This window comes from Gambusia affinis, linkage group LG17 (assembly GCF_019740435.1).
Source record: "Gambusia affinis linkage group LG17, SWU_Gaff_1.0, whole genome shotgun sequence".
NCBI lineage: Eukaryota > Metazoa > Chordata > Actinopteri > Cyprinodontiformes > Poeciliidae > Gambusia > Gambusia affinis.
The window spans coordinates 10450637-10668530 of NC_057884.1; the positions used below are offsets into that span (position 1 = coordinate 10450637).

A 217894-nucleotide genomic window follows, 5' to 3' on the forward strand; every position below is an offset into this window, starting at 1 on the left:
AGATTCCACTCTGTCACATTTGGTTTAAAGGATCATCATCTTGTTACTGCCAGCCCTGCCCATCCTTCCTAGGTATGAGGTCACAAAAGAAGAGTCAGAACAAAGGACTGTTTCAGCCATCTTGACCTACAATAACCTGCATGAAATCTTTTGCATTGTTGCCTCAGCAAATACAAGCACAGGTATGAAAATGTGAAAATCATGGTAAAATTCACTGAGTGCTTCTGCAAGCAAGCGTGCAGATGAAAGCTGTACACTCAAAATATGGGACCCCCACTTTGGGAAAAAGAGATCAGAAACTTGAATAAAGTTTTTATAATGAATTCACTTTTCAATAACTACATTTATTATCCATTTTACAGTATTTATAATACTGTAGCACTATATACTATATAGCACTTCCAGCAATAATGAGATCTTAAAAACATAGTCTGCATCAATAGGACTTAAGTTTTTTCATGCATATTTGCATGATGGACCCCAGTCAAAGGCAGTTTTTTTTATATTTCTAATGTAAATTTGAAACACGAACAAACTCCAGATTGTGACTTCTTGCCACCACCCCCCCAAAAACAATTTAATTAAATGATTTTGGTTACACTAGTTTAGTCTGATTTGAAATTTTCTAATTTTTTTATTATCCTTCCCTGACCAGCAATCCTAGATCACTGATGGGTGTCAACATGTACATCTCCTTCAACACCTTTTATAAACGTTTCGTAATTTCACTCTGAAAACTTCATATACATCTAGGGTGACCAGACGTCCTCTTTTTCCCTGTCCTACTTTTCAGACCTAAAAAAATGTCCGGGGGGAATTTAAAAATCGTCCGGGATTTTGGTCAACTGCCTCAAAACACATTACATAGCTTACAGTGCATTGTGATTACATACAAATATTGTTTTTGTTATAGAACTCCTGTCACTAAAGTGTCATTGTTTAATATTTTGAGGTATGAACACATTATTTACTTTGTTAAACAGCATTACATCAAGTTCCACTATAAGGATTTTTTTTAAATTCTTTGCCATTTTAACAAAAATAGTAAAAAATTATTAAGGCACCTAAAAAGGCGCACTTTATTAGCCTAAAATATACACTGAGATGTAATTTAAAACATATTGAAATTAATAATTTAAAGTAGGCGTTAATTTTTACTGAACTTAGAAAAAAATCTATTTTGAACATATATTTTAAAATATACACAAAATATATTTTAAGTATTGAGCAAGTGTATGTATACAGTTAGGCGAATACATATTTTGTTCACTTAAAGTATACTCTTATACTTTAAGTGAAAGTATACTTTCACTTAACTTTCACTTAATATATTTCTTAATTTTGGCACAATTATATTTAAGTGTGTTTAAAGTTATAATGTCAAGCATACTTTTAATATACTTCTTATATATTTAGAGATAGTACACTTTATACTTATACTTAAAATGTGCTTACACATATTTAAAATATTCTAAAGTATTTTTTTTTTTCACTAGAGTAGGGTTGTTGTTTTTTTCAAGCTGTTAAACGTTCACCTGTCGGTGTTTGGGCGCTTTGCACGAGAGGTAAAAGTCGGAGCAGGAAAACGCTGCGAATTACAGCACGTTAAAGTCAACGTACCTCCTGGTGCTGATAAGCCTGGAGAAGTGTGCAGCTACTCCACAGCAGGCTCTCTGTGTCTGAGTTGATGGAGAGAGGCAGGGAGGGAGGGCTGAAAGGGACTTCCAGCCCACCGCCGACTTCTCGGGAGTTTTCAGAGCTCGGTGGGAGAGATGAGGAGCTGCTCTCTCCTTCATGACGGAGTGAAGACGAAAAAGAAAAATCAACGGAGAATGGAGGAAAGACGTAGCCTCTTTGTTTTCACAGCCATGAAATGTTAGTCCTTTGATGCTTGTTTTACTTTCAACTAATTACGAGGTCCGAGCGTCCAGCGGTGAGTTGTCTCCAGGCTGCCATGAACGAGAACTGCGACTGAAAAGATTTAAAAGTCAGGGGAAGTCAGGTATGTCAGATGTAAAGAATTTGGAGCTTTATCTCAAGTTTATGTTGAAAGATTGAACAAGCAACATAATCTCGATTAACTTTCTTTTACTATTGTTGTTGTTGTTGTTGTTGTTGTTGTTGTAAACCCCCTCATTACCATGACAGCTGTTTGGTTAGTCAGAGCACAATCCAGCTCAACTTTATTACTGTGAAAATGAACGTTTATTGCTGGTGCGATTTCTGAAATAACATTAATTTCTCTGCTGTAGCTGAAGACACCAGACCCTTCTCTGCAATGACCTTCAGTGACAGCAACCTTGGTGATTTGAAGATGAATGTCATACTCCTTCACTACAACCACACTGGAAAGCTGGACCACCGGCTGCTGAGCTCTGACACAAACTCTGGAACTTTTGATATCAAAATCATCATCTTCCTCATCATTTGCAGCTTCATCGTTCTGGAGAACCTCACCGTCCTGGTGGCCATATGGAGGAACCACAGGTTCCACAACCGGATGTACTTCTTCATTGGGAACCTGGCACTGTGTGACCTGCTGGCTGGAGTCTCCTACATGGTCAACTTGCTCCTCTCCGGAGATAAGACGTTTGGTCTCTCACCGACTCTGTGGTTTATTAGAGAGGGCAGCACATTTGTAGCACTCAGTGCCTCCATCTTCAGTCTTTTGGCCATCGCCATAGAGAGACACCTGACTATGATCAAAATGAGACCTTATGATGCCAACAAGAACTACAGAGTGTTTCTGCTTATAGGGACCTGCTGGCTGATTGCTGTGATCCTGGGAGCTTTACCCATCTTAGGTTGGAACTGCATTGGCAACCTCCCAGACTGTTCCACAGTCCTGCCTCTTTACAGCAAGAAATATGTAGCTTTCTGCATCACAGTTTTCATAGTCCTGCTTTTAGCCATGTCAGTCCTTTATGCTCGCATCTACATTCTGGTAAAATCCAGCAGCCGAAAGGTGAGTAAGCACAGCAACTCTGAGCACGCTATGTCTCTTCTACGCACCGTCATTATTGTAGTCGGAGTCTTCATCGCCTGCTGGACACCCCTCTTCATCCTGCTCCTGGTGGATGTGGCGTCTGACCAGCACTTTCCAGTCCTCTACAAGGCTGACTGGTTTATAGCGCTGGCTGTGCTCAACTCTGCCATGAACCCAGTCATCTACACTCTGGCCAGTCGCGAGATGAGACGGGCCTTCCTGGCTCTGGTTTGTGGCGTTTGCTACAAGATGAAGGTGTCGGGGAATGGCAGTGGGAACAGGCAGTCCCTTGAGCCCAGCCGGAGCAGGAGCAAATCATGGAGCAGTCAGAACAACCCGAACCAGAACCAGCAGAGGGGCCAGGAGACAGACACTGGAGCGAATAGAGAGGATGTTCAGCAGGGTGTTTAGAGTGATGGGAACAACTAAGAGAAGAGTTTCAGAAATCACACAAAATGTGTAAAGATGCTTGAGAAATGAAGTCAGTTTAAGATGAAGCAAATCCAACATGAAGATTGGACTATACAGTTGCTCCAGCGCAGAAGTTTCAGTTCAGTGACTGTTTACATATCTTAAGCATCTGTATTTGAGACCAGCACAGTTACTGAATGCAATCACATTCAGTAACTGTGCTGGTCTCAATAATTGATTGTTGTTACAGTCACTAACTGTGCTGGCAGGTTTTGCTTCCTTGTCAAGTCCCGAAAGAATTCAAATATGTTCAAACGGGATCATTAAAATTACAGGCAACTGTTTAGAATATTAAGAAAGACCAATATTATTAACAGTGCATTTCCAGAGAACAGGGCAGCTCATTAGTAGATAAGATTTTAGTGATCAGTATTGTAACATCTGAATAAATCGTGCCTCCATTTTGCAACATATTTTAGAAAGTGCAATTAGAGATCCACAACAAACTGAAGCATGATTGTAGACAATTATTGTAGGAATAAAACAGCTAACTGTATTTATTGATGTATGTGTTATGCATTTATATATATACATATTTACCAGTACCTTGATTGTAGATTCCTGATTGATAAAGAACATGAGAAACTGCATCTGTTACACCTATTCTGCATAATGACGAATGAGGACGCTATTATAATGATACCAGGGCTCCCTCTGCTGATCAAGTGTAGTACTGCTACAAATGCAGATCTTAATTGTTCTCATGGTGGACGTTAGAGCTTGTGTAAAAATGTAAAGCTGGCAAACCAAGTATTTAAAAAAATGTGGATGCTGTACGCAAAAAAAAGAGTATGCAATATATTTTAGCCTATTTATGTGGTGCAATATATCATCTTTCAAACTCAAAATAAAATAAAATAAAAAAAAATTCAATGTGGAGTCACTGATGACAGACCAGTGACAAGTGCACATATTTTCTGAGAGCATTAATTTTCCCTGTTCTCTGTTTTCTTTGTGCAGTTCTCAGATCAAAGCTGGAGTGATTGTGTGGAACTTAAAAGTTATCAACTTTCCATTTCAAAGAATTGAAAAATGAGAAGTTTTGATATTTGCACTTGAAATTATTAGATTTCCACAACAATTTAGTTATTGGCAAACAAAGCATACAAAATCAATTAAAATGACTCAACAGAACACATTTTATAAGTGTTACCTACAAATAACTCCTTAAATGGCAGCAAGTCTCTTAAGTCTTTTCATTCCATCATGACAGGTCTCTTTAATAAATAGTAGGGACTTGACCGAATCCTTCTTTGCTTCCTTTCCAGTGCCAAAGGAAGCAAAGAAGGATTCAGTCAAGTCTCACAGAGCCACCAGCATGCTTCTGTCCTGCAGGCATGGAGTTTTTTAGTCAATAATTTATTTTTCCTTCCTCTCATAAACCACTGTTCCACAGTCTAGGTGTGATTCATTGCTCCTTAGAACTAGATCACAAAACCCCTTTGGCCTAGTTACACAGTTGTGAGCATATTGGATCAAACCTTTCTTGTACTTTTGTGTCAGTAATGGGATATGTCCTGAAGTTGAGACATGAAGCCCTTACTGTGGGATCTTGGAAGAGCTCCTAACCTCAGTTGCTGCCAACATGTTTTGCTGGAGGTCTTGTGCAGTTAGTTGGGGGCTTTTGGGTGCCCACTTCCTCAAGAATCTCACAGCCACTGTTCATTTAACATTGAAATCACTAACTAGCCTTCTAATCTTATCAATTTGAACATTCAATACATTTGCTATGTGTTGTGTCACTTTCTTGCTTGTACAAGACAATGATTGCTTCATTGAACTTCCGTGACAATTGTTTTAAATGATCCACCTCTTTAACATAAAATCAAACGTTCCTGTCCTCAATCCAGGTATCTGAGGTACCTCCGTGTCCAGCACACCTGATGCTACTAATTAAGCCATTGGGTTCCAGGCCAGAGACCACACCTAAATATATGCCCTTCTGAAAAATTCTACCTAAAGTTTTGACAAGTTTTGAGACAGCAATAGTTTTTAAAAGTAGGAGTAAGTGTTGAATCAGAATTGGTTGTCATTGAGTGTGACACAAACAAATTGAGTCTTCCATCCATCCAACCATTTTCTTTCACCCTTGTCCCTTGTGGGGTCGGGAGGGGTGCTGGTACCTACAGTACAGACCAAAAGTTTGGACACACCTTGTGTCCAAACTTTTGGTCTGTACTGTATCTCCAGTGAACGTTTCGGGCGAGAGGCGTGGTACACCCTGGACAGGTTGCCAGTCTGTCGCAGAATTAAGTCTTTTTCATATTCATTTTATTTAGCTACCTTAACTGTTTTTGAGTCATTTGTTTATTGCGAACACATGAAAATTTTTTGCTGTGAGGGTTGAATAATTTTAGGTGCAAATACATCAGTGCAACTCTTTCTGTACCTAATGTCAAACGTTTTTATTCTGATCTGTCAACAATGCAAAAGATCAAACTTTAAAAATCATTCCTGTCTTTTTTTTTTTTAATGAATGTTTTACCTCAAGTTGTAACTTGTCAAGAGACGAGAAAATGTGCTTTGTTGTTTATTTTCACTACTCATGTTCAAAACATTACACCAGAAATGAAGTTTATTATGTTGAAATTGCACTCAGTGTTTAGAATGAATGGAGAAATTTACCAAAGTGACTATTTGGTATGCATGTTACACTTAGATAGAAGAAATGACCAGGTTGTTTTCTCAATTCCAAATCCTGTCAGTCATCTATTAATGTACTTAATCAAAAAGAATAAAAGTTATTTTGGGGTAACTGTGGATCAGTGAGTAGAATAGTCATTTTTCAGTTTGAAAGTTGTGGGTTTGATTCCAATGTATTTCTGCTGCATGCTGATGTGCCTTTAGGCAAGGTACTTCACTCTGCTGGATGCCTCACAAACTACTTATCCGTGTTTGAACGTGTGCACCTAATGAGTACTACTGGGTGAATTTGGCTCTAGTATAATATTTTTTGAGCGGTCATTATGCTTAGAAAAGGGCTAAATAAATTCAGTTTAGTGAAAGTAACCGATTTTTCAAATATCTGCGGAGGTCAGCATTGATAACTTTGAACATGTAAACAGGTCAAATGTGAACACAAAACGTAGACCAACCAATGTAGGTAATCTGACACCTTACTGTCATGCAAACTCTTCAACCTAAACGGCAGCATTGTTCTACCAAAACAGAAACAAATAATAATATTGTGAATAGGTATTAATTATCAAATATTATTGTTGCATTTTTTGACACCTGGACTTTGTACATTGTTTTCAAATTTACTGTCACCTTGAAGAAATAACGGAAAAAAGGACAGACTTAAACAAGACATTAGTGTACAGACATGATTTTTTTTATTATTTTTTTGCTATAGAACTGAAAAAGGATAATTGTGAAGATTTAGCTCTTTGTTTTTTCTTACAGCATGTTTATTTGTATTTACTGTATTGTTTACTCAAATTAAAAATATATTTATTACGTTGTGTTATTCACCTGTGCCGACTGTTTTTCTGCTAATTTTTATAGGACTTTGAGAGAACAAAATATGTGTTAAATTTGAAATTTACGATGAGAAAGCTGAAATCATGTGTGTAAAAAAATTACACCCATTCATTGTTTTACTGCCAAAGGTCATTTAGAATAATGATGACAGAGCCATACAGATCAATAGATTTAAGATGTGCAAACATTATTGAAAATGTTCATATATTCTGCAAATCCAAATGAAAGCAAAATAAAAAAATCAAAGAATATTTTTATTATCACCTTATGTGCGAAGTTCCACTTTCTTTGACTAAACTGAAGCTCATTCATATTTTATTTAAATTTTGTTCTTTTTTGTTGTTGTTTCTATGCACAAAAGGATAAAAAGAACACTATTTTGCATTCAAAATTAAAATTTGTAATGCATCAAGGTTACCCCCTTTATACACTTCTTCAGCAAAAATGAGAGTCCATGCTGAGGTTTGTGTGTTATTGATGTTTTAGCCACATTTCACTAAAACACTGAGTACACACTGAGTTCTATTTTAATGGAGCACTGACAGAGTTGTGGTCATTGTGCTCCTTTTATAAGAAAATCATGATGCATGTTGTGTAAAACCACACCAAGTGAGTCAACCACACTTGATACAGCCTGAAGTTTGCAGCACATCAAGTTCGGGTTAAATTACTCTAGATTTGGATCGAAGATGTATTTTCATGTTTACAAAAATTGTACATTTTTGGGTTTAGGGTTTTTAAAACTTTTGCAAAAAAAACCTAAAATTTCTCTAGACATTTTTGCTGATTGATTTTGAGTGGAAACCAGGGTATGCAGAAGGGGGGGCCCCACAGATGGATGGAGAGAAGATCTAAACTCCATGCATAAAAACCTCAAGACCTTCTTGCTGAAAGGCAACAGTGGTACCAACCAGTCTGTTGTGCAGTTTGCATCAGATCATCATATATGTTCAGCATACTGTTAATCAAGCAAAAGATGGGGCTTTGAAATTATTCTCCTACATTAACATTGTTCCATTTCACTTGGCAGACATTTACAATTATAAAGGCTTGTGAATTTAAAGAAGCTAAAATTGGAAAACCTCTGTAATTAGCAACTCAGATTTACAGTGTTGGAGTGAAGCACAAGATAGATACTGTAGTTTTCCTTCGACTGCCTTAGACTAGGTTTCATGCTTTCTTCCTGGCATATAACAAAAAGTCGAACATGTTGAATAAACAACACCTTCCACATTTGTTGGGACCTTTGTTAAGAATAAAAAAGAGTTTTAAAAAGGCAAAAAATAAAGGCATCTTTTATTGCACTAGCGTCATTTCACACAGACTTTTTTTGAGAAATCTAATTTTTCATTCATTTTCATTTCATTCATTTATTAATTTATAAATGGCTTTAAAACTTTATTTGTGTTATACAACTACAATTTTACAATTTTACTGTTCCGAATTTGCATTGAATATTCATATGTCCAATTATGTTTGAAAACACATGGTGTTGTATATAAATGTTGTAATGTTGCAAAAGCAAGACGTTTTCTGAAAGAGGACTTTTATACCTGTATTAAAAGTCCCCTGCTCACTCATAAGACTCTTCACACTTATTTCACAGACCGTGAAATAAGTGTGTATGCAGTAGTGGACGCTGCATGATAATAACTCTAATCAATTCTTAAAAGAAAATAGAAATACAAATGTTTTTAAAATAAGATTTTACATTTTCTGTGCAAGATCTACTACAAAAAAAAGAGAGAAACGTTTAACATTTTATTAACTGGGGTGGCATTAACTTCTGACAGCAATGTGCTGCATGTTACCTGATGTCTGACAGCTGAAGCTGAATCTTTTTGACTAATCAATTGTGACACACATATTTAAAATATATGCGGAATGACATGTTGTCACTTGATCAGAAAGAAGAGACAGTTCATTTCGAATAAACAATGTGATAATTTGAGCTAACTTTTTTTATTTATTTTTTTTATGACAACCTGTTCATTGGTTTTTATGGAACAAAAATAAACTGTGGTTTCTTTTTTGAAAGATGACTTCTCAAGACTTCGAAGGGAAATTACAACAGATTGATTGCACTACATCTTAAAAAGGAACCAGCCCGCCAGCATATAGAGGAAGTTGGTTTGCTGCATCTGTGGGACTAGAGGTTGCAGTGGTTTAAAACAGTTTTGTGCAAATGAGAATTAGGTCCATATAACATTGTCACCAAAAAAAAAAAAAGGGCAAACATAATGACAGTTGGAAAATGAGTTTAGGAAATTTCTCTGCTCCTCTCTAAACTTGCATTTCCTGTATCTGTAAACCTGCACTTCCTCACATTTTATGAAAAACTTTGTTTTTTATAAAATGTTCTGCCAAATACAACTTTACATTAAGTTACCATGCCTGATTTGAAGAACCCTAACAGTTTGAAGACCTTTTCGTACACAGAGTTGCTGGAGAATTGGCTCTGGCTTTTGTTTTCATCAGATTCTAGCCATCATAATACAGAGGTGGGCAACAACTCTTGAGATAGAGGCAGGGAAGATGTGGGTGACTTTAGTGTGAACAATTTATGAATTATTTCCTCTATGAGTGTGTGTAAGCAAACGATTACAAAGATTACTTCATGAAGCATACAAGACACGAGAAACACATTTCCATAAGTACCTCCTCATTAGTTAAGATTCAAAAATCCACCAGTCATTCAAATCTGTGTTTAATATCTTTTTTTTAAGAAAATTCCTGTGTTTTTCTAATGTACTGTAATTTAAAGAGAAAACGTATTTATTGCATAATTTAGTTGAGGATTGGTAAGTAGAAATGTATTTATTTTGTATTGTCCCTCTTCAAAAGGAGAACAACTTTTTTTTTTTACTTTTGACCACACTGTGCTGCATTTGAGCTGAGGACTGAAAGTTGAATCTGAATCTTTTTTACTGATCAATTATAATACCTGAACTCTTGAGTATCGGTGTGTTTGTTTTATTGTTTCTGCTTGAAGTGAGTGTTGTGAGTGAGGAGCGTAACCTTAGAGATGGCTTATTTTATCTGATAAAAACGACTTCTCAAGAACTATACAGGAAATTGCTACACTATGATCAGTCTTGTCTCAGGTTGACTGGCTCGCCAACATTTAGAAGAAGTTTGAGCCACTGACTTTTATTTTCATCAGATTCCAGCCATCACTTTGAGAAAGACATCGACCCTTTACACAGAGGGAGAGAACAGTGGTAAGCTGTATAGTCAGCTTACAGGCACCATCTTTAAGAACTCTGAAGAATCTGAATTAATGAGCTACAACATTTAAATTTCGTTTGGGATTGATAAGGAATTTTTGAATTTGAATTGAATTAAAACAAAATCATTTTTAATTCGTAAATATGCAAAATTAGAAAATTGGTTACATGTCTATTCAGTTGTAGAAGGCATTAGTGGGCTTAAATGTATTTTACTCCACAGAGGTAAGATTATTTACTGAGTTTATCAGTCAAATTCAATGCAGTCGGCTCATTGCAGTCTTCCGCTTCACATGATTACTATCAAAGCACTTCTAATAGCAACCACAGTATGAGACAATCAAACTTTTATTTGGTTGTATTCTTAGTAAAAGACGTTATGAAGCTAATTAGCTTCACTAAGGGGTTATTATTTTCAAAAGATATGCTTCCTCTAACAAACAAGCCTTGTTAGAGTGCCTACTGTAATTTATTGAAAATGACTGCCTACTTATAAATTCTTGCAGTAATATTTTCCTCTGTTGCAGGTGTTGCTGGACTTTTGGGATACTGCTGAACGCCGACCTCTACAGTCAGCAACTGGTAGTCTGAAGATGAATGTCATACTCCTTCACTACAATTACACTAGGAAGATAGGAAACCAGCAGATGATTCCCACTAATAATATGGACTTTCACCAAATCATCTTCCTCATCATTTGTAGCTTCATCGTTCTGGAGAACCTCACCGTCCTGGTGGCCATATGGAGGAACCACAGGTTCCACAACCGGATGTACTTCTTCATTGGGAACCTGGCACTGTGTGACCTGCTGGCTGGAGTCTCCTACATGGTCAACTTGCTCCTCTCCGGAGATAAGACGTTTGGTCTCTCACCGACTCTGTGGTTTATTAGAGAGGGCAGCACATTTGTAGCACTCAGTGCCTCCATCTTCAGTCTTTTGGCCATCGCCATAGAGAGACACCTGACTATGATCAAAATGAGACCTTATGATGCCAACAAGAACTACAGAGTGTTTCTGCTTATAGGGACCTGCTGGCTGATTGCTGTGATCCTGGGAGCTTTACCCATCTTAGGTTGGAACTGCATTGGCAACCTCCCAGACTGTTCCACAGTCCTGCCTCTTTACAGCAAGAAATATATAGCTTTCTGCATCACAGTTTTCATAGTCCTGCTTTTAGCCATGTCAGTCCTTTATGCTCGCATCTATATTCTGGTAAAATCCAGCAGCCGAAAGGTGAGTAAGCATAGCAACTCTGAGCACGCTATGTCTCTTCTACGCACCGTCATCATTGTAGTCGGAGTCTTCATCGCCTGCATGACACCCCTCTTCATCCTGCTCCTGGTGGATGTGGCGTCTGACGAGCACTTTCCAGTCCTCTACAAGGCTAACTGGTTTATAACGCTGGCTGTGCTCAACTCTGCCATGAACCCAGTCATCTACACTCTGGCCAGTCGCGAGATGAGACGGGCCTTCCTGGCTCTGGTTTGTGGCGTTTGTGACAAGTCCAAGACTTTTTGTGGACGGCAGTGGGAACAGACGGTACCGGGAGCCCAGGGAAATCTGGAAGAAATCATGGAGCAGCCAGAACTACCAAAACCAGAATGATCAGAGGGGTTTGGATACAGACACACATCCCAGTGAGGTCTCACAGATGTCTGGAACATGAAAGCCCTCATAAGGGGCATCAGGATCATGGAAAAGACTAAAAAAAAGGTAGCAAGTTATCCAGACTTAGGAACAAGCTCTTTTTCCTTCTCTCGGTGGATGTGCCAGCACTGCCTAGACCTCTCCAAGGCCGAATGGTTTGCTGGATTTGCTGTGGTCACCCTACACTTTGGCCAGGAAATTCAGATGGGAATTTTCTGGCACCTGTTTGTGGCATTTGCTGCAATTCTTTGGTTACTAACAAAATGCTTCAACAGCATGAGCTAGTCTAAAGTAGCCAAATATAGTTTTTATATGAAAGCACATCGGCTACTTAGGGAAAATGTGTTTAAAAAATGCCAAAAGCTGTATCTGACACCAAAGTAAAAGAATCCTAGTTGTAGTAAACACAAGAGAGATTATACACATTCACAATTTTATTGCCAAACAGTCATACAGAATAATGACAAACCCATACAACTAAAAGATTAAACATCTGTAAACATCATTTGGACTCGTTTTTATTTCATACTTTTAAATATAGCTGTCCCAAACTAGTGTTTTTTCTGTGACACCCTCTGTCATTAATGTATAACCCAGAAATAATGACATTTATAATACATATTAATAGTGAGGGAAAGAGACCAAGATAAAGTGAGAACACTAGTCTCAAGCAGCAACACGCAGCAGGGCAAAAACAACCTCCAGTGAACAGGCATGCCCCATTGAAGATCAGCTATTGCACACTGAAGGGAGAGAATGGGAGAGAAAAAAAAACCACACCATTTGTACAAATTAAAGGCACATTTCAGTCAAGAGAAATCTGGAAAGACGCCATCAGTGTCCGAGCATTTTTAGTCGAGTAGATTCTTTACATTTTAGAGCTAATAAGGTTCAGTCTGTTACATTCAAGTATGAAGCTGTTTTCACCTTCTTCAAAATTTTGTCCAATTTGCTTGTTTCTTTGTTGTTTATTTTGGTTTTATATATATATACATATATATATATATATATATATATATATATATATATATATATATATATATATATATATATATATATATATATATATATATATATATATATACATATATGTATGTATATTTTAGAAAATTTTGTATTGTTCCCTTTTGCAAGTACTCAAGTTTGCTCAAATTTAGTCACAAACATTGCAGAAGTAAAAGATGTAAAGAAGTAAAAGTGTCTCATAGTATGCCAAAGGTCCATGACCAAACAGGATGCTGGGTAGTTCCTGTACTATACACACCTTCTTGCAGCAAAACACAGGCACATTATATTACATTGCATCTGTCTTGTCAAACTCATTGAACACGTACTTGTTTTGGTACAACTCAAGTGGTCGAGTGCATTTCAAATACAATGCCCCATTCATTTGGTATCCATCAGAGTCCTGACAACAGTAAGAATGAAGCCATTTGGAAAAAAAAAAAAGAGAGAGAGAAGAAACAAAAAACAGGCAGTTTTCCAGAGCAGCTGCAGATCATTTCTACTAACCCTATTAAAATGTGGGTTACTTTCTTCATGAAATAGTAAGACCTAACACTGAACTGTTTATAGGAGCAATTGTTTACAGATGGCATTACCTTTGATCTAAAATGAACAAATACTCAAACAAAAGCTACTCTTATGGCACCTAGTGGCTGAAGTACATATATGATTAGGCATAGGCTGGCTAGCATTACCAGAGAAAGTGAAGGCATAACTTCAGTTTCTGATGCAGTTTTCAGAAACAACAATTGGGAAGCAACAAGCAACATATCCGACTGAAAGCTGGCTACCTTTGCAGTTTGATTAGTCAAATCCATCGCTGTGGCAAAATAAAACATGGCAAAATGTATAATATTCTGGGCAATAATCACCTGAACAACTACTACTGAAGTTAGTGATGTTTTCTCTACCTTTTTAATCATACATATGAAAAAATGTTGTAGATAACATTATTAAAGCTTATTTTAGCAACAAATGGAATAATTCTTGCTTTCAGTTTACAATAAAATAAAATGAAGCATAGTATTTTCCTGTATGTTGACAACACACCTTACCATTTTTTGGATTTTTTTTTCCTGTATATTTTTATATGTTTACTAGAAGTCTAAATGTAGTCCTGTTTTATTAAGACTAAAAAAAAAAAAAGCAGTGGAATGAACTTATTAAATTTGGGGAATCTAGATTACTAATAATATCTTTACTAAATGAGCTATGAGTTTACAAGATTTTTCCAGTTTACCAGCTGTGGTTTTACTATTATTACTAAGTAATTACAATTTTTTTTCCCTCAAAACAAAACAAAATGAATTCATCAAATGCCTCAGATATTCTGCCAACACAGCATAATCTCTGTTTAATCAGCAATCGAGGGGCTGCCTCTGTGGGAGAGTGCAGCAGTTCTGGTTGGAAATTAGGATCTTAGCTCTTCTTTCTTCATTGGAAGGGAGTTGAACTTTATTTTCCGGTGATATAAACAATAAAAGGTTTTGTTGTCAATGTACTCCCGCTACTGCTTAAAAGTAAAAACACTTTATCTGCAATTTAAGTACAAGTATGTACACGGTTTTTACCATTCCTTACTCTCTATCTAAAAAGCAGAATATTTGGGAAGACATTTTTACCATAATATCTCATATGACAAAAAGGATAAAATCCATTCATACTAAAACAAAACCAAGCTGTCCTTAAATTTGCTTCTGTCATTCTAGCACAATCTACTGATGTTTTGTGGATTTTTTTTTTTTTTTTTTATTGTAAGCTTAAACCACTTTTAGACCTAGCTGGCAGTTTTGAGTGAGCTAAACCTAAATATATAGGTCCAAATGAGGGCCAGCCCATGCCTACTCATGATTAAAGATAAACACGTTGAATCTATGCAATTGTATTTTCAATAAGTGCAAGTGAATAATGTGTTCTAACCTTAAAAGCAACATTTCCATTAATGACACCTGTGATCACTCATCTAGTACGACTGAAACAGATCTCGAATTGTGCTATTCATTTGTGATCATTCAAAAAAAACAGAAACCCTTTTTAGAAAGTTCACCCAAAGAGCCGAGCGTGTTCATTTAAAATGGGAGGATATTAGACTGTATGAATCAAGCACCAAAAACTAATCACTGACGAAACACCTAAAAGAAGTCAGAGAAAACCAATTCTAAACAAACCACTGGTTGAAAAAGCAAATATATATATATATATATATATATATATATATACATATATATATATATATATATACATATATTGTTATTATTTTTTTACAGTGTCAGCATACACAAGCACCTCCTTTCAAATAAAGGGGAATCAAGGTCTACGAACATGGCCACGAGAACAATTGATTTGAAGTCATGCGGCTGCAGTGACACAAGGAAATGCTTAATAATTATAAAAAAGGCTGATCTCTAAAGCCATTGACAGCAGTATGAAAAGGTGTCCGTTTGCTCCCCGACACTGCGACAACACATTCGACTTCAATCTCCAACAAAAGTAGCTTTCATATGGAGACTAATAAATCAGGCTGTCACACTAATGGTCGGTTTCAGGGCATTTCTTTTTCTATTAGAATTTATTTAAAAGAGCCGTTTCTGATTCTTCAACCACAGAGTCAACACCTTCAGTAGAAATATGGTTGTGCTTGACAGACAAAACTTAGTTTAGAGTTTTATTTTAAAATATTCTTCTCGCCTCTGAGGTTTTATTTGCACTTCATCTAAACTACAAGAACAATTTGTCGCTTTATTGTTTCTTTAAACACCAAATCAAAGTATTAAGTCCAAATGCACCAATTTTTCTTCTCAAAAATATAGCATTTCAGTCATCACAACAAAATAATAGCAATTCTATAAATAGTTTTCCTTAATCCTTAACAAATCTTGAGTACTCCAGTGACTCCAGTAAAGCAGGTCAGTGTTGAGCACATTGAGCCTTTTGTAGGCATCTTCCAGTTCCAGGAGAGGGAAGGCCCTCTGCTTCCCATCAGGCATTTCAAGCATCACAATTTCCTTTCAACAGGCTGATGGAGACAGAGTTCACTCCCAGCTGAGACAATTGGCAAATTGTTGTCACGGTGGTGGCCAATAAGGTGGCTAATGCTGTCAAATATATGATCTTTTGTCCGTACCTGTGAAACAAGAGGAAACAGATGTTAAGAATCAGTTTTGGTTTCACACTCTTAAACCAGCTTTTAATCCTGTTCTTACTCTTACCGTGCCTTCAGGGTCCACAAGCAGCAAATGTTTGGCAAGTCCATTGTGCATACCAGTCAGAACGTAGGACCCTGGGTTGGTAGTGCTTGTGCGGACAAGAAAATCCCCATCGCTCTTAAGCAGTTTCTCAGCATCACGGCGGCTCATTTTGCCATGGTACCACGTCTGACCTTCCAGCTCCTCTTGCGCGCGGAAAGCCAAAGATCGCACCAGGAGAGGGCTCGAGTTGTCAACAGAAGCTGCCTTCTGAAGGTTGGACACTTGAGTCTGGGACTGCCCCGGGGCCAGTGGCTGGGACTGGGACTGAATGGCTTCCTCAAAGGGCTCTAGTGCATGAGAGGAAAGGAAGAGTCACGACAGAAAATTGTAGTTTATAAGATTGTAAAAATATTTCCGTATTTGATTGGGTTGCATCATTTACAGGAAGTAGGCCGGCCAATCTGGGAAGGTTCACCACTGTTCCATGTATATCCATTAGTAGATAATAGCTCTCAGTGCAGTTTACTGGAGTCCCAAAGTCTGAGAAATGGCTTGGTAACCATTTGTCGTCAGAGAGAAGTTTGCAGTTTCTAGTGTGCTCACTGAAATTTAACTTAACTTCCCAAAAATTGTGTTCAAACAAAGTTTATTCATGATTTTACGAGGGGGGCGATCATATTTTTAACATAAGGTCACAGTGGTTAGGAGAGAGTTTCATTTTGTTTTTACAATTTTCTCAGACTATCTTAGCCTTTTGTTGAAATTTGATCAATGGTAAAAGAGCAGAAACAGAAGAAATCAGTATGGGAACAAATACTTTCTCATATTACAATATAAAATCAGTAGTCAAGTTAAATTGGGAGTTAAAAGAAGGAAAGAATAAAGCCATTCACCAACATTAACACTGTTATCTTCTTATCGTTTTGCTGACATGATGTAATTAAATAAGACATGCATAAAGAGGAAAAGCTGTGAACTGCTGTAATTATTTTAATTACAGCAACCTCTGCATTTAATGGCACCACTGGTAAAGATGTTTAAAAAGCCTTAAAATAAATGTACCTTTTATTAGAGATACATAACAATTTATAATGATCCAACTTTTTATTCAAGTATATTCACTGAAATAGTCAAGTATCACAATAAGAAACAAGCATTTTTTTTATCTAACTTTCTTACACAATCCTGCTGAAAAGGCTACATTTTCATTTTCCTAGTAGATTAAAACAAGATTTTATTTAAATGCTCTGATGTCTCGGGCTGTCCATGTACTATATGAAAGTTTCCAGGGCTTTCGTAAGAGAAACAGGCCTACAGAATCCTGTATATCTATCATCCTGAATGTCACCTTAACATGGACCTCTGTCATATCATATACAACCAGGAAAAATGCTAGTTATAGATACCTAATTTCTCATAAAAGTTTTCACAAGAAAAAAAATCTTGCTTAATCAATTTTAGAGTAATTTTAACATAAGTACTCAAATGTCAAAAGCATTTATTTTAAGGCGTTTCTGTTCATCTTAAGCAGTAGTACCAATACCTGTGTAATAGCACAGTTTTATAAAGGAAAAAACTTTATACATAATAAGATGATTTTGGCTTTAATTAGGTTTGCCAGCTACTGATAACAGTTCTCAAATCATACATAAAACTACAAATAACTTTTACCAGCAATAGTTTCTAGACAAATACACAATTACACACCTGACGTGGGAGCTAACTATACAAGATGGCAAATAAGAAGTAAAACAAAGTGATGCAATGGCCCAGACAAAGCTCAGCCCTAATATGTGGCAGTAACACTGAAACAGTGATGAGTGAAAAAATGCCCACAGACCTCAATGAACCTATGAAACGCTATAAAGACAAGAGATCTAAATCCATCAGCAAAACTGTAGCATGCCATATAGAACACTGTTAAGTATTTGTTGTGGTCTCCAAACCACAACCAATTCAGTAACTTCCCTTACAAAAAAATCCCATGAAAATCACATGTGAATTACATGTGATTTTACCACGAAACCTTCCAAAATCACACGTATTCATGTGCTTTCACATGTGATTCACATCATTCACATGTAAAAATTTGTGTGAACCACGTGTGATCACATGTGAAAGTCACGTGATTTTCATGGGATTTTTTTGTAAGGGTTGGACCTATAAGTTACTAAATTATATGTAGGGCTTAGTTTTTGACTGCATTCAAACAGCTGCAAGGAAAATAGCTCAAACTACAGAACTTTAATGAGAGCTTTTAGTAAGGTCTTTGTATTTTAATCAAAACAATGTTGGGTCTAAAAAATGTGTTGCTTCACAGTATTCCAAGTTAAAATCGTCTAATTCTATTATGCAAAGCAACTATGTACAGTAACTAAACATTAAATAGAAATTAATCAAGTCTTACTCATGTCAAACAGGTCCTTCTGGGGGCTCTCTTTGCCTGCCTCTACTATGCCCTTTGTGGCATTTTCTGCTTCTGCCTGGAGAGCTGCAAGCACCTGGGCATCAATCTGCTGGGTGTTCACATACATGGGCATCTCCGCTGCTTTTGGTGTCTGACCTTTATTCTCTGGCAGACTGCTGATATCGAAAGATCCTGAATATTGAAAGAAACAAAGTCAAAGTCAGCCTGCTGAAGTGACAACATGGTCCAGGAGTAAACATGTGCCTACTGTACTGGAGTGTTTGGTGGTTCCTACCCTGCTGCAGGAAAATGGCTTTCCTTTCATCAGCCCAGTTGTCACAATGCCGTCCCTGGTAGTACGTCTGATCCACCGAGCCCGGACCAGTCTGATCAAACGCAAAAGCAGTGAATTTATTTCTCAACAAATTAGGCTGAATCCAGGAATGAACAGCTTTAGAAGAGTGTGGTTTTAACTATCATTTGGCTAACATCCAGATAACGGATAAAGTTATTGCAAGTAATCAAATCATTTTGTGTATACAGTTGTTTGAAGAGTAAACATCGTCACATTCAAATGTCTCAGATCATTGAATACATTTTAATATCAATCAATAATAACCTGAATAAATACAGAAAAACTAATTTAAAATTATGGTATCTTTAATAAGAGGAAGTATGTATATTTGTCTTTGTTAAATTATGCATTAAATGTGAATAGTCCTTTATTATTGGAAGCTGAGAACTGACTAGGACAAAATGGCAGACATGGAACCAATCCAAGTCAAAATGTCAAAATAAACTTGAGTTCCACATAAAATAAGGTTGGTTTGGATAGTTTTTTCTCCCAGATAAATTAAATCTTAATATGAAAACTGCATTTTGTGTTGATCAAAGTTATCCTTGTCTGATTTGACATTATGTAAGAGTCTGAAACATTTAAGTCAACTAAAAACACAGACAAAATACTTTTTAATGGCATTGTAGTCTCAAGTCAATGACAAAGACAAAAAGGATGCTATAATCTTGGCAATTTTTTAAAAATGAGGTTCTGATTTATTTTTTTTAAGACAAAACCTGTCCACGATTGTTTTATGGTGCTTTACAATATACCAGGTTATCAAACTTCTACCTGGCCTCCTTCAGATGCTGCATTCTGATTTGTCAGTCGAGTATCAATAAAGCCTCCTTGAGGTGGCATTTTGCCAGGGATGTTGTTATAATAAGGATGTTCTGTTGACTCCTCTTCTTCCTCTGTCCATGCCAACTCCTCCATGTTTAATACTCTGAAAAATGCATTAAGCATGGAAAACCATTAAATATATATGTAAAGAAAACCTAAACTCTTCGACAGCTGAAATTGAACAATCAACAGAAATGTTTCTTCTTAAAAGTTAGGATTTCTCCTCTGTATGTTTTTAAGAAATTCTTAAGAAAAGTTTATTCACCATAATGTTAACACTGAATTCATATGAACTTTACAATTTCTAATTGAACCTTATTAAAAATATTTTCAGTGTTTTATTATTTTTTTAAGACACTAATTTCACCTTTCAAATCACAAAACAATGCTTATTTGGGTTTACCTACAGAAGCTCTTGTTCAAAATTTTCACTTATGCTGAATCTAGATAATCTTGAACAGTTTGCATTTACCAAACAACTGAAGAATCCTGCAATAAATGTAGGCTTTTCAGAAGAGATGTTGGCTTTAAAGACTACATTTATTTTATTCATAAAAATGCTAAAAATAAAAGCATATTTAGTAAGTTGCTTGTCTTTTTAACTTTTATTATTATAGGATCAGCTTAGGTTTTATTAGAAACAGTGTAACATCTAGAAAGTAGTGAAATTGCTCCGTCCATTTATTCCATCCATTTGACAAGGGAAATTTTAAAATCAAAATAAAGACAAAGCAGGTCAATTAAATCTAAATCAGTGTACAAGCATTTATAAAATTATGGAGAATTTAAAAAGGCTAGAAAAAAAAAAAAACATCTTTCAAATATCCATTTTCTTTTTTCTAAATGTATCCATATTTTTCCAGACTTTTTGAGACCTGTATAAGAACAATTCACATATTGATATTGGATTTCTTACCTGTCATGGACTGAGGACATCTTGCTAGAGGGACACTGCAAGTACTGCTGGAAGCGAAGGTCAAACGCCTGGCCGATGGTGCTAATAACATCCTGAGCAAGCCCGTCGGAGCATTCAAGGATGTGACATGCTGAGAAGGGTCGGATTACAGCAGTAAAGAACATGCTGCACATTAGACCTTTTTATGAATGTCAGAGAAATGCATCCTCACCTCTTCTGTTGACCGGGTCCTTTGCTACATAGGCAACATAATCTGTGGTATCCTACAAGAATAAAATTTCACTTGGTAAATTTCACTGATATAAAACTGCTAATACATTGGAATAGGTAAAGCTCATGTAGTAAGTTGTATTTGTCAGAGTGCGGTCATTTGCATTAAATCACAGATACTGACTCTCTTTAAAACATCTATGTTGGTAAACTGAAAATTAATGCTGGAAATACTTACAGGGTCTCCACCTGATGCAAAAGAGATAGACTGCATGTGATGGTTGGCAATGATCTGACAGAAAGAAAAATACATCCGTAAACTGAATATTTTGTACACATACAAATTGTTGTGAAATAAAGTTTAAAAGTCCAAAATCAACTCACCCATAATGAGTCAGTTTTGGACATAACTGGGGAATGTTGGAGACTGACCTGTTTGCAGTCGGGGGTCATTAGGTTGAGGCTACTGGTGGAGATATTCAGGTTGATGGACATGCCAGCAAACTGGAGATTACTCTTGCCCAAAATGTTGGACAGAGCTTTGGATGGTGGCTAAAAGGAGCAGGGGAAGAAATAGAGAGACAGATATATATATATATATATATATATATATATATATATATATATATATATATGTATATATATATATATATATATATATATATATATATATATATATACATATACATATATATATATATATACATATATATATATATACATATACATATATATATACATATAGACATATATAAATATACATATACATATATATATATATATATATATATAAATATATATATATATATAAGGGCATCGGGGTAAATAGCAGAGGAGCCAAACACCAACCTTGTAGACCACACAGTTGCCAGAGACTGCAAAACCCGACACACCAACCTGTGCACGGCTTGGATTGATTACAAGAAAGCCTATGACTCAATGCCACACACTTGGATCATCGAATGCTTAGAGATGTACAACATCAACAGGACCTTGAGAGCCTTCATTGCAAACTCAATGCGGATGTGGAAGACCACCCTTGAAGCCAACTGCAAGCCACTTGCACAAGTATCCATCAAATGTGGCATATACCAAGGAGATGCGCTGTCCCCGCTACTGTTCTGCATAGGCCTGAACCCCCTCAGCCAAATCATCAACAAGACTGGCTACGGATACCGACTCAAGAATGGAGCCAACATCAGCCACCTCCTCTACATGGATGACATCAAAGCTGTACGCCAAGAGCGGCGAGACATCGACTCACTGATCCACACCACCAGGATATACAGCACGGACATTGGGATGTCATTCGGACTAGAGAAGTGTGGTCGGATGGTTACAAAGAGAGGGAAGGTCATCCGCACAGAAGGGATCTCACCCCAGAAGGAACAATAGCAGACATAGAGGAAGGTTACAAATACCTGGGAATATCACAAGCAAATGGCAACCTTGATGAGATCACAAGAAAAAGAGCCACAACCAAATACCTTCAACGAATAAGACAAGTCCTGAGAAGCCAGCTCAATGGCAAGAACAAGATCCGTGCAATAAACAGCTATGCCCTACCAGTAATCAGATACCCTGCAGGAATAATTAGCTGGCCAAAGGAGGAGATACAGGCCACAGATGTTAAGACCCGGAAACTACTAACAATGCATGGAGGGTTCCACCCCAAATCCAGCACCCTGAGACTCTACACGAACCGCAAAGAAGGAGGCAGAGGACTAGTGAGTGTGAGAACCACTATCCAAGACGAGACATCCAAGATCCATAGATACATCAGGGACAAAGCCTCAACAGACAATGTGCTCAGTGAATGTCTCAAACAATGGGGAACAGAAGCTGAGGTGCCGGAGGAACCATCATGGGAGGACAAGCCCCTGCATGGGATGTACCACCGCAACAACCAAGTGGCTGACATCAGAAAATCCTACCAATGGCTGGAAAAAGCTGGACTGAAGGACAGCACAGAGGCCCTCATCATGGCCGCCCAGGAACAGGCCCTAAACACCAGAGCAATTGAGGCCCAGATCTACCACACCAGACAAGACCCAAGGTGTAGGTTGTGCAAGGAGGCCCCTGAGACAGTCCAACACATAACAGCAGGGTGCAAGGTACTGGCAGGGAAAGAATACATGGAACGACACAACCAAGTGGCAGGCATAGTGTACAGAAACATCTGTGCAGAATATGGACTGGAACCCCAAGATCAAAGTGGGAAACACAAGGTAGTGGAGAATGACCGAGCTAAGATCCTGTGGGACTTCCAGATCCAGACAGACAAAATGGTGAGGGGGAACCAACCAGACATAGTCGTGGTGGATAAACAACAGAGGAAAGCCGTTGTGGTGGATGTGGCAATACCAAGTGACTGCAACATCAGGAAAAAGGAGCATGAGAAACTAGAGAAATACCAGGGCCTAAGGGAGGAACTGGAGAGGGCCTGGAAGGTGAAGACCACAGTGGTGCCTGTGGTCATCGGGACCCTCGGGGCAGTCACCCCCAAACTGGAACAGTGGCTACAACAGATCCCAGGAACAACATCAGACATCTCAGTCCAGAAATGTGCAGTCCTAGGCACAGCCAAGATACTGCGCAGAACCCTCAAGCTCCCAGGCCTCTGGTAGAGGACCCGAGCTAAGAGGAAGAAGAATCACCACCCGCGGTGGGTGAGAAGGGAATTTTTTTTTATATATATATATATATATATATATATATATATATATATATATATGTTTCATGCAAACTAGAAAAATAAAAAACTTCAATCAACTTACAGATTTCTGACCCCAATCTTAAACTTTTAAGAAACTCAAAACAACACAAGGGAAATCTCCAGTCTGAATCTGATACCAAATATAACTTTCCTCCCGTTTAAAAGAAGGTTTCTAAAGGGGAGGTGGCAGATAAAAAAAAGGTCAAAGTTATTTAAGATTCTCTGTAGTGAGCCGAAGTCACCATCTTGTTTTTGTCGCATATCCTCAGGAACATCATCTAATATCAGAACCTCCATTCAGAGAAATTAGATGATACTCATTCTGTTTTTGTTATATTGTCTTTTCTGACATTTGAGAAAGCTTTAGAGAGCAGAATAATGCTTCACATTAAGGCCCACAAACAGAATCCACTCACACACACTGCAGCTCAGCCTCCTGATCACAGATATTGTGAACTACATGAGTCACTAAGCACTGTGCAGTGTGCAATACATCGTGGGCTGAAGCTACGCCCACGCAGACATAGCGCAATTCGTCTTCATCTCCCTTCTCTGCCTCATTTCACATACAGGAAGGTAAAAGGGAGTGGGGGTCTAAACATACAGAGGGGTTCTATAAATAGACCACAGAAGGGTAAATGAATATCTAATGTTCTTTACTCTTCTTCAAACTACTTTCCGTTTGTCAGCATACCTTTCTTTTCCGCAGTGCTCCTTTGGTCCCAGGAACTGCTTCACACACCAGGCTGATAGCTTCCCTACAGGGAGGGTGAAAGGACAACCATGTTCAGTGTCATCAGCAATAACAGGGATTGTATTCCCATTGTTACTTCAGTTAAATGCTTACTGAAAATCAGTTACTATGATTGTGCTTGTCATCTAAAACAGCAGGTTTTTCTTCCAGGATTTTGATTATTTCAAGTCTAAATCTGCTTTAAAAACAATCAATATTTCTAACATTAATATAGAGCTATAATAATGAATGAATAAATCCTTAATTAATAGAGTAGCTTTTTTTCATTTTTGTGAAGAAAGATATTACAACACTCTATAAAAAAAAGAATAAAACAAAAGTCCTTATGAAAGAGGTGATGCAACAATACGTTTCCTGTAAGTTTTTAGCAAAGATATTTTTCCTCCAATGTATTCCTGCCTACATTAAAAAGACCATGTTTTAATGTGTCATTTGAATGCAGTTTTTTTCCCATTATGTTTGAAGATGGATAACTTTTTGCATGTGACTGTTTCATTATACATATTAAAATGTGTTTGCGTTAACACTTGATCATCTTCTAAATACCTATTGTGTTTCTCCACAAGGAAGAAAAAAAATTGTTCACTTTGCTAGAAATGATAAAGACATGGGATTATGTTTCAGACTTTCACACACTTTTGAGCAAGTAAGGATTCACACACAGAAGACAAGCACACAAATTAAAAAGTGATTAACAAGAGGATTAATTTAATTAAAAATTTGCACAATTCAAAAATAAGAGACTTATCTTTCTGATAAATCTAATAATAGATATGAACTTTATTCTTTTGTAATTTTTTCTCTTTTGCCTGACATTCGGAACAAAAGAAAGGCTAATCATGACACAGTGGGGCTACAGCGACATAACTTTCCAAGCTTGTGATGCCAAGCTCAGGAAGTCATGCAGAAAAGTGGACAAGACATAAACCAATTCCCATCAGGCTTTGTTTCACTGCACATCGGTTACAAACTTCAAACATACTCATGGAGTCACAGCAACCTCCAAGTGAACAAATAAGTAAAAGAGTTTACATCAATAAAATGTATTGCTTTACCTGTTTAATGGACAATGATTTGAATGTTTTCTTGCTTAGATACACTAGAAAGAAGCCATCTTCATCAAAAACATGGCAACACGCAGGAATTTTGCAGCTTTTTATTACACACACCTTTGATGAATCAATAATTTTAATGTTTTACAATGACAGATATAATTAGATTTTGTAACTTGTGCAATGCTTATTAAAATGGGTTTAATTGTCTCTGTATTGTATTTTGCTTGCTACTTTTTTTGGAGGGGGGAGGGCTCATTTGGACTCTGACACAACAGAGCCACTGAGTCATTGTCAGGGTCTGAGTCACTTTAATCACTGTGTGTCATTGCTGCAATGTACACACACGGAATGAAAAATGGGCTTGCAGAAGAAGAGGAGCTTCAGTCATTTGTTAATCAACTAAACAAGTAATTGATCTTTTCTATTTTAAGGTTAAACAGTGAAATATTTCAGGATTTTATCTTTTGTATACAGCAATATTTAAATCTAACTTTTTGCTCATTTTCATTCTCCATTCACTCACAACAGAATCAACCACTACATCATTATACTTTAGTTCATTTTCACGCTATGTCGCAAAATGTTAAACATGTCTGGCTATTGCAAATTTGTTATGTTAATGTTTTGTATGAAGACATAGATGAACATATTTGAATTGTAAACATTTTTTTTTTTTTTTTTTTTCCATAATACGAGTTTTATATTCCAACTTTTCATTAAGGGATCTCCACTCAGTGTAGGAACATTTACTGTTCCTACACTGAGAAGAGGATGCTAGATTTTGAGGACTTTATTATTAAATGTAATTGAAATGCTTTAAAAAAAAAAAAAAAAAAAAAAAAAAAAAGTTAAAAATTGTAGAATCAGAAGCTGTGAAACAAATACTAATTCAGCCCATTCAGAAAGTTCTGGTACATGGTCCATTTTTTTTTTTTTTTTACAAACAGGACATGCAAAGACGTAATTAAACAAAAATGTTTGTGAAACAAAAAATCTGTTTTGTCTTTAAACTGTTGAGCTGTGACTACGACCTGGGCCATATTGTCTATATCAAAAACAATCAGTAGTCCCAAATATATTAACATTTATTTTATTTGAGACACTGTCACCAGGAAATATTACGAGACAGCCATATGTTTTAATAATAATTATAGAAAGCACCCTTAGAGAAGTTACCAATTTCAAATGAAAAAAACTGTGTAATATTAAAAGCAACAAGCCATAAAATCCAAGAATTTGAATGAAGAAAACCACACCGTGTTTGAACATACCTTGTTATTTGTGACCTTGTAGTGAAATCCAAGGATCTCATAGATCGTAGGACTTCTATGCAGCCCAGATACTGCAAAGAATCAAGAATGAAAATTTTGAGACAAACTATCATATATTTTATGTACAATATACAACATATTTGGCCAGGGAACAAAGATCAAAGTCACTACAGTCCAGTTGTGGATTCATAATCATTGTATTCAAAATGTTAGTATTAGGTATTATGGGGCTTGAGAAGTAGACAAAACTCGACATGTGTTAAATGTGAAGTAGTTGCATGCTTCTGAGCTTGTGCATCAGTGTTGTATGAGATGCATACAGGCAGCTCAAAGTCAAATGTATCCGTTTGATTCCTTACTGGTGTCCTAGAGTGTACAGCTGTGTTTTCATAAACATGTTCATGCCATACTTTCCAGCTGTTCGGGTTACTTTAAGATAAAGAAGAAAAAAAACAGATTTCTCCAAATTCAGTTTTCCAGAGTCCTCTGTCCCTTACTTTTGATTTAAATATGAAAATATGAAAGTTCATTAAGAAGCTATGGCAGATATTTCTACAGGCAGATTTTAAATATGGAAGCATAAAAAGGAAAAAGAAAGAGTGAAAAAACCTACAGGACATGTGGAGAGAAGGAAGGAGTATAAAAAGGAAGGACAGCAGGAATAAAGGAAGGAAAGATAATAAAAGGTAATGTCAGTGCCTTATCTCTTCATAAATATTAGTGTGTCTTGCAATGAAGTCAAGTCACAGTACAAGAGAGAGCTACTCGTATTACAGACATCTCACGCTTGAATAATCCTGCACCAACCAGGACCATTTTGTGCTGATAAATTCTTATCATTTAGCAGAATCATATTCTTAATTTAGCATCCAAGAACCTTAATGTTGCCCCTGCTTTTTCATAACTATAAACATATTAAAACCATAAATTGCAGATGACTTCTCCATTCTCCAGGGTGCATTTAGCAACTTTTGGCAAACAAACACTTTCTATGTCACAGTGACATTTGCAGACTGACAGCGTTATCTATTTTCAGAACAACGGATATGAAGAGCTCACTTCCACAAGCCCAAAAATATATCAAACTGTTCTAAAATTGGAAGAGAAGACTTATTCTGAGCACAGCATTGAAACATTTCTTCTCTGCCGTTTCCCGTAGGGTATAAATGTTTCATAAAAACGATTCCTCTTCACCACAAAATGGGAAAGACTGGTGAACATGCTGTTCAAATGAGGCAGATGAGTATTAATCTTCATACATTCAGAATTGGAAACAAAAACTGGGTTCTTTCCAAATTGTGCTCATATTTATGGTCAGAGCAATAACTAAAAAGCTTAAAACAAATAGAACTGCAACATGCAGAAATACACAAGGACTTGCAATCTCCAAGTCTCCATAAAAACTATTAGAAATTATCAATAAGCAAACTGGTTGCTTTACAATGAGTCATCCCTCTGGTTTTGAATGCTGCAGCTGGAAAGACAGTTCTTATGATGCGCAACTGTGGCAACCAGTTTTTACAACCAGAAGCTGCTGATTAGCATCTCAAAAGCTCAGATTACACTTGAACTGTATGAGTTTAAAAAGAAGCTTTTAGGATACAGAGCAGGACCAAAGAACAGAGAAAAAAGGAGGAAGTACAAATCTTCTCTTCCATCAATCATAAAAGTCAAGAATAATATCCCAGACTCCACCGTCCCAAGATTGGCCTTCAAACCATACGATCAGAGAGAGAGACTTAAAAATTGGCAGCAAAAAGAAAATGTGGTGGATTAGCAGTTCTTGCCAACAAGTGATGGTGTCATCCAGGACATGTTACTGTGGAATATTGTCTTTCCTACCAGGATAATGAGCTGTTAGAACATCCTGCAGGACTCATTATTACTAGAGACCCTCCCTATCCACTTCATCACCATCTGCAATAAGTCTTTAATTTCCCCTTGAGATACATAAAGTATTTTGGAAGTTAAAAAAAAAAAAAAATGTATCTCCTCCCACTGCCATCTCAGTCCCCTTACCTAAAGCCAAAATAAATCTAGTGGAATGGGGTAAAGAGAAGAATGTAACAGAGACGACCAAGGACTGTGGATGATCTATAAAAAAATATGCAAAATTATAAAATGTTTTATGAGAAGACTACTGCTATCCTATTGGCAAAGAGCGATTGTCAATATTAAAACCAAAGGTGCCAATAATTGTAGAGAAAACAAATCTAACCTAATGGATTCCAGATGCATCAGCAGACAATCCACCACCAGGACCCAAAGAAGAAGTAAATGTTTTTACATCTTCTGCATGACATTCATGACGTAAATGTGGAACGTATGCATGTGGTGGTATGTTTACTGTGGGGAATATGTGTTGGCCTCTGAGACTGGAGGGACTTCTCTATGATCGGGCCAAGATTTTGTCATGATTCGGTTGTGCTGACTTGGCTGCAGTTTGTCATAAAATCTTAACTGTTCAACCAAAGTCCAGCCTGCAGAACTTTATTCCCAAAACATTACCACACCAGCATCTTGAAGACAGTGACAGAATATACCACCCAGGGATTAACAGAATTAATAGACATGCCAAGAATCAAAACACTGAGCATGACAATGTGTGAAAATGAGCAGTATGAGATTAGCTGCTTAATATTTTAAAAACGTAATTCCACAAGGTTGAATAATAGGGCTTTTTAGTCAGTCTAATAAATTCAACCGGAAGTTACCTTAGGACGCGTCTAGATCTTATCCAGCCCATCGCCAAATGGCCGCAAACCTTCAAGGTTGGGTGGAAGGTAGGGGTGGACATTTATTGCAGTGTTTACCGTTTTCATTTGTTTTCTTCTCATAATAAGAATTGGGACATATTATGACAATGATTAATTCCAAATGTTGATGTGTGAAAACTGCCAAAAATTGACTGTATGGTCAGAGTTGTTTTTAGTATTTTTTTCTACTGTGTCCCATGAGAGCATCTATGAACAACAGTAAACCCAAAACCATGATTAAATGCATTTACTGCATGCATATTAGTGATAAAAATTAGATTTCTTTATAGTGTTCAGAACTGGTGTTCTCTGTAGGTCTATTTCAAATGGTATGGTGTTAAAGAAAAGTATTTGTGTTTGTGGGGCTGTGGTTGCTATGTCATGCTGTCAAAAATAAACAATTACCTAAAAATATTGTTTTATCATCACTTACATCATTATCACAATAGTACTACAAATGATAACAGAATTGTACTTTTAATAAGTAAAAAGAACTAATACCATTTCATGTTGCTTTCTCTTTTATTATTATTATTTTTTACCAAACAGCAACAAAAGGAGAAGGAAAGTGAGGGTAAACAATGTCACAGTGAGTCGATGCCCTCTCTAGTGTAATGGTGCATGATGTATGAGGGTTGACCACATGACGCTAATTAAAAGTGCTGTAAGCAGAAACACCACGCTGAACTCGATAGAGGCAGGACACAAACTGACAGGAAGAGCTGGGGGTTAGGGGAGTCAGACCCATTTCCCCTGTCACAGCAGCATTGACTGGACAAAAATAAGTGCTGTCTGCCTTGAAGCCGTTAATGGAAAGCCACGCTGGTCAAACAGACTGTAGGCTTTATTCAGAAAAGTTGTAGTAGGTGTCATATGATGTTAGTCATCTTACATAACTTGATGTATAGCATGTCTCACTGGGTGTGTTTATCCCTTCCTAAGAGCTAAAGAAGTGCTTTGTTAAATCTACTGCATGAATAAAAGATCATTTAACCAATTAAACTATAAAAAAATGATTACTTAATGGTTTCAGTGAAAATGGTTTCTATCCCATCACCCCATATCTGTCTTTCCTTGAAGAGTCGGGTCTCAGCATCATCACTGTGTGCTAGTGACTCATTGCTAGTATGATGACATTTGCAGCTCTTCTACTTGTGCACCAACTTAAATGATGCATGATGGCTGAATAACATTAGGGAGAGATAACAGCTGCAATGAGATAAACACACCATGAGTCTCTTCCCGTTCAGCCGTTTTCAGGGAGCTAACGCAGCCATGGAGCTCGAAGAGGTGCACGACGTACAGAAATAACACATCACCATGGTTACAAAAGCATAACGCTGTAGCTTCACATACATCAGACAGGAGAATACCAGATAAACCAAAAGCCTGTTTTTTCATGTTGCCATCGTGGGCTTTGTCTCTACTTTTCCACCAGTGTTGACCTTCTGCATTTCCTGAATTATTCAATGTCTGTTTTCTGATTGCTCAACCTTCAGCAGTAGCCAGCTCACACACACCCACTCAAGGGCATGTTGTGATGCACAACTGCATTCTCACTCTCTAATCCCCATTGGAGGCAGCTAATCTCTTCCCATTGAAAAAAAAAGAAGAGAAAGAAAGAGAATGAGAGGGAAAGTCCACCAACCTTCACAACGTATGTGACTCCTGGGCCAGATATCTTCTCATTCGAGTGCAGCCATCCTCTGGAGGGCTTGCTCACCAATCCACCACCCCCACCTGGATTCCAATCCTCTCCTCTAGGCTGGAGATCGTCCAGTTTGCTCTTCTTGCTCATGCTGACAGCTGTCTCCAACTGTGTGCAGGGGGTCGAATGGGAGCTGCACTGAGACCCTCCCACACCAGAGACGACTGTTGCTGCTGCTGCCGCCGCCACGCTGCTGGGGCTGGAGCCCGCACCCCCACCCCCTTGCAGCTTGGACACGGCCAGGTCCTTGACGGCCGAGGGTAGACCCTTGATGCCAAGCAGGCTGCCCGAGTTGCTGAATTTCAGGCCGGAGACCTTGTTGATGAGAGTGCAGAGGGTGGTGCCTCCATCCTCCAGATGCTCTGAGCCATGGCTGGTTGTGTTGCTGGAAGGGACGGCAGCGGTGGCGGAGGGCTGGACCTCGCTTGGGGGTGCGAAGGATGTCTCGGCTGCAGACTGGGAGGAGGCCGAGACCTTGGGGTTCATGGACAGGCCGTGGAGAAGCTCATCGACAGATGTTACTGACTCATTCCTGAAGCGGTTATACTTGGTACGGTGAAGCATACCCTTCCCTCTATAGCTCACTCCTCTTGTCTCCACCAACCAACCAACACACACAGCCTGCCTCCTTCACAGGCGTGCAGGCAGACGTGGCCAAACCGTGCTGATAACCCTCTCCTGTAACATAGCAGCAGTAGCACAGGCAGCGAACGCCTCTCAGCAATCACAGGCCACCTGACTGTAAATTTTTTTTCCTCTCTGTTGAGTTTACAGTGGCGGTTCAATGTGCAGAGCTGTTGCTGTCACCAAAGTCCAATCGTTTCTCAGTAAAATCCAGAGCAGAAATACAATCCGTTAGAGACAAAATCTGTGGAAACACAACACTGTAGCACAAGAAGTCGAGGATAAAAAAATAAAAAACCCTCCCAGTTTTTGGGATGCAGTTTTTCAAGCTGCGATGCTTCTGCTTTTTCTTCTTAGAGCTGCTTCTCAAAAAGAAAAAAAAAAAAGAAAAATCCCCAAAACTGGAACAGAAAAGAGATGAATGTCGCTGATCATCACGGACACTGCAAGGAAAGAGCAAATACTCTCTGCTGGCTGCTGCCTGCCGGCTCAGAGCTGAAGCATGACTCACTGATCTGAGAAAACCTTCTCAACAAAAGGCTTGCTGAACACCGCAAATCACTTCCTGTTGGAGGGAGAGGAAAAAAAACTCCCACTAACAGCACACTAGAACCAATCAGTTTTTAAATTCCCTAGACTCATATTTATTCCCTGCAACACCTTATTTTCTCATTTGCTTCTCAGAGGACAGTAAATGAAGATTGGAGGGGAGGGCGGGTTGTAATGATCATACTTGCCAAAGAATGAATAAAAAAAATCTGCATTAGATCAGATCTTGAAACAGCAGAAAATTCATAGAGAAAAACTATGCAAGGATATTACCTCACAAATTATTCAGAAATATGAGCAACTTTTAATAAAAATTTCGAAATTAAAAATTATTTTAAATAAAAAAAATAAGTAACTAAAATGAAAAATGCAGTAATAAGCTGGCATGACTGGAAATATATTTAAGTATATTGCCCATGTTATTTTATCAGAACAGCGAAACATAAAGCAGACACCAAGCCCGGAGAGCAGCTTCACACAAACAAAAATCTACCAAATAATCTGTATTAACTGTCTCTCCAACATATTAAAATTTAAACTGAGTAAAGAAAAAAATATATATATATATCTTAAATTTTCCAAAATAAAATGTTTATAATTTTAACTTAAATGTGGCCAAAAAATCCACAAAGAAAACCAAACATGAATTACAAAATAATTGGTTTGACTTCTAGAAAGATGGCAAAAATTCAGAAAAATGCCCAGCAACTGGTCTTGTCTGAATGAAATTAACGTAATGATTAAAAGAAGCGAATAAAATAAACAAATAAAGCAGAGGCTGACATTTTTCTCAGGTGAGTACGACAAAATGATAAAACAAAAAGCTCAAGAAAGCCAATAAGAAACGCAGCAGAACAGCATCATTGTCTCCCCCAGTCAGCAGAAAGCACACATCTGTATAAAATGTCCTCAGCAGCATTTAGCAAAGCTGAAATACTGACACTCATTCATAAGCAGCTTCCGCTCTCACTGTACTGCAGATTTCGCACTGCAGTCCTTCCCAATATCTCTGTTTCCTGCCTGGCAAGAGAGAAGAAAAAAAGTGCACGTCTGCCTTTTCTCCTTAGAAACAAAGGCAAACATAAAGGCAGGGATGATGAGGCAGGTCCTCGTATGTCACAAGAAGAGGAAAGACAGAAAGAGAAAAAGGAAGCCAAGGGCTAAAAAAAAACAACCCACATGCAATATTTAGTCTTTTATGTGAATGAAATAACGGGCAGGCATACCAGTGTTTCTGTGAATGGAAGCAAGGCCTTTCTGCCTCTGCAAGGCAATCCCTTGGGATGGCATGGTCTTATCCAATGAGCAGCCAGCTGGATGACTCATTCAGGGGAGGCTTGCAGAATAGTGGAAGAAACCATTCCAGACAGCCATTTGTGTTTTGTCTCTTCTGAGCAACCTCTTAGAAATGTGGTAAACAATAATGAGGGTGAAATATTTGCAAAGCATATTTCCTCTGTGGTCTCATAAAAGAACAAAGACCAAGAAATGTGTTCAAAATATTAAACAGAAGAAACACTGCCACCCCTATGTGTTGGAGTGCCTTCATTATCACCTTTTTTCCTTCACATTCATGTCAACAGTTACCACCTACACATTTAATTACTAATTTACTGTTTATATGTTAAAGGAGATACATTCACTATACTGCAAATATATTTTGAGCTGAAAAACAACTGTAGACTGAATTTATTTAAACTGAAGTAAACACTATGTAACTGGATATGAATTATATATCTGTCCTGTCTTTATTGTGAATGGGTGCTATGTAATTCATCAATGGAACATTGTATTCCAACTGTAAGGTATGCTTAGAAATTTTTGACAGCAAAAACGTAAAAATATCCCAGTGGAAAAAATATATATAAAAAACAAAGTGGCACCAAAAAGTGCCAAAAAGAATATGATGTATAAAGCAAAGAGAGTAGTCAATATCCCTTCATTTTGCATAGCAATTTCAAGAAAATCAATTTGGAATAATGCAAGGACATTTTCAGTGGTGGTTCGCATGTATGGATTCTGTGTGGACCAGAATACACACACATTCTGATATGTGTTAAACAAACTGCTCCTGCCAATTAGTAAGAACACCAGTCCTCAACTAGAAAATGAGATAGCATCCCCCAAATTCTTAAATAAGGATAAATCTGAAAAATGCAACAACAAAGACAAAAAACTTGGCAAAGAATAAATGCGCTGACAGATATTATTCAACCACTCATTCAGGAGGTTGCTGCATTAACATCAACAATGAGAAATAAACTAGACACAAATGGCATCCATAGAAGAGCCCCACAAAAAAAAAAAAAAATCAATAACATTTATAATAAAAACAAAAAAAGGCAAAGGTCAGTCTAACATTTACCAAAATACATCCTAGACTAGATTACATTAGATTTAAGAAGTAAATCAAAATTAATAGTACATTTCAGGGTTTTTATAAACAAACATCCTGATAGTATAAATATAAATAATTATTTTCTCACATGTGTATCCCTTTACATCATTCATAAAACTAATAGCATTTTAGAAAAGGAACATCGTACTGACCGTCATACATGGTGGTGGGAATATGATGCACTGGGACTTTTTGCTGCTTTAGGGCCTCAACTTATTACTGATAAAACCATGAATTCTGGTCTCTACCAGATTATCCTGAAGAAGAATGTCCTGTGAACAGTTTGTGACACGTGAGTTAAGCAGCAGGGCAACAATTCAAAGCACAACAATTCCTAATATGAATGACTCAAAAAAAAGCAAAGTAGCAAAGTAATCATTTTGTAGTGGCCTTGTTAAAGCCACTACGCCACTAAACAAGCCATTTGGGATTTTTAAAAACCACAATTCTGACAAGAAGGAGGCAAAATTCTTCTACATATATAAAGAAATTCAGCAAATCAATTATTACTTTTCACACAGAACAACATAGTTTTAGATCATTTTTTTTTTCATACAAAGAAATTTTAAAATCATTTGATCCTTTTTGTATTTACTCTGGTTATCTCTGTATGATATCAAAACTTTTTTATGACCTGAAAACTTTAAGTGTTGCACAAAAGCAAAAACTGCAGAAATTTATTATGAAGGAAAAAACTAACCACAGCAATGGAAGAACAACAATCTCCATCTTGGGAAGATACAGTTCTGTAAGTTTGATCATGCCAATTTATAATGTTCTGCTTTTGACTGCAGGTCATTTGTTCTCCTATTTGTCATGTTTAAAGTTGCAGACCAAACAAAATATGAAAAAAGTCTTTCAGAACCCAACTTAACTCTGTAGCCTAATTCTCCTGTTTCCTTGTCTCGTTTTTAATGTCAAAAAGAAGTGTGTTTCAAAACATTTGCCACTAGATGCCCCCTTTTTCTACTCAGCAGATCTTTTCTCATAGAATAGATTCACATTCTGTGAAAAGTGCGTTTAAGACAGTAGCTTTCTGTCATACTTTTGTTAATCCATAGATTAGATAACATTTGTAATAGTAAAACACACTTAAGTTAAAGAAAGAAATCTATTAAAGGTCGTAGATTCAATCAATGTCCTTCCTACGTTCTGAATCCCAGCAGCAGGGGTTGGTGCAGCGCAGCAACATGGACCACAATTAAAGACACTGTTTAAAACATTGCATTTGTGAACAATGCTATAGATAACAAGAAAGAGGGGGAGAATTCTGTATCTCTAATGTTTGTTTTTTTTCCTTTTTAAACAAACATTTGTCTATTTGCAGATTCCAGAAGACAATATTATGCACATTTATTATTTGGTGCAATTAGGGTTTCTCAAGTTACTTCTGAATTGTTGATTTTTTTATTTATTTTTTTTTTTTGTAAAATGCCTTGAAATGACAGTGATTGTTGTGAAATGGAGCTATATAAATAAACTGAATGGAGTTAAGAGGTGGGGTAGGAAAAAGGAAAGACAAAGCAAGGAATCCGACAAATATTTTACTGGACTGCTGTTGCCTAGTTACCAAAGCCATGTTAAAAATATGTTCCAGGCAAGCTACAGGGAAAATGGTTAGTAATATAAAAAAAACAGAAGCATTTAATTGGTAAAATTGGATATTTTCAGTGAGTTCATAACACTAAAGCAAGAACACATCAATAGTGTGACAACAGGATTCTGGTAAATAAAGCGTGAACTACTTTATTGTTAATGAAGATACAAGTCTGCACTACTAGAAAAATATACATATTGAAGAATCTCTGCCACAAAAGCCAACTTTAGCACCACTTTCAGAGATTATACCACCACTACCACAACACTGTGTAACACTTCAGGTCAAATATTTGGTAAATTTATTTTGACATTGTCTTTCTCATAAACCAGCATGGGTTTCAAGGATTTTGACATGCATTTAGTGCTTGACCCAATATTGTCTTTATCTACAGACAACACTTTGCTCAATCTATCTTTAGGTCTATATTCATGCTACCAGAACTTTCTGAATAAAGTAAAAAAAACAGTCACAACGTTAGTACAAAAATAAATGAATAATATATAAAAATATATAAAAAACAGAAAATAAAATCACATACATGACATGCTGTTGGGGGTATTCTACTGAACATTCTTTAAGTTGAGAAGGACTCACTATGGAGTGTCTGTGAGCATAAATTATCAAGTCTTGTCACAATTTAGTGTGGACTTTGATTGGGTCATTTTTGTCGCATGTAATGTAATATGTTAAGTGAATACTTTAAAACTGCTGAAGTTTCATGGACAACAGCTTATATGTCTAGTCACGATACTCAAAGCACCTCTTTCATCCCAGCCAAACTCACTGCACTTATATATCCATGCATTATTTTCACTAATGGATCCCTAATGGATAACTAGTTACACATCTGTCAATGACGGCACCAGAATATCAGACTCGGTAGGATTTGCAAGTTACTGTATCCGTTTTAAACATAGAGTCTCACGATAGGATAAAATCCATTATTTTCTCTTACACCACCGCAGCAGAAAAGCTTATTTTTTTTCTCTGCTTGTGAAGCCAAAATGTCTGCGACACAGTAAAAATAAAATATTAATCAGCAGAGGAAAGAACTCGTATTTAAGGCTAAGCACACCAAACACCATTTGATATTATAATGCAATTCCCCACATGTCATTATCAGCATAAAATTCCACATTTGTAAAAACACCCTCACCTGCGCCCGGTTGATTGATGGAAACAAAGTTTTTGGCCACGTGACATGCACCGTCCAAGCACAGCCTCGATGCAATTTATGCGCGAGAGACAGAAAACTCAACTTAAGTGTTGTTCCGTAACGACTGTTTGATTACAAACTTTTCCTGTTCGTCTTCACTGGAAAAATGTCTCGAAGCCAGATTTATTACTCGGACAGGTACAGTGACGACCATTACGAATACAGGTGAGCAGCCACCTCTCAGCCTGTTTACTGTCAATAAGGAACACAACCGAGTGATATCATTGTATATTAAGAAACACGTTTAACTGTTCAAAATATCTTTTTTTTTTTTTTTACTCACCTGTACCGCTTCTAAAACTTTGACCGGTGTGCCCCATTAATGGGGCAATTGTGTGTTTTGTGGGGTTTTAACACTTCATTTAACGTACACCTTATATAATTTTCATACAACTAAAATTATATTTCAGGATATATTTCTTTACAGCACAGTCCTAAAGATACCTACGGTATATATTTATGTTTCTGGAAAGCAAAAGTGATCATTTCATGTTGTAGTCTGGAAAATTCCTGAGATGTCTGGAGTTTAAATATTTTCCAGGGGTTGTGTTGACTGGAAAGAATGTGTAATGGAGGAGAATGTGCATATATATATATATATATATATATATATATATATATATATATGTGTGTGTGTGTGTGTGTGTGTATGTATTCTTTTCTAATTCAACCCCAAGTCAAAAAATTGTCTTAAAAGAAAATATAATAGATCCACATTTTTAAGTTCTCAGACTGGACAGATTTGTATAAAATAATTTTTTTATTACTTTTCATGACATTAAGGAAATTGGTTGTTTTATTAAAAGTAATAGTCTTTGTTTTCTCTTGCTTAGGCATGTCGTTCTACCTCGGGAAATGGCTAAGCATGTCCCAAAATCCCACTTGATGTCTGAAGATGAGTGGAGACAGCTGGGAGTGCAGCAGTCCAAAGGTTGGATCCACTACATGATACACGAACCAGGTATGTGAACAAAACAATTTAAGGTTAGCGTACCTTGGTATTGGAAAAAAGCTTTCTTCGTAAAACAACTGTAGAAATTAATTCTACTGTTACCTAGTTATGTGAAGTTTTCATCAAATTCTCTTTCAGAGCCTCATATCCTACTGTTTAGAAGACCTCTACCAAAACACTGACCCAATCCTACCACTTCTCATTGGGAAGTCATACTGTGAATGATGGTTACCCTTCCGCTGCTTAAACAGTTAAAACAGCAAAAATTACAATATTCTTACAATATTCTTTGTAATTAGGCCCGAGCAGCAAAGCGCTGCGAAGGCCTATTGTTTTTGTACTGTTTATTATTATTAGGCCCGAGCAGCAAAGCGCTGCGAAGGCCTATTGTTTTCATAGTGTTTATTATTATTATTATTATTATTCTTCCTCCAAATGAATTGCCTTTTTGGAGGCTTTATCATATTCAAAAACTCACCAAATTTGGCGGACGCATAGAGACTGTTTAAAATTTACGTATTTTAAGGTCGACGCAAAAATCTAAAAAAAAATGGCTCAACAGCGCCAACTAGCAATTTTCAAAGGACCCTTTGCTATTCACTTACTTCGTCGTAGAGACTTGAAATTTGGTACAGTTGTAGAGCTCCCAGAGATGCTCAGAATTTACAATTATTGTTATAGTCCAACTATCACAGGAAGTCGGCCATTTTGGATGGAAGGTCACATTTTGACCCCATTTTGGCTGTTTACAGCATTGGTATTTGATCGAACTCCTCCTAGGGATTTTGAGTGATTGGCTTCAAACTTGGTGAGTCTGATCAGAAGGCATGGGCGATTCAAAGTTATCAAAATGGTGAGTTTTTGAGCATGTTGAAGGGGGGTTAGCAGGGGTCAAAGTTCACCGACTCGCCACGAAACTCTAAACAGTTATAACTCCTACACTAAAACTGTCAGAGGAACCAAACTTTCAGTGATTGAGCATCATGGGTTGACCTAAAATACCCTGTGGTCAAATGATGACATCACTAAGGCCACGCCCCCTGAGAACAGGAAGTGTCATGTTTTACTGGGAACGGTCCCTATATTAGACCTTTGACCTAATCAACATGAAACTGTGTTAACAGACAGGAAACATGTGGCTGTATAAGGGATTCCAACCCCGACCGGCTTTGATGGAGCAGGTGGGCGTGGCGGCGTGGCGAAGTGACCTCTAACACCGCTCTCATACGTTTGGCTCTGAATTCCACAGTTTTGGGCCAAACTTCTCCAAACTCACTAGGATGGATCTTTATCCACCCCAAGACAGGAATCCATGATAAAATTTGGTGGGCGTGGCCGAATGTCTTTATGGCGCCCCCTAGAAAATTTTAAATTATCAGCCCCAAGCCATGCTTTAACCTAGAATTACCAAACTTCTTACACATCTGTATATTGTCCTGATGTACAAAAAAGTCTCTTGGAGCCATGGTCTCAACCCAACAGGAAGTCGGCCATTTTGGAATGAAGTTCCAAAATTGACCCCATTTTTGATGTTTACAGCCTTCGTATTTGATCGAACTCCTCCTACAGTTTTTCAGATACAGACTTCAAAATCACTCAGCACACACTTGAGGCATCAAAGGTGAAAAGTTATCAAAGGAATTCTCGTACTTCAAAGTATGTGGGCGTGGCTATGTGTCAAACTTTGACTATTCGCCGTGAAACTCAAAACAGTTATAACTCCTACACTAAAACTGTCAGAGGAAGCAAACTTTCAGTGATTGATCATCATGAGTTCACCTAAAATACCCTGTGGTCAAATGATGACATTACTAAGGCCACGCCCCCTGAGAACAGGAAGTGTCATGTTTTACTGGGAACGGTCGCTATCTTACACCTTTGAACTAATCAACTTGAAACTTTTTCCATAGACAGAAAACATGTTGCTGTATTGAAGATTCCAGCCCCGACCGGCTTGGATGGAACACGTGGGCGTGGCGTGCGTCAAGTGACCTCTAACGCCGCTGTCATTCGCTTGGCTCTGATTTCCACAGTTTGGGCAAATAATTGTTCCAAACTCACTAGGATGGATCTTTATCCACCCCCTGAAAGAAATCCATAATAAAATTTGGTGGGCGTGGCCTACTGTATTTATGGCGCCCCATAGAAAGTTTTAAATGATCAGCCCCAAGCCATGCTTTAACCTAGAATTACGAAACTTTGTACATATGTGTAACTTTTCAGGACGAACAAAAAAGTCTCTTGGAGCCATGTTCTAAATTCAACAGGTTTTCTGTAATTTTGGATTTAAGTTCACTGTTCAGAAATAAATATGTGTAATTCCCTTTAAGGCCTCTTGGTGTCACTGTTACTCCACACATGAATGTTGTAACCTTTAAAGGGCTCAAATGTTTTAAAATGTAATTTGACTCCACTGCGCCCCCTAGGTTAATCCATCAGCTATATCTCTGCCGTAAATGGACCGATCTGCACCAGATTTTTTGTGAGTCGTCGGGGAGCGCTGCCGAACGCATCCACGTGTGTCGTCTGCCGGGCGATCGGGCGGGAAGGTGACGGCTCCCGCTGTGGCGGCGGTTGCCGGCTCTGGAAACGGTGAGAGCTTCCGCGGTGGCTGGAACTCCGCGGTGGCCAGTGAGCCGGAGCAGCGCTTGCTGCGAGGGCCGCACGAGGCTGCTTGCAGCTTTAATTCTTTATTATTCTTCCACCCAAATGAATTGCCTTTTTGGAGGCTTTATCATATTCAAAAACTCACCAAATTTGGCGGACGCATAGAGACTGTTTAAAATTTACGTATTTTAAGGTCGTTGCAAAAATCGCAACAAAAATGGCTCAACAGCGCCACCTAGAAATTTTCAAAAGACCCTTTTCTATTCACTTACTTTGTCAGAGACGAGACTTGAAATTTGGTACAGTTGTAGAGCTCCCAAGACGCTCAGAATTTACAATTATTGTCATAGTCCAAGTATCAGTTATCAAAACTGTTACTTTTTGAGTATGCTGAAGGGGGTCTAGCGTGGGTCAAAGTTCACCAACTCGCCACGAAACTCTAAACAGTTATAACTCCTACACTAAAACTCTCAGAGGAACCAAACTTTCAGTGATTGAGCATCATGGGTTGACCTAAAATACCCTGGGGTCAAATGATGACATCACTAAGGCCACGCCCCCTGAGAACAGGAAGTGTCATGTTTTACTGGGAACGGTCCCTATATTACACCTTTGAACTAATCAACATGAAACTGTGTTAACAGACAGGAAACATGTGGCTCTATAAGGGATTCCAGCCCGACCGGCTTTGATGGAGCAGGTGGGCGTGGCGTGGCAAGTGACCTCTAACGCGCCGCTGTCATACGTTTGGCTCTGAATTCCACAGTTTTGGGCCAAACTTCTCCAAACTCACTAGGATGGATCTTTATCCACCCCAAGACAGGAATCCATAATAAAATTTGGTGGGCGTGGCCTAATTTCTCTATAGCGCCCCCTAGAAAATTTTAAATGACCGGCCCGAAGCCATGCTTTAACCTATAATTACAAAACTTCTTACACATCTGTATATTGTCCTGATGTACAAAAAAGTCTCTTGGATCCATGGTCTCAACCCAACAGGAAGTCGGCCATTTTGGAATAAAGTTCCAAAATTGACCCCATTTTTGATGTTTACAGCCTTTGTATTTGATCGAACTCCTCCTACAGTTTTTCTGATACAGACTTCAAAATCGCTCAGCACACACTTGAGGCATGAAAGGTGAAAAGTTATCAAAGGAATTGTCGTACTTCAAAGTATGTGGGCGTGGCTATGTGTCAAACTTTGACTATTCGCCATGAAACATAAAACTCTTATAACTCCTACAGTAAAACTCTCAGAGGAACCAAACTTTCAGTGATTGATCATCATGGGTTGACCCAAAAGACCCTGTGGTCAAATGATGACATCACTCAGGCCACGCCCCCTGAGAACAGGAAGTGTCATGTTTTACTGGGAACGGTCGCTATCTTACACCTTTGACCTAATCAACTTGAAAGTTTTTCCAGACACAGAAGACTTTCTGGTGTATTTTGGATTCCAGCCCCGACCGGCTTTGATGGAGCAGGTGGGCGTGGCGGCATGCCGAAGTGACCTCTACGCCGCCGGGTCTGATAAAATACAATATCAGACCCGAGCATATGGATTTAATCCAGTGCAAACTCACTTAAAATGATAAGGTGATGACATCTGTCAATGCTGGTTGAACAGTGTTGGCGTGGCCAAATGGCGAATATCAGACCCTCGCCATATTCATACGATTGTCTTTAAATCACACATGGATGAGCCGATTGGAACCAAACTTGAAATGTAAGACCTGTGGTAACCTTTAAAGAGCTCAAAAGTTTTGAAATGTAATTTGACTCCACTGCGCCCCCTAGGTTAATCCATCAGCTATATCTCCGCCGTAAATGGACCGATCTGCGCCAGATTTTTTGTGAGTTGTCGGGGAGCGCTGCCGAACGCTTTCATGTGTGTCGTCTGGCGGGCGATCGGGCGGGGAAGGTTCGTGACAGCTCCTGCTGCGGCGAGCGGGCGCCGGTGTGAGAGCTTTCGCGGCGGCTGGAACTCCGCGGTGGCCAGTGAGCCGGAGCGGCGCTTGCTGCGAGGGCCGCACGACGCTGCTCCGCAGCTTTAATTTTCCTTGTGTTTCAGGGACTTTGTATGTTACCCCCTAGAAGAATGCTTAAAGAATTGTGCTACTGTCATACAGTTTTTTTTAATACATTTTCTTTGCTTACAGCATTTTCCCCTTTCGGTTGTAGTTTTTGTTTTGGACACATGAGGGTGCTATTATCTTGTTTAAAATTCAAATGGAAACATCTTAAACAACTTCTTAAGCAGAGGTATTGTCCAAGTCAACTGCATTTCTTTTTCCCAGATGTACTTTAGCTAAATACAAAGTTTCTAATGTGAAAAACAACAATAAAGCCTCCCCACAAAGTATTTTCCCCTTACGGAATAGTCATCAGTCTTTAAATCTATAATCCATGTCTTCAATAATCAGCATTTGTTTTGCCAATTAGATTCTAGGAAACAGTTGTCCTGTTCCAATGCTGTAATAGATCTACAAGAGGAAGTCCTTGGGTAATAAATTATTCAGGTGGAAGAAAAATACTTTTTGTGGAAAATGCTGATGTGGTACACTGTGGAACGTGCAGAGCTACAGGATTCATTCAAATAAGTACCACTGTTGCAATATTTCAGTGCACAATTACAAGTAAAGTTTCTCTTTTAAAACCCCCCAGCTTTGATAAATTATATTATAAAATCATGAATACTAAAGCAGCATTAGTGTTAATTACGTTACATAAATCTGCTCAGTGAGGTAAAAATAAAAATCCAGACCTCAGGAGGACTAATCCAAAACATGCTTTAGAAAATTTCTATTAAAGTACTGTATAATAAAGCTCAGACAGCTTTATGCCTAAGCTGCCATGCAACAGTATGTATACCCCATTCAGTTATGTATACCCCATTCAGTGTTTTGTTCTAAGGTAAAAACAAACTTTGTTGGGTTTTTACAGTAAAAGCCATAGGTGAGTAGTATGCATTTGTTTTAGGAGTATAAAAAACTACTGGCTTTCAGTATTTCTGAAAACCAGTAGTTGCTCAACATGATCGATTCAATACAAATCAGACGGGAATAAAACATTTTATTTCAAGACTAAAACCATATAAGTGGTAAACTTTCCAGTGTGTGCCAAAGCACACTGAACTTTGGCAGTTGAATGTCTACCTTTGTATTGGTATTGTGAATATTATAATAAACTTTCGTTTGATTCAAGTAAATAATTAAGCTAACTTAAGCATAAGACATACTGGCAATAAAAGTATGACCATAGATAGCAATTTTCTCATCTCAGTTTGATCCTAGTTGAGGCTTGAACAACTTGGTATATTTTAAGTAAAGATTCTGTAAGATAGCCTTGAAGAGTGAAACTGGTTCTTTAAGGAAGTTAAGAGGCAAAACTTTGAATATCATCACACTATAACTGGGTTTAACAGAGACACTGACCCACAGAATCTGATAAACTTCAAAAAGACATTTGCCGTTTCCCCACAAGCACTACTTCAAAATGGCAGTCTTATACTGTGAATACAGCAACAAATCCAGTACAAGCTTTCTTAGACTGAAGGAGTCAGTGGGCTTTAATCCCTCCAGTTTGGAGGGAGTCCAAAAAACCATCACAGCAGCCATGTGAGGTCTGCACCTGCTGAGTGCAAGAGCTGTGAATTCTTCATGTCATGGTCCAGCAAACTCTCGTGTAAGTGGTGACACTGAAACATTTTACTTGTGTTTGTGAAATGTTCAGTGTCAGAGGAGTGGTCCAGCTGGACTGAGAGGCCAGTGCACAACCAGAATGAACTTGTGCTCACCCAGTCGTGTGGCCATCACAGCTTTCCTGCAGACAAAAGAGCAGAGATTATAAAGAAGCAAAGTGAAAAAATAAATGACTAAAAAAATGCAAGTTCTTCATGTAGTTCTTCATAGTCTGATTTATTGAGACTGTTGCTTTCTTTCATTTGTACGTATTTTTTGTTTCACCGTTAGAGACAAGCAAAAATCATATTTTTCATGAAAGTATTACCCTATCAGTGGCAATACTCATAACCTTGTTTGAACCTCCACCTTAAGTAAAGGAGGACAACAGCTATTATTGAGACTTGGTCACACTGAGATGTCAACTTAAAAAAACTTATCAGATAAATTTATTTTAAAGATGAATTTTTCATTTGTACCAGCAATTGTGCCAGTGGTGAGAAGTGAAAGCCAAATATTTTTCTTAGATTTATTTTTTTTGAGAAATATTATTTGAGAAATATACTCAAATAATGCTACTGGAATAAAAAAGATTTTCTTCTTGATATACTGGTTCGAATGAAGTGAAACATTTAGACAAAGAGGAATATGAGATGAATAACACTCCACAGTGTGACCTACCCAGGCTTTTTCCCATCTTTTCAGCAGCTGCTCATGCTCTGTAAGCGCACCTCTCCATTGGTTCAGATCCCTGGATGGAATGTTTTCATCTGTCAAACAACAACATCCTTCATAGATTTAAACATCCCCCGTCGCCCCATCAGTGGCAATACTCACAACCAACCAGGGCAAATCCCTTACACACGACCACTTCACAGCAGTTTAACGTTTTTACTCAAATCCACATAACCATAATACCTCCGGTAGTGAGATAGAGGTCAATGTCAGACGTGTCACTTCCTGTGCTGGCTTCGGCAACACAGCGGTAACGGGCTTCCTTGATCAACGGCCCCCCTCTAAGCCAGCTGCTCACCAGCACCTCCCTCTGGCCCAGTGGCCTTCGGTACTCCATTACTGGGGTGTCCACACTGTACCCATTTATTAGCCAATGAATATGGATGTCGCTTGGACCTGCGGAACAGAACGGGACTTCTTGTTGACTCCTGATTGTTGAGACCCTGGCGCGGAGAACATGGTGCTTTCCTTTGGTACACTCACATGAGGAAATCAGTTTGCAGAGGTGCAAGCAGTCATGCAGCAGTAACAGATTCCATCACATCTGATTTTTTTTTTGATTTTTTTTATCAGCAGTGATCATGCAAACAGATCAGCATGCCAGAAAAAAAAGTGTCATTTACAACATTAAGAAAAACCCTTCCTTAAACCTTATCAATTCATTGCCATTTTGTAAAGTTTGTACACTGAGAGTCTGAAAGAAAACATTGGACATTCAGAAAATACCTTTAGATGCCTGATAAACTATCACCAATCAGGATGACTGTTTAAAACATTTTCTCGATTGTAGAATGATGTGTCCGTATCAGATCTATGTTGGTGTGTAACCCAGCCTCTGAGGATTACACGCAAGTAAAAAAAATACTATATAATTTTGAAGTTTGGCATGCATTTGATTTAACCCCCTCTTAGCACCATAGATCTGACGTAAGAGTTGCAATACAAAAGCTTTAGCGGAATTGAAGTTGTATGAAGTCCAGTTTAGTTTAGCACCAGCTGTGTAGAAGATACAAACATAAGAAGAAAGGAGCTCTGGTCAAATAAGACCAAATTTGAGCCTTTTGACCAACGTGTAAAATGCCAAGTTGGGCAGAAAGCTAACATCACACCAAAACCACTATTCCACCTGTAAAACATGGTAATGGCAACACCATGCTGTGGGGTTAACCTTCAGTAGCAGGGACAAGGAAGCTGGACAGAGTTAATGGCAAGATGGATCAAGCTAAATACAAGGTGAATCTGGAAACCTTATAGACTTGAGACTGGGATGGAAACCAGTTTATAGCAGGATGAGCATAAAGATACAGATAAAGGGAGTTTAGATCAAAAGCACACTGACTGTATTTGAGTGGTCCAGTCAAAGTCCTGGGTTGAGTCCAAAATTGATGTTCGGGTTCTCCTTGCTATTAAATTGACAAGTTCAGTAAAAATGAACAAAAAATGAAACACAAATATCAATCACTGATATGCAAAGTTCAGAGATACGCCAAAACATACAACTAAGTACTGCAGGAGGTGATTCCACAATAAATCAACTCTGGGGATCAAATATAATAGCATGCCACAGCCTTCAGATCATTATTCATAAATATTTTCCTTCCACTTGACATTAATGCTGTCTTTTGTTTTTGGTCAATCATAAAAATCTCAAAATACATTGAAGTTTGTGGCTCAAACATGACAAAATGTGAAAAAGTAGTGGGAATGGATTACCTTTGAACAATAATGTACAATGATATTTTGTGTAATTTCTTTATTCTGATTCAGTTTTTTAAAAAAAAAGTTTTGAAATCATCTGACAAGGTTTATTTCACTCCTCTACAGGGAGCCCAACATCCTATGGAATTATGTACATAATCAACAACCATTTCCAATATATACAAGTATTGACAAATGTTTACAGGCACAAAGAAAATCAACAGTTTTACCAACAATTCTTCTGCAGACTTCTGCATGTTCCATGGAGACATCGTGAACAGTGCTCATCTTTAAATTTTACAAATTAAGACTGCCATGACACAGCAACTTATTACAAAAATATATTTGTGCAAGTCAGTTGTAAAGAAGCTGACATTTTTGCAATGAATCCCTATTTCGCATTTTCAGAAATTGATCCATCTTTGTGGCAATCCAGCAAATAAATCCAGAAACCCAAACACACAGCTCTGTTAGTTCAGGTGCGAGTAATGCCAACACACAGTAGAACGGGGAGGAAAAAGAACGTAAAACAAATGGTTAAATACACAAGGCATGGATTTCAAAACCAAGCATGTGTCCCTGAGGGAGGGGGAGGATTTTGGAGGGGTATGAGATAGGTCGGAGTCACAGGCAGCACTCACCCAGAGCGAGGCAGAAGAGCAGGAAGGCCTCCTGGGCGTGAACCCCCCAGGCCTGGTCCTTCAGCAGAGGAGGCAACAGTTTTACCTCTGCCTCCCGAGCCTCCACGCAGTGGGGCTTGGCGGGAGAAGAGGAGGAAGGGAGGGAAGAGCAAGAGCTACTTCCAGAGGATGACAGAGAAGATGAGGAGTCGATAGAGGAGGCTGTGAGAGGGAGTGGCGGAAAAGAAGAGAGCTTTGAGGAAAGTCTGAACACCGGATGGCATGCAGAGAATTAAAAAAAAGGGAGAGTGAGAGGTATAAAACTAGAAGTTTTGCAATGAATAAAATAAAAATGAAGGATTGAATTGCTGTGTTGATATTACCACAGATGTGTCGTTTTAAATAATCTAAAATAGAATGTTTAATAAAATCATAATAAATATTAAACTTCAGATTGTTTCCAGGGCTCTAATGTCCTCTGCTCATACTGTACATTTTTATTTCAGTAACACACCACATAAGGGAGACGGACTGATGAGGGTTAATACACAGGACAATCAGGAATGTCGACTTCACAGGTAAAGAGAAAAAGAAAATGTTTTTTTTTTTTTTATCTCAGCAGTGCCACTCATCAATAGTCCATGGTTAGATACATTCCAGCATTTCTCCACCAACCAAGATGTCCGACTGTTTTTCTATCGTCTGACGTATCGACTCTGTGACACGTCACAAACCAGGTGGCATGGCTGACAACACAGAGCAACACACAAAGGAACCTCCCTGAGAAATTACCATGACGATGAAGCATCAGTTATACAAATGGATGCAAATGCTCCAAGGGATATTTTTATCCACTCAGGCTGAATAGAAATCCAACTTGGAAAACATCACAATAACTTACCAATTTGGTAAATAATGTTTCCAATTTGGAATATAAGAAATAGCTTTTCATGCTGGACTCAGCTGAAAGGATAGAAGCTCTAAATCAGACCACAAAAGGGCAGAATATCTGGTCTAAGGCTTCAGACATTTGCTACATGCTGGACATACGCTCACTTTCATGACATTTAGCTTCTTAGCATGGGCCAGTGACCGGCAGCCAGTATCAAGAGCCAGTGGCAAGAGTTCACAAAGTTAGACTTTTAAAATGAATCAAATTGTCAACATGACCAGAGTTTTTTTCCAGATGCAGAGAGCATTCAGTAACGGGAACAATCCTCCTCCTCCAAGTACAGGAGGAGGAGGATTTCCCTCTCTTAGAATACAAATTCAGCTGTTTGGAAACATTTCTGGTTGTGAGAAACACCACCCATTCCTCCATAAAGGGGTTAAAGACACTAGTTGGGTTAGAGCCTACATATCATACTGCTAAAACTGTGCTACTCTCTCAGGAGCATAACAACCAAAAGGTTCAATATTCTCCACAATAAATTTAGCATTTATTCTATATTTTTGCTTAAGTCTCATGATAAATACATGTTGATGCTTCTTATTTTAACAGGTAAATAAGTAAATGTTGCTTTGTTGTTTTAAATAAAATTAACTGGACAATGTCAGACATTTTTTTGAGGGGGTCGGGGTGGGTGGGGGTTATGCTAAATACGTCAATCTGTTGATTTGATTCAAGGTCATCATACTGGCCCATGCCTACTGCAGAAATAAGGAACATAGCCCTGGCACACTTTCTACTCTAAACCCATAAACACACCACTGATATTCATCAGTAAGCGTCATCTGCATCCGCAAACTGGATGGACTGGGAGTCGCAGTCCACATCAAAAGGTTTCTCCTGGGAGGAGCTGTCGCCTCCAAAGTTGTGAGAAGGGAGGCGTCCGTTGCCGCACTCGGGTTCTGTCTCATAGCCAGTGTCACGCAGTGCCTGAAGGTTTTTGGTGGTTTGGCTGCCGTTCTGCGCGGGTTGCTCCGTCATGTTAATTTTGTCGGCAGCAGACACTTCCATTAAACCTGCCTCACAGGCCCTGTACTCTGGCTGATGGGTACACTTGTTGCTCCCTAGCAGAGTGGCTCGCAGCCTGAGGCATGGGGCGGGGAGATACTGCATGTAGCAGTTGTACACCATCGCAGCTAAAAATAGGAGGAAGAAGAGGAGAAAAAGAAAGAGGAGGGCCACGCTGTTGTTGTGTTGCAAATACTCCGCAGCAGGGTCCTGGCTGTCTGGACGAGGAATGACGGAGTTTGGGGGAAGGTTCCTGCTTGGCTGTAACCTGACTGTGCCACTGGACGGCGGGGTTAGTGATGGGTCAGTTTGGGGCGGGGTGGTGAGGAGGACTGTGGATGTGAAGCTGGCCAAAGTTAGTGGCTGTCTCTCTGTCTTATCATTACCTTCAGCTGGAAGCACGCTACTTGTCTCCTGGCTGCGGACTGTGGTGGCTACACGGTTTGTCTGGGCAGGGGGTCCGGGAGGAGGATCCAGCTTCAATGTATATCCAGCAAGAAGGCGGCTAAAGTTCTTCCCAGCAGCGGGAGCCCATTCCATAGACCAGCACTGGTAGTCACCCTGATCCTCGGGGGCCACGCTGTAAATGAGGAGCCCGTTTTCTCCGATGAAGTGGAAACGAGAGGCCTCGTCGAGAAGAGTGTTGTTTGATTTCCACATCACATGTGCCAGGTTGGACCTCACCACGCAAGGAAGCTCAGCAGAGCTGCCTGGTTTCACTAATACTTTCTGATAGTCCTTGAAAGACACCGAAGACACTGAAAAGCAAACAAAAAGAAGTACCATTTGCATCTTCTGTTCTAGTGATCCTTCAAGTGGCAAATAGTTTTCTCATATTTATGGCCTGTAAACAATATAGTGTGTAGCAACCCTCTGTGTGCGGTCTGGCTCTTTGGGTGGAATGTGTGCACATCTCACCTGGAGGACACTTGTTTGCGTCACCGCTCAGACTCTGGACAAGCCTCCTGCAACACAAACAACCTATGAGATCAAACCATCACTAAACACTGAGCAGCAGGTAAAACAGGTCTGTCTCTTGAGACCTCTGGAAGTTACATTTTCACTGATGAGCGCAGTACAACTATGCAGTAAGATAGCAGTGATAAAGAGTGAATGTAGCCCATCAGGTTACCTGAGCTGCTCCTTTGGAGCATCAAGGATGCAGACACAGGCAGCTGTGTTGGGGTCCCAGGCGCAGTAGGGGTCTCGAGCCAGGACACAGTCGTCACACGTAGAATACTTTCCACAGAAAGCTGTGGGGGACTGAATGACGCCAGAGTCCGACCCAGCATACACTGACTGTGTCTGGAAGCAATAAGTTTGTTCGTATGATATGCCAAGAAATTTACTCAAAAACAATATCTTATAATTCCCATTTTTCTGCGGGATTTAAAACTACAGACTATCAAAGAACTTGTAAACTTTTTGTTATGTGTCTGTACAAATAAAGCCTTCATCACTTTCACAATCACCAAATGATTCCAGCAAACATTTTTTTTCCCTCAGACAAGACATAGGAGCTTATCTGAAATTCACCTGAAATGTTTAACTTATATTTTTGGAGCACTGAAGAAGAAACTGACCTCCGAAGACAGCAGCAAGTTTTTTATGGGTTCAGAGTTCTTCAGGAGCTGGATCTCCTCCACAATATGGACATCTTCCTCAAACACCACAGACTTGTGTAGGACACCTTTATCTAACAATCATAGCAGAAGAAAAGAACATTTAATTATCCAACAAGGCACACATGGAGAAAGTATTCTTCATTAGTTCAACATTTTAGCATAACAGAATTCAAACATGTTATTGCAAACTGCGTGCAAAGATCAATCCATTCGCATGCAGTATTACAGCAGATAAGTTCACACCTGTTCCGGTGAATATTACATCATAAATGTTCCCATCAAGAGCATGGACCCTCTCTACTACAATCTGAGTGTAGTTGACGTCCTTGGTGATGAGTCGAGGTCTGTTGCCGATGGGCAGGACAGGGTCCTCCAGCAGCGGGTGGTCCCGGACAAACTGAAGGGTTTTGTCCGGAAGGTGGAGTGAGCTGCTGATGTTTTTTTGACGCAGTTGGTTGCTAATACACTGGTGTTGTGGGGGGAGGGGGGAAGGGACAAATTAAAGTCAGACAGATACAAATTCTGCATCATGTATTCGATACAGAATCTTGAAGTATTCATAGCACTTATTTGTTGCGCTCTCTCACATTTCAGACCACAAACTTTAATGGTATTTCACACGGTAGACCACCATAAACTAGAGCTTAATTATTCTGCTCTGGATTTTAATTTAGGGGAATTAAAAGCCCGCTACACTTTTCAGATTTCTTTTGAAAATACTTGACGTTTATCGTTTTTTTGTCCCCTTCACAATTGTGTGATGCCTTGTGTTGGCATATCACATAAAACACACTGAGCTTTGTTGCGCAAAACATGTGAGTCGATAGTTGACAGGCACTCACTGCACCAGGACGGGGAGATGGAGGGATGCCGTTATACCGCACCCACTTTGTGTGGGACTGCTCCACTGTGGCCTTCTGCATATACTTCCCCTTAGAGAAGACTTCCTCCACAGCTGTCATGTTGTAGGCACACACCGCTGACAAACCCACATTTCCCCTACGGCAGTAAAACACACAGGTGTGATAAATCAGTTAGACAACAAGGAGAAGAAAAAAACCAGAAGGATAAAATTGAAAGAAAACAGACATATTTATGGATGGTTACATAGCTGAAGGTTAAAGAAATCACTGACCACTGAGAAGTGAAGACGCCATAGAAGACTGTGTCTCTCCAGTCTCGCCCCTTCAGGATGAAAACGTCATGGACCACATTGAAAACAAAGTTGAGCTCCGGCATGGAGCACACCAGCTTGGCTTTCAGAAAGGAGGTCCATTTCTTCTGCAGAGTACGCTCTCCTCCAAGGTCACCCTGGAAACGGATATTAAAGAGGCCATGTGTAAAAAAACAAAGAGGAAGAAGTCATATTGAAAATCTTAAGATAGGTTAATGTGAAAAAGGGGCATCAAAATCCACTCATTTACCTTTTATTAGCTTATAATATGGATTATTCTTCGGACATTTCTACTTATTAAAAGACTATATAGCACCACCATAGTTTGGCTTATAAATACTGTTAAGATGTTTGAATTAGAAACCACACATTTGGCAGAAACCAAGAAAAAAATTAAGACTGACTAGTTTGTCTTTAAAAAGTCGTTCAGTTATGTTCTACAAAAATACTGGATATTTTTCTATAAAACTCCACTGAAGAAGAACCCATTTCCATCTATGCCATGGTTCCACCTTTAAAAATGACAAAGGTAGGAAACCGAAATCTCTCTCATATTCTGCAAGAAACAAACTGCTAGTTATAATCTTCAAACAATACATCTTCATCGTTTTAAAGCTTTGTGGGAAGAGCAAGAATTTTACTTGAACTGATAGATTTTGGTGGATTGTGTTCGAGTCTTTAACAAAGTTATATTCAAATTCTTACACATCAGTCATAATAAGATAATGTCTGCTGGAAATTTGTTGTCTAAGAAATGTTGCACAACTATAATAGCAACTCTGATTGACTAAAAGTCAATACAAAAGAAATTACTTAAGATTTGAATAAAACATCAGCAAACATACAAAAGATTGGAATCTGAGAACGATCCATAACAACAACAACATGGAAACAGGGATAAAAGGAGCATGCCGGAGGTACGAGCAGATGGTGCACAGCGTCTGCTGACCTTACAGACGCGAGCCACCCTGGGAATGAGCAGCTTGCCAAAGAACTCGTACTCCACTGACACTTCGGTGAAGAAGTAGTAGACTTTGTCGTCCTCGCCGTCTCCTCTGTGCTTCTCGGCCCTGATCACATCTGCAAAGACGAAGCTGGGCTCTGAAATGAGAGGACAGATAAATACGCTGGTGATGCAAGAGGTCCAGACCAATATAAAAATCCTTTTCACAGCCCATTTATCTAGAGAAAAATCCTACACATCCATCTTGAATTGATGTGTAGGACTGAGTTGTTTAATTCATAGTATGCACAGTTTATTTTAGATTGCAGGAGTTTACAGTTTGGAGATAATGAGACCAAGATAGATTCTCCATTACTAACCTCCATCTAGATACTGAGCACATATGCTGTACAGTTACTGTATTAAAATACTTTTATTCGTTGTATTCAAATTCTCAGAAGTCAATTCTAAGTCATAACACCAAAACAGGAATTAAGGCATAAAACTATCACTGTGTGTATACGCATGGTTCACTCTTCTGAGAATTTAATGATATTTTAATTTACTGAGTTGTAGGTGGGTCCATGTTCCCCATACATTTGGTCTTAGAAGTAAGCTGCAACACAGAAACCAGACTTTGCCAGAAATGTGTAATTTGGGGAAACTAAACTTGAACTTTCAGATCAAAATTCCACAAGGTGCAAAAATGATCATCAACAAAAAAACAACAGATCTACAACAAAACATGGTGAAGGCAGCATCATCCTCAGGAATAAATAATTTTTTCTGCATCATTAGTGGCCCATCATAAATCCAAATCTACAAGAGAATGACTTTCCCAGAATACATTGAAGTTCTGGATAGGCCCAGTCACACAGTGACATTTTAACAGACTAGAGTCTGAGTAAAAGTGAGAAGCTGCAGGTTGCATGTTCTGTACACAGAAAAACTAATATCAACCACAATCTGAATGTGTGGGATGTCGTAACAGTCAAACCTATATTTGTCTCTGTCAGGCAGCATGTTTATCCAACATCTTTCAGTTGGATAAACCACCTGTGAAATATGGTCCAAACTCACCATTAAGCCATGATGTGGAGTATTCTGTCCTCAGCAGGGAATGGGATGGAGAATATCTGGAAATAATCGGTTCACTGCCTAAGAAGTTATAAGCTGTCCCAGAATAGAGGTCTCCATCTGATGGGAGAATGAAGCCAAGTCAGTTGTCCCTCGCCATGACAAGAGATTACTACAGATTATTATCCATTTTAATGCAGGGCCTTCAACCAAAAGAGCTCTTTGTGAAATGAGCCGAAGCTGGCCTCAACTTACCGACCATGACGGCGGTAAAGCTCTGGGAAGGGTCAAACGAACACTTTCCTCTGCCATCTTCAGGTTGGCCCTCCAAAGAAAAGTCTGCAAGATTCTGAAACAAACAAGCTCATATAAGTCAGTCATGCTGCTGATTGGTGGGTGCGTGTAGTGTGGCAATCGCAGTTAAAGTGTAATGAACCATTAGCCTACCAAGTAATCACACTGAGGCTGGAAGGCATGTGTGCCACAGATGTAAAGCCGCTTGTCGTCCACTATCTGGAGCACTCGAATGTAGTTGGGGCAGTCCCTCTGAATTGGAACAGGACAGTTTTATTTACAACCTTGAATTGTACAGCATAGATTCAGACAGGAAAAGCTTGTGTGAAACAAGCGGAAAATGTATTTATCTAGCAAACCTCTCTTGATTTTCCTTTACGTGTGCACATCTCCATGGGATGTTCTGCAACTTTCCACTGAACCTATAGATCAAACATGGCAACTTAGATTTTTAAAAATATTCTCTACTCTACGATAGCACCATTATTCCCACTCTTTCACCTTTTGGTTCCTGACCGTCACATTCCTCTTGTTGAGCTCAAAAATGGCGTCCCTTGCTCCCACATACAGAGCACCTCTTTCCTCACTCAGCAGTAGCGTCGAGTAGTTAAAGATGCCGGGCTCTGAAAACTCCAGGAGGTCCAAATCTGAGGAGAATAATGTTTGGTGATGAGACCATATTTACAGCTAAAGAAACCACCAATAGATCTACATTAAACCAGATAGTTTAAATTAAGCTGCTAATTATACATTTAGATCAGCATTTTTGAAGCGGTCAGTACGACACAGGAGATTCAATTCATGTTGTTTGATTTTAGGACTGATTTTAAACTGACTGAAATAAAATGCTGGTCTTAATTCTCATCTAAGCACCTCATGCAGGTTAGATTAGTAGAAAGTTATTGTAAAATGTATTCAAACTCTTTGTGATTGTAACATGACAAACATTGTATTGAGATTTTATGTGATAGACCAAGACAAAGTATTGTTTGTTAGATTTTGTTAATAGGAAGGAAATTAATGCAACATAAAAAAAAACAAAATCACTAATTAAATTCTGAAAACTGTAACATGCATTATATAATCAGCCCCTTTTAGTAAGATGCCTCTACATAAAATCATCTAATCTGGTTGATACATAAACCAGAACCCTTGAAACTAACTGTAACAAAATGTGTTTTTAAAAGAATTGACTAGAAACGGCTGAATAAATATGCACAATGAACTTTTCAGGGGTTTTATTTATTGTAAAATATTGTGAAACCCTTTTGAAAAGTTCAAGGGTCATGAATGCTTTTTTCTTTTGAAAGGCAATGTAACTGGAACTCATGTCTTCTTACTTCTAAGACATTTCATCTCTTATATTGAAGTCTTTTTAAAATAATAATAGAAATTATCCTTCCTCCTGCGTGTGGAACTGGTTTGAAGCAACATGACAGCAAATGTAAATCACCTGTTCTTCTATTCCAAAGACTGCAACCTGAAGTCTCTTACTACTGGTGGTTTTAGCTACAAACGCAGGTCACAAACAAAATAAATAGCCTCAACAGTCGACTAAATGCGGCTGGGTGACAGAAGAGTTTAAAGAGGAGTCACGCTTGCTGTTCTCACTCGGAGACCGAGTAACCTCAACTATTTCTGTAGCCAGCAATGAGAACTTTTTTCTTCGTAGAATCAGTCACCTAATTTGAGACTGGAGCTACTTTCTCCTGATAGAATTAGGCAACAGGTGAAACTAAATGTACTATTGTGAACATGAGACGCTGAGTTGAAAGAGTTTGACATATAAAGACCGTGTGAACACTCTGTTCCTCCTGCACTGCCAGCAGAGGCAGCGAACTTTATATCCGTGACTCATGTTTCTTGTTTTGAGATTGAGTAAAGATATCGACTCATAGTGAGAAACACTACTTTTCACTAAGATTTTATAGAGAAGTGAGATTTCTTTAATTTTTATTTTTTTTTTTATCTGATGCTTGACATATTTCTAAATCTAGAAGTAAAAGACGAAAATGTGTACACAACTTTGACTTCAGCATCCCTTCAGTATCAGTATTATCTTTTCTACTCCTTCAGGTTATCTGCAGCTTTCTCTCTTAATGCAGCAGGTAGATTTACTGTTTTTAATCAAGTCAGAATATTTACTGCGAGCAGCTTTACCTTGGCGTTTCCAGGAAGTTCGGGGAACACTGTGTGGTCCGTGGGTTGAAACCTCCAGGAGGAGCCCCAGGAAAACTCCCAGCACTCCAAATCCCATATTGGACTCTGAAAGCTTTGGAACTGTGAAGTTTCCCCTGCAAGAGCACAAAAAGAACAACTCAGTCAATGAACTGACACCTTCATCTGCTTTCCCCGTCGCAGAGATCTAAAGTTTGTTAAATGGAGTGACGTCATGCAGAGAAAACTAACAATAGGGGGAACCAACTTTAAGTTCTCGAAAGCAGACTCATCCTGTTTCAGTAAAAATTTTGCATACTGAATGTTATGTACATTAGAATAAAATCCGCAATGAATCAAAAATAAAGACATGAAGCCCAGCAGAAGCACTGCAACAGTCAAACAATAAGTTCCTTCTAAAACACAGACAGCAATCATCGACTCCTCTATTTTCTGTGTTCAGTTCATGGCCTCATGAGTCATACAGACCTAAGGACAATTCAGACAGGCAGAAAATTATAAACTAACAGAAATGCTCCAGCCATGGTTTAAGAGGAGTTGCTGCTTTTCGAAATACCAATATAAACAAAATATGTATTTTGGGGTTGTTTGTCAGAGAAAATGAGCTAATTCATGAGGACCTGGTAGTTTTGGCTCTTCCACATTTTGAAACTTAGTCATTTATATAATTTACCATCTGTCAAGCAAGACATGTCATCATCACTTTGCAAACCAATAATTTAGAGTAATGTTCTGCTAATTTTTTAGCATCATTCTGCTCTACAGAAATGTGGTTATGGGACTCTGCCAGCAGGGGGTAATTTCAAATCAATGTGTGTTATGATGTGCATTTATCCCCACAACTCCAAAAAAAAATTACAAACAAGCTGTTAAAGCATAAAGCTATTGTTTATAAATAGAAACTATTACAGTATGGTTTAAATACAATGTTATATAATAAAAGCTCCAAATTAGTAAAGGGGCAAGATTACTTGGAGTCAGATATTTGGATAAAGATTTTGTGCCATTTCTGAATAATTAAACTTAATCTTGGAGGAAGCGCCGATCTAAAGGCAGGGGTTTCTGAAACCTTTAGGGACGTCGTTCCAACTTGGATATGGGCTGCTGGAGAGACGAAGAAACGTGTATTCCAGATTAACATTTTCAAACCTTTTGAGATATTAAATTACACAGCTTTCTGTGATAGCACCATTATTCCCACTGCTTCACCTTTTGGTTCCAGAAAACACCAGAAATTTGTTTAGTTTTATGTCTGGTTCCCTCCACCTTTTTCCTTCTTTCCATCCACCAGACCTAAAATTATCACACCCGATCAGCAATAAACTTATTATACGAATTTGTTGTGTATATTTAATTTCTGTCAACAACATGGGTATTAACCTTTCACCTCGCAGAAAGGAAATTACACCTGTCACCACTCTGAGGATGGAAAAAAAAAACGAAAAAAAAAAAAAAAAAACTTGATCTGCTTGCCTCTGGTGATGACGATAATAACCAAAGCCTTCATGACAAAGCTGCTGGTATCCATCCATTATCAGACACTGGTGTCTTTTTCCATTTGTCAATATGATGAATCACTATGACTTTTTTTGTCCTCTGTCTTTCCTAGAGAAGTGCATGATAAAGACTTGATGAAGCTGATTTGTCCCATTTATGCAGGTACCCATTTTATCTAGACTGTCCTCATGTGGCTGATAGTTCTGATAGTTTACAAAACCAGTTCTACAAAAAACCAGCTTACAAAATTTGACAAAAGTTCTCTTATTGATAAAATGGCTAAAATACAGCAAAATAAATAACTAACAATATTACATCGGCTTGGTCTTTATCTTGATTTGTTTTATTTTTGGAAACATTGGAAAAATTACAATGTTCCTAGTAGGGGTGTCACTAAAAATAGGATAAGTTACACTGCTTACTCTAATGGTGGTCTAAAAAGCAAAAAGCAGTAAAAGCTGAATTAAAATAATGTGCTGGGTTTATTTCGGGATTGTGCCTTTAACAAACGTTACTTAGTGGGAAAGGATCTGGTTCAGGTTAGGTAGGACTTTGTAGGCCTGATCGAAACTCAATTTTCCTCCCTCCTCTCGACAACTCAGCAGAGCACAGAGAACTCTGCTTGTTTAGTATCCTCTGTGTTTACCTTGAAATATCTCCAAAGTACAGACTTTTTTTAGGAGGATCAACAAATAACTTATTGGTGTGTTACCACCACTTCCTAGTATGAAGTGTGGTTTATCTTCGAATTGCACCGCAACCCAGCCCTCAAGAAAAATACAGCAGAAAAGTGGTATCGGTTTGTAGCATTGGCTTGCTTTTACAAGTACAAGTAGTTGACGCTGGTATCGGGACACCACTAGTTTCTAAGTTTCAAATAAAATCTTTGGATAGAAGAAGCAGCTTCAAAACATTACTAAAATATTGCAATAAATCTTTAAATCTTCTCTAAGCCCTGTCTCTAAATCTGGCCAGATTTATTGCAGTTTGAGAAAAGCAAGGCAGAGAACCCAAAATTATCTCAAAGGTCAGTTTTCACTACACTCAGCTCAATTCATTGTGACTCGCGCAGAAGACCAATTACCTCCTTTTATTCAATTATTGTTGACACTGAAAAGTCTTCAGCTGGGAGGGTGATTAAATGACATAATTCAATTGTAAAGCTTATGTGCTTCTTTTCTGCTGATCCAGTCATGTGAGAGCTGCTGTGTTAAAGCCTCGTACCCTGGTTTGTGTCTCATTTAAACACAGGATGTTGGCCTTTAGGGAGCCATGTGCATCCGGTGTCTTATGAAAGAAGGTTTTAGTGGCAGCAATGAGCAAAGGGCAAGTTCCAAGCTCTGTGCACACTTCACCTCTGAGTGAGCAATGCGATCCTGCACTAAGCAGGTTATTCTGGTTTTATCTCACTACACAATTGAAAGAATGTAAAGTACCAGCAAGAAAACTGCAAAATGGTTGGACCATTCGCAAAACAAATGTGCTTAACCTAGAAGCACAAATTAAGCCATAAAAAAAAATAAACTAGAGATGTAGCAAGAAACTGATTACCCTTGACTACTGGCTGCCCAATAGTTAGACTCTCCAGGTATTCCAGTTTCCTTCCACATTAAAAAAAACGTGACAGGAATTGGTCTCTTTAATCTGTCCTTAAGAGTGAAGGTGTGCATGCTTGGATGTTTGTTTTGTGTTGCCTCGTGATTGGCTGGCAACATGCCCAGGGTGTATCCATCTCACGCTAGAGGACCACTTCAGATAGGCACCCAACAAAACTTCAAGAGTAACGGAGAAAGGCTGAATGTTCAGATGTGTCTCCAATTCAATCAGGCTGTGAGAGTGTAAAGCTTTCAGCGGATGACAGGAAGGAGAACTACAAAGTTGCTTCTTTGAAGTCATTCATGGATCATGCTGGATTTAGAGAAGTTTAACATTTAGGAATCAGGATCTGTATTTTTGCATCAAGCCGTATGTTCTTGTGATACCAGCTACATTAATCAGACATAAGATACTAATCAGTTTTGCTCCCAATATAGTATTAAATATCAGTGCAGAAAAAAAACCCCGTCACCACCAGTTTGCACCATTGTTCCTATTTCCATTTTAAAAGCTACTTTCAATCGATAGTCCCCAAATGAAGTCTTATTGCTGCTTTTAAAAGCTCATTTTAAAATAAACATTCAAATTATGTTCTTATATTTTATTTTATTATGGTTCTAAAAGAAAAATAAAATCAGCTGTAATTGATACTGGCAGGGGAAGGGTTAGCAAACAACCAGGGATTAGAATATTATCAACTAAATTATAATGTCTACAAATACCACAAACACTGTATGGTATTTAGCTAACGTACAGTTACTTGTACTGAAAAATGTTCTCATTCAGTTTTACTGAATAAATTAAAGAACACAACAAATAAATCATTGTTGATGGCTTTTTAATGACCTGGTGCCCGTACTGTGGCTCATTAAGCTCAAATTTAGGTTAGTAGTTCGTCCCACAGCAGTTTGGGGGGGAGAGATGTATCATATGGCATGGCAGGACGTAAAATCAGTCAGGCTCAATCCAATATGAGACAAAGAAGGGAAATTATAATTGATTATTGATCCATTTCTAAATGAGAACAACAAGGTCTTTAGGCCATGACCTTTACCAACACTGAACCTTCCACCCTTCAGAAATTTCACAAACAAAATCTGCTAGAGCTGGAATTCCATCCCAGCTTCAGGCTCAACCATGGACTCCATTCTGCTAAACGGGGGGAGTCAAACACACAAGCATCCATTGTTTGCAGAAGATGAGGGGAGCCTCCACTCGACTCCATTCCACCATGCCTCACATCCGCGTAATCACTGAGGAGTAGTCGACAATGAATAGAGAGAAAGGCTTCACTTCCCCCTCGAATCCCTTTTCATTCTTTTGCTGCCTTGCCAGCCTAAATGCCAGGACAGCTTAGCCATAAGCAAGGGCCCCCCCCAAGACAAGCTGGACTTTTTAAATATCACACAAGTCCGTGAGATCTGAGTACAGGGTGACAATCTCAGATGATCACAGCAGAAACACTGAAGACATGACGGAGAGTTCAGGCGGACAATATTTTCTGTGTTTATGCTTGGAGAATTAAAAAAAAAAAAATCCCCTTCGGGCACATTCCATAAGGAACAGTTTCCCACTAGACTCAATCATCTATTTGAACTCATGATGGCCTCCATCATTCCTGACACTCTCACCCCCATTTAGGACAAACCCTGGGCTTCAGGACCATTTGAGACTCAGTATTACAGTAGCAGAAAGAGCACACGCTCATGAGTTGGTGGACAAACCTTTTGTTCATCTATGTAGACCGAGGAGGACAAAAAGAATCTTGCAAGACTTCAGGATTTGGTGGACAAGTTGCAGCTCAAAGTGAAGGCCTACAAGAGACAGGCTGAGGAGGAGGTAAGTGAAATGACTGATTGTCTGCCACCGAACAATGCCCCCTTTAAGTTAGCACATTACCAAGCTTTTATTTGGCCTTTTGTGCGAACTAAAATAATTGGAATCTCAAAACTTTCAGGAGGAACAAGCCAACACCCACATGTCTAGGCTCAGGAAGGTCCAGCATGAGATGGAGGAAGCTCAGGAGCGTGCTGACATTGTTGAGTCTCAGGTCAACAAGCTCAGAGCCAAGAGCTGTGATGCTGGAAAGGTGAGATCATATGTCAAACAAATGGTACCATGAGCACAAGCTCTTTGACTATATCGTTTTGTAATACACTTTGTAATTGAATGAATATTTGCAGAACTATTTTTATGTGATAAATATTTTATCTTGCTTTCTCAAAATCCCCTTCGGGCACATTCCATAAGGAACAGTTTCCCACTAAACTCAATCATCTATTTGAACTCATGATGGCCTCCATCATTTCTGCCACTCTCACCCCCATTTAGGGCAAACCCTGGGCTAAAGAACTGTTTGGGACTCAGTGTTACAGTAGCAGAAAGAGCACACACTCATGAGTCAATGCTGCTGAGAAATGTAGGAGTGTCCATAGTGGCCTGGGGATATTTAAGACTGTAACCATGCTAGCTGGTCTCTTTGAGCCCTTTGTGTTCCCAGCTCAGCTCTGCTGACTGGGCAGAGAGCGGACACCTGTTTGGGGCCTCGAAGTTCCCAGGACTGTGCTGTTAGCTGGCTGCAAACACTGGCAGGCCATCCAACAAGTTCAGGAAAGAAGAAACAAGGAGTGAGAGCTTATCTGAGCGCTTGAGTCTTGGCCATTTTTTCTTACATTGGTGCCATTGCTACTTGACTAAAGTAGCTGGCTCCTCCAAGTTATACTGCTCTCCTTTTCCATTTGTTTTAAAACTAAAATGTACCAAGTGCTAATTTTTGGCTTGGATCTAAATCTACCAGGACTGTAAATAAGTCTTTTAAGAAGTAGCCAAAAATAATTTCAGAGGTTGGATACTTTAAGGTAAGCAGTTTCTTAAGAAAACTTCAGCAAAAATATTATAGAGCATTCAGTGCCTCCTGAAAGTATTTGTACTCCTTGAACCTTTCCACTTTGTTTCACATTTTAGCAACAAACTACTTATATTTTATTGGTATTGTAAATGATAGACCAACACAAAGCTGATGAGAATATTTCTAAATAAAATTCAGGTTGGCTCACAAGCTGGATCAGGGAACGAAGGTCATCAGGTCGAGAGAGAGAGAAAATTTGGGTTGGAAAAAGAGAACATGAGCAAAACACCAACCCTGCATGTCACCCTGAAATCTTCACCCCCACTCAGTGAAACATGGTGGCAGCAACATGATGTGGGGCTCATTTATTTAGCAGGGATGTGTAACAAGACCAGAATGGATGAAAAGATAAGCAAAGCTGAAAACAGAAAGACTAGAACAGCTGTCAGAGGCTGCAAAGGTGCTGGTATAGCGGTGAATGGACAATGATTGTACATATGCAGCCAGTGTGACTGAGGGTAAGTGGTTTCCCACAGAACAATGGTCAAATATTCCAGTTGCTAGATTTGCAAAGCTGCCAGAGACATATCTCAATATACCTGCAGTTGTAATTGCATTGCTTTCAGATTTTTATTTGTAGAAACAAAACTACTGTATTGGTCCATCCTGTAAAATCCCAGCAAATTACTTTAATGTTTGAGGTTGTAGAGTGACAAAATTCACAAATCTTTTATAGGGGTGTGGATACTTTTTCCAATGTACTATAAGCATGAATTGAAGATGATGAGCGAAATGGTAAATAGACTGCATGGTACAAGCAGGTAAAGTGGTTTGCTCAAGAACACAATGACTTAGAAGGATGGAGCAAGGGTTCAAACCAGCAACTCACCTGTCAACCTGCTTCCAAACATGAAATTAACACCATGTTAAAGGATGACTGCTAGCTTTACAAATTAAAATTCTGTCATATATGTGCTATACTGTTCTATGCAAAAGTACTATAGTTGTATCATCATCCAATCATTTCTGTAAAGTAGAAAATGATTCAAGTGAGGTACCAGATTCCTCAGGGAAAATGTTTTTTTTATTTTGCTAAGAACATAACAAATCATCTGAGGGGAAAACCCTGAAAAAAATGCTCAGATGTAGATAACCTCAATCCAGACGTCTGCAGGGGAGTGAAAACTGTAGCAAACAGTAGAAAAAAAAAGTTAAGTAAAAAAGTTATAGTTTCCTGTTCTATTTAATAGTTGTGAAGCAAATTTCATCTACACCCTGCCTTGTAATCAACTTACATCAACTGGCTCCCATTTAGTTCCCTCGCAAAACACCAGACTCACTTGTCATTAAGTGGGTTCACCACTTTGCACCTCATTTTAATGCAGAGTGAGCCGACAAGAAGCTCAGCATCCTGTCAGCAGAGAGAGAGTGGAGGATCCAAAGCAGAATGGAGCCTGGACTTAAGGAATTCAGACATTCAGCGCCTGCCAACATCTCTGACCTCGCGGGAGCTCCTCTTTTCCAGCTATTCCCCCGGTCATCAGCATCAATGCAGAGATGCTCTTCTTCCTTTAGCTGATGTAAGCCAAGAATCTTTTTTGGCTTCCTCTCTTGATGTAATACCACACACAAACAGTGGAACAGGAAATCTGCTAGAAGTAGTGTGTATTTACTGGAAAGAATATCTCACTTGGCACAAATGCAAGGCTGCTTTTTTGTCATTTTTCCTTTAAGCTCTTCATACCAGCTGTATTAAGTTGAAGTATTACTGAAAATCCCTCAACAGCAAGATACCAGACTTTATTTTTGAAAATGACTGACCGGCGTAGGCAGACATCTGTACAGTTCTCACCCAGCTGTGGAAATGATACAGGCCGACAATCCGGAGTGCTTAAGTACAAGGCAACTGAACTACTCTTGTTACCTCTCAGGCAAAATGCTACTTTAATTCTGAACATGGTTGGAAGTTTTTATGGGAGAAGAACTCAAAATTAAAACAAATCCCTGGTGCTGTTGACTTTCCATTTCTTCAATGTTGGAAAGGTTGTATGGTGTTTGTTTTTACATCACGTTGTGATTACTATATCAACTGTGATAATCATATTCCCCTTACTTTTCTTTCTTTATATTAAGTATTGCGATGAAAGAGACTGGATGTTCAATAATATTATATTATAATGTGGTGTTTTTACACTTGTTCTTTGAAGTTTTTTCCAAACTAGAGCAATGTTGGAGGCACGCCTGTACTACAGAATGAGTGAGTAAGGGATCCTTCACTTGAAATGAAATACAGGGATCAAAGAGGATGAAATCTGATGGGGACAGATGTCTGTTCCAGTGCCATTTACAGATTAATGGAGTTTGGCTACAGATGTGGCAGAGATCCGAGCTTGCTTATATGTGCATGAGATGATGCCAACTGTGGGCATCAGATTCCTCTTATGAGATTTGACTGGGGCAGAGATCCCGTTCTAAAATACTGCCAGGTGCTAAGGAGGTTTTGGGTTCCACTTCTTGTCAAGCTGAATCCTTTTTGGCATACACAGCCAGGAATGTACAACTTGCCACAGTTTCAAAACTGCAGCTAACAAACCTTCAGACCATATATAGTATGCATTTGTGATCAGCATGTAAACACTTAATAGAAGTCTCTTTTTGCAGCAGTTATAGTTTCACCAGTTTGCAACAAATAGAAACTATGTATTTTTTCTATTCTACTTATGCAAAATTGCTCAAGTAAGTGGAACCGAAGTCTCTATGAACAATTTATAAATCTTGCCCTAAATCTTCAGTTAGCTTTAGGTCTGGATTTTGACTGGGCCATTTTAACAAGTTAACAAGCAAGTTAACTAAGCCATCCATTGTAGCAGCAGCTAAATAATTAAGATAATTGTTCTGGAAAATGAACATCCTACCAACTCATCAGTTCTTTGAAACTTCGCAGTGGCTTTTGTCCAGAATAGTCTTGTATTTAGCTCCACCTATCTTGCCATTGACTTCAAAACACATGCTCACAGCATGGTGCTTTAACCACCAACACCAGTGGGTTACTGAGTTCACAGTGATGTGCAGTGCTAATTTCTGCCACTTGCTGGCCAGTGGAACAAAATGTTCAATTGTGGTCTCATCTTACCAAGTACCTTCGTCCATAAGTTTGTTGTGTCATCTAAATGGGTTTAGTAAACCTTAAAAAGGAAACTTTTATGATCTGATATAGTTTGATATATCTTTTAGTTGTAATGCATTAAATAAAAATAAAAATAAAAACTTTTTTTTTTCAGCATTTGACTTACCAAATGCTGAAAGTCAAGTCAAAAGGAGAAAGTAATAATTTTAGAGTCATTAATCAGTCAATTAGTACCATCTTCATCAGTAATGGTGCTTTCAATGACTTGCAATTAAATTCTGGTACACAATACATCTTATTAAATTATAGAAATTATTCAACTATGGTTAGTAATTCTGCAGACGGATATGTACTTGCAGGTGAGATATGCAGATTAAGCCGCACCAAGTTCACTCAACTGTGCAAAGTGCACAAAACAGCTGGGCAATGGTCAGAATAACCACAACATATGGTCCAGAAAATCATTGCACTTTATCCATGGTCATTTTGCAGGATGACAGATGAGACAAAAAGTTCAACTCTAACGTTTACTAATGCAATCCATCATACTTTTAGGCTTCCTATACAATGCAAAACAGTTGGGAAACGTTTTGCATTTAGAAGGAGATACAGTAGGTAAAACCTAAACTCTAGGTAAAGCATCAATGACAGTCCAGATGGCTAAACTGAGGAAAAAGGATGTGTACAGGGTATAGAAAATGGAAACCCTCCTATATAATTACTAGTCATAAGGCCCCTGCTGAGCAAGCATGTCGACCTTAAGTGGCCACAGCAAAGGCAAATAAAGGGTCAGCTCCAGTAAAGGGTATATTTAGTCTGCCGATGGTGAGCTTTTTAAAAACAACACACCCTTGCACTGAGTCACATGGCTCTGGAGGATCTGAAAAACTTCCCTATAAACATGAAGGCAAGTGAAGTTAGCTAACTAGAAGATTACTGTGTGGTGTTCCCCGTCAAAGCACTGAATGCGGCTCTGTAGTCCAGTATAAAAACATAATCACCAGGCTCCCTCTCTTTTAATTAAAGGAGGAAAAAAGTGGGGAAATTTTACTACAAACATCTGCAGAGACAGGTTTAGGAAATACCCTAGAAGAAGCAACTTCTGAAATATGAAAATTGTTTTTCTGTAATTTGATACCACACACAAAGACATGAGGGTAAAGCCTTTCCTGAAGACATCTGGCTGTATTTTATTGTTTTGGCAACATCCATGTATTAATGGGCAGACTGGTGTTTTAAGGTTATAGATTTTAGTTACAAAGTTGCAGAAAAATGCATTGTTGATATAGTGAAGCTCAAATGCGACACATTTGGGTTTTTGCAACCGAAAATTAAAATCAGGGGATGCATGGTTGTCACCACTCTCTTTTAATTTACTCCTTTTCTTTAAGGATACTGCAATGCTGGACTGAATGCATGTAATGTCAGACTATTTTCAGAAGCTGTGAGAGTCCAGCTGAAGGTCTTGTGGTCCTAATCCAGGCAACAGAAGACACATTAAATAGCAGCGGCCATCTGCAGGTGACTTCATCTTCCACAAAGCAGCATACAGCACCTGGCATCTCTCTTGTACTTTTTCCACATTTGCTAACACAGATGTTATCTATGAGATTTAAAATCTAGATTGATATTCCTGCCCAGTCTTCATTGCAAAATAACTCAAATTGAAGTGCAGATGCTTTTCTTTTTTTTTTCTTTTTTGTTTAGTCTTGCAACAAATTTTGATCTTTAACTACGCTATTCTAACAAATCTTCTATTCTCATAGTAGCTCTGGATGTATTTTATGGGTTTAGGTGCTGCTGGACGCTGAACCATCTCAGGACGATCCTAGAAGAAAAGCTGTAAAACTGTGAAACCCTTAGCCAGTGTTCCTTTGAGCTTCTGAAGAAACGCATCCCTACAGCATGACACTGCTGTTCAAAAGCTGTGAATACTTTTTGAAACTGCTTTATATCTGGATTTGAAATTTAATATCACATGTTGGACATCTTTGTTAATTTTTTAAGCAATCCTCTTTTTTTGCTTTTGGCTTAGTACTAAATAAATACAATTGGTCTTCGTATGACAGTCACAATGTTTTCCCACCAGTCTAGGAGCCTTTAATGAATCCGTAGCAATTCCTTCAAGCCTGCTATATTTCTCCCCTACCCTTTCTGCTTTTCAACAGGACTCCTTTCTCTCCTCCAGGCGCTGATTTCATGGTGGTAATTTTGGCCGGCAGAGACACAAACCTCCTTTAGTTGGCTGTGTGAAAACTCACCCATCACCCACAGGCTGCTTCAACTCTAACAGCGTGTCCTCCTGAACTTGGCAATCAAGCACATAACACGCTAATTTCCCCGTTCCTTTTCTTCACACCACGAAGGGATAAACAATACAAAGCCTAAAACTTTGAACACCTATCATGGCGGTTTCTCGTGATCTGGCCAACAGATTTGGGTCAAGCATTCTTGTCCTGCACAACACAGTGAGTACAGTTTACTGTTACAAAGAAAGATTAACAATTCATTCCTTAATAGCTGGATCATTCATTTCCTAGGGAAGTAGGTGAAGTATCAACTTTTAGCTAGCTAATGCAGACATGCCTATTTTCATAGATATTTAGCAAAAAAATAAAATAAGATGACAAGGGGAAATTTGTGAACATTTCTCCTTTACTAACCAGTCTTTCATTAACTTCAGAAAATAGACAAGAAAAAACATCCCTTATCAGTGTAATTTCTAAAAGGCTATTCTGGATGGATAAGAAATAGGCACAATGAAGTTTTCACAAATAATTTTCTGCTATGCCCTTAAGGAAGGACGATACATGTCATATTTTCTTTCAAGAATTGATTTGTTGCGTTTCCATTTTTTTAGGGGTAAAATCTCCAATTTGTTCTCCTGCTTCATAAACTTAAATCTGTTCTGATTGGAATACTTTAATGGCTACTGTGGTGTGCTGTCTTCTCTGCTTTCGACACGTCTCTCCAACATGGATAGCTTCTTTGCTGCCGAGAGCAAAACCAGAACTGTGGCTAAGCACAGATGCAGGCAGAGCTGAGGCCAGCCGCCCACAGACACGCACCTTCACAGCTCTTTTACTTTGATCATTTTAAGACGTGGCAAACAAGCTGAGGAAAAACCTCAGGCTCATTTAATCCACCAAATAATATGTGCATCCTAAAATACAATTTTCAAAGTTGTGCAGTCAAAAACAGGCAGCAATTACTGTATTGATAAATAGTCAGGCAAAAATAGCTGGTTGGTCAACACTAAGCATAAATTCTTTTGCAGGTTCTACGCAAAGCGCAGTAGATTTACAAACATGCTGGATGCGAGTCACATGAAGTCTCCAACATCAGATCTACAGTTACCTAATGAGGGACGCCACGGCTTCAATCAACCTCATTTTAAGTCCCAAGTACACAGTTGTTAGAAACAAATGAAATTCCTCATGTCAAGCTTTAAAAAAACCCTGAACAATAAAAATAAAATACTAAAAAGAATTTCCAGTGAGCTGCTGCCACACTTAAGAAAAATATTTATTTGCAATAAAAAAAAAAAGCAAAACTGATTACATTTTACCACTGAGTTCATTGTAACTTGAGTCTATGCAGTTTTGTTTCATTTACCATAAAACTGGGTTAAGCTTAAACTAATGCAGGGAAAAGTGAGTTGCACAAGAAAAAAAAAAAAAAAAAAAAAAGCACCTTAAGCAGACACCACAAGGAAATGCCGAGGGAAACACCAGAGGAAAAAAAAGTTGTGGAGGAAAAAGAGTTCATTCTCAGAATATTTTCACAGTTATATAACTGCATGTATTCCAGGAGAGTTAGTCAAGCTTCTCTTTGTAACTTTTATAGACAGGTTTGTTTTTTGTCATCAAAATATTTTTTCTCTAGGCTATACATTATTTATTTAGTAGTAGCAGCATTATTTATAAACTGCATTTTTATGAAATGAATCTAAGTTTTATGTTTTTAAAAACAAGATTGTCTGTTTTTTTGCATTTTGTGCTCTCCAGAAGCTACGTTGCATCATAAAAAGGTTTCCCATCTTCACAAAAACCTTTTAAGGCTCTTAAATGATTGATTGTTTTACATTTCAGTGTGCAGTTTAAAAGCCAACAGAAGTGCAGACTGATGCCTTTGGATGAAACATGCATCCTGTTACACCTTCAATTGTTCTACAACAGAAAAACATCCAACATGTGTTTAAAGTTTCCTCTCATGATCAAATGGAGCTGAGCAACATCCTGTATTGATTGTTTAACACAATGAAATGAAAACTGACTCTAACCTCCTGCTGACTTGTTTCTTTGAAAGCGTAAAACCACACCCACGGCGTGTTGTTTTTCATGTTTTCAATTTTTATCTATACTGTGTCCAATAATCGGGTTACTTAATGAAAAGTTACCTTGAGGGTGAAGAAAGGACATGCAGTAATTTTATAAATATGCTCTTAAGCCTACATAATAAATATATTAACAATTTTTTCTCACTGCACTTTGGCATTTGGAGAAAAGCCTTAGAGCTCTAGAGTTACAGTTGCTAAACTATGAATAATTGCTGTGTAGAGCAGTCACTCAGGAAAATAAAAGCAGAGCTAAAGAGCAAAGTTTGCAGTCCAAAACACCAGTGCAAGGCAGCCAAGAAAGCCTTTCATTAAAAACACCATCAGGTACACAGAAAAAAAAATCTTTGAGCAAATAAAGGAATCATCAAGTTAAAGTGGAGAAAATATCAAAAGCAAGTAGCTTCAGGAATTATTGGTGGAAAAGCACAAAGCACAAAAAAAAATCCCAGCTAGGTTGCCCAGGTGTGGTCATGCAGGAAAAGTTAAGAATAAAAGAGAACAAGCAAAACGTCAAGGCAGGCACAAGTGTTGGTTGGCTGAGCAGGCAACACTCATTTTAAAGCTTGCAGCTCAGTATCGGTCTGCACAGCAAACATGGAGTGAGCGAGGAAGAGAGGAGGTAGAGGAGTAGAGTTTCTGACCTGTGGCTCCTAAAAGATGCGTCGCTCTTCCTCTGGAGAGAATTATAATATCCTCAGGCTAGGGAGGGCGAGAAGACACACAGATCAGACAAGACAGACGTGTGATGTGTCACTGTGCCTAAAAGGGGAAGAAGGTTAGAGGTGTGTGGTTAGTTTGTCAGAACAGAGTTAAAACAGTTAGTTAACCCAACATCAGGTGATGCTTCATTAAGTTGTTGACATATTTCAGGTCTACTTAAGTTCACACAAGTGCTTTAGATAATGGAAAAGCATCATTCCTTGTTGATGAAAGTTTACATTTTCACACTATAAAATTAAAAAAAAAAAAAACAAACATACAAGGAAATTTAATTTAATTCATTATTGGTTTTAGATTCAAAACAGTATTTCTAAAATAAGTTGTCCTGGAAATTTTAGTTTCACAGTAACAATAAATAAAGTTACCTTTAAAATTGATCACAGTGACATCTAGATCCAACGGTAAACTTAAACTTCAATAAAATCAATCTGGTTGTGTGAGGTTTTTGTCTCCTGCAAACTTTGCTTTAATTCTACTTCTTTTTTCTATCTAATCCTAAGAAATCATAGTGAGACAGAGAAAGTCATGAAACAGCTAGAGCAGGTTTCCAGGAAAAAAAGAGGAAGTAAGTTTCCAGCTTGCAGATTTATAAAAACAGGTGAGACTATTCCTTATTTCAAAGCATGAAAGTTTTAAAGAATGAAACCTAAACATTTTGAGTAATTGGATTAATACCCAAAGTAAAATAAATAACTGTAATTTTGGTATCAAATAATTAGAACGATGGATTATTCTTGGTTTCTTTTCAGAAAACATCTGTAATAACTCACAGAGATTATAAGATTATAATAAAGATTATAATAAGATTAAGATTATAATAAGGGTAACTAATAAGTTATGGTTATCATAAAATTATAAATGAATGCTAAATCAGAGAAGCTAAAGAAGTTATAAATGTGATTTTGACATTGAACTTGAAATGGTGTAAAACGTGTAAATGCAAATTAAAGATCACTGATGTTGTGTTGGAGGTAGATGGTAGGTGAAAGGTTAGGGGAAAAAGGGGATGACCAATGTCTTACTTGGAAACAGATTGTTGAATAACAACAATCAAAGAAAAGGTTGTGCAGGCAATGGACGTAGGAGGACCGTTGAGCAACCTTGGGTCATTAGAACAGACATCAGGACTTAATGTCTAAGTCAACGATGGATATAAGATCATCTATCCAAGCAGTCAGCCAATGAAACAAGCACAGCAACAGTGCTAGCCAATGCAAACTCACCAAAAGGGTGGATAAAACCCGCCGCAAGACAAGAAGCTGAGGAATGTTGCACACATGAGGAAGTCACCCTAAGACCAAAAACCTGTCGCTCTAAATCAGTACTCTTCCTGCCAGCACCCAAGTCCTGTGTGACCTCACCGTCCATGCAGAGACGAGAGCTCATTAGACCTACAGAGATCCCTGCCTTCGTCGACCAACCTCCTCTTCCTGCTGCAACACCTTCTTCATCCTCAGGCCAGTTCTGGGGTTCGAAACGCCATACTCCATCCGTCTCTCTCAAAGGTTCCCCTTTTAGTTCTCAGTGTCAGCATTAGGGAAAGATAGACTAGATGATTGATTTTACTTATTTGATTATTTCTGCTACTGAATTAAGCTGTACTGAACCTTGCAATTACTTACTAATAAAATATTTAGCATAAAGAAAATCTAAAAAATGTTGTGGACATTCAATTAATGAGTCACCTCAAAATTCCTTGATGGTTGTAAAATAGCTATGCTGTTTGATTCTGGGGAGGAAATGGTGAAAATATTTTATAGGTTGCTTTTATTTGTAAAACAACATCCTTTGGACTCACCCGCCACTAAAGCCAACCTGGTTCAGTAACAAGTGCAAGTTGTAATATAGAGAAAGAGTGACCGTTAACAGGTGTGCTCTGTGAAACTAGTTAGCTGCAGGCTGCTCAGTCTGGCTAATTCACATGGAGAAGAAGGGTGGGGGATCTGAGTGGAGGTCCTCAGAAACTAGACGAGTCTTTCTCGACACCAGCTTAAATAGAGTTCACCTCAGTTCTGGACAGGGTAAATACCAGCAGATTTAGGAAACTCAATTCACCCATTAGACGGAGAGCGGGAAGCACATCTCCCCTCTCAGAAGAGGAAGTAGAGAATGAGAAGTAGAGAGAGAAGGGATGGGGCATGCAGCAACAACAAAGTGAAAAGCGGCTGCAATGTCCTCTCAAAGGGACATCTCGCCTCAATTTTGAGGCTGATATTCCAGCCAAATTCGTATTTATTTCACTTATTGATTTGGACAATACTTTTAAGTAATATCAAATAATTACTCCCAAAAAATCTTGCAGATCCAGTCATAAAAGTTCTCAGAAGATGCTGATCTAACATGGAAACAAGTGACCAATCTGAAGCCAACGAAGCAATAACTGATTGCAATGGGTTTTTCAAAGTATTGTGTATCACTAGTGAAATTTAAAGGACTGAATGATTCCAGAGGAATTTGCAGTCAGTTAGAGAGTACTAACACTTGTGTGCATGGAAACAAGATTTTTTTTTTTTTTGCCCTCAGAAATCCTCTTGTTATTGTGACAGATGGCTGGGCCTCTATTCAGAACAGTCTCCAGTCTGTTCATTTAGACTGCTTCCCTGAGCAAAATAAAAACCCCTACACTAAAGCTGGAAACAAATTTTACAGCAGTTCAGCTTTTATTCCCCACAGTCCTCCATAAAAAATAATGCCTGCACTTTTTCCACCAAGACTATATGTACAGAATCAATTTATTATCAACCTGCAGCGAGATCTTGTATTATGATTACCAAGACAATTCAAACCCAACCAAAACGTGTCACAAGAGCCGACAGGTTCACAACTGAAATCAGGTCAGCTAAATCAACCCAAATATGCAGAATCATCTGTATTAGCCAGTTTCCCTACTTTGGTGCATAAAAGAATAATCAGATTATGTTAAGCAGGGATAAATCAGAAAAAACTGCTGCCAACACTGGCATTTTTACTGACCCCATCTATAAATACTTGGAAGTGCTCCCCAGGTTTACAGTTCAAAACCGTTTACAAAGAGTAATTTCCTATGTTTAATTAAGTAGGAAACATTGGCCATGGCTGATTGCAGTTCAATATAGAGTTCAAACAAAAATGATAACATATGTTGCACTGCACTTCCAATGGATGGTTGAACTTAAAGCTGGGAATGACACCGGTTTGTATGGAAGATCAACAAAGAACAGACAATGAGAATAACCTGTGCCAGTGGGTCATGTAGAAATTTGTCAATCTATAAAATTGATAAAAACACTGTAGAACATAGTATTTGAAAGAAAGGAACACATGCTCAAATAAAAATTTATTATTGCAGCTGCTAAAACTTTCAGCAATGTTGCTAAATCTGATTTCAAACTCAGAGATGATGAGTTTTTAGTCAACTTTAAAAAAATCAGATTTGACAATCCAGTTGGAAACTTCAATTGGACACATGAAACAGGAAAAATAAAACTTTCTCCTTTTAGACTAGTTTTATTTCCAATCATTTTTATAAGAATCTTATCAATATAGAAACTTCAAAACTATCTCAGTGGAATCCAACATCAATATGACTTTACCAGTTATCTATGTTAACTCACCCTACGTTCACAAAATCATGCAAGCACCAACAGAAACATGTTTACAACAAGCACAAATATATAATATATGCAATCATCACACAACATCTCCAGACAGCATCTACAGAGCAGTAGGAGAAGCTGACAGATGCATAAGATTGATGAGCCTCAGGTCAAAGAGTGCATCCCCCTCGACATCTTCAGGAAGCACTTTGAACTAGATTTCCCTGGCTCCCACAAAACCGTGTGACAGCTGATCTAAAGTTTTTACAATGCAGTCACGAATCCTAATGACACCACGCCTTCATATGTCTCAATTCAGGATGTGCTGTGGAGGGGCAACAAGTGTGAGACGAGGAGCGCCCTGCAAACACCGCCCTTGGTGACACGGCGGTCCACAGGGGTGACACAGAGGAAATGGAGATGTCACAAGTCTATAGTTTTTAATTGATGAGTGGAGATGAATGACAGCCGGGAAAAGAAGGTCTTTTGAAAACTTCTCAAACCAGAACAGCGATGGCTACGGTTGCACTTCAGCACCCAAACAGATTGGAAGTGCAAACTAAACACTTCACTGCAAAACACGATTTCAGTTATTTGAGGATTTTTAAAGTAGATGGAAAACAATGGGTTCACAAGAAAAACGGAACTTTTTAGAGGTTTGCACCTCTAAAAAGCTCTAAAAGGGTTACGTTGTACTGAGACCGATGTGAACTCACACACAGAGGACCTTCACGGATACAGAAAGGCAAAGCAGACATATTAAAACAGAGTAGGCAGCTGGGAAGTGCTCCCATATCTCTATGACAGTTTGTTATTTTAGCCCTCTCAGAGAAACACACACCCTGAGCAGCCTTCCTTGCTGTGGAACTATAAACATCCCAAGTCTCTGACAAGGCCGTCAGTAAACACCAGCACAGGTGGACGAGGGAAGTGAGACTCAAAGAGCAGAAGATAAAAAACAAACAAGCTTTGATACAAAAATCTCCCAGCACACAAAGACAAAAAATATATAAACAGACAGGAAGACAAAGAATTCTCCTCTGTGAAAAAGTTTTAAAGATATATAAGAACAAACATGACTGCATAGTTTTTAGATTTAAGTAGTGTGAACCCCGAAAAATTGTGCTATGACCAGGATTTAAAAGCAGAACAAAAACACAGCTTTATTAGAGAAAAACCTGCGCAGGGGAGAGGATGTGTGTAGCCAGACGCTGTCAGAGAAACTCTCTCCATACATCATACAGAACATCCGGTTTTATACACATCTTTAGACGCCTAGGTGGCACAACGGAACAAGCTCTGACACCTTCAGCTGATTTACAAAAACCTGCACTTTGTGATTTCCGTTTCATGTCAGCGTCTTCCTGTAAGAGGAAGATTCAGCTCTGAGCAGAAAGGCACCTTAACTTTAATAAGTAAGACACATATAGTAAAAGTACACTAATTGAATGAATAAACTGGTTAATAAAAGTAATAACAGTGTGAATAATTATTTCATTCCACAGTAGCATTGAATTTTATTCATTATAACTTTAATTCTATGATTGCTCTCCTGAGATAAATTGGAAATAATATTAACAATGCAGTTTTAATCTTCAAGAGCCTGGTTTAGTAATTAATCTTCTAAAATTAAATACGTCTATAATCCTACGTGTAAATCTTGTTTAAAAACAACAACAACAAAAGGACAAATAAGTTAATTCCAGGTAATCCAAATTTAGGATGAGTGGACACACCTGACTGTGTCTTTAACAAGATTATTTAGGGCTTGAGATTAAACATCAGGAATGCTCATCTGCAGGCTCTGTGGAGAACATCTGGCTTTAGAAACCTGCCTCCTCATCGCATCCAGGCACAGCAGGAGGCCAGAGTTTAATGTGTATTTCCACTGATGCAAGAGAACATTATCAGAGGAAGAATGACCAACTTCTTAAATATAAGTTTCAAATATGAAAAAAAAATAATTAATTAAATATATATATATGTGTGTGTGTGTGTGTTTGGAAACAAAGTAAACATAAAGAATTTAATCATATTGTAAAATAGCAATTTTGTCATGATCAGTTTTGAAGTACCCTCTATTACAGTAATTGTGTTTTTTTTAGCAGAACTTCACAATTCTATGAACTTTGGAAAGTTTCAAAAGGAATTTCTGGGAATAAACAAAATGTGGAATATAATAATAATAATAATAATAATAACCAGGAAAAATGCAAAGAAATAACTGAAAATAGATCTTGTTCCTTAAAACGGCTCATAATTAAAGAAAATTAGGACCACGGCCCCTACATACACTATAGATGCACTTTCAATAGTTTTGGGCATCTATATTTGATTTGATCTATTGTTGTTTAACTTGCAAATGTGTGATGGATGCCTTCATATGGCCAAACAAAATATTTGTTTGGATTGGATACAGCTAATTTAAATTACCCCCAGTTTCGATGTAATTGCATATTTTCTACATTTCCCGCTTTATCCTCCCATGGAAAGTCTGTAGGAGTCAAATGAGATAAAAAAAAAAACATTAGACTCACTATTCCACTTGTTAGACACGTCCACGTGTTAGCTTGAATCTGGGAATACCAAGTGGAATTGACATTTCTCATGGAACATCCACTGATATCCCACAAAGTGTAAATGTTTGCTGATGACTGAGGCAGAGGGAGAAAGAAAGGCTGAGGGTCATGCGAGTGTGTGTTGAAGAGAAAATAAGTAGCAATCTTCTTCTGCCTTTGTACAAATCCTGAGTAGTCCCACGTTGAGGGGGGCTTTGTTCTCAGGCGCTGTTGGGGGGCAGCGTTCTTCAACTTTTCCCCTTGCTTCCTTTTAGCACAACATTTATCATTCTACTCACTCAAACAATCCTTCTAGCACACAATAACAACACCCCCTCCACAAGAGGCACCATCTTTTGGTTGCTTGGATACTTTTGATCCAGCAAAGAAAGTTGTCAACATTGTCATCTCTTACTTAAAAAGCATCACAGATCCCATAATTGCATCAATTTTATGCATCTGGTTTTAAAATTACACTCTCTGCAAAGATCGTTTTCTTTGTTGTGCTGTGTTAGAATGAATGAAGGAATTAATAAATATTCCTGAGTATGAATACATGAAAAGAATAGCTTAAGAGGCATAGTTTTTTTTTTTTAATTTTCAGGATTAATCCCCTTCTGGGGAGATGTTGCATTCTTCTGCTCAAAGAGATGTGGTCTATCTTTTGCTGACATAATTGGATGAAAAGAAGGCACCCCGAGGCTTATTCCATAGAAAAGCTGACTAACCAACCCACCTCCCTTTTTATCCTTCCGCTCTCAAAGGGGTGAACAGGTGCATTAGCAATAAGTGGGTAGATGATGGACGGTGGGTAAGTGCACTCAAATACTGACTTCTTAACTATTTTCACATAAAGCAATATGTAGTCATGACATAAACCTTCTGCAAATACTGAAACTGGGAAAAGCAAAAGTCTTTGTTTTGCTTGGATTCACCCCTTTCAGCTGACCGGCCTCCACCACTTATTCCGCTTATTATGAATGCTGACGTCAGATTATTTTTACTTACTGCACTTCAGTTCTTCTTGGTCTACAGGCCAAAGTCAGGAACACTGGACTGAGATACAAAGAGGCAGGGCTTACAAAAGAAACAAAAAAAAAAGGAGACAGAGAGCAGAAAGAGATTTGATCCAAAAGAACATAGATAAAGAGGTGAGCCACAAAAAGAGAGAATACAAAGACGTTTTAGGAGGAAGAGTTGGGATGAAAAAGCTTCAAAACCCAGTAGCTGTGTTATTTTGTCAGGAAAATAAAGAGCAGCTAAACGTAGCAGCAACATACCAACACAGTGAACAGGAATGCAAATCAGCCCTGATGCAAATGTCATATGTCTTCAGGGGCAACACAAGACTGTCTTTATACCAGCCCCCCACCACAACAACACACTTCTCTCTGTGCAAAGCGAACCCTGCTTCACATTCAACATGGGGAAACAATGAGAAGAGCAACCACAGACTGCATCCTCTTCGTCCTTTATATTCAAACAAGCATCCAGTTAAAACAAAAAAGAAAAACAGGTATGAATCTCAAAAACATCATGGAAGAGACAAACTTACTTGTCGGTCATAGCGTCGGCTAGCGAATACTGATTCATTAAATCTTCCTTGCACTTTTCTTCACACAGTTGGAAACAGGTGAATGAGGCGCAGCACCGACGCAGCAACCTAGATCTGTAAAACAGACAAACGTTTAGATTACACTATGAAATATTACATACAAATAAAATTAAATGTCTATACCATCAAACACCCAATAAAGAGATGAAAACTCGTCTCGTAATTCATGATTCACAAAATTTGATCCTGAGTTATGAGTAGGGATAATCTACTCAAGATTTTTCCTTCTTCAGTTTTCTTTTTGAGTTATCTAAAAATGAATGTTGGCCAATGCTGAGTCAGCCCGATACTTTAAATAATATGATCCAACTAAAAGGCATCTATGTGCAGAACGAAAAAAATCCATGAAGCAAAAAAATACTTATTTTTAGTTCAAGAAACAAGAAAAATAATTCAAAAAATTTGATTTTTCAAAAAAAAAAAACAAAAAAAAACATTGTTCCTGTACTGGATTGGTAATCTACATGTTTGCCCTCTGCAGAAAGATTAATAACTGTTGATGCCTTATGCCTTTGCTTCAATGCAGAACTGCATCACTCTCTCCAATTGTATGGCATCGAATCTTGTATTTAATTGTTCACATGTGGGAATCTCCTCAATGCTAATGTAAATTATGACTTGTTTAACGACATAACAATAGGAGATTATTTTTATCTCTGCTCAATAACAAGGAGGATTTCGCAGTTGTTAGGGCTGCAACATACTGAATCACAATTTAGATCGCAATATTAATGATGCAATATTTGGTAGGGTATCATATTTCAAGTTCAATGCATTCATATTGTGCATGAAAATAATACATATGGGCAGCTGGATGGTCTCCAATTCCCCTTAGTTCCCATACGAAGCTTATATTTTTGTCATATGATGGGAAAGAATGAAGAGGATCTGGAAAATGGTTAATTTAATCACAATGTTCAGTGACAGATTCACTGAATGTTCTTAAAGGAATCTGCTAATGCACTGACTCCCCTCCCAAACTTAGGTTATTTTACTTTCAGTAGCTGGAGGATTGTTTAACTATGTGTGTGTGCATGTGCATGTGAGGGGGGGGCAGAGTGTGGAGACGACAGTATGAGAAAGAAAACAAAAGGAAAAGGTCACTGTCCGAGTCTCTACTTTGCAGACATGCATCACTTCTTTCACAAATCAGACGTGCAAAGCCGGGGGTTGCTCCGAGGCTTACTGGGGACACCGTCACCATAGTTACTGGAGCAGCCCACCAGCCAGCTAGCTTCCACAAACAGAGCACACCAAGAAATCCACCGGCTAGCAAGAAGACTTTGTGCAGCCTATAGCTACAAATGTGGACTGCTTTACAGGATTCTGAGAGTTTAACCATGGTCTAGCATCAATTGCCACTAGTCAATAACCTCTATTTTACTGAATAGAAATTCCCTTATATGAAGGAATTTATATTGTTTTCTATTATATTTAACTGACTGATCTTACCCTGCCTAACTGGAATATGTACAAACTCCAAACCTGCTATTAGCTCCTTATTTTATCTGCCTTTAAAAGCTTACAGCAGTAGCACATAGATTTAATAGATTAGACGATGCAATGTGTTGACAGACTGACCAGCCAGTCCAGGATTTAGGGACTTAAGCTGATAAATTTTAAATAGCAATTCACAACCAAGCCCAGATAAGACGAGGTGATCAGACAAGTGAAAGCAGGGTCTCGACCCCACCCAAAGCCAGACGGGTCAAGCAGCAGCAGCAGCCAGTATTTGTCTTCAGGGTATGCATTTCACTCTCACAATTCCTACCTACTTGACTAAAACGTACAGCTTAAAAGCATTTGTCAATGATTCTTCTCTTTTTTTGCTCATTAGCACATCCATCTTCAGGACTGTCAAGCATTAGCTGTGGATCGCCAAGTAATTACAGCAATCAATGTAGAGGTAATTTCCTCTGCCAATTCAGCACCAACGGAAATGTAATTAATAAGGAAAGATGCAAGAATCATAAGTATCTCAAAGCACAAAAGAATAAACTAATACAACAAATATAGGTTAACGAGATGTAGATTTTTTTTAACTGACAATTGCAACAGCAATTTTATTATTAAAATTATCAATAAAAGCATGCCTTGTTTTTATGCTGGAAAAATTTAATGCTGCATGCAAGAAAAACTGAATACTGAATGCAGCACATGTGAAGCTGCAAAAACCTTAATGTGGTAAAAGAATAAACTACACTCAAAAAAAATGACTTCGGTGGTTATTACATATAACAAAAGAATATCATATACTTTTAACACGATAATTTCATGTTTCAAATGAAAACGTGATAAAATCATGTAGCATAAACAAGAAATTCAACAACTTAATGTTTATGAAATTTAATCATGTTGATATAACAACACGATTCAGCGTAGCTCTTGCAAACACTGTAGAAAAAGTGGTTTACCCTATGCGTGCGGCTGAGACGGTGAGATGCTTATCGTTTGCTCTTTGATGTAAAGAAATGGGACGCTTCTCTACCTGCTCCCTGCGCTCACAAACAAGTCTCTCAGTATCCAGGTTGACAGCAGCAACTTGTGGAACGGACGATGATAGCTGGACTTCCTCCTCTAGAACAAAGCATGTTAAAAAAAATTAGGTATACAAAGAGAAAAATCACCAGGGCTTTGACTTTCTGTACCTTTCCTCTGAAAAACACCACTGTGTACTTCCCATCGCTGCCTTCCAAAAACCTGCAACCTAACACTAAATTATTCACTTCTCATATGAGATTTGGATAAAAATAGCATGCACCATGCTGCGCACATCCCATACTGCACAAAGCAAATCTAAAAGCCACGGCATCCATCCATATTCTGCAGAAGAAAAAAAAAGGTGTCAACACTGCCGTCAGTCATAACGTTCAACCGTGTCAACAAGGCATGTGCTTGAGCTGGATCTTACCATTTGGTCAGTGAAAACATCTTGCAGAATGAGGAAAAACAGCTCTAGCTTGCACAAAAAAATAACATAATCAAAACATATGAGCACCTTCTCCCTTTAGTCACCGGTTATCTTCTCTCAGGTTCTCCCCCTAACACTCCCTCATCTCGATCTGCCGTCAGCGTCATAAATCCACGATGCTACTTATGCCTGAGAGATAGTATATGCTTTCCAGATGCATTTTATTTAAGCGTGTGCCACCTGAGAGTGTGACAGAAGCGAGAAAAGCTTTCCGATCCCCATGTCACTGCTCGGCATTGGAGAGCGACGGCACACGGATCACGCCTCTGGAAAGGCGCACAATTGACGAGGAGGGGGAGGGGGAAATTGGGGTACCGGGGCAAGAAGGAGGAGGGGGAGGGGGCTGAGGTTAGGGTCTCGTGTCTGTGAGAGTGTGGCCATTGTTGAGGGGACATATTGGTCTCTCCTACAACACAGTGAAAAGGGACAGCAGCTTGAGGCTGTGCTTTCGCTTGCTAAACCTTTGCAACCCTTTACTACACATGAAAATGGTAACTGCAAAGACTCTTTGCATCCCCAGGCAACAATTTTGTGATGTACATACCATCTTCCTCACGTGCAAATTCAACTAGCAGCATCAACAGGAAAATAAAGAAGAAAACTGGAAATGTGTTTCCCCAACATTCCCCCTATGCAAATCATCTTCAAACGTTTAACAGAAAAGTCCAACAGAAAAACACCTCCACTGGTTAGCTGTGATAACGACGCGCTCCAATAACAACAGAATGTACTGTATGTAGACTGTGCTCCCCACCTCCCCATCCATTCCCTTCCAGCTCTCTGCTCTCAGCAACACAACACTGGAAACCTTTTCAAAACAGCCAAGTAAGCTGTCAGCGGCCCTGCAGCAACAGATCGGGGAGCTTACTGCACTCTCAGCAGTATCACTCTAAAGCTGTGCATTCTAACATCTTGGGAATGTTCACAGATTTCCTGGAGTTTTCAGTAATCTGATTACTGCATGCATCTTCTAGCAATTTGCACCCTGGTTTGGGTCAATGAAAGCTAAGGAATGCTCTTCACTTTTACTGCGGCATGACGCACAGCCTGTATGATAAATTGAGATGAAAGCAGTGTTGTTTTAAGACCATTGTCAAGTATTACTATGCCAATTGCATAGATATGCCAATTGCATAAGAAGGTATGTCCAAACTTTTGGTTTGTACTATATATATATATATATATATATATATATATATATATATATATATATATATATATATATATATATATATATATATATATATATATATATATATATATATATATATATATATTTAGTTCCAAATGACCAACAAAGCTAAAAATCCAGCGTTTACCTTCTTTTTTAAAACCCACACTAAATTGTGAAGCAGTTTTGCTGAGATATCTTTGGAATGTGCTATATATTGCCAGTTAACTCAAAGTGCCTTCACATGCCACATGTCTGCAGCTGATATGCAGCCAGATGCTGCTGTCTTTGCCAGTTTAAGATTATTCCAGCCTGAGGGTGCTGGGGTACAGTGGATGGGTGTGGCAGGGGAGGTCTGTGGCTTTGAAATGGAGGTGGGGGGTTGCCCAAAAAGTCTGAAATCTAGCACTTTTCACTTCAAAGCAGCACTGGCTGACATTGTCTTGATCCTGGATGCCTCCAGGAACAAGACAATAGAACTCTCCCCCTTTTTTCCTTAACCTGACATCTAAAAAAAAAACATTACTGTGAATATGAGCTCTTTCATCTTTCAGGTTATAGTCTGTAACCTGAAAGTCTGTAATCTATGAGAAGAAAAAAAAATCTGCCATTAGCTATTCTCTGCATCTCCATCACAGACAGCACCTTCTAAACTAATGGCTACAACAGCAGATCAAGATCAGGTGATTTACAGGCAATTCACCCAGTCCTGCAACTAGAAAACAACTAAAAGGAATGCATGTGGCATGCATGAATAGTCTTCGCCATCAAACCCATTAGGGGTCCAAAAATCTCTCACAGCTGGCATGCAAAGAGCCATGACATCTCTACACCAAAGGCCTTTTTAGATTGGCAAATTGCATTTGGAAGCTGAATGTGGTATGTGCTCTCAACTTGAGCTGGATCTTCTCCAGTCAGGGCAGATTTTAATGCACCCAGTTTGTAAAAAGAGTGAAAATCTGACAAACAGCCAGAGCTTGGCCTGAGACTTAAAGCAGGCATCCAAGCAAATAAATGCTCACATAACCCCCCCCCACAAAAAAACAAAGAAGTAATTTTTGCACAAAGTTCAGATCTAAAACAAGGCATTCAGTGAGACAGCCTGCAATCCGTATTCATTTCAAATTGATTACTGATTAAATGAGAGCTATTGAGATAGGTCACCCTGTGTGTGATTCCATGCAGACAGTTCTGAGTTAATTCCATACACTTGAATTTTATGGGTTTAATATACTTCTATCTATACCAGTGTTTCTCAATTCCGGTCCTCACTCCCCCCTGACCTGCATGTTTTAGGTGTTTCCCTTCTGCCACACACCTGGATTGAATATTTGGGTGATTATCAGTTTTCTGCAGCACTTGATGGTCATGCAATGCTTTGAATCAGCTGCTCTGGAATAGAGGCACATCTAAAGCATGCAGAGCAGGGGGACCTGAGGCCTGGAATTGAGAATCACTGATCTATAATAAGTTTTTTTCCAACAGTATTCAAACAAGTCGAGAAGAAATGCATTAAAATTAAATTTTTCATATGTAATGAATCCACCCATTAAAAAAAAAAAAAAAACAGGTCAAGTGACAGTTCAGATAAAACCACGCCAAATTCAGTTACACTGAGCACTTTCTGTACATGTGAAAGCAACGGTCTGAGAGAGAGAGAGAGAGAGAAAAAAGAGTTGTTTACAATTCTAAATTATTAAAATCTGCTTTACCAACAAAATCCATACACAACTGGCTATCATCAGAACAGAAAATCTGAAACCTGCCAAAACAGCAAGAAGCTTACAACATAAACTCTAGCCTGAGGGGGAAGTTTAAGTGACAGATAGAAACGCCTGAACCGCTCATCGGCATGCAGCCCCGGGTTTAATGATTTGTCTGCTGCTGGTGAATGATCACACCGCAATATCCTGTTCTGGCTGGCTCTTCGAACGCCCCCCCCCGCCCGCCACTCCCCGCCTTAGGGTCCGCCTGACACGACTCTGGCTCGCTCAACTGCCAGCCCGTCAAATTGACAAGATCCAGGTTTCTGCCCCTACGTCTGACGTGACCCAGCTGAGGACCTGTGGAATCAGGCCCAATGAGGCAGAAGAATTAGTTATTGAGCTCAAAAGGGAGGGACATGTCAGCACCGATGGATTCTGGTGAAACCATGAGTGAAGATGACAGCGAGGCGGGGCAGTAAATGGCACCAACAACAAACATGGGGGAACAAAGATTTAGAAGAAACAACCGCTGTATTTAAGGGAGAAATTATCATATCTGTCATGTTCAAATGTTCATAATCGGTCATGAGATGTAAAGTAAACCAGTATTGTACTATACAGGAGGTGCTTTAAAGCTCTAGAGAGGTGCTTTTAACCGTTTGAGACATTTTACTAGCTTTTGAGAGAGTATGAAAGCAAAAGTTATGAAAAATCTGCAAATTAAATAGTCGAAGTCATAAAATAGTCGCCTGGTAAAAAGTTTTTGACACCCCAGATTGCATTTTTGTCACACACAATGTTTCTGACAAAGATCATTTGACTGGTATAAAACTGTTCTCCAAATATTCCATTTATTATGGGTAAATAAATTATTCATGCCAAGTTAGCCCAATGTGAGAAAGTTATTGTCCTTATCATGAAATCCTGACTTGTGATAAACTCATTTCCTAAAATTGAATCTTAAAAGCTATACCAATGTCTGATGAAGATTGTTAAGGTTGGCATTTTGCAGAAAAATATAAAGGCATGAAAAAGTTAAACTAAATTAAAAACTAGCATTATAATAAAAACAATACTTGAATCTAAATAAATAAATAAATAAATAATTGCATTTAAATGCATCTATCCCTAATAACATTCACCATTTTGACATAAAACAAAGAAAACAAATATCTAGTGCACATTTTATGAGGATAATCAGAATTTCTACTGCATTTACACCAACTGCCTTTAACCACAATGATATGTAGAAAATTCTCTTTACTGGTTATCATCCAGAAGGAATAAAACCGAATCAGACATAATTCAAACATAATTTGAATCAGGACATCAGAATATGTATGTCACACACCAACCAAAACAAAGAGAAAGTGATGAGACTGAAAGCAGCTCAATAAACTATTACTACTCAGACTAGATAAGAGTCCAGATAAGAGACGTTTACAGCTATACCCACAAATACGGTCCAGTTTTCCTGAGATACAATTTAAAAGTTGGAAATAAACAGACTGAGACACAACAGTGTCCTTTTCATTTCTTTACGTGATGGTATATGAGACGCCATCCTAGCCCTTCAAATAAACTGTGGTTATGTGGCTGGGCTTCAGCGCTGTCAGTAAATGGGCTTTTGTTATTGCAATGAAAGAGCTCCCTTGATTTATGCATGCCAAGGGTACGAACCCCTGAATGACCTCTGGGTGGCAGAGTGGCATTTTAAAGGTGGAGGAGATGTTTAATCTTTAAATGGGTGTTTTATTCTGACGTTATTTGCGTTTCAAGGGGAGTGACCACAAAAAGCGCTCTCTTAACATATTATTTTCGTTACATATTAATGTGTTTTTTTGTTTTAATCACGGGAAATTAGTGGTAATAGTTTACGCAAAACAAGAAACATAATATAAATAAAGTGCTATTTTTTCTGTCTTTGAGCCTCTGTTGGAAGTTCGGGCGAGAGCGCAACAAGTGCAGCTGAGAACTCCGCGGCAGCACGATGCAGTGCGATAAATTAGCAATTTCTCAAAGAAAACTCTGTGCTACTTTCCCAAACTACACCTTCATAGACTTAAGCTTCTTCGGTACGGTGCAAGAAACTGGTACTTACTGCGTGGAAGGCGTCCTTTTTTATTGGCGAAGGCAAAATGCGGCAGCAGCTTGGAAAAATAAAACTTTGGTTCGTCGCTGTCTCTCAATTCAGCAGCATGGCGGCGGCAGCGTCTGGGGCCACAGACTGAATTCAAAACTCTCCGGGCTGTGATATCAACAGGCCGGGGGGAGGGAGCAGGAGGCGACGGTGTGACGCTGCTGCTGCCTGCTGCTGCCTGCTGCTGCCTGCTGCTGCTGGGAAACAAACAAAAATGTACTTCACTTAAACATTACCCTGGTTTGTGCATACAAAATACCGACATTGTTTAACTTGAATTGAAAACGCTGCATTTAACTGTGGAAAAATATCTCTAAAAACAACCCAAAACAACTCCGAGTGACCTACTGCTGATAAATGTAATTTACTGGAATACAAATCTTACCTTAAATGAATCAACAATTCACTTAATACTAGCAATTGCACCTGGTGAGTACAAACTGACCTGGACCCAAGAGAAGCAGGTCACACCAGAACATGCTGTCAATCAAGCAGCAGCTACCAAACCCCTAAAGGACTATCAATGGGACACAAGTCCTTAGACCAGCTCTATGGTAATGTTTCCAGTCTCCCAGGACATAACTGTTTTAAATGTTTGAAAGAATAAACAAAAAGAAGATGGTTTGATAGATGCCATTTTTGTAAAACTAAGCAAAAAAATAAAAAATAAAAAAATATGTGTCTTCCGGTTATTTGAATTATCTTGACTGCAGCTTCTATTCTTCTCTTCCGGTGGTTTCACAACCATTCCCACCTTGAAATGGGAAACTGACACGTGTAAGTCTCATTAGCAAACATCTCACAAGTAATGACGCAAACACCTAACAGGATGGAGAGAGGTGAAAAAGGGGTCAAATTGTGTGATTACCCAATGATTACTCAATTATTTATGAAACCAGGATTTCTTACACAAGTTCTGAAGTGAAGAAACTTTTTGAATGACACTGGAAACATCTGAGACAAAAAAGAAGTCCAGCTGCCTCTTGCTTAAACACTTAAAATTGCTGGATTAGAAGTAAATCTTCAGTCAACTGAACTGTACAAGAGGCAAGTTCTAACCAGTATTATTGCCCATACTGTAGAATTTATCTCACACTTCACTAGCTGTATTAAATGTAGAGCAGATCTGAGAATAGGATGGAATTACCTGAAATTTCTACGCCATCGGCTCTCTGGTACTACAGAGTAAGTACAAAGTAAGAAGCATGCTACCTCTACTTGCTCAGTTCAGCTGAGTAGCATGTAGTCAGTTTAAAAATGCCAAATAAATAAATTCACCAGTTATAGACCAAGCTACCTTAATTATCGACATCATTGGCAATATTGACATCAGCGTTGGCTTTAGAACGAAACCACAATGGCAGTCTTCTTTTATTCAGATGAAATGCAGTACTGCAATAAGAGCAATATGTGCTAAACAGCACACATTGAGATTAATCCATTAGTAACATCAGGCCTTATCTCAAAATTTTCTCTTTTTTGTGTAAATACATGACCAAAATATCAACTTCGTTTGTCATCTTATGTTTACGTCTTAACACTATCACTTGGATTGTGGTCTATGTGTAGAGCAATTTACTCATGAGAGCTGATGAAGGAGAGTAAACATTATTGTGGAATTTTCGTATTCCTCTAAAAATTTTTCTTTTTTGCATACAAGCCTAAAATGTTTGGTGTCTTCTCTCTTGAGTGGAGTCGATCTCTGTGGCTCCTCCAGGTAGCACTTTGGTTGATTTGTTATGGCTCTCATGGTCCAGCCTGCCACTACAGATGGACAGTAGGACTTGGTAGGTTTGCGATTGTGTCATACTCTCACTATAGGATGATTGGCTGAGCATGTCTGGTGTTGCCCTTGGTTTAAACATTGTTGACTGGTTTTATTAGATTTCATTTAAGGGTGACAGAGTAAAGGGGGATGAATGCAAATGCATATCACACGTTTTATTATTTTCCTTGTGAAAGCATCTTCGACAACATGCAACATTTTCCTTCTGCTTCACCAGCACGATCACATGAAATATAAGTAGAATAAACAAAGTTTGTGGCTTTAACGTTCAAAAGTGATAAAGATCAAGGAGTACAAATACTTTTTTAGAGAAGCGGGAAATTTAGATCTGTGGGGCTTTCTAAAGCTGTCTATTCACTTCCTTATAATTTGCATTATATCTGCTGTTCTACATGGGCGCCACAGCTGCAGACTTGATGTATAATTACTTACCTTAAACAGTCTACAAAGCACTCTGTAGGTAGCGCGATTGAGTTTAAAAGGTCACTGTGCAGGGTCAAAGGTTACAAAACGTTTTCCTAAAGGACAAGTGAGCCAAAACATGGAGGAAAAAAAAACCCCCAACAAAAAACAGACTGACTCTTGTTTCGTTCTGGAGGGCAAAAGAGGAGGGTGAAGAGGGGTTATCCACAGCACTGAGTGCAACACAATACCATCTTTGAGTAAAAGTCAGATTACTGCTGGTAGAGGACACAACAGTATCATAGTCTACGTGTGGGGCTGCTTTGTGGGTTTGCGGTACGACCTGTCTAGTCTTAGCTGAGTTAACTTTTTTTCTGGACTTGAACAGAGCAAATAAATAGGCTGTACTCTTAAATGTGTTAATGCTGCCAGACATCAACAGCTGCAGTTTTTAAACTGTTTAGTTTCAGAAAAGCCCTTGATGATTTGAGAACTGAGACTTAAAGGCCAGCTGCAGTTAAAAAGGGGATGGCAAGTGCTGCCTGAAATGAATATGAAAAGCAGCTGGGTTTTATCTTCACTCACCCTGTGACATGTGCTGGGAAGGGAAAACAGGAAACTTGGGAATTTGTTCTGAAACCTTAGCAAAACAGTGGTAATCCAATAATTTGTTGCTTAAACAGTTTTTAAAAGATATCAATATGACAGTTTGTTGCCCTTTGCAATTTTTTGTTGTCAGTTTTCACTTCAGTTTCTGTTGCTCTTTCTCTAAATTGTTACAGGTTACAAACAGCAGAAGACACAATGACTTAACAATAACACAGTGTTAAACCTCCTTTAAATGCTGGTTCAGATAAGAATGTTGTATGAGTTCACCTTTGGAAGAGCATTTAGGGAGTGTCAGCAACATTCAAGCGCACAATGGATTTGGAAAGTAATGCAGTAAGGTGTGGATTTCTAGTGTAGGTATATCATCTACATGCCTGAGCTCTTCAGAGACATCTAGTTGGATATATTTAGATTCCCCAGTGGGTGTATCCAGGCTGCAAGGCAGACCACAATTATTCACAACACTGAAAGAGAACCAGTGCTGGTCTGGGATCAGTCAAGAGGAGCGTGCATGTTTGTCAACTGGTATGGAGCAGGATTAACACCACATGGGTCAAAGGTCGAACTGTTATTGACTACTTAAAGAAATTTTGTAAACTAGAACTGCAGTTTTAAGTAAAAAAAAATAAATAAAATCCTTAATATTGAACTTAAAGTAACAACAGCAGGCATAAATTATATACATTTTTAAATGTAATACAAACTACCAGCAATGTTCAGAATGTACAACTTTAAAAAGATGAAAAGCATATTTGTCACAGAACTGAATGGGCAGCAACTTTGAGAGAAATTAAACTCATTATTTAATGTTTTATACATAAAATTTTGAAATATTAATACTAAAAACTTAAAACTTTTGCTTTGTCAAATTTGCACTTGGAGAGTATTATTAGAGGCGTATACACCTGGTGCCTCGTGCACTTCCTGGTCTTGATCCTCGCTCTCAAATGTTTTTCCTATGTTTGATTTTTTTGTTGGATAAAGGCAAGTTTTGAATACTGATTTGTCTATTTTATGCAAATTCTTTTTTGTTTGCTGTAGTATAAAGCAATAAACTATACAGTAAAGTGTTTTTGACTTATTTGTGTTCAGCTGTTAATATTACACCAGTTCAATAACCCTTGAATTCTTTTTAGTGACTTATTTTTACATAACTTTATATAGCTTCAATTCAACATTTGAAAATGGAATTTTCTGGATAGATAAATGTTTCTCTTTTTTATTTAGCATCATAAACTGAATTTCACTGCACTGTAATAACTGGGACTGAATTGGGATGACTGGGTTTTAATTTGATTACATTTGAATTATAAAATATTGACTTATGAATTGAACATGTTTGTCTTGTCTAATAAACAAGACAAGACAAGTTACCATAATTGGTAACTATTATGAATAGTTACCAATTCATAACTATGCATTAGGAATTGGTAATATCTGGTAATATTTTAGCACATTTTAATAGGTTATCTAAATGCCAAATACAATTTATAATAATTCATCAAAAGTTTGTTTATACATGGAATAAAGAACACACATTAAAATTCCCAAAAAGTCTAAATAAAAACTCTCAACAGATAATTCTTATAATGACTCTTACAAGTATAATTTAGAGAGATAGATGCACAGTACATATCCTTATAGAAGGAATGTGAGGATTACATAATCTATTATACCTATTTTTAGAACGAAATTAACAAAACTTGCAAAAAAAAAAAAAAGATTTCTAGGAGATAGTTTCCTAACAAAGAGTGACAAAACACCACCATCCAGCGGTAAGAAAGAGTAAATGCAATTCATTGAAGACTTCAAACGACGTGCAGAAATTATGCCAATTTGTACAGTTACTTTACAGTACAGACCAAAAGTTTGGTCTGCACTGTATATGTGATGAAACTTGCTCCACCAAAAATAAAATACGTGTGGTGTTACTGAGTCTACAGCGTAGCAAGTGTATTTTGACAAGAACCCAAAAAGAAAAAAATGCACTTCTTTTCTACATAGTCACAATGAACAACATTTGAAGCCAGTGAGCACGTAATTTAATGCTTGATGAAAAAAAAAAACCATACAAACAAACATAATCTGTTGGATTCCTGGACATGGAAAGAAAAACGAAATTAAAAATTGAGATTGTCCAGTTTCTCTGTAGAATTGTGGGAGACAAAAGCACAACAGTATAATAAACTAAAGAGCAAACAAACTTCTTCATTAAACATTATACCTCAAAATAGGCAATGCAAATACAATTGCACAGTAATCTATATTTAATTACATTAAAGAATTTGATGGTATGAGGTATTGTCAGTGGGTTGGGTAAATATCCCTTGCTTTCAAAATACATTCACTTTATTATGTATTATAAACTAAATACCATCAAAATTCTAGTTCTTTATTATTCTGTTTTGTCACTCTAGACAAATATTATGTTGTACCAAGATTGTTGTTGTATGTTATCATGGAAATATAAGGAGAAAGAGTCCATAATGCACGACTTAAATATTTTGCCTATCTTATGTGATTAAGTTAAATTGTTTTTATGCCTTCTCACTGATTCAAAGACCTTTTCTTTTTTGTTAACCATATATACATATATATATATATATATATATATATCTATCTATCTATCTATATATATATATATATACATATATATATATATATATATATACAATCTGTCTATCTACAGATAGATAGATAGATAGATAGATAGATAGATAGATAGATAGATAGATAGATAGATAGATAGATAGATAGATAGATAGATAGATAGATAGATAGATAGATAGATAGACATGACAATTTACATGACAATACCCTAACCCTAACCCTTTTTGCACTGTAAAACCAAAGAACCATTTCAGAGGCAGGCTCAAAGTTTACCCTCCAATCACTAAAACTGACAACGTCACATGGTTTAAACTGACCAATAGAGAGCCAGAGATTAGTGCATGCCGCACCCTAGTGGCATGAAGGTTGATGGGCGGGGGAGGACGGACGGGAGCGGAGATAAGCCCACTCTGAAAGCACTAGCGGAGGGGAGAAAAACAAGGAGAACCCTCGGTCAGTCTTTGCTCGGCTTTGTTTTAATTTCGCCACCGTATTAAATAGAGGGTAAGTAAATATGGGGCATGCTTTGCTTGTCATGCGTAATTTAGTCGGTGTTTTGTTTTTTTTCTTGTCTCTGCAGATATCTGGCTGTATGTATTTGCAGTGGTGAACTATGTTTGGCTAATGTGTTGCGGGGGAGTCTCAACAGCCATTTCTGCAAATTATCTGATACAAAACGACGATCTTTGCATTTTTTCTTTCGATTTAAATGGTTCACCTTCTCTGAGTCGCCTTAGTATCTGGAAAGCAACCAGGGAGGACACTTTGGGCCCGAGGTCTTTCGCTTTAAGCGTCGTTAGCTTTTGCTACCAGAGTAGGCCTTCAGAGTAGTTGCATTATTTTTGCATTTCTCGTGGTCTCGCTGCTGTAGGTGTGTTTTTGTATAAATGTTCCTCTGGGGAGTATTTCCCTCCTCCCCAGTGATGGGTGTGCAAATTCCGTTTTGTTCAGCTGTGTTGCGATGACAGTAATATTAGAGGAACGTCCATATGGGGAGCTGATAGTTTTACTTTTTATTTTTTTAAATAAATGCATACAAGATAAAAAAAACCCAACAACAACAACTTAATCAAATCCAATTAGACCGATTAAATTTGGACCACACTAGATTTGTAAAGAACGGGTTGTGCAAAAATGACAAATGTCAGTACTTTGATTTTCATGGCAATGGTTATAAACACAAATGTAGCATGTTTAACAAGCACTTTAACAAGAAGTTATTTGTATTATTAAATTATTATTATTTTATTGGAATATTAAGGCTGTTATTACTCCACTGGTAAAATAATAAGTTTATGAAGTTTTCTGAACAAATGCAGCTTGTGTAATCCAATGAATTTGACAATTTTAGTGTGTTTTGTAGCCTGACAATGAGGCTTACATATTGACATTATGAATGAGATGGAATGCACTGCATCCATCAGTGATCATGAATGTAGATTTATTACATTTTGCTGATTTTACTGAGAGATGGAACTGCCCCATTTATTCAGCATACCAGTACATAGAAATCACAATTGGAAATGACTTACTTGGATCACATATCTATTGAATTGTTGCATCGTAATTTAGGACCACATATTCAGACTTTTTTTCTTTTCTTTCATTTATATATTTGTCTATTTGGGTTGCTTTTTATCAGCCATGCACCGTCAGACTTGATATATTTTAGTGACCAAGAAGGTAGATTTTGTAATATTTTATGGGGAAGAAACCAGAACATGGTGAAACATAGCAAATCACATTATTTAACAATGATATTGCAGTTTTCCGGTTTCCCAATATTATGTAGCCCTTTTTAGAAGTATGTTCGCCATTCTGCTGTGGGAGATGTTGCAAAGCCAAACTGTAAAGACCGAAGTAAATCCTTTCTGGATCTGGTAATTCTGTTAGAACAACCAAACCTCCCAAAGGACAGGGCTCGGTTCTGTGACTCTGGTTCTGTGCTACCACCCTCAACACACACTCAATTAGTACATGTACACACTGGTTGTAGATGCAGGTGCTATGTTTGTTTAACTCACACTTTCCACACCCTCAACTGCAGTGCAGCTGAAAATGTGTTCCTCATTTTTCTGCCCTGTTTTTACTACATGACTCTCTCCTTCCTTCCTGTCCAAACACTTATTTAACAGTATCTGCTTGGAGCAGTTCTTACAGTAAGGAAGCTGTCATACCACAGCAACCACTCACTGGAGCTTCTTTTAATAATCAATATACTATTCTATTTTTCTTATAAGCTGCAAAACAAAATGACACAGTAACAGCAGTCTGAAACTGCCAATGCAGTTTTTTTCCCCCCCGTTAGCGGATAGGAAACATTTTATTCTCTCTCAATTTAAACAACAAAATGAGATGTATCGTCACAAAAAAGGTGTTTTAAGTTTGAAAAAAAAAAATGGAGATTGTGTTTTATGAAAATATAATTGTTACTTGGTGCATTAAAAAAATACATTATGTATTTAAATTTTCATTTGTCAGATGAGCTGTTGATGCTCATGACTACTGCAAAACTCTTCTGATACATAATTTATAAATTGCTTGTTTGAGAGATGTAATTCCCATCATCCACTTCCCCTCCCTTACCAGGCATGTCTTGTTAATTCATTAATTTTTTTCATTATTATTCAATTGAAGCAGGTGATTTGCTTTGCCTCAAATCATGAATGGAAATTATTTCAGTGGCTTTTTATAGGAATATTCTGTCTTTTCTGCTAAGTGAAGCAAGGATGACTTTGGATTTTATTATTATTATTATTATTATTATTATTATTATTATTATTAATTTGATGGCAACTAGAAATGAGTATCATTTGGTCATTAAGGGGATTCTTGTACGTTGCAGTTTCATTATTTTTCTTTACGGTTGAAAATGTTCTCAGTCATGCTACCTTTCTCTTTTTCTTCAGTTTTAGTTTCATCAGACCCCAGAACATTTATTCAAAAATCTGAATCTTTACTCTCTGAGTTCAATGGGATCTTCTTTGTTGAGTGGCCTTTGACCCTGTCTTTATATAGAACTAATTTACTTGTAGATAATGACATTTACCAGCTTCAGCTAGTCTTTGCTTTTGGTTGTGGGGTTGATGTGCGTCATGTTTAGCAGCAAACACATTCTTATATGGGATACTAAATTTCTCAATTATTTGCAAATAAAAAAACATTACTCAGTACATTAACATTCTATTTTACTCAACCGCGGGGGAAAAAATTGCTACTTACCAGTGTTTTCATCAGTGACGGCAGTAATAAGCACATGTTGTTGCCTCACTCTCTTAAATCTAGTTCAAGTTTGCCTGTTGTCTCGACATGTCAACAATAGACTTATCTGTGTACACTAATTACAGTTTAGAGCACGTAATGAGACCCTGCTTGACATCGTGTTAAATTCGCACCAGTTTTTGTTTGTGGTGGTTATAGCACATGGAGAATCTGTTGTCATAGAATCACATGAGTGTCTGCTGTTCTTCTGTTCCACTAATGAAAGGCATCCAGCACAGAGATCTTTAGATGCGTCTTGTTTGTGGCCTTTAGTTAGATATTAAAAACGGCTTAGAACACCAGGATGCATTGAAACTCTAACAACACTTTTAGCTCAGTTCTTCAATGTGTGTTATGATGATCTCTTCATGTTTTTGGAGAGGATTTGATGGAGCTTTTGGTCATTCAGTGGTGCTGAGAATTTGTTTTCATTGCAGATGTCTGTTGGTCAAAGTTGTGGGAAAACAAACTTGTCTGCAAATGTCATCTGCATAATTCATTGGAACTGCATGAAGGGAGTCCTGTTACTTCTACAATAATGGGACAATAAAATAAAATTCACTAACAAGAAATATCACCAAGTTTTGAAGTTTGTATCCGGTCTGGGATTTAAACTTCCACGCTTAAGTTTACAGTGAAATTAAGCCTATTGACTTCTGATGTAATGTGCCCAGCTGACTGGGCAGAGACCTGAACTCAACTCGACAAGCTGCTAAAACATTAGACTTTAGTATTTAGGCACATAAAGCAACACCTTTAAGTTATGAAGTAGATAAAAGTTTCTGAAAGTTTTGCCCACGTGATTAACTGGAACCACCAGAAAAGCCAGCTTATGAGCCAAATTATCAGCGAGTCATATCACTGCTTCACTATGTAAAGCTGTTCAGAAAAAGTGAGGCCATGCAGAAGAGAGCTATGTGGACAAAATACTAGTCACTACCAAAAGACATCCTGACCATACTTTTTTATCAGTGACTGAACTGGAGCATGACCACCACTCTGTAGTAAATGAGTTAATAAGACTAACAAAAGCTAGTGTGAATCTTTACTAATTGGAATCAGGGCAAAACTTTGGGTATATCCAGTTAGTATTTTTATCTGATCCGTTGAAGAAACATTGGGTACATAATATGCACAGTTGTCTGGGACAAAGAAATTAGCTCCCTCTTCTAGGGCTATAAAAATAGTCATTCTGTTCTTGTAGCCCTGTTTAAGGAGTTCTTTCTCACTGATGAGTTGTTGGGTAAAGTAAAGTTTTGATAGCCTGCAGAATCCATTCATCCTTGGATGCTTTCAGTTTTCTCTCAATGAGTCCGTGACATGATTTTAATATGAAATGACTAACAGACTTGTTGAAAGGTTGTCATCCTTGGGAATCTGGTTTGCTTGCCGTGTGATGTTCGCCTGCTGCTTTTCTTACGTAACAATATTCTTTAAAAGGGATGTCTTGTGTTTCTATGGTAATAATTTTGGTTTCCATGGCGACTGCACTCTCAACAGGAGCAGAGGCTCATCGAGTACAATGGGCCTACATTTCTGTGGAGAAAAGGGGATTCTGTTGAAACGACAGCCTTTGACATGGTTGGAGAACACTTCCTGTCTCTGTGGCTCTTTTACGGCTAAGCTGTCGACAAAAAATAATCAACCTTGAAATTGTGTTTGTGTCAGCCATTATTAACATTGGCTGGAAATAGTCATGTTGTTTCTTACATCATCGCCAGATGTAATCAGTAGGTGTCAGTGAGCGCAGCAGGAATTTAATGTGAACAGATTGTTTGGAAGATGCTTATGGAATGACCCAATTATGTTTCAGTGTGTTTGTTTGGCTTATAAATTGATCCTCAAAGTTGTTTCTTCGAGGACCACACAATTCCTGTTGTTGTCCTGTTGGTAAAGTATTTTTGTGTTCTAGTTTCTTATTAAGTTCTTTTGGTGCATTGCTACACTGTAAAAAATGCATGATGTTAATGTTTAACTGCTTGTTTACATACTTTGAGGAAACATAATGAACTGACTGAAGTAAAGCACTTCTAAGCAACATCTATCATTGATTATGAAAATTCCTAATCTTTGGCATTAGCCTTGAGTGAATCCTGTTTGCATCTAAAATCTGACTGTCATTAGTTATTAATAACAATTAGCAATTTTCCCTGGCATGAAGTAATTGACAAAGTAATTTTTATGATTCTTTATGAAATGTAAACAAAGGTTTCTTTAGCCTTGTTTGATTTTTAAGAGTGTAGATTATTGAATCTGTTCACATTTGTCTTTTCCAGCTGTCTTAACAAATCCACTGTAGTTTACACACAAAGAGTTTAATAGAATATCTTGATTATTATATCTGTTTGGATTGTGTTGCTTCTTCAGTTTGGATTTTTCTCTGGACTCTGATGTTTCGTCTCTCTGCTGCTATAGCAACACAAACATGAACGACCAACGGCAAACTCAGCATGTGGTTTAAGGCAATCTACAACAAAGTGAATTAGATCTGACGGAGAGTCCGGAAGCATTAGGACCCTACAGTAGGAATCAGGCTGACATGAACTGCAGACACTGCAGGGTGGTTGAGTCGCTTTGACTGTTGGATTCAACTTCAAGGCTGTCAGACATTGTTAAATCTGATTTTTAAACTACATTTGAGTGTTTCTGTGAAAGCTTTGGTACCAGAGGATTTACTTGTATTATTGGGTTATAACTACAACCACTAGTAAAATAGTGTCACAGGGATACATCACATCAAGTGTCTCAACCAATGTTAATTTCTGAACCAAGATGCAAAGGGACAGTTGATTTTTATCGGTTTTGTTTGAACATTGATGGAAACGGACAGAAACACTGAGCGGTTCTGTCGGCTCCCACAGTGATGCTGCATGCTTCGAGTCAGGCCAGCAGTTGCCCGGGGAGTGGTGGCTGAACATTTGTATTGATGCAGACTAATGGGCTGCCTCAGCCTCTCTGAATACTCGCTTGCGTTTTGGCTCTTGCAAAGTCTGCCTGTGTCCAGCTGGAGTCGAAACTTGAGTGGGCTGTAGTGTGACAGGCAGGTGGAGACCACTGATCTACTCCAACACTCGGCAGTTGTCAGGAAATGGACCAGACCTCCACCTTTAATTTGTCTTTTATCTGCCCTTCACTTGCTCGCTGTTTTCTTTGGGGGGTCGTTTTTCAGCCGTGAACAAATGGAGTACATAATGTTTATAAATTATTCATTCCTTTGCTTACAGTGGATTAGTAAAGTCAACGCCATGACATAAAAAAACAGCCAACTGGTAAAGGGCTACTGCACTGCAGTGATTAAATTGTGCTTTGTGTGATTTTTGTGGAGTTTCTTTGCCAATCATTGATCAGCTATGCTAGACTAGCTTGTCTAGTTCATAGAGGAATCAATCAGAACCTCTGTGAACTAGAAAAAGCAACTGAATGAGTATGGCAGGAAGTAGGAGAGGGAGTGGGTTCATTGACTTTGTGAAAGACTGGCATCCTGTCAGTGGTATATCCCACCTCTCGACCAATGATAGTTGAAGATGGGCACCAGGTCCCCTGGGACTATGCAAGGATAAGCAGAGGTCTCAAATCTAATTTTTTTTTATTTCAATTTACTAGGAAAAGTATAAGATTTGTTATGAAATGAGAAATTTGCTATGAAATTGGGAGCCCGTATGTCCTGAAAATATGTCCTAAAATAGTGAAGGAACTGATCGACTGTTTGCCAGGATGGATTTTCTTTCATTGCACAATCTGTTTTTGTGCAGTGATTAGAGCCAAAGAATCTAGTCCAACCCTATGTTGTTAATGCCTTTTATGTGCAGACAAACATAAGAAAATATACCCATCGTGTGTGTAGAAATAAAAGCAATTTAAATAAGGTTATAGCTCTTAAAGCTCATGCCTAATGGATTTTAGTCCAGCAGCAGGCCAGAAAGGAACATTAATCTTTGAATGGTTGCTAAGAAGGGTTTAGTTTATTGTTCAGCTGTGTGCTTACTCAAAAATTGGAAAAATATTGTCTCATCCCTAAAGAGACTCTGGTTAATCTCACATATTTTATTATGTGATGACACGCAACAATGTTTATGATGCAGCAATAGAAAATCCTAAGGATTGCCTTCTCCGTTTTTGCTGCAGGAGGCCAACTCAGGATGAACGGCGAGTCAGGTGCCGGGGTGGTGACGGCCCCCCCTCCCACCACCGTCCCACACAAGGAGCGGTACTTCGACCGCGTGGATGAGAGCAGCGCCGAGTACCAGAGGGAGAGAAACATGGCGCCGGACCTGCGGCAGGACTTCAATATGATGGAGCAGAGAAAGAGGGTCTCCATGATCCTTCAGAGCCCCGTCAGTCTGGTTACACTCCCTGCCAATCAGATAAATCGGGAAATTTGAAAATGTACTGTAATGCACAAGCTGGCAACTTTAAAACCATCTTCTTTGTACTCAACTGACAGGCTTTTTGTGAAGAGTTGGAGACGATGATCCAGGACCAGCTGAAGAAGGGGAAGACACCCACCAGTCTGTTGGCCTTACAGCAGATCGCAGACTTCATGACCACCAGCATGCCTTCCATGTACCCAGCTGCACCACAAGGAGGCATGGCAGCGCTCAACATGAGTAAGCAGGAATGAGTGATTGTAGAGGACTTTCTGACCTCAACACTGCTATGTCTGCACTCACAATGAGTAATGCGGAGTATGCCATAGTTAACTGCAGGACAATAACACCAGCTGTGTTTCACTAAGCATAATAAGTTGTTTTCCTCGTTTCTTTTAGTGTTGTACATGGCAGAGCCTCCTAAGATCAATTTGCATAAAAATGGAACTTGACTAAAGAGTTATTTTTTATTGCAATGTGTATAATTGACTTATGTTTTGTAAAGTATCTTGAGAGCTGAAAATGCACTGAATTAAATAAAGTAATTTTATAACTCATTACAATCTTTCCATGTTGCCCATTTCTCTCCGTAGGTTTGGGAATGGTGACGCCAGTCAACGATCTGCGAGGCTCAGACTCCATTTCCTACGACAAGGGCGAGAAGCTTCTCCGCTGCAAACTGGCTGCTTTCTACCGGCTCGCTGACTTGTTCGGATGGTCTGAGCTCATCTATAACCACCTCACAGTAAGATTTCTCTCACATGGAATAAATCAATGCTCCTTGAGCAATTTTATCAAGCCAGCAGTTTACTAAATAAATGTAGATTGGAATTAATTTGCATATATGTAACGTTTTAGGCGTGGTAACTTTGATTCGCTTGGGCTTTAAGAAAAACAAATGGTTCCATCTCAAATTATCTTGATGCTAGGATTACGCAAAGTAGGAATTTCACATAAAAGCCTCATTAATTCACATGCGTTGGTTTTCAAAATAGTGAAATATAGAGTTAAGAAGGTAAGTTGTAGGTAAGCAAATATTCTCTTGAAGCTAATTTAGATAATGACTTCTATATTATTTATGAAGAGTAGTTTTTATCCATTTCAGAAAGCTACAAGTAATGTTAATATTTAAACACGAAATAAAACCGTAACTAAAATGTTAAAGTTTTCATTGACCGTTTTAGTCAGGACTCTGCAAGGAGCTATTGCATCACCTTCCTGGGATTGTTGGGATTGGATCGAGAATAATAAATTCTAACTTAATTTGCACATCTTTTGTTCTGTAGGTCAGAGTGAACTCAGACCAGGAACGCTTCCTCATTGTCCCCTTTGGGCTCCTTTACAGTGAAGTCACCGCCTCTAGTTTGGTAAGATTCACTGTAGGCATTTATTAGGATTTCAATATTTTTAAACAACCTCACATATGTTATTTTCCTCACATTTTGATGTGAACTGAGTGAAAGAAGTCCACAAGACAACTTTGAGCAATCCTTCCTGTTGAATCACTTTCAGGTTAAGATAGATCTCCAAGGTGAGATCGTAGACCGAGGAAGCACCAACCTGGGGGTCAATCAGGCTGGCTTCATGCTCCACTCTGCCATCTATGCTGCACGGCCAGATGTCAAGACTATTGTACATATACACACAGCGGCAGGTGCAGCGGTAAGCGCACACAATGTCTTTAACGAGCTACGTACTGCCTATAGCTATCGAGATGTTTCATGACACTGTGTGCTTCTTCTGCAGGTGTCAGCCATGAAATGTGGGCTGTTGCCTATCTCACCTGAAGCTCTATCCCTCGGTGAAGTGAGCTATCATGATTACCATGGCATATTGGTGGATGACGAAGAAAGAGGTCTCATACAGAAGAACCTTGGGCCGAAGAGCAAGGTACATCCAGGACGTGAAAGTGAAAATAAGTCCAGCATATCTTGGGCTATGTGACTTAGATGTTTCGTCTTTCTTGCAGGTTCTCATCCTCAGGAATCATGGCTTGGTGTCAGTTGGAGAAACAGTGGAGGAAGCTTTCTATTACATCCACAACCTGGTGACCGCCTGTGAAATCCAGGTAGGTCTAACCTGAGGCCTGTAAAATTACTTTATCTGATAGATTACACTTTAACAAATGAGACATCAAATTCATTTAGGTTTTTATTTGTCCTCATCTTCCATAACAACTGCTTTTATCTCTTGTCTCCCCATAACCCCTCTTTTCTTCTTGTTGCTGTTTGTTGGACATCCTTGCTGTTTACGTCCTATTTTCCACCTTTTTTTTTTTTCGTTCATTTTTCTCTTCTCTGGATCTGTCTGTGGTTTTTCTGCTTGTATACCTCAATGTTTTCCAGGTGCGAACACTGGCCAGCGCTGGAGGGCCCGACAATCTGGTAATGCTGGACCCTGCAAAGTATAAATCAAGGCCACGTGTCCCTGAGCCAGCAGGCGACGGGTTGTCAACACACCCCAAGTGGCAAATCGGGGAGCAGGAGTTTGAGGCTCTCATGAGAATGCTCGACAATTTGGTAAGAACAATGTGCGCATACTGCTACAAGGTTTACTGCTCCAAACTGGTGTTTATATTATTATATACCTGAATGGTACAAATTTGTTGTGCTAGCACAGGCAGGTCATGCTAATGAATACTGGAAAAAATGGTTGAGTTTTGTTGTGTAAAGTATGGGGGGGGTGGGGGGGGAAATTAACACTTCTAGGAAATAAAGCACCTATTACTTTTCTTCTTTTTTTTTTTTTACATCCTTTTATATTTGAAGTGTCACATTTTATGTTGATTTCTCAAAAATTCTGCATTTATATTCAATAAATTGGAACATATGTCCCAATGAGTTTTTTGTCACATTAAAAGTACCTTTTGAATATAACTTTTAAGCAAGTATTAAATAGATATTTATATGTTAAGTACTTGCTCATATATTTTGAAAACATATTTTTAGTTGGTGTGATGTAATATTAAAATTTTACTATTTTTTTCATTAACTTCTAACTGTGAGCAGAACAAATAAAGGCACTAAGACATCGGTTTTTTTCTCTAATCCATTTAATGTGTTTTATGTGGTGATGGAGGTACAGAAATGAATGTACTTTTCTATATTATTCTAACCTATTGAATGGGTCTGTATATATATATATTCACAGGATCAACTTTAACTTCTAACTCCTGCTGTTTTCTCCATGTCTCCATGTCTCCAGGGCTACAGGACGGGCTATCCTTACCGCTGCCCGGCTCTGCGAGACAAAGGTAAAAAGTACAGTGACGCGGAGCTCGCGTCCTCCGCCCACGGCGGTTACTCCTATGGGGAGGACAGCGACTCCGGCGCTCGCTCCCCGCTGAAACACAGCTTCCAGCGCGGCCAGCGCGACAAGACCCGCTGGGTCAATGCCGGCAGCCGGCCCGACGAGCCCTACGAGGATGGGCCCGACGGTACCAGCCCCAAGTCGAAGCCTAAGGTGTGGACGAACATAACACACGATCACGTCAAACCCTTGCTGCAGTCTCTCTCGTCCGGTGTCTGCGTGCCAAGCTGTATAACCAACTGCTTGGTCTGTGCCTACCTTATTGTTCATAGTATAGAATTTACAGCTACCTTCTTGGTAGCATTGGGTAGTTGTTCGGCATCCTGAGGGACTGGGGAGACTAAAATGGAAAAGTAAAGCTTAAATACCAATTGATGGTTTAATTTTCATTAAAAAACTTGGCGACCCACAATCTGCCTCTGTAAAAATCCAGTGTCTAATTACTGTTGGACTTTTGTGTTTCTATTCTGCTGCAAGTGAAGTACACTTACCAAACCACCTTTCTAATGCTGCACTCTTGACTCTTTATTTCCTTCTGGTCTCCGAAAGCTTCACGATGCCGGGCCAGCTGCCCAGAGCATGCCCCACAGCATGTGTTGTTGTGAAAAGCATTGTACGTGTTGATGTTTTTCCCAGAGGAGCGAGCAGCAGGGGTGTGGCATGAGTCCTCAGGTAGGCAGGTGAAGGCAGCAAGACAGGGACGTTGCTGCTCACCACACAATCGCTCATCCCAAGGGCAACAATTTTTTTCTTCTTTGCATTTTGACGTTGACTTTCTTTGTTTCTTAAAAATGAATCCAACTATTATTTAAAATCTGGAGAATTTAGATTTGCTGAAGATGCATGTCGCTTTGCTGTAAAGATGAGTTTCTAATCCATACAGACTTTTCAAGGAAACAATGGAAAGGGGCATGCCTCTGAGAATAATTATTTTTTTTCTGGAATAGTGACAAAAATATGAATTGAAACTGAAAGTTGTAGCTTTATCACCTTACAAAGCTTTTGGCACCTCTGGTAAAGATGTATGAAGAGCCTTCAAATGAAATCATCTGTTTATTCTCACACAAATGTATTTATTTTCAATTTACCCATAAATGTTTATTTTGAATACTAGAGAGACGGGAAGGGGGACAATCTCTTAAAAATCTCTAGATTGGCCAAAGCTGCTGTTCCTTTTTCGTGCACTACCTAGTTTAGTTCACAGGGTTTCCACAGGTTTATGGTCTATAGGCCTATGTAGTCATAGAAAAAGATTGACTTGTGTGTGGCAGCCTGTATCTGTGTTGCTTTGGCTAAATGTTCTGGAGCATTGTTGAGCCTATTTCAATTTTTCCATGATCTCCATTGAAAATATTCAAGAATGTCAACAGGTTCATGATCCCATACACTATAAAATAGTCTTGGGGCCTTCAGAAGATAAAAAATTCCCACAGCATCACAGATCTTCGACCATACTTAACACTTAATACTTTCCATGAGTCATTTTCTCCCCCATTTGTCTTTTGTTTCAACCAAGACCTACCTGGAGTGTTTGTTGCAAAGAAACTCACAGTTTTAGTTTAATTCCCACTACTTTAGTTGATAAAAAATCTTAAGATTGGCAACAATTTTCTAGTTGATAAAGTTAGTCACAGGTTGGTTTGTTTCAGTGTAAATTGTACTGCTACAATAAGAGGAAGGTATTTTTACACATCTATAGCGGGGGTTCCAGTAGTTATTGGGGTGCTATATAAGACAAAGCTTCCGTGCAACCTGCTTATTTATTTTACTTGCTACTGCTAGTTTATTTTGCCTCTAATCCTTTTTTTTGTCTAATTTTTGGTTTTAGTTTTATTCTGAAAAGCAGCTTCTATAAAATCTTCAGTGCCTGCATGATTGAATTTGTTTTAAGAAAAAAACAACAACAAATAAGACATAATAAAATCTGACTTGACTTTTTGAATCAACTATCTCCTGTTGGGAAAGTAGGAAATGTTATGTTGTGAGACTCTTTCTCAGTGAGTATATCATGTTTACATGTTCATCTCATACTCAACCAACCCAACCCTGCTGTACCCATCCAGCACCTTTTCCTCATCTAGCCCGCCCTCTCCTCTTCTGGTTTGGCAACCATGCAAACAAACCCGGAGTAAACACAGGAATGAAGTCATGAGCTTTTGCTCCCCACTGCAAGTTACATGCTTACGTTAAAATAGTTCACTAGGTGGCATGGAAGTTGGTGTTATATCTTCATTTGCTGCTCATTCCGTTTAATGCTAGAAATGGATGAATAATTTCCCTTTTAATCACTCTGAGCATTACCAAGTTTACACAAATTTTATAAACTCAGCACAGGGTTGTGAAAGATTTCATCCTGTGCAAAGAGGATGTTCTTTGTTTTTAGCGTTGTGATGGCAGCTCCCATTTGTCCCAAAATAGACAAGTGTTCTCGGGTGTGTTTCTTTCTTATCTCTGTTGTCCTTGTTGTGTATCAGCCTGGAAAATGACTTTGGTGATGCCAGCTCACCCCTCACTGCCACTCTCGCTTCGTAAGCCAGCCTCATCGTCTCGGTCACCCACCCAGCCACCTCTCACCTCTCCACCACTCACAGCCACTCAGCCCTCACATCTCCCCACACTGCCCCAGCCCTTTTTTTTTTTTTTTTTCCTTTTTGTTGACCCATGTTGTTATTTGTCTTCAGTTGATTTTCTGTGTAATTCTGTTTGGTTTTAGTTCAAATGGTAGATCAATGATGATGACAAATGACTTCCATTGTTACAAAACAACAGTGATAAATTGTGTTCTAACTTTTTCATAAAGTGGATTCAGGAGCAGAAATTTTCTTAGTCGAATTAATGAAATCATGCATACAGGCAAACCCCACCATATAAACCGATAAATCTGGTGGCTTGAAACAAGCATCACTTGTATACCACGGCCCCATTATTATTATTATCATCATAAATTATTATTTTCAGAGGTTCTTACTTTCATAAATTAAGGAACAAGAGTTATTATTTGCTCAGATATGAGATTTAAACTCAAATTCCAGGATTTGTAGGTTCTGGTCTGATACCTGAATTTAAACATCTTTATATATTTTCCAGTCTGGAACATTTCAAGACATTTGGTGCTGATTTTGTTCCAGTTAATGTGAATACACTACCACAAATATTATTGCGGCCATAGAAAGTACAAAAACAAATTTAGTAAATTTTCAGAATTTAAAAAAATAGTAATATTGCTAGTTTTTGTGATTGGAATTAAGCCTACTCTTGAGTTAGAAAAACTAAGAAATAACTAAGCATTTTAACTTCATGTGTATTGTCATTATCTGCATTCCATTATCTGTGACCTCTACTACTTTCATTAGTAAATATTTCATAAAGTGTTGTGAAACCTGTTTACCCAATGGGTGAAAAAAATAAAATAAAAAAATTGATGAAAAGTTGCATGTTCTGCTGTCTCTCCTTAGAGTTCTCGGTAGCCAAGATACTTTTCAATCAATAGTACATGAAGATATTAAAATAAGGAAAGAAAAAGATAAGATATCCAAATACTCCCCTGAATCAAAAATAATGTATTTAATGCTCTGCCTCGTGCTGCCTAAAGAACAAAAATTCTTACAATGTCATTAAGATAATATTTAAGAACAGCTGATGTGATGGGTAGGTAACTGATTCCCACATGTGCCTAATTATTTACAAACAGTAATCCTCAAAAAATATCCTAGATTTTATAGGATCATAAAAGTAAAACATGCTAAAACCTACCTAAACCTTCATCATCATTGAGTCATCAAACTTTGTGGATTTTTTATTTTTTTATTTTTGCATGATTTGTAAGGCCTGCATTGAGTTATGTCTACATATATTTTTGTGCTAGTTTTATTTTATTTTTTTCTTTCCATTAGGTGTTCCTGTTTTAACTGTTTAACACTTTACATCGTGTTTACAGTGGAGTAAAGAAGAAAGCCTTCGCCAGGCTGGAGTAGCCAATCAATTTATCCCACTGAATACTGACCCAAAGGAAGTCCTGGAAATGAGGAATAAGGTATTGTAGTGTTTTGGTGTAGTTAAATGTCGCCTCATTTGATTGACAATATTTGAAGCTCTAAAACAAGAAATGTTTCACTCTAACCAGATAAAAAATTATTTTTGTTTGTTAGATCCGGGAGCAGAACCTGCAGGACATAAAGACTGCAGGACCCCAGTCTCAGGTTCTGTGTGCTGGCACTGGGATGGAACGGACCTTTAACCAGGTCAGTGTGTGATGTTAACGCCTCCATGCTTCGCTGCTGTAACTTTCCTGACCTGGACTTGATGCTAATGCTAATGAATATGGTTTGAGTCACTAGTCCTTTAAGACAACTTAAAAGCAAATTGTCTAATACTCTCAATCCAGGTCAGGAGGCATGTCTGAATCAGAACAATGCGCATGAAGTTGTTCTGGACACTGAGCTGCATTGAAAAACACTTTAAAATCAGTTTAACTCCAATATTTTAATAAAAATTATTTCCTAATTGGAGAACAAAAAGTCCTCTGTGTTGTTGTTAGGATGTGGGAGACTTCATAATTATGACATTATTCTTTGATCACAGAGATTGTCGTTCTTGCAGGTGAGTAATGTGTGGGAAAGGTAAACATAATTTGGTTTCCATATTTCTGCCAGCTCAGAATGCGTCCATTTTCATACCCTAATTTATTTATTTATCAACATTGTTCTGTCTCTCGAGCATCACAGCTACATTTACTACCTTTGGAGTTTCTAGTTTCGATATACTAAACAACAGGTCCTGTTGTAACTAAGCAACGCTTCTCTTTATTTTTCTTATGCATGTGCAAGGTTTTCCCCTCATTGGTTGGAAAGAATGCATAACATGAAGACTTGACTCATTGGTTCTGTTTGCATGGCTCAGGTTCCTGAGGTTCCTGAGCCATGGCTCATGTGAATGTTTTTGCCATTTCTTTTTCATTTTGCTGGAGGGGAATTTGACATTATCCTCTTTCTGTCTTGAGATTTTTAGGTTTAAGACAGTGCAATAGTAGTGACATCTTTTGAGGCATGAACAATAGTCTCCTATACCCCAACCAGAGTTGACCATCATCTTGTGTTGACAGTTTGAAAAGCATGCTAATAATGGCTACCACTTTCTCTGCTGCCATGCTTTTCATAACTTGACTCCATTTTTCTACAATGGTTCCTGTGTGCATGTAGTCCCTCAAGTGGTTTCAGTATGCTTGGGTGTGCAAGTGCTTTGAAAAGGTATTCATAGCCCTTCAAATTTGCTAATTTTTTAATGTTACAGCCACACGTTTTTGTGTATTTTATTGGGAATTTATCTGACAGACCAACACATCGAAGTGAACAATGGTGAAGTGATTCATAAAAGGTAGCAACTGAGTTTGATATCAATTATTCTTTGTAGAATCGCTCAAATTCCATTAGATTGGATGGAGAGCATCTGTGGAGAACCCCCCTCACCCCCCCCAAAAAAAAAAAACAGTCCTGCTGCAGTCTGCAGTCTATTGTCCTGCAGTCTATTGTTTGTAGGTTTGGACTAGGCCATTGTAATGCCTTACACTTTGACATAAGCCATACAGTTTAGTGCTGCTGTCCTAACTTGAGATGACTCTCTGCCACAGTCTCGAGTGTTTTCCAGCATCTGGCAGGTTTTCCACAACTTTATCCATGACCTTTTGCTGTGTTCTGCAGTCTTTGACAGTTTGTTCATTAATGTTTTCTAAAGAACCTAGGGGCCTTCACTAAACAAATATATTTCTAAAGGCATTAACGTGCTCTCCAGTGGACTCTCTTTATTATTTAGGATGCTTTCAAAGGCAACAGGTTGCATAAGATTTTATTTTTGTCTATTGACCTTATTGGGTTTAAAAGACTCCCCACCACACAGTTCAGATTTTTGCTTTGAGAAAAATAAAAACATTGTATGTATTTTTCCTTTCACTTCAGTTCATTTATTAGCTACTTTATGTTGGTTTATCCCACACAATCCCAATAAAATACATTAAAAATTAACATAAGAACATGTGAAATGGCTCAAGGGGTTTGGATACTTCTGCAAGGTACTATATATATATATAAATGCAACAGTGGAAAGTCATTTTACATATTGTTAGCTAAAATGAGGACCCCTAGAAAATGAGCAACGTTTTGACCTGCTAAAGAAAAATCCTGCAGAACTGCTTAATCTTCAAGGTTAAAATGTTTCCTTTGTTCTGCTTAAGAATATTTTCTGTGGGATGTTGCTGTACTCTTTCCTCCTGTTGTGTGAGTGTGACTGCTTGACAGACTGCTTCTGTGGATGTACTCGGTTGTGCTCCCCCCCTTTACATGGTTTGCTATTGCAGGATGCCCCTTTGTCTGACTGTACAGACACTATTGATGGCCTTGATGTGTCCGAGGGGTCCTATAGTCCTGCTAAAACAATTAGAAAGGTACTTACTGCTCCAATCACAAATATATTTGACCCCGTAGTGGGATACACAAGTCCGGGCAACTTTGGTCCAAATTTGGTACTGGATTAAATTTACACTGGGGGGGGGAAGAATTGTTGGATGCCTTAAGAATTGCTTAAGTATTCTGGCTTAAAAATAACAATGAAAGACAATATTAAAATGTGTAAAGTTAAATTTTGCTTGCAAATCTTGTTAATGTTTGGATTGAAAACACAGAAAGCGATTTTCTATAATGACTCTTCTGAAAAATAATTATCAAGAGAATTGACACTAAATTGGTGCATGGATCTAGAATCTGCTGAATCGGAGCAAAAAACTATTTTATTTTTTTTCAGTTGTAAGTTATTCTCAAACTTTTCAATTTCATATACAAATTTCGTTGACTATCACCACTCCTTTTTTCCCCCTTTTGATTATGACAACTTACTTAGAGAAGCTCAAGGCATCTTGACTAAGTGAAGCTTAAATGTTTGAACTGTTTATTAATCCACTTTTAACTTTATGCAAACAAAGGTTTTTAGTCTGATACTGATTTGAGCATAAATTTGGTCCAGGGGATGCCCACACGCAAAGCATTTTGTTTAGTTGTTCAGTCGCAACAGGCGACTCCTTTCCTAACACCCTTCTTAAAAACGTTCTTCTTATTCTTATTGAGGCTCTCTCTGTGATTTTTCTTTCTTTCCTTTTTTTTTCTGGTGACAAATTAAATATCCGTATTGAAGTCTGAAATATTTATGACTCTGGACAAGTAACCAAAATGGTTGAATGGGAAATATGCTATCTCATTGTCTACATCTGATGCTTAAAGCAGTGCTCGGTGCTGCCACTAGGGATGCTTAAACTTGTAGTACTCAGGATCAAGTTCTTTTGTCCTAAATATCCTCATCATGGTAAACCAAAAGTAACATTTCAGTCAATGTAGCTCATAATTTTTGCACAAGAACTGATATGTATGATTGTCTCTTTATATTGGAAACTTTAGACTAACTTTAGCCACAGAAGCTGCTGATTGTTACTGACTGCCACTTCTCAAACTCTGTTTCCAGCCTTCTGGTTCTGCAGACAGTTTTCTTCACATAGCTGTACTCAGAACGCCCCCACCCTCTGATGGCAAAGTCTTTTTCTCACTTGTGTGTCTTGAAGGGTGAGCTGGTGACCGCATCCAAGGCCATTATTGAGAAGGAGTACCAACCCAAGGTCATTGTGAGCAAGACTGGTCCGAACCCCTTCAATAAGCTAACCGACCAGGAGCTGGAAGAATACTGCCGGGAAGTGGAGCAGAAACAGAAAGGAGGTGAAGGTAAATGTGCCATGGGAGGCAGACCACACTAACATGTTTTAATCTGATATAAATGCAAGCTTATCTACAACTTTTAAGTTTTAGATAATGAGTTCCTTACAAATCATTCGTTATTTATGCTCTGTATTTAAATCCTTTAAGCGCGTAGGGCATTCATCTTATCATTTATTGCTAGTCCAGTCACAATAACAAATTTTGTTGGACTATAAGTTGTACCAGAAGTCATTGTGATAAACGATAATATTGTTACTGTGTGACCATTTTCAAATAAAGTAATGGTAAAGACATAATAATGCAAGAACATTTTCTCAAAGATCAATAAACTTTAAATTCTATTGACCATTTGACACTGGAACTGGAAGACATTTTAAACATTCAAAATAAATTAACATTGCAACAGAAACGACAAATAAAATGAATTATGAAGGCTCTGTAGACAAATGTGTCCTTTGAAAATAAGGACTCATTGAGACAAATGCACCAGACTGACGACTTTTATCAACCAGTTTTTGGTAGAAAAAGAAACTATAAATAATGCAAATAAAGATTTTAGTTTGTTTTAATCCATCATGTGATTAATTGATTTATTGCGACAGGCTTGTTTATTCTGATAAATTTTGTATCATGAAAGAATTCAGACTTATCATTGTCACTATAAACTCCACTTAGTGACATTTGACTCCCCCCAAAACTGTAGATTGTGTGGGATTGTGAGTTTCACTATTTTCTCAAATGAGTGTGTTCAACGAGTGTGAATAAATTTGAAAATAGGATTAAAAGAACTCACTGTGTGCCATTTAGTGACACAAATTACACTTCTTTATGTGACCGGTGTCCTACAGAAGCATATTACAAATGGGTATGTTTTTTTTTGTTCATTAAAACTAGAGTTTTAACCTTTGCTTAATAAAATATAATGCCTTTGTTCAACCTCATTGTTCAGAATACCAAACTATGTCATCTCTCCACACCAATATGCAAAAACATGGATTTACAGTGCAACAACAGAAGAACAGTATGAAAGGATCAATCTCCAACGCACCCGGACCAGAGCCAGAAGCCGTACCATCGGGTCAAACCACATTGTCCACTTCTCTTCATCCAACGGATTCGTCCAGTTTGGAGGAAACCCAGCCTCCATCTTCTTCTCCTGCCCCCCAGCCTGATCGCAGCGGCGCCGATTCTGCAGCGACCGTAGCAGATGATGCGCTTTCAGCAGGAGACGAGGTGTTGTCGACTCCTGATTCCCCACACAAGGAGTTCCACAGCGCTGTGGTGCGAGCCCTCACCAAGAACCCGCCGGATGTGGAAGCGGCAGAGGGAGGTCGGGCCGCAGGTACACCAGATGAAACGGAGACATCCCAAAAAAGCTCTGGCCTTCCTCTCCCTTCCCTGCTCATCCCGGGCTTGTCTTACTACTTACCACCTCACTGGGAATCTGGGAATTCCTGCCTGCTGTTTCCTCTCCTCTCTCTGAGGGATTGGAGTCTGCTGTTGCCATTGTTTCACCATGTGCAAGCTCTCTCCTTTCCCGCATTTCATCTCCGAAGGCTCTGCTTGGTTGTTTTGGGTCCCTCTTACTCCCCTGAATGCCCATCTCTGATGTCTTGACAAAAGGCATCAAAGCTTTGGCACATTTGATCCTTCTCTGCAGTTTGATTGGACGAAGCAGAGGAGAGAGGATGCTTGGAGTTCCTCTCTCCTCGTGTAATAAAAGACCTTCTGTAGTGAAATGTGAAGAAGCTGTTCCTGAGTTTGGTCATCCAATCAGATTATTAGACATCAGAGAAAACTTGATAAACCCACCTACTCTGAAAATAAATGGACTCCTTTTCTTCCTGCTGACGTCTTTTTTATGTTATCATATGTTCCTTCTTATTTCCATAACATTATCATTTGAAACAGGTTTTGGAGTGTTTGAAATATTTTTGCTGTGTTTTTATTGTCTTTCTCCTGGTTTTTGAATCCTTATGTTGTCCTCCCTCTTGTATTGAAACAAGCTGATTGATGATGTTTTTTGGCATTTCTAAATTAATAGAACTGCATTCTCTTTAAAGTTTTGGTCTTACAGTTCAAGCCACATTTAATGGCAGAAAGTGGTAAGGATGTGTAAAATGGCTTAAGATTGTGTTGTAGTAAAATAATGTCACAATGAAAGTTTAAGGAAAAACTTTCTTCAGTGAGGTGAAAAAATAAGCCTCAGTTTTATTATTTTTACCCCAATGATACAACCCTGCTATTTTAAGTTCAACTGCATTTCTATGAACTTAATTATTTTCAGATGAACTAGAATATAACATTATGTTTGCTCAGAATATGAAAGACAATACAACATTCAATCCAAATGATAGATTGTCTTAATAAGTCAGGAACCGGATGCAAGATAATTAGACTTTTTAAAACAAATGGAACCGGAATATACTAAATACTCAAAATACTTAAAAAATATTCCAAAGCTCATTGTTGGGGAGCTGCAGCAAAAAAAAAAAAAAAAAATCGTCTAGGTGTTACAATTTCTCCATAACAACCATTTGACATAATTGTTTTTGTCGTACCATCACAAATGTAAACATGTAAAGTTTGCTGAAGTCTTCTGGGACTTTAACTGTGGTCGTAGGTGAGATGAGGCCTTGAAGAACCTTGTTGGAGTTCTCTGCAGTAGAAACCCAAAAATGGGCCGCTTGTATGATCTTTCGGTAAGCATATGATCAACAGAAAGACCCCAGACCACTCTCTTGAGCTTACATTACACACCTTTTTCAGGGCTGCCAACAAATGTGACTAGAACTGTAGATCCTCTGAGTGGCTTCTTATTGGGGATGTTTCTTTCAGATCCAGAGCAACAAGTAGAGGCTGAGGAGGATGACAAAGACCCGAAACCCACATCCACACCACCGAGTACTCCTGTCAGAGCAGAAGAAGGTATGTTAGTCTGACGGCGTTAACAAAGTCGCTTGGTTTGGCATGGGGTTTCTTTCAGCTCTGGTGTTCAGGACTTACAGATGGATTGTATTTTCCCCTGTCTCTGCACCTGCCCCTTCTCTCTTTGGGTCTGTTGTGCTCTTTAATACTACTACTACTACAAGGTTTGTGTTTCTGTAATAAAAGGCCAAGAGGAGTTGACTTTTCTCAATAAAATATTTATGCAAATGTGCTGAGAAAAGCGGCAGGGAATATTTCAAACGGAGAAATTTTACTGCTTGATTATTGTTATCCCTCTTGGTCTTTATTACTCTTGGATTACACCTTTATCACCATCATCAGTGATGATACTGGAACTGGCTGTAAAAATAAAATGTAATTTGTCTTTTTATTATACAGCTTCTGATTACTGGTGTAATCTGATACAGAAATGTTTTTAACGTCTCTGTACAGTCTCTCCTCTCACTGCCATTCTCCATCTGTTTTGGGGTCTTCCAAAAATGGCCCCCCTTTTACTTTTGTTCTTTTTGACCTTCAGTTTTTTTTTCTCCAATTTTTTTCATTTTTTATTTTTTTATTTTTTTATTTACCATGTTGCTTGTGGTTTGATCTGCATAGACATTTGTTTCTACTTGTGCTTTTTCTTCTTTGTGGCTGCGTTTACAATCAGGAGATGGAAATACAAAAGAGTACCTGTTGCCATAGTAAGTATGTACTGTTCCACCTCCTCGCCACCCTCCTAATTATTGCTCACCCCTCCATGTTTATGTTTGCTCACTTACCCTGTTTTTCTTTGCATGGCTTCAGTAGCAGATTTGGTTCTTTGTCCAAACTAACCTGTTTGTTGGGGTCTGAAATTCTAATTTGGGCTTGGTGGGGGTTATTTCAGAGCTCCTATGTCTTCCTCTTTCTTTTTTTTATTATTATTTAGAAAAATATGTCATCACGGCAAAAGAAACCCAAAAAAACAGTCTTATTTCCTTACATCTGTTAAATTGGTATTGTGGAGCGACACTCATGAAGTAAACCTCACAGCCTGCTCACTCTTTTGTGTTAGATAACCTCTTTTCCTCCTGACAACTACTCACTGTGAAATTAACCAACCTTTCTTGCACATAAGCACATTCTTTAAATGTATATTTCTGTCTCATTTAAAAACAACCTTTCAGTGGTTTAAAATGTGTTGAAATGTTGTCTGTCCTGCAGGCGTGTCCTTTACCAGGTACAGCAGTGCTTTGAGTGAAGCTTTCCAACCAAACTGGCTGCTGTCGGTTGAGCTCGATACCTGGTGGTTGAAGGCTGGCTGTTTGCTCATTGGCCTCTGGTGTCTGTCTGTCTGTGGTGTTTGATCTTATCGCTGTTCTGACTGACTCGAGTTGTTACATGAAGACGCTGCTAAAAGCTCTCTATGGTCCTGTTTCATACTGGTCTCTCTCTTTCGCATGGGCTATACTAAAAAAAGAATAACGTCGTTGTTGTTGTCTGGCAGCTTTTGGGACTGTTGTGGATGCTGTTTGTTGTTTTCAAGCTGACCATCTGGATGCAACAGACGTCTGTCTTTGAAGTATTTTTTGCGAATGGGGTTATGGATGGATTGACAGAAAAAAATGCTTTTCGTGGTTTAGACTCTACTTAATCAAAAATAGAGCTTTATAGTTCTTTTATTTATATATATAAATATATATAATTTTGCATACAGACAATCCCATCTACAAATTGGGCGGCTCAGTATGAAAAAAAATATTTTAGTCAGTAGTGACATCAGCTATTTAAAATTAGGTCTCGTTGAATTTGATATTTAAAAAAAAAGGTATATTGCACTTGAAGAACAGTGAAATGTCTTAAAATATGACGTATCCCCGATTCCCTCTTGTCAAATCTCCTCTTAAATGTTAAGTGTTCAAATATAGAAGGTTGTTTAAAAAATTGGATTCAAATTGTACTTCATCAAACTCTGCATAACATTACGCATTAAGTTCAGACAAAATGGAGCTAATTACACAAATAAACTAAATTACGAAATAAAGAAATGTTTATGCAGTGTAGAAAATAAACTCTGTTAGTCAGACCAGATCAAAATAAAGTACATGTTAATTATAATGCTTGTAATATAATTACAAATATTTTATTGCTTTTTTGACATGAGAGCCAACTTGGATTAAAGAAATCATAAAAATTGCCAATATTCTACACTACTTAAAGTTTGTGATTCATGAAGCTTTCATTGGAGACAAAAAATAGATATTCTTTATTCCACCTTCCCTTAAAGAAAACTGTGCTAAAATCTCATGTCATCGTATTTTTGTCAGACTGTTGCACAAACTAGATACTTGTAAAGTTTCACACCTATCGACTGCAGCAGAACATGTTTAGATATATATTAAAAATCTCACTTGGTGCTAGTTTATCATGTAGGCCTATATTTTCCTGAGAACATCTGTAATTATATTAGTTGAGTTTCAAAAACAGACAAAAAAAAAAAAATATGTTGAACTCAAATTCTTAACTCCTGGCACTTTTAATTTGTAACCCACATACGGTCTTTTGTGATTTTATAATTTATGACTACTTGAATAACTAATGAGATTGGCTCCAGAGTTGACTTGTGCGTGTTGTTGGGTTGTTTTTAAAATATTGAAACATTTAAAGTCTTTTTGGACTTTCACCAGTGCTTGTTCTGTTCTTTTTCCACTTTATTCTGTTTGTACACAGGGTACAAATGAACAAGAGAACTGCAGTCATTAAGATTTCCCTGTTTAAGTGAAGGTAAAACAAACAAGAAATATGTGCACAAGCTTTAACGTCAGAAAGAAGAAATACTGGCGATGGTTTAGTCTGTTATGTTGCTTACTGGCACTTCTGAAGGAGAGCTTTGTAATGTATTTGTGATTTTAATGAAGTGTTCTTGACTTTGTTCTGAAGTAGACTGACTGTGAAGTTAGTTATTTTAGTGTGCGTTTATCCTACACGCTTATGGTTTTCCATAGAATGTTACCTGTGGGAGTGAGTGACTTTTATTTAGACAAACTGCTAGTTTCTTTATGGACTCTTTTTATGTAGCAAATTGAATGGATTTCACTGCTTAACCAGCAAGTGACTTGTTGATACTTTACTGTCGCATAACCATCAGTTTGTCTTTAGCAGTCTGTAACTCTCTCCCTTCCCCCCTCCCCATCAGACTCGTTGCCTGAACAAACCTTTAAGGATGAGAGTGATGCAGCCACCCTGAGACAGACCCTTCCAGATTTAACCCCCGACGACCCCTCCGAGGCTCCGGCTCTGCCCGTCGAAGACTCCACCCCAGCAGCTGCCACCACAGAGGCAGCTGACGGGGAGGAGGCCGCTGACGCTGGGGACCAGGAAGGAGAGGAGTCTCCCAGCAAATCCCCCTCCAAAAAGAAAAAGAAGTTCCGCACACCTTCCTTCCTAAAGAAAAACAAAAAATAGACAGTCCTGAATCGAAGAACGTTGGATAAGTCTGGCCTCTGCTTCATTTTTGGTTCTTGTTTTTCTGTCAATATACTCTTCAAGTGAGCTACACTTCCACAATTATACTTTGGTTCTTTTTGTATCTTTTGTAACAAGCTTATTAACCTGCTTTTGCTTATTAGTGTGTGCCAATTTTGTATACAATGTAAAAAATAATCGCATTAAGGTTTTTAATTATTAAAGGCTTTTAGTTGTGAGTGCAATCTGTCTCATACACTCCACCTGGTGTTTATGCATGTCTATAACTACAGGTTCACATGCTTAATGATGTTGGAGAGTTTTGTTGCTTTTTTTTTTTTTTTAATTAACCAATGTAACCACTAGAATGTATAGGGATTGTATCTAAATATGTCTGTCGCTGCAAGGCAAGGAGGTTCTAGCCTCTCACTGAGCTGCTGGAGATTTATGACAAGTGATGACTACAAATTTCATACATGCATCCCTGAAGCTGCGCACTCATTTAATTACATGTCAGCGGACGGTAGAGCTACAGTCGAGCTACTTTGGAATGGTTATATGCTCTTGTCCAAAATGCAATAATTCCAATGAAATTGTTCAATCTCACCCACATGTAATGCTTTTTCTTCTTCTCTTCTCTCTCTCTTTCTTTTTTTTTTTTTTTTTTTTAAACATTGCATTGCTTACTGACATGGTTCTTTATTTAAAGCTGGTCAAATACCTTACAGGCCATATTAAGTAAGAACACAGCTCTGTTATTCAAGGTTAGTCCTGCCTTGTTTGTAACTAACATTGTGCTTGCTGATCAGTCTAAGGCTTCATGCAATGTATCTGCTACTGGCTGCAAGCTTTTTATTGTGAAGGAATGTGAACATTTGTATTTTTTCTTTTATTCTAATGGTTTCATCATGACTTTTGTATTTGCTCTGTTGTTTCACTTTACAAGCTCTATACAAGCAGCTATGTTGCATCTAGTTTTTAGTTGTTTTGTCTCTTTGTGAGAGAGAACTGTGGCCCCTTTTCTGTCCTAAAACCACAGTTTTCCCCAGATACTGCTTTTATCCAGTTCCGCTTATTCATGGAGAACGTCTTACAAAACTGCATTTTCAATCATGTCTTATAACCATAGAGCTGGACGTTTACTTAGTAAAATAAATTGTGAAACCTGGGCTGTGAATACCTGTTGACAGTAAAGACAATGTACACTGGAGAAAAAGAAAAAAATTACTTTTGTTGTGACTGCAATTGATAGATGGGAAATGAAACAGTTTGATGTTCACATTTAGGCCTCTTTTCTGTGCTCGGCGTAGGTTGTTTTTATTAACCCGGCTTTAACAAAGAGTCCTGAAGTGCTTTAAGAAATTGGCCACTGATGACAAATATGATTGACTTGCATTGTAATGAAGGGCTTCAATCAGAATTTGGGTTATATTTCAACTTTTTTGTTCTGATACCACTACTAATGTCTTTATATTCATTTAAAACAGCCTTAGATTATTTTACTTTATTTTTCATCTTACATTATGCTGATTTGTGTTTGTCTGAATTATTCCCAATTTAAATCTTTGGTTATTACTCAAGTTACAAAGTTACTACACCACTTTTTTTTTTCTGTCGTCAAGGATCCAGCTCTATTCTACAATGACAAATAAAAAGAAACACTTCCATGAAAAGCAGAATTGTGTGATTGGTTCTTACTATTCTGAATATTTCTCTAAAATGAACATCTCTGAATATCAATTAACAGGTTGTTCCTCGGATTTTAATTGGTTTTAGGTCTGGTCTTTGACTAGATCATTTTGACATGTCTATGATTGGATTTAAATCTTAACTATTAACTTTTAACTAAAAGCACCAGTCCCTGCATCAGATAAACGTGAAGCTGCAACCAACATGATTGATATGGGAAAAGTATTTGGGAGAATCAGAGAAAATGGTTATGAATATAGTACATGCCACACTTTTTACAATTTTATGTATATATATAAAAAAAGAAGCGCATTGTTTTCTTTCTGTTGTAAAGGTAAAGCACTACTACTACTAGGTCTATCACATAAAATCCCAAGGAAATATATTCAAGTTGGTGATTGCATTCTGACAAAATGTGAGCAAAAACAGAGGCATGTGAGCACTTTGCCAAGCTACTGTAGTACTGAGTGATAACACCCAATCAGCCCATATCATCCAACCAAAACATGCTGGGTTTATTAAATTTGAAGTCCTTACAAGGTCGACTGAGAGTTTATTTACATTATTATTCCCATAAGTATCTGCTGTGTGTTAGCACATAAGACCTCTTTTATTTATTTATTTAGTTAAAAATAAAACAATTATATACAATAGCAAAAAATATACAAATCAATAAAATGAAAGGCAGCAGAAAGAAGAAAAATCTTGCACTATCTTCCCCTTTTGTCCCAAAAATATAAACAATATCTATTTACAAAAATCAAAACTACCCAAAACAACATCGAGCACTGTTGCAACTTTCAGCAATGTATTTACTTAATTTAGTTGGGGTTTTTTTAGTCCCAAAAGAAAATACAATATAGTAAAGATTAGTATGTATATTTAAACAAATAAAACATTTAAACAATATTAATTTAGTTGCCTTACTAGTACAGTAATATACTTGGCAAGTGATCTAAATAAACCTAAAAAGTGAATTATTTCCTTTCAGGATAAGAAAAAAAAAGGAAGCCTTCAAGTGTTTACTAGAGTGCGAAAATGTCGATGTGCATTATAATGTTTTACTGTGGTGAAAAATAAGGCAGACGCAGAGGCATGTTTTTGACGCTAGGGGCGCTATTGGAAACATGCCACAGGAAGTACTTTCGGCATTGTGACCCCTGTGCACGCTGGAAAATGGAAACCAGGTGGAGAAACGTGGATACAAGCAATTATATATGAAATTGTCCACAGTCATTGTTTGATTTCTTTATCCACTTGAGTTTAATAACTCGACTCCTCGCTGTGACCTTAAGGTAAACGTGTCTTTCTGTTTGTTTACAAGTTGTTGACGGTCAGTAGCTGAAAATAACACTTGTTTTCTTTCTTGTTTATTAACTTCTTTACACACATCGGTAGTTTTCCTAAGGGGTGTTTTTAGTTTAACAAATCATGTCATTTAATGTTTAATCTCGTCAATAACCTCCCACATTGACATTATGGACGGAAGTTGATAATTGTGTTAACTTTATATAAAGGGAATGAAGAAAAGAAAGGTGAAGGTCTTTTCACTTAATGCTTATTTAAAAACGAACACATTAATTTTGAAAGGAAGCACAAAAACAGAGTTCATTTTTGCTGGTCAGGTCAGAAAAGGCTTATATGATGTAAGTTTCCCAGATCCGGATAAGTATGTCAAAATATATACAAATATTTTTTTCTCCTGTATCCATATCTGTCGCATTCTGTTAACGTTTATCCGTCCTCCTTTTTATTTGTCTGTCATATGTCTTTTATTTCCTTCCTTACTTTGTGTTCTTTTCTGCAGAATCCAGGATTAGTCTGACTGTTGTAAGAATATCTGCCTTTAACTGGTGTACTTATATTTGAAACCCGGCCCAAAAGGAAAAGGCATAGAACTTAGAAAATGTAGGGAATTGCAGTCAGTGGTTGATGCGTGATTATCTGTTTGTTCTCCACGACAGATGGGGAAGGCTCCTAAAAAGAAGAACCTTGCGGACAAGGTCCGTAAGGCAAAAGCAGCCACTGAGATCAAAAACAATCCTTTTGAGGTGAAAATTAACAGAAAGAAGTTTGATGTTCTGGGGAGGAAAAGCAAACATGATGTGGGTCTGCCAGGAGTATCCCGCTCCAAAGCTATCAATAAGGTAAGAAACAGCTCAACTATCTGACTTGTTTAATTTTTACAGCCTGTTTTATATTTATATTTCATTTATGATTTGCTCTTTTATGTTGTGTAATAATTTAAATAAAATTATTTCCTTATTTTAATAAGAGGAGTTTTGTTAATGTGGTTTTATATCAAAGACATAGTTGTTTATTTTGCTGGAAACATATTTGAAAAGATAAATTGATGCCACAAACCTTTTACTTACAACATTTACCATCATTTGTTTGTTGCTGCTTAGTCTTTGACTTGTCTTAACAAACTTGACAGATTGTCCATGAATTCTGGGAAGTACACGGGTTTTTTTTTAATCAGTTTTATGCATGTTGCAACATTTAGAGCAAACCAAAAAATATTTTTAGAATGCTAGTGAAAAATGGTGCATGGTTTTATAATTTTCTGTTTTTTAAACAAATAAAAATCTTACAAAGTGGGGTGTGGATTTACATACCTCACTTTAACACTGTGAGGATTGAGAGAGGATTTTTGAAGCAAATGGAATTACAAACCAATTTTAAGTAGATAGTAGATTGAAATATTCAACAATAAGGATATTATTTCATTTAAAAAAAATTTTTATTTTTTATTCTACAGCGAAAAGAAACGCTCCTGAAGGAATACAAACAGAAAAACAAGTCTAACAAATTCATTGACCGACGCCTTGGAGAATATGACGCCAAGATGACTCCAGAAGACAAAATCCTTCAAAGGTTTGCCATTGAAAGACAGGTTGGTGACTTCTTCATTGATCTGGGTTGGATTTGATTCCTTTTTTTTTTTTTTGACTTGGCACAGAAAGTAAGAACATTTGTGTTTGGAAAACTATTTCTTTACTGCATAAATGCTTATTATATATTGGCTCTAAATTTCTGTCATTTTGTCTGATCTTTGTTGCCTGGATGATTGAAGATTTAAGAAATAAAACATATTTGATAATGTTTTCATTGAATAAGTAGTAGTGCTTGATAGAATCATATGCAGCCACAACAACCTGACACTTTCTCCAATGCTACTGTCACCTACTCTTGACATATTTCTTTCCATGGGTGTTTGGTTTTTAGCGTGCCCATGGAAAGAGAGACGTCTACAACCTGAATGAGGAGGAAGAACTGACTCATTACGGCCAGTCATTGGCTGAAATTGAGAAATTTAATGACACTGTTGGTAGCGATGACGAATCAGAGGACAAAGGCCTTTTATCAGGTGAGTCCGAACGGCAGACACATTTAAAAAAATGTTATGTAGCTCTTAGATTATTGAGGAAAGGAAAGTTTATTTGTATGCCACATTTTCAGCAACAAATCAATTCAAACCGCCTTGTATAATGGAAACATTAAACATTATAAGCATGCAGGTCTTTTTTTTCTTGTTTGTTTTCTATTTATTTACTGATGTAAATTGGCCTCATTTGAATATTCCCATCATCAAATTATTGCACGTGAGTTATGTCATCGATTTGTTACTGAAGGTGTTTTATTGTGACATGCAGCTGAGCTGACCGCCTCCCATTTTGGAGGCGGCGGGGGTCTGCTGAGGAAGAAAACAGCTGGGGGGGACCAGGAGGATGAGCAGGGGGGTCAGAAGACCAAATCCAGACAGGAACTGATTGAGGAGCTCATCCAGAAATCCAAACAGGAGAAGGTGAGCTGACTCCACAGTCATGCTGACAGAACAGCACATGATTAATTGTTAGACAAAATAACAATTAAGTTTTTTTCCCAACTAATGATTGCAGTGTTGTTGTTTTTTTTCTGGTGTTTATGTTCTACACAGCATTTCTACAGAGAGGTTAAAAGTTATTTGTCCATGCATTCCTTTCTTTCATTTACTTAGACTTGTATCCCTTTTAAATGTATGTTGTAAACATTGCTGAAATCTGAGATTGGAGAAGCCTGGAAAATGATACAGACATCTGTCCACAGAGGGAGCGTCAGGTGCAGAAGGAGGAGGCCCAGGAGCTGACAGAGAAGCTGGATCAGGATTGGAAAAGCATTCAGGCTCTCATGGTGAAGAAAACTCCCAAAGCCGAACACGTCGACAAACCGGAGGAGAAAGCAAAGGTATGGATAAAAAAAATAAAAACAAAACCCTGAAAGGTTTCTGTCTCACACCTAGCCCTTCTCTGATTCTGCTTCTTGTTCGGGTTTACCAGCCGGAGGAGTACGACATGATAGTCCGAGAGCTCGGCTTCGAGATGAAGGCCCAACCCTCAGAGAAGATGAAGACCCCAGAGGAGCTGGCCCAGGAGGAGAAGGAGAAACTGCAGAAACTGGAGGTGACTGCAGCAGTAGCTGTAGCTGTCATCACTGCTTTTATTTTTGCACCTTTTTATGCGACGGGTTCGATCTGCTTTACGTTTCTTCAGGCTGACCGTCTGAGGAGGATGATGGGAGATGAAGGCGGGAACAGCGTGCAGAGTCAAGTCCACATGTCTGCCGATGACTTAAACGACGGCTTTGTGCTGGACAAGCACGACAAGAAAACTCTGTCTTATCAGGTATCTCAGTTCAAAACAACAGGGGTGGGCTTTTAAAGATTTGAAAAATAATAATTTTTAAATTAATGTTATTTTCTTTCTTAAAAGGATGGAAAATGGAACATTGAGGAAGAGACTGAAGACGACAAGGAAGAGGAGGAAGAGACTGGAGAGGAAGAGGGTTCAGAGGCAGAGGGCGAAAATGAAGAGGATGACGATGATGTGGAAGAAGAGGAAGAGGAAGAGGAGGGCAGCGGTGCAGATGAAGACGGTCACTCTGACCTTGAGTCTGAACAGGAAAGTGAGAATGAGGAGAACGATGAGGAAGAGGAAGCGAGCAGTTCCAGGCAGCAGCAGACTCTGAGCAGAGAGGAGCTGAAGGCCCAGCAGGAGGCAGCCAAAGCAGAGCTCCCGTACACATTCACCGGTGACTGCTCTCACTCTACTAGAGATAACTTTCAATTACAAATGTACATGGGCATGTCGAGGCCTTCATCAAGATTTCTTCTTCTCCAAAAGAGTTTAAAAATCTCTTTCTTCTTTTAGCTCCTGAAAGCTACGAAGACCTGAAAGATTTGCTTCATGGTCACACACCTGACAATCAGCGCCTCATAATGGCCAGGACTCAGAAGTGCAACCATCCTAGTTTGGCTGCAGGCAATAAGCTCAAGCTGCAGGTACGCCATGAAACGTACGATTTATCCAAGTGAAGTTTGCGTGAACTTAAGTTGTTTGTTTTGGTTTTCTCAGAAACTTGTGGGCTTTCTAATGGAGTACATGGGAGAGTTGGCTACAAGGAGTCCACCAGAGCTCTGCACAATAGATAAGCTCATTCCGTGAGTTCAGAAAGTGACTTTCTTTCCTTACTTTACATCTTAGGTTTAAAATGTAGAAAAAATACATATTTACATATATACACATTTCTTCTTTATTTTCTGAAGGGAGCTGTACGCCTTGTGTCAGGTGTTTCCTGAAGCAGCTGGCAAGTCCATGCAGAGCATCCTCGGAGATGCTGCTCACAGCATGGAGGAGGCAGTTGAGGTCAAAGGTCATGCTGCTTTTCCCACATTAGACATGGTATGAATTATTAACTAGAAAACTGACTTCCTCCCTTATGCTTTTTCTTCAGTTTCTGACAGGTTTTTTTTTTTTACAAGATTTTGGTCTTCGGGTCATACAGCCACGAAAGCTGCTTTACTTGGCAACATGTTTTAGATCGTAATCGTCTTGAAAAACCCAATGCTAACTTCTTTTCAATGGACTGTATTGCAGTGTTTATGGTGCCATGAATTTCCTTGTTAGCATGTTATGGGGAAACAAAGTCCCATAGCATCACAGATCCTCCACTATACTGGAGTTACAACATGAGCTGCTTTTCGTCATATTTATGCTTTGCATTTCATTGTTTGTTCATGAAAAGCTAATTTTCAGCAGAAGGAAGCAAACAAATACTGAAATTTCATTAGAGGCTATCAAACTCCATGTGTTTATGTTTGTGATGGTTGAACAAAAAGATGTCTTTTTCCTAAGATCACTTCCATACAGGTGATCCATACAGCTAGTTTAAATGTAAACTGTTACTAATGGGATTTTGCTTGGTGTTAAACATGTTTGTTTGTAGTCTTTTAAAGGTTTAGATATAATGGTTTTAGTTTTCTAAAAGCCACATTTAATGGGTGAAAATAAAAACTTGAGTATCAGTATAAATTTTTCGGAAACTACGAAGATGAAACAGAATTGATTTCTTTGGTTCAGTCTCCTGGTGTGTGTTGGTGTGTGTATGTTCTTGCTCATCAATTAGCTCTGCTTCTCTCCTTCGTCTGCGTTCAGCACGGCTGCAAGAAAAGTTATTTTTTAACAAAACCTTGAATCCAAACCGTCTTTGAAAGTTATGCAAAACCAGAGTTACAAAGCAATAATAATAAACTGATCTCCAGTGCGTCATGTCAAAGCTCGTTTGTGTTTTGTATTTTTAGCTTGTTTACCTCAAAGTGACAGCATTGCTGTTCCCAACCTCAGACTTCAGGCATCCTGTCACAACTCCTGCCCTGCTTTTTATCAGCCAGACTCTTACTAAGGTAAGACCATTGCATCTTGATTATTGTCTGGATTTTTTTCAGTTTTTTTTTTGTTTATCATATGTAAAATTGTAAGTAAAACTTCAGCTTCATATTTTTTAGACCAGAAGAAATTCTCCATGTAAAGAGCTGAAACATATTTAACATTTTCCAAACTAATAGTTCTACTGGATCTATTCAAACTCCCACCAAGATGCTTATTGTCTACAACAAATATTTAATCTCTCTCCGTCTGTGTGTATTTTGTGCTTTTTAGTGTCCGGTGAGATCATTACAAGACCTAACATCAGGTTTAGTGCTGTGCTGTCTGGCTGTGGAGTACGTCTCATTTTCTAAGCGCTTCCTGCCGGAGCTCATCAACTTCCTGAGTGGAACTTTACATCTGGCTGTGCAGGACAAGGCCTCTACAGGTATGTTCACATTATTAAAGCTTCTATTGGTTCACCTTGCAAGTTTTGTTTTGCGGTGAAGCAGATCTGACCTGTTTTTGCCTGTTTGTTTCAGGTTGCATGGTGGTGCCCCCCTTCAGGCTGTCAGGGAAGTACAGTGATCTGCTTGTGTTATCTGACTCAGAGTCCTGCAGCAGCTGGAGCAAGAAAAACCTCCCGCTGTCCGCTACCCAGCATCTGGAACTCAAAAGTGACCTGAACAAAGATCACTACAGGTAAGACTTAAATCACTTTGTGTGTTTAGTTGTTTTAAGGTTGATAGCTTATATCTAATAATTTGACATCTCCTTTAATAAATCAGTCAAATTCTGAAGAAAGATGGTAGCTGACGTTAACAAAAGGTCACATTTCCTTGGTATTTATGTTTAGTTACTGCCATTATTTGACTTTTTTTCCTGATGCAATCACTTTGAACATCTTACGACTTCTGTTAGCAATAACACAACCAGAAAAATGTTGGTAAGAATTTAAATATCCAGATAAGGATAAGTATGTAAAAAAAATGTTGATGTTCAGGTATAGGTTGTATCAAGGGCAGAGTTGCCTTGTAGAAAACATTCATTCAGAACAAACAAATGCAACAAATACACATTTATAGATAAAATGCATACAATAAAATTAGGTTTAGCACTTTTTATGAATGTAAATATTGGGAATAAGCCAACCAAAAAGGTGAGTTTTTAGTGAAGGGAAAGAAACTGTGGTTCAAATTGAAAGTGGGATTGAATTACATTGAAACACATCTTTCAATGTGTTTGAAAGATTTCACATGGTGTAATCAAGAGGAAAAATAAAAGGAAGGTTCAGAATGGAGTGCTATGTTTGAGGACTTCAGATAAGTGTGAAGGAGCAAGCTTATAAAAGCTTTCAGCTAAAAATTATCATTCAAATGATTGCTGTTTTTCTTCCCGTCTTTTAAAAAAGTGTACAGGGGCTGTAACAGCTATGTCAAGACACTAGGTGGCAATAACAACCACAATAATGACATCATATTTAAAAGTAGATCCAGAGCATGGCTACAATGTAGCTAGCACTGTTATTTTGACATTGCTTTCCCTTTTTTCTGATTCATTAGATTACTTAGTTTACATTTTAGTTTAATAGCAGCAAAGTCAGTCAGGACATCCATGATGTGTTCTGATAGATGGTGGGCATTTTGAGAAACCTGTTTTTATCACCAAATATTCTGTTTGTATTTTGATTAAAGAAGGTTCAGGAAGGTTTTGGTGCCTCTGCAGGCTGCAGAGCTAACGTTAAACTTAGTGAATGGAGCTTACAAGAACCAAAATGAGAAATCTAAGAGTTTTTAGAGTAGTTGCTCTGTTTGGAGGGAGATATTGATGAAGACAGATGATGGGGCTTAAATAAAGGCAAGCAGAACGAGTCAGAATATTGCAAAAGAAAATATGTTATCAATACTTGCATGTACATTACTGTTATGATGTGATGAATGAGCCAATAATCTATTAACTGCAATCAAGATTTGAGGGAATTTAAAAGAAATTAGTCTGTTTTCTCTGAACAATCAAATAAAGCAGAGAGAGGCAAGGTCAAATCAGAACCATGGAGACGAGATTATATATGGGAAAAAAAGGGAGCCGAGGACAGGCCTGTGTGGAACACCTCTGGTAACAGGTCAGGGTTACCATTGGTCATTTTATAATCTGTGCAAGTTATTGATTAAAGTATGCAAATAATGAAAAAGTCTAAATAGAGCAGTCAGACATATCTGTGTCAGTTTCACACTATCAGGAGAACAAAAATGAAATGATGATAATGTAAGATAAAAACCGAGACTGAAACAAGACTGCAATTATAGTACAAAATACATATTTGTTCTTTTTCTGTCAGGAAAAACATTCACTTCACCATCCTTCAACCAGCTGTTGATTGAGTCTGCGTGTTTCTCTGTATTGATCCAGATGGCGACTTTCATTGACACAGTGTGGATGTGAAAGCCTAAGATACACCACCATGCTATGTTTACCAGCACACACTCTGTGGCTCAGAGCGGCCCCTCGTGCAAGTCTGAGTCACAGGCGTGCTTTCACACAGCAGCCGGTGTGTGGGCACAAAGCAAAGCTTGCAAACAGGCTTCAGTGGAGTACGTTCATGCACCCTTTGAGAGAGTGGGCATTTTTATTTGTACCCAACAATAAATATTAGTCAGAAACATTAAATTATAAAAACGCTCAAAATGATTCAGGCTTTGAAATAATAGAAAAAAAACATATTTCTGAAACTGTTAATTTGCTCACATCGAATGAGGACGAAAAATGTGCACTAGATAAAAAGAAATCTTTTAATCATTCAAAATAAAACCGTTCTGTGTTTAAGCATTTCTGTGCAAGTCAAAATATGTACATTTAATCCAAAAACATGTTTCCAGTATTTTTATGTAAAATGATTCACATGTTCTGTCGAAGACAAAGCATCAGTCTCTTTCACACTGTGTAAATACATTTCTGCACGTCCTCACACCTCAGCGCCCAGTTATTTTCTAATTTCTGCATTCCTTTTGGCTATTCAGACACATGCTCACCAGCTGCTGTGTTTGCAAAGGACAGCGACTGTAGTCGTTTGTGCAGGAGTGATTAAATAACGAGTCAGTGAGTGTACTCTGCATGAAGGTTAAATTGTCTCTTAACAAATAATGATGAAGATGCACACGGACGCACATATACAACACAATAGTGAAATTATACAAAACTATTCATACAGTCAATGTATGAATATGCTTGTCCTATTTATTAAAAAATAAGCAGAAAGCTACTTATTTTTTTCTGCATTTATATTAAATGATTTTATGCACATATGAAGTATATATATAAATCTTGGAACAAGATTTGTGTGTTGTTTTTTTTGTTTTTTAAATCTTTTTTATTTGTGGCACCATACCATTTTAAATTGTTCAGTTTTTTTTTACTATACCACTAAGTAGTGGCACTTGATTAACCAAATACTTCTAATCATTGAAGATGTCACGTTTGACAGATTCGACTCATTTTTAAATGAATGAGTTTTAAAGCTATTTTGAAATAATTTTCTTCTGAACCTCTAAAAACCTGTCAAATGTTGTGAAAAGCAATTTACATTTTAACAACCCACCCCAACTGGTTGTTTTCCAGTCTAAAGTCTTGAAACTAATTGAAATAGTGCCCAATTGAACAGAAACCTGGAAACACAGCTATTCTATTTATTTATTTTTTTTGGGGGGGCCAGGGGGGTTGCGGTTCTATGGCAATGTTACAGCATCATCTATTGGCCCGGCGTACCTAGTACACAATTTTCTGTTGTCCTGCAACTTGTTATTGTGGACGCAAACTCTTTATTTATTTACAAGTATATATTGTGCTCATCTTCATGTGTGCAGAACCTAATAGGCTGCCGTCAATGTCTTTGTTTAAACGTTGGTCGTTTCAATTTCCAAAATTATATAACTTTTAAGTTTTTTTTTTTGTTTGTTTTTTTTATGTTAAATTGATCCAAAAAATTGAGTAACTTCTAAATTTGCCATACATACAGTTATTTTTTTACTGGGTTTGACTTGTCAGAAGTATGTAAGAGTGGTGGATGAAATGTTTACATGTCAGATGAAAACGTAGCTGCACTTCCTATTAACAGACATCTAAAAATAGGAAGTGTATGCAATTTTTTTTGCCCTTGGCAAAAAGGAAGAAACACTTGGAAACCGATCTGTGGAGACGTTGAATATCTAAAGAGAGGATGTAGGTGGTTGAAACCTAACTGTATATCTTTTTTTTTGTTTGTCTTTTTTACAGGTTGAATTGCTTGTCTACTTGCCTGGACCTGGTGAAGAGATGTTGTCTGCTCTACAAAGATCTCACCTTCTTCACGCACATCTTCCAGCCAATCAGAACGCTTCTTTCCAAGCATCTTTGCTCACAAATGTTACCCAGCACTTTACAGGTGAGAAGCACGTTGGTTTAAAGAAACGTTTCCCTTCAGCTTTTTATCTCTGTGTCCTTATCTTTTGTGTACATGTATTTTCAGTTAATTATACTGTTTGTTGTTTTGCTGCAGGAGCTTCACAGCGAGATCTTGGAAGCTATCAGCAGCGCCTCTGTGACTCACACTCGGCTAGTTTTCGAGAAGAAGAAGCCGATTCCCCTGAAATTATTTACACCAAAGATTGTGGAAGTGTAAGCGTCAAGAGAGACTTCTTCCTTCCGGATCCTGTTGTTTAGCAATAAACAAATGGTAAATATATATTCATCTGCTTCTCTTATGATTTAATTTATCTTTTTTAACAGCTTGGACTATGGAAAGAAGCGCGGCTGCACCAGAGAGGAGAGAGAGAAGGAGAGACTGAAGCACAAGTATAAAAAGGAGTTCAAGGGAGCTCTGAGGGAGATCAGGAAGGACTCTCGCTTCCTGGCCAGAGAAAAGCTCAACGAGGTCATGAACAGGTACGGGTGAAACTCGTCGTTCGTGTGCATGAGTGTGAACCAAAGCACTGCAGCACCTTTAACATGTTTACATATGTTGTGTTTCAGGGATGCAGAAAGAAAGAGGAAGGTCAAGGAGCTCCTTGGCAGTTTAGCCACTCAGGAGGGAGAATGGAAAGCTCTGAAAAGGAAGAAGAGAAAGTGAAATCCAGAATTTATAGTATTAATCTTGTGCTTTTCATATTTGTGTAATAAACATTTTGTTGAATTTTAAGGAATCTTTTCATTTTCCTTCTTCATGAAAACGTTTTGTGCTGATTGAAAATCATGATTTCAGGGTGGAGGGGGGATAGTGTGACTCACTGGTTTTGTGCTGCTTTCTCACAAGATGAGTGTGAAGCTGCACTAACATCTATTTGATCTTGTTAAAATTTAATTTGTTTAATTTTCTGGTTACAATAATTTATTTGGTAAAGCACAACCATGTGTTCTGAGTGCAGCCGTCACAGGTTCAAGTCCCGGACTGAACCTGTTTACACCCCTGTTCTCACAACTTTATTTTCTGTCTGATAACTGTCACATAAAAAGCCAGTTGTTCCAGTTGGACGATTTAAGTTCAGACTGATACAAGCTGAAAACCTTCCTTGTCCAGGTAGTACATCCTGGTTTCTAGTTTGCATTAAACGGTTCATTAAGGTGAATATAAAATTTGTTTTATATAAAACTCTTTTTTTATTTCTGTCTGTTTAGAGACATAATTATGCTTCTCTTGGCATGATGGTGCATGTTTTTCTCCTTTTTTTTTACCTTAACTGAAGAAAACCCAAAAGCTTCTCTACTGTGAATGAAACCAATCTGGATCCTGCAATCTGCCTCTTTTGTTTACTCTGTCCCCCCAAACACAGACCAGCACGCAGGTGTTTACCTGTCAGCCGTAGAGACAGCAGTGTCTTCCTCAAGGACATGGCAGCATGTGGAGACGTGGAGGCCAGAGGTCACCACCTTTAGCTTCACAGAAAATCCTGCTCAGAGAAACACCCTTTCTTGTCTCCTTGATGTCATGTGCAATGCTTTTATTTAAGTCACATTTGCTGTGAGTCCTAGTTTGTTTCTTTTTATTGCAAAAACATCAGGATTTGACCAGAATCTAGATCAAAGATAGATTTAGTGTATGAACAATGAAATATTGTTTTTTCTCTGATATACAAAGTAATAGAGGATTTATGTTCCTAGCAGATGTAAACAAAGATTGCTAATAAGCCAGTTTGACAAAAAAACACAAAGCAACAACTATTTTCATAGTTTTTACTTTACAAGTTTTTGACGGTAATTTTCATCTGCAGAAATTGTAGTGGAATTATTCTATTCTAAACTACTGTTAAATTTAATGATATTTCTGATAAACATCCTCCACTTAGTTTCTGATTTATGTCCAGTAAAATTAAAGACTGACTTTTGAAATTGTATCTGTCGTTGGGATTACACAGAGCCATCTGTTGTTCTTAAATGTCTTAAACCTTTACCCTTAATATCTGTAAACTCTCTCAAAATGAGTTCATTTTTAGTTGAAGTAGAAAAGACTCAAAATTAGAAATGGTGAGCTTGGAGGGTTTTATCCTCTTAACCTCCTTATCCTCATTGTGCTTATTAAGATAAATTTGCTTCCCTGTTCAGTCTTATTTGTTTCCGTTCACCTTGATTTACCCTTTAAAATATTACTCTGGAGATTTAGGTGAATTTAAACACAAATAACGTAAATATATTACACCTATATTAATCTAAATTAAATAAGATTTTTATCTCAAACTTAATGTAAAAAGATATATATATATAAAACTCATGAGTTGTATAAAAGAACCTGTTGTTGTTTGACAATGATTTGATATCAGATTGTGACTAAGTCTGTTTTCATTTAGGAAATCAGGAGTTGAAACAGAAATGTGATTCACAAACGCACATTTGTTTTGCAAATACATAATTTGCCACATTGACTTGTTCACACAGGACTTCCAAGAGCATAATCCCACACTTTACATATTTTATTCAATGTTTGAATCCAAATAAATTCATGATACAGCAGTGAAGCTGAATATTACTTTTACATGCTATAAAATACAACATGAATGCACAAGCAGCCCAGTACTTCATAGTACTCATTGCAAAAAACAATGACAAAATACACAACAAAAGAGAGAATATCATTATGCATTCATCTCAAACAGATCTGTGTGGATTGTTCCTTTATATAGAGACACTTAGGTGTTTGTAGATTGTGGTATTCTTCCATGTTTGTGTTACGGACGCAGCCAACCAGCTGACAGCGGACAGACACACACACACACCCACCCACACACACACGCACTCAGATCAGGTGGCCTTCTCAGTGGGAGGGAGTCACTGTAAACGACAGCTGGTCACAGAACACACACACACCTGAGCCGCCGCCCGGGACGCAGGACGTGCCAACACACTCGCACGACATCACTCTGTCTCCCTACAAGATATTTACTGCAAAGACACACAGAACGGCACGCACAGAAACGCACAGACGCCAAGCACAGACTCCATGACGGACCAGAGACGAGGCACGACGGGACTTGGCAGAGCGACATGGAATGTTTGGGTCATTTTGCTTCGACTGTGAAGCCGTCGAGCCGCTCAGTCGTCTGAGTCCTCCTGAGGCGAGAGGAAAGAACAGGTTTTGCTGTGGCTCTGCTGCTGCATAGGCAAATGTGATATGATCCCCCTACTCCATTATGATGCTACATCTCAGACACTGGAGCTGGTCTATAAACACCCCACCCAGTCATATGATTTATTAATGACCTCTGACTGCTGTCACACAGGGCTGAAAGTCAGTCTGTGGCCTTGATAGGAAAACATCTCAGACATATTTGTTTTCTTTATCTGTATGATCTTAAACACCTTTTTGAGACAATCCTGATTAACAGAATGAAATATAATTAGCTTCCACCAGTAGCTGTAAGGTAAAAACCTTTGATTAATTAAAAATAAGTATCATCACCTTTATATTCTTGCAAGCTCTCAAAGAAAGTGAAATGAACCCTCATACAGGTATCCACCAGTTTCTTTGTATTGCGCAAAGCAGTTTAAAAATGTTACCTCTGTAGGTTCAGTGGAGTCGGTATCGATCGGTGATTCCACTGCATCTGGTGCTGCTGAGACATCCTCACCCTGCAGAAAAAAAATAGAAACATATTTCACTTCCAAATGTTCTACCTCGTCTTTGCATCTTTCAGACATCTCGTGAAGATAACATTGTACGGGACATTAATAGTGTTACTGTACGAGGGAAGCCCACATATTTAGCCTCAAGCCCTTCTTTTGCGTAACTGACTCATGTATTGTGTTGTGTAGTTGGAGAGCAGTCTATTATTTTTAAGTCAATTCGAGACACTTGACTATACAGTTCCTTGCAAGTGTATTTAATTGTGGTAAACCAGTCTGAAGTCACACATAACTGTGAATTACAAGGAAAACAATGCAATTTTTTGTATAGCAAACAATCAGACTGGAAATGTTCATTTGCAGTCAGCCCTCCTGAATCAGTACCAGAACAACCTTCCTTCATGAAATTTACACATCACAGACATTTTTGCACTCAGACCAGCTTCCTATTCCCAGAGCAGCAAAAGTATCCCCACAGCATCATGCTGCTACTGCTATGTTTAAAGGTGAGGATTGTGTGTGTAGGTTTTTAGAGTCAGTTTACAATCAGGTGCGGTTAGGTGGGTGGCAGCTATGTCCCGGCATTAGTTTCGTTGAATCTAATCTAGTTGTGCCATACACCTTCACTGTTATTTTCAAATGATAATTTGAGTTATGTGAGATGTTCAAACTATGGGGAATTGTTTCATAAAGACTAACCCCGATTTACACTCCTCCACAACTTTCTCCCTGACCAATCTGCTGTGTTCCTTGGTTTTCATGATGCTGTTTGTTCACAGCATGTTCTCTTCCAAACATCCGAGGTTCTCAAAGAAGAAGAGCTGTATTCATGCCAATATCAACTTGTACACAAACTGAATCTATTCCACTGAATGTCATTCTACATTCTGATATCACTTCGCTCTCAAAATACAGGTTTACTTTGGAAATGCTTCAAGTCGACATCTAAATCTAGAGAAGAAAAAAATCTGTTTAATCTTAAGTACAAGAAATAAATTCCACTGAACTCTTTGTTTGTTTCAGGATAAATGTACGTCACAGCAGTCATTATGGCTGGAGGTTGCTAAAAAACAACGAGGTTTAAAACACTGAAGAAAAATGAACGTCTTGATTCCACCGTGTGACTGAGCTGACCTTGATTAGGGGTGATCACTGTGTGTTGATGAGTGCTTGTGGACGTGTGGGGCTACCAGATGGGGAATATAACCTTTATGACATCTTTGCACTTTCTGCTCCTCCTGTTGCATTTCAAACAAGCCATCAGGTAAAGCACATGTTTTTCAGGTAAAGCACCCTCCTATTGACTAAAGCAAACATTCATGCAAATTTAGCCTTAATTATCTCTGCAACGCTAACTTACCACAGCAAACAACTGAGAATGATATATGTTAAGACATCTAAATCAAAGTGAAACCATTTTCCGATTTCTACTTTTTCTGTTGTTTCACATCCACGTTTGTCCTATATCTATGCATTTCTGGGTCCTTCTACCTTTCCAGCCGTGCTGTGTCAGGGTGAGTCACCAACAGATGATGAATTGGTGAAACAATCGGATGAGAAGGTTAATCTGGACAAAGCATCACGGTGTCGATTGTTTGCTCTTCTGTGGGCGAGTCTTTATCTGTCTGAGTGTCTCAGGAGAGTGGTGGAGGGACTTTTTCCACCTGGCGTTAATTTTTAAATAGAATCAATATTAATGATGTTTAATGACTCTGAGCCGCTCGGGAGCTCTTGTTAAATGGGGACAATCTGCTGCCATCTGCATGCCAGTCTCTTGTTTAAAAGAATGTAGATTTTAACTTTTCCAATCTGCAGGTTTCTTCTTGTCAGATCGTTCAGTCAGTCAGTTGTGTTTACATCCCTCTGTTGGTCTGTCCTCTCTTCTTGAGATTCCACTTAATTATGCAACACTTTCTTTTCATTTTGTTTAAATTAATACGACTAATTTCTTGTAAAATGGATGCAAAAAGAGATAATTGGATTAGTTATAGATGTGTTTAAAAAAACACTATTGTTTTTCCAAATCTTTAGTATCTTATCTCTTCGTGGAAACCAGGTTTGCTTATTGCAACCTGTAAAAGGCTCACTTAAGGAAATGTAAGTGCATGGCGTTCAGAAGTGACACGATTTGCTTTCATGAATTCCCCCGTGCCTCGGTGCTAATTAAGGAACGGAAGAGTTAGCATCAGAACAAACACTGAAAAATGTGTTTGTGTTCCCTGGGAAGCTTATTACTCCCTGCTACTCAAAAGCAGGTGGGTACTTACAGCCGAATTCAGTTTGCATGTTCATTTTAACATCTCATTAATAGGAGTGGGATATGAAAATGCAATAGCTTTAAGTGAAATATTACAAACTCCTCTCTTTGCTATCAGTATCTGCATTTTGAAATGCAGGGCCTGATTTTGTTGTTGTTTGTGTTTCATTCAAACTAAATAAAACACAAACACAACGTTTTGCAAGCTCATTTATCCGCAACTACAAAAAGGTAACGACATTGTCACTTTGTGCTAAAAGACACAAACATTAGTTGCACAGATCAGCAGTACTGGAAATAAACTAGATGACTTTAAGGATGCTTTCATCGATGACATCATATTATTAAAATACGAAATCTTAAATCTTAGTAACAGCAAAACAAATACCCAAAAACAACAGTCTTTGCTGGGATACAAAGAAAGAAAAGAGTCATGATTTTATATCACTTAGCCTTACTGAAAATGAAACATTAATGGATAAGCTACGGAAGCGCTGCTGACTTCTCTGAGCCTGAGCTAATTAAGACTGGACCAGATTGAGGTTGAAAGCCATTCTGTGGTTGCATGAATTCACAAGAAAGACCACAGGAGTCGATCTGTGCAAGTCCACATTTGATATGTGAGGAGATGGTAGCATGAGAAACAAACAGCTGAAACACACATCATGAATTTCTACATAAAAATTAAGATTCTGTTAAAGAATTGTATATAAAATTGCTACATAAATATAAATTGAGCTCAAGAGATCAGACACAAAAAATGTAAATGATAAAAATATATTAATTAAAAAAAAAATTTAACAACAATCTCAAAACTAAAACATAACATTTTTTAAATCTGGTTTCTGTTTCTTCCTGATAATTGGCAGAAAAACAACAAAACATATTTATTGCAATGAGTTTATTATAATAATCATTAGTCATTTATTAACTTGGGTTTTTAGAAACTCAGAGGATGTTTTTCCGCTAGGTGTTTTTCTCTACATCCAGCGGTGCGCTGTAGTGGATGTATCAAAACCATTTGGCTAGAATTTACCTAACTGGTTAGCTAAAGTCTTAGTACATATAATTAAATAGCTATGAAGTCTTAACATTTTGATCATATATCTATGTTTTTGTAATTTGTCAGAAAATTTTAATTCTATAAAATACATAATGTTGTGTATTTAGTGGTCTTACGAAGAATGTCAAACATAGACAATACATAAAGGCCTTTTGAAGACATGAGAGGAGCATCATTTTTCATGTTTGACTTCTGTCTGAACAGGAAATTGTTTGCTCCGATAAACAGCTCTAGCCTCCTCCTCCCGCTTTGACAGACGAAGGCCAGACTGACTGATGGAGAATGCCGGGTTGCTACCAGTATGTAACTGCTTTCATTTCAGGTGAGAAAGACATGCAGCCAATATGAAAAATGATGAGAAATGACTCAAGGTCGGTACGCCATTTTTAACACAGTGAAGACTTAGTTTGGAGCTTCCACATGAAATGGAGGAATGCACTGTGCTGCTGCCTCTGGGTGTGTTTAAATAAGCAGCTTTATCTGCAGACAGAGCTCAGTAATGGAAGCTTCTCATATTTTGGTATCTACAGATAACAAAACATCTTCACTTTTTTCAAAAGACAATTGGTCGCTCTCAGGGGCCTCTTTTAATTGCAAGCACCAATATAGAATGCTACTTGTGCAATCAGCTTTTTATGATAGTTCCTCGCTACTAAATATTTCACAGCCAATAGCAGTGCCAAACAGAAACTTGCCAAACTGATAGGCCATGTAAAGTGATGCAGCAGAGGTGAACGTTCAATAACTTCATACCTCCAAAAACAATTAGCTCAAAATTAGCTTCATCAAATGGGTTTCCATGGGCCAGCAGCTACATCCAAGGATTTCATCACCAAGCCCAATGCAAAGTGTTGGATGCAGTGGTGTCAAGCATGTTGCCACTGAACTCCAGAGCCATGGAGACCAAATCATCCTTCTCTGTCTTGAAATCCCATATAAGAGTCTCCGTCTGGTAGTTGCCAGGAGAACTGCCCTTTCCTTACTGCAATGTGTCAAGTGTACTGTTTGACACAGAGGGGGCTGTTTTTCAGGAGTTTGGCAGGGGCCCTTGGTTCTACTGAAAGGACCTCTTAATACCTTTGCATACTAAGTAAGGCCCAGTGCTCTGTGAGAAGATTTTAGAGAAGGCCCTTTTTGGGTTCAATGTGAGTGTGCACACAGCAGTGTGCAACATGGATATCAAGTATGACCCCTCAAAATATAACACTTCCTACACATTACCCCAACAAAAACCAATCACAGCTTCCAACAACTTATCTGCTTTCAACCTACCATGTATAAAGTTCCAGGTGGATAAAGTAATGAAACGCCTGGTGCAAAATGCTTGTCCACTTGCTGAGCACCTGTGTCCATCATAGATATTTGTACATGCAGAAATTTGGAATCCAAATAGACATGCAAAGCCTTTACTTGACTTCCAGCTCTGGGAAGTTAATACATATGTATATATATACAGACATGACAAATGGACAGAGATAAGCTAAGATCTTAGCTCTTATTTATCACCATCACAAGACTAAATGATCTACTTTTGGACCAGATTTAATAAGTAAGCACTTTAATTTTGACTATTGAATTATGAGCTGTATTTCAAAGTAAAAGATCATCACTGTCCTGTTACTTTATTTTTTAAACCTTGACAATTAAAATACAAAATTCGGCATTAAGTGTAGGTTTAAGTAATAAAGACACACCTTGACGAATTGCCACAACAAAATATGCAACAGATGATAAGAACAAAAAAGCTTAAAATGTTCATATCTTGGAAGAGATTTGCTTTTCCAAACCTCTGACATTTTCACAGATCAAATTAAAAAAACATCCATCACTTCAATCTCACTTACTATGTAATTGATATGTTGCTTTCTCTAAATGTAATTTGTCCCAATGATGTTTACTTCTTAAGGTATTTTTTTATCTAAAATACTTTAAGACAGTAAGAATAAATTTGCTGAATGAAAATTTTGGTTATAAAAAAGGCTTTTAATTTAATTTCCCAAGTGTGCATCTGTCCTGCGTTTGTATACAAAGACATACTTTTGGTAACTAAACCTACAGACCTGGTACTGTACCATAAACAGCTGACATTGTTTCTATTGCACATATGCTTACCAATGGCATTCAACCTCATGCTACGCTATACCAGCACTGTCTGTATTCATGAAGATTCACTCACCTCTGCATGCCAATTGCTTGAAGTGATTCAAACTGTAGACATTCAAACTTTTCTGATTATTTTAGCTACCGTAATAATTATTTCAATACTTGGGAGAACTTAGACTATGTGTTGAGCATTGAACTTTCAGCCCAAGATGGTCAGACGATCATATATATAATGGAAAAGTAAAAAAAAAAAAAAAAAAGATAAGTAACACTGTAAATTTTACAACCCAATCCCAATAAACGTCCCCATTACACAACGTACATAGATACAACATACATCCTTTAGAAATGTGAAGAGCTGATGGGTCCCAAACATCCCCTTAATTTCTTCCCAATTTGACTCAAGTAAAATGTGCCAATGCACATTGCAAGATTAAGAAACAGTGTAATAGCAGATGTAATTTCCCTATGGGATCATAGATCTGGGAGGCATGTGGCATAAAATCTGTTACCTTTAATAATATGTAGCAGAGTTAGAAAATGCAGGTAACGGTCAAATTAGAGATGCAGCTCAAACCTCTGATAACTAAAAAAATCTGTCATGTACCTTATCTGACTTTTAAGCAAGAATAAAGTCGTGTCTATCTGTAAAAACTGTAATTTTGACAAAAATCTTTATTTTTTTTAAATTATTTTTTGTCTTCTTTTTTCCAGAAAAAGTTAAGAGATTAAAACCTCTTTATGAAAAGAAAAAAAGATGAATCGGTGTTACCTTAAATTGTGACTTTTTTTGTATAATTTTAACATACAGAGTTTAAGTAATTATAGTGCTTTATAAAAGCTGAAGGCAAAAATCTCATGAAATGGAACCAAACTCAGGGTCTGCTGTTTTGTAAAATACAAAAAAATGTTTCAACAAAAATTGTCACTTACTATTCAGCACAAGATTAAAAGCTTCTCTCTTACTTGTTTGGCTGGATCCTTCTTGACCAATCCAGTGGCAGCGGCGATGTTGCCCGCTCCTTCCACAGTTTTCTGGGCCACAGCCGTAACCCCGGTAACCACAGCTCCGCCCATATGAGACACTCCAGACACCGTTTTTTCAGCGACTGCAGGGACAAAAGGAAGGAGAAAGGAAAAGAACAGAGGGGAGGCTGTATTATTACAGTCTTAATAGGATAGAACAGGATTAGGGACAGAAGTTTTGTAAGTAACCCGAGAAGCAGAGTTATACTGATAGAAGCAACTGTAATTATCATCATTATCTTGTCTTCTAAAAATTATGTTTCAAGTCAAGTAATTTATTAATGATTTTTGCTGTGTTGCAAACAGATGAAAAAAAAAGTGTGTGTGTAATTCAATCAGCTAACTTAATTTGAGGAAGAGCCTCCGGTGAGTTCTGTTCAAAGAGACAGGGAAGGCAAACAAATTTATCCCCATGGTGGACTAATCAACTTTGATGGACGGTTGCAATCGAAATGGAGGCAACAGGTGAACTCATAAGGCTTTCACTGATCAACCCGTACAGCATCATTAATCAAGACCAGAAGGCTCACAGGGCGTAATCACGGCCTGCACGAACCTCTCCATAGCAGATTATCAGATCATCTAATGCAGATCGCTGACAAGACATTATGTCATAGAGTATTTACTTCACCTGCTTAGTGTAAGAAACAAAAAGACAAACCATCTGTTTGGGTTTCTACAGAACAATCAGTTAAGGTAGGCCTGGCTCTGCTTGTTCTCCACTTCTTCTGAATGAGACGTAGCAAAGCAAGGCCTGCAGGGAGTCATACAGGTGTAGGGTGAATAAAGCAGTGGAAATGTGACACTTATTCACCCACGGAGATGCTATATGTCTGTCCTGTTAACCGCCGGAGGACTCGGTGAGCTAATCTCGTTTTGCTTTCAATCATGGAAAAGATCTGCTGAGTTAAAACTAGTCCTTTGTTTATGAAATTAGGCCTGTATTGGTATGCAATTCTCAAACTATGGTAACCTTGTGTGAAACAAAAACAAGAATCAGTACGGTTTCATGGCATCACAGGAATTACTCAAAAATATAAAACAACAAAGGGCTATATGACTCAACTGGCTTAATTTCAAACAGATAAGGCACAATTACTTCTTTGCTGTTAAAATTATATTACATATTAATTACTGTGTTCAGGACTTGAGTCAGCAAGATGTGGGGTCCAACTTTAAAACATAAGGTCCAAACACTCATCTTTAATAACTTTTAAAAATGAACAAAAAACTATCCTACTTCTATCCATTAGTTTAATCCAGTTGTTGAATTTATTTGAATAATTATGTAAAGAATAAAAAACTGTAAAAACTATATTTTGCCTTTCATAGTTAAAAACTTATACAATGAGGTTTGCATGTCGGCTTAAAAGTACCTTCTCAAAATGACCTTTAAACATCAAGCCCAAATTTCTATATCAAATACGCTTTTTTATTTAATAATCTGATGTTTAATTCTGAACCTAGGTGTCGTGTTTTCATTATGTGTCAGCAAGAAACCATCACAACGAACAGAAATAACAGATTCAAAACATCAGACTTGTTGGTTCCTTGGATACCAGGTTTCACCAACTATTTTCCAATAATTACAAATTGTTAATTATGTAGAAATCCAACAGCTTAAGACATCTCACACAGATATGGAATTACATTTTTTCTCTGGACGCTTGTCAAATACTGTGTGCAATACAATTCGACAACACAACACAACACAAACAAACAAAAAGAAACAACAACAACTCCTAACAACCTCTAAATAACATCTAATAACCTAATAACATCTAAAACTTCCTTTGACTAAAATGTTATCTTTGGCATTAATTTATTGAATTAGTTTGAATATTTTTATTCAACCATTTTTTTTTCTTTCCTGTGAGGGCAGGAAATACTTAAAAGCATTCTTTTTTAGTAAGCTGACTGGCAGTGTGCAGCAACAGGTGGGGAAAGACCAAAACTGGATCGCTTTGTGTTTCAAAAAAATCTGGACACCTTGTCACCTTTCATGATGTCAATGAAGAACATTTTACTTATAATGAATGACTGGCAATAAGTTACAGCAATTTTTACGCCATAAACTTTTAAAATCTTTGTATACCTTCAGACTATAGCAAGTGCTTACCATAGCAGAATGCTTGTGGCCTTGCTGTTTTAGGTGCCCAAAAAACACAAGTGTTTTAATTTGTTACATTTCTCCACAGATAACCAACAGGCAACTGTTTTAAAACTATAGTGTTATAAACCTAAATCCAACCTAACACTTGACCCTTGTCAGACAAAATAGGAACAAGCTTTAAACTCATGCTTTGCACATGCTTGCTTTTGGTGGTAAGGTTACATTGCCACAAGCAGGCCTGGTATAGTTCCTGCTAATGTTATGGATCATTTTTTGAGCTGATGATCACATTTCTAGAAATAATGTTGTTTTTGTGAAAAACCTTTCAGAAAGGATAAGCACAAAGATCATGTTATAAAATTTTAAGGTGGACAAGGCCTGAATATGTATAACTATCAATCTATTATGTTCATGCGTAAAAAAAAAAAAAAAAAAAAAAGAAAAGAAAAAAAAACTTGCCTGGCTAGAATCATCCTTGGTCGTAAACATAAACAGTAACATTTAAACAAGAACATTGGAAAATCGTCATTGGCATTAATAAAAAGTTGTTACCTGTGGAGACTCCATCCTTTGTTTTAGTACCTGAAAGAAATATGAGTGCCAAACATTAACAAGTATGACAATAGAAATGATAATACACTGTGGATTTTTTATTCTTTTTAAACTGTGGTGACTACAGTCACTTCCTGAGCATAAATGAGATGAATTCCTGGAACCCACCAACATACATAACCCCATCCTTCGTCATCTCAGCCGCTCCAGTCACTCCCTGCTTGGTTTTCTCCGCCGCTGCCACGACCCCATCCTTGGCTTTGGAGAAACCCTTCATCAACGCGTCCATGGCGGCTCGGTTCGGCTCCCAGATTATTCGCACCCAGCTGCAAAGCAGGTCCAGTCAGACGGAGGAATTGAATTAGTCGCTGTTAAAACACAGAAATGATGCCACCGCCCCGCGTTTTTGCTTTTCTGTTCTTCTTTTCTTTTTCTTCCTCTGACTGGTTTATTGTAGGCTGGAATATCTGTGCTGCCCAATGCGAGCAGCTTTGGAGCAAATCCCACCTGTAGGAATTAGAGCCTGTGAATGGCAGCAATGAAGGGCTTTACTATTAATACGAAGGATAGTAAAGGAGAAAATGGAACTGATACGCGCACATATGATCATATTCCTGCTACGACAAAGGTTTCTTTTTTTGTACGATAAAAATAAAATAAAAATAAAAATAAGAGAAGTGCTTTACGCACCTGTTTGCTTCAACTTCCTTTCAGCACACAATGTGATGGGTCTTCCCGGGTGGCAGCGGCGTATCCCCCAAAGAGCAACACCGGCTTTACAGACTCCAAACTTCAGCTGCTCTGAACAGACGACGGTGTGTAGTGTCCTCCACTCGGACGGACAGAAAGGACTCTCCACGGGTCCGTTTGACAGACGCCTCCCACGCCACAGAGACGGAGAAGGAGCGATTGATCACTCTCCCTCACGCACACACAACACGCTCCCTCGCATGGATTACGTAGCCGTTTCTATACGTGGGTTGTCCACAGCGAGTAGGAGCAGCAGCAACCTCTTTAATGTCATCTGTGGCTCAACTACCAATTAGGCTGGTGGCAGTGTAATTACTCAAAACAACCGGGCTCAGCTATTCTCTCTTCCCACATGTCACTGAGGATGTTAACAGCAGCTGCATGTAGCAGGTTGTTGGCTACTGGAGGCCAATTTGGAGGCGATTTTCATCCGTTTGTCAACAAATTTGCTCACAATGTAACCAGAAACTTCTGCAGGATATTAGAAAGGCAAATAACATCAATTTTATTAGTTTTGTGTGAATCATTTAACAACAAATGTAAGAAAGTAGCTGATAATCGATGCAATAAGTTAGACACACGTCAGCAAACAGCAAATCTATTTAATGTAATTTATTAGTGGAATTTAAAGTAGATCATCATTCCAATTTCACGTGCCACCTTTATGAGAACTTAATACATCAACAGAAAAATACATTTGAATATTTACTCGCCTCTGAAATTGCTTGCAGGCAATTCGGAAACGAGTTGCAAAATATACACAAAACCCTTTGCATGTTAGTTTTGGACAGACAGATGTTGATTGAACGTTTAACCTCTATCCAATCCTAAACAAAACCCTCCTCCCAACTCTCTTTCCAACCCTAACTCAAGCCCTCCTTCGAAAATTTGAACCCTGAGTCCTACCAGCGCTCTTTCTAACCCTAATTTCAAACTAAATTCCAACCCTAATAAAAGTCCTCCCTCCAACTCTCCTTCCCAAAATGACTAATTTCACTATGCTCTAAAGAACCATAGCATGGAAAGTTTACTGGATTTCTTATGGATCGTATGACCACCAACTTGCATGTGTGGACTAATTTTCTTCATCATTCTCCCTTCAGAAAGACCAGAAACTAGCACATTCTGGCTACCTACAGCACAGCCATTTTCTTTAGAGCTGCCCCTAATTATAGCTCAAATGAGCTGACTTGAAAGTTGTTTTGCTGTGTTTAGGAGAATTAAAAGATGGTGATAAAGGGAGTACAAAGAGTCTTGAGTTTTATTCTTTGTGAATGACCATCTTCAGTGAATCACTGCAAATACCATGAGTCATAGTGCTAATATCTTTTTTTTTTTTTCAAAAAAAGCTGTCTTTTATTAAGAGCAGCTTAAAAAAAGGCACTGCCCTACTTTGTTCATCTTTAATGTAGTTTGAAGTATTGACCTGAATGAGAAAATCTTCTGCTTCCTTTACAACAGGAGACCTGCACTCTCAGGAGAACAAAGACGCATGAAGACATTCATGACTTCACCACTTTTCCTGAAGTATACTTGTGTTTCTAATCATACCTTGTTCCCTTTCTTTCTTTGTTGTATGCTCAGAGGGAGGGTGTGTGTGTGCGTGTGGGTGTATGTGTGTGTGTGCGCGCGCGCGCGCGCGCATTTGTTAACTTCATGATTACCTCATTAAAGATACACCGGCTGAGATCTGAAGTTACAGAAAAAAAACAAGGTCTGAAAATGAAAAAAATGATTCAGAAACAGAGGTATTCATCCTGCCACCTACTGACTCTAAACCCGATAACTCTAATCATCACATAAGTTCAAACACAACACCAAGGGACAATAGTGTGCACAAAAAACCCTTGGGATAGAAAAAAAAATCACGTTCTCGAGATTGATTTATTTCACGTCAAGCAGCGCCACCTGCTGCAGCATTGTAAATACAGCGTTTTGAATCCCCTGTCCTGAACAGAACAATCCAGGGATAATAAAAACCCTCGCTCGCTCAGATAAGATAGAGGTGTGACTTGAATGCATGTAAATACGGACTTCCAGGTACTTTCCAAAAGTATTCTCTCCTTTTGACTGTTTCCAAATTTTGTTATGTTCCAACTACAAACTTCAACCTATTTTATTGGGATGCATTTTTTTTCTTTTTTTCAAATGAAAATCTGCAATACGGAGTATAAATTTGAATTTGGACCCCCGAGTCAATAGCTACTTTGTAGAAGCATAATTTAATTGAATTACAGCTTTACAGTGCCTATAATATATTCACACTCTGGGATGTTTTCCCCCTTTTATTCCGTTTATACATAAATCATTAGTCAACAACATTTTGCTTTTTTTGTCACAAAAAAACCTGAAAAAACTTTTGACATCAAAATGAGAAATATATTTTATGAAATAATGATAATTAAATAAAGATGCTAAACATTAAATAAGTTCACATAATTATTCACTCTTCTTAAAGTGAATGACCTAATTCAAGAGAGGTCCAGCCTGAGAACTAGGGCTTCAGAGAACATTTTATTTTTCAGCAAGAAAATGACAAAAACCACCCAGCTAAAGCTACCCAGGAATGGTTTGAAGACAAAAGGGGAGATGTTCCGTTGTGGTCGAGTCAAAACCCAGACTTCAGTCTCCTAGAGAATTTGTGAATTTTTTTTCCCACACAACTTGACAGAGATTGAACAGGTCTGCAAGGAAGAACGAAGTAAAATTGCAGTGTCCAGATGTGCGAAGCCTGATAGAGACATGTTCACACAGGCTCTGTGCTGCGATTGCAGCTAGAGGTGTACCTACTAGATCACAGGTGTCAAACTCCAGGCCTGGAGGGCCCCTGCCCTGCAACTTTTAGATGTGACTTTGCTGACCACACCTGAATAGAATAATTAGGTCACTAGCAAGGAGCTGGAGAACTTATCTACCCAAGAAGGAGGTAATTAAGCCGTTTCATTCCAGTGTTTTGTACCTGTGGCACGTCTAAAAACAGCAGGACAGCGGCCCTCGAGGACTGGAGTTTGACACCCCTGGACTAGATACTGAGTTGAAGGGTTGAATATTTCTTGTCATTCTACATTATGTTTTTATCTAATCATCATTAGTGCATTTCACTGTTTGATTTATAAACGCAACAGGGGTGAATATTTTTTACAGGCAATGTAAGTCTTTTGGGGAATGTCCCTTACAACTTTACAAAACTAGAGGCTGAATGTTTTCACCCATTCCTCTTTTGTTTAACAGCTCAAGCTCTGTCAGATTGGATGGTGACGGCAAACATAAATCTTCCAATCTTGACACAGATTCTCAACCGGATTTAGGTCTGGACTTTGACAGGGCCATTCTAGCACACGAGGATTCTTTGATCTAACCCCTTTCAATTGCTCTCATGTAGCCAGAGCTTCATGCTTGAAGATTAGCCTCAAGTCTTTTGTAGCTTCTAACGGGTTTTCTTTCAGGATTGCCCTGCACTTATCTTCATTCACTTCCCCATATGTGGTCAGCTTGTTAAATAAATGTATCCCTCCAGCTGATGATGCTGTTACTATGTTTCACCATGTTCAGTAAGATATGCAGTGTTAGCTCTCTGTCACACATAAAATTGAAGTCTCAGCTGGAAAGTATATTTCTTGTCTAACGTGACCAGACCAACTTATTTTATATGTTCACCCTGTCCCCTAAATGGCTTATGGAAAACTTTAAATGGAACTTTCCATGGTTTTGTTTCACTCTACCAACCATTTGTTCCCATCACAGCTAATTATTCTGTTGACGGATTGTCTTAAGAGTCTCCTCAGCTCTGTGGGTCTCTTGGCTGCTTCCCTGATTGATGTTCCCCTTACTCAGCCTGTCGGTTTAGGTGTTCATGTTAAGGTTTGCACCACCTCCTTGCCACTGTCAGATTTTAAACTGAAAACCTGATATTTTCTTTTTCTAAATCTGTTTTTGCTTTATATTTTTTCACCACTATTTTCTTGACTGTTTCTGCTGTGGCCCCTTCGTCTTCCATTTACCTTTATCTTGCTATCTGGTAATTCCCAATGAAATTGGTAACATCAAAATTTTTCAAATTACTATTTTTACAAAGTAAGTGTGGTAGATAGTTTGTAGCTTAAATAAATAAACGAAATCCTGTTTAAGATGGCACGTGTTTAAGATTACATGCTGAAAGATGAAAGCTCTCTAACTGCTTGATCCATTGATATTCAGTTTGTCCTGCTGCGCCTCAAGCTGAATATCTATTTTTTCCTGATGAAAACCCACTGGATTTGTTTTGATGACATATCCATCCCCATAACTGCTCCCTCTAACTGCATTTGCCAGGACCTTGTCCATGAATTGAATCATCAGAAATTTAGCCAACTGTGGAGGAGTGATGACTGATAGTGAGTTAGTCACTCTTTTGGGTGTTGGTGGATACGTAGTCTGATTGTTTGGTCCAGCCACAACAAGTAAAAGGGTATCTAAGTCTTCACTTGTGTCGATCTAGTCCTCAAATTTGCTAGGATGACCTAATTTCATAACACAAATCCAGCTGTTAGACTGCGTAAACATTTAAAAATGCACTGCTTGCAATTTGACACTTTTTCACTGGTGGCATTTATTGTTATTATTACAATTCTTATTTTTACATTACATTGAAGCTTGATTTGGTTCATTCCACTTATCGTCCATTAGCTGCGTTTTAAGGGAATATTGCCGCAAAATTCACCAAAACAGCTGGTTACTATAAGCCTGGACATATGTCATTTTGACCTTTGACTTTGAAAGGATTGCATGACTTATATTTTCCATGCCATTAATGAGTCACCTTAGATTTTGATTTGCTTGATCAATGTCACTCATTGGTAATTTACCTACTCTGTTTTCAGGGAGTAACCCCACGGTCACTATGACTAAGTTTAGATTTCGGGTGGGGTGATACTGAGCAGATGTACTCTTACCTTGCGCAACACCTCTTTAAAGTAGGCCATCTTTATTTTTCCTTCACTACTTTCACCCCACAGTCTTAGAATGGTTTCAGTCATTCAGGTTTTACTAGTAAAATTCTCACATCACCATTTGTTTAGGAGGTAATTTAAAGAAATCGTGATTGTGCAACAAGTAATATTTGGTTTCAATTTTGTCAGATAGAACTGGATTTTTTTTAACTGCTCTCACACCTGTAGGTTTCTACATATCCAAGCAACATTTATTTGATCTTTGTTAATACTTTTCACATTTTGTGAGAAACTAATTATAAACCTGATCTTTTATTATGCAGCACTTGCCTGGGAGCAGGGTATTTGTGCACAAAACCGCCACTAGATGGCCCTACATGTAAGTGCAATGTACCACATGGAAGCTCATTCATGTGCGAGCTTCTAACCTGTTCTTTTTGCCTTGTTGCATTCATCCAGGTAACAGCAGATCAGTTACAAATACAGATTTATCAATCTTTAATAGTTGGTAAATCTATATTGCAAAGAGGTAATAAATGGTAATCAGAAAAACACAAAAGTTTCTGAAACATAATGGTCTTTATTAAACATGTACCTTTTACTCCAGAAATCCTATGAGAAATAAATGCATTCCATAGCTATACCCACAGTGACTGCTGTGAAAAATTACTAATATGTTTATCAGATGGTTGAGCATGCAAAATCACTCTCAAATGACTTTGAGTCCTGAAGCAGAACAATATTCCAAGTGTAAAGAAAATGAAATAGAATGCAAAACATCTAAACTGCTGTTGGTCTGATCGACCGTCATATTTCTTCAAGTTATGATGATACAGTATGCAGAAAATGTACAGTGATGAGTCATTCATGAACATATCCTAAGTGAAACCTTAAAAATATCATCACAGCAATCTTGGCGTTGGTTTAAACGCAGAGTTATGCCAAAACCTTTTTAAACCCTTCTTTCTGTGTTCTTATCAGATCTGTTACACACATTGGCTTCTCTGTTGAAACCTCTGTGGAAATCTTCAAGAATCTCCAGAACCTCTCGGTGACTCATCCGAAAACCCACCTGAAAAAACAGGGAGTGCTTGCTGTCAGATTGTGTGATAAATCAACATAACATGGTTGAGTTTTAATCTGATTCTTCTGACACTCTGAACATCAAGTTTGTGGCCTCACTGGCCTTGTTACAGCTTGAATGAGATGTTAACTTGTGAAAAAACAAAAACTGCTATTTATGTTAATAAAAGCTTTAATAAGATCATGTAACCAAGTCTTAAATGAAGCATGTTGACTAATATATTAGGAGCTTTTTTCTCCCTTGACAAATAGTAAAAACTTAGTTTCACGTGTGTGCATGCGTTTTAAGATGCATAGCAAGGTTGAGGCACCATTTACTGTAATGTGGACTGTAATGGGACAGAAAGTGCATGACAAAAGTATTGTTATTAGTCTGATCAGGATCTCTCTTCAGTATCTCCCTGTGAAGGTATTTTGGGCATGTCCCACTGGAATGAAACCCCAGGGCAGACCAAGAACTGACTGAATAGACTATACATATATATTTTTCTAGCCTGGAAACACTTTAGGATCCCTCAGAAAATGCTGGAATGTGTCTCTGGCTAGAGCTCCATGGCACAGTCTCGGGTAAGGGCAAGACAATGAGTCAATATGTGTAACAATCCCAGATCCCAGATGTAGAGAAAAGACAGAGTAAATGGAATCAAAGTAGATTCCATTTACTTTGATATTTGCTGTCACTTTTTTCTTGTTTTTTGTTTATTGTTAGTCCTTAGTCATGTCCTGTTTTGCTATTTCCTTGTGTCCCCCGTAGCGTTTTATAGCTAAAATGTTAATTAGTGATTTCTCCAGCTTTCCATTCATGCTTGTCCTGTTACAATTCTGTTAATCTGACCCACTAGTTTCTCACTCCAGCAATCAATGTACATTTGAGGTCTACGTTTTCAGTTGCTCCATACTAGATTCCTCTTCCATGCAGCATCCTGGTGCTGTTCGTCCTGCTTCGCCGGCTTCTCTTGTCCGTAAGTGTTTAGTTTTGGTATTAAAGCTCAGACTCTACATGATTTGCCTACATGTGTTTTGCCATTTTGGAAAAATAAGTATGGAAGTAAATACAAATTTTTAAATTGGTATTTAGTTTTATTAATTCATAAGTCCATAACAAACCAATGTAAAGAAAAATTAAGACATTGTTGTCTGTGTCAGAATGTGGTCCGTTTCCCAGACTCTCTTTTTTAGACATGGCAAAAAGTTGTTTGAACACACATGATAGAAACAGGAACTTTTTTGCCAAGACTAACAGGCTTCAGCAACATCACAAACCGTCATACAGACCATTGACTGTATATCGACCATTTCCACTGCCAAACTCCTATTTTGTCCACAAGTTGTCCTTGAGGACTTTTATAAATGTTTTGGCGCTTTTGCCGAGCAGGAAGGAATGACTGAATGACTCCGGCATGTCTGCAGCTGTGGGATGTTTCACCAACCTACCTTTGGAAAGGTCAAAGAGTTCTTTTTGCATAGGAAATAGTAGAGAATTAAAATGTGGTGAGAAAAAAAAGGCTTTGCATGTTCTCTGCACCAGAGTATACTTTTTCAATTCAATTTTATTCCCGAATGAAGTTGTTTTTTTAAATACACTCACTGAGAAACTCTTCAGAATTAGAAGTTTGTTTTACTATATGCTGTTGCGTTAACTTTTACCACAATTGCGTTAACGTCTACCGGGACCAATTAGATATGAAGAGATTTCTGTTTCAAATATGCCTTTTATAAACAATGTATAACTTTACATGCTAAAGCTCAAGAGGACCCAGCATGATCTGGTCACTCAGTGATTAATAATCCTTATATATTTGCTCTTCGAACGGCTGAAAGGGAACACAGCAAAGTGACTTAAGAATTTACTCACTCATGATGACTATCAAATATGTTTTTCTTTTTCAGTCGGAGATAATGATGAGTTCAAAGGGAAGCTGCAGAGTTTCAGGGGAACCAGGACCAGATTGATAGATAGTTAGCTGTACAGTATATACAGCTGGAAACCCACAGCTGTTCTTTGTTGCATCTCAGCAACATGGATCAGGAGGATAACCTCAAAGACTAAATTAGTTAGGGATGTCTTCTTCAAAAACAGTTCCATTCGAGATGAGAAGGCAAAACTGAAGTCTGAGTTCATGTGTAGCAGTGCATTCATCAAATGGCCATAAGGCACTTGTTCGTTGATTCTTCTCTGTAAAATCAACAGGACAACTGGTGGCAGTTAAAATCAAAGTACAACTGAAACCAAATGAAACTATTTGTGGCAGTCCCACAGTGAATCGCAGACATTTCCCTGAGATGGAAAGGCCCATGTGGTTCTGTGCCATGGATCTGTGGTTTCCAATGCAAATCTCTGGAAGGGGAAAAGGCATTTTCACTTTGGCCCGCTGCTGCCTCGCAGTATCAGTCTGTTTCATAACACATTTCGCTTGTTTTCTCCACATTACTTAACAAGAGCGAGAGCTCCGATCTGAGACTTATCTAAGTCAAAATATGTGTGATGCATGTCCATTACAAAACATTGCAAGAAAAGTTATTTGACTGATATCATAATGATCCAATTTACCTTATTATGTGCTTTACTGTTTTAAGTGTTGAAGAAGAACTGTTGCACCAAAAACCCCGTTAGGTTGTCACACGACATCTGCCTCGGCTGTTATACCTCAAACATGATGTGCACAACCATTGACACCCAGCTCATGATATCATGTAAAGTATGTGTGGGATACGCTCGAGCGTGTGTATGCTCCAGTGTTGCTGTTGGATGGGATCCAGGCTTGCAGATGGCCCTGGTTTGTGTTTGCACTGAACGGCTGCAAGACCCTCGCATCCCCAGTGACCATTACAAATCTTGTGCGCACACAGAATCTTGTACAATAGCTTCTTTAAGAGGTTAGAGGAGGATTTTCATCTAAAGCATTTTTACTGTATCTGGGCAACTCTGCTTTGATGACAAAGAGATCCTCAAGATAATTTTAGTACCACAACATGTTCAGTTGCTAATCATTTCAGAGTTTGTGTGCTCACAAAAAATATGCAAATATCACGTGGGAACGTTGTTTTGATCCGCGGTGCAAACATCCCTGTTTGTAATCTTGTGTCGCGAGGGAATCCCCCATTGTCACGACAGTTGTTTGCGTCTTTCAGGTGTGTTTCCATCTGCACAGTGACGGTGTTCTGTTTCTATCTTTGGCTCAAGTAAAATGTAACAGGTAAAAGTGAGTGTACCTGCTTTCACCTCTGTACAGTCCCATGCTGGCAGCCACTACTATAGCAACAACAACAACACAGCAGGACGAACTTCCTGGGAGATCCTCTGGTATGCAGGCTCAATGTTTGTCGACTCAGGAATGTTGCCGGGGAGACCGGAGGCCGTAAAGAGGGAAGCCCCTTATCTGCTGACTTTGTCGTTTAACCGTTGTCACAGTTCAAAGGCCGGTTAGAACGGAATAAAAACAGGCGCACACCTTGAAGGTTGGTCTATATACAGTGTGTGTCACCATGGAGACTGTTTGGGTGGGGCGTACGCTCCACAGGGCATGAATGAAGCAAAGCGGAGGCAGTGAAAAGAGACAAGGGCGTCCCTTTGGCTTTGAGTCAGAACTTGGAGACTTCAACAGGAACTCCGGAGTAGTATGTTCATGAATGAGCTAAAAAAAAAACATAGGCTTGTTTATGTTTATGAAAGGCCTGGAGGGGTGGGTTTAAAACCTCTCTCGGAATGTGATTATGACACAGTTTTCCTTTCTGGTTTAAGCAATGTTTAATGCTTCAGTCAGTCTCGTAATAACTTTCGATCTGCTGTGTGTTTTAAAATGTGGTTTGGGTGTAAAATAGCCAAAAATTGTTTGTCTTTGTCTGCCTGCACATCAAAAATGGACAATCAGGCCACAGGATGGGTTTATGAGCAGTGATCCAAACCAGTGGTCTCAAATTCTGGTCTTTAAAGGCCTCTTATAGGATGTGTTTGCTGTCCTACATGCTTGCATTAAATGGCTAAACAACCTCACTAGCATACAGTCAAGCTGTCCGGAGTTCTGCTAATGAACTAATATTTGGAGCCAGGTGTATCGAAGCAGAGAAGCATCTAAAATCTGCAGGACTGCAGTTTGAGATCACTGATCTAAACTATGGAATCAAACACATCTGGTATAGTGGGATTATTTTATAGGTCAAGTGTTCACACAGGAAACATTGTGGAATACATTTTTATCAAGGCGGCTCAAAATTATCCATAAAAATAGAAACTTTTTAGTATATTGAAACCTACTTCTCCAGAAGTTACAGTACAATCTGTTGACTCCAGTGCTCTGGCTCCATCCAGCTTATCCAATAGGCTGTTAAATGTCCACTCTCTCTCTGGAAAGGATCAATCGATTTATGATCTGTTGAATGATCAGGATTACAACTTTTTTGCTTGTCTGAGACGTGTTAGTGTCCAGATGATGTCACCGGCTTCAATCTGACCAACCCACATGGGTTTGCTTACACTGGTCGAGTCCATGGCTCTGAATGTGTATTGCATGGCTCTGCAAGTGAAAGGTAAAGTATCCTCTCTCTCAGTTGTTCCTCACAACTCCCGAAGTAATTTGCATGGTACTTTTATCTGGCAGGCAGAGGAAAACACACGCTTAACAATCCATACTGCCGACAACACATTTGCTTCTCACCAGCGCTCCATAGTCCTTTGCAACACATTTATGGAGTTTCTCAATGACGAAATTGAAGATATTCATGTCCTCCATGTAAAATTGTTGACTGTGCACCATTCCACACCTGGTTTACCTGTGACAACATTACTCTCTTTACAATATCATTCAAAAATCAGTCAGTAAACTTGGTCAGACTCTGTTGTCTGTCTTCGATTTACCCTGTATTCACTGAAATCATGCAATTTTCCCTCTCACCCAGTTCAGTTCTAGCACAGCACAAAACAGAGCATCACACCTACCTGGTTTGATAAACTTGCTTTGGATTTGAAAGCCGTAAGAGCTTGAAACCAATTTCAAACCTCTCATTTTCTGTTTTCTACACAGTTGTGTAAGGATGAAGGTTTGTCTGGTACCTTTATAATATCAACTACCTCCAGCCATAACTTACCCCCAACAGCATCACCACTCTTATTAAAGCTCTTATCACATCCTGTGAACTCCTACTTCTCCAGAAAATATAAACTTTGAAATTCTATTTTTAACATGCAACACTCTCCATAAACTTGCCTGTCCATACCTTTTCCCAGTATGGTCTGGTTCACCTCCCTCCTTTTCATGCTTTCTGCCCCATTGCTCCCATGAGGCTCTGATCATTCAGCTTCTATGCCTCCCAATTCTGGAATACACTCCCTTTTCAATGTTGTGTGAACTCCAGACTTGTCTCAAACCTAATGCGCATAATTTTGCCAACCCTAGATGACTCCTAAAACTCACTCATTTGTCTTTCTAAAACCTTCTGGACAATTTTTTGAAGTTTTTATTCAGTAGTTTTAGATTGGATGTAGTGTATACTAACCTTGACAACCTTGCTTTTAATTTTCAGCTTCAAATGCAGCGTGACCATAAGACTAAATTTAATTTGAAATAAAATGGCAATAAGTATTATTGTTACTAATTGAGACTTAGTTATTAAAGTTGAGTTGCCTGTAAGGAGCTCAGAAGATGATACATACTCATTGAATAACTGCAGCCTGTGTGTGCTTATATGAACTCCTCTTTGATCCAATGAAAGGCTTTTGCAATGTTTGCTGACATATTCCAACAGCAGGCTGGAGATTTAGCCATAGACTGTTCTTTTTCTTGGATCTCTGAACTTGTCTCAGTTAGTTTTACCGCCTGTAGCACTGAAGACCTGCAGGACGCCAGCCCAAACCACACAGAGCAGTGGATTAGGACAGCGGCAGGGGTGAGACATTTTGCGGTGCTGGCATGAGTCATAACTCTGAAAACAAGCCTTAGAGTTTTTCTCTGATGTGAACTTTGATTTGCATAGAGCAGTTGAGATAACGGTCCAAGATGACTGCTTTTTATTTGCACTTATAATGTACTCCTCTTCCTTTTTTCCAAGGGTTCTCTCCTCTGTTTTCATTTTCTTCTTACCTGGGCCGATTTGTCAACGTTTACCCATATTGTTAATGACGGTGAAGCAAAGCTTGAGCTAAAGCAATTGATCAATATTACACCATGTCTTCCTATGGAGCCCTCAGGAAGATACCCTGTTGGACAGCTGAAAAACATCAAGTGACCTTTCCTTTGATAAACAGCATTTAAGGATAGCAAGACGCGTAATCAATTTGGATAATGTTAATATATGCTGTGAAATATTGATAGGAATGATCTGCCCCCTGGGAGGTGCAGCTCGTTAAAAAACATAATCCCCCGAGCATCCAGTGAAAGAAAGATTACAGGGGTGTTTATGCTGAGGTTGACCTGCTGAATTAAAGATCAACAAAAATCTGGTTTATACTTAAACAAGCATTAATAATTCACGGGAAAGCAAAATGTGTGCTTAGTGTATTTTATTTTTTAATTTTATTAATTTTTAAAATTTTTTATTTCTTACTCATTGGATTCGTTTTTCTAATCGGTATTCATTTTACAATCGTTTTTTGCTCAGAAAGTGTGTTCTCATCTTTCTTTGGTGTAGACATCACCGGTGTGAGAAAGATCAACATTTACAATTGATTTGCAATTAAAACTTACACCCCAACAAAAAATGTTACTCCATGTAAGATAAAATGAAACAACTAATGATATTCTAATAGCAATTTTGTTAATAAAAAACCCCATCTTTAAGTAAAGAGCAAAATATTTTGTTCCACTGACCTTTTTACTTATTTCATTCATAGTAAGGACTTAATTAAAAGGTTGTTTTAGTAATTAGTTTCTGTATTTAGTGTCTGCTCTGTATTTAAAGTGTGTGTTTCAGATAAACGTTTTTAACATCTAAAATGTGGCAACCTTTCAATAGCACAGAAACAATGGTTGAATATTTACATTTTTAATTTTCAGTAATAGAAAATAAACACAATAGAAGTAAAACAAAACACACACACAAAAAAACATGTATTGTTTTGGTTTTCAAATATAATAACAATTTAAACATTACAGGTAATTGAAAAAAATAACTCAGCACAGCATGTCAGGTAACAGATATCAAAAGATTTTTAGGTAAATAAACTTGTGGAGGAATGAAGGTCAGATTTATTAGATCTTAATTTAGAAAAATCATTTGAAACATTTATGGCTCGATTTACCAAAACATGTTTTTTCAGGAAAGTGCAATGCTTTGTCTTTTTATAGGTTGTCAGAGGTAGATTGGTAGAAAGTAAAAAAAAAGGTAAGTAAGAAAAAGATTTGAGGGATCCATTTGATCAACAAAATTAATCAACAAATGTCACTAAAAACATTGTTTTAGGTTTTATATGTTTTCCATAGTTATCCCAGAGTTTAATGAAGACATTTTCCACAAAGCAATCTATTGTATTGTTATCTGACTATTATATAAGGTTACTTTCTCTTTGTGGGACACAACCCATCTGGTTGTAATTTATAAGTCCTGTCAGAATGCTGTTCAGGCTTTTAGCAAGAACTGGTGTGTAATATTTCTCGATTCAGCACCAAATCTTGATTCAAATACACCTCTGTCATTTGTATTTCAGGAAAAATTTAAATGCCGGTCTCACTTCATGGGGTTCCATTGCAAGTCCAAGAAAGAATTGCAATAAATAAGAAGCAAAACTGCAGCAGAAAGCCGTCCGTTGGGTGATTTATGTGCTTCAAACCTGGAGATGGTGCTGTTGTTGCTTCAGCAGCATTTTTTTTGGGGGGTTGTGTTCCATCTATCAGCAGGTACATTGAGGAAATTCAGAACCACCAATATTTGATGTTATAAACTTTCCTATCGACATGGTTACATTGATAAAAATTTGAAATATGTTTACACTAATCTCTGTATTTCGTGTTACACAGTTTTAGAATCTGTTTTCTCCTGTTTTATATGCATTATCTGCTAACTGTTGTTTGCTTACAGTTTATTTTTTAAATTTGGGTTTGCACAATATTATTTTTTCTTGAGTAGCACGAATATCTAGCTATAAAACATTTTTTTGATGTTGCAATATACTGTGAGAGAGATGCATCCAAACTGGTCCAGCTGGTTTCTTTAAAGCACCGACGGACAATAGAAGCAACAAGCATCATCATACACACCCTAAAAAGCAGGCATTGTTATCGTTAACATTTTTGAAAGGAACACGTGAGAGAAATTGCCAATGCATGAGTGCGTAAGAATTGAGCACATAGTATTTTCCATGATGACAGTGAGGGAATCCTGCGGTGAAACCTCTGACGGCAAACCTTCCTTAAGTCGTCAGAGGTTTAAACTGTTGAAAAATTGTTTTACTCCTGCAGAGCTCTTTTCATCGACACAATGGGGATGTTTTCTTTTCTACATCAGTTCAGAAAGAAAGTGAGTTTAAAGATCTTACATATTGAAAAACTATTGTATAATGTCTGCGTCAATTGCGTCAATTAGTTTTTTTTAGTTTTTTTTGCATTAAGAAACATTTGTTACTTATGTACAAAGGAAAATGTCAACAATTCAATTGATGTCAAACAATATCAAACAAAACCCCAAAACGTCAGTATCAACTTGTTGATATGTACAAAATAAACTTGAAAAAAATATAGCAGACAATAGTAATAAACTGATAACAAATAGAAAACTTATGTGTAATTGTAATCTTTTTATAAATACAGCTGTGAAAACCCTGCTCTTATTAACAGGAGCAGCGAAGAGACACATGGTGACACTGGAGGACCTGCAGACATCCTAAACTCCGATTGGCCAACCTGTTCATACCTACTAATTCTGCACTGCTCCAATCTGACCTATTTGGCCTTCATGGGTGTTTAATTGTTCAACGGAAACCATTCGGTCCTCTTGTTGAAGAAGACCGAATTTTAACACTTTGACCTAGTGTGGAGTGGGAAACTAATATCCTGAACACATCATTCCCTCATTAGAACATGTTGGTGGTAGCGTCATGGTGTGGAATACTTTATAGCTTCAGCACACAAAGGGAAGCAGGTTAAGTTGATGGCAAGATTAATGGATCTAAAGAGCAATTTTGAAAGAAAATCTGTAGTCCTGCAGCCTTTGGATGTGTGTCTGCACCAATACATTTAAATCAAATAATCAGGACATTGGGGTTTGGGATTAGGGCTGAAAACATATAAATGTCTCACTGTTTTTGATTGTCATTTGTGAATAGCCATGAATAGCCATGCAATGATTTCCTTCTACTTTATAAATACTCAGTACTGTGTGTTGGTTACCAAATCCCAATAAAATACACAGAAGTATGTTGTTGTAAAGTGACAAAGTGTGCAACTCTTCGGTCTTCTAGTTAAATGCTGTCATGAACCTTAACCTCACACACCTCAACTTGACCTCACCCCACATCCTCATTCTGTTCATCTACCGTTACAGGATAGAATTGACTGGGACATCCTCAGGTCACAGATGGGTGACAATTACAACTCTCATTGTGCTTCGTATAGTCTTTTGCTAAGCAACCCCCCCTGCCCCCCAACTTCTGTCCCAACTTCCCAGCAGACTTCTGCCCCTTAATCACAGCAGAATAAGATTTAGAGAGGAGGTAAACACACTGGTTTTATGATTGGGCCCCTTCTTACCGCGTGGCCTGTATAATTGAAAAGCCCTCTGCAACTATTTTAAGGCACTAGTGGGAACACGCTCCCATGTGTGTGTGCTATGGCTGGGAATAGGGCTTCTGTTTTTTCCTCTTGTGTTCACTGATAGAGTAAAATATGTCTGGTTTTTCTCATCCATAGTGCCCATAATATGTTAAATTCCTAGAAAGGAAATTGTAAACAATTGTAGAATTGTAAACAATTCTACAATTGTAAACAATTCTTTCACATCAAGCTTTCACGTCAAAACACATCACTCTCATTGTCACATGGGATTTTTTGGGATGTGTCGTTATTGTTTCAGATGGGTAACAATGAGCCTCGCAATCAGGAGAGGAAAGGAACCTGTGCTGTTTTTGAGCAGGTATTTTAACCCACACCATCTGCTCTTCACACTGCTCTGCAATCTCCGACCACCGACATACCACAAACCAAAATTAACACTGTTTCACTGTGAGTTAAAAGTTTAAACAAACAGAAATATCACCAGTCAGCGTCTTCTCTCTCTTCAACTGAGTCAGCCATAACAGACTCTCTGTTTGGCTGAGATTATAAACTCTTATTTTGGACATTGTTTGCGAAGATAAAGTGGTGCCTTGGGCGTCATGATAATAACCGATTCCTTTAAGTGTTTAGAATTAAAACCTCTGTACAGACAGAAATTAAAGTGTATTTAAGTTCACCTAAACACTGACAAAAACAGATGGCAAATACCACCTACCAATAGGAAAACACACTGTTTTTACTTTTTTTTTTAAGTTACTGGTTTCAAAGGAGTTTTTCTTTTTTCATCTACTGACACCTACAATTTATACCCCCACACAGAGCAAAGCAGCGAGACAAGGTGCTAGTCTGAAATGACTGTGTTGAGGGACTTGGGATGTCGAATAAATAAAACTACTTAAACTGCGGATAGTGTTAATCTACCCAATATTACCCAGATTTTGCGAGGAAAGCACTAAAAGTCAGGAATATAGATCCTCCAAGATGTGTTAAATCAAAATCCACTCAACAATGTGGTCCACTAAACAGGTAAAACATAAAATATATCTAACGATGGAGAATGGAAAAGCTTCAAGCTTTTCCGGGTCCTCTGTGCTATAAAGAGACAACTGGCAAAACAATCCTGCTGTAGCTCCAAATTATCGTGCCAAGTTATCACCAGCATAAATGGCTGAGATGCCTCTGTGAAACCACAACAGCAAGAAACCCAAAAGATGATTGTTGTGTTCTTTTTTTATGGCGTCATATTTTACGTCGTCAAAGGTGACATTTCAAAGAATTCAAGTCAGCTGTTTTTAATCCCTGGTTTTTACTTTTCTGAAACAAGTTGACCCTATGAGCTTTGAGTCTTTTGGGTATCTTTATCCAACAAAACCACCTCTAGTTCTGAACTCGAGGTGGTAACTAGCACCATCTCTGAGAGTTGTTACTGGTGGAGAGCCTGTCTAAGGTGTAGGGTAAAAAAGATTTCTGTGTAAAGATGTCTACTGGTATCTGAATGTGTTTGCAAGGTGTTTGGTGTTGATCAATTGGTCTGGCCAAGCCTGACTATTTTTGTTTTAAGCAAAATACAGAGCATGCAGTGAAAACTAGATGTCTCCATACACTGGATAAAAGGACAAATTTCATTTTCAGTGTTTCATATTGAAACAGATTACATTTTTCTTGCTTGAAATAAGTTAGAACTAATAAAGTTATTTCTGTTTACTATGAATACCAGAATAATGAGAGTGATGATTGTATTGCTTTCGTCAGATTCAGATGTTTGGAACAAAATACTTTGACAAACAGCATGGGAATGACAACCCATCGTATTGTTTAGAAGGAGTTGTCTTGTTGTGAAATGACCACATCAACCCCAAAGCAAAGGCAAAAGATATTCTAAATATGCTGGCTGAATCTGGTAAAAAAAAAAAAAATAAATAAAAATGAAACTTGCAATTATGCAACTCAAAAGGATAGCTGAAAGTCTTCACAGTGAGGAAAGAAAAACATAAAAAACATATTTGAAGACGTTAAAGTGTTTCACCCAAATGGCTATTATTACAGGGAAAATGGAGGGGCATGAAGAACATGAAGAACATCAAGAACGAGCATTATGTAAAAAAGTCTGGGCCTCCCTTCTGAAGCTGCTACCCCCGCGACCCAACCCCGGATAAGCGGAAGAAGATGGATGGATGGATGGATGGATGGATGGATGGATGGATGGATGGATATTCACAAAAGCAATGAAGTTTGAAAAACATTTCCACCAAGCACTAAAAAACATAACAGATACTTGAAGGAAGCTGAAAAAAAAAACCCTGCTCCTGATCTGTCATTTAGCAAATTTAGAAAAAAACTTGGTAATCCCGATTAACCTGCCGCAGGGAAACTTTAAGGATATTCATGTTTCTCAAGCTTCAACCATCGAATCAATCTTTTATTGTTGCGCAACAGCCTCCTAAACTAAAGCTACAAGCCTGCAGTCTAACAGTGCACCAACAAACACAAGGCACGTTCATTTCAATATTTATATTCTCAGAGGAAAAAGAAAAATCTCGTAAATCCTGTGGTAAAATGAAGATTAAAAGCAGAAAAACTGCCTAATAAAGTTATTGAAATAACACAGAAACATGGTCCCCTGACTCCAACAAATAGGCACACAGCCACATTAAAGACAGACGCGTTTCACAAGAAACATTCTTAACCACTCTTATGGTTATGGTTTATGTGAATGTATAGAGTCGCAGTCATCAAAATGTCACAAACGCCACACAGTTATTATTTTAAAAAGTAGTGGATGAAGCATTTGTTAGTAGAACATGTAGCATATGAAACTATCAGTATAAGGGAATTTAAGAATTACACTGTAACAAATTGCCCTGTATTTTTACAGTATAATGCTGGCAGCAGGGTTGCCAGCATTATACTGTAAAAATACAGTACCCTTACTGTAATCAACTTTACAGTATATTACTGTTACAAAAGAAATCTTTTGATTACAGCACATTGCTGTTTTTATCAAATTTACAGTAAACTACTGGCAGCTGTGTTGCCAGTAGTTTACTGTTTTTCTATGGTATCGTTACTGTTGAATTCACATACAGCTTACTAATGTAAATTTCCAATACAAAATAGAAACATAAAAAAAAAAACACTTAGAAAATGTAAGTTCCATCATGTCAACCAACATTTATTTGGGAAAAAAAAGAACCAACTCAAACACTGACTCATACACAGTCTTTAGTGGGCCACATAATAAAGAAGAAGGTTTTGAAATGACAACGTATGTGTGCCTTAAACCTAAACCTTTTCTACAAGTATGTTGAGGGTAAACTGTCCAAAGTAAGTCGTATTCTGGAAAAACAGCAAGAAAATCACCATCTATTTTGTAAAATAAATTTCTTGATAACTGATTTAAAGAGTTTTTGAATAAAGCAGGAATTATTTAATTCATGCTTTATTTTGATTAGTCTGAAATAAAATAAGTATGAAAGAAATAATGCATTGTACAACTCAGCATACTACTTTTTCAATACAAAATACTACTTTTAGTGGAAGTGAGGAACAATATGATGCAACATAAAACAAATGAAACATTTAACTTTCAATCTAAAGCATAGAAAAAAATTGCAAATTTTAGTTTGATAAAAATTTAAATGAAACATTTAGACTTGAATTTTCTTTAGGGCAAAATCAGAGCTCCAACTTCAAATGATAAAACAATGAAACAATATTTGACAACACACTGCCAAGATAAGTTAAACATTGTGCTTGTATGGTCAGAATTACATAATTACATCTGAAGAACAGAAAGTGGGAGCCTTAACAAAAGTTATGCTATAAATTAAAAGAGATGTCTAAGATTATGCTGACCTTTAAACCAAAAAGAATCTCTCAAGAACACTCTTGTTCAGGGATAAGTTGCCTTCATGCCTGTATAGTTTTTTTTTTGTTTGTTTGTTTTTGCATGGAGGGGCAACAATATTTATAGCCTGGTTAGAAAGTTCTCACTAACCTATATGAAATTCCACTCGAAGTCCATGAGATTTTTTAGCAGAGTTGAAACACGGGGGTTGACAGTGACCGACTTCTTTTGAACAGTTTTTCCTGTCCTCTTGGAGACGATCTTGCCACAGCTGGCCTTGGTCCCTCTTTCAGGGTTGATATCAAGAAAGCGCCTGAAAATGCAGTAATTTTAGATTAGCATATGATGCTTAAGGAGTCAGGGTTTAAGGTGTGCTAGGAGGGAAAAGGGGGAGACGGACAGGCGGACACAAACCTTACCTCTGGATGAATTCAAGTGTACAAGCAGCCTCTTCTTGATATTGTAGATTAAAGATGTAGTACATTGAAAACAGTGCAGCAAGCCCGGTCACAAAGGTTGGTTGAATGCCCTCACATACAATATGGCTCTCAAGACTGATCATCCAGTGCCCAGCAGTCACACGGTCTTTTCCACCTGAAAAATGAAATTAAAAAAATTATAACAAGTATTGTGACTTCTACAAATTACCTTTACCATTATTTGTAAAACAACATTCATTTAAAGATATTGTGTTTCATGCAATACAAATAAATCAAAACCTTGTCTCATCTGCATGTTATTGTATCGTATTGTCGTGAAAATCTTAAGCCACAATGAGTTTTGTTTTTCTTTGCAAGGTTATGGCCATCTTTATTCATTCTCCAGTTAGGTCATCTTTCTTAAGATTTCTACTGACAACCTAAGAACATATGAGCTAAATCTTAAAAAAGACCTTTCTACAGGCAAAGTTGATATTGACCTAACCATAAGTGATCTCTGTTGCCACTTAGCTTATCGTGAACTCTTGGGAAAACTAGATACAAATTTGTAGGTTATCTTTGACAGCTGTTTTGTGATCAACTTCCCTTGATTATTTTATTTATTTATTTATTTTTCTATGGAATTAATTTTAAACAAAATTTTAATTTTTCCATCTGTCAAATTCTTTGATCTTTGGCTTTTTGAATGGAATTATAATAGAATGCATGTTATGTTGACCCCCAAAAACCCAAAATAATCAACCAGAAGCTTTTTTGTGTGTTTTGTAGACAATTGTACACTGGTTACACTAAATACTCACTTTGGGCTGCAGAACACATTTTTTCAGAAAATTCTTAGAGGTATGGTGACCTGTTTTCTGTCATGTCTGGTTGTATTATAATTCAAGGACTGAAAAACAAATATAATCATGTCAGTTAACAGTGTACTCACAGAGTAGTATCAGGCGTGGTGTTAAAGGCAGGTTGAAGGTCTTCTCAACATCAGTCACTGTGGCAGATGACTGTAAAGAACAAAGAAATTTCAGTAAGAACATTAGTTCCTCAGGATGAATTCAGATGTCAACAATTCAGTGAAATAGAATAAATATTATGAAAATAAATTAACAAAACTAACATCTGTGGAAAGGATGAGGCCATCTGTGCTCTCTTTGAAATGGGCCATCAGTAGCTGGACAACATGAAGTGCCACCTCAGTATCTTCATCCGGAGAAAAAGTCGCTTTGTTTGTGGATTTGCTTTGGAAGTATTCTATGATTGCTCTCCCACATTCTTCCATGGAAAGCTCAAGGAGACGCAAAACATTAAGGTCTGTTAGAAGCTGAAAATGAGCATAGATGCTCCTCTGATGGAAGAGGTATGGCCAGTCACGTCTGAGATCCTCAATGGCAGGAGCTGGAATTCTGTTAATATGGCGACGTTGTAGACAGAATGTGATCTCCATAAGACTACTGACCTCTGCTCTTTCAATGCCACGTGCACCTTCCTGTCTATATATCTCCTCCAACCTTTGGCGTTTTTGTTCAATAGTGTCATCAGTCTCTTCCGGTGGAAGTTCTGGCTGAAATCTGGTGCATCCATATGAGTCAGTGGGCCCCCTCTTGCAGCCAGAGCTCGACCCAGAAGACCTTGAAGCACGGTGGCGTGCAAAGTTACTGTCACGATTTAAATTTTCAATACGGGTTTTTACTTGGATAAGCAATGAAGTATAACCTCCTGCCATAAGTGAGCCATCTGCAAAAACATCGGCAAAACTCTGGGGGTACTGCCTCACAATATTTCGACAAACCGTGAGACACTGAGAACGTGTGGGGTTAGCCTCATATTTCCTCATTTCATCAACGAGTACTCTCACCATCTGGCGCCGCTCTGCGGGGGTTGGTCTCTTTTTATTGGCAATGGCCGAACAAACCTCCGGTGGCATTTTGTCCCAAGGGACTTGGAATGTTTCTGGCCAAGTTTTGGATATGAGGAATGGAGAACTGTTGTTGCTTGGAGTGCTGCAGTCAGACAAGTCAGACAAGGAAGTTGATGGGCTGGATGGTGGCAAACTACATTCTAGCAGTGATGGGCTGGACAGTGGTGTGGGGCATGGAAGACTCTGGAGATCTAGAATGACTACTTCTGTCTCTAAATCAAAGAAAAGTTTGTCAATGATTATATAAAGACAGAGATTTAGGAAAAAGATTGAATTAAAGGAAAATTGCACAAATTTACCACAAGCTTATGGCTACTGAACATTTCAGCATTACCTGATTTAAATGCATCCAACAGTTTCCGGAGCTGAATAACAGGCAAGAGGTCAGCCATGTCTTCTTGTTGGACATATTTCAAGTCCCCTTTTGACTCCAATCCAGAACCTTGAAGTCTTGAAATAAGTAGACTTTGAGTTTCCTCTGAAAGATTTGGCAATGCCTTGAGGATGATGCTCTGGATTTCTTCACGTAAGGTAGACATTGATCTACAATAAGAGGATAGCATGATGAAGAACTAGTAATTCCATGCCATCGACAGTGTACTCAGTCAAAGGATAGTAATCAAGCAAGTCATTTTGTTTAACACAGCAGTAGCTTTTATAACTTTGAAAAATATAATAAACACCCATTTCAGGGAGACGAACAGCAAGAAATTTTTCACTGATGAAATACACTTCTGAATTTCTATGGATGAGTATTACTTTAATTTTTCCTACAATGTATCCCTCCTCACAATCAGCAATCACAACGACCATATTCTTTTTGTATTTTGTACCCTTAACATTCACCTCATGGGCAATGAGAGTGTTTTCAGATTCAAAAGTGTGACGTGCAACTGATTCTCTGATGTCATCATTGTAGTCCTCCAACACAAATTCTGTACCCTTCTCAACTACAACAGCCGGTGGGAAAAAGTCACCTGCACTCAGAAAAGCCTGAAGAAGCTGATGTCTCTCAGCAAGAGTTGAGGAAAGGTTCTTAAAATTGTGCAGCTTTCTTGCACATTGTTTAAAGTATGTATGTTTACTCTCAAATCTTAACGTCCATAAACGAATGAGTGGTCCAAAATGCAAAATAAGCTCTGGATAATGACAGAGATAATGATGCTTGGGCTTCATGGGGTAATCAGGAAACATGTGTAGTCTGAAATACAAATATTCATCAATAAGCACTCTTAAACTTGCTATCTGACCAGTCGAAATACCAGGTGCACAGATTAACTCCACAATCTCTCTGAGTTGTAAAATCAGTTGCCACACTTCATTATTTGCTGGGCTTTTTATTTTCTTCCCAATCAAGACTGGCAACATTCTTAGCAAACACCAGTTTTGCCCAGCATGGCCACAAAGTTTCTCACTGTTGGGATTAACCTCACAAGGTTTGCTGGTGGCATCATTACCAAGATAATGTAAGTGATTTATTATTCGATTCAACTCAAGATAAGTAAACAGCTGATTTACTTTGACAAGATGCTTTACAAACAATGCAAGATCAGATGATACAATCCCTTCAAAAAGATCATGGCCAAGACAAGGTGGTAATCCTGGCCGGCATACATGAAAATAGTTCAGATCATTGAACACGGAGTCAAACTTGACACCTCCACTTACAGCTGAATCTCCATCACTGCTCTGAGCATGAGCTTTGTATGACTGTGCAGTTCGATTAGTACCCTTGGAAAGAGGATCAGACTCAAATGATTTTCTGTCAATTTCACAGTACCTACAGAAATGTGAGCTCCGACTGAAATTCTCAACAAAGCCCCCAATGTTGTGTGAACCAAGGTTGTCACCAGCAATAGCGCACAAGGTTCCTTTGCATAAAGTTCCATCTGGCATTTTAATGCCACTGTCCTCAAGATCTTTCAGGTCTTTTACAAGGGAACCCATGACTAAATCTTGACCAAAATATTTGAAATCCTGCTCTTTACAAAGAAGAACAAGTTGCATGTGATCAATGCTTGATCTGTTCTGGGGCAAAATATCAGCAAGAGTGAGGTACACTGCAAGTATCTTGTGTTTTTTCTTGCCAGACCCTAATGGGTTTACCACTTCAAAGGAGTCTTGGTATAAGATCAAACCAAGTGATGAGGTCTCTGACTTGAACAACAAGTTCTCCTTAATATTAGCACCATCCCACACATCTTGAAAAACATCATCAGATGGAGCACGGGAGTGTACTTGTTTGTACTGCTCCCTCACTGACTCACAGTTAAAGAGGGACTCAATAGTTTGCTTGATTGGGATATACTGCGCAAAACATTCTTTGCCTGTCTCGTTTTGACCTAGACAAATAGGCACTGGCTCAACATAATTAAAGCTATTTTTAAACACGGATTTTCTTCTCTGGTCAGTTTTCAGTGTGTTGGTATTGCAAGCCCTCAATAAATCTTCAGTTTTCAGGACATCAATAACTGTTCTTATGTCAGCTTCTGAGACTCCAAGTGCAACCATTTCTTCCCTAAGTTTGAAAAGCATGTGTGACTGGCTGATATCATGTATTTCTTGAAAACCTTCAAGAATTGACTGGATAACAGAGGATGGAAGCAACAACTTAGCTTGTAGTTTAAGGTAGAAGAGGGCTAAATTTTTCAAAAACTGTGTGGCATCAACATTTTCTGGGCAGACATCTGACTGTTCACTGCTTGCATCACTAGGAACAGTAAGATCCATATCACTCAACTGGTCCCCTTCAGTACAGCCATGAGAAGTAGCTGGTTTTACAACTGAAGCTCCCACAACAGAACCAAGTAGACCATCCTCAGAACTGTGCCTGTGTTTTCTAGACATATGTGATGAGAATGTGGATAACACTCGAAACTGCTTTTCACATTGTCTAAATGGACATCCAACTGTTTTCCCTTCTTTGATGTGCATTTTAAGATGAGAAAAGAAAAAGCTCAAATTTTCACAAGTGACATTACACAAGTCAACATGGCATGTTAGTTCAGTTGTACCACATCCTGGCCTAACCATGTGCCCTGCTTTATGATGTCTGTAAACATGTGATTTAAAAGCTGCAAATTTGTGGAATGTCCTTTTGCAGTCCGTCCAGGGACACTTAAAGATTAAGTTTGGAATATTCCTATGAATTCTCATGTGCCTAACATATGCCAATGCAGTGGCACAATCATTGGCACAGATGTAGCATGGAAACATTTTTAGATAAAAAATTTAAACACAGGATTATCAACAATGACAAAAATCACTTTGTCTGTCACACACTTTACAGTTGTTCTGGTTTAACATCAACTTTATGGAAGGTACTGAAAATGTTTGTGAAATATTTTCTGCTGCTTCAACAGACTACACTTTCTGCAAAATACACACAAAAAGTACACTTTGGGGATGTAAGTGAAGACAAACTTTTGAATGTTAAGAGTTAAATACAATAAAGAGACACCAGCATAACATTTAAACAGTTTTCTGCCAAGTCAACTTTGTGAAACTCCAAATTCCCAGTTGATTTCCATTCACCAATTTCACTTTAGCAGCTAATCATAGCAATTCAAGTCAAATTGCACAAAAGAAAGAAAAAGAGCTTCCAAACATGTCAATATTTGTAAATATGAATCATCAAAAAATAACTAAGTAACAATGAAAACGGATTACTTTAATTATTTACCTTCTTATCTACAAGATATATCAAAAAAATATTATGCTAGCTTCCTTATTACAGCATGACAGATTAACTAAGCTAACTTTCAAACAGCTACAGTCTGCTTAAAAATGACAACTGTATGATAACATCATCTGACAAATAAATTCTGCTCCAACTTACCGGATTGGCTCATAAAATGCAGGATTCAAATGGATAGTCCTTGTAAAGAAAATTCTAGAGGTTGCTTCCACATGTCACAACGACGTGTCTTCTTGAGAAATACAGTAGCGTTCTGTTTAAAGAGAGTCTCCTTGCCGTTGAATCTAACATCATTCCCAAAATGCAATGCTACTCACAGTATATTACAGTATTTTATTAAAAACAGTAATAATTGCCCAGAATGCATTGTTTTTCACGGTGCAGTACCGTTTTCAATAGAAACAGTATGATACTGTTCAGTTTTGGCCGTTTTTATACAGCAATTTGTTACAGTGTAGCTTTCAGGTAATATTAATTATTATTTTTTAAAGACTTTAGATTTTCACAATTAGAAAGACAGAAATCAAATTTTCCCGTCTTTTACAATGTTATGTTTTCTGTGTTGCCAAGCATATCAGGACTAAATTGTGTGGACCACTTCAGCAATACATATTTTAATCACAAGATTTAACACACAGATGACAATAATGCTAAAATTCTAATGTAACTTTAGTATTCTAAATTAATCAAAATTCGGTAGTTTAGTTTGTAGAAACTGTCACACTGACACTAATATTTGTTCAATAATTCCTATCATCTTGTCAAAATCTGAGTGTTTCAAGTAAAAAACAGAGGCTTCAATGTGCCAGCGAGAGCAGAGCTGAGTAGCTCTGCAGTGAGACATAACAAGTGTGCTTCCAGATTTCAGAGTTACCCACAATCATTATATTTGATTCCAGAAAAAGATCAAACAGCACTGAGGGTAAGCCGCACACTGCACACATAAGGAAAAATCCTCTCCAGAGGTCTATGAAAAAGCTGGGTTTTAAGATTTCAACCATTAGTCATGATCAGAAGATATTTCCATCAGTGAATCCTCTAAAATGGGATACATTACTTTTATTCAAAAAAGATACGGGTTCTAAAACTTTGTTGCATGCGGTACACGACAAACAAAGCAAAAGAATGACTATTTTTTACTGGCATCCGCTGTGGCACCAACCAGCTTCGCCACGCTGTCTCTCTTTCATAAAACAAAGTGGGGGTGAGTTACAACATGGGATCTGGTTTCAGCTATTGTTGCAAAAGCAGATAGACTGTATTTCCAAAGAAAGGCAAACAATGTCTTATAGCACTTCACTTGCACTTTCCTTTAGTCATGATTTACATCAAGCAGTCATGACCATGTTTTTATCTTGATACTTATGGGATATTTTAATAACAAAAAAAAACAACAAAACAACAACAACAACAACAAAAACATTTTTACTACTACTATCCGCTTTAAAATTGCAACTTATTTCTTCCATTTGAAATCTGAATGCTTTTTCAGTGCTGCAAAACACTGGGAAATGGTTTACGACCCCAAAGAAGAACTTAGATGTCACACAACAGGGTCACATTTCGCCTTATGGACGTCTCATCCAGGAGGTCAAAACAGAACCTAAACATTGAAGACACTGCAGATCTCATTTGCCTCAGCTAAGTTTAGTGTTCACGATGCAACAAAAACAAAAAAGACTTCAGTTTCAAGATGAAACTGAAGTCTTTTTTAATAAAAATGACCTAAATGACCTGTACCTCTGCCTAAAAGAGTGATCAAATATGTTAGAAGTGTGCTGATTGGTATAAAAGATGTGTGGATTCCTTGCAACTACTCAAGAGACATTCAAGTAAATTGGTATGGATGTACCTATCTGGATGAGAAAAACTGCTAAATATATATATATATATATATATATTTTATGTGATTATTTCACATCCCAAAGGTTGAAATTGCCATGAATTCCTTTTTTTTATTCTTGCTGCTGAGAAAACAAGAGTGGGAAAAATAAAAACTAAACCAAATTTAAAAAATACTAATCTATTGTGTAACTTTTGAAGCTTAGGATGGGTGCAGTAACAAAGTTGGCCACAAACAAAAAGAAAAGAATAAAACTACAAGATAATTGAAATACTGTTGAAGAGAATGCCATGTTCCAGAGATCTGAGCTGCTACTTCATTATAGTTAACTTAAATTAACAGCCACTTCAGAAACAATAAAGCAACAGTGTAGGCAGCCTAATGAAACACTGAGCTGTTTCCAGCATGCAACTGTGACCCAGACTTCACTCACACCCACCAGCATACTTTCCCCTTCCATCAGCAAACCAGTGAACTGCAAAGACTTTTTTATTATTCATAAAACAAGATAATATAAGATGTCACTGGCATTGCAGACAATGTTGTGGATTTTGTTTTTACTCTCCATTAGGCGGTCATAAAATCCCCACGTTTTATTCAATACACCATGTCTAGACTATATTTTTATTATCATTATTGCCAGTAGCTAATTACTATTTTATTGTGCAAGTCAATTGGGGTTTTGGTCTGCCTTTGTTTTTCTAAGTTTTTGTCATTCCTTGTGTCTCGGGGGGAATGCCAGTCAACCAGTTTGTCAGCCACCCACTCAAATTCAGAGCTGATGGAGGAACCACAAGGAACCAGCGACCGTCTGCGTGTCTCCGTGAGTGTGACGCCAAAAGAGCTGTGCTGTGCATCTGTAACACACAAATATCTCACTCCTCCAAGTTAACAATTATAAGGGTGCGATTTACAAGCAAAGAAACAGGAGGACAGCATACACTGATTGTGCTTCCGTCCTCAGAAAGCAAAGGTGTCAGAAGAGCACAAAATAAGTTTACCATTTGTTTTTTTATTTTACACCAATTTTGTCTACTGCATACACATTAAAAGTAAGCGAGTCTGGATGATACCCAGTATGGACAGGAAAGTAGACTTTAATGAACAAGCTACTTACTCAAACTAATTACCCAGCCACACACTTAAAAATCAACAACGAGTTGGCAAACTGTCAGGGTCTTGTTTCTATTTGTTTCTTGTGTTTAGTTATTCTTTCTTACAGCTACATTAATGTTTTTCCAGCTCCTCTGTTTCTGTCATTCTCTTTTACATATTCCCCATTTCATTATTGCAGGGGACCACAAACAGGAAAATTTCTTAAGCACAATTTTGGGGGTGTCGGCGAGGTTCCATTGAAATGTAACGTAAAATGTGGTTTAAAAAGTTTTTAAACCACATTCAAGGTGCAGAAATGATAAGTAATGCACATCAAACATGTTTTATTCTCGGTAAGCAGCCTGCAGAGAAGTAAAACAGTCTGATTGATCTGATCTCTGCTACACCTTTACAAAAATTTAAGGTTCTAAATACATATGCTTTAATAAGTAACTCCTCTTAATAAGATTCCTCATAAACATTGATCTATTGAAATGGCTCCCAATAAAAGTGATGGCATATTTAAATTATAATCAATCGTTATAATCAAGTTGCTTTATTTTTAAGCCTTTTTATAGTTTTGGCATGTCCTGGGTGACGGAGAACCAACAAGTAGAAATGAATATCTGGGGGGTATCATAATTGAAAGGTAACACTTAAAGCATGAGAGTTTATATAGAAAAATATTCAGATTTCATTTTGTAGTTTTAAAGGCTCTACTCGGCTCCCACACTCTTGAGTTGGGTCCACTTGCTCAGCCCCTCCCTCAAACTCAAACTCTTCTAATTAACTTAAAGATGAAGAATCTCAACATGAATGAGATGTTTGCTACCTTTGACAAAAAAGCTTAAGTCTATGAAAGCAGTGTAGCAGTTTTGCTAATAAGACAGCTTATTATGATTCAGTCAAAGTAATAAAATAACAAATTGCAGTCAGATTTTTATTGCTAATGTGTTTCTTCCCACTGAGCAGCGAACGTAAATAAAATGTTTACATGTCTTTTGCTGTAAGTATTTAGTTACTGGAGGGGTTTTTATTTGTGGAGCAGAGATATGGCTAATTGCTAGCTCCTCACTCCAGCGGCTGTAACGGAGCCTGTACCGTTCAGCGCTGCTGTTGCTCCGCCTACACTTTGGACTGAACCATTGTTCTAACCATGGTAGGGGGGGACCTAAAAATTCTTATTTTTTTCTGAGATAAATGGTAGATTTATTTCATTTTTTGTTTCTTTTGTCTTTTCATATTGATATTATTTGAATGCAAACGTTTCTTCAATTATTCTTATTTTTCGGGGGAGGGGGGAAATTCTAGACTTTTCCAAGATTGGGACGGACCGGCATTTACTCCTATGCATATTCTATTACTTATTATCATTATGTTTATTATTTCGTTAAAATAACTCTGTTATTGTCACAGAAGTATCTGTGTTTATGTCCTACACTAACTGAATTTAGCTCAGAATGTTTATCCTCAGTTATAATGAATGTTTTTATCCTGTTTTATATGTGGCTCATCTCCCCCCTTCTCCCCCTGTGATTCCTTTGATGGTTATACATCATTTAATTAAAAGTAACTGCTCTTATCATGGAGTCCTGTTTTGCTTTAAATTTTCATGAGTAAGAGGAGCTAAATTACCTTGTAACAAAAGAAATGAGAGTAACAGATACGAAGAAAAACCAGAAAAACTGAAACTGAAAGCAGCCCACAAAACTATATATAGGACAGATGTGGTGCTGGTGAAGCTCTCTATGCTAGAGGTGGTGGTTGGTGTTGGGTTACCCTTTAGTCTCCCTCCCTTTTCCCCCTCCCCGCCTGTGCCTGCTCCACTTGACTTGGAGTTCTTACCTCTGCGAAGGACCAACCCTCTCTTACCCCCTCCAAAAAAAACCCCTCATATATATATTCGTCATGATTACCCCTGAGGATGTTAGTACCTCAACTGAGCAGCTGGTGGCTGAAGCATCTGAAGAAAAGAGGTGGAGCTGGGAGTTGCCCACAAATGACAGAAGCTATTACCCCTGGTCGGGCTTTTTGCGTTTTGTCGTTGTCACAGTATCACCGAAGTAGATTGTCTCCTGATGATGGCGAGGTAAACAACAGGTGTTTCATATAGAATGCCTGGGGGGATAATCTAAGAAGGGATTACCTAAAATAGCCAACAGTGGATTGGATGACACAACAAAAACTTGAAGTATTGTCTATGTACTATTGCCCTGCTGAGCCTCTGGCACACACAAACTCTTGAAAATGTTAGCATTTTGTTCAGTTGTCGCATAAAACCATAAATACTGATTTTTTTTTCTTCTAAAGGGAAGCAATTCAAGCTTCGCATGCTAAAAATAAATTAAACAGAATTTTTCCAAATGCCTTATTTGTGTTTTCTTTATCATGGGACGTCTGTTTGTTCACCATCTCAGCAGGTTTGAACTGAATTAGAAGAGGTGCCAACCGAGACTGTTGTGCCTTCTAAATTACAATCGCATTCAGTAAATTAGAGTATTACAGAATAAATAATTTACTACAGTGACTCTATTGCCAAATTGAAACACATTATAAAGATGAATTACACACAGACTGATGTTTTCAAGCCTTTAATTCCATTAATTAATGTTTTACTTACAGCTATTCAGGAGAATAAGACATTTTTTTTTTACACATAAATATGAGCCTGCTAAATAGTAGTTTTCAAAAAGCACTTTTGATGTTAAAAATAAGCCACATTGAAACACATACTATATAATGTAGATGTCAGTGTGCACAAATAGTTTCATTGCCTTATGCTTGATGTAGTTAAATTAGTTGCAACTATTGGATGCCAGCTGCCAATATCAACTAGCTCAGATAGAGACATGTGAATAAATGTCTTTTTGGGAATTTATTAGAAAATTTAGTGAAAAACATTCCCACATTACAAACATAAGCTTAAATTTAAATGTTTTTTATATATATATATATATGTATATATATATATATATATATTTTGCTTCTTGAGACTAGAAAACTCTGACATTCTATTTTAGTCAGCCTTTCTGAGTTGACAAAAAAAAAAAACATATTTTGTGGCAATAATGACAAGTTTGTTGGTGTATGATCCTTATTTGTTTTGCACATTTAGAAACTAAAACTTTTGACCTTTCTCGTGTGCAAAATAGCTAAATCTCAGATTTTTGGAAAATGCCTGTGAAGAGCAAATTTCAAGTATTGCCAAATATGTTTAATTGGATCTAACTCTTTTGAAGCCAACAACAGGTTTTCCTTTCAGGATTTGACAATTATTCACAGTGATTAAGGTAAAGCCTCACTTTAATGTTTATAGCCTTGTTCAAAAATAGACAAAGCTCCCATTTTCGTTTAAAATTCCCCACATAGTATCTCATAATAACGACAACAAAAGAAAATCAGTGTAAAAAAAGTACTTCCAAATCAGACGCATTCCTTTGACTAAACGAGGCCAGTCAAGCATGGCAGCGCATATTGATTTTTGTTATAAAAGAACCTTAGGAATTGTTTGAAACAACATTCTCTGCTCTGATGAAAACCTAATAGAATGGTTGGCCTGAGCAGCAAGAATCTTGTCTGGAGTAAAACGGACACTGCTCGTCACCTGACTAACACCATCGGCATTGTCAAGCGCGGTGGTGAAATAAGCTGGCTGTGAGAATGTTGGTCTGCAGCAGGAACCAAGCTGTCAAACATAAAGAGCTGTTTCAAGAAAACCTGCATTAGCGTGCACTGGAACTCTGACCAAGATAATATTTAATCATCCAGCTCAATAATGACCCTCAGTACACAGACAAGACAATATTTGGATTGGCATCAGGGGCATTTTTTTATTGTCCTTAAGTTGCCAAACCAGAGTCCAGACATAATTCAAGTTGAAGACTAGAAAGAGCTCAAAAAGTTGTGTTTGCTTACACTGCTCATCCAAGCTCAAGGAGCTTGAGATGATCTGCAAAGAACAAAGGGGGAAAATAGGCAAAGGATGTTCATCTTGTTAACACATTCCCCAAGATGACAGGAGGGGGTTATTGTTGCCAAAGGTGCCTCAATAAACAGATTGTTGATATTAACATACATGCAAATCTTCTTGGTTATTTATTTTTATATATATTTAACAAAAAATTATAGACACACTGTTTTCTATTGCTCAGTAGAAGGATATTCTGTGTATAATCTTCTCCTTCTCTCTTTTAAAAAAGAGAGAAGGAGTTCTCAGTGGGCATGATCTATTGCTTTTTACCTCACAATTAAGAACTACTTTGTTTTGGTCTATCGCATAATTATACACATTGATGTGAATGGCTGCAATATGAAAGAACATGGGAAAGATTTTGGAAGTGACTGTATTTAAAGTTTCAAAGCCGACAAATGTCAGGCTATGATATTAAACAATAATGTGGTAGAATTGTCCTTTCTGTTCCCAAAGATTCAGATTTGTTCTAATCTGAATGTCAAATGCAGGTCACCTGCATTTGACCTTACTTTCTGTTTTCCTATGAATCATTCATGCATCACATAAACCACTAAAACACAAGTGATGAATCATTGTTTTCTCAACACATAATAGGAAATATAGAAAAATAACTATTTTTAGTTTCCTGCAGCTATTCCCAGGCTCTATTTTGGCCATATTTCCTTTAGCTTAACTGATGGAAAACACCAAGTGAAACATAGTTTGACAGAAGTTACGTTTTAGTGCTTGGAAGGCAATTGCAAAAGAACTTCCCGTTGAGAACGAGGCCAACTAAAGGACAAAGCTTCTTTACTTCTTTAAGACATAATGTTTATTGTCCTATTTCTGACATCAGCTTTTCCTGACCAGGCACTTATTCCTTTCTTGTTATTTTATGTTTTGTGCAAATGCAAACAGAAAAAGGAGTGGAAGAGCAGCCAAAGTCCAAAGAAGTTTAGAAACCTGCCAAAAAGCTTTGGAAACCACCAATAAACACCACTTTTAAAATTTTTAGCACATACCTGTATGGCTACAGAAACACATGTATGTGTGACAGGACCATATCACTCTGCAGCCATATGTTGTGCTTTCTGTAAGTGGCTCCAGAGTTTAGCGAGAGTTGTTTTATGGGGCACATGTTGCAGGGCTGAGCCTTTCCAAGCTGACTGACTACGTGCTGTTCAGATTTTCATGCTTGCTTCAGTTTGGAAATCTAAAATTCCTGTTAGAAAGAAAAAAATCTGCTTTGTGGTGCCTCTCTTGTGTATCTGTTTCTTTCCTCCCACACACGCCCGTGCACGCGCGCACGCAGACACAACACAAATGCTGCATGCCAAGACATAATCTGATGGGCAGAGCTGCACCCAGATGGTCTGATTCATATTCCTGCTGCAAGCAGCTGATGTTAAACAGGTGCTACCTGACCTTCATACCGCTCCTCCTCAGCTGCGTTTCCTAAAATCCCAGAGAGCGCACTCCTTCAGACCCGGTTCACTTTCCTCCCTCTGGTGTTAACAATTAAGTGCTGTAACACTGATGCTCCTCTCTTTGCCAATATTCTAATCAGAAGCCAATCACTGTTTTGTGTAAACTGGGCCTTGAGCCATTGTCTCCCAGACTGCATGTTGGTGCCGTCGGTCATTACGCTCCGTTCCTGTAATGAGATCCTCCTTTCCACTGCAGCACCCAGCTCCGATTTTCACCTTTCAAAGTAGACTTGTTCACGTTGATCAAAACATGGCTGTTCCGCACTTAAGTGGCTTTCTGAAGCGTGTGCCCACTTTGCTTAATGATCCATGGTGTGATGATTGTTTGTCTTTCTCTCCAGGGGGAAGCGATTGATTGGGCAAATATTTTTGCTGGAAGGCAATCTGATTAAAATTGAAAGACCAAGTATTTCAGACAGCCAGAGTTCTGTGGGTTTTCTTCATGCCTTACAAATCAACATGCGAGCTTATCTAATGTACGCTGATATGATTCAAAGTGGCACGAAAAAAAAAGTATACTCATTCAATTAGTGGGCTTGTGGGGAAGTCGATACCCTCTATTTATTCGGCCAAACATTGCAAACAGATGAAGCACGCTCCTGCCATCAGGCGCTTCCCCGCTGATGCTCTGTGAAGTTTTTAATTATGGCAGAAATTTATGCTCTGAGAAAGTGGATCATTCATAGGAATTTGTTTTTTTCCCATGCCTAGATAAACGTCAATGTTCAACTTTTCCCACTTCAATACTCATACTGTCCTAGCTCCAGTGGTGGGAATGAATGAGGCCTTCATGCAGTATTTTTAAACATCACTTACAAAGTTCAAGATGAGAATTAAAAGACTATCCCTGTCTGAGTTAACTTTGTAGATAAAACTGAGAAATGTGACGAGGCACTTTGGTGTGACAAGCTGTTAATCCCGCTTCAGGGCCTAAAATAATATCCATCGTGCTGCTGAATGCAGAGATGCACAAAGGGAGAAGGAAAAGGAGGTAATCCAAGCTTTGGTTTGGTGTCACTGGTTAGTGTGTTGACTGTGAGAAGCCATGATTGTCTCCTGTGTTTCCCGTGGCTCAGAGAAAAGAGTGAACTCTTCTCGGTGTCAGATATCACTGGATCCACTAAATGCTCTGGTTACCTGTGAATCCCTAGGGGGTATATCAGAGTTCACAAGAAAATCTAGGCTATATAAAAATAGATCATTTTTAAATTATTTCTTTATTATTTGAACCATTTGCATGTTGGGCATTCAGAAGTCATCTGGTAAACTACCCTACCCCCTTTAACATGTATATATACAGATATATATATATATATATATATATATATATATATATATATATATATATATATATATATATATATATATATATATATATATATTTATATTTATATTTTAACCTGAAATATAGTAACACAAAGCAGCAGGTGTGGGAAGAAATGGTTCGGTATATTCTCCAAGCGCTGACATTTCCCAAGGTAACCATCCATAGCTTGGATTTCCAACCGTCTACCTGACATGTGTGCTTGCGTGCGTGTGGGTGGGTGTGTGTGTGGGTGTGTGTGTGTGTGTGTGTGTGTGCTGACACTGTGTGAGTGCAAAAGAGAGGAGGACGGGGTGGAGGTCCAGATTTGAATCTACACACACACACTTTTCAAGTTTTAGGTCGGTTAGGTTACTAAAGTTATTTCTATTATCAAAACGATGAGAGACAAAGGATTTGTCAGAGATTTTTTATAACGTTTACTAAAAGTCTTCTATTTACATATATTTGCTTACAATTTGGTCGCATTCTGTGTTAACTTTATAAGATTGGATCAAATGTTTTGGGTATCAGATGAACCCATGCCATACTCAGGCATGGTAACCCAGACCGACAGACATACAGACAGATGAAATTAATAAAACTATGTAAAGTGCATAATTTGAGCAGCCTTGGGCAGAAAGGTGTGCAGTCATCTGGTTGTTCTGACTGATGGGAGCAGCTAACAAAAATCATAAAGGGTGTGACAAGTCTAAGCAGTGATCGACTGGTTTATCGAACTCTGATGACCCTTTCAGTTTCCCTCACTATCCTCTGCAGGATCATCTTGTCTTCCATTTTGCTGCTGGATCGTAGAGGACACGACTTTACTCCTTTAGACTGGAGTTCGACTGTCATGTAATGCAATGCCAGGTCACTGGGGTTTTCTTTAACTTAAGTGTTGTGTGAGTTTTTTTTTTTTGTTTTATTAGAGTCAGTGTAATAATATATTTATTCAGTTTAAATGAACATTAACTCCCCCCATAAGTGCATAATGAAAGAGTTAAAAGGTGCATTAACTGTTCTGCAGCACGAGTGCTTATTTTGACAACACAAGACAACATGCAGATTCAATCTCATTCAGTTGAGTATTATTCTACAATAATTACTTTTACGGTAACGAGGTTTGAAAACCTGCTTTAGTTCTCAGTCATTTCCAGAGGCAAAGAAAATGCCATCCCTGCTTTTCCCTTCCTATTCCACCACTTGTATTAGAGACAATGCCTGGAGCAGATGTTGGATTAACATGCTGAAACATGTGTGTGGGTAATCCGACAGTCATTATTTAGCTTATATTTCCCTTAATATAGCTCCTTTTAGTGGTACTGTACATTAGCAGTATGTGGTTTGAGGACGCATCCATTTACCAAGCTTTGATGGGAATAGAAGTTCTTCTCTCTGATGTGTTTCAAGCTGTTTGGCTCAACTTCTACCCCCTCTGGCCTGTAATTAGCCTCAAAGAAATCTGGTACCGTCTTCTCAAAAAAATAAAAGAACTGATTTACTGCAACAGGAGATGTCTTGTTTTATGTGCTTTACATGTGCTTAAAAGAAAAATGAGGCGCAACATGACTTTTGTCATTGATGACCTGCCATACACTGAGCTTGAATCTTAATGCGTTGGTTGTCTTTTCTATTTGTGCATTGCTGTGCATGCTAACAGCACTCAAGAGAATAAGTAAATATCCTCTGTTTGCATGCATTCCCCTCTGAAGCATTTTGCTTCTTGCTGCCAAAGGACAGCATGATTTTATAACTTTCCCTCATACTTCCAATCCTGTTGTTATGAATATATTGTTGCTATGCATAAAGAAAAAAACAAAATCTGTACAAAATCACAAGAAAGCTGAGAGCAAAGAATCTTGTTTTAGGGGAAAGTATTTGCAAGAGAGAGAGTGAGGCAAGTGTAAGAAGGTAAACGGATTGGATTCAAAAATGTTAAACATCTGTTTCGTGATGATGCAACTGCTGCTCTGCTCGGTGGAGCAGATTTTGGTTTTATGAAATGAATAAAATCCTTCACCCTGAGGTTGCATCTAAAAGTCAGGTAAGGACAGGTTGCATGGCAGCCTAAAAGGCATGTCATATCATAAAATGAATCATCAGCTGCACAAAAGGGATGTTCCCTTTACACACCCTTGTAATAAGGACAACCCTTTCTTGTGATCTTCCAGATATAAAGGTAGTTGCTATGAATTTACATGCCGATATACAATTCTGACGCCTCTCTCGGTTGGCGCTCTGCCTAAAGCCTGGATCCGCACTCCCACCTCCATGCCAAAAAGAAAGACTCCCCACGCCTTGGTCTACTCTGAGTCAGCAGAGTGGGGAGGGCGCGCTGCGGGGTTTGTCCATGTTTGCGTGAGCGGGAACGATCAGACGTTTTAGGAGAGCTGGAGATATAATTTTATACACTTTAAATGCAAAAAGTTGAGTGGTATTTTAGGCCACTTTAATAACACACAGACAGGCAAAATGAGTTAAAAAGTAGTCAGGAGGTAAGTACATAATAATAGAAAAGTGTGGGTTTCAGGTCTTTTGCATTACAAAACAGCAGAAGTGACTTTCACATTCCTCCTTATAATTAAAAATGAAGACGATCTGGTTTGGCAGGATCAGCAGAGTTATGGAATCTGCCATGTTGGAGCATTTTGAGGGTACAAATAAATTATACCAAAATCCTCATTTTTGTAACCTGGCAGCCAAATCGGATTAGAATTCATGCTGAAAATTTTGGCAATCTGAAACAAAAACAAACAAGAAGCTTAATTTTAAAGCTAAAACACCCTTTAACACCTTTGCACCACATTACAAGAAGGGACTAAAACTTAATTCTTCCTGGCTCTGCATTTTTATATGGCCTGTGTTTTAGAGGGTAAATGTTCCCCAGCTGCTGCCCCACCTCTTGTGGGCACCATAAAAACTTTGTTGATGTGATATTAAAAAATATTATTCTGAAAAATAAATGTTTGCATAAGGCAAATTCAGGAGTAATTCTTGAAACTTCCCAGAGTGTGTCACGGGGTTCAGTGGTAATTCGGATGCACTGAGCACAGACTTCAGCTGCTGTGCGAACTGACACATACCTGGGAACTATACAGTTAATGTATGTTAATACAGTGCAAAAACAATCATGCCCTGACATGAGTGCGAATTAAGAGATGCCTTTGCAGCTGTGAGAAGCTGAAAACATCTTACCTGCAGCAGACAGTTAGAGTGTGTGGAGAAAAAAAACGGATCTACATGGGAACTACAACTCAAAGTGACTCAGGACAGAATCCCTTCATGAACATCTATATGTAAAAGTTTTCATTCCCTGACATAGTTATGTTGATTTTTAATTTTGCTATCACTTGGCTCTTTGTACAAATATATTAACCTCCCCTGTTAAATCATGAGTTACGTGTTATTAACACATTTTTTAATTCAAAATCTAAGACTTTAAAAAAAGAAGTTATTGGAGAGAGAATAGATTAAAGTGCACATCTGACGGAGATGCAAACACAAAATTAAAACAAGTTTGCATAGTTTTGTCCCCTAATAAACCAAATCACCATTCGAAATCTGTTTACTGTAGTATCTATTTGATAAAATATGCAAAGTATTTTCTTATAGAACGAAGTTAACACTGTCCTGCAGGTTTTAGATGTGCTACAGGTACAAAACACTGGATTGAAACAGCTTAATTACCTCCTCCTTGTGTAGATCAGTTCTCCAGAGCCTTGCTAATAATTACTCTATTCAGGTGGTGCAGCAGAGGCACATCTAAAAGTTGCAGGACACCGGGCCTTGAGGACTGGAGTTTGACACCCCTGGTCTAGATATTTCTACACTTAGATTATTTTATAAGTTGTCTAGGTTGCTGCTATTTCTCAACAGCTCTGAACAGCATTGCTAAGCTAGAAAATCTGTGCTAGCATTGCTAAGCTAGAAAATCTGTGCTAGCATTGCTAAGCTAGAAAATCTGTGCTGGGTTGCCAACCATCCGTTAGAATGCTAGCCCCTCCAGCCTACCATGTTCTGTCTCCAACCAGCAGCTATTCCTGTGTATAATCTGGCTCATACAGGGATCATCATACCCTTAAATAAAAGGCATGTTGTTTGTGCTGTCTTAATTGCTCACTTTTACTGTCTGTAGTTGTTTTGGGATTAGACCAAAGGAACTGCAAGTCACAGCAGATTCACTGCATGATATATTTTTGAGCCTGAGCACACAAAGTTTAGTGTAGCCAAATATGACAACATAGGCTCTCATTGATGTTGATTAAAATTTGACATAGTGCAAGTTACGTTTGGGGTTATATTTGACCTTAAATTCTAACAAAGAACTTCATAAATTGCTTTTAACCTATGCAAGTGCACTGTGGACAATCCTACAAGAACAATAGAAAAATGTATTAAAGAGGAAGTAATTTTGGTTACAGTATTGCAGTATTATCACTTTAAGTGGTGAGTGTGACTACATGACTCCCTTGACCTGCAAGACTTCATGCCAGAAGACCACAAGAACGTAAGATACGATTCACAAACACATTAGGGAAATTTAGAATGACTACATGTGCAGCACGGTTTTGGGCTGCGGGGGGAAAACCCAAATCCTGGCTGAAACTCCATGGGAAGGCCTCAGTTGAGATTAAACCTGAGACTTTCTGAATGTAAGGCAACACGAGAAACGATTGCCTTATGGTAGCAACATGAAATTAAATAAAATAACACCTTTAGTGCAAATCTAATAAAGTGTCCTTTGCTGTGTTCTCAAATATAGTTCTGCACGCCTTTTATGTAAAATTTATTTGCTGCCTTTTATGGCAAAATGTTGAAACTTAAAAAGAAAATGTCAATAAATTAAAGAACCAAAAAAAACCTAAAAGCCTTCGAAAAACAGATGGGTATTTTTTTGTCTACCAAAAAAAAATGACTCTTCAGAGCCTCGCCTTTCTGAGGCTACACAATCATATCTTGTTGCTGACGTGTTCGGATGTGCTAAGAATGACAGTCCGTTGTTTTACAGAGAAAGGAAAATAATTGTTCTAAAAAAAAACAGAAAAAGAGAGCAAGGTTTGTGAAAACCAATAACTCTTTCCATTCAAAACATTTTGGCCCGAGGATTATGAAACAATAGGAGTATTGGCTCGAATGGAAGAAACAACTCATGACAGAGGGGTATAGATAAGACCCACTTCATGCGTTGACTATGACAATTCTAGCATTGAGGTGACTGTGGGACTTGCTTGTAAATATAGTCTATTATGGTGTTCACCTTTTATGTGTTTCCACATTTCAGCAAAAGCTTATTTTTCTAAGTATTTTGACTTTTCTCATCACGACAAAATACTTAGCATTACGTTGAAGTTTCTTGTTATGCCCATATGACATGCATGTGGACTTGTAAACTTTGAGACAAACAGCAGGCAAGCTATTTTTGAGCAGAAAAATGAGACTTCCAGCTCCTTCCATTCACTATCTCCATGTTTTGCCCAAGAACTATACAGCTCACTAATATGAAGTAGATTATCTTTTTTCTCTTTACAAAATTGTTAGTAGAAATTGGAGGACTGATGCAATCCTGCACAGTGGAGAGTAACAATAAGCAGAACTGACAAAAATATTTAATATCTACAGCAGTGTTGCCAAAATTGTAATTTTTGGATGACAATTTTTCTCAGAAACAATTTACTACACGGTACAACTGCAGGTCCGCCATTGGTTGCTCCAGACTCACTTTCACACTTCTTGCAAATTCCTCTTCTTCTGACAAGAAAATGAACACAATTACTGACAGACACAAGGAACATAAAATGGCAAATGGGTTAAAATGACAATGTGAGTGAATAAGTGTTCTAATTCAGTCAAAGTACTGTTGATATTTTGCATGCAAAAAGCTTTTATAAAAACATTCTCAAAAACACATTTTGTGCAAAACCCCTAACAGTTTGCCATATCTGAACATTTATAAATCTAGAGACATTTATTTTAGATTAAACTGAGCCTTTACATTTCTGATAACACGGGTCACATTTTTCTCAGTTACTGTATCTTCAACAAAGCTGCAATACAAGTAACATAGCAACTGAAGTTAAACATTTGCAGACTTGTTGTAAAAGAAACACCTGGCGAATTGGAGCTGTAATTTTAGCCAAATTTTAATAAACAAAGTATCTGAGCTTATCAGAGCTGAAATGGGGTTTGCCTCAGATTGCTAGTTACAGAGAGGATTAGTTATTTAGAATGAGATGTTTTCAGACTTGTGTCACATCCCTTACCTTATTTGTTGTTTGGCAGCATTTCCTTTGTTGCTTCATATCATGTCGCTCCTGTAATCCATCCAACGGTCTGAGGTCAGAGATAGAAAGATGGCAAACAAGAGGAAACAGAGAAGCAGATGCTCTCTCAGGAGGAGGCTTCATCTACCCACCTCTTATCCCTCATATTTAATTTTAAGAGCATATGGACACTAAAGAAAGACTGCATGACCTCGGGACATGCTGGGGGCGAATAAACAAAGACAAAGTGACATAGGAAGAAACAGAAAGATGAGAGCAGGGAGGACAAGGTAAAGGAGGTATGAGAGGGAGGTTTTAAACATATTTTTCGGAATTGAAACTTGGACTGAGTGTGAGTGGTGGAAAATAGCAAACATAGCTTCGTCCGAGGCAGCAGGCAGTTGAGGCCGGGTGCGGTGAAGATATTCTCGACTCAGTTTTCACCCCTCCACTGGCCCAAATCTACTCATTCTCAAGTCTCTGAGACTTATTTCCTTGCCATATGCCTTGATTGAGAGATAGAGCTTTGAGTTTTCAGGGACCTCTAGAACCCGACGGACCCACCTCTGGAGGTTAAGAAATTTCTTTCATTTTACCTGAAAGATAGTGACCGTAATCTTTCAGAAAGTTAAATGTGACCTGATGTAAGAGGATACAGCAAGATAAGTTGCACTGACTAACATTTCTATCCATTCAACATATGTTTGACTTGCAAAGTAAAAAACTCCCCAAAAAACCTGCTGAGTATTTATCCAACTCCCGTCTCATACTCGATGTTCTACGAGTCGTGCAAAATTCTTAAGTCACTCCCCAATTTAAGCAGAGGAGACAGCAGAAAGCGCAAATCATTTTAGAGGATGAGTCTAAATTCTGAATTCTTTGTTTTGTGGTGAATTAAGGGCAACATGAGAATAAATCTGAAACTGAAATCGTTTTCTTTCATATCCACATATACAGAGACATTTACAAATTTACATCCACATACATGGATGGACCAGATCAACTCGGACTTAGGGGATTTTTTTTTTTTTTTTGCTGAAAACACCCAAAAAGCAGTTGCCTTAAAACTCTGTTCCTTTACATCATTATGATCACTGTGATGATGTAATGCGCTAACTACCTCCAATTTTTCTCCCTTGACTCAGAAAGATTGATGATGGTTGGGCAGATGGTTCCCAAAGGAACTCGTCAGAACCCTTAAATAAAGTTGATATATCAAAGATTTGTTGAGGTTTTTATAAAATAAGTAATAACATTGTGAAGATTATAGTGTGCCTCCAAAAAACATTCCTAATCTGTAATAAGATGTCATGATTTCAGGAAAGCAACTCAATCTAAACAGAACGTAATATATTAAACAGAATTTCTCATGCTAAACAAATCATCATCCACAAACAATGGTTCCCTCTAAGGCTTTTAATTCCTAGTATTCAACAAACTTCTGCAATCAATCGTAGCTGAATGTCTAAATCCAGACATCACAAATAAGACTTTGAGCCAGAGTAAAGTCCCAGCATGATTTATTGTGAGCCAATGCATTAAATAGTGGTTTGAATGTTTCTTTATCTGTAAAGCTGAAACTTAACATCCGGCTGTCACGAGGAATCATCCGTTCGCATAATCAAATGATCACATGGTAAATCTGCCTGATCCTTGCGGTGATCTGACTCAACACGAGCTTCAAAATCAGATCTCAGATTCACTAATAATTCATTTTTACTTTTGCTGTGGTTCATCAGGTTTCTTAGAAATGGGGTGAGGGGTCTCCCACAGAGAGAAGCATGTTTTCAATAACTACGCTGCAGCGATTCGACAATCATCATGGTTGCCATTCGCCACATTTAAAATCAGCACATTCTTGGCTCCACGCGTCAAGTTTAGGCAACTCGGAGGAACTGTACCTCTTGTGAAATGAACGTGTGCTTCTCCTGTAATATACTCGCCAAGGTCAAAGTTTAAAAATGTCTCAGTGGACAAATAATACTTCGACTGACCTCAGGCAATCACTTGCAGTCCTGTTTTGTTGCGAGAGACAAAGAGCTTGATTTGTCATTTGGCCAGTGAAATGAGCTCATCAGTACCATATGAGGCAACATCTGGGGTGTAATGAGCAACGGCAAGAATGCTTTCAGAATGTCCTTCAACCCAAAGACAGTATAACCAACATAATTATTTTATTGTAATTACTAATGAATGAAGGTGATATTAAATGCAAAATGCTATAGGAATCAATAATCAACAATATTTTTATTTTATTTTAAAAAATAACAAAGAAAACATGTACAGAGGGGAATTATTTTATTTTATTAAAATGCTTGGCCTTTCACTGAACATCAGTGTCACCTAAAGACCAAAAAAGAAAAGCAAAATAATAAAACCGAACAATTTGCACAGTACTTCAGTCATTTTCACAGCGTACACATATGAGAAATATTAAGGTTCTCCTGAATTGCAAAGATAAACATTAAAAAAATCTAGCACATTTTCCAAATGATTGGGTCCTTTTTTTCCTATTGAATAGTAAACATTCATTGTGACCTGAACAATGGAGGAAATAGAAAATGTTATTCCTGACTATCTTTTTTTGTTTGATATGTTGAGATTTGTGGGTGGTGTCTCAGGAGGATGTTGTAGATGAAAATTTCTCCCCCATTTTGTAAACATTTACAGGCAAGTGAACATCTACAATGCTTTGATTGCATAAATACATTAATGTATCTCCGATCACTAGCTGAAACTTGAATTAAACGTCAAACAGATTGTTTATATGTTGATCTGGAAAACGGTGGCTGGTGATTTTCCTTTATGCCATTCTGAGCTTTTTAGCCCCAGGATCTTATTACCCTGAATCTTTAATCTTTTCAGGGTTGTTTGCGGTGTTTTGTTTATGTAGGTTACGTAGAGTGAAGCAGAAAGCCTTGGTGTCAAAGGTGTTGCCTCAGGACTTTGTTCTGAATGATTTCTTGTGGCCTCCAACCTTATTTAAACTTTGTCCGCTATCGCAGGGAGCTGATGCAGCTGGAGATTTTTTTTTCGTAATTCTATGGGCAAACGTTTTATTGACATATTATATCTTTTCACAACAGAATACACAATTGACATATTAAATGTTTGCTTACTGCTGAACCAGCTGTTTCATTATCAAGCTATTTCCAGCGTACCAAAATAAAAGCATTTCCTTTTGACATTCTTTCTCAATGACTGCCTACAATGACCAATGCTAATCTTTTTTGTTTGTTTGCAATATATAGTGTACTTTGTAACTTTGTAACCCAATATCTGCCATTATTTGAATGCTTCCCCTGCTGTTTTCATCATTGCAAGCTGCTGTGTTATCATCCACTGATTTTAAATTACTGTTTTATAATTTGTATTGGAAAACATGGTTGTAAAGAGACACTTGGAGTCTCTGAATCTCTTAATAAGTCATACTTAATGACTCATATTTGATTATTTTTTGGAAAACAGAAGAGATTTGGGTCACGCCCACTAAAAAAACAGAGCTCCATAGAAGAAAGACAATGAAGGGTCTGTGGCAGCACTGGCTGAAAATCTATAAGTAATCCCCAGAACAGATTGCAGTCTTGAAGAAAATGGTATTTCAAACAGAAATACATTGAAACAATGAACTGCTGCCTTTTGTCAACGCAGAAAAAAGGACAAAGCGGTTATGTTTGCTAATAAAAACATACATATAAAGCAAAAACAGAACAGTTTTAATGGTTGAATACAAGTTGCAAAATAAATTTTAAAAATACGTTTTTATTTTCCTTCCATTTAACAATTATGCAGTTATCTGTGCTGATATATTACAGAGTATATTAGTATTAGATGGAGATATGTCTATGGTTGTAATATTGTCCCAAGAAGCACAGACCTATTTTTTTATTAACTGGCCCTGGAGGGTCTTTGCTTCCTCTTCTGCCTCTAAATTTATAAATAAGGTGCTGAAACTCACAGTCACATTGGCCCAGGAAATATTTAATTTCTCCACAGCTGGAGACGCTAAATGTGAATTTCTCATCAATGTATGATCTAGAATACATGTGACTGTTTTTGTAAATGATAAATAAATAGTTTAACATATTTTATGACATAAAGCAACATTGCAATGCAGAGTTCAACTGACTCTATTTCCTTGAATCCAAAAGCAAAGCAATGCTTGTCTGAGACCAGGTTGTTCCTGTCGCTTTAAGTCATTAAAGCAGGCTTTCTCAGCTGAAAAAACATTTAAAACTGAAATTCAATTTCTTGTTTTTGTCTTAAACTAAGGAAAGAAAACGAACAGGCAAGGCAGGTCTGTTTGCTGCAACCCAACTGCTGGGATGATGCACATATGAGCCAACAAAATGAAATGAGCACAACTTTGAAATTCCAGAGATTGCATGTTGTTGACATAAATCATGGGGAAGATTACTTCCCAGCAAGAAAAATTATAGCACGAGGGATAAGAGGAGGCCCACAGTTAGACAAATAAAATGGTTTGGTTTAGATTATGCTCAAGCCTGAAAAAGCTACATTTCCAGTTAATAGTGAGGTTAAAATTGAAAAAAAAGAGGTGGCTAAGAAGTGTGTTTCTTGTAACTTGAACTTCCCTCACAGTAGAAAACTTCTCATTTTGAGCCGGGAATTAAACCTGGGTCACCAGAGGCCACTTCCACCTATTTACTGGTCCAACCAAGCAGCCTCACTTTCACGTTGTGAAAAACGCATGCTTTTTTTTTTTCCTAATGTGATGGAAAATATTCAGCTGTCACCGTCCATGAAGGGGAATATATTTCTCTGATAAAACTTGTCGTGCTCATGTCGTGAGCACTTTGAGAGAGCACCCAGGGATTTGAAAGTGGGGGGGGGGGAAAGTGAAAGGTTTCATTTAATGCTGAATAAGTCAACTCTACGGCTGCAAAAATATCCCCCATCTCAACGGGTTTTTTTTTTGTTTTTTTTCTGTTTTTCACTGAGCCTCTGGGTTACAAGCAGCTCTGACAAGATTCTTAATTGGATCCAGATATGAGCTGCCAAACTCCTCTCATTGGTTTATGGAGTGTTGATGTCAGAGATGCAGCGGAGGTAAAAGCTAAATCCATGCGGTTCAGTTTGCCTCCATCAATTTGGCCCAAGTTTATGTTATTTATTATTTTGTTCGCAATCTACATCACTTTTAATGGGGTTTAAAAAGTCACTTTGAACAGGAATAGTTGTTTATCCTTCTTGATTCATTGTCTTCACCAGAAAGTTCATAAAACTCTAATTAACTTGTCACCATTTGGTGTCTGGGCACTTTTAGCCTGAATGGAATCAATCAACGTTAGGTAATTACCTTTAGCTTTTTCCTTTTCATCAAGTCCTGTGACATGAAATATATTGACAGTCTGTGTCAGTATTTTACATTTTTGTCTTTTATTAGCATGCTAGATTAATCAGTCTGTAATAAGTATCAGCATGAACTTTCACCCCCATCATCTGTAGACTGTTGCTCTAGATGCAGGGACTGAGTCCCCAAAGTTGTTTTTTATCCACCTTAAGGTACACTTCTTTAAAGTTCCTCATCGGTATTTCTGATATTATTGCATCTGGACTCTGTTGTCTTTGCACAATTTTTCTTCACATCGTCTTAACGGCCTTGCTGTTCATGAAGCACCAAATGAAGACCCAGAAGACTAATGAACTTAAAAATTGTGATTCCTTCACATTTATTGGTGACCTTCGTAAGGATGTGTGCTACCTGCATGTCTTACCAAAGCTCAGACATGTTCATACATTACTTTCTGCTCCATTTGAGGGACACTGGATTATGACTGAAGTCACTGGATTATTTTGAGACTGTGGCTGCATCAGACAAAGAAGACCAAGCAAACATGACACCCTCAGGAAAGACTAAATGGACAGACCCCCCACACGTCTGTGTGCTCAGTAAATGTGATTAGGGATCAATTAGGAGGGGGACATTTTGACACATGTCTTGTATTTGGAGTGAGAAGACTCAGATATCGGCTGTAGAAAGGGTGGTAATTGTGTGAAGGATATTTGATACATTGCTGATCTAACCTCTACAAGGTGCCTTTAAGTTTATGGTTGGTCTCGACTCGTGATTTCCAGCTGAATTTATCCCCTCTTTAACAGTGCTTTTCCCTTTAAAAAGCACTGTCAACACAACCGGAGGAAAACTGAAGTTTTTCACTTTAACAACTTTTCTCAAGCTATTAAAAACAGAGAAAAGCCAGGCTTTCATTTTCCTTTGGAGTCCTTCCAGAACATAACACATGTTGGTGAGAAAGTACACTTACAGCACTGCCATGACCTCACATTTCTACATACGTACATAAAGTCAGTAATGTGTCCAGGTTTCCGACGTCACTACATAGCTCTATGAAACCGCTAAAGCAGAGCGGAGCGTCTTGTTTTTGTAAACACTCCTCTAGAAACCACCCCGATCAGAATGTGGCTCAGTGGCTGCTGCCAGCATTAATATGCGGTTAATGACATGGCTTGGCGAGGTGCCCTGCTCTATTGATCGAGTGTGGATTCTTCCAGTCCACTTTCCCACCCGAATGTAAAAAAAGAAGAAGAAAGAGAAAGCTCCGTACTGTTTGTAGTTTTCCTTCTAAGCTGTAGGGCTCCTCAAGCAGAAAGCGGATGGTTCAGATCATCAGATTTGCATCAGATTTACATGCTTTAGTCATCTGCAGGGGAAAGGTCTCTACTTCTTCGCTGAGAAAGCTGCTTCAGTTTGTCGAGGTGTTTATCAAAAATATTCAGCATGCTCTCTAGTCTCTGCCACGCAGCTTAGAAGAATACCAAAATCAACATCAACAACGCAATCTGTTTACTGCTCGCACTGTGTGCCTGGATGAAGCCACTTCTCTTTGATTAATGATAGATACGTCTGACGACATCTGGAAGAGATTGACACAGATTGATTTAAACACTCAGCAGAAGAAACAGGGTCAACCAAGAAAGATCTTTAAAATATAAATAATATACATCTGGATTTGCTGTCTTAGTGATTCGGTTTACAGAACCATCTATCTGGCTCTGTTTCTCTGTGGCTCTCTCCGTCCCCGGGATGGACCCCAGGTGTGTTGTAACACTGTGGATAATCTGGGGGGATCCAGGGCTCCGGTGCCAGAACGCTGCGGTTCCTTATTATAAGTGTTTTCTTATGAACAGCTGGTTTAAACGAGCTGGAGCCAACTCCTGTCCCCAAACTCAGAGAGTGAAATACTATTGCTCAAAAAAATCTGCCTTAATTGCTATTGTGTGCTCTCAAAAGCTCAGACTGACTGAGCAAGCACATATGCATAATCTGCATAATCTACATTGACTGTGATTTATCAGACTGAAAAATAAATATTTGGGGGGTGTTTTTTTCTATAGATCTCACAAGTGTCACAAACTCAGAAGTTTGTGACAAAAAAAAAGACAATACTCAATCATTTCAAAATGTTTTTCTGTCTAATATAAATCCTTTGCATTTCAAGTAAGAAACAAGCAAACATGACTTGATTTAAAAAAAATACATAAAAGTTTAAAAAGCTGTTATAAACTGATTGCATGTATTCTCAACTTGAAACAAAAACCTTAAATCATACATTGATTAAATGTCAGAACTCAGTCAGTATTCTGATATGTAAAAATTTTCATCTTTTTCACTTTTTAGTCTGCACCGATGTTACGAAAAAGCAAAAGAAAACCACTGTAAAAATGTTGCAGTCAGAAGAAGGGTACAAATAATCTGCAGGTCTGTATTTATAACACAGAGAAGGGAAAACAGTCATAAATAATTGGAGTAAAACAAGATGGCAATAAGTGAACATTTATTGACAAAAATTAGGGAAAAAGTGAAACTGTTCATAGATCCTGCAAGTTAGTTGGTTTCCATGTTGGCTTTGTTAAAAAGAGACACGAGTTCATGACAAAAAATAAAAACATACGTTCATAAAGACTAAAATGCCAATGATTCCACATTGTTGACTAAAACCTAACTGAGCTCAGTTCAGGATCTTTTAGGGAAAAAAATTATAAGAATTGATGAGTCCCAAACATACTGCTGTGCAAGAGATTATAAAATAAAGCAGAACAGGATCACTAACATTTATTCACACTGACCACTCAAGGAACTTTACAATACAGACACATTGATACACAAATAGGTAGAAAACTTGAGATGAACTGCATTGCCCAGGGGCACATCAGCATGTGGCAGGAGGAACCTGTTATTGAACCTACAACATCTCATTTGAAAGACAACTATTCTACCTCACTGCCAGCCTTAATTCTAAAATACATAAAATCTTTAGACACAACTGTAGTACATTACTTTCTATCTGTTTGTGTCTTTCTTTTTACAGGAATTTAAAAAGCAAATCTCCTGAGTGCTCCATTTAGTATAAAGCTGATGTTTGTAATTTAATTCACAGTTTTAAATCACAAAAGAAAAGAAAAGAAACAAAATGACAGATGATGTAATCGGAAAGGAGACTTATTGTAATTCCAAAAATGTCCAAGTATTCCTTATCCCTAGACTTGAAGATTTTCTTGAGGGGGCCCTCACACACTTGTAAACTGATCTTATAATCTGGGATGTTTTTACAGGTGGAAATAAAAAAAAAAGCCAAATACTTAGGGGGTTAAAGTGCTGACATTAATAAAGTCTAGAAGAATAAGAAACAGAAAAAAAAAAAAAAAAATCTCTCTCCTGAGTCCAGCTTCCATGTCAACCAGGCAGTCATGTGATCTGCAGGGTCGTCATGAGCAAAGCCATTGCAAACTGTACAAACAGTCCCTCAAATCACAAAAGAAAGAAAAGAAATCTTTTTGGAATTCCCAAAAAGATTTCTAAAAACACCAAAATGATGAAAACCAAAAACACAGGGGAGGGCTTATAAAGTCCAACGTCTTTTCACACATTATTCACAAAGAACCTAAAACTGAGCAGCGGTTGAATAATGGTATGTGATTACACTGGTCTGCAGGAAAGCAGAAGAAACATGGAGGAAAATAAACTTTAGGTGTTGAAATGTCTATTTCGTTAATAAAAGGCTACCAAAAATAAAAAACACAAACACAGCATTAAATCCATGTTTTAGGATCCTTGTGTACATCAATTTTTTAAAACTGACATGACAGCAATAAAGTACTATGATCACGGGGCATTAAGTGTCCTTCACTTCAGACTTTGTTTCTTTATCTCTGCACTTCTTCAGCTGCCTGAGTCACCAAGAAATACTTTTCCTCTTGATTTCTTTACCTTCTCTCACTCTCTCCATCCTGCCTGGTCTCACCTTGTTATCACTCTATCCAGTCCTACCCCACTTAAACTGACTTTTTCCTCCTTTCACATATTGTTTTTATTTTTTCACCCTCTATGTTCTCAGCTCCTTCACATTCTCCTCACTTTTTTTTTTCTTTTTGTATATGTGTTGGTGTGTGTGTACAGTCTGTAACGAGCACCGTAATATTTACCTCACAGCTAAAATATTGACAAACATGATGTGAATCCGTCCACAGAGGGCTATAAAAAAGACAGAGAAGCCAAACTGGTCCGAGCTCGGTCTGGCTCAAATTGTTTGAGGCAGCGCAATGACATCCCTTAGCTTTCCCTCTGCACTGACATGCACACACTCACGCGCACGTGCGCACACCCACACCTCCACCCACACGCACACAGGCATGCATGAAGGTTGATAGTCCTGTTACGGTCCAGCTGCGTCCCATCCGAGGCCCCCTCTCCGCTGCCAAAAGATGAGGACACAGATGATGAAGTTGTGCTCGACAACATGCCAGCGTTGGTCCCATGATGACATCACAGCCTGATGTCAAGCAGCTGGGTGTGGTGAGCACACAGCCAGCTGAGAGGAGCATGTGTGTGTGCGCTTGTGCATGGGCGTGAGTGTGCGTGTGTATTTTAGGGCAGGGTGAAAGAATGTGGTGTCCTCCGGGGTTTTCCGCAGTCAGAGCTTTGGATGGACGTGCATTACTACGTCCATACTCGAGGAGGAGAAGACCAAGGATGTAAGAGAGAGAAAAGGGAGAAAAGAGACGGGGAAAAAAATGATTCGGATTAGTGGTTTGGAGTTGGAAATGGTCGATCGAAACCAGGTCTGTGCAGGAAGCGAAGACGAGCAGCCAGTCATGGGAGAGGAAATGTATAAACAAACTGATACTTAAATATAGTTAGTTATTATTAGTTTGCATTTGGTTAATATCAGTTAATTTGTTCACTGTATTTGCTGCACCATTAAGATGTGGGAAAATGCAATATCACCCAAAAAGCTTAGGGTTGACGCTATCTCAGTTAACAACTTTGGTTTTGCAAGGTTGAAGTGAAACTGCAGGAATAAAATGCAAGGCTCTGAATGAGGACATTGAAGCTTTTCTGAGTTCTTTTCTTCAACTAAACCGCTTCTGGAACCACTTTGAGTACGACCATGATGGTGTACCGGTAGTCTATTTCAAACACAAGTTTTATACCTATAAACAAGCATACTCTAAAGATGTGATTATCAATACAGAAAAAATACAAATCAGATACTTGAAAAATACAAACTGCAAAGTCCCAAATTTTATCACAAGCCACGATAAGAAACCCCTTCAGAAACTTCTTCATCAGCTATTTTGACAAGATGGCTCCACAATCAATCCCACAACAACGCTATGTGAATGTTGTGTACATACCGTTCGTGAGCGTTCCCAAATGGTTACAAACTGAATTAACCATTTGGATTAACTGAGTTAACCCAAATGAATCTGAATTAATCAGAAAACAGCTTGAGCTTCGGTCAGTTAGAGCTGCTTGAAGCTGGCTGGCTGAGGAGAGTGAATCTGCAAGTCAGCGCATAAAGGGTGTCTGCATAGTGCAGCACGAGTTTAAGTGGCATTATTACTTTTGGGTTTGGGTCACTGCCGTAACTTTGGAGTGGAATTTGTGTAAACAGGTTTCAGTCACTCCCATGTGTGATACAAATGACACTTTTACATTTGTGAAATGCAAACAAAAATCTACTTGACTGTAGATCAACGATATTTGTCGCAGAATAAGTTGCAAAGAATGGTGAATCTGGAGCATCACTGCCATGTATCTTCATTTGCAATTGAAAAGCAAGACATATACACCATTTTAGGAACTTATATCAGAATTATTAATTTAATTTGTTCTCTGACAATAGTGAACAAGAAAATTGACTGCACATGTCCACCTTTTTTCACTCAGGTATTAACCATTGTGTGTGAAGCCCTAAAAGGTTAGAAGTTATTCACAGACTTACACTAAAAGGCTTCTGGATTAGTAATTAGCTGAGGTTGACAAAAATGTTGATTATTACATAATAATGATGTTGGTAAGGGGAAAAAAAAAATATATATATATATCTGTTTTCTCTCTTAAAAGTGTAGCAATCAGACTTTCATTTGCAATGGAATATAAATATCTGTCCAAAGTTATATGATAGAATAATGTGAGAACATTTTAGAAAGTAAAGGTAAACCCAGCAAACTATACAACAGCGTTCACTCTAATGATATATTAACATAATTTAAGAATGGAAAAACAATAAACTAATCGTGGACACCTCCCATCATAAACACCAGAGGAGCAGGCTTCCCATTAAACGTTCTGTTGGTGTCTTGTCAAGTCACAGCAAATTATTGGACTTTGTTTGGCCTCCTTGTGGAAGCAAATTGCAAGACAGAACTCCCACGCAGTCCACACCAGATAAGAGCATATCAGCAGCTGAAATTGCTCGTAATTTTATGTTGTGATAGCGCTGAAAAAGAAAGACTGACTGCATGCAAAAATAAAATATAGCACAGAATATGCATTATGTGAGAATAGCATCAGGTAGACAAGTGCTTTTTGTCAAAGCAGAGAAAAGGACAAAGAGCCTTTATCAGATAACAAGCTACCAATGAGTCATATATGGAGGGGGGGGAGTAGGACATTCCAAGAATGAGAGTGGGATGTTACCAAAGATTTAAACGGAAATCATGATCTCACCTGAGTATTTGCGCGTTCTGTAATACAAAGTGTGGCCATTGGACAGTCAAATCCAGGACCGACATGTGTCCATTGTAGAACCAATAGAGACACGTCACACCTAAGCCCCGTTAGGAATCCCTTATCCACCTTTTTCTGTCAGGGTGTAGTGCTAGTTCTGTCTGAATAAATATTTTTAGGACTAGATGTTACGTAGTCTTCTTCAGTGAAGGTCACCACTTACGTTCGTTGTATAAAAGAATGCAAAGCCTTAACAGGTTTGAATGAAGGCTGTAAAAAAAGAGCAACAAAACCAACATCGTGTGAAAAACATTTGCAGATTGGCTCATTTTATATCTTAATCCGTGTAACTGCTTAGCTGATCTTTTGCGGTGACTGTGTGTTGTGTAATTTTTTTAACAGTTTGTTTTGCTGCTATGACACAACTTCAAATATGGCCCCAAAAAAACCCAGAAGGTTAGTTTATAGACATGCAATTTACTTTTATAAGCCCAGCTTTAGTAACTAAGAGTTAGAGATTAAAAAAAAAGAAAAGAAAAAAGAAAAAGAAAAAGCTGACTGGGTTTGAGAAACTGCATCGCAGAGCATTAAAAGATTATTGGAGAAACTGGAAAACGCAGCTCAGGAATGCGTCTTTGTAGTTATTGTAGTTATTTTCTCAGTTTCACATTCTGTCACGGTTAACGCTGAAACTGATATGTTTCGGTAAACGTGTAGATTTCCTGAAACAGTGCACTCTGTTGTTATTTGGACGGTGATATGGCTCTCATTGTGTTGGCTCCTGTCCTGCGCTGAAGACATGAAATGAAACAATGACCGCGAGGTTGTTGGAAATGTTGACTTTCAGTGTTAATATTGTTTGGGGAGTTCACATCCCTTCTGCAGGAACAATGTAGGAGTGTTTGCACACTTGAGCTTGGTTATTTTGTATCTTAGATTCTAAGTCAGAATGTATGAACGTTACAAGCCAAATATATTAACATCATTCCAATAGAAAGATACCTTAGTTTTGTGCAAACATGTTGAAGTTTAAAACAACATGCGAGCAGTTGACACTTGCAGATTGGTTTTAGTCCTGCATGATATGTTCAACTTTTATACTATTCTCATTTTCCTCTACTTACATGTGTTTCCAATTATGAATTCAGTGTTTATGGATTTCTGGATTCATTTTAACAAAAAAGCTTTTTTTAAAACAGTAACACTACTAATAGGTTATTAATATTTAAGCATTAGTATGTGATATAAATTCTACTAATACTATTCCTACCAAACAACACCATATTCACATTTGAATAATAGCTTCATTAGGATCTTTTATTATTATTATTATTATTATTATTATTATTATTATTATTATTATTATTATTATTATTATTATTATTATTATTATTATTATTATTTATTTATTTATTTATTTTTAATTTCAAATAGAAGCATAAATTCACACATATGACCAAGGAATGCAAAAGACATACTTTTGCACCACAATAACCGCAACATTCTCAAAAAGGAGTAGGAAGAAGTAAGAAACTTATGAACTCCTACCCCATAAACTCATACAATATTTTTCAATTGAAATTTCAATTAAAATTTTGAAAAATTGAAAAAAAAAAAAAGATTTGAAGTATTTATTGCTCTTTTCTTTGTTTCGTTTTACCAAATTTATATAAAGTTAAGTTCAACATTTTTATTATTACTATTTGCAACTTTAGGCTTAACGTGATCTTTACATTTCTGCTTCACAATTCCCTGTGGAGGAAGGTAAATACTAGGTTGATGACAAGGGGATCTTCCAACTTCTCAAAGTCTTTAAGCTTCCTGCTAAAAACACACTGGTTTCTGATACTTATCTTACGCTATTCAATTATCTTTTCAGACATGACTGTCTCATTGGCCTATGAGCAAAAAGTTCTCAGTCGAATATGATTTGGTTGAAATCTAAAACTGCCAGCGGTAAAAAATGTACTTGATAGAGAATTATTCTTTTATTTCCAATAGGGAACATAGAAAATCCAAAAAGAGTGACCCACTGCACATGCCTACTCCCACTTCAACAAGATCATACCTCTAAGGCTGATTAACCAGAATTTAAAACTTGCAAAAATGTTATCTGCTATTGTGGAAATTTACGTAAATAAAAAATATATTAGAAGTACACTTAAAAAGCGTTGCTGATGAGGTTTTCCCATCTGTGTGCCATGGCAAAGGGTAGGAGGGGGGTATGAGTGTCACCATGTTACACTGACAGCCAAGACAGACAGGTAGTGAGGTCTGCTGTGCTTGTCTGCCTGCCAGCAGGGTGTGGGTCCTCTTCCTCTGCCAAATTCATGTCAAACCTCTGGCACAGTGCTCCAAGTTTTCTGTTGGGTGGGGAGATTCTGTGTCGTCTGGCTAAGAAGTGCCCCGTCACCACAGAAAAATGAAGGAGGGGGTTAGAGAGTTGGCATGGCTGCCACCTAAACTGTATCACATCGGGAGGTGTGCAGATATCTCAGAGGTACTCCATGTTTGTATTCGTGTGCGCAGGCAGACTAATGGGTGTGTGCATTCCTTCTTGTGTGCTTCCCTCCAGCTGACAGCAGCTTCCTGTTGTAGTAATTGTCTTTTTATAGCTAGACTGTGGCGCCCCTTGTCCTAGACAAGTACTTTTCAATCACCTGAAGACGGAGGAGTGTAGTGAACAGCAGCAAAGGAAAGTGAAAGGAGGATAACAAAGACAGAGAGTCTAAAAATGCCACATGCCCCTGTCATGGCCCAGTTAAGAAAATGGGTAAATTAATTCCAACTTGTGTTACTACATAAGTTTTGCTTTTTGTGTGTCGAACTGCACTTATCTGACATGTGGCCCTTCTAACGGGAGCCCAGTATTGTTACAGAACAGAATAGTAGCAAGATTAGACCTGGCTTGGCTTTGTGTATGCAGTAACTCCACCTCTGTGGCATTCATAACACAGGCCTGGGTCACAGGGAAAGGATGAAATAAAGCAACGACAGCACTCTTATCCAGCACTCCCCTCCCTTCTCCCTTCCTTCCTGCGAAATCAGATCTGAGCGCAGGCCTGTCTCTCCGCCTAGCCCCCCGAGAGAGAACAGGAGGAGGGGGGTTGTCTATCTGTTCTCGACGCTTCCTCCGCAGCCTCGCCAACATGGGTAGTGGTGGGCTTGTTGCATAATGATGGTTTGATAGCACAATGTTGTGAAGTCATCGGCCTTTGGCTGATATAGTGCCTGCGTGCCTCTGTCTAGAAAGGCTTGTTGCTTGTTCCTCTTGAGCTCATGCTGTGATGTTGAGGAAGCAGGTCTAAGTGTAGCGTTACGTCATATCAGGATTCAATCTTGGCCCTTTTTGAGACATTTATAAATGTGTCACAAAGCTTATTTTAAGCATGTTGAAGTATTAGCTGTGTGCTTTGGGCCTTGTCAGGAGCATAACTCTTTTTTAGACTATTTAGGTCTGACTCAAATAGCTTCAGATGAACAAATATTACATTATGACACCTCCCTCTTTATACTGTTTTTGATTGGTGCCTGTAATCTCTGATCATATAAAACTGTCTTTGTGCTTATCAATCAGAGGATCAGTCAACTCAAACAGGAAATGTCTTTTTAATGACCATGCTGCCCTTGTACCGTAACGCAATGCCAGCCAATTAGCTACCAATACTTACGTCCTTATGTGTATTCATGAAATGGACCTTAGCTTTGAACACATTTATGAGTTTTGTTTAGACAGCGAAGGGGACAAAGTCACAAAAGTGCTCATTTAGAGGCTCCTGAAGGGACTGCATTTCGTGGCTCTATCTGATCTAACCGGGAGTGAAGCCTAGATTCTGTGGTCACCGTCAACATTTCCTATTGCAGAAATTAGAACGTTTCACACTGCAGCTGGACACCAAATTGAGTGGAGACAAAGTGGCGCTCTGAAATACTGATAAACATCAAAATGTACCCTTCAGCGACAAGAAGCGTCTCTGTCTCTCACACTTGTGGTTCTGGGGCTTAATTGGACACATTTCGTGAAAATAGCATCCGTTAGGAGGAGTTCATGGAAAAACTTTATTTAGATACGGAATTACAAAACTGTGAATCTCTTTTGCCCGTATGTGATGTCTTAACTCAAAAGGTACAGTTCAGATTTTTTTGAGGGACGCTTCAATGGACAGGTTATGACATGAGGTTCTGAGTTTGAGACAGGCTGCTCTCACTCCTTTTTTTTGGCAGTCAGTCTCAGCTATGTAGGTCTACATTTAATCTCTAAACTGTCCAACTAGTTATACAAGTCAAAAATAATCACCTTTAATCAAAATACCTACTAAATACAGCATTGATGTCTGGAAACCATGTAGACATTGTTCAGATGCATTTGCATTGAAAAGAATTGCTCACTGCAAAGAGAACATTAAGGTTTTCAGGATTCATTTTAGAATTAATTCTAATTTTCTTTTATTATTTACTTATAATTTCTCCCAATTAAGCAAACAAGAAAAAAAAAACAATACAGCAAAAACAAAAATAACATAGTCCACATGTGGGTTTTCTTTAGGTATTTAACTGTCTAACAACACTGGTAGTGAACTAGGTGTAAGTGCCTTTTTATCTCTTTGTTGGACCTTTTCAGGGCTGCAGGGAAGAAAGTTCCTGCCCCTTGAGCAGGTTACAAGCAAGCAGGTTAAAGCGGGTCGAGAAACTGGCTGCAGATTACTAACATTACGGTATAAAAAGACTGTAGTGGATTTGCTGTTTTAATGTTGGAAGACCCGGACTGTGTGGGCAAGAGTAAAAAATACTGAATAAGTGTTTAAATATTTCAGATATGACTAGGGTTTGCTCCTTATCGATAAAATATGCAGTGAACTTTGAGAAGTAGGTTATAAAAACTAAGTAGCAAACTTGAATGAAAATGTTTTGGTACTGTATTAAGAATCTACTCAATTTTTTTAGCATTGTTGAAAAAAATGATGGCAACACTCTTAGTCTCTGAATCTCCCGACATACATTAAATATTTACCAGAGCACTTTATTCTGTGGTTAATTGACTTAAATAATGATTGTGTTTTATAAACAGTGAACACAATAGGTTTTGAATAAAGGACTACAAAGCAAATATTTCCTATTAATGCACAATACATTGGCTAGCAACCATATGTAGAGACGCTACTTAAGAAGACGGTACCACTTCTGTCAGGTCTAGCATTTAAATACATACATAATCTACTTTTAACAGGCTCTAACCGGAGTTAAGACTAACTTGACATGTACAAACACCACACATGTCATGTTATTCATCAAAGAACAAATAATATTTATGGGACTGCAAATGGAAATTAACACCTTGCTAAATCTGCAATGTTTACGGCAATATTGCAGGTTCGTTGATATGCATTACCCCACTCAAATGAAATCAGTTAAGAAGCCAAGTTTGAGAAAAAGTAAGAATAATCCCAAAACAACATGCACGGAGGACATACTGGAGCAAATGGTATATAAACTGATGCAGATATGCAGACTGTTTTTCTATTGGTGTGTTTACAAATGCAAAGAGTATTTCACCAGTAACAGTTTTTACTGAAAAGAGCAGTCGATTTATGAAAGTGATTACAAGCAAATAATATTTTCTACGGGATATAATGAGAAATTATAATTACTTGAGCAACTTAATATTTTGACAACTCTACACTGATCAGATAAGATGCTTGTTCAGCACTTCGCCAGTTCTACGTATGGCTGTTTTTCTGTCTCGTCACTGTCACCAGCATGTTAACAGTTTGAGATAAACGACTGCTCCTATCTGTGGGCAGAGGGTGTGTATACTGAGCTCAGCACGCACATTATCATGGAGTGGATATTTACCCTTTGGCCCAGTGCCCTAGCTTCTCATTCACAATCCCTCGACATTTCTCTGGGCTTGCTTGGCATCTCAGTTGAGGACGGTTCCACGTGTTGCCCAACGGCAGAGCAACATTTTCAGAATTCTCTTGATTTTTCTTGTACATGTCCGGTGATTTTGATGTAGACAACGGGACAAATTTCCAAGCTTTTAGTATTTAATGTGCCATAATTTAGGCAACACCTTCATTATGTTTTAATGGGTGACATAATACCACAGAGACTCCCAGCTCAATGGAAAACCACTTCCAAAGTGATCTTTCTCTGACCCATAGTTCTGACCCACACCTGCTGCTTTTCTTCATGTACTTTCTCACATGCTCTCCCTCTTATGCCTTCACTTTCTTTGGCAGCCTGTCAACATCTTGGCTTTTTTTATGTCCTTTTTTTTTTTTTTTACTACTTTAGTGTCGAGCTTCGGAGTTCAGTCTCACACTAAATGCGCACTGCGCATAAAGAGGAACAATGACACAAAGCTGCTGCACATTTCCATGGACATAAGACAATTATGACATAATCACCATATGCAATCATCAAAGACTTGTTGCTATAATGAGTTGTCTCTATTTTTTTAATCCATCAGTCATTCCCACCACTGTGATAGAAAAAATTAAACATAAACAGAGCAGCAAAGACGACGCTGAAGGCAGTTGTAAATAGAAAGAGTAATGGAATACTACTCCATGGTCTGTAGCAACTGCTTACGCACATATCAAAATGAGTCACTGGGAAGGGAGGGCCAGCCCGACTTCTTTTCTACATTGTGGTGAAGTATTTAAATAGTGATGAGAAAAAAAAAACTGGTTTGACGGACAGTTGCACAATCTGAATTCTTCTACAGGGAGAGTGGTGCTGGATTGGCACATGACCAGAATGCATCTGCAGCCACTGCATGGGGGGAGAAAACAGAAACAACAAATAAAGAAGGAGGAGGGGAAAAAAAGATAATGGTAGGGAATGATACAGATTCACAAGCAGGAGACCATTAATCCTACAAACTGATAAGTTATCTCAGTGCTTACTCTATGTAGAATACATCAATAAACTTAGCAGCCTCAATGTAGAAAAAAAGCAGCCATATTATTCATATTTTGAGCAATATATTGAATGTAAACTATGGCAACAACCCATGTAACTAAGTGATTTATTGTTCTTAGTACAATGGTGCAAAAACTGGGAGAATCAATCAGCTTCATTTGTTTTTCTACTCTATGCGGCAGTAAACAATATCAGAAAAAGTCTGAAGGAGTAAATAATTTTCCTGATCCATTGAACCATCTTATTGAAAATTTTAAAGATGACTAAATTATATTTGCATATCATAAAAGTAGATCTATTTCTGGGATCACAGTATTGACCTTTTGATTGGAAATAAAATGCTTTCATTGGCGCTTAGGTATAGAATTATAATTGCCCATTAGTGATTTCACTCATATTATAATGATTAATTAAATAAGAAAAATAAACTAAACAATTCAAACTAGTTCAAGAGAAAATTTCAAACAGAGCCGAGAATTATAATTAGCTGATTAAAGGTTTAGCTTTATATTTCTCTGTGCCTCTGAAAATTAAACTCAAAGTGCATTACTTTCTGTTCTTTTACCCTAATCTAATTAGCATAATGAAAAGTTTGGAGGAGAGAAAAGGAGTATTGAGAAGCAGGAAAGTCTTTGATGTCCAGCAGCTTTTCATGTCAGAAAATAGCCTCAGAAAAACCGGTAAGGCACGGATTACTTTCGAGTCTTCTTGTTTCAGCTCTCGATGAGCCGACCTAGGTCCATTGTCCCGAGGTTCCGAGTGTCTGGTTTTTCATCTCACAGGACAAATGAATCTCACCACCACATCTGCTCAATCCCAGCCTCTTCAAGAAAACCCCGGCTGTTTTCATTTGGCACAGGTGTTGGCTGTTCGGTGGTTCCTCTCTTTGAATTTCTGTACCAAGTTGGGAGTGGTACCTAAATTGATGTTTTAGAAGAAACTTAGTTTTGTCTCTCCTGAAAGTGTGTGAGGGTAACACAAAACGCTTTGGATTGATGGCTAGCAGAAAATGTACGCAACCAAAATCTAAAACAAGGTAATGGGGCTTGGCTGTTGGTTACAAATTGGGTTGGACCTTCCTGGTTCTGGTTCTGTGTGTTCTCAGTCTGTCCAGACTCTTCCCGGTGACTCAGCATTAGTCAGCAAACATAGGTCACACCCCACCTCGGGGATTTCGAAAATGCTCCATGTCGTATTAGATAAAATGTCGAAAAATAGATTCCAGTTCTTTTCCAAATGTCTTTTTACGTTATGTTCTTAATTTTGACTAAAGTGCATAGAAAGGGTTTACTTCCATTTAATGTGCAACATAAACACTTATATTGTATGTAGACATAATATCTATAGATATTCTCCCTGCTCTAAAGTTAATTTGTTTAGTCTTGGTATTTTAGAGACATTGTCTGACGACATTTTTTTTAACAAAGCTGTTGAAAGAATTATAACCTAGAAGTGATTATGGTTATTACACATGCATTTTCTCAAATTACTTTTAAAAAGGTATATTACATGACTAAAAGGGGTTTAGAATCATTTTTGATGTATATTGAATAAATAGTCAATTTCATAGATGTATTATAACTATCCAACTGGGAAGAAAAATAAATCCATGTACTGTTTATTGAAATTAAAGCAAAGAAAATTCAGCTGTTTTAAAGATACTGGTGAGACTCTGGCTTACAACAATGTTATAAATAGTTTTCACTCTTTAACCGGTCAAGAATGTGTGCGTTCTCTCACATTTCCATTTAACCAGTCATCAAATCCACTTCAACATTATGTGTTCATTTCGTGGAGACGATGCAAAGGGCTAAATCAAGTAATTTGCTAAATCAAGTATTACAAAGTTTGGCTAAAGTGCTTTAAGTGCAACTTTTACTAATTTTGAGTGGTTTCATTGACAGTTGTTGTCCAGTGTGGTTTACTTGTTACTGGCTGCAGTAAAGGTTTTCAGCCGTAAGCTATGAGAATGAATGAGAATGAGAAAGGTTTGTGAATGATTCAGCAATGAAAATAAATAGAAGTAGTAGTGAAGAGGAGCAAGCTGGATTGGACAGATTACATTTTTCTCTATCAACAATATATCCTGCAAAGCTGCTGCATCCTTTCCTTTCAGCCAACACTATTAGGAAGAAGCAAGAAAAATACTTTTATAATCTCTTGGGGCGATTCTCTCACCGTGAAACAGGACTGAAACTGACACTGATCTTCTATTCACGTCTCTTTGGGACACAAAAAACATATGAAGAGCGAGGAACTGGGGATAGACATAGCTCTTGGGAATGTGTGAGCACACAAACCATTAAGTCCAATTGCAACTCATTTGCAGCTGTTACATAAACTGCTGATTGTGCTTATGCACTTGTTTGCATTACAGGCAGGAAAGAGACCTTCACCTATTTAAGAAGAAAATACATACCTGATCTTACAGCGGAAAAATAATTTTTTTCTCGGAGTGTCTCAATGTGGTGGCACTTAGGCCTCCAAGACAAGCAAAATGTTGTATTTTTTCCTTGAGCACACATAATGTAGGTAGGTGGGTGTAGTTTTGCTTACGTGGTGTCTGTATGCCCATGTTTTGCTGCTTTTTATGCAGTTCCATAATGTGTTGTTGGCAGCGTGCTCTGCATCACATTTTCCTTTGGCACAGATGGAAGTAGCTCAGGTTCACAATGAGTATGTGAGCAGGCATATGTACCAAGTCAATGCATTCTCTGAACAATATCCACTGGGACTGTATGCTCTATAAGCCAGCTCAGGGCAAAAGGGTCAAAAGGTTTGAGAAAATAACTCCTTCGACACAATAAAGTACCACAAAAAGTATATGAATAATACAAAATTGCTGTCACACTTTACTCTGGACACCAAACTAAAAATTAGCAACATCAAATAATATGGCTTTGATGGGATTTTTGGACCAATACGGGTTAAAAATTTCCATGTAGCTGTATTTCTGTGAACTAAAACTCTACAGGTTTATGTTTTTTTTTCTACCAGGAATAGATTCACATGCAGATTAAACCAGATATTTTCATACACTCCATAAAAACGATGCCATCAAATTAGACTAAACATCTCCTGTTTTAGATCAGGTTTATTTTTTTTTTCTTTTTAATTTAATCTTTATTTTCCCAGGATAAAAAAAAAAAAATTATTCGGATTAAAAACCAACAGACATCAAAAGAAACTCCAGGAGTTTAAACAACTTCTCTCCTCACTTGGTTTCATGGGGTGTGATGGTATGCAAGAGGGACTGGTGCACTTCGCAAAATAGAGTGCATCATAAGAAAATAAAAATCTTATTAAAGTGTCATCTCAAGATATCACCCAGTTGGTCTTTCAAAGAAAGAGTGACTCTGAAAAACAGGAGTGAAAAACAAGATTATCTAAAATCACCAGTTCGTTCACTCAGTCAAAACTCTGACGTTGATGTCAGATGAAAATAAAGTGGGAAAGTTTTCTTTTTTACTTCCACCTTATATGCCAGTCTTTCCAACCAAAATCAATAAAATCTGTGGGCAGGAAAACTATTAAGGGTGCTACAGTAAGGCCAAACTTTAATGGTTACCATGCCTTTGTCCTGTTTATGGCCATCTATATGTGGCGAACTGTGCCAGGGGAACCCTAATTTAATTCTTTGGAACTTCTCAGTATTTTCTGAAGTCTGCTTGATCACAGCGCCAAACGTGCTGGGTCATGAATGTCATTAGCAGCTGCTGAATTTACTCTCATTGCTTTAAAATGTCCCATTGATTGCAGTTGGTATGAAATCAGAAAGTCTCTGATGTTGTTTCAAAAATATCCACAAATGACGAGCGTTTCGCTGATGTGGCATATTTCCCATTTTGGTTCTGAAGAATGCCATATGAAGCCACTAATTTAGCTCACTTCTAACAGCCACATTTCTTTACAGACTCATTAATTCCATGTGTCTAATAAACATGCTTTGTAGTAGTTTTCCTTCTGTAATAGTGTCTGTGTCTGAGATTCTGAAATGTTATGCAGAGGTGAAATAATGTATGTTATGTTTTTTACAATGTAAAATGTTGCAAATGCATGGCCAGTTTCCCTTAGAAGATCAGATATGCTGCTTTTTTCTATATTATACAGTTAGATGAAACTCAGCTCTTAAAAATGCAAATAATGTGAAACATATATTTAAAAATTTTAGTAAAGAACATCCCACTGGCACGTTTTCAAATCAACTAATTTATGTGACAATCGTATCCAGCCAAGAACACAAAAAGGACACACCATGAAGTAATGTCACATACGTAACGTTTTTCACAGGATCCTGACGTTTGCAGATTTACTTTTGCATAATTTACCTGGTTTAATTTTTTTTTTCTCTTGTGTATTCCCCATATGAAGATTTTCTATAACTTTCACAATTATTTTCTATAAATTCAGTTGTTGTTGTTTTTGTGCTCTGAATGGACAGTTAAGATTGTTTTAAATTGAGGTTCTGTGAAGTTGTTATCAGTAACAGTACCAAGTTTGCAAGAAAGTCAAGGAATCTTCAGCACGTCGGAAGCCTAATGGGTCAGATAGAATCCATCTGCTTTATCAAATCGCTGACAATTAGATTGTTCTCACAGATATCTAATTTCTATATATACTTATGTCTTGTACACTGTATGTCACACTTGTACAAAAGTCACAATAGCACTAATTACTATTGATATAGATGGCATAAATGATCAATGTAGATTTGTGTTGTAGTCCAAATTCTGCTTGTCTTAGGAAACAGTGATACCCTTAAATGTCTTATAAAAGTTGGACATATAATATCCGCTAATTTGGTGTCTCATCTTATGGATTTCATCTCATGGACATTTTCACGTTGAGTTCTTTTAAATTGTCAAAACAGGGAGTGCTTTGAAAATATATTTGCCTTTCTAGAGTCACGCTGCAAAAACAAATAAATAAATGAAAGATGAAAACCGGGACAGGAGCTACTATTGAGAAGAGAAAGTCTAAGCTATTGATTTGAGGCCTGATTCACACTTCCCATTTTGCTCTACTGTTTGCTCAGGTCTTAAGTCCTTCTGTTGTAAATTTTGTCTTTTGTAAATGCTTCACTTGTCCATTTTTGACTTTTCAGACGTCTGTGTGCAGCAGAGACTTTTGTGACTTAACTGAAAGACCAGTCAAAGGGGGGCGCCAAAACTACAGCAGATAAAGAAAAATAAGCAGAGGAAGAAAAATAACAACGACACTGGCAATGTTGGAAGAGCTGCTGTTTTTCCTATCTGAATCATTTATTTTTCAGGAACCAGGATATAAAGTACCTTGGTTTCCTGGTGTGACATGGTTTTATTATTTCGTTTTTGGTGCTTTCCTAAACACAGCATGAACCACTTATCACCCCCGTAAGGCAGGAGTGAAAACTGTAGCTCTTTTATGGGAACACCACAGTTTAACTGAGCTTTCAAGGACTCGTAGAGGCTTTTTTAGGCTTTAAGGCTTCAAAATGTTTTCCGTGCCAGTGTAAGAAACATTTCTAACATGCGCACATGCACAACTCTCCGGTTTTTTACACTCCAGACTATTAGTTGACAATACTTTGCTAGATTTTAAGCAGTTTCAAAGACAGAAATGGATAGCAGTAGTGGCTAATTGTATTCTCTTCAGGAGTTCAACAGTTAACATGTTGTCCTAATTCCTGAGGACTAACTTGTCTTCCCAGTCCTTCCTCCAAGAAAGCATTCTTCTATTTTTTTTTTTTCTGTGGGTGATCAAACTTGCTCTTTTTGTCCACTGGATCCAGCTGCTTTTAGCAAAGCAACAGAATCCAGTGGACAATTGCAGACTAGTTGGTATGACAATTTTTATGTAACCTACACCTCATCAATAACTGGATGGTTGAACTTGGACACAATGCTACGCTAACTGCAGAGATACAAGTAAACGGGATAATATAACAATCCATCAATCTTCAGTAATTCTTATAGCTGATTAAGGCCAGTAATTAACCTTTCTGGGAAATAATTGATGAGTGACTCAATCTAAAAGCAACTTTTGTTTCATCTTAAATCGAACAAACAAATGGCAACAAGTATAGTTTCATCCGTAGTGTGTGATGATTACATTTAGCAGCTTTCTTAATACGTCATCAGTGACTGAAATGTATTTTGTTTTAAGCCCAGTTTTCTCTAATGAAAGTTTATGAAAAAATATCTTCAGCTCCTCACTGACATAAGGCAAAAGCTCCATAAAGGCTTTGCTCTCCAACATTTTTGTGTTCAAGTTCGCCAGATCTTTATCTGTTTTTGACGACAGACTTTACTTGCTATAGCTGCTAGACCCCGTCATAAATCAAGGGTAGAATTTGCTGCATGCCGACATGGTTTTAGGATAGAAACGTCTGTATCACAGACTCCACAATTCTTGGTACGTTGATGTTTTTGTCATTTTTTTGGAATTTGCTTGAAACAAATGCAAGCTATTGTTGATCGTTTAAGCCACATGGTGTCGTTTCATCTAACCTTTGGCAGGAAAGCAAATAAGAATGCTGCAGTTCTCAAAAGCTCAAATAATGCCCTCGTGGATAGTTATAAGCTTATCCCATATATTCAAAAAGAAAATATGAGAAGCTTTCACATCTATGGAGTGCAGCATGCAAAATGACTTCAATTGCCCTTTTTATAAAATGTATGATATCAAAGTTGCATAACTAGTATATGGTTATAGTTGGATTAAATACAAAAAAAGAAAAAGACAACCAGAAAAGGAGTGTAGAAAGTGTGTTGGCTGTTAGTTCATGAGCTGGTGGCCCATCTGGTTTGAATTACTGAAACCCCCTCCTCAATTAGACCCAGCATGATGTCAATAAAACGTCCGAGTAGCAAAACCATCACTTAAATTAGACCTGTCAAGCATTGTTCTCCATGCAGTGCTCTGCACAGCGGATCAGTCTGCACTAAAATGATTTGTAGTTTGATTAAGGATACCACAATGTGCCATTTCTGATTTGATTTGGCCTCCTGCCTTCAACACATTGCCACAAAAGTTTCAGTGTTGCTCGGGTTACTGTACACAAGGAAAAATGCACTGATGAAGAAAAATCCCCTCCACACTCGCACTGATTTTTAAGCAAGAACCAAGAAATCATTTGGTTCTCCAATTATTTTTCTTACTGTAATTTTCCACATCTCTGCTCTTAGTCCATTGCAGTCATGCAATATTTTTCAGTTCTTACTTTGACCATGCAGTTCTCAGATTTATGCGTGGATATTAAACTGCATACCATAGGGAGGTTTGAAAAAACTGTGGTGACGTTTATGCTTCTCGTCTCTTATTGCACTGCAAATTTATGAGGAGATCCCTGTTTTTTGTGATGGGAGTTTCCCACCAAGACTGTTTCCTCTTTTCTGCAAACCGTGGATCATCCAGCCAGGGTCTCTGTTCTACTATTCAGGATTATTGTTGTCATTTTACATCCCCGAATGGGTCAGACAATTAGACTTTTCCAGAGAGCTAATCCAGGGTCTGAAAAAAAAGTGATCCCTGGAAAGGTCACACATTCTCAACCACTCCCAGTGGGAAAACACACAACTGTACACCTTTGCGGGAACACAGAGGCCTACCACCCTGAAATCTGACTGCAATTACCAGAAGAATTTCAGTATATTATAATGCCAAGCACTGTACTTGCAGGACTCCTCTCAGTGGTGTTCAACAGGTCTGGTGATCATCAGCAGAGGATGTGTGGGCAGTTTCATACATTAAATTCAAAACTTATGCGCATAAGCGTTAAGCCCTCAGCTAAATCCCATATGCTTGATATTCTATGTGCAACAATATCAAGCATGTAGGGTTTTAGCTCTGCAAATGACCACAATTAGGCCAAGTCAATAACACTGCATCTCAGCACTGCTTCAGCACCATGAAGATCCAGTCAAGCGTTTCATATATGTGGCAGGCATAACGTATCATATAATTCGACTATATTTTTTTTCTATAAGGTTGAAGTGGGCTTGTCTTTACTATGTTGGATGTGCGATAGGAATCTGGTAAAATAATTGTGACTATCAACAATTTATTTGAGTCGTTTGGTCTTCCAGGTTGGAATGACTACATGATATAAAACTGGAATGACCTTAAAAACAAGTCATTTGCACAAGTTGGAAGTCATTGTGGATTGTCTCCAGTAAGCACAGGACTAAATTTGAGCACATACCCAACTATGTAAATACACCTCCACTGATTTGTGTGGCTAAATCAAATTGCATTTTGTGTGGCAGTAAAATCCATGGGCAGTGAAGTGCTTCTGATCCTCTTTTCTCCAAGGATAAAAGTTTGAGTCTTTTCCAGATCCTGGGAAAGTATTGACTTCTTTGAAATACTTGGATACTTTTGGAATCACCAGTCAACAGAAAATAACTTTTAAAAAAAAACTTTCCAAATTTGTGTTAAGAATAGTGTTTGTAGATCTTCACAAAGTTTCTGATTCAAAGTTTCCTTTGTATCAGCTTATCACATCTAAAATTGGCTTTATTTGCCCACTCTACCTTTCAAAAATTTTCAAAATCCATCAGTCATCCCCCCTTAGATTTTCTGTCAAATCTGGACACTTTTGAGGCCAGAATTTTAATTGAAAGAATTTTTGTCATTGATTTATCATTGTCATTGACTTGTGTACCTGTGGAAACCTATGCTCACATGGTATAACCAATTTGGACGAGAGATACAACAGAAGAGAAAAGTAAGGATACCCTTTACAAATAATGGGTTTTGTGGGGTTTTGCTGCTTTCCCCAATTTTTTTTCACAAGTCATAATTCAGATTTCAGATCATATTCTCAGTTGCAAGTCAGGAAACCAGAAGGATTTTGTTATTGTTGTGCTCCATGCCAAATAAAACAGCATGGAATTAGGCCGGCATCTCCTTTGGCGCCGAGGCAGCCCCAAAATATGACGCTGCAACCATTAACGTTTAGTTTCAAGATCTTGCCTTTACTTTACCTTTACTCCTCCAAATATTGTGAAGCCAAACAAGTCAGTCTTTCCGTCATTTCATCATTAAACGTTGTCTTAAAGGGATTTTTTTGTCAGTGTAGTCTGCTGTTAATTTAGGTTGAGATTAAAAGTTTTACTTTCAGAGAGACCATGTTCTTAGTTGACAGCCTATTTGGCTGCAAACAGAGACCCTTTTGTTCCGACTGCTTCTAGTTTGCGTGCCTTGAGGGTTCCTGTGTAGAACTTGAACATTTCCTTTTAATGTCCAAAATGTTACTCGTATGGAAATGGGATACTGAAAATGTAAAAAAAAATAAATGTTTATTGGCACTTTTGAACCAGGGTTTTGGTATTAAAATTCAACACGTATTGCTTTAACTACTGCTGTAATATTTGCATGTTAATCTATTAACTGGTGCGTATAAAAATTGGATGGAAAACAATAAAAAAAATCAGTGAAACACGGCAGTTGTGTGGCTGGTACTGATTTTATGTTTAAGACTTGGAAGGGAAGCAGCCCAAGTTCTCGGTATATCAACAAGGTGAGCTCATGGTAAGTCCCTGATTCTCCCATGTCAGGCAGACAGAAAAACACACTCTCTCCAGCTCTAGCAGCCCAGTCCCGGACCTTTTCTTTTTAGAGGCTTCTAATCCTGGTGGGTCCGTGGCCTGACGTCACAGGGCCCTCCTCCCCAAGCCTCTGTCTGCCTATGTGCCGTACCCGCACTCTCATTTCCTCTGCAGCTCACGAACACCAATCCCTGCTCCGGTTTCCCAAGCCTCTGACGTCTGAGCATCTGATTAAGAGGGACTGCCTCATCTGACGCCTCATCTGGCCCTCTGAGGTGGTTAAACTTTAGAGAAGGGAGGCGCTGGGTGAATGTGTGGGCTGGAGTCAGTGTGCAACAGCCAGCCCATCCTTCTCTTTCTCTCTTCCTCATTTGCTTAGCCCATAGAAAGTCTCTCACTTGGCCGCCTGGACTTCATCATGTGACCAGGAAGCATGGCTCCCATCCATTTCTCCTCCTGACAGAAAGGAAATATTCTAACAAAGGGGGCGGACACTGGACTCTGCTACGTCGCCGGTTAAAAATAACTGGCATATTTAAGGCTGTTAAGGAATCCCAGGGCAGGCAAAGGCTGGACAGCTTGCCGCCCGGCAGGAGCTCTCTGTCTTTCTCTCTCTCGCTCCTTTCTCACAGTCGGATCCTTTGGGATGTTTTCCCTGTTTTTGCTCCTTCCTTTAAACCCGCTTAGCTTTACACAAAACCTGAAACATGACCACGACCACCGCTCCACACCTCAACCACATGTTCCAGTCCCGGTGGAAGCCCACAGCTACATTATACAACATGGTGAAAGATCAGCCATGCCTTGCTGCAACTCTGCAGCATCTTTTTGTTGTGCAACTGTCACTACAAAAACTGACTCAAGCCTTGTGCATATGTTTTATTTGTTGGCTGTAAGCTAATTTCACCCACAAACAAAATTGTATTTACTCTACGAGTCTTTCCTAACTGAAGCGGACACCATCAATAAGCTTTTGTCTCTTCAGTTAAGCAGAAAAAAAAAACTTTGTTTCACTGACGTGGTAGACAAAGTCTTACAAATACATTACCTTGCAAAAGTATGTCTACCTCTTACAACCATGAACCTTAATGGATTTATTGAGGTTTTAAGTGATAGACAAAGTACTATACAAGAAGTGAAAGAAAGAAAATAGAAAAAGATTTTAAATACTTTTATATTTTTGGAAAAGTGTGCCATACATTTATATTCACCCGTTTTTGCTATGGTTTTGTAAAAAAAAAATAAAAAATCCAGTGCAACCAGTCACCTAGTTAGTGAATCTAGTTTATTTATGTGTATTTTATTTTTGGTATAAACCCAGCTGTTTTGTGAAGCCATCAAAGGTTTCCTGGAGAACATCATCGAAAAACAGCATCATGAATGCAGCAGACAGGTTAGTGAGGAAAATCTCAAACAGGCTGAAAGCAGGACTGGAACATAAAACAGTATCCCTAGAATGTACAACCCATCATCTGAAAAAGGTAACAGTATGATACAACTGCAAACCTACAAAGACATTGCCATCCACCTAAACTGACAAGCCAGACAAGGAAAGCATCAATAACAAAGACACTTTGGTCAAATGAGACCAAAACATAACTACATTCTTAGTGAGACACTAAACAAATGTAGCCTTTAATCAACAGTGGTAAGGTGAAAGTAATTAAAGAATTAATCTTATAAAGAAGTGCACAGACAGTTTGCCTCAAGAAATGTAGCAGATGAGACCAAACTATTTATTTTTGTCCTAGATCTAAAACATGATCACCACAGGGGCACTAAGTAGTGGCATTATCATGCTGTGGCAATGCTTTTCTTTAATAGGAACAGGGAACTTAGTTAGCTACCTACAGAACAGCAAAGCTACGTATTAAGCCAAAGTGGGTCCTGTAGAGGCCCAGTCAAAGTCCAGACCCGAATCCAATAGACAACTTGTAGCAGGAAATTTATAATAAAAAAAAAAAGATTAATGTCCACTGATGCTCTTCATTATATCTGTTTGAGCCTGAGCTGTTATACAAAGAAGAATTTCTGCGTCTGGTTGTGCAAATCTGGCAGAGGCCAGAAGACTTGCAGCTGCAGCAGTTGACACAAGGAGGTTGAAAACAAAGCAATACCACATTTTCAGATGTTTATATGTGAATAAGTTTAAATCTATCATTTCCTTCTACTTTACAGTCATACACTACTTTGTATTGGTCTCTCATGCAAAGTCTCAATGAAATGCATTCAAGTAGTAGATTTAAAAACTGCAAATACTTGAGTAATATACCAAATAATGCACAGACACATTAAGCAGAGTCTCTTCTCTTAACATGTCTAAAGATTGTTTTCCTTAACCATCCCTAAGAGCAGCAACCAGATGAATAATTTAGTTTAAATTACTTCTTTCCTAACACTACTTAGCAAGAAATCATCAAAACACAGTCCAAGGGTAACAGCACTACAGCTAATGTGAGACTTAGAAGTGTGGAAGTACAGCGCGGAGGGACGACAAACCTTCCCCCAACTTTTAGAAATTATGGAAAGAATGAAAGTTATTTTTTAATTACTGAACAGCATCTGGAAGAGAGCGTAGAAAACCTCAATATCTGGAGTTATGATTTGCTGATATATTCACTTGGAAGCTGTCCAGTTTGAGGGGGGGGATCACCGAGGGACAACGATGAAACAGTAACTGGAGGGGCTACGATTTATCTGTAGTTTGCAGTTTTTATCTGAATTCTCAAAATTGTTGATATGTCACTTCATTCTTACGAGTCTCAAAATGTACAAATGTTCTACAAGTGTTTCTGTTGAAACTCTCAGCACAGCCAAGAACAACACCTGAGCTCACCTTAAAAACACTTACGGAGGTGAAGGTACTTCTTGAGGCAAATGTTGTGACAGGCAGACTTTATTTATACAGAGCAATAGACAAAAACACAACCTTGGGGATGCTGAAAGCTCACAAGAGGAAAGAATTACCCACATCATTCACCTCTCCTTGCTGATAAAATACCATTACTTCAGTCTCACCACATCCGATCGTTATGTCACTGCAGTGTTCAAGAAAATATTTGAAGTTATGTTGAAATGATTCACTGCAGTGGTGAATCACAAGATTTTTTATTTATTTATTTTTTTAAATATTAGCGGTTCATTCAGTTATAACTGCTGCATTAACTTATTCCATACGAGGCTTTGGTGTGAGTTACAGAACGGCCATAACTTCATTGTGTCAGAAACAGAGCCCAGCACACAGCGGTGTCATCTTCTCAGTCTTTATTTATTTTCTTCGGGCTATTATATCAATGCAAAGCACCTCACTTGTTCAAGTCAGCCTTTTGTTTTGAGGATCACTTTCAAAACCATTATGTTCTATCATAAAGAATGTGGCTATAATGACATGGCTTCTATTGTCTTCCTACCTGCTTTAGGAAGCTGGTCTTCAAGAACCTTACACACACACACACACACGCACACGCACACGCACACACACAACTTAAAATCATCACTTTGCTCTCCACACATTTTGAAGAAAGTGAAGTAACCATACAATTGGAACCTGATATTTACACATAGTGTATAAAAAGATAGGTAGCTTTTGTTGTCACCTATCTGACATCGAATCAGACAACACTTTTCCTTTTTTAGTAAGCAGAACCAAAGTTATTTGTATTTTGTCACTGTCAGACAAAAACCCTTGTGTGTCTGTTTACTAGATTGAAATAAATTCTGTCACTTACTGATTTTGATGCTTTTCTTTTTTTTCTTTTGTACTTTTATTAATGAAACCATTGAAGTGATTCTCACAAGAAAACAAAAACTAATCTAAATGGAGACGCAGGGTTGTTGTCTAGCAGTTTGTGAAACTTTGTGAATTCCACCAACCCCTCCAGCAGCAACACAGCCCCATGACAATGTTCTGCCTCTTCTGTACTTCTATCTACCTGTACAGCTGGAATGGACTTTTCAGGCTGGCAAGCTTCCCTGTTTTCCTCTAATGTAGCAATGGTTATTATGGCCACACACTTTGACTTTGATTTATCTCCAAAAAAATTAGAGAAATGGCGCAAATTTATATAGCACTATTCTGGTCCATCTGACCACTCAAAGTGGTCTACACTAGAGTCACATTCACCCTTTCACTGTCAGACACACACACATACAAACATTGATACGGAGAATGGTAGGCAACTTGAAATGAAGTGCCTTGCCCAGCGGCACATCAAAATGTGACAGGAGGAAGCTGCGATTAGACAACTACCATGACAACTACTCTTCCCAGTCATTCTCTTGCTGTTATTTTGGCTGAGTTCTTTATTTTTCTCCATGATGTTACA

At 38.0% G+C, this 217894-nt stretch overlaps 8 protein-coding genes across 41 annotated transcripts; 5 read left to right on the forward strand and 3 right to left on the reverse strand.

The window, feature by feature from the left end:
- Positions 1-1669: 1669 nt before the first annotated feature.
- On the forward strand, positions 1670-5574 carry LOC122819632 (sphingosine 1-phosphate receptor 3-like). Of its 2 annotated transcripts, none has more exons than XM_044096485.1 (2): positions 1670-2002; positions 2253-5574. In XM_044096485.1, the coding sequence occupies exons 1-2, from the start codon at positions 1888-1890 to the stop codon at positions 3395-3397; spliced, it is 1260 nt and encodes a 419-aa protein (XP_043952420.1). In that variant the 5' UTR covers positions 1670-1887; the 3' UTR covers positions 3398-5574. The 2 variants fall into 2 exon arrangements, with proteins under 2 accessions (XP_043952420.1, XP_043952421.1); XM_044096486.1 differs by having other exon boundaries at positions 1670-1933.
- Positions 5575-10792: 5218 nt separating this feature from the next.
- Positions 10793-11876, forward strand: LOC122819634 (sphingosine 1-phosphate receptor 3). Its single transcript, XM_044096489.1, has one exon. The coding sequence runs from the start codon at positions 10815-10817 to the stop codon at positions 11772-11774; it is 960 nt and encodes a 319-aa protein (XP_043952424.1). The 5' UTR covers positions 10793-10814; the 3' UTR covers positions 11775-11876.
- Positions 11877-15472: 3596 nt separating this feature from the next.
- On the reverse strand, positions 15473-37385 carry shc3 (SHC (Src homology 2 domain containing) transforming protein 3). Of its 7 annotated transcripts, XM_044096500.1 has the most exons (16): positions 37310-37385; positions 34706-34825; positions 33382-33556; positions 32118-32171; positions 30923-31850; positions 26519-26589; positions 24133-24196; positions 21155-21274; positions 20961-21014; positions 20724-20775; positions 20513-20642; positions 19546-19699; positions 18712-18802; positions 18417-18608; positions 16031-16356; positions 15473-15945 (listed from the first exon to the last, which is right to left on the reverse strand). In XM_044096500.1, exons 5-16 carry the CDS (start codon positions 31544-31546, stop codon positions 15817-15819), a joined length of 2007 nt encoding a protein of 668 aa, XP_043952435.1. In that variant the 5' UTR covers positions 31547-31850; positions 32118-32171; positions 33382-33556; positions 34706-34825; positions 37310-37385; the 3' UTR covers positions 15473-15816. The 7 variants fall into 7 exon arrangements, with proteins under 7 accessions (XP_043952435.1, XP_043952438.1, XP_043952434.1 ...); XM_044096503.1 differs by lacking the exon at positions 32118-32171 and having other exon boundaries at positions 30923-31660; XM_044096499.1 differs by lacking the exon at positions 32118-32171.
- On the forward strand, positions 34953-44821 carry zgc:86839 (Cyclin-dependent kinases regulatory subunit 2-like). Of its 3 annotated transcripts, XM_044096507.1 has the most exons (4): positions 37453-37534; positions 38203-38330; positions 38460-38618; positions 42985-43290. In XM_044096507.1, exons 1-3 carry the CDS (start codon positions 37476-37478, stop codon positions 38501-38503), a joined length of 231 nt encoding a protein of 76 aa, XP_043952442.1. In that variant the 5' UTR covers positions 37453-37475; the 3' UTR covers positions 38504-38618; positions 42985-43290. The 3 variants fall into 3 exon arrangements, with proteins under 3 accessions (XP_043952441.1, XP_043952442.1, XP_043952440.1); XM_044096506.1 differs by lacking the exons at positions 37453-37534; positions 38460-38618; positions 42985-43290 and adding exons at positions 34953-35301; positions 44661-44821; XM_044096505.1 differs by lacking the exons at positions 38460-38618; positions 42985-43290 and adding an exon at positions 44661-44821.
- On the reverse strand, positions 44613-86953 carry sema4d (sema domain, immunoglobulin domain (Ig), transmembrane domain (TM) and short cytoplasmic domain, (semaphorin) 4D). Of its 7 annotated transcripts, XM_044096497.1 has the most exons (20): positions 86734-86888; positions 78725-78838; positions 56892-57025; positions 55233-55378; positions 55091-55153; positions 54885-54983; positions 54693-54786; positions 54441-54557; positions 53367-53518; positions 52379-52554; positions 52086-52242; positions 51487-51709; positions 51202-51314; positions 50751-50923; positions 50537-50583; positions 50005-50376; positions 47683-47883; positions 45527-45739; positions 45290-45378; positions 44613-44750 (listed from the first exon to the last, which is right to left on the reverse strand). In XM_044096497.1, exons 2-20 carry the CDS (start codon positions 78760-78762, stop codon positions 44721-44723), a joined length of 2637 nt encoding a protein of 878 aa, XP_043952432.1. In that variant the 5' UTR covers positions 78763-78838; positions 86734-86888; the 3' UTR covers positions 44613-44720. The 7 variants fall into 7 exon arrangements, with proteins under 7 accessions (XP_043952432.1, XP_043952426.1, XP_043952429.1 ...); XM_044096491.1 differs by lacking the exons at positions 44613-44750; positions 45290-45378; positions 45527-45739 and adding an exon at positions 81199-81361 and having other exon boundaries at positions 47082-50376; positions 86734-86953; XM_044096494.1 differs by lacking the exons at positions 44613-44750; positions 45290-45378; positions 45527-45739 and adding an exon at positions 70958-71015 and having other exon boundaries at positions 47082-50376; positions 86734-86884.
- Positions 86954-92538: 5585 nt separating this feature from the next.
- Positions 92539-118918, forward strand: add1 (adducin 1 (alpha)). 18 transcript variants are annotated; one of them, XR_006368639.1, is made up of 18 exons: positions 92539-92632; positions 99566-99774; positions 99885-100047; positions 100401-100552; positions 101094-101174; positions 101320-101469; positions 101554-101697; positions 101777-101875; positions 102153-102326; positions 103012-103269; positions 107054-107149; positions 107265-107357; positions 110717-110873; positions 111871-112209; positions 113706-113795; positions 114466-114499; positions 116508-116561; positions 116974-117058. XR_006368639.1 is itself a non-coding variant. In XM_044096512.1 (18 exons), exons 1-17 carry the CDS (start codon positions 92539-92541, stop codon positions 116557-116559), a joined length of 2367 nt encoding a protein of 788 aa, XP_043952447.1. In that variant the 3' UTR covers positions 116560-116561; positions 116974-117059. The 18 variants fall into 18 exon arrangements, 14 of the variants coding, with proteins under 14 accessions (XP_043952447.1, XP_043952448.1, XP_043952454.1 ...); XR_006368640.1 differs by having other exon boundaries at positions 114466-114503; positions 116974-117040; XM_044096512.1 differs by lacking the exon at positions 114466-114499 and adding an exon at positions 115002-115017 and having other exon boundaries at positions 116974-117059.
- Positions 118919-120010: 1092 nt separating this feature from the next.
- On the forward strand, positions 120011-130784 carry nop14 (NOP14 nucleolar protein homolog (yeast)). The gene is made up of 19 exons (XM_044096524.1): positions 120011-120226; positions 120896-121078; positions 121693-121827; positions 122160-122301; positions 122588-122739; positions 123021-123158; positions 123251-123373; positions 123464-123595; positions 123683-124001; positions 124121-124251; positions 124325-124410; positions 124516-124651; positions 125551-125652; positions 125909-126062; positions 126157-126316; positions 129884-130031; positions 130146-130264; positions 130376-130531; positions 130619-130784. Exons 2-19 carry the CDS (start codon positions 120896-120898, stop codon positions 130713-130715), a joined length of 2613 nt encoding a protein of 870 aa, XP_043952459.1. The 5' UTR covers positions 120011-120226; the 3' UTR covers positions 130716-130784.
- A 1750-nt stretch (positions 130785-132534) lies between these two features.
- On the reverse strand, positions 132535-143852 carry LOC122819642 (alpha-synuclein-like). 2 transcript variants are annotated; one of them, XM_044096526.1, is made up of 6 exons: positions 143504-143852; positions 142982-143139; positions 142814-142843; positions 140089-140231; positions 133634-133705; positions 132535-133186 (listed from the first exon to the last, which is right to left on the reverse strand). In XM_044096526.1, exons 2-6 carry the CDS (start codon positions 143100-143102, stop codon positions 133169-133171), a joined length of 384 nt encoding a protein of 127 aa, XP_043952461.1. In that variant the 5' UTR covers positions 143103-143139; positions 143504-143852; the 3' UTR covers positions 132535-133168. The 2 variants fall into 2 exon arrangements, with proteins under 2 accessions (XP_043952461.1, XP_043952460.1); XM_044096525.1 differs by having other exon boundaries at positions 142982-143320; positions 143504-143810.
- Between the last annotated feature and the right edge of the window lie 74042 nt (positions 143853-217894).

Coding starts and splice junctions, on each gene's coding strand:
- LOC122819632 (XM_044096485.1), top strand. CDS start 1,888: ATGCTTGTTTTACTTTCAACTAATTACGAGGTCCGAGCGTCCAGCGGT. Junction 2,003..2,252: donor TAAAAGTCAGGGGAAGTCAG/GTATGTCAGATG, acceptor TCTCTGCTGTAG/CTGAAGACACCAGACCCTTC.
- LOC122819634 (XM_044096489.1), top strand. CDS start 10,815: ATGATTCCCACTAATAATATGGACTTTCACCAAATCATCTTCCTCATC.
- shc3 (XM_044096504.1), bottom strand. CDS start 31,546: ATGCTTCACCGTACCAAGTATAACCGCTTCAGGAATGAGTCAGTAACA. Junction 18,803..19,545: donor CAGCATCTGAAGGAGGCCAG/GTAGAAGTTTGA, acceptor GCGTTTGATCAG/ACTGGTCCGGGCTCGGTGGA. Junction 18,609..18,711: donor AGCCATTTTCCTGCAGCAGG/GTAGGAACCACC, acceptor TTCAATATTCAG/GATCTTTCGATATCAGCAGT.
- zgc:86839 (XM_044096505.1), top strand. CDS start 37,476: ATGTCTCGAAGCCAGATTTATTACTCGGACAGGTACAGTGACGACCAT. Junction 37,535..38,202: donor GACGACCATTACGAATACAG/GTGAGCAGCCAC, acceptor TCTCTTGCTTAG/GCATGTCGTTCTACCTCGGG. Junction 38,331..44,660: donor CTACATGATACACGAACCAG/GTATGTGAACAA, acceptor TGAAATGTTCAG/TGTCAGAGGAGTGGTCCAGC.
- sema4d (XM_044096491.1), bottom strand. CDS start 78,762: ATGAATCAGTATTCGCTAGCCGACGCTATGACCGACAA. Junction 57,026..78,724: donor GCCGACGCTATGACCGACAA/GTAAGTTTGTCT, acceptor GTGCTCTTGCAG/GGGAAACTTCACAGTTCCAA. Junction 53,519..54,440: donor CTCCACATCATGGCTTAATG/GTGAGTTTGGAC, acceptor CTCTCATTTCAG/AGCCCAGCTTCGTCTTTGCA.
- add1 (XM_044096523.1), top strand. CDS start 99,580: ATGAACGGCGAGTCAGGTGCCGGGGTGGTGACGGCCCCCCCTCCCACC. Junction 101,876..102,152: donor TGACCGCCTGTGAAATCCAG/GTAGGTCTAACC, acceptor AATGTTTTCCAG/GTGCGAACACTGGCCAGCGC. Junction 103,363..107,053: donor GCTGTATAACCAACTGCTTG/GTCTGTGCCTAC, acceptor TCGTGTTTACAG/TGGAGTAAAGAAGAAAGCCT.
- nop14 (XM_044096524.1), top strand. CDS start 120,896: ATGGGGAAGGCTCCTAAAAAGAAGAACCTTGCGGACAAGGTCCGTAAG. Junction 124,002..124,120: donor GCTCCCGTACACATTCACCG/GTGACTGCTCTC, acceptor TTCTTCTTTTAG/CTCCTGAAAGCTACGAAGAC. Junction 124,652..125,550: donor CTTTTCCCACATTAGACATG/GTATGAATTATT, acceptor TTGTATTTTTAG/CTTGTTTACCTCAAAGTGAC.
- LOC122819642 (XM_044096526.1), bottom strand. CDS start 143,102: ATGGACGCGTTGATGAAGGGTTTCTCCAAAGCCAAGGATGGGGTCGTG. Junction 142,844..142,981: donor GGATGGGGTTATGTATGTTG/GTGGGTTCCAGG, acceptor TATTTCTTTCAG/GTACTAAAACAAAGGATGGA. Junction 140,232..142,813: donor AAAGGATGGAGTCTCCACAG/GTAACAACTTTT, acceptor TTGTCCCTGCAG/TCGCTGAAAAAACGGTGTCT.